Source organism: Pecten maximus, chromosome 3 (assembly GCF_902652985.1).
Source record: "Pecten maximus chromosome 3, xPecMax1.1, whole genome shotgun sequence".
NCBI lineage: Eukaryota > Metazoa > Mollusca > Bivalvia > Pectinida > Pectinidae > Pecten > Pecten maximus.
The window spans coordinates 45602096-45890453 of record NC_047017.1 but is presented as its reverse complement, the minus strand read 5'-3'; the positions used below and the strand labels follow the sequence as shown (position 1 = coordinate 45890453).

Genomic DNA, 288358 nt, shown 5'->3' with positions numbered 1-288358 from the left:
ACTATCAACTGAACAATTTATGGTACATTTAACGAAAGTGACCTACATTGACGATAGGTAGGTAAATGACTCTTAGTTTATCAGATTGGAAATGATATAGATTTATTCTCTCAGACACATTAAAATTAGTCCATAAAGATTAGCTAATATGGATTGTGCTTTTAATTACAAATAAAGTTGAGGAATGTGTGATGTTCTAGAGGCCCGAAGTTGTAACATAAAACAGGAGATCATGTCAAAAGTCAACAAAATTAAACAATTAAGGTGTCAAAATAATAAGGAAGACTTCATTTGTACATTATGTACTCACACACAAAATTATATATTATCATCAATATGGGACAGAATATACAAATTAGGCATTTGTGGCAATTGTTTTTCTTTTTTTTAATGTATTAATGATAATTTCAATTTACTGCTTTGTGCCAGTGGAAGTACGTCTTACAAAAAAGCCAACCAAATTGCAAACTTTATCTTAAAAACATCAGCATTGGTTTCTTTTTACTAACAATCATAATTTAGTTGTAACATTATGTGAATTAATTCAGCTTTATTTGTTTTAATTCATTAACAATGATGAATGTGTAATTTACAGTCAATTGGACCCATGCTCCTATATATCAGGGTATCTAGGACAGCTATTATCAAACTATTACATTTCCATTAGCTTGATGTCATTTTATTTAATTTGAGAGAAAAAGAATGCAGTATAAATGAAGTCGAGTGTATGATCTTTAATATGTTGGGTATAGAGCTGTTAAACAGATGCTTGGGCACGAATCCTACTGAATCTTAACATAGTGCATGACTTTTAAGAATATTAGCAAAGAGACAAGAAAAACTGCTGAAGTGTTCTACCAAACATTTCAACAATGGGTCCGATTGGAGATACAAGGGGATAGGAAATTCTAGACAATTACACTTGGAAATTTTAGAGTATTAAATCAAGAGTATAGAAATCCTTAGGATAAGCACTTCAGGGTCAGGTGACATGTTTGGAAAGGTGCTTTTGTGATTGTGGAAGCTGGAAGGGAATCTGCATGTGCTCACCATCAGAAGTATGATACTGTACCCCTGAGATGTACATAACACGGATGTGCTAGATAAATACTTGGTACAATACCATGAGGGTCAGAGGAACTGAAGATTTAATTCCTTTAACGAGAGATTTCAGAATGACATTTAATGGAAACAGCTAGGTGACACTGCCACTAAATCATTTCTCCACATCATGTACTGTATTCAGTAATACTGTATAGCCCACAGTCTATGTAGCAGGTAATTTTATATGTGATACTGTAATACATATCCATGTATACATATAGACTGTCTGATAGGAATCCATGCCAAGTTCCTGTGGGCAGATAATATAAAAGTATTGTATTTGCCATCAGTATTACACACATGTAATATTTATATATAAGAATCTCTTTCCTTTGACTGTGGTCACATTAATGTTTCCTCGATAGGATGGCCATACAGCCAGATTATATATCAATCCTACTGTTAATAGTTTACCTATACTATATCTATCCTATAATAATGTGAAATGTTAGTGTCTTCCTCACAGAACGGTACTCTAGGATATGGGTGGGCTTATTGTGGGATAAATATGATAATCATAGAGAAACATTACGACTAGAACCAGAGATATATTATAATCTCGTGATATAAGTATATATTTATTACCTAGAAGACTCCACGTAGTAATATTAAAGTCTGTCTGGATATTGCAATGTGCACTAAAATGCAGATAAATGGAAAATTAATGTTATATTGTGATAAATAAAAAAAAACTACAGGATGACAGGTATCATGTGGTAATACTTCTCAGACGTTTAAATCCCACGTATTGTTAAATTATAACTCGGTAATGTATCCCTGCTTTCTTCATTACATTATATTACGTAGCTTTCAGTATTAAATGTATGTTTTGGGTATAATAAAAATGTGAGATTATAAAGCACACATTTATCAGTATACAGTACTGTATACGTCAGTCTATACACACATGTAAACTGAACCTGTGTAATCTGTATACTGTCTTTTAGAATGGCTATAATTCTGTTCTTGTAGTGTTATTTAAGACAAGCCACACTGAATATTTAAACATCTTTTCTATTAAAGCATGAATTGTAAGGAGGAATGGGCTAATTTTGTACATAAGACACTGACATTTATTTGTACTCAGGAAGATGATCTCCACATGTAAGCTTTTCTTGTCATAGATGATATTAATGTGCCTGGTTTTAAACCTACACCTCCAGTTTTGTTCCTGTTTTATTAACGAACATCTTACACAATTGTACCTGGAACTTTAAGAGACGTTCCTTTGTGTACAGATTTAAATTTAGCCCCGAGTTTGACAACAGTAATTAATCAGAGACTTGACACTTAGTGCCCAATATATGCAGCGTGTGTTGACCAACATGGTATCTCAGGTGTGTACCAGTAACACACCTACACCCGTCCTTGACAAGTCGAGAACGCAAACAGATAAATACTGGATTTACTGTACTGTTGATGATATAATTCACGTTTGGATTAAAAAAAAACAGATATTGCATGTCTAAAATCTGGTTACAATGATATGTCGTGTTTGTCTCACAGGTTTTTAATCAGTGAAGTAAAAGATGACACAAATCTAATAGAATATTTCTATCTCAAGTTTTTAGTTGTGTTGAGGACCACCTGTCAATAATGACGGACATTTCACTAAAATATGATCTCTGTGTCAGAACATTGTTAAATATCTTAAAAACCTACTTAATCTGTAAATCTCACATCTGTTTACCAGTGATCATGCTCCAAGTGATGTGATTTATATGTCTGGAACAGCAACTGCTTGTACAAATCAAACTCAAACATGGTGGTATAAGAGAGAACCTGTCTAAAAAGAATGTTTATCTATGACTTATAAGACAGCACCTGTCTATTGAGAACATTTATCTGTTACTGTTGTCAGAGAACACCTGTCTATTGAGAACATTTACCTGTGACTGTTATAAGACAGCACCTGTCTATTGAGAACATTTACCAGTTACTGTTGTAAGAGAGAACCTGTCTATTGAGAACATGTATCTGTTACTGTTGTAAGAGAACACCTGTCTATTGAGAACATTTATCTGTTACTGTTGTGAGAGAACACCTGTCTATTGAGAACATTTACCTGTTACTGTTGTCAGAGAACACCTGTCTATTGAGAACATTTACCTGTTACTGTTGTCAGAGAACACCTGTCTATTGAGAACATTTATCTGTTACTGTTGTCAGAGAACACCTGTCTATTGAGAACATTTACCTGTTACTGTTGTCAGAGAACACCTGTCTATTGAGAACATTTATCTGTTACTGTTATAAGAGAACACCTGTCTATTGAGAACATTTACCTGTTACTGTTTATTGAGAACATTTAACTGACTGTTATAAGACAGCACCTGTCTATTGAGAACATTTACCTGTTACTGTTATAAGAGAGCACCTGTCTATTGAGAACATTTACCTGTGACTGTTATAAGACAGCACCTGTCTATTGAGAACATTTACCTGTTACTGTTGTCAGAGAACACCTGTCTATTGAGAACATTTATCTGTTACTGTTATAAGAGAGCACCTGTCTATTGAGAACATTTACCTGTGACTGTTATAAGACAGCACCTGTCTATTGAGAACATTTACCTGTTACTGTTATAAGACAACACCTGTCTATTGAGAACATTTACCTGTTACTGTTATAAGACAGCACCTGTCTATTGAGAACATTTACCTGTTACTGTTATAAGACAGCACCTGTCTATTGAGGACATGTATCTGTTACTGTTGTAAGAGAACACCTGTCTATTGAGACCATTAATTAGTCACAGTTAGGTTGCCTTGTGATTGTCTTTAATTGTGATGGTTTCCATTTTTTTCAGTCTCTTTAGTACATTTTAATAAAGGAGAAATAATACAATCAATGGCTCCTTTTGATTTATAAGTAGTATAGGTTTGTTGGTAGAGCTGATCATATAGGTAAAGCTTCTGTGTCCACCTGGGTATAATACATTACATAGCCTTATATTACGAAGATTTGAACTGATTCACCTTCCAGTTGGCTATAAAAATAGGTTGGATGATCAGCAATAGATCTTGATGCTTTAATGATAAACAAGGCCAGGTTTGTCAAGCCAACTTTAAAAGGAAAACATTTCATTAAACTGATTTGGTAGATTTAAATTTGGGTTCATCAGGGACGAATCGACACCGCCCAGAGACAAGACAATGAGTGTTGCCCTCATGGTAAAACAGTTCAATCCTTATTGTAATTTTCTTAAAGGAATTCAAGTATACCCAATATAGAATTAAATGCATGTTATACACACTCGATTGATTCTATATCAGACAACACAGATAAGACAATGATGATAAACTTGTGAAGGTTGTATGATAATTTTCAAGGTCGTTTGATCTTTCGGCTGACATGCCTGACAATTCAATACTAACATTTTGATACTGATCAGGTAATCAAATACTTCTTCAACTTTTTATTTAGATCTTAAAGTTGATTTCCTGAAATGTCTTGAGCATATCTTTAAAAAAAGTCATTGCAGAAATTACAAACATTAGGGGATAGCTAAAAACTTGTTTATCAGTAATATCTGTCCTCACTCACTTATTATTTCTATTAAAAGCAACAGCTCTCCGAAAACAGAATCAATTTATTCTGGTAGATAAGTAAACATGGTAATTCTCTTGGTAATATGATTAGCTCATGATCATAGACTTGATTAAACCAATCACATAAATTACAGTTAGCCTCTACAGCACATGTGATCATGACAGATCTGTACGCAGTGGATGAGTATATCAAGGTACACAGACATCTGTAATTGATCAATAAATTTCCTCTACATTGAGGTCATTTTGAGGTCAATGAGTGACCACTATATAGAAATTAGTATGTAACCTATATAGTAAGATCAATAGATGATGCTGTGTAGAGGTCAGTGACTAATATAACCTGTTTTATAAGGTCTGTGGATGACCTCTATATTTAGGTCAATGACTAATCTGTACCATTAGGTCAGTGGATGACCTCTATCTTTAGGTCAATGACTAACCTGTATCATAAGGTAATTGGATGACCTCTATATCTAGGTCAATGAATAACCTGTATCATAAGGTCAGTGGCTGACCTTTATAATTAAGTCAATGAATAACCTGTATTATCAGGTCAGTGGATGACCTCTATATTTAGGTCAATGAATAACCTGTATCATAAGGTCAGTGGCTGACCTTTATAATTAAGTCAATGAATAACCTGTATTATCAGGTCAGTGGATGACCTCTATATTTAGGTCAATGAATATAACCTATATTATTAGGGCAGTGGATGACCTCTATATTAAGGTAAATAACTAGCCTGTGTCATAAGGTCAGTAGATGACCTCTATATTTAGGGCAATTACTTACCTATAGCTGTATTATGAGGTCAGTGGATGACATCTGTACTTTATCAATGGTTCTTTTGTCTCCATCACGAGTTTGAGACGAGGATTGTCTTAAGTCATATGACACCATGGAAATAATGCATTGACATCACTTCAGCAATTCATAAACGTGACCACATTATCAATGACATACAATGAGGAAGCACAGTATTACATAGATAATTGAGCCAATAGGGTGAGGCAAAAAAAGAGATCCCTTGGGATGAGACAAAGGAATCTTAATCCCTAAGGCCAGCCTCATTTCTTGGCTCTGTGATGCCCCTTTCTCACCCTCCAGAGTATCGGTATAATAAGATATGGTACAAGGGTTTGGTGGTAGAACTGTATCTTACTGTGTATTTGTATATTATCCTATAAATCACATGTGTGTCAGCCTTTGTCTTATCTTCCATAATTCATGGCAGTTGTCAGATGCATGTAAACTTGTCAGATTAATTAAAAACAATTAATTATGCCCTGTGTTGTATACCTGTAGTTGAATTCAAAACCAGACCATGGCTTAGCACATTTTTCCTCTATCACAAATCTCTCAACTGTGGTAGATAACCTCAATTAAATCCTAAAATTATCAATATCTGTCAGTTTAAGGAAATGTCCACCCCTATCTAAACAATCATGTTGGGAATCTGAAAGAAATTTTCAGTTGAAGCAAATTCAGGAACTCTGTTTTTGTAACTATAAATGGTGTTATGTATTCCGAGACATGATCGGCACAACATGGATATGTGATTTTTTGTGTGAGGGGTGCACTTGATTGGAATATCAAATAAAGAACTTCCTGTGTCCAAAATCAACAAGGAGCAGATCCTCTAGTTAAAACCCACGTGTTTTTATCTCAGTGGTTGGAGTGAGTTATGACTTACATAATAGCTGTATAATTTAAAGTTTTCATGAAACTTTAAAAACCTGAGAAACTCCAGGACCTTTACATGAATAAATAACCAAAATGCATGTATTTAAGATTGCAGGGTTCATGCACGAGTTCATCTGTTCACCTGTGTTAAGAGTTCAACATTACATGGATTGTACCGAGTGTGGGCACGACCTACTGTACTATGATATACTCTTTTAGTAGTTATGGCAGCGCCATTTTTCTCCTGTCACCATCGACCATTGTGTATTGGGTTTCATCCGTCTGTTTATCTAATCTACTCCCCACTATAACTCATTCAACACTCCGCAATTTGACGCCTCCGATCTTGTTCTCTTACTCAACAGTTACAATAGTCACATGTCTTTGTCACAAATACCCTGGTCGACATTGTTCCTCCCTGTCTGACCGTCAATCCAGTGTAAACTCATTTACTAATTTGTCTGTTTAACAATGAAAAATTCTTTTAGACTGAAGTTTTGTCAGATTTGTACATTAGAAGGGTGTTCTACTTTGCACCTGATAACTCCTCTGTAAGCACATGCTAGAAAGTCATAACTGTTGTAATCTATTTTTACCAATATTGATCAGTTTGATTTTAGGTGACAATGAAGAGAATTAATTTTCCTAAATAAAAATATAAGAAATAAAATACTTATACATTCATACAATTAAATCACAGTAAATATGTTTTTCATGACCTTCACGCCAAGCCTAACTTTTGGTTTCTGACTTACATTTTAGATGTCCAAGGTCAAATCCATATAATAGTTTATTGTGCAGGCCTTGATGACATTCCATGAACTTAAACATGATTATGTAACCCCCTTCTGGTGTTAAATGTATATATCATCAGGCATATTACCCATATAGATAAATACATTTTAATTTTCTTACAAGTGACAATACGTAATCACTGCTATCAAAATTTTCTTTCTAATAATGTTAAAAGTAAATGATAAAAGATATGCAATCATGCAGAATTTAATGTATCTCTGCTACCTTAGTCTTGACTACAGAATTAACAGTCCGCTGACAGATCATATTTATCTTTGACACTTGTAAAATGCCTTTGGTTTTCCCTGCTGGATATTGTGTTCATTAAGGATACAGCTCAGTCTAGTTGTAACCTAAGCTTTCACAATTTGCCTCTGTTAAGGTTTAAAGTGCATGATAGAAAAGAGGTCATCAAAACAAATAAAACATCACCAAATAGGGAGAAGCGGATCTTAGGAGATACCAACACAAACTTACAGGGTAGAGGATCTTAGGAGATATCAACACAAACTGTACAGGGTAGAGGATCTTAGGAGATACCAACACATTCTGTACAGGGTAGAGGATCTTAGGAGATACCAACACAAACTATACAGGGTAGAGGATCTTAGGAGATACCAACGCAAACTACACAGGGTAGAGGATCTTAGGAGATACCAACACATTCTGTACAGGGTAGAGGATCTTAGGAGATACCAACACAAACTGTACAGGGTAGAGGATCTTAGGAGATACCAACACATTCTGTACAGGGTAGAGGATCTTAGGAGATACCAACACAAACTACACAGGGTAGAGGATCTTAGGAGATACCAACACATTCTGTACAGGGTAGAGGATCTTAGGAGATACCAACACAAACTGTACAGGGTAGAGGATCTTAGGAGATACCAACACAAACTGTACAGGGTAGAGGATCTTAGGAGATACCAACGCAAACTACACAGGGTAGAGGATCTTAGGAGATACCAACACAAACTGTACAGGGTATAAGATCTTAGGAGATACCAACACAAACTGTACAGGGTAGATGATCTTAGGAGCTAGATACCAACACATGCTGTACAAGGTAGAGGATCTTAGGAGATACCAACACAAACCTTACAGGGTAGAGGATCTTAGGCGATACCAACACAAACTGTACGGGGTAGAGGATCTTAGGAGATACCAACACAAACTGTACAGGGTAGAGGATCTTAGGAGATACCAACACAAACTACACAGGGTAGAGGATCTTAGGAGATACCAACACATTCTGTACAGGGTAGAGGATCTTAGGAGATACCAACACAAACTGTACAGGGTAGAGGATCTTAGGAGATACCAACACAAACTACACAGGGTAGAGGATCTTAGGAGATACCAACACATTCTGTACAGGGTGGAGGATCTTAGGAGATACCAACACAAACTGGACAGGGTAGAGGATCTTAGGAGATACCAACGCAAACTGTACAGGGTAGAGGATCTTAGGAGATACCAACACAAACTGTACAGGGTAGAGGATCTTAGGAGATATCAACACAAACTGTACAAGGTAGAGGATCTTAGGAGATATCAACACAAACTGTACAGGGTAGAGGATCTTAGGAGATACCAACACAAACTGTACAGGGTAGAGGATCTTAGGAGATACCAACACAAACTACACAGGGTAAAGGATCTTAGGAGATACCAACACATTCTGTACAGGGTAGAGGATCTTAGGAGATACCAACACATTCTGTACAGGGTGGAGGATCTTAGGAGATACCAACACAAACTGAACAGGGTAGAGGATCTTAGGAGATACCAACACAAACTGTACAGGGTAGAGGATCTTAGGAGATATCAACACAAACTGTACAGGGTAGAGGATCTTAGGAGCTAGATACCAACACATGCTGTACAGGGTAGAGGATCTTAGGAGATACCAACGAACTGTACAGGGTAGAGGATCTTAGGAGATACCAACACATTCTGTACAGGGTAGAGGATCTTAGGAGATACCAACACAAACTGTACAGGGTAGAGGATCTTAGGAGATACCAACACAAACTGTACAGGGTAGAGGATCCTAGGAGATACCAACACATTCTGTACAGGGTAGAGGATCTTAGGAGATACCAACACAAACTGTACAGGGTAGAGGATCTTAGGAGATACCAACAAACTGTACAGGGAAGAGGATCTTAGGATATACCAACACACACTGTACAGGGTAGAGGATCTTAGGAGATACCAACACAAACTGAACAGGGTAGAGGATCTTAGGAGATACCAACACAAACTGTACAGGGTAGAGGATCTTAGGAGATACCAACACAAACTGAACAGGGTAGAGGATCTTAGGAGATACCAACACAAACTGTACAGGGTAGAGGATCTTAGGAGATACCAACACAAACTGTACAGGGTAGAGGATCTTAGGAGATACCAACACAAACTTACAGGGTAGAGGATCTTAGGAGATACCAACACAAACTGTACAGGGTAGAGGATCTTAGGAGATACCAACACATTCTGTACAGGGTAGAGGATCTTAGGAGATACCAACACATTCTGTACAGGGTAGAGGATCTTAGGAGATATCAACACAAACTGTACAGGGTAGAGGATCTTAGGAGATACCAACACATTCTGTACAGGGTAGAGGATCTTAGGAGATACCAACACAAACTGTACAGGGTAGAGGATCTTAGGAGATACCAACACATTCTGTACAGGGTAGAGGATCTTAGGAGATACCAACACAAACTCAACAGGGTAGAGGATCTTAGGAGATACCAACACAAACTGTACAGGGTGGAGGATCTTAGGAGATACCAACACAAACTGGACAGGGTGGAGGATCTTAGGAGATACCAACACAAACTGGACAGGGTGGAGGATCTAAGGAGATACCAACACAAACTGTACAGGGTAGAGGATCTTAGGAGATACCAACACAAACTGTACAGGGTAGAGGATCTTAGGAAATACCAACACAAACTGTACAGGGTAGAGGATCTTAGGAGATACCAACACAAACTGTACAGGGTAGAGGATCTTAGGAGATACCAACACAAACTGTACAGGGTAGAGGATCTTAGGAGATACCAACACAAACTGTACAGGGTAGAGGATCTTAGGAGATACCAACACAAACTACAGGGTAGGAGGATCTAGGCGATACCAACACAAACTGTACAGGGTAGAGGATCTTAGGAGATACCAACACGAACTGTACAGGGTAGAGGATCTTAGGAGATACCAAAACGAACTGTACAGGAAAATCTTTTATAAATAAATAAGTAAATGAAAACAATAAATAAAAAGCAATTTTGAAAATTCACATTAATGGCTCATTAACCGAATTAAAGTGTAGATTGAGAACAAGTGACCTATATATGCTCATGATAGTGTTGACCATTATCTATATCATTTATATACATTAGTTTTCTTGTGACACAGACCATAAGACTGGACCAACAGGTGGTCACAATAGACAGGTGTGATATCACTAGTGTATTCATCGGGAGTCAAGTTTGGAGCAGTGTCAGAACATTCTACTTTGTCCTTTATACCATTATATATAGAGATTCATTATTGTGGGAATCCCTTTGAAATGTTCCATGTCGGTCAAAATTAAAAACCACAATAATCTTCAAATTGGTCTGTTAATGACCACAAATGACAATGTGAACCGTCCACAAAGACGAGGTTGATTGTTACAATTCTGTATCACAGGGTCAATAGTATGTAGACCTTCCCAGGAGAGGTCTGTAGGAGCTGGAGGTATTCACACACATAATATCAGTTTCTTACTAATTACGATATCTTATTGGTGATACTATCCTCATGTCTTCTTGTCATTGTTTGATTTTGATTTTAAATTCTCATTCATGTTTTCTATAAAAATGAAGCAGAAATAGACAAATGAACTTTTACTGAGAAATAGAAAAATGAACTTTTACTGAGAAATAGAAAAATGAACTTTTACTGAGAAATAGACGGATGGAGTTTTACTGGGGAATAGATAAATGGAGTTTTACTGGGGAATAGACAAATGGAGTTTTACTGGGGAATAGAAAAATGAAGTTTCTCAGTAAAAGACAAATGAGTTGTAATAGGTCACAGAGTACAAAACTACTACAATGAACTCATATACTGGTTGCCATGTTTTAGAAAAAAAATCAATGACATTGATATAAACACAAAAATATAACATAAAGAAGGAGCTGTTGACTTCCATTAATTGGTGAGTGATGACAGAATGTGCTCTGATTTGTGTTCAATTGTGTATGGTTGTGTAGAAAGGTCAGCAGAGAGTGAAAGCCAACCTAACCACAATTGTATATGTGATATTAATTATGAAGCTGTTAAGATGATAACTGACAATTTAATTGGATTTCTGTCTAATGAGAATTTTACTTATTGTGTCCTCTGTCATTTTAATATTTTTAAAAACTTTTCCTAATCAAACAAAGTAAACCAGGCATGGTATATCTTTGTTGTTGATATCCTGATAAGAATGTCACAGAATCTAGAATTTTATGCAGAAGTGATTTGCATGTTGATTACAGTCAATAAGTATATGATTGTCTAACGGTGTATATATAAGCTGTGGGAACGGTGACGAGGCTATTGTCGTCATCAGACATCAATATCAATATAATACCATTTACACATTGTCAGTTATACAGTATTTAGACTTTTTTTATTTATTTGAAATCTTAATCGAAATCTTGAAATTAAAGTAAAAAATTATGCAAGGAATTTTTCTTTTTGAGGTTTAAAGTTTAGTGATGTGTATATTTTATCTTACAATCTTAATCGGTGAGACCTCCATTTATAACATACATATTTAGTCTAATGTATAACTGATATCCCATATTTCACTTTGCAAGTCATTTCCATTTCTGTCCTGACAAATCATAATTGAAAACCGGAAACTTTACATAGATACTATCCAAGAACTCTCCTTCCCAACAGAGAATTGTAATGAGGACCATAGGAATGCTATAATCAGCTGTGATGATCGGAAAGCTGTGGCCTAGTCTCGGAGCATTAACAGCTTAACATACACATTTTACACAATATCACCAGATTGAATGTTTTGGTTTTCAGATTAAGGTTATTAAATGTGGAGTTTTCCAACAAAAATAAAAAATAAAAATTGAAATGTCAAGAAATTACATTCTCAGACAATTTTACTACACAAAATTTACAAATCAAGACAAATTTTCTAGGGGAAATAGATTTACTTTTTTAGCTAAGATAAAGCATTAAAAAAATTATACAAAATAAATCAACAGATTTCATGTATAATATTCTGTTTCAAAAAGTTGTAAACCCTGATGTTTTGTTTGACTTGTGATCCTTTACACTTACATAATGAGTTAGATAAACAATATATTCATCTAACTGAGCTGGACAGCTTTCCTAAGGTCACAATTCATTTACACAGCTACAACTAAATTCAATTTTTAAATCAATATTGACACGATTAAAAAATTCAATGGATACTGTCTATTGTTATTTAATGATCAGGTACAAGTCACTTATGATTTAGTTTAAACTCTAACAATTTTAAGAATATTAATAATTCAAGTCTGTCCTATATGTGTAGAAAAGCATGAACTGAATGAGTTCTGAACAAGATCTGCGGTCGGAGAGTATTCATTAGCTAGCATAAAGTCGACAAGATTTGTGGTCGGAGAGAATCTCTGATATTAAGACGACAAGACTTGTGGTTTTCACAAGTAATTCACCAAATGCTATCAAGATTTGTAAGGAGATGTAACAATAGCTGTTGAGATAGGTGACCCAAGAGAAACGAATTTTAGTCTGGATGTTTAAAAGAAAGAATGGATAGAAACAAAAGAGGGGAACTCTGACCGTCAGACTGTCTGTAGGTGGTTAGGGTAGGTGACCACAAGTAAAATCAGCCTTGTGTGAAACCAGTGTTACATACACACAGGTATGTTACATTTCTATAGAGAAATATGAATCTTGATCTAGATAGGATCAGAGTTATTATAAATACATGAGTTCTCTTTATTATTACACCACAAGTATTTTACATTCATTCTTTCTTTAAATGATAAGAACTCCCATATCTGTGTTTAAACAATGACAGTTTTGTTTTAAATTAACATTAAAGATAAATATTTTTAAAAACCTGAAAATACGTGTTATTAGGTACAAATGGGTGATGTTTGGTTACAGGTAGTCAAATTTAAGTCATGCCTTGTAATACAAATCAACATCAAAAATAAACTGTTTACTTAATATAACTCCAAATACATTCTTTGTACATATACATAATACATTTATAATGATTCATTACTGTGACGTCATATCATAGATTAGACAGGGATCATAAAATGAAGAAATTCTGGTTGAATACACTAGAATTATTTGATAGAAATTTGTTGTAGAAGTGTTTACTACCAGTTTGTAAGAGATTTCTTAAAAGTAAATAATGTTGAAATTACCTTAAGGAAGTATGTTACTTTCTTCTATCTATGTTGTACTTCATTTTCAAAAGATTTCCTTTCTAAGTATATTGATGACATATTTGTCAGCTGTGGAAGAAGTGATGACATACATACACAAACCCATATGTTATGCTCAGATAAATGGAAAGTATCAAGGGACTAAATTCTCACACAGTAAAAGGAAATGTAATTTACATCCTTAAACTAAAATCTCTCTATAAGAGAATTTATCTGAATTTCAGTTTCTCTTTAGGAAACTACAGGTGAAAATGTCTGTGTTTATACTGTAGTGACTCTCCAGATCAACACAATTAAAATTTCATATACATTGTAGTACTTCATGATGGGTAGGCTTTGCTATAGATTTATAGATGATTGGTACTCTGTTCATTTTATTTCCAACCTCTCTGTCTCATAAATGTATGTGATAGTTGAATGTTCCCCTTTACAGGTCAAAGGGAACTCTTTGGACCATTAGTGGCCATGTCAATGATAGTAGCTGCTAATACACACCTACAGTCCCTGTAATGGGCTGTGACCCCCAGACCTCATTTTAAAACTATATTTCAGAGCTTTTTCATCAACCAAGATGATTATGGACTACACATTAACAGACTTGTTATTTTCTTTAATTTACTTTACAAATTATATATAACTTAGATGTTAAAAGGTACCAGTGGTTAACTCCTTTAATGAACGCTTTCAGCTGGTTTTACCGACTTCAATTTGTTTTCAGATTAAAAATCGTATTTCAAAACTGGTCATACCAGTAACAACAGCAGCTCATGCAGGTCATTCAGTTTATGATTATTCAGAAGTTGATCTATTTTTCGTTTCATAATTAATAAAAACCAGGAAATAACCGTCATTTTTCTTCTTTTTTTTTTAAAGTAAATGAATTTAATCAATCAACCTCTTTTGAATTGTAAGGTTTGACACTGCTTGGAGTGTGACGATGGTGTCAGATGTCCCTACATGGGCGTATATTTCACGTTGCCATGCCATAATACGTAAATATCATATTTGTGTTAAGGTGTGCCGTTACCATTAAAACTTTCTGCCGAACTGCACCTTCTTATTTATATTCCGTGATGTATACTTTTTTTTAACATTTACACCTTTTACTTAATGTGAATGTACGTATATCCTTGATCTGTTGATGTGGAATTAACAGGCTGTAATATTGTCGTAAATAGACGTTGAAGTTTTAAATGGGCGACACATCGTCGTAAAATTACTTACTCTGTAAGTGGCCACAAAGTTCCGATTGCAGGTACAGCCTTTGAATCTGTAATCTATACTCTATACATAATAAAAAAATCCCTTCATTTATCTGGTACTAAACATCATGGACACCTTGATTACTAGTCGGAAGGAACAATTGGCAATGCTTCGACACCATAGAACTTTTCTACTTTAATACCGGGGAGAAATTCTCATTAAATAGATGCAAAACTTGTTTGACAGAAGTTTTGTTGAGGAAGTGTTACAACCTGTGTTGTAGAGGTTTCGGTGACTTATCGGTGTGTGTGTGTATTCTGTTTATTACAACTCAATAAATTGTGTTTATGTACATCAGTTCCGCTCTCATCTCTGTAACCGATATTATACTTTTTAGAAAGTGTTTAAATTTTGTATTTCATGTACTTGAATTGGTTTGCCTGTTTTTTAGTGATGTAGATGTTATATCTTTTGAAAATCAAAATTACTGAATTAAACAGGTTTGTAGTTTAGCAATTAATGAATGACATATTTTGAGTGAGTATCAATTACCTCAGTACCAGGAGAATAATCAGTGCAGTACTCAAGTACTTAAATCAAACTGTTGATACAATGATCCCACTACCAAGAGCACCACCAATGTAGTATCCCAGGACCAAGAGAACCGTTGGTACAATACCCAGTACCAAGAGAACTGTTGGTACAATACACAGGACCAAGAGAACCGTTGGTACAATACCCAGTACCTAGAGAACCGTTGATACAATACCCAGTACCAAGAGAACCATTGGTACAATACCCAGTACCAAGAGAACCATTGGTACAATACCCAGGACCAAGAGAACCGTTGGTACAATACTCAGTACCAAGAGAACCATTGGTACAATACCCAGTACCTAGAGAACCGTTGATACAATACCCAGTACCAAGAGAACCGTTGGTACAATACCCAGTACCAAGAGAACCGTTGGTACGATACCCAGTACCAAGAGAACCGTTGGTACGATACCCAGGACCAAGAGAACCATTGGTACAATACCCAGTACCAAGAGAACCGTTGATACAATACCCAGTACCTAGAGAACCATTGATACAATACTCAGTACCAAGAGAACCATTGATACAATACCCAGGACCAAGAGAACCGTTGGTACAATACTCAGTACCAAGAGAACCATTGGTACAATACCCAGTACCAAGAGAACCGTTGGTACAATACCCAGGACCAAGAGAACCGTTGATACAATACCCAGGACCAAGAGAACTGTTGGTACAATACCCAGGACCAAGAGAACTGTTGGTACAATACTCAGTACCAAGAGAACCATTGGTACAATACTCAGTACCAAGTGAACCGTTGGTACAATACCCAGTACCAAGAGAACCGTTGGTACAATACACAGGACCAAGAGAACCGTTGGTACAATACCCAGTACCAAGAAAACAATCAGTGCATACAGTTCAAGAATTTAGATTTATATTGTTCAATATTATATATATCAGGAAGTTATACACAATGTAGTCAAAATTAGAAGTAAAACCATTCCTTTATAAAACCATAATTAAACTCCTTTGTGCATGTTTCTATCATGTTGTTTAATTTTTTTCCAGAGGTGACAGTTTGCGATAGGAACATTATTTATTTCTGTATGTTGTTAATAAACAGACATGATCAAGGGTCACCGAGTTCTAGTGGTTTGATAGCACTATTGAAATGTAATGTTCAAACGGTGAATAATAGATGAAGACCTTGTAAATAGGACTTATAAAACTCGTAATGATTTGTGCTGTAACCATACCTGTTCCAAAGTAAAAGTGAAGGTCATTGTGACCCCTAATTCGGTTAAGGGGGAGGGCACCACTCTCAGTCACCATGTGAAACTTGACTGAATCAATACTCTGACATAACTTCCTCAGTATTGAAGAGGTAGGGAGGAGAAGGGGAAGCACTCTATCTGTACAGATTACCAGTTTAATGGCAGTAGGAGTTGAATAGGTGATGTAAAAGTATTCTCCAAGTGTGTGAGTTAGCTTTACAAGTCAATAACAGATCAGGTGTCATTGGTCAAGATTTGGTCTCAATAACAGCCTCGGGAGATCTGACATTACAAATGTGTTTGTATTTCTCTATGTTTAGGTGATAGAATCACACCTCGTTATCAACTTTAATGCTCCTCTCCACATTTTAATGGCAGGCCATCCTCCTTCTTCTCTCCCAATCTTAATTACGACTTCCCAGGGAGATGCCATTCAGACCCAAATCCATACATCTTCACAGAACAGATTCCAGCCATCTAAATAATGTAAGTTTCCGTGGTGAAATGGCCTTCCTAAATCTGTCTGGGGCTCTCCCTGAAAGCCAAGCCATTAGGCTAACTAAACACCATAGCTAGTGTATGGTGTATAATGGCTAATGAATTCTAAGACTTGTTGTTCAATTCAATAAATAAAATGAATTTGTCACAGCAGTCACTTCAGTACATGCTCTAAAGGGATTTCAATCCAATTTGATGTGGAAGCATGTGGATTCTTAAATTCTTATCCCAACAGCGGATCTATGGCTTTATTATAGGAATTTGAACTTTGATCTCTTCAGGAATTTGTTCATTTCTGTTTATAAAACATTAAGAATTTTTTAGAATCAAAGAAAAAGCATTGTTACCGGTATGTTTTGTTATTCTGATGAAATCTAGAGTAAAGAGAGTTTAAAATCCTTAAAAAGTAATATCTACTTTGAATTTCTTTTAAAATGATTGTTTTTCATTACAAGTAATGTTTCAAAATAGTTTAGCACATACATTATTGGAATATTGTTTTCCAGTTGATGATAACAGTTTAACAGGTAAAACCTGGGATGCTTTTTAAATTAGTGTCAGTTTTGATTCTTGTTTCTCATTTTACATTGCAACAATATGTCAGGAAAAAACAAACAAGGTTTATTTGACAAAAGTTCGTGACCTTTTTTCAATAATCGTGTCTGCAATCAAACCTTGTAATAACTTGTGTCAGTAAATTCCATGGTATTATTTAAGTTGTTGATGAAAATTGAGAATATCCATTGAGGTGTTAAATTCTATTAGCTGTATCTCTAAATGGTCCAGTAGAAATTTGAATCTTTTGTATAGAAGTGAATTTTGTCCAAATGAGTTCTGTTGATTAGCTAGGTTGGGTGCTTTTTCGCCAAACTGTGATGGCATGCGATCTTCTTACGGGTAAAAATCAGTTAGGTGGAATGAAACTTGACAAGAGAAATGAGCTCAACAAAGGCTTTTGTGGACACTATACAAACCTGAAGTTGGTGCCTTTGTATATCATTACAATATCTGTTAAATTCTGTTGAGCGTAAAAATTGTAAAATTCTATCTTTTCAGAATCTGTCTCGCTTATTAATTATGAAATTTACAAATGGCTGTCAAAACTAGATATTTTGACAGAATTATTCATCAGAATTTTTTTTACCCAGCTGAGCATGATGATTGTGATGAATATATCGTGTGAGAAAGTTTAGCAGACTTGTCCATGTTTTTTGTGTGTTTTATCCTGGATGTATAATTGAAATCACTATTTTCTATACATGGTTGAAGAGAAACAAAGAAATGTGTATTCTTCATTATGATTTCATGACCATGTGACTGCCTGAGATGAATTGTTTTTTATATTGTTGACAATCAATTGTTGACAGCTCTGTGGTGGAAAACATAATTGTCTTTTTCTTTTCAGCAAATGATTGTTTTGCTGTGAATGAAATATCTATAAAACGTATACATACCATGATGTCTCCTGTATCAAGTCTTAAGTGAGCATGCTACTACAAAATTCTAGTTCAAAATAAAGGGATGACATTGGAATAGTGATAGACATATGGGTTAGCTGATTACCGGGCATGGGCATATTGCTGATGCATACAGTATATATATACATACAGACAACAGCTTTAAGTTTCTTTTCAAGAAATCCATGATTATATATATAATTGGCTTTGGCTCACCCAAAAATTTTCAACATTTTCAAAGTATCATTACGGCCAGCTTGGATGTCATGACCTTTCTGTGACCTTACTTTGAATATAGTTGACTGTATCTAACCTAACTTGACCTTAAAGTTCATCTAGTTGACTGTACTAGTATTGCATAACAATCAGTACATCTAAAATTACAAACACTTTGGGTTAACTAGGAAACTTTTGTCAATTTTGAACCAATTGGACCCTACTTCAACCTCAAATGGACCCTACTTCAACTTCAATTGGCCCCTTCTTCAACCTCGTTTGGACCTTACTTCAACCTCGTTTGGGTCTTACTTCAACCTCAATTGGCCCCTTCTTCAACCTCGTTTGGACCTTACTTCAACCTCAATTGGACCCTACTTCAACCTCAATTGGACCCTAGTTCCACCTCAATTGGACCCTAGTTCCACCTCAATTGGACCCTACTTCAACCTCGATTGGACCCTAGTTCCACCTCAATTGGACCCTACTTCAACCTCGATTGGACCCTAGTTCCACCTCAATTGGACCCTACTTCAACCTCGATTGGACCTAATACTTTAACCTCTTTGATTAGCATAAGCTATGTTCAAATGAAGCATGGTCAACCATGTGTAAAATATGACCTTGGTTTTATAGAAATTATAGTGGTGGTAATTGGCTCGAGCTTATTGTACACATCTTTGACTTCCTTAATTATTGTTTTAATTTGATAGTTTAATAATTTGGACGTCCTGACCGGAATATAAAGGCTAATTTTATGTAATGTTGTCTGAGTGGAAGTCTGAATGTCAATATTATGACAAGACAATAATATTTAACTACTCTTCCTTTTTCTGAGGAGTTCCTCATGTTATATAGGTCAATGTTTGGACCAGTTAAACAATCGACAAGATAGAACACTTGGCAATGGGAAGATCGTGTTTGGCTTTCATATCAGAGACCTTGTCTAATTAGGGTAATCAGACTGGATTGATTGATACCTGTCACTGTCTGTAGTGTGCACTAAGAAACAAACATCTCCAATGTTCAGGTACAACAACACAATCACATCTACAAATAAGATTAGAAGGTAATGACCTGAGAGAGCCCAGGTAGACACAAAAGTTACAGGCTGGTCAACTTCACCCTGGACAGGGACACTGACCACAGATCTACCTACAGGGCTGGTCAACTTCACGCTGGACTGGGACACTGACCACAGTTCTACCTACAGGGCTGGTCAACTTCACCCTGGACAGGGACACTGACCACAGTTCTACCTACAGGGCTGGTCAACTTAACGCTGGACAGGGGCATTGGCCACAGTTCTACCTACAGGACTAGTCAACTTCACGCTGGACAGGGGCATTGGCCACAGTTCTACCTACAGGACTGGTCAACTTCACCCTGGACAGGGGCACTGGCCACAGTTCTACCTACAGGGCTGGTCAGCTTCACCCTGGACAGGGACACTGACCACAGTTCTACCTACAGGACTAGTCAACTTCACGCTGGACTGGAACACTGACCACAGTTCTACCTACAGGGCTGGTCAACTTCACCCTGGACAGGGACAGTGGCCACAGTTCTACCTACAGGGCTGGTCAACTTCACCCTGGACAGGAACACTGACCACAGTTCTACCTACAGGACTGGTCAACTTCACCCTGGACAGGGACACTGGCCATAGCCCTACCTACAGGGCTGGTCAACTTCACGCTGGACTGGGACACTGGCCACAGTTCTACCTACAGGGCTGGTCAACTTCACCCTGGACAGGGACACTGACCAAAGTTCTACCTACAGGCCTTGTCAACTTCACTCTGGACAGGGACACTGACCACAGTTCTACCTACAGGGCTGGTCAACTTCACCCTGGACAGGAACACTGACCACAGTTCCACCTACAGGACTGGTCAACTTCACCCTGGACAGGGACACTGACCACAGTTCTACCTACAGGACTGGTCAACTTCACGCTGGACAGGGACACTGACCACAGTTCTACCTACAGGGCTGGTCAACTTCACGCTGGACAGGGACACTGACCACAGTTCTACCTACAGGGGTAGGTATGATTGATTGGGCCTGAAATGATGGGGCCTGAAAGGCTGTGCTAACAGGGAAGAATTGTTCATGTACATGAAATCTTAACAAAATTTTACCAAATTTGACAGAAAATTACTTAGATGGTAATCTGCCCCTCAAGCACTTTTAAAGTCCCCAATAAGTTAAATGATAAACTTTTTAGTACATGTGTACTAAGGGAGCTACGTGAGTATATAGGTCCAGTAGTCTTCAGGATGTATTGAAATGAAAACACACCAAATTAAATATCCTGTAAGTGTTTAAAATTTAGTCAATAACTTCCTTGTGCATTTTATTGAGAAGTGAAGAGCATTAGAGAAAGTATCAATAGAGTATATCTGCAGTTAATCTGGGGTGTCCGGATGTTCAACTGTATAAATCATCTTTTCTACTTTATAAACTGTTTACAAACAGCCAGGCCTGAGAAAGTTTACCTGGATCTCGTTAAGGTAATAATGGTCAGTCAGATAGAGTAGCGTCCTACAGGGGTTTGTTGATGTAACAGGGGCCATAATTAGCCCCCTCGGACAGGGGACAATGATGGATAGCAATCATTGATACCTGTTGTTGATCGAAGACAGTGGACCCTGCCGTCGACCAGTACTACATTCTACATTCCGTTTCTTTGTCAGGCCGGGGTAGCCTTGTTTTGGGGCTGGCTCTTTTATAATTGTGGTTTGTATGGATCAATAATTCGGAGAGATGGGCGGAGGAAGGGAATGAGAACTTGACACCCCCCACTGTCATTCATGAAAGTACAAATTTTACAGCAGTTGCAACTTCAGGGCATCCTTTTGTTGTGGCGAGGACAATACCTGATAAACAGTATGATTATCACCGTAAGAATATACAATAAAATCTTCATGTTTATTCATGGTCGGAAGTGGGATAGTTACTGTCCTGTCAGATTCTTATCCCTGTTTCATTGACTGCCAACTGGTGTGAGCCGGAGATGAGATTAATTTTACAGGTAAATTGTCAGGCTGGGTATATTGTCATCCTACCCAAATAGTTTTATCCTGAAGTATGAAGGCCTGCACAGGATGTGTATACCTGTTAAACTTTGTTTACTAGCTTGTGTTATTAACAAACACAATATATCGACACTGTGTGTTAGTACAGGGATGTGAAATCTAAATATGTCTATTGTATAGCTATTAATTATGTCCCCATCAGAATTGTGGAGGCTTGTTAAATGTTTGTCCTCACCATGCATCCACCTGTCAATCAGTAACAGGTATATAATACATTTTATTCATTCATATATATTTATAAATAAGGGTCAAATCAACTTCGGGGGTTACCATCTACTACACCTCGGTAAGAAAAAGGCAGCAATGATATTTTCTTTATATTCCAATAGGTGGACTTTTCTCTGGTTAAACTGGCTCCATTTCCATTTGAATACTGTAATCTGGTATTCACTCACTCAGTTTGAGTTTGAATTCATCAAACATTGTACATGTATTTGAATTCACTTAGTAGACTACTGAATTTGAGTTCACCTCATCTTGCATTGAATTTGAAACATTGTGTTGGAATTCATCCAACTAATTGAAATGGAATTCATTCCACATTCAAAGTGAATTCATCCAGTAATTTGAATAACAATGCATTCAAGATTGAATTGAAATTCATTGAATAATGGATAAGCAGTTGATTTTAAATTCTTCTTGTTTCATTAAAAACGATATACCACCTAAATGACGTTAGGAAGGTTTTATAATCACCTCTACAACAGTAAAGGTTGGAGCAGATGTTTCTGTCCGTTTCTATCATCACTTGTCTGATATTTTTCACAGCATTTTAAATGATTAAGATATTAGTAACGTTAGTTGTGGTGTGATTGACGTTGAAATGTCAATGTTCTGTTTGGGGTTAAGTTATAATGGAAATGTCAAAGTAGTGCTAATAATTCAATTTTCTGTTACGATCATGTGTATAGAGACACGTCAAACGGTAACCATAGTTTTGAATATTACTATTTCACAATCGTGTTTTTATTAACCTTATTACAGAAATCACCTATTTATAGAGGACCTTTTTCCCCCTCGGCAAACTTTACTGACAGGTTTGTTTCAATTACATATATGTACACGTCAACATAAGTGATATGTATAAGTTTTATAACTTGTTATGGAATTGTTGTAAGATAAATAAAGTTTACATTTTTCTAATTTCGTAAAAGCTCAAATTTATTTGACAAACAAGCAAATTTTCCATGTGGGGAAAAAATCTTTAAGATTTTGAAAAAATAACTTGCCTAGGTTGACTAGGTTCATCTCCCCATGAACAGCCAGAGTCATTTTGATGTAAAGTCGCCATGTAGAAGCTGGTGGCTAACTCACTGAATAATTGGAAGGCCATTCAGAGTAATTGGGGTAAAGTGTCTTGCCCAAGGACACAACTATGACAACACATGACCGTCTGCAATCTCAGCGTCTTTGAGAAACTCAAACCCTGCAGGGTAGGGATCTAACTTATTACCAGGTACATATATTTATGTTCATTTTGACAAATCAGTGACTGCTGTGTGTATGCTGCTGTATAGATTATTTTCTGTTAATAGGAAGACTTGCTAGTCGGTTAACAATGTTTTAATAAAAGCTGATTCAAAACTTTACATTTTAAGTCAACAAGCTTTTAAATCATAAAACATATTTCGAAATTTTTTGTTTTCCATGCTTTCATTAAGATCTTTTTACGGGTCAGGATATTTTTTTCTCTTTATAAGCTTCATGATATATATACTCATGTATAAATAAGTAAGCAATGTAAGCTTAAGAAGCTGACATTAATTGTCAATAATTGGATTGATATTGTAAGAATGTTTCTGCCCTGTAATTTCAGACATAAGGAATATAAGGGAGATCTGTGGAAATTGTCCAATAGAGAACGTAAGTATCTATTTCTATTCGTTGGGCAGTTTTGAATATAGAGGAGGTATAAACACCATCATTTTGAGATCCAGTGGCCACATTCTCTAAAGATAATTGCTTAAAGAATACCAAAAGTGGCAGCTTGAAGAGAAACAATTGTAAACAGATAATTTAAAAGTAGCGATTGGAGTGTTTTAACTGGATGTTGATTACACCTCTCGGAGAAATGGTGCTTGACATTCGTATTCTTTTCATTATGATAACTTCTACACTGGCAAATCTCTGTAATTCCATCTTGGAGGGTCGTTACGTTTCTTTTGACGGACCCTCTCTGAATGGATGCCAGTTTTAACATTTTTTCTTTGACAGTTGCTGGGTCATTGAGTGACTTTTTACAGTTTCTTTTGATGGAGTTTGAATACTAAGTTTGACATAATGCTAGGCTTATCTACGAAAGCCTTTTCTCCACTAGGGGGAGCAACAATCACCTTCTACAATCCTGTTTTTCTGTCTTACAGATAGCAATCTTGTTCAGGCATCCTAAGATCGTGTGCCGAAGGTGCTTTATCCATGACGATTTGTATGTTAGTTACTGAGTTGTGTCCCTTTATCAGAAGCTATCAATCTATAGTATCTATGTGGCTATTGTAGCGACCAGAATTCGATCTGTCATAAAATCGACACAGTACATATTTCAAAATCGGTAAAGCAGTAATTACAGTATAGGGCATCTGAATGTTGTCTGGGGAGCTGCTATTGGTCGAAGCATATATGTTGTTAAACCTGCGAGTCTTTGGAACACGCTGGTGCCAGAGATTCCTTTAAATGATAGCAATCAGGGTATGAATCAAACTGGTCCGTAATCAGGTGACAGATAAAATTATCACGATTGACTACACAGATTTCTTGCACCGAAATAACTAATGCTACAACTGTTGGTAACATTTGTAAACAAATGCATGCCAATTGAGTACGCCTCCTTTTTTTTTTTTGAAGAAGTAGCATTTGAATTGGTACATTGATTTAATTAGGGTTTTGTTCTTGGGCTTTTGGTTCGGCTGGCTTACTATAATTGGTAGGTTGTAACATTTCGTACGACCATGATGTTATCACCATTAACGCTTAGATCATACAGTCTAGCGAGTTTCCTCCACGAGCAGTCACGGACAGTTTTCATATTGGCCCATCAAACGATTGTCAACAATTGCCTCATTGATACCAGGTGGAAGTGGGCGCAGACACACGCGTCACTAATGTAGACAGAAAGGCGACTTCCCTGAAAACAAAATACAGCAATTGACTTTTGTTTCAGTAGCAAATCAGTTAATAATATTGATGTAACCAATGAGGTGGAAGGATCGATCACTTGATAATCACCATCGGGTTACCTGGTACGGAGTCAGTACAGTTACATTGGCTCTGGATGTCTGTTCGTAAATGATGTAGCTCCAACCCTAGCGATTAATTCCACCATTACATGTTCGTCATATTTTTTGGGATTGCCAAACACTGTAAACAATTCAAGGACATATAATATGTCTGTCCCATAGATAAATATCATGAACAAAATTATTGCTCGACAACGTCCATTATATGTTATATGCTCTTGTCCAAGACTTGCTGAAGGGTGAAATTTGTATGCTCGTACTATATGCTTCAGTGAATTTTGGTAGGGGTAATTAAATTATGGTTGATTTGTATTCATTTAATTGTTTAAATTGCCGATGATTCACATTGAACGATATTGAATGTCTGAGTGATCTATCGTAAAATGTAACTCTAAACATGTTTACCATATATAGAAGGTCAGAAAAAATGACCTTCATATTGTAATTGGTGCTACTGAAAACATTGGCTGTCAACTGACGTTTATTGTAAATAAATGGTGCTACTGAAAACATTGGCTGTCAACTGATGTTTATTGTAAATAAATGGTGCTGCTGAAAACATTGGTTGTCAACTGAATATTGTAAATAAATTAGACAGTAGGTGATGTCGATATGTTGCTTTACAAATTTATTCTTATTTGTGTTATCATAATTTACATGTCTCTTCTACTTTATCTTTTATTTATACCAATATCGTACAAATATGTCTCCTACTTTATCTTTTATTTATACCAATATCGTACAAATATGTCTCCTTTATCGCTTAACTGCTTTCAAACATGCAAAAAAAAGCCACATCACTTGTTCAAGAATGTTTTCTGATATAGTATAAATGGATATATACAATCACACCTTCACAGGAAATGAATGGGGGGGGGGGGGGGGGGGGGGGGGGAATCAAATAGCAGGTATGATGTAATAATTTAATACTTTTCACTTTTCTGAGGATAGGTAATTGAAATGTCATTAATACATGTAGGAAGATAATTAGGGTATGTTTATGTGAATCAATATTGATCGAGTTATAAACCAAAGGTCAAAGGTCAGATTTGTTTTCTGAGCCATCAGTTCTAACTCCCTATGTGTGGGTCAATGAAATTTTTATGAAAGTATATTCAGGATGGCTTGTGGTGAATGTACATGTTTGGATCCATAATATGCCTAAAGTTAAAGTCATGTAGCAATCAAAGAACATTAGGTCCAAGATCGCATGCCTGCATGTTCTAGTGATAACTTCTGTCACTTGATCACAGGCTGCAGATTGTGAAACTTCATAGATTTATGTCAGGATTAATGCAAGGTGATGCTCTGTGCCTGTATTGCATCAGTAAATGCTGTGTCAATGATGCGTTCAAGTAAAGGTCAAGATCATAATTGTTCAGCCAATTAGTTCTTATTGAAGATAACAGTAGGGTCATTCAAATTTTGTGCATATTTTAAAAATGGCAAGGCAGTGTATGTGTTGAACACTGGACCTTTTTTGGTCTGGTTTGCTTAAGGTCAAGGTCACATTGAAGTCAAAGGTCAAAATTTCATTTTCCAGGAGATGTCTTCTAACTGAAGGTAGATCTATGAGATGTTGCCTCTATTTTTTTATTAAAAAAGATGGCAGGGTTGTGTTTGCTTTAAAGGTTGTTATAACAAAACATCAGAAAAAAACACACTGCAGTTCGAAAGGATTAATTTGTATATAAGAATGTATGTTTCTGATATTGGATTACAGATAATGTATTATCCTATGATTCCCATGTAATATATAACATCTTGATTCATAGAACATGTTACAAAGGTTGAAGTGGAATTATGTATGCACAGCACTAAGTCTGTATTTGCATATTCATACTTACCCATCAAAGCTCTAAACATGCGACAGCCATTAAATAAAACATAAGCTGTCATACTAGAAACCATTACACTTTAGCTAAGACCTTCACAGACATTTACATTCCACATATAGTCTACATGACATTTAAATTAATTAAATAATTAAATCTCATCTCCAGGTTATTTTTGTGAGTAGATGTCATCAAATCAAATGCTAATGCATCAAACCATAGCTTTAACTCCCACACACCTAATCCAGTTGACTAGCACCTTTATTACCAGATGTAAATCACTCTCCTTTTGTATGAGTTATGTCCCCTTGACTGAAACCACTTGTGATTAATGCTAATATTCTGCTACCTAAAAAAAGTTATAACCAACATAATGAGAAATGGGGGTGAGAGATACCGACCTAGATTGTTCCTGGAGAAATGTATTGTAGATGTTTTCTGTAAAGAGTACATTGGGGCAGATAATGGGACATGTTATAGTAATAAAATGTTGTAAAGTACATCGTAATTAAAACATTAATTATATATATACATACAGTACATACCATTTATTAAGAAATCAATTATAGATATAGTACATCTGGAACATCTATTTGTATGTACACCTTTCATTTAGAAATCAATTATAGCTATGCATGGTTGAGAAATAGACTAAATATCAATTTAATGTACATATATTTAATGTAAACTTTATGTCATTCTAAATTCTCTTTACAATTTTATCTAAGATGACATTGATTTATTGTTTCTATAGAAACAAAACAAGCATGTATTTATATACTTATGTCAGGCCAATAACTTAATTGATTCTGGTCCTATCATCAGATCTACAGGTTTGTTATACTGTGATCCTATTCATCAGATCTACAGGTTTGTTATACTGTGATCCTATTATCAGATCTACAGGTTTGTTATACTGTGATCCTATTATCAGATCTACAGGTTTGTTATACTGTGATCCTATTATCAGATCTACAGGTTTGTTATACTGTGATCCTATTATCAGATCTACAGGTTTGTTATACTGTCATCCTATCATCAGATCTACAGGTTTATTATACTGTGATCCTATTATCAGATCTACAGGTTTGTTATACTGTGATCCTATTATCAGATCTACAGGTTTGTTATACTGTGATCAGATATACAGGTGTGTTATACTGTGATCCTATTATCAGATCTACAGGTTTGTTATACTGTCATCCTGTCATCAGATCTACAGGTTTGTTATACTGTGATCCTATTATCAGATCTACAGGTTTATTATACTGTGATCCTATTATCAGATCTACAGGTTTGTTATACTGTCATCCTGTCATCAGATCTACAGGTTTATTATACTGTGATCAGATCTACAGGTTTGTTATACTGTGATCAGATCTACAGGTTTGTTATACTGTGATCAGATCTACAGGTTTGTTATACTGTGATCCTATTATCAGATATACAGGTTTATTATACTGTGATCCTATTATCAGATCTACAGGTTTGTTATACTGTGATCCTATTATCAGATCTACAGGTTTATTATACTGTGATCAGATCTACAGGTTTATTATACTGTGATCCTATTATCAGATCTACAGGTTTGTTATACTGTGATCCTATTATCAGATCTACAGGTTTGTTATACTGTGATCAGATCTACAGGTTTGTTATACTGTGATCCTATTATCAGATCTACAGGTTTGTTATACTGTGATCAGATCTACAGGTTTATTATACTGTCATCCTATTATCAGATCTACAGGTTTGTTATACTGTGATCCTATTATCAGATCTACAGGTTTATTATACTGTGATCCTATTATCAGATCTACAGGTTTGTTATACTGTCATCCTGTCATCAGATCTACAGGTTTGTTATCAGATCTACAGGTTTGTTATACTGTGATCTTATCATCAGATCTACAGGTTTGTTATACTGTGATCAGATCTACAGGTTTGTTATACTGTGACCCTATCATCAGATCTACAGGTTTGTTATACTGTGATCCTATTATCAGATCTACAGGTTTGTTATACTGTGATCCTATTATCAGATCTACAGGTTTGTTATACTGTGATCCTATTATCAGATCTACAGGTTTGCTATACTGTGATCCTATTATCAGATCTACAGGTTTGTTATACTGTGATCCTATTATCAGATCTACAGGTTTGTTATACTGTGATCCTATTATCAGATCTACAGGTTTGTTATACTGTCATCCTATTATCAGATCTACAGGTTTGCTATACTGTGATCCTATTATCAGATCTACAGGTTTGTTATACTGTGATCCTATTATCAGATCTACAGGTTTGTTATACTGTGATCAGATCTACAGGTTTATTATACTGTGATCCTATTATCAGATCTACAGGTTTATTATACTGTGATCCTATTATCAGATCTACAGGTTTATTATACTGTGATCCTATTATCAGATCTACAGGTTTATTATACTGTGATCCTATTATCAGATCTACAGGTTTATTATACTGTGATCCTATTATCAGATCTACAGGTTTGTTATACTGTGATCCTATTATCAGATCTACAGGTTTATTATACTGTGATCCTATTATCAGATCTACAGGTTTGTTATACTGTCATCCTGTCATCAGATCTACAGGTTTGTTATACTGTGATCAGATCTACAGGTTTGTTATACTGTGATCAGATCTACAGGTTTGTTATACTGTGATCAGATCTACAGGTTTGTTATACTGTGATCAGATCTACAGGTTTATTATACTGTGATCCTATTATCAGATCTACAGGTTTATTATACTGTGATCCTATTATCAGATCTACAGGTTTATTATACTGTGATTCTATTATCAGATCTACAGGTTTATTATACTGTGATCCTATTATCAGATCTACAGGTTTGTTATACTGTGATCCTATTATCAGATCTACAGGTTTATTATACTGTGATCCTATTATCAGATCTACAGGTTTGTTATACTGTCATCCTGTCATCAGATCTACAGGTTTGTTATACTGTGATCAGATCTACAGGTTTGTTATACTGTGATCCTATTATCAGATCTACAGGTTTGTTATACTGTGATCCTATTATCAGATCTACAGGTTTATTATACTGTGATCCTATTATCAGATCTACAGGTTTGTTATACTGTCATCCTGTCATCAGATCTACAGGTTTGTTATACTGTGATCAGATATACAGGTGTGTTATACTGTGATCCTATTATCAGATCTACAGGTTTATTATACTGTGATCCTATTATCAGATATACAGGTTTGTTATACTGTGATCCTATTATCAGATCTACAGGTTTGTTATACTGTGATCAGATCTACAGGTTTGTTATACTGTGGACGTACGGGATGGGTAGGGCAATACTCACCTGAGGGGGATACAGGCACTAGGCCACCGGTCCCCTCACGTCCTTCTCTATCATTAGAATAGTTAGGAGCAATTCCTGTATCAAAACCATACTTTTGATTAAATCTAAATAATTAGAAGCTCACTTGCAATTTTAAATGCAACACATGATTAATTAATGTTGACTATTATTGTATAAGTTTGAAAACTAAAAGTATTTGAAGTGAAGGTTGGCATATTTAGAAGATTAAATAGTGTTTATTTATCAAGCTTTCATTCTTTTTACCTTGGAAAATGTAAATGATGTGGCATTCTCTCATTGAAATAATAGATTATTTATTTACACAGAGTTGAAATAATAATATAAATATTTGAAAACACTTATACAAGTATTAATTGTAAACCTTTGATCTGCTGTCCCTAACAGTAAGAACAACCGAAGGTTTACAGTTTTATTGGTTGCCCTGATAAGTTTGATAATGATGGATGTGTGGGGGACAATAGGAGAACACAATCATTTGTATTGAGCCAGACAGATTTTATTTGACGTGGAACCCCCAGTACTTTATCTGTGAAGGTTTATATACTCCAGTCCGTCCTCAAGTAGTACAAATGTTTAACATTAAAATCGACAGCCTTTGATGTTGATCCTGCTAAAGTATATCACCATTTAGAAATAATTCATTTACCTAATGCAGGAGACTGTAAGTGTTTGCTTGTAATGTCCTCAATGCTGTTTCTATCCCCTTCATGAAAAATTGAAAATCTGCATTAATTGGGCGCTTGGCAGACTTCTCGGATGATTTGCCCTAGTCTTTCATGATAATGTTGAAGCGTTCACTTATATATTGACAGAGGAAACACTTGAATTTGTAAAAATAAAAATGCGTCGGAAAAGATAAAAGTGATGAAGTTTATTGATAAATGAGATTTGTAATAATGGAATATATCAATATTAACTCAAAGTATTGATAGATGTTGACTTTGTCAATTCTAAAACTCGTGCCTGTTGACATCTTACCATTAGATTTCCACACTATGTGTAAGTATATGTATTTATTACATATTTAGAATAATATACTTCAGAACCTGGTGACTTAATAGTCTCCATTCACATGGCAAGTGTAAACAACAGTACTTTTCATTGTTTCCTGGGTGCAAAGATTTTTTTTCTCCAGCAAAGAAGTGGTCAGCGGTTTATAGTCACACTTCATCGTTTCGTCAACTTTTGTTTCAAAGTTTTGCTGAGTTTGTTATTTATTCCTTGATATTGATAAAATCTTGATACATGAAAGTTATTTTGGAATCATCATTTATATTGATAAAATGTTGATACATGAATGTTATTTTGGAATCATCATTTATATTGATAAAATGTTGATACATGAAAGTTATTTTGGAATCATCATTTATATTGATAAAATGTTGATACATGAAAGTTATTTTGGAATCATCATTTATATTGATAAAATGTTGATACATGAAAGTTATTTTGGAATCATCATTTATATTGTACAGTCAGACTTCTGAAAATGAATTTTGTCTTTTTCCAATTTTTTTTTTAGTTTTGATCTTTTTTCCATCAAAATGAGAGTGAGGCCTGTTTCACAAACATTGGATATTATAGAATTATATAACAGACCTATACTCTCAAACCACTTATTATTGATAGCGTCTGATGTCTTGACATAAGCAAAGGTTTGTGGTGTTTTTGGGGGGTGGGGACAAGATCCTTGTAGATTGGGGTGGGTTGTCCTGACTTTAGGAAGAGTTTATATTATATAAGGTGACGAAATACTGTTTTTTACATGATTTCAATCTGAAACACAATTTCTGCAGTTGGATTGATCAATGTTTATTTTGTCATAACAGAAGTTATTCCATATATAACTTGTGAATCAAAGTTTATGATATCAGACATCAACAACCAAGGAATCGTCAGTGTTATCATTCTCTATCACCTAGACTCTTGTATTTATTAAATTAGATTGTAAAGTTGCTTTAGCGACATTGAGATTCATTTAGGTATAATTAGACCCTGTCAGATCAATGACTTATCGGTTAATTAAATCAACTTTTATTTGTGAATGTTTTGGTGCCTGTGTTTATCAAGACAAAGATTTTCATCAAGGATGTAAATCACGTAAATAAAAACTTAAAAAGCTTTACGTGCATGCCTGACACTTACTGTCTGGCAAAATGTCAATGTTAGTTTTAATGATTTATTATTGACATTAAGATTAAGAATTTTTCTTTCCTTCAAATTTGTAAAATAAATACATCAGTCTTTCTAGTAAGATTGTGTGAGGAGTTGTCTCGCTGAAAACACTTAAACGTTCCTATGTTTGATAAATCCACAGTGTTGTTATACCAATAAAAACTCGTGCAATGTTCATACTCCCATGGTTGGAGCTGATGGTATTAGGAACAGTGAGGAATATTACATGTTTCAGCAGATTTATCATCCAGTTGGATACTTCAGTTACTAACAAAATATGTTCCTTAAAAACACAAATCTATTTGAGAAGTGCTATATTAAAAAAAAATACCTCTATCAAAAAATGAATAGTTAAGGATTTTTATGGAAATATTGTATGTTTATTTCTATATACAAATTGTAGTCATTGAATGTGTCATAATTACAGGAGGGGACATTGAAGTGACCAAAATATATCTGCTGCCCAAATAAAGTCTTAATCCCATTGTTTTACTTTATCCCATTGTTTTACTTTTGTTTTTACTTCCTTGACACCTATCCTCATATAACCCTGGCTGTTTGTGTCTCCTTGACACCCATCCTCATATGACCCTGGCAGTTGGTGTATCCTTGACACCCATCCTCATATGACCCTAGCTGTTTGTGTCTCCTTGACACCCATCCTCATATGACCCTGGCTGTTGGTGTCTCCTTGATACCCATCCTCATATAACCCTGGCTGTTGGTGTCTCCTTGACACCCATCCTCATATAACCATGGCTGTTGGTGTCTCCTTGACACCCATCCTCATATAACCCAGGCTGTTGGTGTCTCCTTGACACCCGTCCTCATATGACCCTGGCTGTTGGTGTCTCCTTGACACCCATCCTCATATAACCATGGCTGTTGGTGTCTCCTTGACACCCATCCTCATATAACCCAGGCTGTTGGTGTCTCCTTGACACCCATCCTCATATAACCATGGCAATTGGTGTCTCCTTGACACCCATCCTCATATAACCATGGCTGTTGGTGTCTCCTTGACACCCATCCTCATATAACCCAGGCTGTTGGTGTCTCCTTGACACCCATCCTCATATGACAAAGGCCGTTGGTGTCTCCTTGACACCCATCCTCATATGACCCTGGCTGTTTGTGTCTCCTTGACACCCATCCTCATATGACCCTGGCTGTTTGTGTCTCCTTGACACCCATCCTCATATGACCCTGGCTGTTGGTGTCTCCTTGACACCCATCCTCATATGACCCTGGCTGTTGGTCTCTCCTTGACACCCATCCTCATATGACCCTGGCTGTTGGTGTCTCCTTGACACCCATCCTCATATAACCCTGGCTGTTGCGAGGACATTAAACATCCAAAAAGGAAATCCAGAAGAAAAACTGTCTGTTTCCTCCCAATGACCCATGTATTTGAAGAAAGGTTGATCCTTAATGCTTGTGAATGTCTTTACTAACTTGTTTTGTGAGTCATTACAAAGATACTAATCTAGAAGAGTTACAGGTATTTTGACAAAATTTGATATGGAGAATTCCAACCTGTGGTAAATGGACCTTGAGCTTGTTTAATTGTTGATGGAGCCCAGATGTGGGTAATTAAGGATAAATCTGTAAAAGTCTACCTCTTCAGAAGGAGAGAAGAAATTATGGTTTAAATTAGTTGAAATTGATCCAAATATGTGTCTGAGGAGGGAAACATTGTATAAAAGCAAATGGTATCCCCCATTACAACAGAGAGATGGTTATAAAGTGTATGGCCTTATTGGGGACAGTAACAGATTAGACATCCCATATTAATTTAGTGTACTAACAGGTCCCAATGCTAATTGTGTGGTCACATTTGGGGAGGAGGTAAAAGTATATCTTGTGTTTCATTGTTATAATCAGGATAATTTACCTGATGGTAGACATATTGATACAGATGTTTCCTACAGCTATGGTCTCTATTTAGGTAGATGTTAGGTACTTGTAAAGCTAAGGACAAGCCACTTGAACAAGGTGTAGCCACTGAAAGATTCTGGACTTGTGTGTGATCTTGTCTGCCACCACCAGGCCTTGTGTCATACCCTCTGTATTCCCAGGATTCTCAAATGACATTCGGTATTTATAATTTAATGAGTGCAACATGTTCGTGTAGTGAAAACAAGAATGATACACCTATTCGTTAACATATCCATCTGATCGGACCAATTGTCGCAAGGTGCTTGAAAGAGCTCCAGCGTGTCTGAGGCAGGCGGAAAGTCATGTGGCGGCTACAGCGTGTTGAAGTACTACTGTATAGTTAGGGCCCCTTACATATTAGCTAACTCGCAGTATTAATTGATGCGAATGAAATTCCAAACCTTTTGAATGGTAAATAATTGACTTGATATGAATTGTTATCTAATTATAAAATCAGTATACTCAATAACCGCTTGACACGGTTTTTCTCTGGATCATTAAGGCATCTTTGGTGTGTAAATATCAAGAATAATTTAATATTTGGTGAAATTGGTGTATATATAAAAGATAATTATGTAAAAGACACTTTAGCATCTGTGAATCACTATTTGGAAAAGGAAACTTTAAGTTAAATGTCACACCTTGACTAAATTTACATCATAATTTTTTTTATGTAATTCAGATGCTAATACATGTACATACAAATATGAGTCTATAGAAAAAATAAAAAGAATATTAAAAATGTTAAAAGATTCATCATTTGAAATAATATTTTGAGCGATACAATGTATTACAAGCGTTACAGCCTATGTATAATACATAATAATTGTTTTGTTCACTCTGCATTCTTGTCAACGTTTGGTTGAGTGTGAGGATGTGTGTAGAGATGAGATCATAGGTACAGAGTGTCTCTGTATAGCTGACAGGTTCTGTGTCCTCCAGATCATAGGTACAGAGTGTCTGTATAGCTGACAGGTTCTGTGTCCTCGAGATCATAGGTACAGAGTGTCTCTGTATAGCTGACAGGTTCTGTGTCCTCCAGATCATAGGTACAGAGTGTCTCTGTATAGCTGACAGGTTCTGTGTCCTCCAGATCATAGGTACAGAGTGTCTCTGTATAGCTGACAGGTTCTGTGTCCTCCAGATCATAGGTACAGAGTGTCTCTGTATAGCTGACAGGTTCTGTGTCCTCCAGATCCTAGGTACAGAGTGTCTCTGTATAGCTGACAGGTTCTGTGTCCTCCAGATCCTAGGTACAGAGTGTCTCTGTATAGCTGACAGGTTCTGTGTCCTCCAGATCATAGGTACAGAGTGTCTCTGTATAGCTGACAGGTTCTGTGTCCTCCAGATCCTAGGTACAGAGTGTCTCTGTATAGCCGACAGGTTCTGTGTCCTCCAGATCATAGGTACAGAGTGTTTCTGTATAGCTGACAGGTTCTGTGTCCTCCAGATCATAGGTACAGAGTGTCTCTGTATAGCTGACAGGTTCTGTGTCCTCCGATATGTGCCCTTTATATCATACATACATATTTTTACACATTTTGTGCCTCAAATGTCCTCTGTCTATTTCAGGTCTGTTTTTTATAGAGTGTATCAGACTCTATTTCAGGTCTGTTTTTTATAGAGTGTATCAGACTCTATTTCAGGTATGTTTTTTATAGCGTGTATCAATCTGGTCTGGTGTTATAATCACCATACTAACACACACAGAGGCCTGATTTTTATAATCAAACACAATTAAGGCTTTGCCAAGTGAGATACTTTAAAACTTATATGACAATGGTCAAGACATCAATTGGGGGGATTGGTTGTTTTCCTTCCAGGCTTACCTACCATTAGATATGGTAATTTGTAATTGTGAACGAGTACATCTGCACCACCATCCATGGCACATAGAATATACGGCAAATTGTGATATTGTTACGCTGCATAAAGAGATGGCAATATCATGATCTTACTGGCTTTTTCAGAAAGTGTGTGTGAGCTGTTTTCCCGTCAAGGTTGAGAAATTTCCAACTAAAAAATGGGAATGTAAAGCATGGGAGATATTGTGTAGATACTGTAATGTTTACCAGGCTCCAACTATACCCTGAATATCATCTTAATTAATGTCTGAAACACATTCAATATGTCATAACACAAACCAGCTATTATCTACTTGGTTAGAGGATGTGATTCACACAGAACACCTCGTTTGGTCATTGTGGTCGGAGCACTAATGATGTGTCCCTGTCACATGACACAATTGGATCATGAGAACTGTATAGGAGTATACATGTACACAGGAAGTACGATAATCGGCCATTGTTCTAGGGCCATCCTCAGCAACCACACAATACGGATTATTACAGGCGCTAGTGGTGATGGTGGTTGTTCTAGATATTCATAAACAGAAATTGGACATGTTTATTAAACACATGCTGATGTTACAATTATAAGTATGAAACAATGTACATGTATTAATGAACCCAGCTGAGAGAACAAGACATTATTTGGCTGTGTTAATTAGTATGACCAGAAGATTGTCCTTGTAATGGGAATTCTGTAAAATGTTTGTAATGAATAATTACATAGTCTACTACATGTAGGTTTTAATTGATGTTTTAATGATTTAGATTATGGTAATTTGTTGTAATATTTCATGCAGTATATCACTGGTTATATATTAAATGTGATGAAATACCTGAACTATCACACACTACATTATCACGCAGTACTGCTGATGTCGTTCTGTCACATGACCACACACTACATTATCACGCAGTACTGCTGATGTCGTTCTGTCACATGACCACACATTACAATCATGCAGTACTGCTGCCGTCATTCTGTCACATGACCACAACCTACAATCACGCAGTACTGCTGATGTCATTCTGTCACATGACCATGTACAACTTGTTGGTGGTATTTTCTTTAAACCGATGAAATCAGACCATTTAATCAGTTGAGAAGGGTATGTTGTAATTATTACTCTGCCAGAGATACCAGGACTTTATGATCTGGTCATGATCTGGTAACTGAAATTTAAATTTCCAATAAATGTAATTTTACTGTTTCCTGTCCATGGCTGATATGATGGCTATCACCTCCTCACCTTAATTCACTGATATACATAAGTTATATTACCCCTCTGATTAGGGCCATGATTGTTGTGATTGTGATGATGCAGAGCCGCGATAGCTTGCACTAAATAAAACTACATGTAATTTGATTGCACGCTCGGAGGATCAAAGGCTTGCGGTGATGATCTATTATAGCAGTTTAATATAGGTTTATATACATATAAGTTCATGGCTAGTTAAGTTCTATAAACAAGGATGGTGAGGGTGATTATTTTCATTGGTTGACAACATCTAAGTGATGACAGACAAAGGTGGAGTAGTTTCTATGATTGTCTGATTTCAGTCGACTTCGTAGCAGCACTCGGAAACAGATAACTATCTGGTAGCAATAATGGAAATGGGTATTTATAAACCGTTTTACGTTTGGATGATTTTTATAAAGTAGAGTAAAGATATCACTAATGTTCTCTGTATTTTATATATTGTTAGAAATTTGAAGTGGCCTTATTTTTGGAGCTGATGTAACTGTTCTGATACTACCTACCCTTTAGTAGGTAATTTTTGTCATTCATGTGAAGATCAATGGTGTCAATTTGTTTCTCGAGTGAATTAATATGTGCTTTATATAGTAAAACAGGACAAAAACATAACTCGATACATTTAACTGAATGATTTTGTGATAATCATAGAGGAAATCTGACGTTTCTGTCTTCAGAATTAGGCCGAGATATGGTTTTTAGGTAAATAAAATACTCTACATCAATATAGCAGCTGGTTTGTAATGTAATATTATAACACCTTTTCTCAGCTGGTTTGTAATGTAATATTATAACACCTTTTCTCAGCTGGTTTGTAATGTAATATTATAACACCTTTTCTCAGCAGCAATCAACTACAGAAGTAGATCAGTGTTATCTTCTTATATACTTCCAAGTCCTAATAGTACCAACTGGTTCCATTATTCTCCATTGTTACCAACAACCTTACCAGTCAATTAAGGCTCTCCTAAACAATTCTACCAAAGGTTTTCTATCTCAGTATGTATCCTACTGTTCAGTAACTAGATTGTCATCAAGTTCGTAATAAATCTTTAGTAATTTACTATGCAGTTATTGGAGTTGAAATATTGTACCTTGATCCAATACTTCTGTAAATACAAATGTATTCCTTAAAATTCTACACAAAATTCATAAATTGGAATACCCTGACCCAGAATATAGTATAAATCTGTCATTACACTGACAATACCAAGTCCCTATACATCATACTAAGGGGGACAGTTTTATTTATAATAGGTTCACTTGAACAATTGACTTCTGACTTTTATTGCCTGACCTCCCTGGACCATACAGACAAATGTCACTGATAATTTTTTTTCAAATTGTCACCTATATATGTGTTTAGTAGAGTTCATGGCATTTATACATTAGATGTTTCTGGATAATCACTAACATCTTGATACTGTCCAAATTGAGAAATTCAAATATCATTACCTACATTTAAATACATATTTGCCTGTCATAGTACAAAGTAATTATGGTCTATATTACCAGTGAATTACACATTAATACAAATTCAGATTCTATAAAGTGTCCTACTTAATCACTCTTATTTTAAGGTAAAGAATGTACATGAAGGTAAATTGATCATTACATGTCTAATTAAATTTTGGCCAAATATTTCCATCTAGCATGTGCACCTTAATGACTCAATTTGACAACAACATTCTGTCCCAGTTCATTGATAATGCGAAGGCTGTGTGATATTTTATCTACTGAATCTAGAGATTTGATTTGGTCTAATGTTAAATAATAATGATGTAATTTCAATGATGAAGTAACTATAGAAGTAATTTTCTATAAATGTGACAACATGTATGATTTGTGTGGATTTAAAGTACTCGGTGAAAGGAAATATCTATAAATCTTGAATTGAGGAAAGAGATGAGTTTAATGACAGTTCCTGCATATGGAAAAAAATACTTTCTGTTAATTTGTCAAATATTGTAATGAACACTGGTTGTACAGGGTCGAAGGTGAAGAACTATGGAGGCTTCAGAGCTATTGTGTTCCAGTAGTGATTGATTAGATTTAATGATCAGAAAATATTGGTCATTCGCTGAAATGTCAACTCAGCTATAGACAGATATAATTATCCTCCATTATAACGGTGGTAACACTAGGGGAGGATAGAGGGAGCCACTTATGTGATATGATAAAATGTCACATAGTTTACATCCATTTTGTCTGCCGTCACTTCCTCCCATACAGCTAACAGATAATATTGACTTAATGAGAGCCACATGGTTTTCTAAATGTCAACCCCAGATTTTATAACTCTCATGTATTCATAACTAAACTGTGTATCAATTTTTTTAAGTAGCGACTTCCCAATAATTATAACTCTTTATGGTTTACGCTAATTAGATAATTTTTATCATTACTTGGATATTAAAAAAACATGAACTTTGAAGTGTGGACTTACTATTAATTATCAGCTGATAGGTTTGGATTACCATACTCTAGTTATATTAATTTTGTACAAGTTTCTGAGGGACCCATGCTCTGTAATGGGGTTTTCTGTATTAATTTGACACCCGAGATTATTTTTATATAATTGTTGTTTGTGGAAGTATCAGATGTTAATACCTACTGTATAAAAGTTAAATATATTTGTGAAGCTGTGAAGAATGGTCATTAAATTTGAATTTAAAAAGGAAAAAATCATGTTGATTTGATCCTTTTTAGTATCTGATGAATGAAGATTTCCTTTATTTAGCTGCATAAATTGGTAGCGGTATTGCAAACCAATAACACCAAACCTCATCTCTATAACTCTTACAACATTAATAAAACATAGGGTAACTAATACTTATAGCAGTAATAAAACGTGGTATATATAGTTACTGATACGACATACAAACCTTGGTATATATAGTTACTGATACGACATACAAACCTTGGTATATATAGTTACTGATACGACATACAAACCTTGGTATATATAGTTACTGATACGACATACAAACCTTGGTATATATAGTTACTGATACGACATACACACCTATATATAGTTACTGATACGACATACAAACCTTGGTATATATAGTTACTGATACGACATACAAACCTTGGTATATATAGTTACTGATACGACATACACACCTATATATAGTTACTGATACGACATACACACCTATATATAGTTACTGATACGACATACAAACCTATATATAGTTACTGATACGACATACACACCTATATATAGTTACTGATACGACATACAAACTATATATAGTTACTGATACGACATACAAACCTTGGTATATATAGTTACTGATACGACATACAAACCTATATATAGTTACTGATACGACATACAAACCTTGGTATATATAGTTACTGATACGACATACAAACCTTGGTATATATAGTTACTGATACGACATACAAACCTTGGTATATATAGTTACTGATACGACATACACACCTTGGTATATATAGTTACTGATACGACATACACACCTATATATAGTTACTGATACGACATACAAACCTTGGTATATATAGTTACTGATACGACATACAACCTTGGTATATATATTTACTGATACGACATACAGACCTTGCGTCTATATAGTTACTGATACGACATACACACCTTGGTATATATAGTTACTGATACGACATACACACCTTGGTATATATAGTTACTGATACGACATACACACCTTGGTATATATAGTTACTGATACGACATACAAACCTTGGTATATATAGTTACTGATACGACATACACACCTTGGTATATATAGTTACTGATACGACATACAAACCTTGGTATATATAGTTACTGATACGACATACAAACCTTGGTATATATAGTTACTGATACGACATACAAACCTTGGTATATATAGTTACTGATACGACATACAAACCTATATATAGTTACTGATACGACATACAAACCTTGGTATATATAGTTACTGATACGACATACAAACCTTGGTATATATAGTTACTGATACGACATACACACCTATATATAGTAACTGATACGACATACAAACCTTGGTATATATAGTTACTGATACGACATACAAACCTTGGTATATATAGTTACTGATACGACATACACACCTATATATAGTTACTGATACGACATACAAACCTATATATAGTTACTGATACGACATACAAACCTTGGTATATATAGTTACTGATACGACATACACACCTATATATAGTTACTGATACGACATACACACCTATATATAGTTACTGATACGACATACAACCTTTATATAGTAACTGATACGACATACAAACCTTGGTATATATAGTTACTGATACGACATACACACCTATATATAGTTACTGATACGACATACACACCTATATATAGTTACTGATACGACATACAAACCTTGGTATATATAGTTACTGATACGACATACAAACCTTGGTATATATAGTTACTGATACGACATACAAACCTATATATAGTTACTGATACGACATACACACCTTGGTATATATAGTTACTGATACGACATACACACCTATATAGTTACCTGTACGAATAATATATAGTTACTGATACGACATACAAACCTTGGTATATATAGTTACTGATACGACATACAAACCTTGGTATATATAGTTACTGATACGACATACAAACCTATATATAGTAACTGGTACGACATACACACCTATATATAGTTACTGATACGACATACAAACCTTGGTATATATAGTTACTGATACGACATACACACCTATATATAGTTACTGATACGACATACAAACCTTGGTATATATAGTTACTGATACGACATACAAACCTTGGTATATATAGTTACTGATACGACATACAAACCTTGGTATATATAGTTACTGATACGACATACACACCTATATATAGTTACTGATACGACATACACACCTATATATAGTTACTGATACGACATACAAACCTTGGTATATATAGTTACTGATACGACATACAAACCTATATATAGTTACTGATACGACATACAAACCTTGGTATATATAGTTACTGATACGACATACACACCTATATATAGTTACTGATACGACATACAAACCTATATATAGTTACTGATACGACATACAAACCTTGGTATATATAGTTACTGATACGACATACACACCTATATATAGTTACTGATACGACATACAGACCTTGGTATATATAGTTACTGATACGACATACACACCTATATATAGTTACTGATACGACATACAAACCTTGGTATATATAGTTACTGATACGACATACAGACCTTGGTATATATAGTTACTGATACGACATACAAACCTTGGTATATATAGTTACTGATACGACATACAACCTTGGTATATATAGTTACTGATACGACATACAAACCTTGGTATATATAGTTACTGATACGACATACAAACCTTGGTATATATAGTTACTGATACGACATACAAACCTTGGTATATATAGTTACTGATACGACATACAAACCTTGGTATATATAGTTACTGATACGACATACACACCTATATATAGTTACTGATACGACATACAAACCTTGGTATATATAGTTACTGATACGACATACAAACCTTGGTATATATAGTTACTGATACGACATACAAACCTATATATAGTTACTGATACGACATACACACCTATATATAGTTACTGATACGACATACAAACCTTGGTATATATAGTTACTGATACGACATACACACCTTTATATAGTAACTGGTACGACATACAAACCTTGGTATATATAGTTACTGATACGACATACAAACCTATATATAGTTACTGATACGACATACACACCTTATATATAGTTTACTGATACGACATACAAACCTTGGTATATAGTTACTGATACGGACATACACACCTATATATAGTTACTGATAACGACATACAAACCTTGGTATATCATAGTTACTGATACGACATACAACCCTTGGTATATATAGTTACTGATACGACATACAAACTGGTATATATAGTACTGATACGACATACAAACCTTGGTATATATAGTTACTGATACGACATACACACCTATATATAGTTACTGATACCGACATACACACCTATTATATAGTTACTGATACGACATACAAACCTTGGTATATATAGTTACTGATACGACATACAAACCTTGGTATATATAGTTACTGATACGACATACACACCTTGGTATATATAGTTACTGATACGACATACAAACCTTGGTATATATAGTTACTGATACGACATACAAACCTATATATAGTTACTGATACGACATACACACCTTGGTATATATAGTTACTGATACGACATACAAACCTTGGTATATATAGTTACTGATACGACATACAAACCTTGGTATATATAGTACTGATACGACATACACACCTTGGTATATATAGTTACTGATACGACATACAAACCTTGGTATATATAGTTACTGATACGACATACAAACCTGTATATATAGTACTGATACGACATACACACCTAGGTATATAGTTACTGATACGACATACAAACCTTGGTATATATAGTACTGAATACGGACATACACACCTATATATAGTTACTGATACGACATACAAACCTTGGTATATATAGTTACTGATACGACATACACACCTATATATAGTTACTGATACGACATACACACCTATATATAGTTACTGATACGACATACAAACCTTGGTATATATAGTTACTGATATGACATACAAACCTTGGTATATATAGTTACTGATACGACATACAAACCTTGGTATATATAGTTACTGATACGACATACACACCTATATATAGTTACTGATACGACATACACACCTATATATAGTTACTGATACGACATACAAACCTTGGTATATATAGTTACTGATATGACATACACACCTATATATAGTTACTGATACGACATACAAACCTTGGTATACAAAGAAAATTTAAGGATCAAATAAATGTAACTCTGAATATTCAAGGGAAGATAACTGTAGACTGAATGATCAAAGGATGATTACGAAATAATCAGAGGAAGGAAACTCTTAATGATCAAGGAAAGATAACAAAATATTCAAGGAAAGATAACAAAATATTCAAGGAAAGGTAACTGTAGACTGAATGATCAAGGGGAGATTACTAAATAACCAAGGGAAAGTAACTCTGAATGAGCAAAGTAAGATACCTGAACAAGGGAAGATAACTCTGAATTGTCTACAGAAGATTATGTTGAGGTAGCCACCTTAGCATTACTCTATAGTCAACATCTTCCAAAACCTCAACTCTTTTACCAATCTATTTCTTTTCTTTTGTCAGCTGACTTTCACCCAGAAAAATGGCAGTTACCTCCAAAGTGTACTCAATGGCAGTTACCTCCCTTGTGTTTTCAATGGCAGTTACCTCCCTTGTATACTCAATGGCAGTTACCTCCCATGTGTACTCAATGACATTTACCTCCCATGTGTACTCAATGGCAGTTACCTCCAATGTGTACTCAATGGCAGTTACCTCCCTTGTGTACTCAATGGCAGTTACCTCCCATGTGTACTCAATGGCAGTTACTTCCCTTGTGTACTCAATGGCAGTTACCTCCCTTGTGTACTCAATGGCAGTTACCTCCCTTGTATACTCAATGGCAGTTAGGTCCCCTGTGTACTCAATGGCAGTCACCTCCCTTGTGGCCTCAGACCACAATAATACTTCCGGGTCGTTGTACACGAATGTAGTACATATTGAAATTTCAGGACTGTTGCTAAATATTTTTTCCTGACTTAGCTGCTACAGATATGGACATAATTTTAGCATAGATTTATAGTGCAATATGTAATCTAGTGGCAGAATTTTATTTTGACACCATTTCCATGTTTGTTTGTGAGGCAGGACACGGGGAGTTATAAGGCTTGAGTAGTAATATTTTGTGATTTTCCGGATTTTCCTACAATATAGTAGGGTGGTTACACTTAAATAAAAATAACTTTGTTAAATGCCGGTCATGAGGTACTTTCCAGCTCACTGTATGTTCAGCTTGAATAGTTCTACACGTGATGTGAAAGCCAGATTTTTTGCAAACTTCTGAAATATTTTAATTTCGATTTTTCTTTGGTAGAACAAAGAGGGAAATTAATTGTGGTCTGAGGCCTGCATAGAACGCACCTTTCCGATGTAAACATTCGCGCGTGGACCTTAAATTAGAAACATCGCGAACTTTTAACATTTCCTGTGCAGTTGTGTGTATTTTACCTATATGCAGATGACATTTCACGTACTTTCTGTGAGTTTTTAATTAATGACAGCTTCATTTTAGTAACTACACCCCCAATACACCTCGTTTCGATGATCGTTTCTATTGCGGATCCTTGTCTCTGATCACACTGGACATGTTTGTCGAGAAAACATGTTGGTATTTGTGTTTGCTACACATTTCTAGTATACGCTTTGAGGTGACTTTAAAGTTTCAGATGTGTACTAGCACTGTTTATGAAGATAAACGGTTTTGCGCTATATTTTGGTATAACTTTTAGGGTAAAAACCGTAATACTGTTAACCGCAGTTTTGCTCATTTCACTATTTACATGTACTGTACAAAGTCCGGGGCTATATTTTCCAATAGTACATAGTGTGCTGACATGTTAAATGACTGGCCACATAGCAAATGTAGATTATTTTGTAAAATTGTGATTAAAAAATCATGATTATTATTTGAATTAATCACAAAATCTTCTAAAATTTCACATTTTCTGTCAAAAATCTTTTCTACATGCAACAAAGCAGGTGCTGTTGTTATAAGCTGGGCATAAAGTGTAATGTATGTATCTTGTGATGTACTGTAGTGGTTTAAATTAATTTTAATTCAAAATTTGAAAGAAAACAACACAATATTGTTCCCCCCTCCCAAATATTTGAATTTCACTCAATGTGATATAGTGTATACATTCTAATTCACAATATTTCAACACATTTTTCTCAGAACAGGTTTTTCCTTTATTATTTCCTTCGTTCTATGTAAGCGAATGGTTTAAATATGTTTTTTGGCATTTTAAACACAGATCATTGAAAATTTGGTATTCATGCAAAAACAGATGATAGGATTTTGCCCTGTCCAAGGACATGGTCTCTCAGAAGGACACATAATGTAGATATACAATGAAATTTTACATCAGACTTGTGAAACTTTAATTGCTAATTAAACATTTTCTCTGTCACAAAGGGAATTTGTTCAATTGTGACCTTTGTTTTAAAGTATTTATGAGTTTAAATAGGTTCAAAGTTTGTCCGTCACGCCACTCCAGATTTGGGTCTGAAAATTAGTCAAGTATGAGGCATACCTATGCACATTAAACTCACTGTAATTTCCATACTTGTGCAAATATATTAATTGTCTTTGCATATTTGAGTACAGCTTTAGTATCACTTTATATAATTGAAGTAATGATTTTAGAAAAATGAATTTAACTTCACTTTTTAAGCATTTAAATGAAATTTTTCCTTAAAAAATTGTAAAATCCCATTTTAATTTTCAAAAAAATCATTGAAAACTTGAATTTATGCCAAAAATTTAAACGGTGAGATGTTGTGTAACTTCCCAGAATTACTTAACATGAAAATTCAGTCACGTTACTTGGTGCCAGTACAAGTTATGCTCTCTTTAATACTCTGAGGTAGACTTCCAGAACAGTGTACCCCCAGGGGACCCTTGACCACTTGACCACTAATTACCTGATTACTACTAAGTGACCCCCAAGTGTGTCTATGTAAATATTATCTTTAAAAACTGGTCTTTCAGAATGCAAAAAGTTAGACAGGCTGAGACATCTAATAAAAAAGTTATTCACTAATATATACAAAAATCTTTTTTAAATCTTGAATTTTCAAGTTTTTCTTAATTAACATGTTATAACATCTTTATTTTTTTCAAGAGCATAGTAAAAATATGACACAAGTTAGTCTGCTGAATGTGTGTTATTGTCATAAATTCATTGCAACTATTCCATCAACATTGTGTGCAAAACAGGAATGTTTGCATGGTGACCCTGCTCAGTTAGTGAAAATTGGCCCCTGGCCAGGGGTAGGGGTAGTAAAATGACCATAGAATTTTTATTTTTGAACAGAATAACTTCAAATTTGATTTTAAACTTAATCAATAACATACAATACTGTGTACGTAATGAAAATTTTATTTTTCAACATTTGACATATATACAGGCCTCAGACCACAATAATACTTCCGGGTCGTTGTACACGAATGTAGTACATATTGAAATTTCAGGACTGTTGCTAAATATTTTTTCCTGACTTAGCTGCTACAGATATGGACATAATTTTAGCATAGATTTATAGTGCAATATGTAATCTAGTGGCAGAATTTTATTTTGACACCATTTCCATGTTTGTTTGTGAGGCAGGACACGGGGAGTTATAAGGCTTGAGTAGTAATATTTTGTGATTTTCCGGATTTTCCTACAATATAGTAGGGTGGTTACACTTAAATAAAAATAACTTTGTTAAATGCCGGTCATGAGGTACTTTCCAGCTCACTGTATGTTCAGCTTGAATAGTTCTACACGTGATGTGAAAGCCAGATTTTTTGCAAACTTCTGAAATATTTTAATTTCGATTTTTCTTTGGTAGAACAAAGAGGGAAATTAATTGTGGTCTGAGGCCTTGTGTACTCAATGGCAGTTACCTCCCTTGTGTACTCAATGGCAGTTACCTCCCTTGTATACTCAATGGCAGTTAGGTCCCCTGTGTACTCAATGGCAGTTACCTCCCTTGTGTACTCAATGGCAGTTACCTCCCTTGTGTACTCAATGGCAGTTACCTCCCTTGTGTACTCAATGGCAGTTACCTCCCTTGTATACTCAATGGCAGTTACCTCCCTTTTGTACTCTTTCATGGAAAATAAGAATTACAGACTACAATACATACACATTACATATGTTGATAACTAATCTTTTCAATATTTTTGTTGAATGGAAAATGACAAAATAGATATTGGTGGTCCTTGGGGATTGATAAAGTCTAAATAGATGCTTTTAACTATTGATATTGACTGTTAATCTAATGTACATTGAATCATTGGAGTTTTCCTCTTTACCCAACAGGAAATCCTTTTCACACTGATTACACTGTTTGAACAATCAACAGTCAGTATGGCTCCCAGACTGGCAAAACATTATGTAATGATGTTTGTGGATAGAAATCTTTCAAAATCAAAATAATAAAAATCTGATCATAAATAAATATGATAGGTCCTTGAGTTGGAAGAGTTATAATACAGCACCATGTGAATAGACTATCAAGTTGTGAAAGGACTTAATTCAGAAAATAAAGGTTACCTGGATTACAGTGACAGGTAGTCTCCATGAGTGAGGTTTGTATATGAGCTTAGCCCTACCTTCTCTGAGCTGTTTACCTAAGCAGAGCACTAGCTGCAACATCAAAGGACAGATTCATTTCTCATGTAATCCATTTCCTGCCCCATTAGGGAGGGGGAGGGGATGTCAGTGAAGGTCATGGCTGTTTTCCTGTTGTACATGGCCTTTAACAGTGTAACTCTGCATGTAGGTACATCAGTCTTTTGAAATATTCATGGATGATATGTTAAGCATTATGTTTATAAAGTATCTTGTACAATACCTGTCTATAATGGACCCTGTAGATCTTGTACCATATCGCTCTATAACAGACCCTGTAGATCTTCTACAATACCTGTACCATACCTGTCTATAACAGACGATGTAGATCTTGTACAATACCTGTACCATACCTGTCTATAACAGACCATGTAGATCTTGTACCATACCTGTCTATAACAGACCCTGTAGATATTGTACAATACCTGTCTATAACAGAACCTGTAAATCTTGTACCATTACTTGTCTATAACAAGACCCTGTAGATCTTAACATGGTACCTAACAACACAGTACCTGACAACAAGGTACCTAACAACACAGTACCTAACAACACAGTACCTAACAACACAGTACCTAACAACACAGTACCTAACAACAAGGTACCTAACAACAAGGTACCTAACAACACAGTACCTAACAACACAGTACCTAACAACACAGTACCTAACAACACAGTACCTAACAACACAGTACCTAACAACAAGGTACCTAACAACACAGTACCTAACAACACAGTACCTAACAACACAGTACCTAACAACAAGGTACCTAACAACACAGTACCTAACAACAAGGTACCTAACAACACAGTACCTAACAACACAGTACCTAACAACAAGGTACCTAACAACAAGGTACCTAACAACAAGGTATCTAACAACAAGGTACCTAACAACAAGGTACCTAACAACACAGTACCTAACAACAAGGTACCTGACAACAAGGTACCTAACAACAAGGTACCTAACAACAAGGTACCTAACAACAAGGTATCTAACAACAAGGTACCTAACAACAAGGTACCTAACAACAAGGTACCTAACAACACAGTACCTAACAACAAGGTACCTAACAACACAGTACTTAACAACAAGGTACCTGACAACAAGGTACCTGACAACAAGGTACCTAACAACACAGTACCTGACAACAAGGTACCTAACAACACAGTACTTGACAACACAGTACCTGACAACAAGGTACCTAACAACAAGGTACCTAACAACAAGGTACCTAACAACAAGGTACCTAACAACACAGTACCTAACAACAAGGTATCTAACAACAAGGTACCTAACAACAAGGTACCTAACAACAAGGTACCTGACAACAAGGTACCTAACAACAAGGTACCTAACAACACAGTACCTAACAACACAGTACCTAACAACACAGTACCTAACAACACAGTACCTAACAACAAGGTACCTAACAACAAGGTACCTGACAACAATTAGGTACCTGACAACACAGTACCTAACAACACAGTACCTGAAATGCTGTTCTTATGTAAATTAACATTCACATGTATCCGTCATTTTTACTGTGTTAATTAACCAACGTCCTACTAACCTGAATTTGTAAATACCAGGTCACTGTCCACCTGAGCGGAGTTTAATCAGAAACAGTGTGGTTCCTCTGATATGCTGCCTCAGGTTTAATGTTTAGTGTATGACATTTGAAACTAAAAATTTTAACATTCTCTGAGTACATGAATAATGCATATGAATATAGAACAGTCTATTTTCATTTAAGGACAACATGCTTTAATGTGCATTTGATTACGGTAAATGTTCTAGAATACCTGGTAATATTTATTATGCAGTTAAGTTTGTGAATGGTAAATGTCCTAGAATGTCATTTATTATGCTGCTAAGTTTGTGAATGGTAAATATATTCCAAGGCATACCGACGTAATTTTGTTCAGTTTATGGTAATTGTTCTGAAACATTATTGGTATGACATTGTGTTCTCTGTACAGTAAATGTTCTGAAATTTGCATGTTGGTAAAATGTATACACATATTTGGAGTTTTGCTGACTGTTTATGGTAAATGTTCTAAAACTAATGTTGTACTATGTAAAAGGTGAGACAAAATTCCTTTAATTCCATCACTTGCAATTTAAAAATGTGTCTTTATGAGATGATGTTTGTTCCATAACCACACATTTATTCCTGGAGATTTTTTCCCCCTGAAATACAAAAATAAAGTGAAAATCTGTTTTAGTGCAAAATTGACCTGTCTTATGTAATTTAGATATAATTTAAAGATTTTAACTTTTATTTTAGGACAATTACAAGTGCACCACCAACCTGGGTCCAAGATCCTTCACACAGCTGTCCTTGTTTGTGTTCAACAGGCTCGGCGTGCTCCACTTTGAGGATATCATTTGAGAATATTTACATTCAGTATGCTTGAAAACATACGTGAAAATTGTATTTTCCCTTTCCTTCATTCTAAGGATGTCATCATCACCTAAAGATATCAACTGGTTTGTCTATGTCATGCCTTCCAGGACATATGTCTATCTACAGTCAATGATGTCTACTACATACCTCCCATTTAATGGTATCAACGTTTGAGAACATTTACCTACATTTGCCCTGTGGCTGGTTTATTTATTGCCTAAACATTTGAATATCTTTGTACATTATACATCTTAAATCATTTTATTTTTACTATCTGTTTTAAAAAAAAATGATCTGAATCTTTGTCTACTCTACTGAAGCTGTTTTAATTAAAGTCACATGACTTACCGGCTGCAGGTGTTATTTCATTAATTTTATTCTTCAGCATTTACCTATTTTTTTGGAAAGTGATGGTGGAGATGTTATATCCTTAAAAGAAATATAAAACATGCTGGTAGCTAGATTTCACTCATAACATCATCAACAATTTAGTGATGATAACATTGTTTGTGGACACCTACAGTGATATCTTGGATCTATGTTTGATCATTAAATGTTAGGAAATAGCCAGTGATGCCAGTATAAGATACCGGAGAATATTATTGAGTGTTTGGTTAAAATCTGAATTAATCAGTTGTTATCAGCTCTGTGCTGTATATAACAATGCTTTGTTGTGTAGATGTGTCCCACATATCTTGAATACCATCAACATTAAACTCCCTCTTCAATAAAAAAAAACATGATTATCAGTTTTGAAATTGAATATTTTAGCTAAACTGACTTGTCTTCTTTTTAAGAAGATGCAAACTTCCATATTTTAACCAAAAACCTTTGTATGTAGAAATGGTAAATGAATTGTCCTGCCTTTGACTAGCTCTTATTTTGATTGTTTTCTAATACTTTCTGTTTAAGCATTTTCCTCTTTCATAGTGATTGGAATACAAATGTATACAAATGTATTGTGATATATATTAGTCATACATATATGGACCTTTTGTTGTTTTATATTTTATAGAAACTTAGTAAAAGATTTTCTGAAGTCTGCTTGGTTTGCAATTGATAGATTATAGTTCACTCATTAAAGTCTTACACGTATGTCTTGAGTTTTTTTGTTGTTTTTTTTTGCAAAACTTAGAAAATGGCATCAGTAAATGACTAGGCAGACGGGTTTAACACTTTAGCACCTAGAGAACTTTTAATGGTTTATCTGTGACCTAGGGAGCTTCATGGTTTATCTGTGACCAAGGGAACTTTTGATGGTTTATCTGTGCCCTAGGGAACTTTTAATGGTTTATCTGTGACCTAGGGAACTTTTAATGGTTTATCTGTGACCTAGGAAACTTAATAGTGTATCTGTGACCTAAGGAACTTAATGGTTTATCTGTGACCTAGGGAACTTAATGGTTTATCTGTGACCTAGGGAACTTAATGGTTTATCTGTGACCTAGGGAACTTAATGGTTTATCTGTGACCTAGGGAACTTAATGGTTTATCTGTGACCTAGGAAACTTAATGGTTTATCTGTGACCTAGGAAACTAAATGGTTTATCTGTGACCTAGGTAACTTAATGGTTTATCTGTGACCTAGGGAATGAATGGTTTATCTGTGACCTAGGAAACTTAATGGTTTATCTGTGACCTAGGGAACTTAGTGGTTTATCTGTGATCTAGGGAACTTAATGGTTTATCTGTGACCCAGGGAACTTAATGGTTAATCTGTGACCTAGGGAATGAATGGTTAATCTGTGACCTAGGGAACTTTTAATATGGTTTATCTCTGACCTAGGGAGCTTCCTGGTTTATCTGTCACCTAGGGAACTTTTGATGGTTTATCATTGACCTAGGAAACTTAATGGTTTATCTGTGACCTTGGGAACTTTTGTTGGTTTATCTGTGACCTAGGGAGCTTAATGGTTTATCTGTGACCTTGGGAACTTTTGATTGTTTTTCTGTGACCTAGGAAACTTAAAAGTTTATCTGTGACCTAAGGAACTTTTTATGGTTTATCTGTGATCTAGGGAACTTTTAAATGATAATCTGTTAACTGCAGAGAATTTATCTGTTACCTAGGAACCTAAATGGTTTGTCTGTGACCTAGGGAACTAAATGGTTTATCTGTGACCTAGGGAACTTAATGGTTTATCTGTGACCTACGAAACTTAATGGTTTATCTGTGACCTAGGAAACTTAATGGTTTATCTGTGATCTAGTGAACTTAATGGTTTATCTGTGACCTAGGTAACCTAATGGTTTAACTGTGATCTAGGGAGCGTTTGATGGTTTAACTGTGATCTAGGGAACGTTTGATGGTTTATCTATGACCTAGGGAACTTAATGGTTTATCTGTGACCATGGGAACCTAATGGTTTATATGTGACCTAGGGAACTCTTAAATGTTTATCTGTTAACTGCAGGGAATTTATCTGTTACCTAGTAACTTAAATGGTTTATCTGTGACCTAGGGAGCTTAATGGTTTATCTGTGACCTAGGAAACTTAATGGTTTATCTGTGACCTAGGGAACTTTTGATGGTTTATCTGTGACATAGGGAACTTAATGGTTAATCTGTGATCTAGGGAACTTAATGGTTTATCTGTGACCTAGGCAACTTAATGGTTTATCTGTGACCTAGGAAACTTTTGATGGTTTATTTGTGACCTAGGGAATTAATGGTTAATATGTGACCTAGGGAACTTAATGGTTTATCTGTGATCTAGGGAACTTAATGGTTTATCTGTGACCTAGGGAACTTAATGGTTAATCTGTGACCTGGGGAACTAATAATTGTTTATCTGTGACTAAGGTTTACTTTTAATGGTTTATCTGTGAAATGTGGAATGCATCTATTTGATGGCAGTGTCATGTAGGTATAGATCAAAGTTGTAGCCTGTTCTGGTAAATACCCATTGAATACAACAATGTGGGGTAAATTTTGTATAGCATGTCAGCAATGACTATTTACACACTAACATGTATATTTACATGTTTAAAGCTCGTGTCTACTCTATACATTTACCTGCTAACCTGGTATAAACTAGATTCACATGCTAATGTTGTGTACTCTGTACACAAAGGCAAGTGTACTGTCACCTCTCTCCCTTCTTTATTTAAAGTGATTAAGCCATTCAGCAGACACATTAAAGACAGCACAGTAAAGAGTTCAAAAAAGGGGAATAATCATGGTACATTTTGTTAGTTCATTCAAGATCCTCCTTAAGTTGTATTGTTGGTGTAATGTTCTGTATTATGTAAAAAAAAATTCACATGTAGGTGTTTGGACTGATGTAAGGTAAATACTCTGAACACGTGGCATATTTACACCAACGTGATGAAATGAGGTATATATTTTATACCACTAACAAAAAAGTTGACACGTAATTTAAGACAAGATGAACATCTACCAGTATTGTATATGGTATGTGGTTCGTGATGTAGACTGCCTTTGAGAAGTAAATGTGACTAAAATGTGCACTTACTGTATGAATTAGGAGATAATCATCTAACGTTTGAGGTGGTCCTCCTAACGTTAACTGTCCTCCTGTCAGGAGGTGTTTTTTTCATTCCATTACTTAAAATGTATTGAATCACTTTTGATATGTAAATAGCTAACTGGCCTTTTTTGTCAGAACAATTCTGTGTCTGTTATACATAGTTAAGTGCAGTTTCCTTCCTCTCTCCAAATATAATACTCTTAAAAAATGATTTAACCACAATTTTCTGCTCTACTCAGATTTGATTCTCAGTGCAAATGTGGGTGAAATTTACATAAATTATATATAATTTTACGTCTGTACTGGTATATATACAGGGATATCTTTCCTATTGTTCTTTTAGGCTTACATGTAGTTTGTACCAAGAAATACCTTCAAATAGAATGAATTTCTAATTTCTCAGGTCCTAGTGTATGTAACGCCTACCTTGTAAGGATAAGCTGTCAGCAGCCACTATTAGCTGACTATAGGACACTCAATACATCACAAACCAAGGCTGTTTACACCTGTGATGACTGCAACAGGGTCAAGGTCATTTAACACCTAATTCAATTAAGGTCAAGGTTGTTTAATGCCTCTCTATAGAAACAAATGAACTTAATTTGAACATGAGTGGTTTAATGTTGATGAGATGAATACAAAATTATATTTTAAAACACACAAAAGAAAATGATATATGTCAAGATTATTTTGAGCATGCAGGTTAAGTCAAGGTCATATTCTAATGTCAACAGTACGTGTCATACAATCTTTATAATCAGTTAGAATATTGTATATGACCCACATGTAAAGTTAACAATAGAATTGATATTTAAAAGGGCCATTTAAACAAAATTATGTTCCCATTTGAGTTATGTAAAAAAAAAAATCCATATTCCTATCCTGCCACACAGAAAATCACAAATCAGTCATAGTATGGCTCATCTTAGATAATTGTAAAATGATGGATTATAATATGTGGATTAATTACGTATACATCTTTGTCGCTTTTTCACTAAATCATAATAGATTAGAAGATTTCTTATCAATTGCATAATACATAAATGAAAGAAAAAGATCAAACAATATACAAAGAAACTTGAAATATTAATGCTATTAAACAAGAGGTATGAGAAAACAAATATTGACATCCATTATAAAATCTCGCAATTTATTGTCTTTGTAGTTAAGTACATATAGTTGACAGACATACAAGCCAGCTAGGTAAAAAGTTAGAGACATGTACTGGAGTGGGGCGGGGATGTAGTCAGGTACTGGAGTGTGTGTGTGTGTGTGTGTGTGTGTGTGTGTGTGGGGGGGGGGGGGGGGGGGGGGGGGGGGGGGGGGGGGGTTGTAGTCAGGTACTGGAATGGGGGGGGTTGTAGTTGTAGTCAGGTACTGGAGTGGGGGGGGTTGTAGTCAGGTACTGGAGTGGGGGGGATGTAGTCAGGTACTGGAGTGGGGGAGGGTGTAGTCAGGTACTGGAGTGGGGGGGGGATGTAGTCAGGTACTGGAGTGGGGGAGGGATGTAGCTCAGGTACTGGAGTGGGGGGGGATGTAGTCAGGTAGCTTGGATTGGGGGGGGAGGGTGGGGCGAGGGTAGTCAGGTACTGGAGTGGGCGGGGATTGTAGTCAGGTACTGGGTGGGGTGGGATTGGGTTATGTAGTCAGGTTATGGAGTGGGGGGGAGGATTGTAGTCAGGGTACTGGAGTGGGGCGGGGGATGTAGTCCGGTCCTGGAGTTGGCGGGGGATTGTAGTCAGGTACTAGAGTGGTGGCTGGGGATGTAGTCAGGTACTGGGCAGTGGGGGGGATGTAGGGATGTGAGTCCACGGGTACTGGATGTGGGCGGTGATGTAGTCAGCGTACTGGAGTGGGGGGGGGATGTAGTCACGGCTACTGGAGTGGGGGGGATGTAGTCAGGTACGGGGGGGGGGGGGGGTGTAGTCAGGTACTGGAGTGGGGGGGATGTAGTCAGGTATGGAGTGGGGGGGGAGGTTGTAGTAGGTACTGGAGTGGGGGGGGGGGTGGGTGGTAAGTCAGGAAACTGGATTTGGGGGGGGTGTGGGTCAGGTACTGGAGTGGGGGGGTGGGGGATGTAGTATCTGGAGGGGGGGGAATGTAGTCAGGTACGGAGTGGGGGGGGAAGTGTATTTCAGGTATGGAGTGGGGGGGGGGGGGATGTAGTCAGGTACTGGGGGGGGGGGGGTGTTTTGTAGTCAGGTACTGGAGTTGGGGGGGGGGTGTAGTCAGGTACTGGAGTGGGGGGGATGTAGTCAGGTACTGGAGTGGGGGGGGGGATGTAGTCAGGTACTGGAGTGGGGGGGGGGATGTAGTCAGGTACTGGAGTGGGGGGGGGATGGTTATCAGGTATGGAGTTGGGGGGGGGATGTTAGTAGGGTATAAAGTGGGCGGGGGGATTGTAGTCAGGTACTGGAATGGGGGGGGGGATGTAGTCAGTTTACTTGGACGTGGGGGGGGATGTAGTCAGGTACTGGAGTGGGGGGGGGATGTAGTCAGGTACTGGAGTGGGGGGGGGGATGTTATCAGGTACTGGAGTGGGGGGGGGGATGTAGTCAGGTACCTGGAGTGGGGGGGGATGTATCAGGTACTGGAGGTGGGGGGGATGTAGTCAGGTACTGGAGTGGGGGGGGGATGTAGTCAGGTACTGGAGTGGGGGGGATGTTATCAGGTACTGGAGTGGGGGGTAATGTTATCAGGTACTGGAGTGGGGGGGGATGTAGTCAGGTACTGGAGTGGGGGGGGGTATGTTATCGTTACTGGAGTGGGGGGGGGATGTTATCAGGTACTGGAGTGGGGGGGATGTAGTCAGGTACTGGAGTGGGGGGGATGTAGTCAGGTACTGGAGTGGGGGGGGGATGTAGTCAGGTACTGGAGTGGGGGGGGATGTAGTCAGGTACTGGAGGGGGGGGGATGTAGTCAGGTACTGGAGTGGGGGGGGGGGTAGTCGGGTACTGGAGTGGGGGGGGGTTGTAGTAGGTAGGAGGGGGGGGGGGGGGGATGGTTAGTCAGGTAGGAGTGGGGGTGGGGATGTAGTCAGGTACTGGATGGGGGGGGGGTTGTAGTCAGGTGGAAGGGGGGGGGGGGGGGGGATGTAGTCAGGTATGGATGGGGGGGGGGGGGGGGTGTAGTCAGGTACGGGAGTGGGGGGATGTAGTCAGGTACTGGAGTGGGGGGAGGTAGTCAGGTACTGGAGTGGGGGGGGGGGGGGAGGGGGTGTAGTCAGGTACGGAATGGGGGGGTGTTGTAGGACTGGAGGGGGGGGGGGGGGGGAGGTAGTGGATGGGGGGGGGGGGGGGATGTAGTCAGGTACTGGAGTGGGGCGGGGGTGTAGTCAGGTACTGGATGGGGGGGGGGTGATTTCAGGTTACTGGAGTGGGGGGGGGATTGTAGTAGGTATGGAGGGGGGGGGGATGTAGTCGGTTTACGGGGAGTGGGGGGGGGAAATGTATTTCAGGTACTGGAGTGGGGGGGGATGTAGGTACTGGAGTGGGGCGGGATGTAGTCAGGTACTGGGGGTGGGGGTGGATGTAAGGTCAGGTACTGGAGTGGGGGGGAGGTGTAGTTCAGGTACTGGAGTGGGGTGGGAGGGGTTAGTAAGAGTTACTGGAGTGGGGGGAGGGTGGGAGTGTTAGTCAGGTACTGGAGTGGGGGGATGTAGTCGGTAGGGGGGGGGGAGGTTTTGGTAGTCAGGTTACTGGAAGGGGGGGGGGGGGGGGGGGGGGGGGTGTAGTCAGGTACTGGAGTTGGGCGGGGGTGTAGTCAGGTACTGGGGGGGGGGGGGGGATGTAGTCAGGTACTGGAGTGGGGGGGGATGTGGGGGGTAGGGGTACTGGAGGGGGGGGCGGGGATGTAGTCAGGTACTGGAGTGGGAGGGGGGGATGTAGTCAGGTACTGGAGTGGGGCGGGGGTGTAGTCAGGTACTGGAGTTGGGCGGGGGTGTAGTCAGGTACTAGAGTGGGGTGGGGATGTAGTCAGGTACTGGAGTGGGGGGTAGGGGATGTAGTCAGGTACTGGAGTGGGGGGGAATGTAGTCAGGTACTGGAGTGGGGGGGATGTTATCAGGTACTGGAGTGGGGGGGGGATGTAGTCAGGTACTGGAGTGGGCGGGGATGTAGTCAGGTACTGGAATGGGGGGGGGGGGATGTAGTCAGGTACTGGAGTGGGGGGGGGATGTAGTCAGGTACTGGAGTGGGGGGGGGGATGTAGTCAGGTACTGGAGTGGGGGGGGGGATGTTATCAGGTACTGGAGTGGGGGGGGATGTAGTCAGGTACTGGAGTGGGGGGGGATGTTATCAGGTACTGGAGTGGGGGGGGGTGTAGTCAGGTACTGGAGTGGGGGGGGGGATGTAGTCAGGTACTGGAGTGGGGGGGATGTTATCAGGTACTGGAGTGGGGGGGATGTTATCAGGTACTGGAGTGGGGGGGGATGTAGTCAGGTACTGGAGTGGGGGGGGATGTTAATCAGGTACTGGAGTGGGGGGGGATGTTATCAGGTACTGGAGTGGGGGGGAATGTAGTCAGGTACTGGAGTGGGGGGATGTAGTCAGGTACTGGAGTGGGGGGGGATGTAGTCAGGTACTGGAGTGGGGGGGGGGATGTAGTCAGGTACTGGAGTGGGGGGGGGATGTAGTCAGGTACTGGAGTGGGGGGGGGGATGTAGTCAGGTACTGGAGTGTGGGGGGTAGGGGATGTAGTCAGGTACTGGAGTGGGGGGGTAGGGGATGTAGTCAGGTACTGGAGTGGGGGGTAGGGGATGTAGTCAGGTACTGGAGTGGGGGGCGGGGTTGTAGTCAGGTACTGGAGTGGGGTGGGATGTAGTCAGGTACTGGAGTGGGGGGGGGGGGATGTAAAGTCAGGTACTGGGAGTGGGGTGGGATGTAGTCAGGTACGGAGTGGGGTGGGGATGTAGGTCAGGTAACTTGGAAGTGGGGGGGGGGGGGGTTGTAGTCAGGTACTGGAATGGGGGGGGGTAGTCAGGTACTGGAGTGGGGGGGTGTAGTCAGGTACTGGAGTGGGGGGGAGGGTGTAAGTCAGGTAACTGTAGTGGGGGGATGTAGTCAGGTACTGGGAGTGGTGAGGGTGTAAGTCAGGTACTGGAGTGGGGGGGGGGTGTAGTCAGGTACTGGAGTGGGGGGAGGGTGTAGTCAGGTACTGGAGTGGGGCGGGGTGTAGTCAGGTAGTGGATTGGGGGGGGTAGGGGATGTAGTCAGGTACTGGAGTGGGGCGGGGATGTAGTCAGGTACTGGAGTGGGGGGGAGGGTGTAGTCAGGTACTGGAGTGGGGGGGGGATGTAGTCAGGTACTGGAGTGGGGGGGGGATGTAGTCAGGTACTGGAGTGGGGGGGATGTAGTCAGGTACTGGAGTGGGGCGGGGATGTAGTCAGGTACTGGAGTGGGGCGGGGATGTAGTCAGGTACTGGAGTGGGCGGTGATGTAGTCAGGTACTGGAGTGGGGGGGATGTAGTCAGGTACTGGAGTGGGGGGGGAGGGTGGGTAGTCAGGTACTGGAGTGGGGGGAGGGTGTAGTCAGGTACTGGAGTGGGGTGGGATGTAGTCAGGTACTGGAGTGGGGGGGAGGATGTAGTCACGTACTGGAGTGGGGGGGGGGGGTTGTAGTCAGGTACTGGAGTTGGGGCGGGGTGTAGTCAGGTACTGGAGTGGGGGGGGATGTAGTCAGGTACTGGAGTGGGGGGGGATGTAGTCAGGTACTGGAGTGGGCGGGGATGTAGTCAGGTACTGGAGTGGGAGGGGGGATGTAGTCAGGTACTGGAGTGGGGCGGGGGTGTAGTCAGGTACTGGAGTGGGGCGGGGGGTGTAGTCAGGTACTAGAGTGGGGTGGGGATGTAGTCAGGTACTGGAGTGGGGGGGGGGATGTAGTCAGGTACTGGAGTGGGGGGGAATGTAGTCAGGTACTGGAGTGGGGGGGATGTTATCAGGTACTGGAGTGGGGGGGGGGTGTAGTCAGGTACTGGATGTGGGGGGGATTGTAGTCAGGTACTGGAATGGGGGGGGGGGATGTAGTCAGGTACTGGAGTGGGGGGGGGGGTGTAGTCAGGTACTGGAGTGGGGGGGGGGATGTTATCAGGTACTGGAGTGGGGGGGGATGTAGTCAGGTACTGGAGTGGGGGGGGATGTTATCAGGTACTGGAGTGGGGGGGGATGTAGTCAGGTACTGGAGTGGGGGGGGGGATGTAGTCAGGTACTGGAGTGGGGGGGATGTTATCAGGTACTGGAGTGGGGGGGATGTTATCAGGTACTGGAGTGGGGGGGGATGTAGTCAGGTACTGGAGTGGGGGGGGATGTATCAGGTACTGGAGTGGGGGGGGATGTTATCAGGTACTGGAGTGGGGGGGGATGTAGTCAGGTACTGGAGTGGGGGGATGTAGTCAGGTACTGGAGTGGGGGGGGATGTAGTCAGGTACTGGAGTGGGGGGGGGGATGTAGTCAGGTACTGGAGTGGGGGGGGGATGTAGTCAGGTACTGGAGTGGGGGGGGGATGTAGTCAGGTACTGGAGTGGGGGGTAGGGGATGTAGTCAGGTACTGGAGTGGGGGGTAGGGGATGTAGTCAGGTACTGGAGTGGGGGGTAGGGGATGTAGTCAGGTACTGGAGTGGGGCGGGGGTGTAGTCAGGTACTGGAGTGGGGGGGATGTAGTCAGGTACTGGAGTGGGGGGGGGGGGGGATGTAGTCAGGTACTGGAGTGGGGTGGGATGTAGTCAGGTACTGGAGTGGGGTGGGGATGTAGTCAGGTACTGGAGTGGGGGGGGGGGGGGGAGGGTTGTAGTCAGGTACTGGAATGGGGGGGGGTGTAGTCAGGTACTGGAGTGGGGCGGGGATGTAGTCAGGTACTGGAGTGGGGCGGGGATGTAGTCAGGTACTGGAGTGGGGTGGGGGTGTAGTCACGTACTGGAGTGGGGTGGGGGTGTAGTCACGTACTGGAGTGGGGCGGGGATGTAGTTAGGTACTGGAGTGGGGGGGAGGGTGTAGTCACGTACTGGAGTGGGGCGGGGATGTAGTCAGGTACTGGAGTGGGGGGGTGTAGTCAGGTACTGGAGTGGGGGGGGTGTTGTAGTCATGTACTGGAGTGGGGGGGGTAGGGTGTAGTCAGGTACTGGAGTGGGGCGGGGTGTAGTCAGGTACTGGAATGGGGGGGGATGTAGTCAGGTACTGGAGTGGGGGGGGGATGTAGTCAGGTACTGGAGTGGGGCGGGGTGTAGTCAGGTACTGGAGTGGGGGGGGGATGTAGTCACGTACTGGAGTGGGGCGGGGTGTAGTCACGTACTGGAGTGGGGCGGGGATGTAGTCAGGTACTGGAGTGGGGGGGATGTAGTCAGGTACTGGAGTGGGGGAGGGATGTAGTCAGGTACTGGAGTGGGGGAGGGATGTAGTCAGGTACTGGAATGGAGTGGGGGGGGGGGGGGATGTAGTCAGGTACTGGAGTGGGGGGGGGATGTAGTCAGGTACTGGAATGGGGGGGAGGGTGTAGTCATGTACTGGAGTGGGGTGGGGATGTAGTCAGGTACTGGAGTGGGCGGGGGGGATGTAGTCACGTACTGGTGTGGGGCGGGGTGTAGTCAAGTACTGGAGTGGGGCGGGGATGTAGTCAGGTACTGGAGTGGAGTGGGCGGGGATGTAGTCAGGTACTGAGTGGGGCAGGGTGTAAATTTGGTGCCTTGGGAGGGTTGGAGTGAATTGTTCCGTTATCGGAGTGAGGCGGGGGCGTGGTCAGGTACACATGAGAGGGGATGACAGACAAGTAAGAATACAAACTAACCATCAAATACATCAGCCATGATCTAGTGTATACAGGAATGAAATAACAAAGACAGGAACATAATTAATATTTTATTGATTCCTTGTTTAAAGTGACCACAAGTGGTCAGCATGCAGATGTCCAGTGAAAGGTTTACCTGCAGGGCAGCCACTAGTTGATCAGAGTGTATCATTAATTATGCATGGGAAAGGAGATATTAAAAAACACCACCTGTATTTTTACAAATGGAAAAATCTGATGGGTCACTATGGTCAGGAGTGATGGTGACATGTTGACCTCAAAAAAAAAGGGACTGATTGGTAAAAGAGAATGAAGGTAAAAAACAAAAGGACAGCTGATTGGTCAAAGGTGAGTGTGACCTACGACCCAGATCAGAACATCTGTGTTGTGTTTGGTCAGTGTATTGGAAACAGGAGCTGCTCCTGGGGACAGAAAATGGAATTAGGGCCAGGGGTCAAAAAAACCCTCGGTCCAAAAATAGGAAGATTGTTATCAGGGAGACATTTAATGGGCAGCCATTAAAATATAAATTAGGAACAGAGAGATAGAAATAAAGATAGGGTGATGTATCGGTGGGATTACAGTCCCAATCCAACTGGTCCTGATTATGATATGTGTGGGATATAATAAATGTCTTGTTAGGTAGTACACGGACATGTAAATAGTGAGGTGTGGCTTAGGTATTTATAGGTCAAATTAAGGTTACTTCTTTAAAACTGAACATTAGAATTATTCATTAGGTTCCTGTAGTTAAAAGGAGATTACACATTATTATTCATCATAGTATGTATGGTAAATATATATAGAATTTGGATGCCCAACAGGAATTACCAACTCTTGAAGCTAAGTTTCAAAGGCCAGGTTGTAATATCGGAGGATATGATCAATTAGTAAAAATAGGTACAGTCTGTATCATACTTTCTTGGAAATACATCCTTAATAAAAAAAAAACTCAAAAATTTGAACCACTGAAAACAAATCTTCAGAACACCCGTGAAATAGCCTCTCACCTGTCATCAGAACACCTATGAGATAGTCACTTACCTGTCATCAGAACACCCATGAAATAGCCTCTTACCTGTCATCAGAACACCCATGAGATAGCCTCTTACCTGTCATCAGAACACCCATGAGATAGCCTCTTACCTGTCATCAGAACACCCATGAGATAGATAGTCTCTTACCTGCCATCAAAACACCCGTGAAATAGGTGTCATCAGAACACCCATGATATAGTCTCTCACCTGTCATCAGAACACCCGTGAGATAGCCTCTTACCTGTCATCAGAACACCCATGAGATAGTCACTTACCTGTCATCAGAACAGTCATGAGATAGTCACTTACCTGTCATCAGAACAGTCATGAAATAGCCTCTTACCTGTCATCAGAACAGTCATGAGATAGCCTTTTACCTGTCATCAGAACACCCGTAAAATAGGCTCCCACCTTTCATCAGAACACCCGTGAAATAGATAGTCTCTTACCTGTCATCAGAACACCCATGAAATAGCCTCTTACCTGTCATCAGAACACCTGTGAAATAGGCTCTCACCTGTCATCACAATACCCGTAAGATAGTCTCTTACCTGTCATCAGAACAACTCATGAGATAGCATATTAAGTAAAAATTCCTTTGTTAAAGACTTAACCTTGATCAAAGATTTCTCTGGATTAAAGAATTCCTTTGATTAAAGAATTCAATTGGTTAAATAGTTCCTTTGCTAAAGGAATTCCCTTGATCGAAGAATTTCCTTATAAAGGAATTCCCTTGTTTAAAGATTTCTCTTGATTAAAGACTAAGAAATAATTCCTTACAAGCAGTCTTCCCTTGATTAAATAATTCTGTAGATTGAAGACTTCCTTTGTTAGAGGAATTCCCCTAATTAAAGAATCCCCTTGAAAAGGCATTTTCTTCAAGTTAAAGGAACATTGATGAAACCTGAGGGCCCGACCCTGATACTCGTACCACATCGTGTTGAGGGCCCGACCCCGATACTGGTACCACATCGTGTTGAGGGCCCGACCCCGATACCGGTACCACATCATGTTGAGGGCCCGACCCCGATACTGGTACCACATCGTGTTGAGGGCCCGACCCTGTTACTGGTACCACATCATGTTGAGGGCCCGACCCTGATACTGGTACCACATCATGTTGAGGGCCCGACCCTGTTACTGGTACCACATCATGTTGAGGGCCCGACCCTGATACTGGTACCACATCGTGTTGAGGGCCCGACCCTGTTACTGGTACCACATCATGTTGAGGGCCCGACCCCGATACCGGTACCACATCATGTTGAGGGCCCGACCCTGATGCCGGTACCACATCATGTTGAGGGCCCGACCCTGATACCGGTACCACATCGTGTTGAGGGCCCGACCCTGATACCAGTACCACATCGTGTTGAGGGCCCGACCCTGATACCAGTACCACATCGTGTTGAGGGCCCGACCCTGTTACCGGTACCACATCGTGTATGCAGTATCTTATCTACACAAAGCTTTGTACTTACATTGTCTGTTATGTCATTGTCTTTTTTAATTTCCTTTTTATTCATTCATCTGTCATTGTTTTCGTTGGATGTTATCCTTTAACAACAACCTCATCTTATTGATGACAGAAACAATTGAGGATACCGGGAACCGACAAGTTTGTACTTGTGATGTGTTCTCAGTTTGTACTTGTGATGTGTTCTCAGTTTGTACTTGTGATGTGTTCTCAGTTTGTACTTGTGATGTGTTCTCAGTTTGCACTTGTCATGTGTTCTGGGTTTGTACTTGTGATGTGTTCTCAGTTTGTACTTGTGATGTGTTCTCGGTTTGCACTTGTCATGTGTTCTGGGTTTGTACTTGTGATGTGTTCTCAGTTTGTACTTGTCATGTGTTCTCAGTTTGTACTTGTCATGTGTTCTCAGTTTGTACTTGTGATGTGTTCTCGGTTTGTACTTGTGATGTGTTCTCAGATTGTACTTGTCATGTGTTCTCAGTTTGTACTTGTCATGTGTTCTCAGTTTGTACTTGTGATGTGTTCTCAGTTTGTACTTGTGATGTGTTCTCAGTTTGTACTTGTGATGTATTCTCAGTTTGTACTTGTGATGTGTTCTCAGTCTGTACTTGTGATGTACTCAGTTTGTACTTGTGATGTGTTCTCAGTTTGTACTTGTGATGTGTTCTCAGTTTGTACTTGTCACGTGTACTTGGTTTGTACTTGTGATGTGTTCTCAGTTTGTACTTTTCATGTGTTCTCAGTTTGTACTTGTGATGTGTTCTCAGTTTGTACTTGTGATGTGTTCTCAGTTTATACTTGTGATGTGTTCTCAGTTTGTACTTGTGATGTGTTCTCAGTTTGTACTTGTGATGTGTTCTCAGTTTATACTTGTGATGTGTTCTCAGTTTGTACTTGTAATGTGTTCTCAGTTTGTACTTGTGATGTGTTCTCAGTTTGTACTTGTCATGTGTTCTCAGTTTGTACTTGTGATGTGTTCTTGGTTTGTACTTGTGATGTGTACTGGGTTTGTACTTGTGATGTGTTCTCAGTTTGTACTTGTGATGTGTTCTCGGTTTGTACTTGTGATGTGTTCTCAGTTTGTACTTGTGATGTGTTCTTGGTTTGTACTTGTCATGTGTTCTGGGTTTGTACTTGTCATGTGTTCTCAGTTTGTACTTGTGATGTGTTCTCGGTTTGTACTTGTGATGTGTACTGGGTTTGTACTTGTGATGTGTACTGGGTTTGTACTTGTGATGTGTTCTCAGTTTGTACTTGTGATGTGTTCTCGGTTTGTACTTGTGATGTGTTCTCAGTTTGTACTTGTGATGTGTTCTTGGTTTGTACTTGTCATGTGTTCTGGGTTTGTACTTGTCATGTGTTCTCAGTTTGTACTTGTGATGTGTTCTCAGTTTGTACTTGTGATGTGTTCTCAGTTTGTACTTGTCATGTGTTCTCAGATTGTACTTGTCATGTGTTCTCAGTTTGTACTTGTCATGTGTTCTCAGTTTGTACTTGTCATGTGTTCTCAGTTTGTACTTGTGATGTGTACTGGGTTTGTACTTGTGATGTGTTCTCAGTTTGTACTTGTGTAACAGGAGAGGAGAAAATGTAGCGGCCAGACCGGGGTTCGAACCCGGGACTTCCGAACACTAGCCGGATGCTCTACCAATTGAGCTACCTCGTCACCGATGATCGACCCTGTCCAGTCCCGCTACACTTGTGATGTGTACTGGGTTTGTACTTGTCATGTGTACTGGGTTTGTACTTGTCATGTGTACTGGGTTTGTACTTTTGATGTGTTCTGGGTTTGTACTTGTGATGTGTTCTCGGTTTGTACTTGTGATGTGTTCTCGGTTTGTACATGTGATGTGTTCTCAGTTTGTACTTGTGATGTGTTCTCAGTTTGTACTTGTGATGTGTTCTCAGTTTGTACTTGTCATGTGTTCTCAGTTTGTACTTGTGATGTGTTCTCAGTTTGCACTTGTGATGTGTACTTGGTTTGTACTTGTCATGTGTACTGGGTTTGTACTCAGTAAATGTACTCTGTGCTTGTTTGTTTTTGGAGTGTTTTATTTCATCTTTTTCCTAACATAGTTGACTTGACCAATGAGCATTTTACCCTGACCTTTGACACTTTGTTCGGTCATTGGATCGAGGTGGCGTCGACCATTTTACGTTACATAGAAAGCCCCGCCTGTCTGGGGTGTAGGTCATTCATTTCGCATCACACTCCATCAAGCATGGCAAAAAAATGAAAGTTGTAAATGTGGCGACCATGATTAAAACGTGCAATGTCACGCATGACCGATCACAATATTAAGGAAGTAAACTACCACTGTGCGAAAGTACTTATTCCGGGTCAGCGAGCACAGTGCATGTTGTGATTTTTCTGAATCTTATCACGCTAATTTATCTGTGATAATTGAACAAAGTTTTTGTAGTTTTATAAATTGTTTCCAGTTGAGTGATGTCATATAAGTAAAATTAAAGTGACTACCCAAATAACATACAATGATTCTGGAGTATGTGATTTGGGAGACGACCGAGATTTTCTTCGTGTTCATTCACCGCGACTGTGCAGGTGATTATACTGCAATTGTTTGTGGCAGAATTTTACTGCATTATACAGTACATTAAATTCTGAAACTGAAAAAAAAATGTAAAAAGACGCTCATTGCATCACGATTCCACCACACAAACAGGATTGAGTATTAGTTTTATTACTCATTTTATCTGCGGGATGGGAGGGATTATTGAACATATTTGGATGAGGAACATTAAGTGGCTCGGCAGTCTCTATACAAACACCAGATAAAGAGGATAGAATTTTAAAATGTTGCTGTAATAACCAAGCGATGCGATGACATTCCAGTTATCTAGAGATGAAAGGCGCAGCAGTTGGATGAGCATGGGTGCCCAATGTAATGATGATAATGCGTATGTGTGTAGGGCTATGTTGTCCTATAAATGTACATATATGATCATAGGATCAATTTAGTCTGATTTAACACCACCTGGAAAATATTCTAAAGGAATGCTTGTATTGCTCCTGATATTATTGCTTTTATCGAACAATTCCCTAATAAATCCCCATGCTATAACATAAAATAACCACTTCCATCCCAAACGAACCCCATCCACACTTAATCCTCAATTACACAAATCACCTTGCCTTGTTCCCCTCCCTTTTCTTGAAACCCCTACCCCCTCACTCCTCAGTCAAATAGCCCAGACAGTCCGTGTGTCATGTTAACACACCCATTTAGCATTGACTTGTCCCTCCCATCCATTTCTTCCCCTGGTAATCTTGCCCTATCCTCCCATCCATTTTTTCCCTTGGTATTCTTGCCTTGTTCTTCAATCCATTTCTTCCCCTGGTATTCCCGCTTTGTCTTTCCATCCATTTCTTCCCCTGGTATTCTCGCTTTGTCTTTCCATCCATTTCTTCCCTTGGTATTCTTGCTTTGTCTTCCCGTCCATTTTTTCCCTTGGTATTCTTACTTTGTCTTTCCATCCATTTCTTCCCCTAGTATTCTTGCCTTGTCCTCCCGTCCATTTTTTCCCTTGGTATTCTTGCCTTGTCCTTCCATCCATTTTTTCCCTTGGTATTCTTGCCTTGTCCTTCCATCCATTTCTTCCCCTGGTATTCTCGCTTTGTCTTCCCATCCATTTCTCCCCCTGGTATTCTTTCCCTATCCTCCCATCCATTTCTTCCCCTGGTATTCTTGCTTTGTCTTTCCATCCATTTCTTTCCTTGGTATTCATGCCTTGTCCTCCCGTCCATTTCTTCCCCTGGTAGTCTTGCCTTATCCTCCCATCCATTTCATCCCTTGGTATTCTTGCCTTGTCTTTCCATCCATTTCTTCCCCTGGTATTCTTTCCCTATCCTCCCATCCATTTCCTCCCCTGGTAATCTTTCCCTATCCTCCCATCCATACATGTATCCATACACCCCAGTCCCTCCTCTGTATCATAGGCCTTTCCTCTGACAGTTGTAACAGAAGAACGCTATATAATTATGCAGGGTTATATAAATCTCGGTGACAGTCAGAGAGGTATGACACAGGAGGTAGCATGTCATTGTGACTTTAATTGGTGTCAGTGATACTGCAACTTTGTCGATTGCAGTAAAATTCAATTAAAAAATAACCAATTCTTCGCATGATCTTCAAAGAAAATTGACAAGAAAGTTGAAACTGGATGGTTCTGATAGTGTCACCTTACTCGTAACTGCGTCTGACCTCCGAGGTAATCCTTGGGAATTAGCCTTTTTTTGTAGGACTATTTAATGCTAATGGGTTGATGTATTCATTGGATATATAATATCCCATTAAATGATGTATGTAAATTTAGTAAACTTATATTCTTAAATTTCTTCAAAATGACGATGCAGAATTTTGAAGTGCCTTTATAAACTAAGAATATATTTTCAAAATCTACATATACAATGATCAATGGGTAGATAATTAGTATGTATGCATTGTGTCTGTAAAAGTGGGGTACTCTCGATAACCCAGCATCTGTAGTGCGGTTATCCCAATAACCCTATGTAAATATGGGGTACTCTTAATAACCAAACATTTGTAAAGATTACGTTCTCCAAATAACCCATATCTGTAAATGTTGGGTACTGATAATAACCCTGTATCTGTAAAGGTAAGATTCTCCCAATAACCCTTGTCTGTAAATGTTGGGTACTGTTAATAACCCTGCATCTGTAAAGGTAATATTCTCCCAATAACCCATATCTGTAAATGTGTGGTACTGTTAATAACCCTGCATCTGTAAAGGTAAGATTCTCCCAATAACAGTGTGTTTTGGGAATACTTTCAATAGCCCTAAGTCTATAAAGATGGGGGAGTTATCTTAATAACCCTGTCTGTAAAGGTGGGTACTCTATAACCCTGTGTCTGTAAAGGTGGGTACTCTATAACCCTGTGTCTGTAAAGGTGGGTACTCTATAACCCTATGTCTGTAAAGGTGGGTACTCTATAACCCTGTCTGTAAAGGTGGGTACTCTATAACCCTGTGTCTGTAAAGGTAGGTACTCTATAACCCTGTGTCTGTAAAGGTGGGTACTCTATAACCCTGTGTCTGTAAAGGTCGATACTCTATAACCCTGTGTCTGTAAAGGTGGGTACTCTATAACCCTATGTCTGTAAAGGTGGATAGTCTATAACCCTGTGTCTGTAAAGGTGGGTACTCTATAACCCTGTGTCTGTAAAGGTCGATACTCTATAACCCTGTGTCTGTAAAGGTGGGTACTCTATAACCCTATGTCTGTAAAGGTGGATAGTCTATAACCCTATGTCTGTAAAGGTGGGTACTCTATAACCCTGTGTCTGTAAAGGTGGGTACTCTATAATCCTGTCTGTAAAGGTGGGTAATCTATAACTCTGTCTGTAAAGGTGGGTACTCTATAACCCTATGTCTGTAAAGGTGGGTACTCTATAACCCTGTATGTAAAGGTGGGTACTCTATAACCCTATGTCTGTAAAGGTGGGTACTCTATAACCCTATGTCTGTAAAGGTGGGTACTCTATAACCCTATGTCTGTAAAGGTGGGTACTCTATAACCCTATGTCTGTAAAGGTGGGTACTCTATAACCCTATGTCTGTAAAGGTAGGTACTCTATAACCCTATGTCTGTAAAGGTGGGTACTCTATAACCCTGTCTGTAAAGGTGGGTACTCTATTACCCTATGTCTGTAAAGGTGGGTACTCTATAACCCTGTGTCTGTAAAGGTGTGTACTCTATAACCCTATGTCTGTAAAGGTGGGTAATCTATAACTCTGTATCTGTAAAGGTGTGTACTCTATAACCCTGTGTCTGTAAAGGTGGATACTCTATAACCATGTGTTTGTAAAGGTGGGTACTCTATAACCCTGTGTCAGTAAAGGTGGGTACTCTATAACCCTATGTCTGTAAAGGTGGGTAATCTATAACTCTGTATCTGTAAAGGTGGGTACTCTATAACCCTATATCTGTAAAGGTGGGTACTCTATAACCCTATGTCTGTAAAGGTGGGTACTCTATAACCCTATGTCTGTAAAGGTGGGTAATCTATAACTCTGTATCTGTAAAGGTGGGTACTCTATAACCCTATGTCTGTAAAGGTGGGTACTCTATAACCCTATGTCTGTAAAGGTGGGGTACTCTATAACCCTGTCTGTAAAGGTGGGTACTCTATAACCCTATGTCTGTAAAGGTGGGTACTCTATAACTCTGTATCTGTAAAGGTGATGTACAAATATCTTTGATTTCATTACATAAATGACTTGTTTGTAGTTTTATTATAATATCCGCTTTTGTAGTACCTCAAGGTGGTGTCTGTAGGTTGATCAAAACATTACAATTGATAACAGGTGTACTCTAGCTAACTAACTCTCCATCCCTCATTGTACTTTATCATAGAATTCAGAAACTGTGTATGTCACGGAAAAAAAACTAATTGTATCCTTCCTATATTTGTAAGAGTATTTTTTTCCTGTTGTCACTGTCATTTAATTAGACTGATGTTATTTGTCCAAGCTTGGCTGTGCTAGCTAGATTATTTTTTATATGCTTGAAGCTCATTGGCGAAGTCTTGTGGACAAATGACAGTATCTGTAATTTGATACAAATTTCTTGTCTAGATACTCACTATGTTAATTATAAAAAAATATATAGACATTTGGTCCTTAAGATTTGACATTACCTACATTGATAATAAAATGTTTAGAAAACCAAGATTAATGTTGATGTTTTGTTGATTACAAGAATTATATAGGGTGGACCTTTCTAATTTATTATGTTAATGAAAGAGGTGCCTTAGTGCTAAGATGTTTTACAGTATAGAACAAATTCAAATATTATGTTTAACATAATATATACATGAAAGGTGCAAGTATGTGTTACATGTGTAACATACAACATGGTCATTAAAGTCAGAAATGGGCGGGCAGTGGTTATACAGAGACCTTCAATCGTAACAATACCAATCTCTGACAGACGTTACTGCAGTTTTACATCTTTTTCCATAACCTTGTTTTTTCCCCGTGTTGCTGTTGGTGTTCTACATCACAAACTTCCGTTTTCTACCAAACAAGAGGACAGCTTTTGTATTTCACTTGAACTTTTGTCTTTACCCTTGTCTGTAATGTTTGTCACATCAGCCCAGGGTTAGAAAATAGATAATGTTGAACATGGCTTTGTCACATCAGCCCAGGGTTAGAAAATAGATAATGTTGAACATAGTTTGAAAAGCTTTCTGCTATGAATACTCCACAAATCTGTCAGTCAGGCAGTTCCAGTACACCGAGACTGATGTCCCTGGCTGGTCCTACTGACAGGTGGGGACAGGGGACAGACAGGTTTTATTGTCCTAGGGGACAGGTCTTCTGTCAGCCAGGGAGGGGGTCATCAATATATACAGGGGAAGGGGACCATTACCTTATTTATCCAACAGGAACCTATACCTTGTAGTGATCCTGCTCATATCCTTCTGACAGCCTAGGGGTATTTTAATTTCACTCATTTTTGGTGGTTGAGTAGAATTTAGGTAATTAAAAGTCCTCCTTTATTGTCTTATTTTCATTGTTTTCATAATTAGATATTTTTACCATGCAGAAGTGACCTAAAAGTCAGCAAACATGGGGTCATGGCAGGGAAAAATGCTTTGTGTGAGACTTAACCCCCCCCCCCCCCCCCCAACACCCAACACCCCACCCAACACCCCCACCCCCACCCCACCCAATTCTCTCTCTCGTGAGTGTACGATAAAAGAAATAAGCCTAACCCTAACATTGAGCCAAAGTTAATATACTGAACTCTTACTTCTAGATAATGGCAGTGTATATGAAGAGTAAGGGGGCTGGGGGAGAGGGAGGAGCATCAGTGTATATGGAAGAGTAAGGGGGCTGGGGGAGAGGGAGGAGCATCAGTGTATATGAAGAGTAAGGGGGTTGGGGGAGAGGGAGGAGCATCAGTGTATATGGAAGAGTAAGGGGGCTGGGGGAGAGGGAGGAGCATCAGTGTATATGAAGAGTAAGGGGGCTGGGGGAGAGGGAGGAGCATCAGTGTATATGAAGAGTAAGGGGGCTGGGGGAGAGGGAGGAGCATCAGTGTATATGGAAGAGTAAGGGGGCTGGGGGAGAGGGAGGAGCATCAGTGTATATGGAAGAGTAAGGGGGCTGGGGGAGAGGGAGGAGCATCAGTGTATATGAAGAGTAAGGGGGCTGGGGGAGAGGGAGGAGCATCAGTGTATATGGAAGAGTAAGGGGGCTGGGGGAGAGGGAGGAGCATCAGTGTATATGAAGAGTAAGGGGGCTGGGGGAGAGGGAGGAGCATCAGTGTATATGGAAGAGTAAGGGGGCTGGGGGAGAGGGAGGAGCATCAGTGTAAGGATGACATTTGTGATTGTCCCAATTCCGCTCAGCATGCAATAACAACATAATACAATGTATCTGTAAATTTCAATTTGTTTATTCATTTGACCTTTTGGTCTCTCAGAATTTACATATATAAGGAAAACGCATCCACGATAAAACAGCACAGCACACAAAACCTACAGGAAACCAGTTTGTAAGTTTATTCAGATGTCTCCGATGGACTTCAAGTGACACTTTGAATTATTGTTGAAGTGTTGGAACATTTGATTAATGTTTTAGACTTTTTAATAAATATTTCTTACGTTTGTTGATTTGAGGTTTTTTTTATACAAAGAATAAATACAGAATACCAAGACAGGAGGTCTTACTGGTGTTGACGTCATTCTAACTATTTGATAAAAAATGTATCTGCTTGGTTGGAAAACTAAATATATTCCTTTTAATAAAAACCTGTGATCATTTTTAATTCATGCTAATTATTTGTGAGATGTCAAATAGTTAGATTTTTTAATTCAGTATAAGGTCATTTTAGTAAACCTGAAAGAATATTTCAGTAATTTATCTGATTGTTTCAGGTGTCTGGTAATGCCTAGCTATATCAAACATGTCAATTCACTATACAAATGATATTTAATCAAATGAAGCCACATTCTGGCCATCAAGATAAATCTTATTGTAAAGTAATGAATGACCTTGGCAATGTCATGTAAAGGTAGATAGAGGTGAAAAGTTGAACTAATTAAGGCAATGTATGAACAATAAATGTCATTTATAAACTGTGGAGCTTGAGACCAATGAAACTGCCAAAACATATAGCAAGGTTAGAAGGTGAGAATAGGATCATAAATTTAACTCACGACCAAAATTAAACCACAAAATAATACACTTCTCCTATGGCTGTCAGATAGTGCAGGTTAAAGGCAATAGTTGTGATGCTAATGAGGATGAATTATTTACGTTCCACCACAGTTCAGTAGGGTTTTTTTGCATTGAAAGTTGAACAACTCAAGTCACTGGAGTGTGATGTTGTTGCATGGTCCAGCAGGTTCTAGTGTTATGGTAAGGTCAGAAAGGTGATGTATAGGTGCGTGATTTTATGAGCAATTCATCATTTACATGGTTTAATTAGATGCAGGTCAAAAGTTGTTACAGTCTAGCCAGGGTCGGTGACAGAGTTATCGGCCCTTCCTTTATATCTTCTAATGAGATGCAGTTAAACTTATTTATATCTGCTAATGAGATGCAGGTTAACTTATTTATATCCTCAAATTAGATGCAGGTTAAGGCTTGCTACAATGTGACCAAGGTCAGCAATAATTCCATGCATTTTGTTTAATATTCAAGGGTTCAGTCATGACAATTTCATTGAAAGTTGTCTGCCCTTTGCTATATATTTTCACATTGTGTTTTGAAGACATGCAGTTCAATGATTGAAAGTCTAGCTGAAATCTGAGAGTTGTCTTCCCCTTATTAACTTGTAATTAGAGAAATATAAGAAAACGATAGTCTAGCCAAAGTGAATGAGATTTGTCTGTCTTTTATTTCCACCTAATAAGTATTCCAAGGACAGGGGAACTATAGTTTTGGGTGTGTCTGTCTATCCTTCCACCCTTCTGCTATCTTGTATGACTCTATCTCCTACACTTCTTGTCAATGGAATTCATACTTGGGGTGTGCATTCTTGGTGTATAATTTCATATGTGGTGGGAAAGTGTACTTTGCTGAATTGTCTTGTTTGAAATCATCCTAGAATTGACTGTTTGCCTTTATTAGGAATTTCACCTTGTTATATATAGGTCCAGGATTGGTTCTCAGCCTAGTTTATGTTTGAGAGTTATCTGCTCTTTGTATAGGGCCAAAAGGTTCACACTTTAACAGTAAGCAACTGCCCCATTTTAATTTCCTATAATATATAGCTTAGAATAATATTAACGTTTTTATGTAGTTGCTTATTATGTTCACACAATTTTGAAGTAGTCATATTTCAGAGCGATTAGATTCCTTTCAGAAGGAATGGTTAAGAGAATTTGTATATGTACAATCTAAAATTGGTACACAAAAGCAATATAACTATCCTGACTTTTAATATTGAATCCATTCATGAGGTTAAAAAAATGGAGCAAGAATGAAGTAGAAGAGTTCCTTAATTATTACATATATTATGATTAACTTATTTTCTTTACTTTGACAATTTGAACAGAATTTTAAGCAAATATATTTAAATCTATAATAGAAAAGACTGTCATTGTTGTTGAAGGAAGGGATTGTGTATTTTTGTCGACCCCAGCATTGGCTTACAATTTTAATTTAAATAATGAAGTTTTTGCCTTACCACTTGTGTTGACTTGTTATAACTGTGCAGGTTGACAATAGCTCCAGTAAACAGAGCTAGTGCTTGTCATTATAAATGTTAACTGCTTTTGTTTGCAGGTAAAAGTCAGGACATTATGGCATGTTTGAGTTTAAATGACGGCTTTTACTCTCCAGCTGGTTCTGTGTAATTGGTAAGGCAATTAAAACATTGCATCACAGTTTGGGAAAATTTATGTCCCGTAGTACGTTTCATTTCTTACAACAACACAACCCTGCCTCTTAAATCTTATTTTATGGAACGTATTTTGTATGACGGCTGTTGCATTGTTATAACATGTGAATATTTTACAGCGGTAATGATGTCATTTTCACCTGTTCATTGTTTAAGACCCCTTTCTCCATATTTCAATCATATATACAGGTATACAACCGTCATCAAATGATGGAAAGGGGAAAAAACGTCACCAAGAAACTGAGGATAGCTCACAATATCACCCTGAAGCAGAGGAGCCTGAAACCACACCATGTTGCCTGAAAACAGAAGAAACTCATTAAAGATATTGCCTTCAATCAGAGGAAACCTATTACGTTGTCTGAAAGCTGACGAAACCTACTACGTTGTCTGAAAGCTGACGAAACCTACTTCGTTGTCTGAAAGCTGACAAAACCTACTACGTTGTCTGAAAGCGGACGAAACCTACTACGTTGTCTGAAAGCTGACGAAACCTACTTCGTTGTCTGAAAGCTAACGAAACCTACTACGTTGTCTGAAAGCTGACGAAACCTACCTCGTTGTCTGAAAGCTGACGAAACCTACTTCGTTGTCTGAAAGCTGACGAAACCTACTTCGTTGTCTGAAAGCTGACAAAACCTACTACGTTGTCTGAAAGCTGACGAAACCTACTTCGTTGTCTGAAAGCTGACGAAACCTACTTCGTTGTCTGAAAGCTAACGAAACCTACTTCGTTGTCTGAAAGCTGACGAAACCTACTTCGTCGTCTGAAAGCTGACGAAACCTACTACGTTGTCTGAAAGCTGACAAAACTTACTTCGTTGTCTGAAAGCTAACGAAACCTACTACGTTGTTCTGAAAACTGACGAAACCTACTACATTGTCTGAAAACTGACGAAACCAATTATGTTGTCTGAAAACAGGAGATCAAACATGTTGTTTAAAAATAGAAGAAACCTACTAGGTTGCTGAAAACAGAGGAGACCTAATATGTCACTTTAAAAAGAAACAACAGAGAGTACTGACAGAATAAGAAAACCATAATTCTACGTCATCATCGATAAAACGAGGATAATAGACGATTTGTCACTATGATCATGTCAGGGTATCGGGCCTAACCGTCACTGCATCATTGAAACCTTATTTTTTAATAACGTGGATGTGATGCAGTGGTATAAGATGCGGGTATTTCTGGCTAGGCGTTTAGGTGCTGTATATTGTGCGTTCGAAGTCCAGTTAGGGTACGAGTCGTATAAATGGCTTCTGTGTAACGATGTTAATATATTATATATTTAGAGTCTAGTAAGTAATAGCAATGGAATGGTCGAATATAACTACTGGCTCCTAACAAACAAATGTTCGCTGGGTGCGTAATTACTAGAAATAGATAATTGGTCATATACTAGTAATAATTAACGACAGTACAGTACTAAAATTATGTAACTGTTTCATGTTCTATATGTTATCGTTAGAAATTTAATCAACATCTTCTCTGGAAAAAAAGATGAAACCATCCATGGGCGCCCAGATGTAATACAACAGATAGGATGTTGTCGTGACGTCAGTTAGGATGTGACGTCACAATGACAGCATTCCGTCTTATTAGAATCTCAAATTACCGTAGTCAGAGACGAATATTCTTTCATAAGCAAGTATGGGTCATTGCGATCCTCTAGTGGAATATTCTAATACACAGTTCGAGGAAAAGTTTTTACATTATCACCATGACAGTTGAAAATGTGCTTTTTCATTCCCCTTCCAGAGGAAGTCCCGTTGTTTCACCTTGATTGGTAATGGTAGCACCAGTTGACCTCAAGCCATCGCATTGAACAGATCATTAAAACAGGAGCCAACCTCAAGGTAAAAACCAATAATGTACAGGTCTGCATAATGATCCGAAAAATGCTTTCCACATAATTTGTTCAGCATTCATCTGTAAAATTATTGTCCTTAAACGTGATTTCCAGACCAAATTTCCAGTAGTACTATTTAAGTATGATGTGCATTGTGTAACGGAGACGGCTTTCTGTGGTGCAAATGCATGCACCGCTAAATCTATGTCGTTCTAGGTCCCTTAGGACCCAGGAACGCATAGGATCTACGATATATTCTCACAACATGGTCTGAATTAATGTCATAGGATCTTATCCCCACAAAAACATCGTCTGTTTTAATGTCATACGATCTTACATATACCCATAAGAAAACATGGTCTGTTTTAATGTCATAATATCTTACATATACCCACACAAAAACATGGTATGTTTTCATGTCATAGTATCTTATATATACCCACACCAAAACATGGTATGTTTTCATGTCATACGATCTTACATATATCCTCATAAAAACGTCGTCTGTTTTAATTTATCATTATCATGTTTAAATACAAAACATATGAAGCTTGTTTAAATTAAATATTAAGTGAGAAATGAGTTTTTCTCTAAGTATAGAGACATAGGCCAATCTACCCCGTACATAGTGTCAGGATTTATACAGATACGAGTATGAAATAAATACATTTGTAACATATGCAGTATGTCATAAACCTATCGGAGAACTAAATCATTCTGTACATGTATATGGCCGTTACATAGTTCTCTGGGACTGATGATAGGAATCTTAAACGGAATATCCAGAAGGGTGCTTAGGCAATGTTTGGCATCGACTTCAGAAAATAAGAAATTTTATAGAAATATAAGGAAATGTCCACTATAACTTGGTATTTTTTGTTATTTCGATACTTCGAAAACGTTACACTATAATGTTAAAATCAATGGATTCTTTTGTCAGGATGTATTTTGTATATTTTATGAACCTGGTATCAACTTCACAGAAATGTTCTGTTTGATAAGCGTCACATAAACGTGAAAAACATACATATTTGTGTATATTGCCAACTCTAGGGAGGCATATCCGACTCCAGCGACCTCTAGTGATTATTCCGTTCATCCTGTAAGCTTCCTTTTGATCCGAATTCTATCGTATGCGCAAAATGAAGGACGAACAGAGATATCATTACGTTATCTTGTCTGTAAGTTTGTTTTCAAAAGGCCGCTTGTGATAGCTCATGATAGTTTATCTGTCGAAGGATACAATCACCAGCCAATCAGAGTTTTCTCTGGTCGCCGGAAGTGATCGTGATAAGAACAATGACCACTAGGGGGTGCTGATGTTGATAAAGGGAACAGTAAAGTTGAAGAGATTTCACCTCAACTGATATCCTTTAAAAAATATCGCTTTGATATTTTGTTGAAGAAATTGTTATGATCAACTCATGAATGAGCCAGTTAAATGTCAGATTCAAGTAAAGTCTTACAATTCCAAAATAAGGTTACCTAATTTGTAGTTACTCTTAATAGCCAGTCGTACATCGACGTAGGGTAGTGTGAATGGGCAAATAATCAACCTTTATTGAAATGACGTTTTATATATCATTTGTAATGATGACCTTGTGGTCATGTACGTGCGACCTTGAGATGATCTGACCTATTGTTATTGATTTGGGAAGGTTTAATATAAGGTAGTTTGATAAATGATCTGTCAGAATTGTAAACTGTTATTGATTACTGCAATATCGATGTTGAATGGACTGTTTATGAAAACGCAAATTTTCTAGTTTGAAAACATATTGGATAACAATACATTTTATTATATATATTCAAATAAAACATAAGGTCACACACTTAAAAATGAGTGAATGTGTATACCCCCGCAATGATACAGCTGGTATACCATGCCTCAGTAACAAATACAATCTAGCGAAATACGAGGGATCTATTGTCAAAACGAATGGAAGCTTGGGTTAATTATATCAATTTGTCATAATTAATAGATAATTGATGTACTTGAAATATGTCATTTTTATGCTAAGAGGTCTCCTTTGAAATACAGTGGAAGTACAAGTGTTCTATAGAGAATTATAAAGGGCCATGCTACATCTGTCAAATAAAGCGGTTCTGGAACTAAAATACACATTTCCGGTACTAATGATTATCTGGGCTTCCAATCAAACAGTTGCACAAGATATGTTGTAATTGGCTAGTCATCAGATAGTCTAACATGGATCAGTATCCACTCCATATATTTGGATATGAACGCTGTAATACAGCCGTCCCTTCTGATAAATGGTTATGATGATTGATCTGTGAATAAGTTTATCTTTAGGTAACATTTGCCATAAATATACAAATGGAGATGACTGTAAATCAACATTATTCAAATGATAATAACAAGCTTCGAAATTAAAAACTACTTATACTACACAGGTAAAAGTAACGACAAAAGTTAACAATAGGAAAAACTGCAACAGAAGACAAAACTGGTAAAAAAAACAGACAAATGTCAAAACAAGCGAAGTTGTACACTTACAACAGAAAGTCAAAACAGTTGAAGCTATAATAGAAGGCAAAATTAGCCGAAATTGCAACAGAATGCAAAAGCAACCAGTTTCAGACGCAGGTCAAAGCAACCAAAGCTACAGACGAAGGTCAAAGCAACCAAAGCTACAGACGAAGGTCAAAACAACCAAAGCTACAGACGAAGGTCAAAACAACTAAAGCTACAACAGAAACTGTGTAAATGATATAACCAACCTCACAACCTAGTCCACCACAACACACAAACACTTTTTAAAAAAAAATCAAAATAAGTTCGGATATAGTGAAATATGAAAAGCTGGTTAGACATTTTTCGGACTATAGGGATTCTGATAGACATTATCGATATACTTTTTATTTATTTACATGTGCCACTTACAGCAGTTTAACCGTAATGCGTAGCGAAAGCAAACTTCAACGTAGCATGAAAATGTGTATTTATATTTGTATAAGAATAAAGTATTGTTCCAATTGATGACAAACCGTAGTTTTAAATAACATTACATTTATTGTAAATACGTCGTATATAAATGTGACTTGCACCCATCGGCATAGCCTTGAATTACACCGAGAACTCAGGCAGACCATTTTATTACTTCTTTAAATGATACATTAAAAACATCTATCCTCAAGTGTCAATGCAGGTAAAGATCAGTATTACGATTTCAGCTTGTATCACAATTCCGTGCGTTCAATTTCACTTTCTATGATAATTCCTTAGTAATAAGGCATTTGTATTTCCAAACATTGCGTACAGATAACTGTTTAACGTAATTTAAACCCATCTTGATGATTTTTTATTTGGAAAATTGCAGATAACTTGAGCCTCATTAACGATTCGATTGAATGTTTTATAATCGTCTGTTTATGTAATCTATTTCCCGTCAACGTCAGAAAATCTTGATTAGTTTGATTATTCTTTTAAAGACCACCCTTATGTCTTGTAGGAAGGAAAACGTTATCAGTAGACTCATCACAAACTCTTCTAAACCATTTTGACTTGTTCTTTATTACAGATCTGACATTTCCTATAATGGAACCTCATTTTGGATATCGGAGACGTTATGTGGTACGCTGCACTGATAACGGGCTATCAGTCAGGATCACGAGAGTGTTTGAAAATGCCAAGAGTTCGATACTAACAGTGGGGTCTTTCTTACGTTTTTATCGGCTCTTGATAAGACATTGTCACCTTACAAGCTTTTATCAGCTCCACAGATAGGATTACTGACTAAGTGACTGTTGAAATGGTAAAAATTTGTATTATTTCTAATTTGGCATTCGTAAAATTGATATCAATACACGTATAATTAAAAGTTAATTATTAGTTAGAAAACTCGGAAGTATTTTTTAAAATCCTTTCAAATCAGTTTTGTATTTTTATGGGAACATGATATATACAAGATAATTAGCTCACCATTTGAAATACAATTATATGATCAGTGACATTACATGGTTGTGATGACTAATCCATAATTAGTTTTTAGACTGCAGCTTGTTTCTTCTTGTGCAAATAGCTAACCATTATCTTTTCATGCATAAGAGAGGGTATATTTGACCTTGTAAGTTGACCTTGACCTCTCATTGCAAAAATTTAATTTTTAAGTCGACAACAACGTTAGTGGGAAACGAATGTATTTATCTGTCATGAAATTCTGTTCAGGGAAACGATTAGACCGGCCATCAGACCCTTAGTTGTTTTGTTTGTTAAGAATAACCTAACTAAATGATAATACTAGATTATCTCCCCCTAGTTTGGAACCTAGAATCAGACATATCCTAGAGACCAAAATCATAAAGCTTAATTTCATTTATAATTTTGATATTCAAGAGACAGAGGGCTAGTCTAGGAAACGATCTGTGGGCCTTGATTTTCGATTTAATAACCTTGACCGCATGCCTGGAGCGCTATACTAAATCAGGAATTATCAGTTTCTATTGTTGTATTTCAAGGTCTCCTAGTTTCTGTTGAAGCTGTCTTTTCCTGATGAGTTAAGTTCAGATTTCGGTTGTGTTGCCATATGCGATTTATTTTATCCCGTGTGTCAGTACTAGTACAGTTTGTCCCTGTGTGTCAGTACTAGTACAGTTTGTCCCTGTGTGTCATTACTAGTATATTTTGTCCCTGTGTGTCAGTACTAGTATAGTTTGTCCCTGTGTGTCGGTACTGGTATATTTTGTCCCTGTGTTTCGGATTAGTATATTTTGTCCCTGTGTGTCAGTACTAGTATATGTTATCCCTGTGTGTCAGTACTAGTATAGTTTGTCCCTGTGTGTCGGTACTAGTATATTTTGTCCCTGTGTGTCGGTACTAGTATATTTTGTCCTTGTGTTTCGGTACTAGTATATTTTGTCCTTGTGTGTCGGTACTAGTTTATTTTGTCCCGGTGTGTCGGTACTAGTATATTTTGTCCCTGTGTGTCGGTACTAGTATTCGTTGCGTATGCGTGTCGCTACTATGTTACATGTACATATTGTCTTCTATGTAATGACTTTTGTATTATCCTGAAGTGTCGACGCAGTGACATGTTTTCTCTTTGGGCTGTCATCAGGACAGCCCAATATACATTTTTTATAACAAATGTTGTCTGAATCATATGAACCCTTAAATCGCCCCCTTCAGTGGACTCATCAACACGAGAACCTGTAGACAACTGCATCACGACTTTATTTTCAAAACATTTCACGACGGCAAAACAATTCAAAATTATATATAGGGCTCCCTAACACACACTGAGTTTACCGTCATTTATTGTATTCTTTCAACACACGGGGGACATGAAGTTCACCTATGTTTACGTAGGTGATGGAGTTGTAGGGTCATATCTGTGTATGCTACCAAACAGTAAAGGATTGTGAGTAATCTCGTGATTGCATCACAGGATGCATTTTATAACCGTTAGGTAATTCAAACATTTGACCGTCGTGTTTAACAAGTTATTCCATCCCTGAAGGTCTGCTGTCTATGTTTAAATCCCAAACACCTATCAATTTTCCCACAAATAAATGTGAATTATAATCCCTATGTGGGAAGGAAATGTACACAATCTAATTGTACGGATTCAATTGTCAAGCATGTGTGATTGTTTAGAACGAAAGGAATGACAAATACTATGTAGTGGGCTTTACAAAGTTCTAATCGGGTACATGCCTAGCGACAGCTTCCTGTGGTATACTGGTGTACAGATTGTCCTAAGAGGGCTGTAGTATACTGGTGTACAGACTGTCCTAAGAGGGCTCTGGTATACTGGTGTACAGACTGTCCTAAGAGGGCTGTAGTATACTGGTGTACAGATTGTCCTAAGAGGGCTGTGGTATACTGGTGTACAGACTGTCCTAAGAGGGCTGTGGTATACTGGTGTACAGACTGTCCTAAGAGGGCTGTAGTATACTGGTGTACAGACTGTCCTAAGAGGGCTGTAGTATACTGGTGTACAGATTGGCCTAAGAGGGCTGTGGTATACTGGTGTACAGACTGTCCTAAGAGGGCTGTGGTATACTGGTGTACAGATTGTCCTAAGAGGGCTGTAGTATACTGGTGTACAGACTGTCCTAAGAGGGCTGTAGTATACTGGTGTACAGACTGTCCTAAGAGGGCTGTAGTATACTGGTGTACAGACTGTCCTAAGAGGGCTGTAGTATACTGGTGTACAGATTGTCCTAAGAGGGCTGTGGTATACTGGTATACAGACTGTCCTAAGAGGGCTGTGGTATACTGGTGTACAGACTATCCTAAGAGGGCTGTGGTATACTGGTGTACAGACTGTCCTAAGAGGGCTGTGGTATACTGGTGTACAGACTGTCCTAAGAGGGCTGTGGTGTACAGACTGTCCTAAGAGGGCTGTGGTATACTGGTGTACAGACTGTCCTAAGAGGGCTGTGACTGGTATACTGGTGTACTGGTGTACAGACTGTCCTAAGAGGGCTGTGGTATACTGGTGTACAGACTGTCCTAAGAGGGCTGTGGTATACTGGTGTACAGACTGTCCTAAGAGGGCTGTGGTATACTGGTGTACAGACTGTCCTAAGAGGGCTGTGGTATACTGGTGTACAGACTGTCCTAAGAGGGCTGTGGTATACTGGTGTACAGACTGTCCTAAGAGGGCTGTGGCATACTGGTGTACAGACTGTCCTAAGAGGGCTGTAGCATACTGGTGTACAGACTGTCCTAAGAGGGCTGTGGCATACTGGTGTACAGACTGTCCTAAGAGGGTTGTGGCATACTGGTGTACAGACTGTCCTAAGAGGGCTGTGGTATACTGGTGTACAGACTGTCCTAAGAGGGTTGTGGTATACTGGTGTACAGACTGTCCTAAGAGGGCTGTGGTATACTGGTGTACAGACTGTCCTAAGAGGGCTGTGGTATACTGGTGTACAGACTGTCCTAAGAGGGCTGTGGTATACTGGTTTACAGACTGTCCTAAGAGGGCTGTGGTATACTGGTGTACAGACTGTCCTAAGAGGGCTGTGGTATACTGGTGTACAGACTGTCCTAAGAGGGCTGTGGTATACTGGTGTACAGACTGTCCTAAGAGGGCTGTGGTATACTGGTGTACAGACTGTCCTAAGAGGGCTGTGGCATACTGGTGTACAGACTGTCCTAAGAGGGCTGTGGCATACTGGTGTACAGACTGTCCTAAGAGGGCTGTGGCATACTGGTGTACAGACTGTCCTAAGAGGGTTGTGGTATACTGGTGTACAGACTGTCCTAAGAGGGCTGTGACTGGTATACTGGTGTACTGGTGTACAGACTGTCCTAAGAGGGCTGTGGTATACTGGTGTACAGACTGTCCTAAGAGGGCTGTGGTATACTGGTGTACAGACTGTCCTAAGAGGACTGTGGTATACTGGTGTACAGACTGTCCTAAGAGGGCTGTGGTATACTGGTGTACAGACTGTCCTAAGAGGGCTGTGGTATACTGGTATACAGACTGTCCTAAGAGGGCTGTGGTATACTGGTGTACAGACTGTCCTAAGATGGTAATAGTCTCATTAACAATTACTGATATTTAAAAACGATTTTTATTAATTTTATTAACTAATAAGAATTAAGATCAAACTTGAAAAAAGGTAATTATGTAATTATTTTATAGTATAAGACACAAAAATACCCTTTTAGATTCTATTTGATCTTGTGTAAGCTAACGACACGTTTACGAAATAACTCTGGTTTATGTTTTGTTAGTTTTTGTTTGGTTGTACTTGACAATATTAAAACACAGATGACTAATATCACTTATCTGCTACCCCTATCTAATTTAACCTCTCTAGTCTTATCACGATTTGATCAGCTACCTAACTCACCTGTTTCTGTTGTGCGATACAGGTAAAGTCGACATGGACTTGACAGGAAGTCCCCCCTCCACTAGACGTCCAAGTGTTTGCACACTGCTCGAAGATTTGGCACAGGATGTTGGCTTCCATAGGATTTGATTGTTGCTCAATTCATATTGTATGTAAAATCTTAAACACAAAATAAAATCTGAAATTAAAGAAATAAAAAAAAAATGGCAGACGAGTCAAGGGATGGGGCCGAATAGGGGAAATGTAACAAATTCTTTAAAATCTTTAAGTAGAAATGGAAGTGCTTGGTCCAAATTTGGTTTGAAGCATCCTTGCGTAAGGGGGATCTGATTTTGTATAAACAATGAATTTGGCTCCCCATGAGTTGGAGGAAGGGACGATAGGGGGTATACAACATTTAAAGTACGTCTGTAGGAATGAAAGAATTTGGTTTGAGGTATCATTGGTGAAGGGGAAACAATTTTGTATTAACGGTGGGCCTGACTGCAATGCATGATACTGAGTGTTTAACTTTAAATAAAGAGGGTTTTGTCATAATCACTGCATTATCCAGATGAATGATACGGGCCCTCTGGATCTCTTGTTTTTTTTGTCTTGAATTGTTGCATAGCAAATAGAAAACAAATCCAAAAGAGGAACAGTTTGAAATAACCTATTTCCAGTAGATATTACAGAGAAGAGCAAATACTCTACATACCCGCCAAAAACAAATACTCTACATACCCGCCAAAAACAAATACTCTACATACCCGCCAAAAATAAAACTCCCATTCGGAACTAAATCATCCCAATGGAAATCCTTTTAACTTGTTTTACCATTCATCAACAAAACTGTATTGGATGTGATTTTATATTCCTTTATTAATCAGTAGTAAAGACTGTTTCCTTATAAACCCAAAACAGAGGTGTACGAATAACGAATGGGTTTAATGTTTGGCCAAGCCTTATAACATTGTCATCGAGCTCTTCATATTCCATAGCAAAACTTGGTTTTTACAAATTAAACTCCCTCATCAAAGTCGGGATTTAATGCTCTAGGTTGACAGCTGAAAGCTTTGGTTTCTTTAAAATGGCAATGTCTAGTATCAAAACGAAATCATTAAAAAGGGTATAAGGTTAATGTTGACTTTGAGTAAGATAGAGTTCATCAAATACTATCATTAAAAGGATGAAAAGTTTAAATAAGCGGCAATATCTGGACATGAGTTAGAATAGTGTCAAATGAAATCATTGAAGATATGCCAGTTGTAGATTACATATGCATTTTTGTCGATTATTTACAGACTTGAGTAGTGTATTGAGTTGGGACGAGGATGAAGACCTTTATATGTGACACAATCCAACCCATTGTCTCGTACTTACTATCTGTCTAGTTTACGGGACTTTAATTACAGATCCTTATCCTAATGGGTGTAACATGGATACAACTGCACATGCATATAGATAATGACACGAAGGACAACGAGTGCACATAGCCGAGATTACGTCTGACGGATGTCATCCTTGTCTAGATCATCTCTACATTTAAACCTGATGCATGTCAACAGAGTGATCAGGTGTGTGCTTGTTGTCTTTATTACCTCCATGTAGAAAACACAGAATTCAGTGTAAAGGCATGCGTTCTAATTTCTTTGTAGCAAGTCCTTAATTGTTTATTTCAGATTGTTTTTATCAGCGGCCTTCCTGTGTGGGCATAAATTACGATTCAGGGGAGAAAAACAGGTACTGTTAAAAATTTCATATTTAAATAAGAATTATCTTAATAACACATTTTTATTTTTTGTCTGCAAAGAGAAGTTAATTGTTATTTGTAAAGTGAAATTTGAACACTGTACTCGTGCGATGATTTATAAAGAGTTGTTTGTTAGGGAAAATTAAACAGTTAAATGGAAAGTAATTAGAATGAAGTTAAACACATTTTAATTGTTAAAGAATTCGTATTAGTAAAAATGTTATCGATTTTTCGATCAATTCTTAAGTAATTAGTCGCTATGTCTAACACTACGACGACATGCCTATTGGCAGGTAAAACAACATACCTTTGGCAGGTAACACCAACAAACATACCTTTGACAGGTAGGTAGATCGCTGCTGATAAGCCTTTGTTATATTGTGGTTAAAAAGTCCAGCAACGTCAAGAGGAATTCAAATTTAGTCTTATTGGTTTATAAGTAAACTAACTAATTTTCCTATCTTTTTGTGAGAAGATGTCATACAACACAATGTTGCCAAACCCGTTTTGTCCATTTGGCGCTGTTGATTTGGTTTAACACACGAATGGCGTATTTATCAGTTTTGCACCCTTGTAATGAACCAGTTCTCGGTAGTTTCATCAAATATATATTTCAGACAGATATTTCATAGTGCCAATTATTAAGATTCCTTTTAATTCCAGGATACATAAGACCTTTTAGAAAGTACTTAAGAATATATTTTCGAACATCATAACCAGATATGGAATTCCTAGTTTTTATTCACGAAAATCTATTCACATATATCTTACTAATTTTGCAAAATATTGCATAACGATAACGAGGCAAACTAAGGCACTATAATACAGTCTTTCTGCTCGACAGATTGCTAGTGGTTAATGTTTCACGTAACTTTCTGATTATATCGATATTTAGTTATTACTCAATATGATAATTGTGTAATTAAAATTGTATGATTAAGGAAACTTGTGGCTTGTGTTTCATAAACATCATAGGATTGTTCTATTCAATCAATGTAAATTAAATATGGAATGAAATATATTTATTGCTATGTTTTAACTGTCGCTTTAAATCGAAATTGACACTACATTGAATATCATAATGGCCTCATGCTTTGTAATGAATATGGAATTAATTAATCATTTCCAGGTAATAAAATATCTGAATAATCGATATATTAATAGATATGTTGTACATACTGGTACTGCCACGTCATTGCAATCATGTTTGTGATAATTAAAAGTGTAAAGTATAGCTTTGATATATTATCAAATATCTAATTTAATAATAATCTGGTAATTGTGAAAATTTTCAAAGTTGCTCTATCGGGATTTAGTTTTGCCAGCAGACATAAGGCGTGTTTGGAAGTCCTACCGATAACAGGGGGGTTGTGAGACGGAACAGAGTGGCTACTACACTGGTTTATCTCAAGGACTACACAGGGAGCCATTCCCGGGCCAATCAGAATCGGTTCGATAGCTCTTGTATTGACCGATATGTCAATGTTATATGGGAAGTGTGTAAGAACAGAAAGGCAGCGTAGTTTGTGACTTCATTGAATATGAGTCATCAGTGATAACCTGTTTTTGATCTTTAAAAATTGAAAATAGTTAAATACATAGTAATCAGTTAAGTTACAATTTTATTCTTTCATGGGGGTTGTAAATTTTCACTGCTTACTGTTCAAAAGCCATTGAGATACGATTGGCCTTCAGTGTTTGGTGAGAAATTACGACTTGTTTGTTACAATCAAAGCTTAAATGTCTTAACGTGTAAATAACGGGAGCGTATGGATGAGTTATTTGCAATACTCCATACTACAAAGTTTTCTGTAATATTATCCCATTTTTTATTACATTTATATTTTTTTGTAAGATTTCCGCATTCTATAATGTGCTTTACTAATAAAACTAAACAACGTGTCAACATCGGCAACACTATCGACGAACCAGGGAAATACCATTACAGAAGCGACAACTATACCAGTATGCGCGTTAATAAAAAGCCGTGAAATCATGTGCTGTTGTACGAACTCTGCTTTCAAGATTACTTTGACATTGCTGTTAATTAGTGTAATATATTATTGTGGTAGTCTTGATTTGTGTGTATTGTATAATTTTGCCAGTATGGACACTTTGATTCCTGTGTTTACCTGGATGAAATCTTGATTCCTGGTTGACAGTGTCTTAGTTTGATGGAAATGCAGGGACACTACAGACACTTGTACATTAGCTCCTTCCATCAGACTTAAGTTTGATATTATTCTACGTCAAGTTAACACAATAACGTCATTTAAGGATAGTCAGCTTACAATCACGCTGTATTTCTATGTCACATTCCATCTTCCCCATAATTTTTATTTTCTTTCTTGTTAATATCTTATTTCTAGAGAGTAACATTCCACCTTTCCCGTGTTAAAGTGTTTACATGCCATAACTGATTCTGTATTCAATAGCTTGCTTCAAATATCAAAAATTCTCTAAAGGATGTCAACCGTAGATGGAAAGCTTTCAAGGTCTCGAGATGTGCAGGTTAGTTGATGAAAACTATAAGGAAATGTGACCTACATCGTGACATCATTAGGAAATGTGACCTACATCATGACATCATTAAGAAATGTGACCTACATCGTGACATCATTAGGAAATGTGACCTACATCGTGACATCATTAGGAAATGTGACCTACATCGTGACATCATTAGGAAATGTGACCTACATCATGACATCATTAGGATACATTTTGATTATATTCCGATTCCTTCGACGTTCGTGAATGTACCTGGTTGTTCAGTTCCGAAATGCATATCATTGTGAATACAAATTCTATCTCCCACATAGGAGGTTGCACAATTCTCAATCATTGTGCTACCGGCCAGAAACTCCACGAAGGTCTCAAAAATATCATATAACGTTGATTAATTGTATAAAGTTCTGGCCAAAACCAACATCAGAACGGAGTGCTAAGCCCAACAAAAGCCTCAGCTAGCGTTAAATCAACACTTCCAAATCAGGAATGATCTACCGGTATCAAATACATGCCCTCAGTCTAACATTATCTGTATTTTTCAACGCTTTTGATATAAATTGTACACTATGCTGTGATACATACAAAAAAATAAGTATATTAAAGTATTTAAATCAATGCTATGTGCAACGGTACCCGAAGTTTCAGATTAAGGTAGATCAATCTTTAATCATTTTCAATGTGCACTTTTGCCTAATTCAGAACACAACCAACTCTTGATACGTTTCAGCTGGGCTATTGGAATAATATCGGGGTGTAATCAGCATGGCGTCGATGTCGGCATCAATGTCGGCGTCGGCGTCGGCGTCGGCAGGTTAATATTTTCTACAAGTATTGAAATGTTCTAGTATACAACGACATGTGTACGTGAATGCTGATATTTGGTATGACGGTATTTTGGAGTTGTGAGATTCATTTTTGAATTGAAATTTTAGCATGTTTTGCTTCGTTAGTCTACAGTGTGATCGGTGTGCATCTTTATTCTCTATCAATATCCATTAATATGTCATCAGTAAGCGAGCTATGATTTTCCTCAAACACAGATTAAAAGTACAGTATCCGACTTCTGCATTGTGTCGTAATAGAAAATATGATTTGGTTACATATTCCCTCATATGTTCAATGGCAACTAAATATTTCAGTTTTAGAAAAAATTTGTATCCATGACGACTGTGGATTTTGTCATGCACACATACCTATACACATAATAGAAGACCGAATATGTTACCAGGTTGGGTTCTCCCATCTAAGTAAACATATTTGTGGAGCAAAAATCAACACGTGGTCTTCTAGCGCACCTCACCTAACTAAATAATTACAATGTAAAACTTGGAGATGAAGTGAAGTGATTGTAGCGGAATCTGATACTTTCAACACTTTATGTATCTAACAAGATGAAAGGTAACACTTACTAACATTGGATAAACACACAGACATTTGTGTTGGTGTATCACTTGTCGCTATAGCGACCAAATCCGACCAATTGAATTCAGAATTATCTCTTAAGTTGATACTTTAATATTTTAAAGTTTGTATGGAATTTGCATATTTGATTTATGATATCATTTAATATTCTTATGAAATTTCCTGATATGAAGACTTGCTTAACCCGTCACTTCGTTGTCAAAATCGCAAACATATGAACGAAGCTTGCCAGTCACGGGGAAACAAAGGCTGGTGTGTATGGAGCGGAGGAATTATTTGTTTTACGATAATGTTAGCTAAACATACCCACAGCCAGTCTCTGTTTACTATATCAACAGTAGATTACATATTTTGACACATTTTTATCAAAAGGATAAATTATCTGACTATTAATTTGATTTGCCTGTGATTACTATCCCTGACAATGGACTCGCACATATATGTGACTCCGGAAACTAGGCTGGCATTAGTATATTGCTGGTCTTCCAGTCTGATTTAATGTCTTAGGAGTCGATCTACAATAAAATTTCAGTATAAACAAAGCTAAAGTTAGTTGAAATTGATTTGGAGGAGAACAATATACTCCATCACGGTACGGTAAGTTAATGCTGACTGAAATGTACATAATCTTCTATTGAAGCTACAACGTTCTCTACATAGACAGTGACCTAACTTACCGCTGGTCTCTATCGGTCCTAGTTACAGTGTACGTCAGTCTCCAACACGGACACTCTACTTAATGTACAACTCATATAATCGTGTATTCTGTGTAATATCTGATCGGAAATAGCTTAATGTAAGACGTAAGAGAATGTTAATTCGGCTGCTGACCTATTGTTTTCACTTCTATATATACAGCTTAATTATATAGATTAAATAGACATTTGTACTGACGTTCCAGCCATAGAATGAGTCTTTATATCAAAATTAAATAATCATCATCTGAGATAACAAGCTTATGCAGATATTTCAGAAGTAAATATAAGCTATTGTGATATAACCTTTTGTAATATAAGCTACTGTAGTATAAGCTATTGTAATATAAACCGTTTCAGTACTTTTATTGATTGATGTCAGAACACTATTTAATGGATATCTTAAATTCCATGTTGCACAGACACGTGTTTTGCATTCTGTATCACGTAGTCAGTCATGACGAAATCGCTCAATTTAGTTTATAAGGCACGTGAATTTAAATCTATTTATCGATGACATCACAGTCGTGTTACTGCACGTGTTTCAAACGATATTTATCGCATACGACACGCGCGTACTATATTGCATAACATGTTTTGTGCTGTAAAAGAACATTCTTCTAATATTGTTAAAACTGAAGAGGAAATTTCTGATGATTAAAATATCCATAGGTATCGGGTAACCAAGGGTTGCCAGTAAACTATCATCCACAAACATATTAGACATGCCGATTATTTTACAAAATACACGTTTAGAATTAACGACGAAATCGTGACTCAATACACTTTTTTCCCTCTTTAAGAATTTCATTATTGTTCGTAAGTGATAAAATCTAACTTTCAGTCTATGTATTTTACAATTCGTATAATTATTATATTTCGTTTCAGATGTATCTATCAAAGCGCATGATCCATAGACAAGTTAAATCCATATTATTATAACAGTACTCCTATAAATAGTTACAGATAGCATTTTAATCTACAGATGGGTTATCTATATATTGTGTAATTCTGTCAAAAGAAATATTTTAGACGGATAGTGTCTGGACTTTTTAAAACTGACAAATATTGCCAATTATAAAGTATTCAAACCAATACTTCATTGATAATTATATCAACTATAGCTGTATTTTATATTTGCACATTACGTTAATTTCATGCTTGTCAATTTGCTCAATTATACGATGTGCTGAACTTTTAGTGTTTACCTGTCTTTAAGAACACACAATGACCTTGTGAGCGACATAGAACTTGTCACAGGAAGTACATTATGTTCTTCACCCTAAGTAAATATCCTGTTTCCAATAAGACACCGTGTTTTCCAAAAGGTGTACCAGAAGGTAATCATTAGACTGTCTGGCCAAGGTAACCCTAGCTCCCGTTTGCTCAGACATCGGTCAATACTACTCGCTCATGAATGATCAGGTTCATTCAATATACTGTCAATACCTTCTCTGTGTTAGTTATCAGGTTTTTGTCGTGCATTGGTATAAATGAATGGCACGCTCACGCTAATTCCGCCTAATGTGGACCCAGCACACCGGTCTTTTCTCTTACCTCGGCTACCTTTCTGATGACTTTAATCAAATCTGTTTGTAAAGCTTTTCTAACTGAAAGATTTGGTTACCTGTGGGCTCGCAGGTAAATACGGTGCCATGTATGAACTATACACAAGTCCATTATTAGTATTTGATTTCTAGATTAACTAAATTGTCAGATTAATTAACAAGATTCGCCAAAACTTTGTGAGTGATTTAATTGTGTACACATAACTGATTACGACGTATTCACATCTTGACACTTAAAATGAAACAAATTTCCCTAATTATACAAACAGTTATTGTCGACTGCACCGGACGTTTGTATACAGGCTTGTGTCGTTTGGCGACTGTAGGTGGGGGTTATACTTTTGATGACGCAGTGTTGTTAGTTTAAGCATACTTGTATTGAACACTTTACAGATCACATTAAATAGGAATGCTTGATTTACTTGAGGACAAGGAATCATTTCAAAAATGCAAAATTGTTGGGGGGTTTTCATATTCGTGTTGATAAAGAATTCCTATACACACAGCTTTGTTACGAAAATTTAACTCATTTCTGTATTTGTTCAGATAAAGTAGAATATTTGTTTTATCCTATAGCTAATTAGAAGGTGACCAGTAAGAACCAGGTTTGAGCCTTGTCGACTTAACTGAAGAATATCACTCCAAGCTTTTTTATATTTATAAAGTTTTAAGCGTAATATACACAATTCCAAAATATTTCTTTCATTTTCTTGTTGCAGAAAACATTGTGTCAATTAAGTATTACGTAACATTTGTCACTGCTTCATAGCCCTGGTCAGTGTATTAGGATTTCTGTGGTCAGTGTTTGCTTTTCATTACCATATTTTCATTTGGACGTACTGTTGTGTTTATTTTGTGTATGAGCGACCTTGAAGTTTACATGTTATATACACATACAAAGACCTCTAATACAAACTTACACAATAAACTACAATGTCGATTACTTTCGGGTAAATCGTTTGTAAGACTTCGATAATACCGACATGTAGGTTTACATATATTCAAAAGTTAATGTTTTAGTATTTATTAATCAGTGTTTATTGAATTGACCAACAGAAACAAATCGCCTTGTTCATTGAAATCGATTTGAAATTGGTTATAAGGTCAAGATCGTATGAGATAACAAGTCAATGTCACAGGGTAAATGGGTAATTCACATTTGTGCCCTCGGAACCTACATTCTGTAACTAGTTTTGTGAACCCCTGTAATATCACTATGATTTGATATTCAACAGTGACGAATTTCTCTAACTCTGAGTTCAGTAAATTACATTCAAAATACGCGAAGTTCGTTTAGCACGTAACCCTGGATAACCTTTGACACAGAAAATGTCGGGCTATTGACCTCTTACGTTTTCGTGTTTAAATAATAATCGACAGTTACAAAAGAACGCTTTAAGAACCTTGAAAAACGAAATTGTGTCAAAATTGAATCAAGTCAATGCAATTGTTATCAAGATCGAAAATGGATGATGAGGTACATCATTGTGACAAAGGAAATACACCATGACACCTAGTTCATCTAACGAGATGTGACATCACTGTAATAATCTGTATGAAATATTACTTGTGTTACTTATAGATATTACTTATGAATATTACTTATATATATTACTTATGAATATTACTTATATATATTTCTTATGGATATTTCTTATGAGTATTGTTAATTTTTGTGAATTGAAGAACAAACGTTGAAACAATAAACATATTCATACAGAGAGAAATCACTCCTTAACCAAAACAGTAAAAGAGCTGTTACCAATATCCACTAGAATATTCGGACGGAAATGAGAATAATCTTTTAAGTGTATAAGGTCATGGTAGTAATGACTTTTGGATTACAAATGGAAATATAATCTAGATTTTATGTACTGCTATAAATGTAATAATGAGCATTAAACCTTTTTATTGTATCAACGTTGCCTGCCACCATCAAATCGTCTTGTAAACACCTTTATATGTAGATTTTTACCTACCTGTACTAAGAATGACTCCATTTGGAATAGACTCCATTTCGAACAGAAAGGCTATCGAGTGTGTGCAAACATTACGGGGGGTTCCTGTTGATCTAAGGCGATGAGATATTTAGCTATTTACTGCGAAGTGTCAGTTTTTGTTTACATTGTAGCCTTTAACTAGTTTTTTAGTAGGATTGTATTTTGTTCATATCCATTGTCCCCTGATATTTAATAGATCCATACGACCAATTTATGATGGTTTAAACCCCAACAGGATATAAGCAATGATAAAATTAGCTCGGCACGAATTAATTATAGAACCAATATAGTGATTAGGTGATAAAATGAAATATTTAACAACACACTAGTGTGTTAAGTCGGTGGATCGGCGTGACTGGCTCTATGAGTGGGTGGGGGTAGAGCTCTTTGATTATAGTTACTATAATGTTTACCTGAAATTAAGGGTAATGAATTATGCCTGATTGAATTTTCTTTTCATAAATGAGCCCCACCCGATCAGCTGTTCCAAACCCATCCCATTCAAGAAAATTCTTAATGATGATGAATAAGATTTCTGAGGATGAAACTTTTGCGTTTAATACAAGGCGAGTCCCTATCGAATTACCTGGAGGTGGCTAGGAATCTACGCTCGTCGTGCATCATATTGCAGGTACCCGGCTACAAATAATTTAGCAGCACCTCATTACCATATATTTGGGGAACGGCCAGTTGTTGGGTGTTTAATTCTTTGTAACCACAAAATCAATGGAAATCAAGGATGATCAATTGAATAGCTGATAGTTGGGTAAATAGTAGGTTTCCAATGGAAATTTATTCACATCACACCAACGAATTATTTCTGATGGCATTTGATCCCAAAATAGCGGACATTCCTTCAGTCACCAACTAATAAATACTCACGAAAGATTGTGAAGTTTCGATTTTTATTCCGAACTGTTCAATTGATAGCTTAACGTTTTTTCATTACCATAGGGATGTGATGTAATTCCTCGTTTAAAACAAATACAATTTTTCATACTTTGAATAAGATTTGCAGAGGTAATTTTCAAATTGTTTCTTTCATGCTTGATTTACTGTTTAAAATATGGAGAGCTGCTATAAATGTAAAAAGGATCAGTCGGTTAACGTTTGTCGGTGTCGGTGTTGGTCAACGTTTGTCGGTGTCGGTCAACGTTTGTCGGTGTCGGTTAACGTTTGTCGGTGTCGGTTAACGTTTGTCGGTGCCGGTCAACGTTTGTCGGTGTCGGTGTTGGTCAACGTTTGTCGGTGTCGGTCAACGTTTGTCGGTGTCAGTCAACGTTTGTTGGTGTCGGTTAACGTTTGTTGGTGTCGGTTAACGTTTGTCGGTATCGGTGTCGGTCAACATTTGTCGTTGTCAGTTAACGTTTGTCGGTGTCGGTCAACGTTTGTCGGTGTTCGGTTAACGTTTGTCGGTGTCGGTCAAAGTTTGTCAGTGTCGGTCAACGTTTGTCGGTGTCGGTTAACGTTTGTCGGTGTCGGTCAACGTTTGTCGGTGTCGGTCAACGTTTGTCGGTGTCGGTGTTGGTCAACGTTTGTCGGTGTCGGTCAACATTTGTCGGTGTCGGTTAACGTTTGACGGTGTCGGTCGACGTTTGTTGGTGTCGGTTAACGTTTGTCGGTGTCGGTGTCAGTCAACGTTTGTCGGTGTCTGTTAACGTTTGTCGGTGTCGGTCAACGTTTGTTGGTGTCGGTTAACGTGTGTCGGTGTCGATTAACGTTTTTCGATGTCGGTTAACGTGTGTCGGTGTCGGTTAACGTTTGTCGGTGTCGGTTAACGTGTGTCGGTGTCGGTTAACGTTTTTCGATGTCGGTGTCGGTTAACGTTTGTCGGTGTCGGTGTCGGTTAACGTGTGTCGGTGTCGGTTAACGTGTGTCGGTGTCGGTCAACGTTTGTCGGTGTCGGTGTCGGTTAACGTTTGTCGGTGTCGGTGTCGGTTAACGTTTGTCGGTGTCGGTTAACGTGTGTCGGTGTCGGTCAACGTTTGTCGGTGTCGGTGTCGGTTAACGTTTGTCGGTGTCGGTGTCGGTTAACGTTTGTCGGTGTCGGTCAACGTCTGTCGCAACACAAAACGAAACTCTCCATTAAATGACAGTAATTTGTAATACGACTATTGGGCTAAGACTGGACACTTAATTTGTGGCATAGGTGTGCCTATACAGGATGATTGAGGTAATGATCCATGCTATGAGCTTACCTTAGTGAAATACGTTTACACTGCATGGTGGTTTATACATGAGATGTCTTTTAAAAGATAAAGATTTCGAGTAGGTGTTATTGCAGCTATTCATTGATCAATATAATTTGAAAATTTTGCTAAATGACATTGTATCGTATCAACTGTATGTTAATTCTAAATGATTAAAGGCGAAAGAGAGGGTATGGAGAAAAAAATATCTGATGAAACGGATATGGTAATTTATGATTGATTAACAGATACGGATATATATATATGTGTGTCTGTTCTGTTGTCGAATACTACTGCTAGTAACATCTTTACTGTTAACTTAGAAATAGACAGATATGGATATATGTGTGTTCTCTTGTCGATTACTTTCCAATCAAGCCAAGTACAAACACAGTTCAATATTGATTTAGAAATAGACACAATAACTGCTGAAAATTAAATATAAATCTGATGTTTTCTGTTGTTCCGGCTGTCATCAGTGATTCCAGGGGCCAAATGTGTGGAGTTTCTAGGGGAGGTAGGGAAACTTGGAATGTACCAAACACGTTACATATACCATCGGGGTGCATTATCCTCAAAATGTGATTATGTTTGTAACATTTAATAGTGTATGTTTTAAACAAACAATTGTAACAGCGATATAACTTCATCAAAATTTATATGGACAGATCATCTTAAATATAGTCTGTCATTGGCTATTGTAGCAATGTCATGGGCTTGTAATTTATCAATACATAGCCTATGTGTATAATATGGTGTATTAACGGGATATGTCGTCATGCAAAAATATCTTTTGTTTAATAAATGCACGTGAAAATACAATTCACTATTACAATTTTATTGATATATTGATAAATGATATGGGCGATCTAGCTAATTATGTTAACACATATATGCCATACGATAGTTTTAGAATGGACCATTTACAACGATAAAATTATTCTACTTGGGCACGCACAAATATATATCCAAAAGATTATTGTTTTGACGTCTTCGATGTAAAATGAACCAATTTAAACATAGAACACATTGATAGATTACTGCGTGCGTAGGAAGGGACAGTTTCAGTTGAAATGTAAGGTCAGGTCTGGGTCGAATTGTCTATGCAATGAGAAGACACTTTTGAGATACATTTAAATAGTTCCGGTGTTCTTTGTCACTGATGGGATGTTGTAGGCGGGCCATTGTTTATAAACTTAGTACATTCTATAGTGTTTTAGGGCTACCATTCGTTAGTGGTTTATGTAGGCGGGCCATTGTTTATAAATTTAGAACATTCTATAGTGTTTTAGGGCTACCATTCGTTAGTGAACCACTGTCAGATACTCAGCTGGTCTTCGTCCTGGGATTTTCCATTTTGAATGCGTCACTGTTGGGAATACAGGTGCATAATTCTTTAGCCCCGTGTGTTGGTGGTCATTTTACTTGTGGGACAGTGACAATACAGGAGTGCAGAGCACACCTACATTGACAATAATCTGTCGATAACTGTCTACTCGATAAACTGTACACACGAATAACATCTTAAAGTTAAAAAATATTTCGTAATAGATATTGATTAGTCAAATAATGAATATAAAACTGAATTCTAGGACCTACTAGTGAATCTAAATACCAAACCTATTTCCGGGAAACCACCATGAGTCTCTTGTTACTTTAGACTCAAATGACACATAAATATCAATATACAGTATAAAATAATGAGTCAATTAATGAATAATCAAAAAGTTGTTGCGTCATTCTCGGACATATCAGTGATGCTAAATATAACACCTATTGCCATCCAGAAGGCAGAACGGGAAATTGGAAGGGCCTAAACAATAAATATATCTTGTTAATTTATTCTCATGTGGTATCAGGTTACAGTATAATGGCACGCTATAGCGAATTATCCTATGAATGCTTGTCTCTACCACACCGTTTACTGACGCTCTGATGATGACATCGGGACGAGTTCCAGTGCAGGAATGCTACATGTACCCTTCCAGACCACATTTTGTGTGATAATTGATTATTATTATGGGGTTTTTTTTCGCCTACATTTGTCGTTCCTTCGTGCCGACATATTTAATTCGAAGGGAATGTACAATGGTATACAAATGTACACATGAATGCACCTTACACCTGTTTCGTCTTTCTAAGAATCGTCAGTGATGTGTAAAATGTTATATTATTTCTTTTTTTTTAACTCAAAATAAACAGCTTTAACTTCCATAACGTGTCCATAGGTTATAACTGAAGATGATACTAGCAGTCATAGTAAAGTCAAAGTCGTTTGAATAAACTTACAAGAAAAAATCATTGTTACTCTACCAACAGGTGAAAAAAATCATTGTTACTCTACCAACAGGTGAAAAAAATCATTGTTACTCTACCAACAGTTGAATCTTCCCCTGCTTCAATATGTGTTACGCTACCCTCAGGTAAATCATCATCTCCTTGCTTTGGATACAGGTAAACCATCGCCTTGGCAATCCCAACAGGTCCTATCCCCACCTGTGGAACCAGATTACGACTGGATATGTTGACATCATATCCCATTAATCTGATAAGATTGTCTTTCATTAATGTGTTTTGGTTGACTGGACATAAAAACAACCATCTCAAGCATTCACCACTCCTATTTGAGATACATTTCCATTTTCCCCGAAGTTTCTGTCACATTAATTTAACTCCTAGATACATCCTACAAGTTACCTATGAAGGTATGACAACGATACAGGGTTAGTTGGACACCTGTTAAATGTCCCCTGTTATGTTGTTGTAAATGTTTATGTCCAGATATTTTACAGACATTTGTAATAAGATATGGCTGACAAAGAGCTTGGTACCGGGATTAGCATACCATTGTAGAATGGTAACTTCTAGCTCTACTTCCTCGTCATCCTGGTTAGGGCTAACACCACAATAGGTTTTCACCTTTCATGCATTGTATACAGGTGTAGGTATTTTGTTTCAGCCCGACCACCTACGGACAGAGGCGAGATGACAAGGACATATTGTAATATACCTGATGTATATCCTCACTAACGTTCCAACATTGTCACGCCATTACTGATGTCGATATTAAATCTCTAAGCATTACAGATTCTGATCAAACATCCATCCCTATTTCTGTAGCATATCTGTACACTTTCCTTCAGATTCTTTTTATTACCTGCCGAAACAAATCTTTCTATGATTACTGATGTGATACACTGTAATTAGTATATGTCCCAGGTCATAAAAGCAACCTCAAATGAACATGTATATACATATGTACATTTAGTTATCTTTTCTATCAAACCTTTGAGAAATATATTGATATATATATATATATGGGGCAAAGAAGTAATTCAAACAGTGTGGACAATGAGGCTTGTTAAATTTTCGAGGCAATCCACCCCTTTATCAAAACACAAAAAATACAAATACAATCACATAATATATATAAGAAGTACTGGAAATACAATAAAATACAATAAGAATAATGTTTTAGTAACTGGAGAAACAACAATGAACCCTTCGGCAAACGTATATATATATATGGGTGTGTGTGTGTGTGTGTGTGTGTGTGTGTTAATTTAACCATGCGATGCAAATAACATCACCAATACACATTTTAATTTTAATTTTGACATAAAATTAGAAGACCTTCAAATGTTGTGGATCAGGATATGTAAGCGTTAAAGTTATTGATGCGAAAATCACGACGTTAGCATGGGTCAGGAAACCTGAACACTGGACTGCCATTAACATTCCAATATATCAAATATGAAAATGATATTAGATTTACAAGCAATTAAGTGATCCAATTTTTTTTCATTCTACAATATCAAAACTTTATACATATGTATGAACTAAGATGACAGTAAAAGACTGCAATAAATGAAAGTAAATTATAAACTGATATATATCGAATAACTTGTTGAAGGACTTGCCCACACAAAGTTATTATGTAAAACACGTGTGATTTGAGTGATAAATGAGAGATTATGTGGAACATAGAATAGGAATATGAAACTGTGTTTTACACATTCACATATGTTTCGTCTTGTTAAAACTTGTCAGTGGTGGTAAGGGCCAAAAGGGTGTGGATACAAAAGGATAGTTAGGAAAAATCACAATGGACCAAACTAAAAACATAGAAGATCTGGGTGATTTACTCATTATCGAACTCATTAAAGATTTAAAGCTTTGGATACTGAGTAATCTCCACACGAAACACGTGTGTAACCGGTACACGAGTCAGAATATTGATTCTAGCCGTATGTCTGTTAATATAACGACGTTACGTTAGCCTGACGGGGATACAAAGAGTTTGAAGGGTATTTTCTCAAATGGCAGAGAACACTTGACAAGATTTGACTTTTGTCAAGAAAGTATTGTATGCGAGTAATAAGGGGCAGGCAATGGTGTAAGGGGATGGACGTGTGATTGATCTAAGGCTTAACATGAAGGGTGTCGTCGAGGTGTTAGAGATGGGTAAATCTGGGCACTGATATGTCGGTGTAATTATCTCCCTGCTCCTGTTGACGGAGAATTAATCAGATTTGGCCTGGATTAACAATATGATAAATAACACACGGTAGACGCAGTGGTCCCAGTAGCTAAGTGACTAGGTGGGCCCAACACCATTTCTACTCAGCAGAACTGACATCCGAAATGTCGGCTTAACCTACAGACAGGATTTTAAAATACGGACTATTCTATTGATTGATTGATAAATCGATTGATTTTACATTTGTCTTTTGTTGTTTTAACAGAAGCAGGATCGATGTTATGTCTGGTTTGGTATCTGAGATGTATTCTGTAGCACACTTGATCATTTGTTATATATATTTACATGGTTCCATTACAGGGCGTGCAATTTAGATTTTCGCCAAGAGTATGATGCATACATACAACTTTATTTAAGATATGTTTTAAATGCGGTTTTTTTTTTTGCTAATAATGCGCAAATGGCATCCAGAAATTAAATGTCTTTTTAGGTAGTTTTAGCATGGTATCAAGAATGTACGGCTAGTTTTTAGGAAACATTTTGAGATAGAAGTCCGATGTCCCTGGGTGACAAGAGAACCCTCTGACATCCAACTGAGACCCTGCTTTGACAACAGAACCCTCTGACATCCAACTGAGACATTACTGTGACAAGAGAACCCTCTGACATCCGACTGAGACCCTGCTATGACAACAGAACCCTCTGACATCCAACTGAGACCCTGCTTTGACAACAGAACCCTCTGACATCCAACTGAGACATTACTGTGACAAGAGAACCCTCTGACATCCGACTGAGACCCTGCTATGACAACAGAACCCTCTGACATCCAACTGAGACCCTGCTTTGACAACAGAACCCTCTGACATCCAACTGAGACCTTACTGTGACAACAGAACCCTCTGACATCCGACTGAGACCTTACTGTGACAACAGAACCCTCTGACATCCAACTGAGACCCTGCTGTGACAACAGGACCCTCTGACATCCGACTGAAACCCTAGTGTGACAACAGAACCCTTTGATGTCCCCTGTGTCTTGGTGTATTGACAGGGAGATATCGCCTATACAACATACCGTTATGGAACTAAAACCTCTTAATTGTCCCCATAACCATCTTGATTAAAATAAAATTGCAAATGTACCTTGTTGAACCCTTTACAACACTGATAATAAGTATTTAATTAAAGAACAGCTGCTGTCAGAACTTTACCTGAAGTTTATTTTCGGTGTAAATCTATAAACCAGAGATAAACCTGCAACATTAGTATGTAGCTTTATAGGTCTCTACAATGACCGACACCAACATTTATTACCTGTATTTTTCATAATTATAGGTAAGATGATGAATACACACACGCCTGACGTAGATGGTCTCTTTTTAAAACAAGATCAATCAAAACCGACGGTTTATTTTAGGACTGTAATTGTAACATAATATATTCCTGTATAATTTCAACTAACAACAAAAATAACGAATATCCTAAACGGCAGATATGTTTTATACGTTGTGACGTAAATGATCTGACGAACTCGGTATATAAACACCTGTCTTCCTGTAAGATCCGCGATATTTAAGATCACTTTCACTCTCAAATTCTCTTCTATTAGAAATGTCATGCCATTTTTTTCAGTACATTCATGGGAGCGGAATAATCGGATATCTTTCCGACATAAATGAAAATATCTAATTACAGCTGTAAAATGGTTTGACTTTTTTTAATAATTCACATTTTACAATGTTCAAACTCCATTGACAATATAAATCGTAAAAATAAATGCCCATTTACCCTTTCAGGAAAATTGACACTTTATTATTGATAATAGAAAAATAACTACTTGATTTCCTTTCAGTCTTTGTCCTCTACTGAACAAAAGTTAGACGATGTAAAATCTCGCTATATGTGATTCAGATGTGTCTTATTATTTTTTTCTTGGCTTTGTGTCACAATCTATAAATAGTAACACATGATCAGTGTGGTCCTGACCACAATTGTTGTGTGGCGATCACGCCGACTCTCGGTCCGCCCCTAGTTCAGTAGTTGGGGCCCTCGTGGGTCAAGTGGCCCCAGCGAACCAGGGCTCCCTTTGTATCTAATATATCGCCTGTGTGATTGAAGAGTCGGGGATCGACTTCTAATTTCTGATGACAAAATCTTAGGTTTCTATTATAAACTCCCCAACAGTGTACAGGAAATGGCTTATTGAATTGACATTTTGAGCGAGATGAGCGTTTGTCGCCCTATCCAGACAATCTTCAGTGAACCCCCGAGAGGCCTATCGATCGGTGCGCTCCTTTCAATTTTTGTGAATGAATTCAGAGGGACCATCGTAGCTTGGTCCTTCAAACAAACCGACCTGTAAATGGAGCTATGTAAATTAAAGTGTTGATCGTCAGGTAGAGAGAGTATTTAATGTGATGGTAATCAGGGATATGTAAATTTTAATGTAAATGAAATCTGTACGGATACATTAAAATCTCGATAAGATTGCCCAGTCGAAAATGTATGTATAATTTAAGGTTTATCTTCTTTCACATTAAAAAGGGAAATTCTGAAAATGTTTCTACTTGGGATATAAACTCACTTTTTATGTGTGAAGTTATGCGTTATTAAAGGGAGTTAAATCTGATTTGGATTGATATATCATGATTTACCCCCGCCACTTCTTACTGCCTTAATGTTAGTGAAAAATAAAATATGGAAAAGATATACTTAAAATATGAATTTAGGATACTAGGCACTTAAATGTTACTCTAGTACATTCCAAGTTTAGGGAATACCACGCGATATAACCCGGGGTAGTATGTCTAAATCTGGTATGGTTGGTGGCGTGAGGCGAAGTGTGCTAGGTTAAATGTGATGTTTGTGGCTGAAATAAATGTTGAATAAATTGTATTGATCATCATTGCATTTAACAGGGTCATGCAAAAAATATTTTATTTTCAGATCTGCATCCATCGTCCTAATTTGTATTACGTCTGTATTCTAATCTGTTGGTTTAAACATGAGGAATATATGAGTAGGGTTATATAGAGTAATAGAGTTAGGGTTATTTTTGTATATATTTATTATCATAAAAGTACATTCCTTTTTTCAGTTTTAATTTTGGAAATTGACCCTGAGAGTACCGAGTACTTTAAACATTCCACACTATCAATTAGGTTGTTTACGACAGTTACTTACAGATATACATTTTACAATCGTCATATATACAGAGTTATGATGATTGGTTAGAGCTACCTATTGTGAAGGGCTGACGAGATGAAATGATTTAATGTCATAAAAAAGTATCACCGAAATCTTGTATTCCTCTGAAGACTAATCACACTTAAAACTACAAATGTCCTTGAACTACTTTCAACTATGAACATCGGTCTAAATAGCAATATATTCGATAGCTTCATGTTGAAAAGTGGTTCAAACTAGTGAAACAATCATAAATAAGTACAATTACTATATACAAACATATTATCTTGGCCACTGTCGTTGTTACCATGAGTATATGTGTTGTAACGAGCTGGTATATATATAGAAGCATTATACTAAATGACATTGAGGTACACTTAATGAGATAAAGGTCAAATGTGTTGAATCCTTCAAACGTTTTCTAATGATCTTTGGGTTCAAGAGCTTCTTCTTATCGCTTACCTTGCCCTGTATCCATTACGGGTTAAACAATCGTATACAGACTGTCCGAACAATAAAACGCAAAAAGTTGTAAATATTTAGCCTGTAAGATGAAGGAATCGGGAATCAAAATAAGATGTAATCTTTCAAAATCACTTAGATATGTAAAGGCAATAACCATATCATTATATTATTATAGAGTGAGTACATCATTATATTACTATAGAGTGAGTACATCATTATATTACTATATATATATATAGAGTGAGTACATCATTATATTACTATAGAGTGAGTACATCATTATATTACTATATATATAGAGCGAGTACATCATTATATTACTATATATATAGAGCGAGTACATCATTATATTACTATCGAGTGAGTACATCATTATATTACTATATATATAGAGTGAGTACATCATTATATTTTTATATATATAGAGTGAGTACATCATTATATTACTATATATATAGAGTGAGTACATCAATATATTACTATATATATAGAGTGAGTACATCATTATATTACTATAGAGTGAGTACATCATTATATTACTATATATAGAGAGTGAGTACATCATTATATTACTATAGAGTGAGTACATCATTATATTACTATATATATAGAGTGAGTACATCATTATATTACTATAGAGTGAGTACATCATTATATTACTATATATATAGAGTGAGTACATCATTATATTTTTATATATATAGAGTGAGTACATCATTATATTACTATATATATAGAGTGAGTACATCAATATATTACTATATATATAGAGTGAGTACATCATTATATTACTATAGAGTGAGTACATCATTATATTACTATATATATAGAGTGAGTACATCATTATATTTATATATATATATAGAGTGAGTACATCATTATATTACTATATATATAGAGTGAGTACATCAATATATTACTATATATATAGAGTGAGTACATCATTATATTACTATAGAGTGAGTACATCATTATATTACTATAGAGTGAGTACATCATTATATCACTATATATATAGAGCGAGTACATCATTATATTACTATATATATAGAGCGAGTACATCATTATATTACTATCGAGTGAGTACATCATTATATTACTATATATATAGAGTGAGTACATCATTATATTACTATAGAGTGAGTACATCATTATATCACTATAGAGTGAGTACATCATTATATTACTATATATATAGAGCGAGTACATCATTATATTACTATAGAGTGAGTACATCATTATATTAATATATATATAGAGTGAGTACATCATTATATTACTATAGAGTGAGTACATCATTATATTACTATATATAGAGAGTGAGTACATCATTATATTACTATAGAGTGAGTACATCATTATATTACTATAGAGTGAGTACATCATTATATTACTATAGAGTGAGTACATCATTATATTACTATCGAATGAGTACATCATTATATTACTATAGAGTGAGTACATCATTATATTACTATATATATAGAGCGAGTACATCATTATATTACTATAGAGTGAGTACATCATTATATTACTATAGAGTGAGTACATCATTATATTACTATCGAATGAGTACATCATTATATTACTACAGTGAGTACAGGTCTCTTGTGCCTTTTGTTTTGTTTCTTAGCCTTATATAAAGTATCTTCAGTGCATATAGTTCGCTGAACGATACCTGATTGTTTTTACCTGTCCAGAGATGCTTATCCCAACCTACTGTGTCACTCAACGGTTCATACAGACACAGGCCTAACCATCCAGGTATATACTGGAGGTGATACAGCGTGTTGTTCTAGTTAACCTGGCCTAACCATCCAGGTATATACACTGTGTTGTTCTCGTTAACCTGGCCTAACCATCCAGGTATATACTGGAGGTGATACAGTGTGTTGTTCTCGTTAACCTGGCCTAACCATCCAGGTATGTTCTAGTTAACCTGGCCTAACCATCCAGGTATATGCACTGTGTTGTTCTAGTTAACCTGGCCTAACCATCCAGGTATGTACACTGTGTTGTTCTAGTTAACCTGGCAAACCATCCAGGTATGTTCTAGTTAACCTGGCCTAACCATCCAGGTATATACTGGAGGTGATACAGTGTGTTGTTCTCGTTAACCTGGCCTAACCATCCAGGTATATACACTGTGTTGTTCTCGTTAACCTGGCCTAACCATCCAGGTATATAGTTAACCTGACCTAACCATCCAGGTATATACACTGTGTTGTTCTCGTTAACCTGGCCTAACCATCCAGGTATATAGTTAACCTGGCCTAACCATCCAGATATATACTGGAGGTGATACAGTGTGTTGTTCTCGTTAACCTGGCCTAACCATCCAGGTATGTTCTCGTTAACCTGGCCTAACCATCCAGGTATATACACTGTGTTGTTCTCGTTAACCTGGCCTAACCATCCAGGTATATACTGGAGGTGTCAGCTACTATTAAACTTATCAAGACGAATATGTATGGAATTTGGAGTTAGTTAAGAATCATCTTTATTCCTGAATAAATTAACTTTATTAGAACTGGTCGGGTTAATTAGAGTTTCGAAGATCTAATGTTGAGGTCATTAGCATCAAATATTTTAAAATGAACCTAAAATGTTTGAATTTATTACCAATATTAAAACGTAATAAAATATATAAACAGACAAGCATGTTGATTATACATGTATATCATTGACGTAGAATACATTTCATATCCATTAGTTCAAAATAACGTCAACATATCATACAGATTTTATGCATCTTTAATGACTCGGACCGTAATGGTAGACATTTTCAATTCTGTAATTTTTATTGATCGAGATGTCCTATACTCGTAAGCCGAATTTAACCAGGTGTCATTGTATGTGAGGACATCTATCCTCTGTAGACATCTCGAGTATGTTGGAGTGGTGTCAGGATAACGGTATACAACCATACTGTTATTTGTATTGTTGTGCTTGCCCACCTGGTCATCCAGGTATTGATAAACATAGCATCTGCATATCTAATACTATAATTCGGCCATAATGGCGGTACGTGTCAGAGTGTCGACTCTGTGCATCTCATAAGGTGTCAGATCTGCCAGTGCCGGAATTCTTCAATGCCACAATCCACAAACAACGCTGCAACCCTCTCTTTTTTATTGGTTTGTTTGCCAATAGTATTTTCCGTGCGTGGTTCAAAGGAAAGTCATTACACCTTCACTCCCCCCTCCTCGGTGACGGTAGAAAAACCAGTCAGTGTCACCGCGAGGCAGTAATGACACGTGATCACTGGAGCGTGGAGTAATCGGAGGCGTCATTACTTCCATGTGAATGACGTTCCGGCGTAGCTCAAGGCATGTGTTGGCATCCCTATGTACCATTACAGCTGATCCACGGGAAAACCCAAAAAAAACATTTACAAGGATAAAACTATGTACCTGCATACCGACCTCTCTATCTATCTTCTCAAATCGATCACCTGCTCCAGGTAGTTACACGTACTCGATTCAGCTCTAATGGATTTAGGTTTGCCCCCGGGTCAGACTTGAGTGAGCGTGACTTGACTCCGCTTCTGACCACAGAAACACATCATATTTAGTGAGTAAACAGACAAAACATTAGCACGTGTGTTACCAGGGACACACTAAGTCAATCTGTATATACTGCTTCTGTCATCCCTTTAATTGATAGCTCTATTTACTCAACATTTCCTATTGTCTTTACGTAATGTTATTAATTGCACTGTTCTTTAAATAGAACATGAAACATTATTAACAATATCAACAGAAGAACAATTGATGTTTTACATCTTAAAGACGAATGTTCTTGTGTTACTCATTTCTTAAAACTGAAGGTGAAGTTTTTAACGTGAATTAATGTAAAGATAAATGGTTGATGTGTTTCATTAATCATACAATGCACGGTTGATGTCATATTACAGCGACACTCTCAACACTTTCCTATACTTTTCGTTGACACACCCATCACGTACCCCCCAGAAAAGAAAGCTTTTGTGAGTTTATGTATTTTGTAAAATTGAATTCTAAATATTTGTATAATGAATGTTACTATCTATATCTTGTTTCATAGATGATATTTACAGGTATATTTTTGTATAGGAAATATTAATAATTACATCTCCATTACTATATGCCAGTGAGTATGAAAAAAAATAAAGATAATTAAAATATGATAGGACTGCTGTATTTTTATGACACCGATTTCGTTGGGCTCTGTGCGTGACGTCCATGGCCTTCCTTCACAACCTGATTTTATGTAAACGACCTATTTTACAAATGACACATAGCCACAAGTGGATAGCACAACCAAAGATATAATGTCTATCTCAATACAGCATCGTACAGAGATTTCATCTAACAACCAAAAGATAGGTGTAAATTCAACAGGTATGTTAATCTACAATTTAGGATGAACTGTATTATACAACATTTTATAACACTATAATTTATGTAACTCCGTGAATTGCTCCGATGTGTTAAATAGCCAACTTATTCAAAAGTGTCTAGTACCAGTATATCATTACCAAGTATACATGTACCTGTGTGTTGTTCTAGATTCACTGCATCACTCAAAAAGTTCATTATGTCCTATTTTACTGCAGCGCATTGACGATGGACATTATCCACACGGTGATAGTGTTAATCTCGAATGGAACTTTTCAGTTGTTGTAAACCGAAAGTAGTGATAAAGGGGACAGCCGAGACTCTGATGAAACTAGAAATTACCAGTTCGAAAATGAAAGTGGAAAATGGGCAGGGAAGTGTGAAAGTGAAAGTGGTAGATAGAATGAAACTGAGAACTGAATTATGATAGCTTACGTAAATTAGTTCTTTGTTTTATTACAGTCTGACTATCTGAAGCTAATTTGACTGTTGCTTTACAAATAAGTTCTAACTGCGCTCTCTGATCCACATACCCCTGGTTTGTTGGAGGTTTAAATGCCATCTAATTATTCTTTCTTTAATCCTTATACACAATCGTGAAGTTGTTACCATTTTCAGAATGTTCATATAGCGGAAACAACATTTGTTAGATATTATACTGATCTACGTCAGGTTTAAGTTCGAATCTGTTTAAATGTTACGTCACGACGTTGTGACGTCACAAGCCGCAACTAATTAAATACTATAGATAAGAGATAATGAAGAATGGGGATATTGTGTATCAAACTTCATAATACAAATAACAGAAGTTTTATCTCGCCAACATCGCTGCCAGAATTGAAAGCATTTTCTTATCCCTGCTTCTTCTTGCACAATTCTGTGACTTGTTTGCCAAGACGTGTACAACACTTTAATATGGTAGTTGTACTGGTGAAGGTTCTGGGCTGTGTTAACTGGGGTCTCCCCAAATCACCACAATTGGAGTAATCCTGACTTAGCCACTCTCATTCTGGAGCGCTTTTTCAGTTCCCCGGGATTCGATCTTGAGTCGTTCCGATAATCTTATTTACATAGTCTCGCGCTCTTGGGTGATAAATGAAAAGGTGATGTTAGGTTGAGTAAGAGAGCTTCCTATGTGTCCATGATTTATCAGGGCTGGTTTCCGGTATTTGTTTGGTGAATAAACCATCTTCACACACACAAAATTACATTACAGAATATCGTCACTCTTTCCCTGACAAACACTACCGTTCGTGTACAAGTACCTCTCTTGCATAATGAAGAAGCCCTGATTACAGGTAGTTTGTATTCTCACCTGAATAACACCTGAATGAGAGGTCTTATACAATGTCCCTATTCAAATCCACGGTATTGTAAAGGCCGAGTCTCGCACCTGAGAGCTTTCAGTTCACAATTACAATTTAAATTTATGATAGTTTCTTGGCAAATGAAATTTGATTATTTAAGTTTATCTTAGCCCGTGGAAGGCATGGGGATAAAACTCGCACAAAGGAAGATAGTCCAATGTTGATTGAAGAGAAACAGGGCTTGAGGGTATCAAATACCCAATGTGTAATGAAATTGGTTTATTTATTCCAGATAGATACTTCTATCCCGGAGCTTGCGTACATAAGTATCAGAAGAAATCACGTGGACACGAACCGTCATCGGGTCTCCTGTTTTACATGCACATTGCTTTGGGCAGCTGTTAGTTTGTCTAAGTTGATAGTTTTATGAAGAAATAAAATGACTCTGGAATAACTGATTTTGTTGATTATAAAAACAACAAATGCATAATTAGATATCAAAACCATACACATCAAACATAACGAAATGATCATTAAGAAATATATAGCAATGACTATTTGGACATTATTGAAGTAGTAAGCGCTTGTTTTTTTCTCATAGTTTGAAGTTCTATCAACATCCAATGACGGCCTCCCGTGGGCACGAGATGCAATTATGTAGTGTATGTGTGTGTGATTTTGGAGGCTGCGGTATATTTTTGTCTCCATATAATAAAGCGAAAATGATGTCCATTGTATAGTGCTACATCACCATACTGCCAGAAGGACACATTACATTGACAAACGGGCAGACCAGTCAAAATGGTATTTAAAGAAACATGGTCAATGTAGGGAAAACGCAAATTATGTGTGTCCTGAAATTAATATACTCCCTGTACGAAGACCAACACGCCTATATATATCATATCGATTAAAATATCCCTATAAGTACATGTGCACTGATAACAATTGTGGCGTAAACAAGTTAAATATGCGGACTAAAGGGGCAAGGATAATCTAAAAGCCAAATAAAGATATCTAATTGTATAGATCTAAATACCGCTTTTGTTAGTATGTTAAACATTTTTTATGTTAAAAAATCCAATACAAACCGAGTATCATCAACTCTGGTTAAACTATCGGGTGCAAATGCACCAAATATTGATTAAATACAATAACTATAGAGCACGTGTTGGCGGTTAATGGCTTATTACCGTGTTGTCTGTGTATACCAGTAAATATGTGTTACACGTTATAACATCTGTGTTGTCTGTGTACCAGTAAATATGTGTTACACGTTATAACATCTGTGTTGTCTGTGTACCAGTAATGTGTGTTACACGTTATAACATCTGTGTTGTCTGTGTACCAGTAAATATGTGTTACACGTTATAACATCTGTGTTGTCTGTGTATACCAGTAATGTGTGTTACACGTTATAACATCTGTGTTGTCTGTGTATACCAGTAATATGTGTTACACGTTATAACATCTGTGTTGTCTGTGTACCAGTAAATATGTGTTACACGTTATAACATCTGTGTTGTCTGTGTACCAGTAAATATGTGTTACACGTTATAACATCTGTGTTGTCTGTGTACCAGTAAATATGTGTTACACGTTATAACATCTGTGTTGTCTGTGTACCAGTAAATATGTGTTACACGTTATAACATCTGTGTTGTCTGTGTACCAGTAAATATGTGTTACACGTTATAACATGTGTTGTCTGTGTACCAGTAAATATGTGTTACACGTTATAACATCTGTGTTGTCTGTGTACCAGTAAATATGTGTTACACGTTATAACATCTGTGTTGTCTGTGTATACCAGTAATATGTGTTACACGTTATAACATCTGTGTTGTCTGTGTACCAGTAAATATGTGTTACACGTTATAACATCTGTGTTGTCTGTGTACCAGTAAATATGTGTTACACGTTATAACATCTGTGTTGTCTGTGTACCAGTAAATATGTGTTACACGTTATAACATCTGTGTTGTCTGTGTACCAGTAAATATGTGTTACACGTTATAACATCTGTGTTGTCTGTGTACCAGTAAATATGTGTTACACGTTATAACATTTGTATTGTCTGTATATACCAGTAAATGTGTGTTACACGTTATAACATCTGTGTTGTCTGTGTGTACCAGTAAATACGTGTTACACGTTATCACATCTGTGTTGTCTGTGTACCAGTAAATATGTGTTACACGTTATAACATGTGTTGTCTGTGTACCAGTAAATATGTGTTACACGTTATAACATCTGTGTTGTCTGTGTACCAGTAAATATGTGTTACACGTTATAACATGTGTTGTCTGTGTACCAGTAAATATGTGTTACACGTTATAACATGTGTTGTCTGTGTACCAGTAAATATGTGTTACACGTTATAACATCTGTGTTGTCTGTGTACCAGTAAATATGTGTTACACGTTATAACATCTGTGTTGTCTGTGTACCAGTAAATATGTGTTACACGTTATAACATTTGTGTTGTCTGTATATACCAGTAAATATGTGTTACACGTTATAACATCTGTGTTGTCTGTGTACCAGTAAATATGTGTTACACGTTATAACATCTGTGTTGTCTGTGTACCAGTAAATATGTGTTACACGTTATAACATCTGTGTTGTCTGTGTACCAGTAAATATGTGTTACACGTTATAACATCTGTGTTGTCTGTGTACCAGTAAATATGTGTTACACGTTATAACATCTGTGTTGTCTGTATATACCAGTAAATATGTGTTACACGTTATAACATCTGTGTTGTCTGTGTACCAGTAAATATGTGTTACACGTTATAACATCTGTGTTGTCTGTGTACCAGTAAATATGTGTTACACGTTATAACATCGTGTTGTCTGTGTACCAGTAAATATGTGTTACACGTTATAACATCTGTGTTGTCTGTGTACCAGTAATATGTGTTACACGTTATAACATGTGTTGTCTGTGTACCAGTAAATATGTGTTACACGTTATAACATCTGTGTTGTCTGTGTACCAGTAAATATGTGTTACACGTTATAACATGTGTTGTCTGTGTACCAGTAAATATGTGTTACACGTTATAACATCTGTGTTGTCTGTGTACCAGTAAATATGTGTTACACGTTATAACATCTGTGTTGTCTGTGTACCAGTAAAATATGTGTTACACGTTATAACATGTGTTGTCTGTGTACCAGTAAATATGTGTTACACGTTATCACATCTGTGTTGTCTGTGTATACCAGTAATGTGTGTTACACGTTATAACATCTGTGTTAGTAAAATCAGGTTCGGTCTCAATGGTCTTGTACCATCTAACAGTACGAACTCTGGAGGTAAGATACGTCCAGACTTTAAAGAAAAACAATACAGGGGAAATGATAGTCCAATGTTTACATAGAATATAGCAGGTCTTCACGGCCATCAGATGGTCCACTTTATTTTTTGTGGGTTCACTCCATTTCGTAATTTAGATATGACTTGTACTAATGTGCGCCTGTTATTACCATTTCCTAGTACAACCTAACTGTACTTGGTTCGTATGTTTTATTTATACCATTTTTTTTATTTCCTCCGACTCCTCTTCTGGTTTGATTCCCCCGACTTCCCTTCAGACTTGATGTCCCCAGACTTCCCTTCAGACTTGATATCCCCGATTTCCCTTCAGACTTGATATCCGAATTCCTCAAACTGATTCCCCCGCCTTCCTCAGATTGATTCCCCCCGACTCCCTTCATACTTGATTCCAGACTTTCCCTTCAGACTTGATTTCCCAGACTTCCCTTCAGACTTGATATACCCGATTCCTTTTCAGGACTTGATATCCCCGACTTACCTCTTCAGACTTGATGTCCCCCCGACTTCCCTTCGACTTGATACTCCCCGACTTCCCCTTCCGACTTGATCATCCCCCGACTTCCCTTCAGACTTGATATCCCCGACTTCCCTTCAGACTTGATATCCCCCGACTTCCCTTCAGACTTGATATCCCCGACTTCCCTTCAGACTTGATATCCCCGACTTCCTTTCAGACTTGATTTCCCCGACTTCCCTTCAGACATGATTTCCCCGACTTCCCTTCAGACTTGATATCCCCGACTTCCCTTCAGACTTGATATCCCGACTTCCCTTCAGACTTGATTTCCCCCGACGTCCCTTCAGACTTGATATCCCCCGCCTCCCTTCAGACTTGATTATCCCCGACTTCCCTTCAGACTTGATTCTCCCCGACTTCCTTCAGACTTGATATCCCCCGACTTCCCTTCAGACTTGATATCCCCCGACTTCCCTTCAGACTTGATGTCCCCGACTTCCCTTCAGACTTGATATCCCCGACTTCCCTTCAGACTTGATATCCCCGACTTCCCTTCAGACTTGATATCCCCGACTTCCCTTTCAGACTTGATTTCCCCGACTTCCACTTCAGAACATGATTTCCCCCGACTTCCCTTCAGACTTGATATCCCCGACTTCCCTTCAGACTTGATATCCCCGACTTCCCTTCAGACTTGATATCCCCGACTTCCCTTCAGACTTGATATCCCCGACTTCCCTTCAGACTTGATTTCCCCGACTTCCCTTCAGACTTGATATCCCCGACTTCCCTTCAGACTTGATATCCCCCGACTTCCCTTCAGACTTGATATCCCCGACTTCCCTTCAGACTTGATATCCCCCGACTTCCCTTCAGACTTGATATCCCCCGACTTCCCTTCAGACTTGATATCCCCGACTTCCCTTCAGACTTGATATCCCCGACTTCCCTTCAGACTTGATATCCCCCGACTTCCCTTCAGACTTGATATCCCCCCGACTTCCCTTCAGACTTGATATCCCCGACTTCCCTTCAGACTTGATTCCCCGACTTCCCTTCAGACTTGATTCCCCCGACTTCCCTTCAGACTTGATTCCCCCGACTTCCCTTCAGACTTGATTCCCCGACTTCCCTTCAGACTTGATATCCCCCGACTTCCCTTCAGACTTGATATCCCCGACTTCCCTTCAGACTTGATATCCCCGACTTCCCTTCAGACTTGATATCCCCGACTTCCCTTCAGACTTGATATCCCCGACTTCCCTTCAGACTTGATATCCCCGACTTCCCTTCAGACTTGATATCCCCCGACTTCCCTTCAGACTTGATATCCCCGACTTCCCTTCAGACTTGATTTCCCCGACTTCCCTTCAGACTTGATTCCCCCGACTTCCCTTCAGACTTGATATCCCCCGACTTCCCTTCAGACTTGATTCCCCGACTCCTCCGACTTCCCTTCAGACTTGATTCCCCGACTTCCCTTCAGACTTGATATCCCCGACTTCCCTTCAGACTTGATATCCCCGACTTCCCTTCAGACTTGATATCCCCCGACTTCCCTTCAGACTTGATATCCCCGACTTCCCTTCAGACTTGATATCCCCGACTTCCCTTCAGACTTGATATCCCCCGACTTCCCTTCAGACTTGATATCCCCGACTTCCCTTCAGACTTGATATCCCCCGACTTCCCTTCAGACTTGATATCCCCCGACTTCCCTTCAGACTTGATTCCCCGACTTCCCTTCAGACTTGATATCCCCGACTTCCCTTCAGACTTGATATCCCCCGACTTCCCTTCAGACTTGATTCCCCCCGACTTCCCTTCAGACTTGATTCCCCCGACTTCCCTTCAGACTTGATTTCCCCGACTTCCCTTCAGACTTGATTTCCCCGACTTCCCTTCAGACTTGATATCCCCGACTTCCCTTCAGACTTGATATCCCCGACTTCCCTTCAGACTTGATATCCCCGACTTCCCTTCAGACTTGATATCCCCGACTTCCCTTCAGACTTGATATCCCCCGACTTCCCTTCAGACTTGATATCCCCGACTTCCCTTCAGACTTGATTTCCCCGACTTCCCTTCAGACATGATTTCCCCGACTTCCCTTCAGACTTGATATCCCCGACTTCCCTTCAGACTTGATATCCCCGACTTCCTTCAGACTTGATATCCCCCGACTTCCCTTCAGACTTGATTTCCCCGACTTCCCTTCAGACTTGATATCCCCGACTTCCTTTCAGACTTGATTTCCCCGACTTCCCTTCAGACTTGATTCCCCGACTTCCCTTCAGACTTGATTTCCCCGACTTCCTTCAGACTTGATATCCCCGACTTCCCTTCAGACTTGATATCCCCGACTTCCCTTCAGACTTGATTCCCCCGACTTCCCTTCAGACTTGATATCCCCGACTTCCCTTCAGACTTGATTCCCCGACTTCCCTTCAGACTTGATATCCCCCCGACTTCCCTTCAGACTTGATATCCCCGACTTCCCTTCAGACTTGATTCCCCCCGACTTCCCTTCAGACTTGATATCCCCCGACTTCCCTTCAGACTTGATATCCCCGACTTCCCTTCAGACTTGATTCCCCCGACTTCCCTTCAGACTTGATATCCCCCGACTTCCTTCAGACTTGATATCCCCGACTTCCCTTCAGACTTGATATCCCCGACTTCCCTTCAGACTTGATATCCCCCGACTTCCCTTCAGACTTGATATCCCCGACTTCCCTTCAGACTTGATATCCCCCGACTTCCCTTCAGACTTGATTTCCCCGACTTCCCTTCAGACTTGATATCCCCGACTTCCCTTCAGACTTGATATCCCCGACTTCCCTTCAGACTTGATTCCCCCGACTTCCCTTCAGACTTGATATCCCCGACTTCCCTTCAGACTTGATATCCCCCGACTTCCCTTCAGACTTGATATCCCCGACTTCCCTTCAGACTTGATATCCCCGACTTCCCTTCAGACTTGATATCCCCGACTTCCCTTCAGACTTGATATCCCCGACTTCCCTTCAGACTTGATATCCCCCGACTTCCCTTCAGACTTGATATCCCCCGACTTCCCTTCAGACTTGATATCCCCGACTTCCCTTCAGACTTGATATCCCCCGACTTCCCTTCAGACTTGATATCCCCCGACTTCCCTTCAGACTTGATATCCCCGACTTCCCTTCAGACTTGATATCCCCCGACTTCCCTTCAGACTAGATATCCCCGACTTCCCTTCAGACTTGATATCCCCGACTTCCCTTCAGACTTGATATCCCCGACTTCCCTTCAGACTTGATATCCCCGACTTCCCTTCAGACTTGATATCCCCGACTTCCCTCCAGCCCCCCCGACTTCCCTCCAGACTTGATATCCCCGACTTCCCTTCAGACTTGATATCCCCGACTTCCCTTCAGACTTGATATCCCCGACTTCCCTTCAGACTTGATATCCCCCGACTTCCCTTCACACTTGATGTCCCCGACTTCCCTCCAGACTTGATATCCCCGACTTCCCTCCAGACTTGATATCCCCGACTTCCCTTCAGACTTGATATCCCCGACTTCCCTTCAGACTTGATATCCCCCGACTTCCCTTCAGACTTGATATCCCCCGACTTCCCTTCAGACTTGATATCCCCGACTTCCCTTCAGACTTGATATCCCCGACTTCCCTTCAGACTTGATATCCCCGACTTCCCTTCAGACTTGATATCCCCCGACTTCCCTTCAGACTTGATATCCCCCGACTTCCCTTCAGACTTGATATCCCCGACTTCCCTTCAGACTTGATATCCCCGACTTCCCTTCAGACTTGATATCCCCGACTTCCCTTCAGACTTGATATCCCCGACTTCCCTTCAGACTTGATATCCCCGACTTCCCTTCAGACTTGATATCCCCCGACTTCCCTTCAGACTTGATATCCCCGACTTCCCTTCAGACTTGATTCCCCCGACTTCCCTTCAGACTTGATATCCCCGACTTCCCTTCAGACTTGATATCCCCGACTTCCCTTCAGACTTGATATCCCCCGACTTCCCTTCAGACTTGATATCCCCGACTTCCCTTCAGACTTGATATCCCCGACTTCCCTTCAGACTTGATATCCCCCGACTTCCCTTCAGACTTGATATCCCCCGACTTCCCTTCAGACTTGATATCCCCGACTTCCCTTCAGACTTGATATCCCCGACTTCCCTTCAGACTTGATATCCCCGACTTCCCTTCAGACTTGATATCCCCGACTTCCCTTCAGACTTGATATCCCCCGACTTCCCTTCACACTTGATGTCCCCGACTTCCCTCCAGACTTGATATCCCCGACTTCCCTCCAGACTTGATATCCCCGACTTCCCTTCAGACTTGATATCCCCGACTTCCCTTCAGACTTGATTCCCCCCGACTTCCCTTCAGACTTGATATCCCCCGACTTCCCTTCAGACTTGATATCCCCCGACTTCCCTTCAGACTTGATATCCCCCGACTTCCCTTCAGACTAGATATCCCCGACTTCCCTTCAGACTTGATATCCCCCGACTTCCCTTCAGACTTGATATCCCCGACTTCCCTTCAGACTTGATATCCCCGACTTCCCTTCAGACTTGATATCCCCCGACTTCCCTTCAGACTTGATATCCCCGACTTCCCTTCAGACTTGATATCCCCGACTTCCCTTCAGACTTGATATCCCCGACTTCCCTTCAGACTTGATATCCCCCGACTTCCCTTCAGACTTGATGTCCCCGACTTCCCTCCAGACTTGATATCCCCGACTTCCCTTCAGACTTGATATCCCCGACTTCCCTTCAGACTTGATATCCCCCGACTTCCCTTCAGACTTGATGTCCCCGACTTCCCTCCAGACTTGATATCCCCGACTTCCCTTCAGACTTGATATCCCCGACTTCCCTTCAGACTTGATATCCCCGACTTCCCTTCAGACTTGATTCCCCCGACTTCCCTTCAGACTAGATATCCCCGACTTCCCTTCAGACTTGATATCCCCGACTTCCCTTCAGACTTGATATCCCCGACTTCCCTTCAGACTTGATATCCCCGACTTCCCTTCAGACATGATATCCCCGACTTCCCTTCAGACTTGATTCCCCCGACTTCCCTTCAGACTTGAATATTTCTATTATTCCCATTTTGATTTTCCTGGCTTCTTTTGATTTCCACATTATCGACCCTTATCATCACTGATTGGTCCTAGAAGAACCACATAAGTTAACGATCAGTTTGGTTGAGTTTTGGTTTGTCTGTAGAGTCACTGACGAGTCCTATAATAATCAAACAGCTGTAAAATACAGTTTTATATTAAATTACTGTATCCTTTACTGCATAGAAAGGTACTACTCAGTTGTTTGTCTGAAATTTCTTCACCGATATCCTCGGGATACCAAAAAGGGTTCTAAACTTATAAACATACATGTATTAAGGCGTAAGATAGGTCAGAGTTCACATAGATTACCTTACACTGTAATTTCGTATGACTTGATTACAACATTGGTGTATGTAAATCACTTTAATGGGCTATATACATCATTATAAATACAAATGTTACAAACAAACTGTCATTACTATATTGTAACTGTTTACTTTATAACTATGAGTGCCAAAGGATCAAGTTAGGTTTGCCAAGACTTGTCAATTTAGGTTTTATACGATTTAATATCAGTTAAGTACAAAACGTTCGTGTATACATTTGACCATTTTTTTATTTAACAGAGCAGCGTAGTTCAAAAAGTTCAAATATGTTAAACTGTGATTGGATGTTGTATCAGTATTGCTGCCTACATCTTGGCCAGCTGTCATTCCAAAGAAAATTTAAAACATCGATATTTTCTCACAGGGAAATGGATAATATTCACTGATATCGCGGCTCGTTGTTGTGCTGTTCTGGACAAGCATAATGAGACCAAACAACCAAAGTATCCTAACCTTGACCAAGAGTAATGTCAACTAGTAACCATAGTTACCCAGTCGGTAATGCGAGGACAGGAAACTCCATATGAAGCTCCCCAATAGCGCTGTGTAATATGTTACATCTGTATATATACCTTTATTATACGATATGTTACCACTGACTTGTCATTTCAGAAATCGTTTATTCCGGAGTTATGTAATGCTGTCTGTAAAATATAATGGAAAAGTAGGTCAGCTTAAACCGATTTGTCGTTTAAGAGAAAGTTGTATCGATTTAGTAAACTGTCAATAATATACTGGGGATGTGTTGGAGTGACGTGTTCGTGTAGAAGATTGTCACGCAATACCGAGTTTAGCTCAGTGTTTACGTAATGTACACCTGTCGCTAACAACAACAGCAGCAGCAGCTCGTCAAACTGCTGTAGGTATAGCTGATCAATCAATGTTTCCTCTGTAGTCAGTGCATACGAGTCGTCATACTCATACACCCATCTATATACCGCCACATCAAATTTACTCGTGTAATCCTTCCAATGTCTGTAGAAAACTTTTGTCCAAACTACTCATTTTTACTTACATTTGTAGTTTTCTTTTTAGTTTTGTTAAGAATGGAGTGAAAAAACGGAGATCGACCTGTGAAGTGTGAAGATTTCCTACAGAGTAAGTATCGTCTTCATCACCGATACCCGTCGAAATGACCACATCTAAGTAAAGTATTCATCACCGATACCCGTCGAAATGACCACATCTAAGTAAAGTATTCATCACCGATACCCGTCGAAATGACCACATCCAAGTAATGTCTTCATCACCGATACCCGTCGAAATGACCACATCCAAGTATCGTCTTCATCGCCGATACCCGTCGAAATGACCACATCTAAGTAAAGTATTCATCGCCGATACCCGTCGAAATGACCACATCCAAGTAATGTATTCATCGCCGATACCCGTCGAAATGACCACATCTAAGTAATGTATTCATCGCCGATACCCGTCGAAATGACCACATCTAAGTAAAGTATTCATCGCCGATACCCGTCGAAATGACCACATCCAAGTAATGTATTCATCGCCGATACCCGTCGAAATGACCACATCTAAGTAATGTATTCATCGCCGATACCCGTCGAAATGACCACATCTAAGTAATGTCTTCATCGCCGATACCCGTCGAAATGACCACATCCAAGTAATGTCTTCATCACCGATCCCGTCGAAATGACCACATCCAAGTAATGTCTTCATCACCGATACCCGTCGAAATGACCACATCCAAGTAATGTCTTCATCGCCGATACCCGTCGAAATGACCACATCCAAGTAATGTCTTCATCACCGATACCCGTCGAAATGACCACATCTAAGTAATGTCTTCATCACCGATACCCGTCGAAATGACCACATCTAAGTAATGTCTTCAAAATGGGAGTGGATAGTGACAACGACACCACAGCCATAGTAACGATTTGTCCGCCGTTTATTGTTTTTCAGATATTTTAAAACATTTTCGTTTTGTTTGATTTATTGCATTTTGATAAAGTATTGGGCTCAGTAAAATTAAAGTAATTAACCATACACTAATTGAATAATAACAGACACGCATTAGTAATTGACGGCATTCAAACAGTCATGTAATGTAGCTCAATGTTTTATTTAAGGAAGATGTGACTGAAACCCTGTTATTGATAACGTTGTCCACACTAAGGAATGCCTTACACATACACATGCTTTGTCATAGGCTATTAAAACTCGTGATGATGCTATTTAAGGTTTTAATGATTTACTTAAAAAATGTCCAAAAAAAAACCCTGATATCATACAACCCATACAGGACACTTTAAATCCCTTCGCTTAATAAAGCAAGATTAGACTAATTTAAAAGGATATCGCACATAGCATTAAAATCGCTCCTAATTTCAATATTGGAACGTCATTACTCCAAATCACCCTGGCTGGACTATTGTTATTTCAGGGGCGTAAAAGCTTCTAATCGTCTTATCTAAAATGTCTGTTTATTTTCAAACTGCAGGAACAAATTAATGCCATCTCATTTGTACGTATTAACCGATTTGTCTTGAATTTCTACGCCTGGAATTAACGACGCTTATCTCTTGTTTACAATCACAGAATAAAACCCCGGTTGACTTATCCGTCTTGAACTGCTTATGGCTTGTTTTGGTCTATCCATCCGTCACAACAGTGATGATCCCTCCGTCACAACAATTTTGACCCCTCCGTCACAACAGTGTTGATCTCTTTGTCATAACGATGTTGATCCCTCTGTCACAGCAGTGTCGATCCCGCTAATAAACAAAAGGGTTGGTCCCTCCGTCACAAAAGTGTTGATCCCTTCATCACAACAATATTGATATCTTTGTCAAAACAATGTTGATCTCACGTCACAACAGTGTTGATCCCTCCATCACAACAGTGTTGATCCCTCCATCACAACAGTGTTGATCCCTCCATCACAACAGTGTTGATCCCTCCATCACAACAATGTTGATATCTCCATCGCAACGATGTTGAGCCCTTCGGTGCCTGGGCCAAAGGAACTCAGGCTAGGAGAGAGATAAAAGAGTAAATCAGAGGGACAAAGAGACAGAGATACAGAGACGATGACAGAGAGAGAGAGAGACGATGGCAGAGAGAGAGAGACGAATACAGATAGTTTATTAGGTTCTTACCATACATACAACGTACCTGGATTACAAAGGAATAACGAAAGTCACCCTTAAAAAGTATGAAAGACAATAGTTAATGAGAATGAGGATAGAGTCGGGCGACTTCCTCCCTAGTCGTTACGACATAGAGCGATGAGGGAGCTGGCTAACAGTGAAAGTTGGTTGATTACACCGTCAGGGTGGTACTAGATATAGGATAATGAAATTGTACATATCAATTACATCATTTCCGTCTTAAAATCGTCGGCTAAAATGTTAACTAAACACCATCCATTATTTCACATCTTCCTTGTAAGGCCAAATACACATGCGGGATTACGTAGATATATGCAAGTTTTGTGGCAATTTGCCGAGATTCAGACACGTTTTATGCTAATTATCCCTCAAACTTCCTTATGTATTGTTCGAGTCATTAAATGTGTAATGTGAAGATGTTTTTATTTGTACACAGCAAATATTTAGTTTTCAGCATTTCTGTAAACAACACGTGTTGTGGTGGTATAACATACTTAAACATATCGGTAAGGCCATAGGTTTAAGGTCCCCTGTCCCTACCTCAATATAAACCCCCGACCCTCAACTTTTTATTGACTTCTAGGGGAAAATCTCTGAAATATCTGAGTCTTTTACCAGCAGATTTGTCCACTGAGACCTTCAGCCACGAGCAATGACTGGAACCTGTAGTATACAGTGAAACAAGAAACCAACTCGAAGTCGGACGAACAGACAATGGAAACACTGACCGAGCAACCTGTATTCAAGCTACATCATACAAATAATTGATTTTTAAATACGTGTATGCATGGTGTATATAATACGTGTATAGTATGTTAAACATTGTAATGATAATGAAACTATAACACTTTACAGGTATGACCGGAATTGTATAATCGTAATCATATCACCATGATACTGAGAGGGCGCAATAACAACATCAGTGATGGAAGGATCTGCTGGGTAGACCAGGTACAAACGTCAATATACAGACTGATGCTGGGTATACAGGTACAAACGTCAATATACAGACTGATGCTGGGTATACAGGTAAAAACGTCAATATACAGACTGATGCTGGGTATACAGGTACAAACGTCAATATACAGACTGATGCTGGGTATACAGGTACAAACGTCAATATACAGACTGATGCTGGGTAGACCAGGTACAAACGTCAATATACAGACTGATGCTGGGTATACAGGTACGTCAATATACAGACTGATGCTGGGTATACAGGTACAAACGTCAATATACAGACTGATGCTGGGTATACAGGTACAAACGTCAATATACAGACTGATGGTGTGTATACAGGTACAAACGTCAATATACAGACTGATGCTGTGTATACAGGTACAAACGTCAATATACAGACTGATGCTGGGTATACAGGTACAAACGTCAATATACAGACTGATGCTGGGTATACAGATACAAACGTCAATATACAGACTGATGCTGGGTATACAGGTACAAACGTCAATATACAGACTGGTGCTGGATATACAGGTACAAACGTCAATACACAGACTGGTGCTGGATATACAGGTACAAACGTCAATATACAGACTGATGCTGGGTATACAGGTACAAACGTCACTATACAGACTGATGCTGGGTATACAGGTACAAACGTCAATACACAGGTACAAACGTCAATATACAGACTGATGCTGGGTATACAGGTACGTCAATATACAGACTGATGCTGGGTATACAGGTACAAACGTCAATATACAGACTGATGCTGGGTATACAGGTACAAACGTCAATATACAGACTGATGCTGGATATACAGGTACAAACGTCAATATACAGACTGATGCTGTGTATACAGGTACAAACGTCAATATACAGGTACAAACGTCAATATACAGACTGATGCTGGGTATACAGGTACAAACGTCAACATACAGACTGATGCTGGGTAGACCAGGTACAAACGTAAATATACAGACAGGTGCTGGGTATACAGGTACAAACGTCAATATACAGACTGATGCTGGGTATACAGGTACAAACGTCAATATACAGACTGATGCTGGGTAGACCAGGTACAAACGTCAATATACAGACTGATGCTGGGTAGACCAGGTACAAACGTCAATATACAGACTGATGCTGGGTATACAGGTACATCGATATACAGACTGATGCTGGGTATACAGGTACAAACGTCAATATACAGACTGATGCTGGGTATACAGGTACAAACGTCAATATACAGACTGATGCTGGGTATACAGGTAAAAACGTCAATATACAGACTGATGCTGGGTATACAGGTACAAACGTCAATATACAGACTGATGCTGGGTAGACCAGGTACATCGATATACAGACTGATGCTGGGTATACAGGTACAAACGTCAATATACAGACTGATGCTGGGTATACAGGTACAAACGTCAATATACAGACTGATGCTGGGTATACAGGTACAAACGTCAATATACAGACTGATGCTGGGTATACAGGTACAAACGTCAATATACAGACTGATGCTGGGTATACAGGTACAAACGTCAATATACAGACTGATGCTGTGTATACAGGTACAAACGTCAATATACAGACTGATGCTGGGTAGACCAGGTACAAACGTCAATATACAGACTGATGCTGGGTATACAGGTACAAACGTCAATATACAGACTGATGCTGGGTATACAGGTACAAACGTCAATATACAGACTGATGCTGGGTATACAGGTACAAACGTCAATATACAGACTGATGCTGGGTATACAGGTACAAACGTCAATATACAGACTGATGCTGGGTATACAGGTACAAACGTCAATATACAGACTGATGCTGGGTATACAGGTACAAACGTCAATATACAGACTGATGCTGGGTATACAGGTACAAACGTCAATATACAGACTGATGCTGGGTATACAGGTACAAACGTCAATATACAGACTGATGCTGGGTATACAGGTACAAACGTCAATATACAGACTGATGCTGGGTATACAGGTACGTCAATATACAGACTGATGCTGGGTATACAGGTACAAACGTCAATATACAGACTGATGCTGGGTATACAGGTAAAAACGTCAATATACAGACTGATGCTGGGTATACAGGTACAAACGTCAATATACAGACTGATGCTGGGTATACAGGTACAAACGTCACTATACAGACTGATGCTGGGTATACAGGTAAAAACGTCAATATACAGACTGATGCTGGGTATACAGGTACAAACGTCAATATACAGGTACAAACGTCAATATACAGACTGATGCTGGGTATACAGGTACAAACGTCAATATACAGACTGATGCTGGGTATACCAGGTACAAACGTCACTATACAGACTGATGCTGGGTATACAGGTAAAAACGTCAATATACAGACTGATGCTGGGTTATACAGGTACAACGTCAATACACCAACGTCAATATACAGACTGATGCTGGGTATACAGGTACAAACGTCAATATACAGACTGATGCTGGGTAGACCAGGTACAAACGTCACTATACAGACTGATGCTGGGTATACAGGTAAAAACGTCAATATACAGACTGATGCTGGGTATACAGGTACAAACGTCAATACACAGGTACAAACGTCAATATACAGACTGATGCTGGGTATACAGGTACAAACGTCAATATACAGACTGATGCTGGGTATACAGGTACAAACGTCAATATGCAGACTGATGCTGGGTATACAGGTACTAACGTCAATATACAGACTGATGCTGGGTATACAGGTACAAACGTCAATATACAGACTGATGCTGGGTATACAGGTACAAACGTCAATATACAGACTGATGCTGGGTAGACAGGTACAAACGTCAATATACAGACTGATGCTGGGTATACAGGTACAAACGTCAATATACAGACTGATGCTGGGTATACAGGTACAAACGTCACTATACAGACTGATGCTGGGTATACAGGTACAAACGTCAATATACAGACTGATGCTGGGTATACAGGTACAAACGTCAATATACAGACTGATGCTGGGTATACAGGTACAAACGTCAATATACAGACTGATGCTGGGTATACAGGTACAAACGTCAATATACAGACTGATGCTGGGTAGACAGGTACAAACGTCAATATACAGACTGATGCTGGGTATACAGGTACAACCGTCAATATACAGACTGATGCTGTGTATACAGGTACAAACGTCAATATACAGACTGATGCTGGGTAGACAGGTACAAACGTCAATATACAGACTGATGCTGGGTATACAGGTACAAACGTCAATATACAGACTGATGCTGGGTAGACCAGGTACAAACGTCAATATACAGACTGATGCTGTGTATACAGGTACAAACGTCAATATACAGACTGATGCTGTGTATACAGGTACAAACGTCAATATACAGACTGATGCTGGGTATACAGGTACAAACGTCAATATACAGACTGATGCTGGGTATACAGGTACAAACGTCAATATACAGACTGATGCTGGGTATACAGGTACAAACGTCAATATACAGACTGATGCTGTGTATACAGGTACGTCAATATACAGACTGATGCTGGGTATACAGGTACAAACGTCAATATACAGACTGATGCTGGGTAGACCAGGTACAAACGTCACTATACAGACTGATGCTGGGTATACAGGTACAAACGTCAATATACAGACTGATGCTGGGTATACAGGTACAAACGTCAATATACAGACTGATGCTGGGTATACAGGTACAAACGTCAATATACAGACTGATGCTGGGTATACAGGTACAAACGTCAATATACAGACTGATGCTGGGTATACAGGTACAAACGTCAATATACAGACTGATGCTGGGTATACAGGTACAAACGTCAATATACAGACTGATGCTGGGTATACAGGTACAAACGTCAATATACAGACTGATGCTGGGTATACAGGTACAAACGTCAATATACAGACTGATGCTGGGTATACAGGTACAAACGTCAATATACAGACTGATGCTGGGTATACAGGTACAAACGTCAATATACAGACTGATGCTGGGTATACAGGTACAAACGTCAATATACAGACTGATGCTGGGTATACAGGTACAAACGTCAATATACAGACTGATGCTGGGTATACAGGTACAAACGTCAATATACAGACTGATGCTGGGTATACAGGTACAAACGTCAATATACAGACTGATGCTGGGTATACAGGTACAAACGTCAATATACAGACTGATGCTGGGTAGACAGGTACAAACGTCAATATACAGACTGATGCTGGGTATACAGGTACAACCGTCAATATACAGACTGATGCTGTGTATACAGGTACAAACGTCAATATACAGACTGATGCTGGGTATACAGGTACAAACGTCAATATACAGACTGATGCTGGGTATACAGGTACAAACGTCAATATACAGACTGATGCTGGGTAGACCAGGTACAAACGTCAATATACAGACTGATGCTGTGTATACAGGTACAAACGTCAATATACAGACTGATGCTGTGTATACAGGTACAAACGTCAATATACAGACTGATGCTGGGTATACAGGTACAAACGTCAATATACAGACTGATGCTGGGTATACAGGTACAAACGTCAATATACAGACTGATGCTGGGTATACAGGTACAAACGTCAATATACAGACTGATGCTGTGTATACAGGTACGTCAATATACAGACTGATGCTGGGTATACAGGTACAAACGTCAATATACAGACTGATGCTGGGTAGACCAGGTACAAACGTCAATATACAGACTGATGCTGTGTATACAGGTACAAACGTCAATATACAGACTGATGCTGGGTATACAGGTACAAACGTCAATATACAGACTGATGCTGGGTATACAGGTACAAACGTCAATATACAGACTGATGCTGGGTATACAGGTACAAACGTCAATATACAGACTGATGCTGGGTATACAGGTACACACGTCAATATACAGACTGATGCTGGGTATACAGGTACAAACGTCAATATACAGACTGATGCTGGGTATACAGGTACACACGTCAATATACAGACTGATGATGGGTATACAGGTACACACGTCAATATACAGACTGATGCTGGGTATACAGGTACAAACGTCAATATACAGACTGATGCTGGGTATACAGGTACAAACGTCAATATACAGACTGATGCTGGGTATACAGGTACAAACGTCAATATACAGACTGATGCTGGGTATACAGGTACAAACGTCAATATACAGACTGATGCTGGGTATACAGGTACAAACGTCAATATACAGACTGATGCTGGGTATACAGGTACAAACGTCAATATACAGACTGATGCTGGGTATACAGGTACAAACGTCAATATACAGACTGATGCTGGGTATACAGGTACAAACGTCAATATACAGACTGATGCTGGGTATACAGGTACAAACGTCAATATACAGACTGATGCTGGGTATACAGGTACAAACGTCAATATACAGACTGATGCTGTGTATACAGGTACAAACGTCAATATACAGACTGATGCTGGGTATACAGGTACAAACGTCAATATACAGACTGATGCTGTGTATACAGGTACAAACGTCAATATACAGACTGATGCTGGGTATACAGGTACGTCAATATACAGACTGATGCTGTGTATACAGGTACGTCAATATACAGACTGATGCTGGGTATACAGGTACAAACGTCAATATACAGACTGATGCTGTGTATACAGGTACAAACGTCAATATACAGACTGATGCTGGGTATACAGTTACAAACGTCAATATACAGACTGATGCTGGGTATACAGGTACAAACGTCAATATAGAGACTGATGCTGGATATACAGGTACAACCGTCAATATACAGACTGATGCTGGGTATACAGGTAAAAACGTCAATATACAGACTGATGCTGGGTATACAGGTACAAACGTCAATATACAGACTGATGCTGTGTATACAGGTACAAACGTCAATATACAGACTGATGCTGGGTATACAGGTAAAAACGTCAATATACAGACTGATGCTGGGTATACAGGTACAAACGTCAATATACAGACTGATGATGGGTATACAGGTACAAACGTCAATATACAGACTGATGCTGGGTATACAGGTACAAACGTCAATATACAGACTGATGCTGGGTATACAGGTAAAAACGTCACTATACAGACTGATGCTGGGTATACAGGTACAAACGTCAATATGCAGACTGATGCTGGGTATACAGGTACAAACGTCAATATAGAGACTGATGCTGGATATACAGGTACAAACGTCAATATACAGACTGATGCTGGGTATACAGGTACAAACGTCAATATACAGACTGATGCTGGGTATACAGGTAAAAACGTCAATATACAGACTGATGCTGGGTATACAGGTACAAACGTCAATATACAGACTGATGCTGGATATACAGATACAAACGTCAATATACAGACTGATGCTGGGTATACAGGTACAAACGTCAATATACAGACTGATGCTGGGTATACAGGTACAAACGTCAATATACAGACTGATGCTGGGTATACAGGTAAAAACGTCAATATACAGACTGGTGCTGGGTATACAGGTACAAACGTCAATATACAGACTGGTGCTGGGTATACAGGTACAAACGTCAATATACAGACTGATGCTGGGTATACAGGTAAAAACGTCAATATACAGACTGATGCTGGGTATACAGATACAAACGTCAATATACAGACTGATGCTGGGTATACAGGTACAAACGTCAATATACAGACTGATGCTGGGTATACAGGTACAAACGTCAATATACAGACTGATGCTGGGTATACAGGTACAAACGTCAATATACAGACTGATGCTGGGTATACAGGTAAAAACGTCAATATACAGACTGATGCTGGGTAGACCAGGTACAAACGTCAATATACAGACTGATGCTGGGTAGACAGGTACAAACGTCAATATACAGACTGATGCTGGGTATACAGGTACAAACGTCAATATACAGGTACAAACGTCAATATACAGACTGATTCTGGGTATACAGGTACAAACGTCAATATACAGACTGATGCTGGGTATACAGGTAAAAACGTCAATATACAGACTGATGCTGGGTATACAGATACAAACGTCAATATACAGACTGATGCTGGGTATACAGGTACAAACGTTAATATACAGACTGATGCTGGGTATACAGGTACAAACGTCAATATACAGACTGATGCTGGGTATACAGGTACAAACGTCAATATACAGACTGATGCTGGGTATACAGGTACAAACGTCAATATACAGACTGATGCTGGGTATACAGGTACAAACGTCAATATACAGACTGATGCTGGGTATACAGGTACAAACGTCAATATACAGACTGATGCTGGGTATACAGGTACAAACGTCAATATACAGACTGATGCTGGGTATACAGGTACAAACGTCAATATACAGACTGATGCTGGGTATACAGGTACAAACGTCAATATACAGACTGATGCTGGGTATACAGGTACAAACGTCAATATACAGACTGATGCTGGGTATACAGGTACAAACGTCAATATACAGACTGATGCTGGGTATACAGGTACAAACGTCAATATACAGACTGATGCTGGGTATACAGGTACAAACGTCAATATACAGACTGATGCTGGGTATACAGGTACAAACGTCAATATACAGACTGATGCTGGGTATACAGGTACAAACGTCAATATACAGACTGATGCTGGGTATACAGGTACAAACGTCAATATACAGACTGATGCTGTGTATACAGGTAAAAACGTCAATATACAGACTGATGCTGGGTATACAGGTACAAACGTCAATATACAGACTGATGCTGTGTATACAGGTACACACGTCAATATACAGACTGATGCTGTGTATACAGGTACACACGTCAATATACAGACTGATGCTGTGTATACAGGTACACACGTCAATATACAGACTGATGCTGGGTATACAGGTACAAACGTCAATATACAGACTGATGCTGTGTATATAGGTACAAACGTCAATATACAGACTGATGCTGTGTATACAGGTACAAACGTCAATATACAGACTGATGCTGGGTATACAGGTACAAACGTCAATATACAGACTGATGCTGGGTATACAGGTACAAACGTCAATATACAGACTGATGCTGGGTATACAGTTACAAACGTCAATATACAGACTGATGCTGGGTATACAGGTACAAACGTCAATATACAGACTGATGCTGGGTATACAGGTACAAACGTCAATATACAGACTGATGCTGGGTATACAGGTACACACGTCAATATACAGACTGATGCTGGGTATACAGGTACAAACGTCAATATACAGACTGATGCTGGGTATACAGGTACTAACGTCAATATACAGACTGATGCTGGGTATACAGGTACAAACGTCAATATACAGACTGATGCTGGGTATACAGGTACAAACGTCAATATACAGACTGATGCTGGGTATACAGATACAAACGTCAATATACAGACTGATGCTGTGTATACAGGTACAAACGTCAATATACAGGTACAAACGTTAATATACAGACTGATGCTGTGTATACAGGTACAAACGTCAATATACAGGTACAAACGTCAATATACAGACTGATGCTGTGTATACAGGTACGTCAATATACAGACTGATGCTGGGTATACAGGTACAAACGTCAATATACAGACTGATGCTGTGTATACAGGTACAAACGTCAATATACAGACTGATGCTGGGTATACAGTTACAAACGTCAATATACAGACTGATGCTGGGTATACAGGTACAAACGTCAATATACAGACTGATGCTGGATATACAGGTACAAACGTCAATATACAGACTGATGCTGGGTATACAGGTAAAAACGTCAATATACAGACTGATGCTGGGTATACAGGTACAAACGTCAATATACAGACTGATGCTGGGTATACAGGTACAAACGTCAATATACAGACTGATGCTGGGTATACAGGTACAAACGTCAATATACAGACTGATGCTGGGTATACAGGTACAAACGTCAATATACAGACTGATGCTGGGTATACAGGTACAAACGTCAATATACAGACTGATGCTGGGTATACAGGTACAAACGTCAATATACAGACTGATGCTGGGTATACAGGTACAAACGTCAATATACAGACTGATGCTGGGTATACAGGTACAAACGTCAATATACAGACTGATGCTGGGTATACAGGTACAAACGTCAATATACAGACTGATGCTGGATATACAGGTACAAACGTCAATATACAGACTGATGCTGGGTATACAGGTACAAACGTCAATATACAGACTGATGCTGGGTATACAGGTAAAAACGTCAATATACAGACTGATGCTGGGTATACAGGTACAAACGTCAATATACAGACTGATGCTGGATATACAGATACAAACGTCAATATACAGACTGATGCTGGGTATACAGGTACAAACGTCAATATACAGACTGATGCTGGGTATACAGGTACAAACGTCAATATACAGACTGATGCTGGATATACAGGTACAAACGTCAATATACAGACTGATGTTAGGTATACAGGTACAAACGTCAATATACAGACTGATGCTGGGTATACAGGTACAAACGTCAATATACAGACTGATGCTGGGTATACAGGTAAAAACGTCAATATACAGACTGATGCTGGGTATACAGGTACAAACGTCAATATACAGACTGATGCTGGGTATACAGGTAAAAACGTCAATATACAGACTGGTGCTGGGTATACAGGTACAAACGTCAATATACAGACTGGTGCTGGGTATACAGGTACAAACGTCAATATACAGACTGATGCTGGGTATACAGGTAAAAACGTCAATATACAGACTGATGCTGGGTATACAGATACAAACGTCAATATACAGACTGATGCTGGCTATACAGGTACAAACGTCAATATACAGACTGATGCTGGGTATACAGGTACAAACGTCAATATACAGACTGATGCTGGGTATACAGGTACAAACGTCAATATACAGACTGATGCTGGGTATACAGGTAAAAACGTCAATATACAGACTGATGCTGGGTAGACCAGGTACAAACGTCAATATACAGACTGATGCTGGGTAGACAGGTACAAACGTCAATATACAGACTGATGCTGGGTATACAGGTACAAACGTCAATATACAGGTACAAACGTCAATATACAGACTGATGCTGGGTATACAGGTACAAACGTCAATATACAGACTGATGCTGGGTATACAGGTACAAACGTCAATATACAGACTGATGCTGGGTATACAGATACAAACGTCAATATACAGACTGATGCTGGGTATACAGGTACAAACGTCAATATACAGACTGATGCTGGGTATACAGGTACAAACGTCAATATACAGACTGATGCTGGGTATACAGGTACAAACGTCAATATACAGACTGATGCTGGGTATACAGGTACAAACGTCAATATACAGGTACAAACGTCAATATACAGACTGGTGCTGGGTATACAGGTACAAACGTCAATATACAGACTGATGCTGGGTATACAGGTACAAACGTCAATATACAGACTGATGCTGGGTATACAGGTACAAACGTCAATATACAGACTGATGCTGGGTATACAGGTACAAACGTCAATATACAGACTGATGCTGGGTATACAGGTACAAACGTCAATATACAGACTGATGCTGGGTATACAGGTACAAACGTCAATATACAGACTGATGCTGGGTATACAGGTACAAACGTCAATATACAGACTGATGCTGGGTATACAGGTACAAACGTCAATATACAGACTGATGCTGGGTATACAGGTACAAACGTCAATATACAGACTGATGCTGGGTATACAGGTACAAACGTCAATATACAGACTGATGCTGTGTATACAGGTACGTCAATATACAGACTGATGCTGGGTATACAGGTACAAACGTCAATATACAGACTGATGCTGTGTATACAGGTACACACGTCAATATACAGACTGATGCTGTGTATACAGGTACACACGTCAATATACAGACTGATGCTGTGTATACAGGTACACACGTCAATATACAGACTGATGCTGGGTATACAGGTACAAACGTCAATATACAGACTGATGCTGTGTATATAGTTACAAACGTCAATATACAGACTGATGCTGTGTATACAGGTACAAACGTCAATATACAGACTGATGCTGGGTATACAGGTACAAACGTCAATATACAGACTGATGCTGGGTATACAGGTACAAACGTCAATATACAGACTGATGATGGGTATACAGGTACAAACGTCAATATACAGACTGATGCTGGGTATACAGGTACAAACGTCAATATACAGACTGATGCTGGGTATACAGGTACGTCAATATACAGACTGATGCTGGGTATACAGGTACAAACGTCAATATACAGACTGATGCTGGGTATACAGGTACAAACGTCAATATACAGACTGATGCTGGGTATACAGGTACAAACGTCAATATACAGACTGATGCTGGGTATACAGGTACAAACGTCAATATACAGACTGATGCTGGGTATACAGGTACAAACGTCAATATACAGACTGATGCTGGGTATACAGGTACAAACGTCAATATACAGACTGATGCTGGGTATACAGGTACAAACGTCAATATACAGACTGATGCTGGGTATACAGGTACAAACGTCAATATACAGACTGATGCTGGGTATACAGGTACAAACGTCAATATACAGACTGATGCTGGGTATACAGGTACAAACGTCAATATACAGACTGATGCTGGATATACAGGTACAAACGTCAATATACAGACTGATGCTGTGTATACAGGTACAAACGTCAATATACAGGTACAAACGTCAATATACAGACTGATGCTGGGTATACAGGTACAAACGTCAATATACAGACTGATGCTGGGTATACAGATACAAACGTCAATATACAGACCAGCTGTCTCAAACTTAACTATAATAACTGATCTATTTTAATAATGCTGTTGGTAGCCATCTTAGCTTTTTGGGAATTAAGTATCTATTTTGCATTATCATTGACTTAAAGTGGCGTATTGTTTTTGAGTACTAACAAAACAAAACTCGAGTTATGGAAAGAAATTCCAAAGTACCAAAGAAAAGAACTAAATGGAAACTGTTTAACAATGTAGGCTAAGCACGTTAAAAAAACAGTAAAATGTTCGTTATGAAATTATCCAGGAACAATAAATCATTTCCTATTCACATGGTAGGACTTGGACTCTATCTAGGAGTCTAGCGCTCTGGACTTTAACTAGGAGTCTAGGGCTCTGGACCCTTACTAGGAGTCTAGGGCTCTTGGCCCTAACTAGGAGTCTAGGACTCTGGACCTTAACTAGGAGTCTAGGACTCTGGACCCTAACTAGGAGTCTAGGACTCTGGACCTTAACTAGGAGTCTAGGGCTCTGGACCTTAACTAGGAGTCTAGGACTCTGGACCTTAACTAGGAGTCTAGGACTCTGGACCTCCACTAGGAGTCTAGGGCTCTGGACCCTAATAGGAGTCTAGGACTCTGGTCCCTTACTAGGAGTCTAGGGCTCTGGACCCTATGTAGGAGTCTAGGGCTCTGGACCTCCACTAGGGGTCTAGGACTCTGGACCCTAACTAGGAGTCTAGGACTCTGGACCCTAACTAGGAGTCTACGACTCTGGACCCTAATAGGAGTCTAGGGCTCTGGACCTTACCTGGGGGTCTAGGACTCTAGGCCCTAACTAGGAGTCTAGTGCTCTGGACATTAACTATGAGTCTAGGGCTCTGGACATTAACTATGAGTCTAGTGCTCTTGACCCTAACTAGAAGTCTAGGGCTCTGGACCCTAACTAGGAGTCTAGGACTCTAGACCCTAACTAGTAGTCTAGGGCTCTGGACCTTACCTGGGGGTCTAGGACTCTGGACCCTAACTAGTAGTCTAGGGCTCTGGATCCTAACTAGGGGTCTAGGACTCTGGACCCTAACTAGGGATCTAGGGCTCTGGACCCTAACTAGGGGTTTAGGACTCTGGACCTTAACTAGGAGTCTAGGGCTCTGGGCCCTAACTCGTAGTCTAGGGCTCTAGACCTTTACTAGGAGCCTGGGGCTCTGGGCCCTAACTAGTAGTCTAGGGCTTTGGACCTTAACTAGGAGCCTAGGGCTCTGGACCCTAACTAGGAGTCTAGGGCTCTGGACCTTAACAAGGGGTCTAGGCCTCTGGTCCCTTACTAGGAGTCTAGAGCTCTGGACCTTAACTAGGAGTCTAGGGCTCTGGACCCTAACTAGGAGTGTAGTGCTCTGGACCCTAACTAGGAGTCTAGGGCTCTGGACCCTAAAAGGAGTCTAGGACTCTGGACCCTAACTAGGAGTATAGGGTTCTGGACCCTAATAGGAGTCTAGGGCTCTGGACCCTAATAGGAGTATAGGGCTCTGGACCCTAATAGGAGTCTAGGGCTCTGGTCCTAACTCATGGTAGGACTTGGACCCTATCGGAGGCTCTGGACCCTAACCCATAATAGGACTTTGACCATATCTAGGGGTCTAGTCTTTGGACCCTAACCTATGGTAGGACTTGGACCCTATCATGGATTCTAGGGCTCTGGACCCTAATCCATTGTAGGATTTTGACCCTAACTAGCAGTCTAGGGTTCTGCTGCCCAAGGAGTCTTTGACTCTGGGCCCCAATTTTTTCAGGATTCCTGCTTTCTTTAACCAGGGAGACATGTGGTGTTTTTAACAAGATAAAGTAGTGCACGCATGTCAAATGTATTATAGGTATAGTACAAGGGATCTTACCAAACCCGCTTCAGAATAAACCTGTTTTTAATACCAAACAAGTATAACTATGATGATATGACTACTATGATCATTATCACCGGATACATACAACATTATACAAAAAATATCTACCCTAATTAACATTTATTCCTAATTGATAATTAATATATAATCGTCATAGCCGGTGAAGTTTAAAGATATTTTAACTGAAATGTTTTAATCGGCCGCGGGGCCGCGGTGGCCGAGTGGTTAAGGTTGTACCGACACTTTAACACTAGCCCTCCACCACTGGGTTGCGAGTTCGAAACCTACAAAGACAAACCAACAAACCAAAATTAATCGGCCGATGTTCTTTTTAATACTTTGCTTGAAATCCTAAGGATTTCATATAAAATGCGTAAAATCATATCACATTTAAAAATAAATCACGATAATCATTTTTTTCAATATTAAATTTTTTTTTTTTTTTTTTGTTATCTGCGTTCAAAATGTATTGCAACACGACGATGAGCGGAATGTGACATTAATTCGGGGTCAATGTTGTGTTTGAATTATACGTTTGTCCCTGTTTGTAACTTTAGGATATATATAGAATCACATTTGACATCTTGCCGTGGAATTTACTGGAGACTGGCCCGGGTAGCAATCGAAAACACAACCAAATACACGCAACACCAGATTGATATTCAAATTTATTCAAAAATACCCATTACTAGACTCAGTGGGCTCGGTAGTGCTATTGTTGGGGAGAGGCAGAGGATTTTAACAGGTATACAATCTTTACATTAAAATACAATGGTGAAAAGAAATGATATATTACCTTATATCATATGGGGAAATATGTAAATGTTTTGCAATAACTTTTTAACAAAGCATGTTTCTTTAAAAAGATGTATAATTGAAACTGCTGCTGTTTTTATTGAAATTTCCATCAATTATTTTACTGGTTCATCTTACGTTTTTCCGCCATTTACCTGTCTTGGGGCCCCCGAACACAGGAAATGACTTAATCTCTCGGATTTATTTAGGTTTTGTTCATCGATTATTGAAAGATTTAAAAAAAAAATATTTAAAAGCATGATTTTGTGTCGCTAGAGGTTAAACATTCACTGATGTTTAAGGTATTCCATTACAGCGGATACAATTAGGCAACAATCGGAAGAATAAATCACCTGGCTAAATCTGCTCGATATCCGGTTACATAACATAAATATGAATGCTCGCTTTGATAAAAAAAATCTTAACTTCCTGTTCTCTCCGTATGCTCATTTGAATACACATAGATTACTTTTCATTGCGAGTGTTTCCCTCCATGTAACTCCAGACCAAGTGGCGTGTGTTTTTCAGGCCAAGACTTTGTTATTACTATATATTCCCATGCAGTTTTAAGTTGCTATTTAATGTACTAATCTAGAAATGAAGTTACTTTGGGAGAAAGGGGTTAGAGGCGTATCGACTAAACGTGGTGGTTTTGACGCTTGACGAATATAACTAAACGGGGATATTTTGACGTTTGACCTGTCCGCTAAACGTTATTGTTGTGTCCCTGATGTATCGTACTAAACGTTATTGTTGTGTCCCTGATGTATCTCACTAATCGTTATTGTTGTGTCCCTGATGTATCTCACTAATCGTTATTGTTCTGTCCCTGATGTATCTTACTAAACATCATTGTTCTGTCTCTGATGTATCTCACTAAACATCATTGTTCTGTCTCTGATGTATCTTACTAAACGTCATTGTTCTGTCTCTGATATATCTCACTAAACGTCATTGTTCTGTCCCTGATGTATCTTACTAAACGTTATTGTTCTGTCCCTGATGTATCTTACTAAACGTTATTGTTCTGTCCCTGATGTATCCCACTAAACGTCATTGTTCTGTCCCTGATGTATCTTACTAAACGTCATTGTTCTGTCTCTGATGTATCTTACTAAACGTTATTGTTCTGTCCCTGATGTATCTTACTAAACGTTATTTTTCTGACTCTGATGTATCTCACTAAATGTTATTGTTCTGTCCCTGATTTATCTTACTAAACGTTATTGTTTTGTCCCTGATTTATCTTACTAAACGTCATTGTTCTGTCCCTGATGTATCTTACTAAACGTCATTGTTCTGTCTCTGATGTATCTTACTAAACGTTATTGTTCTGTCCCTGATGTATCTTACTAAACGTTATTGTTCTGTCCCTGATGTATCTTACTAAACGTCATTGTTCTGACCCTGATGTATCTTACTAAACGTTATTGTTCTGTCCCTGATGTATCTTACTAAACGTCATTGTTCTGTCTCTGATGTATCTCACTAAACGTCATTGTTCTGTCCCTGATGTATCTTACTAAACGTCATTGTTCTGTCCCTGATGTATCTTACTAAACGTTATTGTTCTGTCCCTGATGTATCTTACTAAACATCATTGTTCTGTCTCTGATGTATCTTACTAAACGTTATTGTTCTGTCCCTGATGTATCTTACTAAACATCATTGTTCTGTCCCTGATGTATCTTACTTAACGTCATTATTCTGTCCCTGATGTATCTCACTAAACGTCATTGTTCTGTCCCTGATGTATCTCACTAAACGTCATTGTTCTGTCTCTGATGTATCTCACTAAACGTTATTGTTCTGACTCTGATGTACCTTACTAAACGTTGTTGTCCTGACGCTTGACATATCAATAAACGCGTTTGTTCTGATGCTTGACATTCCTCAATTTGGTTTTGGCGCAAGACACATCTACTTACAGTGGTTGTTCTGACGCTTGACGTATCTACAAATCATGGTTATTCTGGCGCTTGACGTATCTACAAATCATGGTTGTTCTGACGCTTGACGTATCTACAATCATGGTTGCTCGGATGCTTGACGTATCTACAAATCATGGTTGCTCTGGCGCTTGACTTACCTCAAAACGTGGCAGTTTCGAACTTGATGTTTCATGGACAAGACAAATTGTGTCTTTTCCACATAATACCTAAATGTTCTCGTTTTATATGCTTGATGTCGCTTTCTTCTTCAAAATGTTTCCAGCTTAACACGGTTTTTCGGACGATTGCTGCTGTATTTACTCTTACTAGCAAACCTACATCAAAACAAGATAATTGTTGATCATTCAATTACGTCACTACTGGCTTTCTTCAGGAAAACATTTAACCATGGTTGTTCTGACTTGCAACCTTTATACAAACTAACATAGTAATACTCAAACGACAAATACAATAAAACACCTCATAGTTATATATATATGTGTGTGTGTGGGTGTGTGTGTGTGAATTTGACCGCTGCACTTGCGGCGATTTATTGTTTTATTCAAATGTGCTTTTAAGGCATTAGACACGATTTGAAACGTGAAACCTGGGTCGTGAGACTGATTTTTACCTGTAGCATTAAACTTAATGTTGTTTTTGAAAACTTTTAAATCTTTTAAACAAGCAAACGAACTTTGATATTTGTGCATGACCAGTAATGAATCTATAATTACTCATTTCCGATTCATTTGCATGCTTTGTTGATGGACAGTATCTCCGGCGGGTAGGGCTATTTTGGACAAGAAGCGTGTCCACAGGAAGTACGGAACACGTGCTTCAGGGGCATAGCCCCTTTACAAGGTCACTGGAACAAGACCCGAGTGGAAATAAGGGCTTCAAAGTAAATCTGTGTCAACATTTTACGGAGACTGTGCCAAAATATAATCTGTGCATGGACAGGGACTATACACATGAAAGTTCAGTCAACTTGACAACAGTTTATTCCTTTACAAAAACCTTATCTTAGACCTTCTTGTCAGATTTTAGTAGATATGTATACGATTCCTTATGTTGAACTTTACAATGATTTGTCTGTTTTCTTTTATGTAAAATGTAAAATATAAATATTTTTGAATATATCCACTTGTCTTAGAAACCATTAAACTAACAACGCGTTTAAGTGGAGCAATCCAAGTACTTGGAGAGGCTCCAAAATTTTCTCCCTTTCTCGTGGATATTATGTGTCACAAATCATACTGAAGTCCCTTAAGAAAGACATGTGACGAGCCCTGTAAAAATACGGGTGTAATTGTTTAGGTCAGTGTCTATGCGCTTAGTGTAATACCGATTTCCTGTCATTTGTACACAATTTCCATAAAGTTCAATTGTGCAGGTAAGAGGCTTGTGACTCAACATTCAAATTTTAAATAATCGATATATTTTCAATATTATCAAGATCCTATAGATACTCAAAAGACAGGGCGTTTTGGATTTAAAGGGACATATTCTCTGCTTTTTAGTAGATATTTTTAAACGATTAAGATTTTATGAATCAACTTTCCGCAACTGCTAAGAATGAGCTCATGCCTAAACTGAATAATGTCTATTTTTGAACATCTGACGAATATCTTGATATCGCCCCATTAATAGTTTAGTCACTATGATATATTAACTAAATCGTTAGGCCACCTCCAGGATCATCACTCCATACTTGAGAGCTAATTTTTTTCCGCTCGCTCGATTTAATATTAAATTTATAACATTGTATAGCATGTGATGTTTTATATAAGTGAGTTCTAACGAGTGTTCCATTGCAGATCAAACGATTAAAAACTTCTTATGCAGAAAGCAGTCACATACGGGGCCAATTGATGGTTGGGGCATTCATGATTAGGAAAGTAGGGCCATACGAAGAATCGACAATAAGTATCTGGAAGTTTTAAAGAGACATTGTCGGCTGTTTCTTTATCTTATAGTTTTTAGCTTCCCCGTGTCTGCATTGCAACCTATATTGAATCATGTTTATAACTTCCAAGTTTGTTTTGTTTGTTTTAGGTGTTAAACATCCTCGCAATATCAAGGGTCATATGAGGACGGGTGTCGAGGTGACAACTAGAGTAAGGGTCATATGAGGACGGGTGTCGAGGTGACAACTTGAGTAAGGGTCATATGAGGACGGGTGTCGAGGTGACAACTAGAGTAAGGGTCATATGAGGACGGGTGTCGAGGTGACAACTAGAGTAAGAGTCATATGAGGACGGGTGTCGAGGTGACAACTAGAGTAAGGGTCATATGAGGACGGGTGTCGAGGTGACAACTAGAGTAAGGGTCATATGAGGACGGGTGACGAGGTGACAACTAGAGTAAGGGTCATATGAGGACGGGTGTCGAGGTGACAACTAGAGTAAGGGTCATATGAGGACGGGTGACGAGTTGACAACTAGAGTAAGAGTCATATGAGGACGGGTGTCGAGGTGACAACTTGAGTAAGGGTCATATGAGGACGGGTGTCGAGGTGACAACTAGAGTAAGGGTCATATGAGGACGGGTGTCGAGGTGACAACTAGAGTAAGGGTCATATGAGGACGGGTGTCGAGGTGAAAACTAGAGTAAGGGTCATATGAGGACGGGTGTCGAGGTGACAACTTGAGTAAGGGTCATATGAGGACGGGTGTCGAGGGGACAACTAGAGTAAGGGTCATATGAGGACGGGTGTCGAGGGGACAACTAGAGTAAGGGTCATATGAGGACGGGTGTCGAGGTGACAACTAGAGTAAGGGTCATATGAGGACGGGTGTCGAGGTGACAACTAGAGTAAGGGTCATATGAGGACGGGTGTCAAGGTGACAACTAGAGTAAGAAAACAAATTACAGAATAACAGTAGTGAGGAAAGAAAGGAAAGATTTAATATCCAACGTGTTACAATGGGGACAGAAGATCTATTTTGGTCTCTGTAATGTTCCCTAAAAAGAAGAAATGGAAGAAAATCGCCGATCATTCAGGGTGGCACAATACAACAATACAATAAAATAAGATACAATACAATGTAATAAAATGTAATACAATGCTGTATGTATCTACCAATCTGGAGTCAATACATACATTTAGTATTAAATAATCATTTATGAAGGGTCGACCTTGCTTACATGAAGTATTCTTCGAAACAAATGAGAGAGAAGCATTGACGAATTCCCGGCTAAATTGTATAATATCTATAAAATTTTCCAATTTGAACACAAAAATATCAATTTGGCTAGATACGTTTTTGTTCAATACTCGTGAGCGGTAGTCTGTCTTGTGTTCTATACTGCATATGTGCCTTTAAAGGAAAGTAGAGTGCAGAGTGTCGGATTTCTGTGACCACCAATACAAGCTTTGAGATATATCTATTGACTGTAGAGCTCAATAAATCCGTGTCCGTCACAGTAAGGTGTGGGACTGACGTATAATATTCCGTTTTACTGTCCCGAATCTCCACAGGTAGTAATAATCACTAAGGCATCATGGGACTCCAGACACGTGGACATGCATACGTTAATTACTTCTGCACATAGCAACAGAATATCTGAAACTCCAAATACAATTTTTAAACATATACAGTCAGGCGAAAAGGTTAGTGAAAGATAGTCTAAAGTTACAAGAGAAGATTTGCATTTTATCTAAGTTCTGTGCATATATTAGTGATATCATATACGGGAATAAGGTGAAACCAACATCCTGTTCCACAAACGTAAACAATGATGTTGTCAGACCTGGGGGTAGTATTCACCACTGTTATAGTACTACAGTAATCACGAGTAACATGGCTAATTGTCAATAGCTTCAATAACGTCAATTGTCACTGCTCACTTTTACCGAGGCTCTGCTTACTGTTCACTTTAGGTTACTCGTGACCTCTCACGGAAAAAGTTCCTTGCCAAGTTTGGTTAACAGAATTCTTTTCTGTCTCAAATGTCTTTTTGGTATTAAAAAAAAAGATTTGCGTTAGTTCGTTCTCCGTTACTGTGGATTTTCAGCTTCACTGTAAGGCAATAGCGAAGCCTTGTTTTTCCTATGTTCAGTAACATAAATTCTCCCGTGGAAATTTGCAGAGTATTAAATTCAAAGCCACAGACTTTTGGTTTTTGTATTAAGAAAACAACGATATATGTTTAAATGAATTGTGCGCGGAGAAAATTGTGTGCGATATATACCTAAACAAATGTTTGGGTGTGTGCGCGTATTTCAAGATGAACCTTGTGTTCTGAAATATGATGTGAACATTTAACTATACCGCATCCCGCGTCAAGGTAGGTGTTCCCTGGCATGATCTTATCTAATTGAATGCCATGACATTGGATACTGACCAATTACAGCTTTCTCAGCACCACAACACACATCTTTTCAAAATGGCGTCGTCATTGAGCGGCAGGCTCATATACTACCTCGGGAATCTGCACAGGTGACTTAAGTATGTTAATTAGCATAGGCCTCTCAAGTCATTCTTATAGTCGATAATCATCCATTGATTCATTGGGGAGGGAAGCCATGGGAAAATCGTTCCGATATTTGGAAATTTAAAATTGTAAATAGTTTGCCTACTGCGGTAAACACCTGTAATGTATCCGGAGGTGGAGATGAGGGGGTATTTATATCGGAATTCTTCAGTGCCATTTGTTTCCAGAGGGGACAATGTACTTTGATGTAAGTTATTATTGGGGATTGGCAGTGCCTAATTTACAGTCACGTGACGATGATGGAGGCAAGAACGATGTCCTGTCGTAGAACCTGGCGTAACGAAACAACAACACCATATGCACGTCATCAACACTTGGCGCGTGAGAAACTTCTTCGGGCGGGTGTTTCATTTACTGAAAATCATAATGTTAGTATTTAAGATTTACACATATATTCAAACTTTATCAAATTAACTTATAGTACCGAGACGTGTCTTCCTTGGCCATTTCACATATCAATCAATCAATCAGTCATTCTTTTATCCAAACAAATGACCGATAGAATTATGTAACAAACGAAATTCAAACAATTTAACAAACGTACTCTAATATAAATAGTCAGTGGTGCAATACTCAATGTTTTAATTTTTAACAATTATACTAAATCGACCGAATCACATTCATCTCTTCGAGACGTCATTATGTAATCTACGAAGAAAACAAAACGAATGTATATGACATTTAAAAAAGGGGTAAAAGAAGAAGAAAAAAGAAAAGAAAAGACCACTATGAGCGGACACTCCACGTGAGGAGATACAGGTGGTACGTCTGGGGTAATTAGCCCAGGTATGAAGTATCTACTTTCCTTCTCAATGTGGGGAGTCGTGATTCTTAATGTTAGGTTTTACTTCTCACTTTCGTCTTAATTATATAATAACCACACGTGTTACCGTATGTAAACATGTGTAAGTGAAGGAATCCATTGTGAGTAAGGAAATAAAACAGCTACAATGATATAAATAAGGATCTGGGGATGAAGGTGAGATCACATGAGGACGACTCGGGCCACACCTGTGTTGATAGTCGAGGGATACACAATACCAACGTGGATTTAGCGGTATATATCTATATTTGTCAGTTTATCCACCAAATGTTTCCCTGTGTCATTGTGATACTTCAAAATATGCCACATACTCGGTACCCGTACTCTATACACCGTACTCTGTACCCCGTACTGGGTATTCCAGATTACCCAATAACTGTACCCCGTACTGGGTATCCCAGAGTACCCAATAACTGTACCCCGTACTGGGTATCCCAGAGTACCCAATAACTGTATCCCGTACTGGGTAGCCCAGATTACCCAATAACTGTATCCCGTACTGGGTATCCCAGAGTACCCAATAACTGTACCCCGTACTGGGTATCCCAGAGTACCCAATAACTGTACCCCGTACTGGGTATCCCAGAGTACCCAATAACTGTACCCCGTACTGGGTATCCCAGAGTACCCAATAACTGTACCCCGTACTGGGTATCCCAGAGTACCCAATAACTGTATCCCGTACTGGGTATCCCAGAGTACCCAATAACTGTACCCCGTACTGGGTATCCCAGAGTACCCAATAACTGTACCCCGTACTGGGTATCCCAGAGTACCCAATAAATGTACTCCGTACTGGGTATCCCAGAGTACCCAATAAATGCACCCCGTACTGGGTAGCCCAGAGTACCCAATAACTGTACCCCGTACCGGGTATCCCAGAGTACCCAATAACTGTACCCCGTACTGGGTATCCCAGAGTACCCAATAACTGTACCCCGTACTGGGTATCCCAGAGTACCCAATAACTGTATCCCGTACTGGGTATCCCAGAGTACCCAATAACTGTACCCCGTACTGGGTATCCCAGAGTACCCAATAACTGTATCCCGTCCTGTGTATCCCAGAGTACCCAATAACTGTACCCCGTACTGGGTATCACAGAGTACCCAATAACTGTATCCCATACTGTGTATCCCAGAGTACCCAATAACTGTATCCCGTACTGGGTATCCCAGAGTACCCAATAACTGTACCCCGTACTGGGTATCCCAGAGTACCCAATAACTGTATCCCGTACTGGGTATCCCAGATTACCCAATAACTGTATCCCGTACTGGGTATCCCAGAGTACCCAATAACTGTACCCCGTACTGGGTATCCCAGAGTACCCAATAACTGTACCCCGTACTGGGTATCCCAGAGTACCCAATAACTGTACCCCGTACTGGGTATCCCAGAGTACCCAATAAATGTACTCCGTACTGGGTATCCCAGAGTACCCAATAACTGTACCCCGTACTGGGTATCCCAGAGTACCCAATAACTGTACCCCGTACTGGGTATCCCAGAGTACCCAATAACTGTATCCCGTACTGGGTATCCCAGAGTACCCAATAACTGTATCCCGTACTGGGTAGCCCAGAGTACCCAATAACTGTACCCCGTACTGGGTATCTCAGAGTACCCAATAACTGTATCCCGTACTGGGTATCCCAGATTACCCAATAACTGTATCCCGTACTGGGTATCCCAGAGTACCCAATAACTGTATCCCGTACTGGGTATCCCAGATTACCCAATAACTGTACCCCGTACTGGGTATCCCAGAGTACCCAATAACTGTACCCCGTTAACTATACTCTGTACGCCCTGTAGTTACGTATACTCCGTGTCCGAATCCACCTTTGTTGATCAACATACAAAAAAGCCTTTCGCCAAATTTAATAGGAAACCACAATAAACATTCCAAGACTAATAACAATCACTCGGGTGGCGCAAAAACAACAACAACAACAACAACAACAACAACAACAATGCCCCTCCCTCGATTGTCACTCCGAACCCCGTTCATACTGGCTTCCCCTTTCCTGAACCACTCCCCATTTCCCTTCCCTTGCTCTTCCCGACCTTGCTCTCTTACTCTCCTTCCAGGTCAATGAGTTTCCACAAGTCTTTGGATACGCTAGGTATTCCCCTCCCCAATGAGCACTTCACCTCTAACTCAATATCTCCAAACCGCGCTCTTTCTCGTAAATAACTGGACATCGCCTTTTCCCACACTTTCCTACCCCCCTATCCGTCATTAACGCCCTATAATGTCGTACCGGGGCCCACATTACGTGCTGGTAATGGTCCTACAGATGCCTTATTACAGGGAGTTGGCTAACTCTGCCATAAGGGGGCGCTGCTCCTTAACGACCTGTCTTGTCATGCTCAGGTGGTCAATCTTTGGTCAATTGTCTTCTATTGGTCATCTCCCCTGGTGTTTATAGGAGTTTAATGACAAGCAATGTATGTTTGCAATGTTTCTGCATTTTAGTCAAGTAGTTATGGTGTAATACAGGACTAGTGTGGCTGTATTAACATAAAAGGGGGGGTATTCTGAGATGTAAAATGTCTTTGAAGTAGTTCGCAGGTAGATGATAATATTTACCCTACGTTAACAACACATTGCGGGGTGTTTCAGTCTATAATTTAAAGTCAAAGACTTTGACGTGAATGGGTTTAATGGTTTATATACAAATTGAAACTGTGTTGATGTTTAATTGAAAATCAAGCATGTCTAGTTAATTAAAGACTTAACATTTTATATCCAATTACCGTACGAGATAATGTAAACATGGCCACAGTTGGACGCAGGATCATGCTGTTCTCGCAGACAATCATGCAACTATACGTAACATGTATCGTATTAAACAGGTCAACTAATTGTCAAAATACAAAACACTTAATACCGTGTGTTTGAAAAAGACGAAAGATGTTTTTAAATATGTGTATATCTTGTAAGAAAATCTCGTTTTGCCTTTTGATATTATGTTCGTGGCTGTTGGGACGACATCTCCAAAAGTGTCGAATGAGTCGTGGCCGACTTGACTCTCTCAGATGCAATAGGTAGTTTTTCGATATGGTTTATGTGACGAAGTCATTCGGAGACATCTTCTTTGTACTGGGTAACTTTTGAAGGCCTTTGTTTGGAACAGAAAATTATTGAAATATTAAATAAAAAAATAAATATATAGGATTTACAATGCTATTGCCTATTGGCATTTCTGAGTTTTTGTTTTCTAAGCCCAAGACGCATATACAGATACCTTGATATAAACCACGGGTGTATAACAAAGGGGCTGATGAAACAATCGGTTTATTTATGTTTTTTTAAACTAGTCATCAAATTGTACAGACCCAAGTTTCAGCATTATTCCGTAAGTTCGGAAATTTCTTTGTTTAAAATTTCCCATATGAATGTATAGCAGAATAATTCCAATAATGCTTTCCTATGGGAAATTTAAAGTTCAGGATTTTTTTTTTTTAAAGTTGAGTAACGTTGATTAAATTGAGGTCAGTTCGCCATATTGCTTTACACTGACATGTCATTGTGCTGCCATATCGTTATACCAGCCCTGGCGTACAATGGAAGTCTGGTGTTGTAAATAAGGCCAATCCTTCCAGATACTAGTGACACTAGTCTGATGGGTTCAGTATGGACGGTAGAACCACCCGTATCAATATAATATAAGTCCAGAATAATGACTGCACCTTACAGCTGTCTTACCTTTAGCATTCTTGTTTTTGTTGTTGTTGTTGTTTGTGTTTTAACGGCCTTTCAACATCCAAGGTCACATGACGGTTCCAGCACGAGGATGTCATGTCTGTTGATTTTAATAATCAACATTAATTATTAGTTATACTTTCGACTTGGTAAGTAACTGTCTATCAGAGTGTGGAAAATGTTAGGCCTGACTGAAGTGTAATATGTTTCTGTCACGATTTGACCTTACGCACAAATATAAATATTGATATGATTAAACAAAGCTTTGTATAACATAGGTCTCTGTCGTTCCAATGACCCCTTGTCTGCGACAAGTAAGCTAATATTTGTGTTAGAAAATGTTCACCCCATTGAAGGGTATTACCTCCACGACTGTGCCATCGGATGTTCACGCAAACTGACCAGTTAAATGACCTTGATTCTATATAAAAAAAAATCTTTTAAAAGAGGTTCTCCTCAGCGTTTTGGCTTTTCAATGTTTCCGAGGTGGACTTCACGCAATGTGGACAACTTGTCATGTTAACTCTAAGACTTCACGTGATGTGGACAACTTGTCATGTTAACTCTTAGGAAGACTTCACGTGATGTGGACAACTTGTCATGTTAACTCTTAGGAAGACTTCACGTGATGTGGACAACTTGTCATCTTAACTCTTAAGAAGAATTCACGTGATGTGGACAACTTGTCATGTTAACTCTTAAGATGACTTCACGTGATGTGGACAACTTGTCATGTTAACTCTTAAGATGACTTCACGTGATGTGGACAACTTGTCATCTTAACTCTTAAGAAGAATTCACGTGATGTGGACAACTTGTCATGTTAACTCTTAAGATGACTTCACGTGATGTGGACAACTTGTCATGTTAACTCTTAAGATGACTTCACGTGATGTGGACAACTTGTCATGTTAACTCTTAAGAAGACTTCACGTGATGTGAACAACTTGCCATCTTAACTCTTAAGAAGACTTCACGTGATGTGGACAACTTGCCATCTTAACTCTTAAGAAGACTTCACGTGATGTGGACAACTTATCATCTTAACTCTTAAGAAGACTTCACGTGATGTGGACAACTTGTCATCTTAACTCTTAAGAAGACTTCACGTGATGTGGACAACTTGTCATCTTAACTCTTAAGAAGACTTCACGTGATGTGGACAACTTGTCATGTTAACTCTTAAGAAGACTTCACGTGATGTGGACAACTTGTCATCTTAACTCTTAAGAAGACTTCACGTGATGTGGACAACTTGTCATGTAAACTCTTAAGAAGACTTCACGTGATGTGGACAACTTGTCATCTTAACTCTTAAGAAGACTTCACGTGATGTGGACAACTTGTCATCTTAACTCTTAAGAAGACTTCACGTGATGTGGACAACTTGTCATCTTAACTCTTAAGAAGACTTCACGTGATGTGGACAACTTGTCATCTTAACTCTTAAGAAGACTTCACGTGATGTGGACAACTTGTCATGTTACTCTTAATGTTAACGCTTAAGAAGAGTTTGTTTTTGTATAGTTCCAAAAGAGGTACAGTGTAGTCAAATCTTAACTATGCATTAATTAACTCGATTGGCGTTTTATTCACGGGAGTGTTTGTTAAATTCAATCTCCTCCTTTTATTCTATGTCAGTTCAATTTGAGCGGTCACGCCGTGGTCTCTTATTTTATTTGTGATTCCATGTCACTGTTTTTGACAAAATGTACTTGAATGTGTAACATACTCTGGCCTTGTCTACTAAAGGCAACTGTCTGTCTTTTGTTTATCATCCTTTGTCCAGATGGTGTTGGTCAGAGCTCTTGTTGACCTTGTGGGGTTGGTTGTGTAATAACATATGTTTGCCGACGTGTTTATTTACAAAAGTAGCCATCATTGATACAACGTACAATGCCGTATCAATACATCTATGACCTCAAGGTTTAAACTAACTTCAAGCTCGTGAAGTTACGTAATGATAAAAAACAACAGTTTTATCAAATGTGTGGTTGTGTATAAAGGTTAGTTACACAAAAGATTTTTATTAGTTTCGTCATGTCCGCTTAATTATAGGTGAGTAGCCGACCTTAGTGGCCGTTGGCATCGCCAGGTGGCGTGTCTCATCATATGATTAATCCGACATATCACTTGCTTTGAGGAGTATCATAAGTAATCACCGGGTACTAAAATCACTATTTTAATTGTAACACATGTAAGCAATAATTTCTCGTTTAGATATCCCTGATTGTATTGTGTGGTAGAGTCCGTTTGATCCCTCTGTGTGGACCTTTATCACCCGATATCATCTCCACTGGCCAACGGTGGCGATGCTAGCCGCGGGGTTCCACACCATCGATGCTGCAGAGGACAATAAGGCCAACAGACCTTTGAGGAATCCGTTACTAACGACCGCTTATCTAGGTGTTAAAAAGAATCTCTTTTTCGTGAGATAATCGTTGTACTCTTAGGGTGCCTCGCGGCCACACTGAATTAACTTTGTAATTACCTCTATATGTCAGTCCTTACGTATACCTATCTCATAGCGGTATGTACATAACACAGTACAAGGAGCTATATTTGGTTTTGTTTATGTTTTACATTTGATATAAACCAAGATTTATTCCTGAATTTATTAAAGGAAGTATCAATCAGCTCGGTTCTCAGATACAAATTAAACATTGGTAAATTGATACTAGTAAATGTTATATAAATAGTTCTCCTTCACACACCCGATGTATTTCCATATCAATGATTTAGAGAACGCCGGGGGACTTCCTACAGTTTACCCCAAGTACCCCTAAACAATCCCGACCATAAATTCTGTGCCGACCACAAACTCTTATTATCCCCTTAGTTTACAAGTTTTCTTTCAAACTTCATTGAATTCACTCACAAACTATCTTTATTAAAATAAGACAAAAACTCGATCGTGGCGTTTGGCCAATTAAGTTTTAATCGACATGATATTCAATATATTTGCACGTTCTGTTCAAACACACCTGTATAAGAGTGCAATTCCATTGTTGGTAGACCCGAAAACTATTGTTCTCGTACCTATTGAATGGCCGTCCTGTGGTTTAATATCAAAGCAAATTTGCTCAATAAAACACATTACTTTCTTCCGCTAATCACAATGCTAACAAAACGCCAATGCAATCCTCAATCAATGAGATAATATGACTACCTCTTAATATACTAGTTCTGCTAGTGACCAAAATGGGAAGCGTCAATGGAAAATATCCAAAACAAATGGTTTCTTCATAAAAAAAATATATAGCGTACATATCATCACACAATAGAGAATCTAAGCGATCGAATTTCAATACAGGACGAGGTCTTCCAATATTTGCTCTGTTGAAGTTTTGTAAAAGACAAACACACACCATGATGTGTGGTATATCTCGTCGTAAACAGCGACTCAACTGATTGATAGACAGGCCACTATTGTCTCTAACAAACCCAACTCCGGCTAATAGCATTGACGTAGATTAGCTTGCCATTCATAATGCGGTGTATCAAAAGTTCAACATCCCGTATTTACTTTTAAGGTTTAAGAGACTTCGCGTGTATAGCCAGTGAATCCCCCACGCCTTTTTCTCCACACTGTTATGAAGCCTAGCATGAGGTACGTACACCCTTAAAGGGTAGATCAATATTATCTATGTTTACCTATCTATATATCTCAAGTGAAAAACACTTACAGTTCCTACCTCACACTATTGTCAACATTTTACCAAGTTTCAAGATCAAAAGAATTGGACATACGTAACTGTCGAACGATCGTTTTTAACCGAAATCTAAAAGCGGGGTCGCAAAACTCGACGTGGGGTTGGAAAGGGCAATGTATTTATATACAGTAAGAATTCCTTTTACGTGGGTCTAGGAAAACAAGGAGATCCCGAGAAGGCTGCGATTGTTGCAAGTTAAAGTCTCGATCTAGGTTACAACCTCTACTCGCGACTCTAGGTTAGAACACTAAGTTTGGGATGACTGTTAGCAGGTGTTGCCCACACAGGCTTGGGACCGGCCATGTCGGAAGCTCTTCTTACAGAAGATGGTTGCACGGAGACATTACAGAATGAATGATTAGATACCAGATAGGAGATACCGAACAGAAAGCCCCAGTAAATTTAGTATTTCATCAAAACAATTCTATAAAGCTCATTAATGAACTAAAACCAAATATAACAAATACTTATTCTACAAGGATGTGTATTGGTCAACTCACCAAAACCTTACTATAGATAATAGAACCTATATAAAACATTGTAGTATCCATCAAAATCGAAAACAGGTGACATACCAACGCCCTAATACCTATTTATAGCGAAATAAGAATAAACTTGTGACGAGAAACAGGGCCCACATTCCTGTAACAAAAATACATACAAATCCATTTTAATTATATGTCTTTCAACAGTCGGATATCTAATTATCAGTGGATCTCAGTAAAGTAGTGTAAAGTCCTTTTGGTATCGGTGATGCCTCGACAATCCTTCTGTTTTCATACTCAACAAGCCCCGATACCTAGTCTAGATTAGTCTACTCACAGTTTAACAAGGGAGCCCCAACACCACCTCTTATAAAGGACCGAATTAAATTCTAAATTAAATTTTACTATAAATGCTAATTTTGTTCTAACCATTTTCACGAAAAAGCCCCGGAGCGCCCATAGAGATAGTTTGTAGTATTGTGTTACAGAACATTGTTACCACAATACCTGTCCTGTTTCACATCGGCCGTCACGTCAAACCTAGGTCCGCAGCCTGAAGCGGCCTACGATGTTTTGTTGCTGCAGGACTCACGTCCTCTAAAGTTACAAGTTCACATGGGCCTACATGTTATTTTAGTCCCCTTACGCCATTCAAAAGATGTTAAATAGAATTAATGAATACTGTATCGTCACCTTTCGTGGTATTTTGGTATTTTAACATTTTAAATTGAAAATTGATACCTTTATCTTGAATGGCAGTATTGTTGATAATCTGGAGAGTAAGTAATACTGATTATATAAAAATAAACTAAAAGCTGTTTGTTTACTACAAGGATTAGATATGGACCCCCTACATCTAGACTTCGGTATTAATTAGAAATCGAACTAAAAACGTTTCCAACCTAATTTTTAGCATGATACATTGCCTACTCGCCCACCACTGATTACCGGTACTATAAATGAGGAGGGGGTCCTGGTTGAGAGGATCACTGAACACCAGGTTATGCTGTTAGTTTCCAGGTTGTTTGTGTTTTGATTATTTTTTTCTTGTCTGATGTATAAGACAATATTGATACAATTTGTTTATGACGGAATACCTTGTATATATTTTACACGTCATGTAAACATTAACACTAACAGACCCACGCGATCTTCACAGGGCGTTGTCGTGTAGTTACACATGCGTTGACCCACTGCGCGTGTGACATTCGGGTTAATCACCGGTGTCCAGCCATTGTTTTTATCTAGTATCATTGACCGATGGTGCGAGCATCTGTTGCTGTTTTCTGTGTATTGCGGGACACCAGGCATGAGTCACAACCCACAGTTATAACTATTGACGGCGTTAAAGTTAGCATTTTTAATTTACTTTTTTATGCAACTTGTTACATCATGCTGGTAATGGTGGCTCGAACGTCATACTGCAATTTGTATGATACAGCTGCTGCAGATATCTCGTTTGAAAGATTAAAAAAAATACCTGTATTTCTACGCTTTAGCTTAGATAAGTGCTGCACAGACTGGAGGGACGCAGTGGTCTTACGAGGTGACATCTTGTCAAAACACAAATTTAAGCAGCTCCTTGAGCTTGAGGACTTCTCAGTGATATGTCAAAAGTATATTAAAACATATAAGAAATAAATGAGAAACACTTGTTAATATGCTACGAATGTTCTTGTTTGGAAATTAGCATTCCATGAATGTCATATTTATCATGAAAAAGAAAAAAATACGTGCATTAAGCATTAAGCAAACCTGACAAAATTTAACACGAATACGTTGTGTGACTTTGCGTTAAAGAATTATCTTGAAATTGAGCGAAATACATTATGTTGAATTATAGTATACCGCTCTGACTCTTCGCTCTGTAGTAACTCCCTTGCTCACTCGGAAGTAAAACGATTCTTTGTAGTTTTTCATTAATATTGACGATGGGTGATTTTGTACGACAGCGCGAGAGTCTATATATAACAGGAGACAGTTTACCTAGATGGCTATTAGAGATCATTTACCGCCGCCAGCGGGGTATATTGAATTTACACGTCATTTCATATGTCCTAGTTTGCATCATTTGTCCACCATTTAAATGTTGTCCGCCATAATGGACGAGGCCATTGGCTTGTGTATTCAACGAGAGAACAACAATCAGCCGTAGCCAAATTGAAATTTTATTTCTAAATGAAAATGAGTAAATAAGTTTATTGGTATACTAATCACACATAAGGATGGTATTAGCGGTCCCTCCCAGACAAGTGCCCCCTGACACGCATCCGTCGCATTAGCCCCCCGGTCCAATATACCGCCACTTTCTCATTAATTTTTCATTATCGTTATATTACCGTTCAACTCTAGGGGTAAATTGTATCGGTCCCAGCTCACCACGTGTTACTATAGGACAAAGTACATCGTGGGGTTCGATTTGACACCTGTTTGGATGATGCGATGTTTGTTTTTAACATGTATACAGTTACCATATATAGAGGATTGGTTATATTAACACTTCCTCAAGTTAACGCGGTTATAATAAATCTCGGGTCCTAGCCCTGTCAGTCGGGTCATTCTGCGGCGAGGAACAATTGCGAGAGTTTGAACTTTCCACTGTTCTCCTGTGTTTAATTGGAATTCAATCCTTGGGGATAATTTATCGTTCTACCAAGCAAATGTTTTTTAACTGCATGTGCTATTTTTTGAGAGCAGTATTTTGATATTTTACTACTGTTTCAAAATTAGGTTAAATTGTTGCATCTACAGGTATGAAGTAGTCGGAAACCCCAGATCTTTAATCACTGGTGTGTTACAAAGCCTAAGGTATTGAGGTTTTTAACAGTGGTAGGTTAAATTGAGCACTACTGGCATTTTTCATGAATAGTAATAATCTAAATCAGAAGAGAGTGCAAAAATATGAAATCAAAATAGAATGAAGGAAGAAGACAATTACACGTGTTATACAATAAAGTATAGTCGAGAAATGGCGTCTTACATCTTAAAATACTCATTTGTATCATCGAATACGATCAAGTTAAAATGACAACAATCATTATTATATCGTATTAGTAAAGTACACACGCCGGCTAGACCAGGTTTACTGCCGATGACCACGTGACTCGCTGTGATACTTCAGTATCATAATTCATTTCAAATGGGAGTGAATTATAAAACGAATAATACAATATTTTTATACCCGTACTGACAGTAAACAATTCAGCTCTTTATAGATGTAGAAAATCTCCTGTGCCGACGATGGGTTTTATAACGCCACCATGACGTAACTTCGGCTTGAACCCATTGTGATACCAGTGTGATAAAATAACCCTTGTAAATTTCGAACTGTTTGTATAACCTTTCAAAATACACTTTTACTGTTCATACTGGCACGTAAAGGTCACAGTGTATTCGTTGTGACATATGACTCACCTGACGCAGTTTATATCTCAATGAACGCATTCTAATGGATTTTTTAGGATGAAGATTACCGTCTACGACTCCGGGCTATGTCCGAGTAAATGACGAAAACTATTAGGGTTTTATTCGGAAACCTTACACCTGAAACAAAACACCGGTTTTAATTTAGTAGGAGCTGTGACATGAATGGGGACTTATGACAGAGGCAACAATGACAAATGTCTGGGCTGATGAGGAGAATGTGTCCCTCTGTATCAGGACATCGCTACACTTAAACCTAACAATGACGGACAGATACAAACTGCTATGTTGAAGGGTTGAATCTTTCAGTTTTTCTCAGTAGAATTGAATAGTGAAATGTAAACAGATTGAAAATATTATCAGCAGAGCAAATTGTGGTCAGTTTCAAATGATTTCCGAGATATGTACGCTCTTCTGTCTATTGTACACACATTGTATTACATGTGCTTTGTTGTTTAAGTTGTATATTCAAAATTTATTTCTTTTAAATGAAAGATCTTTTTATTACATTCATATTTCAACTTGACACATGCCACCTTGTTTCGTTTCATGTTTTTTTTTATTATTGCAAAATGCTATTTCTCTTTTAGCCTCATATTGAACAGTTGTCAAACTCCCGGATGTGTGCTTAGCAGCAACGAGACTTTTTACGCTGAAATTGCTTGGGTTGTCTTGATTTTTTACACAAAAATGATCTGGAAACACGCTATCACGAACGAAACCCTCCCAGATGTCGGTATGGAACGTGCTGATGTCAATAAATGCCCACGCATCTTCTGTGTCCATAACAAGGACATCATTTAATTAATGCAATGGTATCGTTGATAATTATAATTATTAGACAACAAGTTATCCGTGTATTGCTGTGATAGGTTTATTTGATACACCTATCAAATCTTAACGTTCGCATACAAACATGGGTTCAGAAAATCTGAAAAGGAAACAAGAAGAAAAATAACGTAAATGTGGAATTTACGAAAAACGAAAAATGTTTGATGGTAATTACTAATACAACAAATTGATAAAAAAGACACCACTCTTTCATGTCTTATCGTAGAATCTAGAAGATTGTTTTCCTGTTCCGAAGTTGACTTATCCGTATTGTGTTTGAACGAAGGAGAATCTGATACGCTCCTTTTCACAGTTGTTGTTTGCATCCCGTACTTTTCTGTTGTGCATGCCTTCTAAGGGTCACGATCTTTGTAGCTGATATTAACTTGCAATATTAAAACCCGCTCAGCCGTGAAGGGCAAGGTCGTCCCCTATTTTGTTCAGAGGAGAGACATCAGGAGATTTTTATCTTTTAGTAAATATACGGTAATTTGAGCGAAATTCACATTTTAAACCCTGGCATACAGAAAACCTAACATGCGCTCTGTGCTATCATCCTCATCTCGAAAACGTATTGTTATGGACTAATTCCTTTCTTCTCACTGCATGGTGCATATCACAGTAGCTGCATTTGTTGTTATATTTCTCTAGGTAAACAACCTTTGTTCGTGCTAAACACGAAAAACATGCATATCAGTACACTAGTTCGTCTGATTGTCTCAAAATTAGTTTTTATTGGTACATGTTCGTCATTGCCGTAGATAATGTTCAGTTATAACTAGCTGTTAAGTTGACAATGATGTTTGCCCGGATCTCTGATGTAAATTTCCACCAACACGTGTATATATCAGTGACGTGACAGACATCCAAATGATATTTCGCTTCTATCCATTTCACAATGAAGCTCTGGTATCCAAACGATTTTTATCTCGGATGCTTATAAACTATAAGCTAAACAATCGCTACTGAGGTTGTGTTCGCATAATTATAGACAAACTGGGTAAGATAATATGTATGACTGTGTTGAATTAAAAAGTAGTCGGTAGCAGATTTGATCCCGAAAATCTAGGGTTGCGACGGTAATGAGAGTTAAATCGTCCTCTGGTCTACTTCAGGGAATGACACCCCATTATTATGGCTGTTACGCATGTCTACCGAGGGCTCAAACTGACACGAGCCCTTCGTGATACTGGCGAAAATATAATATTGATAAATATCGGCGGAGAACAAGACAATGGCAGGTTTGTTCCTTAAGGTTTGGAGATATTGAAAGGTGAACTTGGTAAATATATTATGAATGTATCTATTACTGCGAGTGTAATGGTAGTGTTATATACATTACAGGTGTTTACATAAACATTTATAAACGTGCTGTCACAAACTCTACCAGTATCTCACCGTTTGGACCATGTCCCTGCATAATTTTTTTTCAACGTGGAACGAATTGCTATGATCAATTTCTGTCAGAAAGTCGTTAGAAAATAGGAAATGATTTACCCCCACGTGTTAACTTAGACTTGAAAATCAATATGAAACGTTAATAAGTTAGGATATCTAATACGATCCGGGTGATAGTCCGAAAGTAATATTTCATTTCGCCATGTTGACCATGTGGCACCCGTCAAGATATTCTGAGGTAGTCTGTAAACTAGGTTTGGTTTGTGTTTGTTTAATGTCCTATCAACAGCAATGGTCATCTAATGACCTCCCTTGTGTGTGAGAGGCTGTGTTAGTGTGTGTCTGCTTGTGCTAGCGCGAGGCTGATATACTTTATAGTGTTGCCTCACTGAAGTATACATACTACCGAAGACACCCAGCAGGACATGTTTTAGAGGTTATCCTATTTTAGAGATTTCCGAGCTGAAACAGTATTGACAACTGTTACAATAAAACTGTATTGACAACCGTAACAATAAAACTGTGTTGACAACCGTTACGATAACACTGTATTGACAACTGTTACGATAAAACTGTATTGACAACCGTTACGATAAAAATGTATTGACAACCATTACGATAAAACTGTATTGACAACCGTTACGATAACACTGTATTGACAACCGTTACAATAAAACTGTATTGACAACCGTTACGATAAAACTGTATTGACAACCGTTACAATAAAACTGTATTGACAACCGTTACGATAAAACTGTATTGACAACCGTTACGATAAAACTGTATTGACAACCGTTACGATAAAACTGTATTGACAACCGTTACGATAAAACTGTATTGACAACCGTTACGATAAAACTGTATTGACAACCATTACAATAACACTGTATTGACAACCGTTACGATAAAACTGTATTGACAACCGTTACAATAAAACTGTATTGACAACCGTTACAATAAAACTGTATTGACAACCGTTACGATAAAACTGTATTGACAACCGTTACGATAAAACTGTATTGACAACCGTTACGATAAAACTGTATTGACAACCGTTACGATAAAACTGTATTGACAACCGGTAAAAATAAAACTGTATTGACAACCGTTACGATAAAACTGTATTGACAACCGTTACAATAAAACTGTATTGACAACCGTTACAATAAAACTGTATTGACAACCGTTACAATAAAACTGTATTGACAACCGTTACGATAAAACTGTATTGACAACCATTACGATAAAACTGTATTGACAACCGTTACAATAAAACTGTATTGACAACCGTTACGATAAAACTGTATTGACGACCGTTACAATAAAACTGTATTGACAACCGTTACGATAAAACTGTATTGACGACCGTTACAATAAAACTGTATTGACAACCGTTACGATAAAACTGTATTGACGACCGTTACAATAAAACTGTATTGACAAATCGCATGTGTATGCACTTTTCGTTAATCTTATCATCAAACTATCCAATATTGAACCAATTCTTGCTGTCTTTCGTTTTATTCTGGTGTCTCATTCTGCCTGTTTTCGCTGTCCTGGTATGTAGGCGATGTCGTATACATGTATGTAAATATTAGTGTATTTGTCACTTAACTTTGACCAACAAGAGTTCCCCAGCACTCCTCTCTTAAGTCGACATCAATACACATATTTGCGGTTAAAATTTGATGGTGATCTTATGTTACTGTATACTAAGTAGCGACGTTTTTCTACGTAATAGTTACGTTTGAACTGTCAGGTACAATACACGAGAATATAAGGTAATAGCTATATGTGGGTCGTCGTCGCCCTGAACATAGCCCGATAAATGATCTTTTCATCAAGGTGTGTGTTTGAAAATGATTCTTGATTTCTAAGTGTATGTAATTATTGGTTTTGAGTGAAACAGGTAGCCCTATAGTACACGGCTCATGTAGATATATAGAAAGTTTCGCTCTGTAACCACTAACAAAATATCTTGACTTTAAACATATTTTATTGTCTAAACAAGAACAATAGGATTAGGCACAAGTTATTACAACTTATGAAGCCTTCTCCATTCAACATGTTAATATTTACAAGTAATGACATAGGTATAATATATAGTAAATCATGTAACAATTAGGAGGAAAAATGGATAATTTAACATACAATATACATTTACATAATAAAGAGATACAAGTATATATATTCAAAATCTTCTGCTGGACTTTATGAAAGACTGCACATATCCAAATACATAACTATTTACTTCCAAAGCCAAGTTTTCATTACCATATAATAACAAATTTAAATTTACATGTATATTTAAATCATTAAAATATTGGAACATTTCAGCACGAGCAGTAGCATATATTGGACATTCAAAAAAGAAATGATGCACATTTTCACAAATGTTACCACAGTTTACACAAATAGAGTCCTCTGCCAAATTTACACGAAAAAGATCATCCTTAAGAGAACTACACTTATATCTTAATTTTGTATGTATTATATTAAACTTTCTTTCACCATAATTATAGTAGCAAGGCAGACTAGTAGAAATAGGTTGAGAGAGAGCTAGTTTGAAAGAAGAAAGAGAAATGGATTTAACATTGTCGTCTAAATTGTTCCAGTTTCTTAAGGTAGAGGGAAAGAAGGAGTTTATTGTAGAAGAGAGTCTGTAATTTGGAATTCTGAAATTGTCCTTATTTCTTAAAGGGTAAGGGTTATTATTTCCCACTGAAGGAGGTAATAAGTTAGATAGATAACTTGGAGTCATATTATTTTTTATTTTATAAAGTAATTGAAGATTTCTTTTAGCTCTTCTGTCTGAAAGTGGTTCCAAAGATGTTTCAAAATATAAACAAAAATATCTGATTAGCCACTGGCTAACGCTATCCGTATTCTACGTTTGAACGCTTTTCAGAAATAGTAATACTTCTAAAACATTCGAAGGAGTTCTTAAAGCAAGTCAAGTTTATCCCTTAGGGTCCGGTTATAAAGTTGCATCAACAATTCTTTGTTTAAACAATGGATTTTAATATCATGTTTAATTGAAGTAATGAGGGTATAAAGAATGGGGATTGTATTTGTAGTTCTGAAACTTGTTTGCAAATACTGATATGCATGAGCATTTAGGCGAGTGGAAGATTCTATTTATCAGATCACTCATGGTTAGGATCAAATAAGCGAACACTCACGGAATGTCTTGTGATATTGAAATAGTATGGCATCACAGAACATGTCGGTTAATGGCATCACAGAACATGTCGGTTATTGGCATCACAGAACATGTCGGTTATTGGCATCACAGAACATGTCGGTTATTGGCATCACAGAACATGTCGGTTGAATCATACGTCAGCAGGAAGAAATCGTTTCCCAAACCTTTCGATAGATTTTTGCAAATTGTACCATTTACTTTAGTCCATGTTAAACTGAAAAGCTGCTTGACAGTTTAAACATGTATTTAGCCGTGTAAAACTTTAAAGCTGCTTGACAGTTTAAACATGCATTTAGTCCATGTTAAACTGAAAAACTGCTTGACAGTTTAAACATGCATTTAGCCGTGTAAAACTTTAAAGCTGCTTGACAGTTTAAACATGTACTTAACCGTGTAAAACTGTAAAGCTGCTTGACAGTTTAAACATGTATTTAGCCGTGTAAAACTGTAAAGTTGTTTGACAGTTTAAACATGTATTTAGCCGTGTTAAACTTTAAAGCTGCTTGATTAAACATGCATTTAGCAGTGTAAAACTTTAAAGCTGCTTGACAGTTTAAACATGTATTTAGCCGTGTTAAACTCTTTAAAGCTGTTTGACAGTTTAAACATGTATTTCGCCTTGTTAAATATTGTCTTCGTCTTTTTCATTACGTATGTATAGTCTGTCATTCTTCTATCTTCCCACTGGAAATGGATTCTTTTATCTGAAGGAAAATGGTCCCTTTTCATAATTCAATGTAAACTCACATTTCTTCGCAAACGTCCATAAGATATACCCAGCCTTAACTGCGTATAGCATTGTAGTGATTATAATATAGTATATGTGTTACACAATATACAAGGTAAATTATGGGTTTTAATCTTCCTATAGGTCCATATGTTATTCTTAGTAATGAAATACATTTGTATAAATGACTGTGAAGATTTTGATAAATTTTGATAGTTTAAAAAAAATTGTATGTACAATCGGGCGCCAGATTGATAGACTTTGTATACACAGAAGGGTTTTGGTGTATGATAAGTTATACATGCATGCTTTGTAATCTAAGTATATTGATTTTGTAAACTGCAGTATCGACATATCACATGTGTATATGAATAGAGTTAAAAGTAGGAAAGATAGGAAATCTATTTAATGTGTAAAACGGAAGGTCACCGAAGGGTCAGACTTAACAAGATGAATAGATTACAAAAAAACATTAAAATCCTCTCCAGTTAAATAGACTGGTGGTAAAAATATGATATAGGTGTTTTACTTAACATTCTGGTTTCACGGAAACTCGGGGACGGTTATTTTTATGGCTTAGAGGCAGCAATACTCTTGACGCTGTTTACTCTGTCCCGTACAGGTGTCACTCTAACACTCACGGTCATGAAACTGTCTTGTATTTTGTAACATATCAGATATAGTGCATCATTGCATCATGACTAGACCTAATATCTGTAAAAAATAGTTTATTTTCAATTTCTTGTAGCCATCAAATACGTCATTACGTAGGTATGTAAGACACTAATCACCTCATCCGTTTTGGTACATCTAAATCAGTTTAACCAAAAGGATTATGTGAACATTTTATTAGTTTTCAAGCTCGTTCCTCCACTGTATTCAAAATCGACGATAATTTTATATAGACAACACAGCAATGTTTTACTTAAATTACCTCGTCGTGTTGAAAATACGTTTTCAACACAGAAAATTAAATGGCGGAATGGTTACTTAACTTTATATACTTGTACTTCATCCCTATGGCTACTTTCCTCACTAATGGCCATATCTGATAATACGGTAAACCCATGTTTCGGGTTTATTTTCGTTGATTTCGTAAGTACTCTTCATGCTGTCAAATACCCACGTATTTATACACTTTAAGTTGCAACTTGACATGAATTTTTAATATTAGCTTATTAGGTGGGTACGGTTAATCTATGAATTGATATTTTTGTTGAAAAAAAAACACACATTTTTACAGGAATTCTAAAATAAGGAGTTTTGCTTATGACTCTGGACATGGTCATGTTCTTACGCTATGACTAACTGTTACAAAATGACTCGTGTCAAAATGGCAGCGCGTAGCTGATGATGGGGCGATCATTTACAACTAAATTTATTTGCTGTGAAAGGCCTTCTAGTTGATAATTACTGGAGTAGGTCGTCGATGAGATGTGCTGTATCGTACGAACTTTGATACATTAGAATACGGTTGGTTAAAATGTAGACAACGCATATCAGAAGATTGTGGAATTGGTTATACCTGGTTATAGCAAAATAATATTGATCCTGTATGGGTATGTAATTATGTAAAACAATGTGAAAGACCAGTTTATACAAAAAAGGAAATCTGATTTTGAAAATTCTTCAAAGCTACATGTTACCGAATGATTAAAGAAGAACCGTGTTTAGAAAAAATACATTGATGTTTTATATATGATTTAGAAACTGTAATGATACATTACCTATTGAATCTGGCAGTTGGGAAAATGTAGATAGAGCTGAAAGGATATGTAAATTATGTAGAAGTAATAAAACTGGTTGTGATTAATTTGATAATATTTTAGAATGTCTAGAATTTAATATACAAAGAAGAAATTTACTTGGTAAATACTACTGTGAAAGACAATCTAATTAAAATCAAAATGGTCATTCTCACTACGTTACATGAACATCTAACAACATCCCATAAGGGGTCACGTTCTGATGACCTTTGAGATGTGTGTATTTCACTTTCAGGGCGAATTGTCAATTTGTCGATGTCATCGAAGCAAAACATTTCGTCACAGCATGTATATAGCTATATGCTTTGTGGGACGAAATGATTTGCAACAAATTGCCAGATTATGCTAGCTATGCAATCTAGTAATGCTTATTCGGACGTATAAAATTCACTTCCAAGATTCTAGAAGAAGTCATTTGATTGGTTAATCCAAAAGGTCACCCTGACGTGACCCCTTATGTGATGTTTTTAGATGCTCATGGAACGTAGTGAGAATGAGCATCTAGATTTTAATTAGATTGCGTGAAAGAGTTAATATTTTGAAATATTCTTCTGTTATGAACTGTTCAAGTATTAAAAAAAGCTCAGAAATTTGTATGTAAACTTATCAAATGTATTAAAGACAAAGTGTGAATTAAAAACTACAATATGTGCTATTCTGAACACACAAATATATGTATATTATATACGTTGAATCTTGATATTCTGTCCTGGAACAGGTCGTCGATGTGATGTACGGTACGACCTATGACATATGACATAGCTAGGATGTGGTTTGATATTCCGTGCTGCAGTAGGTCGTCGATGTGCTATACGGTACGACCTATGACCTATGACATAGTTAGTATGTGGTTTGATATCCCGTACTGGAGCAGTCGTCGATGTGCTATACGGTACGACCTATGACCTATGACATAGCTAGTATATATGGTTTGATATCCTGTATTGCAGCAGGTCGTCGATGTGATGTACGGTACGACCTATGACCTATGACATCGTTAGTATGTGGTTTAATATCCCGTATTGCAGCAGGTCGTCGATGTGATGTACGGTACGACCTATGACCTATGACATCGCTAGTATATGTGGTTTGATATCCCATACCTGCAGCAGGTCGTCGATGTGCTGTACGGTACGACCTATGACATAGCTAGGATGTGGTTTGATATTCCGTCCATTGTTTCCATTGTCATATATTTTTCTCCGTCCTAAACTTCCATTTTTCCGGAAGTCGACACTCGAGATATAATGACAGTGACTACAGATATTTGTTTGTTGTATGTTTTTGTCGTATTGTGGTTTTATGTACCAGTGTTAGTAGCGTCAAACCTCTATATCAGTAAATGGAATTTTTTCATTAATAACCGCTGATTGTTTGTATTGTTAGATATTTTTCTTCGTCCGAAATTTTAACTTTTCCGGATGTCGGCAATCGAAATAAAATAGCAATATACAAGTGTTGGGACGGCAGCCAATGGTGTTTGTCACTAACATTTTTCTTTGGCTTTTTATGCAATTATCCTTTTCATATTAAGTAAACAGTTAGTATCGGGTATAGTAGGCATGTAGGTTGTTAGCATGTAAATTGTTAACATGTAGGTTGTGTTCATCACTTTAAATGCTTGTCTTATGTATGTTACAGTTTAAAGTCAGAGATGTGGAAATCCCTAGCAATGTCTCATATAAATAAATATCCGAAACCAACAACCATTTGTTTGTATCGGCATGACATCATTAAGACATTATGTAGTATGTATCAGCATGACATCATTAATACATTACTTAGTATGTATCTGTGTGACATCATTAAGACATTTTGTAGTATTATCTTCGTGACATCATTAAGACATTTAAGCATTCCAACTGGACAGAGGCAAATTCAACATGAAGCGCTAGCGCGCTTCATGGAATTTGCCTCCGTCCAGTTGGCATTCATATTGACTATGAATGCCAACTGAAAGCCGTTCAATTCTTATATTTACCATCTGCGATTTTTTATTTGTCATGCGATTTTTGTTTTGAAATTTTCAAATTCAAATTTCCCGCGCTTACCAGTAGCAGAGATCACTTCCTGTTGGCAGTTCATAGGCTGGTGAACTCGCAACTGAATTGGTAGGGTTATATAGTGGCAGTGCCATACAATGGTAAATATTATGTAGTATGTATCAGCATGACATCATTAAGACATTATGTAGTATGTACCAGCATGACATCATTAAGACATTATGGAGTTTGTATCTGTGTGACATCATTAAGACATTATGTAGTATGTACCAGCATGACATCATTAAGACATTATGTAGTATGTATCAGCATGACATCATTAAGACATTATGGAGTTTGTATCTGTGTGACATCATTAAGACATTATGTAGTATGTATCAGCATGACATCATTAAGACATTATGGGGTTTGTATCTGTGTGACACCATTAAGACATTATGGAGTTTGTATCTGTGTGACATCATTAAGACATTATGGAGTTTGTATCTGTGTGACATCATTAAGACATTATGGAGTTTGTATCTGTGTGACATCATTAAGACATTATGTAGTATGTACCAGCATGACATCATTAAGACATTATGGAGTTTGTATCTGTGTGACACCATTAAGACATTATGGAGTTTGTATCTGTGTGACATCATTAAGACATTACTTGGTATATATCGGTGTGGTTTATAATGTTGTAAGTGTTGTTTCTGTATTATTGACAATAAATGGGGTTTAACGTCCCCGTAACAGTCAGGGTCATATGAGGACGGATGTCAATGAGACACCAACAGTCAGGGTCATATGAGGACGGATGTCAATGAGAAACCAACAGTCAGGGTCATATGAAAACGGAAGTCAATGAGACACCTAGAGTAGGAAAAGCACAGTAACCGAAAGTAATGGGGAAAGGAAGGAACGATTTAAGATATCAAGTTTTGCACAAAAAGATTGGTGTTTTCAATGCCCCTTAGAAGAGAATTCGATTCTGCAGGGGGCTACCTTTAGTCGTCTGCTACGATCGGTATACATTGGATACAGCAAACCATAGGCTCTCTAATGACATTATTGAGTCGATATACTTAAACCTGTATCAGTGTGACGTTATTGACTCGACATAATTAAGTCCGTATCAGTGTGACATTATTGACTCGACATAATGAAGTCTGTATCATTGTGACGTTATTGACTCGACATAATGAAGTCCGTATCAGTGTGACATTATTGACTCGACATAATTAAGTCCGTATCATTGTGACATTATTGACTCGACATACTGAAGCCCGTATCAGTGTGACGTTATTGAGTCGACATAATGAAGTCCGTATCAGTGTGACGTTATTGACTCGACAGAATGAAGTCCGTATCAGTGTGACGTTATTGACTTGACATAATTAAGTCCGTATCAGTGTGACATTATTGACTCGACATAATAAAGTCCGTATCAGTGTGACATTATTGACTCGACATACTGAAGCCCGTATCATTGTGACGTTATTGACTTGACATAATTAAGTCCTGTATCAGTGTGACGTTATTGACTCGACATAATAAAGTCCGTATCAGTGTGACATTATTGACTCGACATACTGAAGCCCGTATCAGTGTGACGTTATTGACTCGACATAATAAAGTCCGTATCAGTGTGACGTTATTGACTCGACATAATGAAGCCTCTGCCCGCTCTAGTGTTATACCCATTGGATATCTCTCCCCTTTAACATCGTAATGTCACGCGACAGTGCGCCCATCCAATAAGCTATTTTTCTTACATAGGTAAAGATGAATTGCAGTGTATATTCACACGTGGCTGGGTAACTGTGATGATGATCCCAACATTCAGTGATCTCGTGCTAGGGGTCCCTTCGCTCTCCTTCCACCCATTGTGTCCACCCTCACTCCATTTCCCAGTTGAGAGGTTTTTAGTATGGTAGAAAAAACCGCGATTTACCCTAAGTTCGTCTAACTTAATATAAGTATGCTAGGCATTGATATTTATATGTATAGATGGCATTTTTAAATGTTTACCCAATATGAAGTCGACTTGATAGATCGCCTCTACGTATTTATTATACGTGCTCAATTGAAATTCAATTGAATAGCCTGAAAAAAATAATTCATATGTGTCTATGGAGGAACATCCCACCACGTCAATATTATCTTTATTCTATAAATCGGTCTGATTAATCGGAAAATGTTCGAGGATTACGGCGTTGACTCAATGATCGATTTGCCAATGGTCTAAAGACTACTAAACACCTTTATATCCTTGTCAGTGTTATGTGCTGTAGTCGTGTAGCGAAAGGTCTCTTTAACATTGCGGTGGGTGTCAGTGCAAATTGCTGTTTTAATGTATAAAGGGAGTCTAGGAACATAGTCGCTATCTAAAAGGTGAATATATGAGACACGGCACAATATCCATTCATCTTTAAAACATTGGATTCGCTTAAAAAGGTCATTATTTATTTAATAAAAATATATTTGTTACGGAAACAAGGACACGTCCCTGACTGAAATATCAGTCAACATGTTGTGACTGTAACACGGAATGGTTAGTCTAGTAGCTTCCGTTGAAAAATAGTTTACATGTATATAGTTTAGACAAAATTCGTCCCAAATGTTACACGTATTTACCCCCGTGGTCACGCGTGCTCGGGATAGTCACAGTAATCACGATAACTGTCCACAGCACACATGACCAGGATGTACCGTCGTTACCGTCATTGATTGATTTTATTTAAACTGACTGCGTCGCCACTATATACCATGGTTAGTGTCAGTGATTTTTGTTTTCAAAATAAAGATACGTCTCTTTGATTCCCAGACATGTTTACAGCATTCATTTCCAGAATATGGTGGTTTCCCTTTGTACGCCGTGCGACATGAGGATGGAACATGCTATAATCTTGGTTGATTACATGTGTTGATTTTCCTGTGACATAGGGAATTCTATTATGGTATCATCAAACCGGAAGGGATCTTCCCTGAACGTGTTTAAGTACGCATGTGTAACAGGAAGTCTGTTGTTTTACTACAATTCTACCAGAAACCCATTTTTATTTCAGAATCCTCATTCTGTACTCTCATGACACCGCTATTGTCATTGGCTATTGTTTTCGGCCAACTATCACTCGATGACCTTGTATAGCGGGTCGTCTAGGTACAAAGTTGATATAACTGACAGACAATATTGTAAAACAAAAGTAAATCTCCGCGTGAATTTGTTCCTGATGACGTACTGACATTGCCGATGAAATATTAACATAGCATCAATGGACTGATCACTAACTCTCTCATTTATAAAACCTTTGTATTGATAGTCTCACAATACGTACTGTCAGAACCTTTAAAGTCACGGTACGTATGAAACTCCATCTCTAGTGATACGGATTAAATTTCTCCGATTCCTATTTTCTAATTTATTGATACTGTTTCCGGTTAGTTTATCACGTGTTAATTCGATACTGGTATTACATTTAAAATTCAGTAGCATGGTACCTGGACAAGAACTGGTGCTGTACGTGACTGTTGTAGTTTTTCACGGTTGTATAAGATGTAGATTGGTGAATCTTACCCTGCACAAATCGATCAGCGATAGTATTTAAATATTAGCTATAACGATACCTATATTTAACACTGAAGGGCCTGTTCTCTCGTATCCACGGTCGATAAATATACTTTATGGTTTGACAGGGGTAAAACATATAACCAGTGGCAAATTGATTCAAATTACACATATCATGTTTTCTTTGTCGGTGTTTTGGATGATGACTATGGTCACGTGGTCGTATCAGTGTTTTATTGTCGGTGTTCCACTGTGATGCCGTCCACGTTGTAACGTAAAACTTGGTAATCTCGTCTCTCTATCGCCAGGCCTCACTTGAAATCGACTATTACAAACGGATATATTATGTATATCTTCTGTTTGTATGTTCTGTGAGACTTTTTTACAGCAGCTATCAATTGGTATTAGCTTTTTAATGACTTGTCGTTTGGGCATCTCTGGGACAAAAGTTAGATCACACTTCCTTGGCAAGAAATCGCTATGTGTTTTTTTTAAGCACGGTGTATCTGTATATTTAAATGTTAAAGTGTCTCAGCGTGTATTTAGTGACAAGCTTCAGGAACTGTCGACCCTCAACATGCTATAGGCCAATAAGTTGTCATTAGACGATACCATATTAATGGGAAGTGCCACGTCGCAGTTAGATCTGGTACGCTATTTTTACACCTGAACTTGGCCCCTTTGATAGACATGTACAAGAATTCAACAAACAGTCGCTTTTACTCCAAAGTTCGGCGCGAAAGGTTAAAATCACCTAAAAAAATTCCTATAAATAAACAATATTATGTTCAGTGACATTTTACAGTGACTAACATTATCTAAAACATAACTTTTCGTGTCAAATTGGAATAAAATAATTTGAACATTGTTGTTAGAGGTGATTAAATCGTTTGGCCGTGAACCTGATTTGTTTTATACCCATGTAACCTTTAACAAACCGCTATTAGCCGTGTGACATTTAGTTTTGTACGTCCGGTGAATATCTAGCTTACCCTGTCCTGTGCTTTAAATTCTTAAACACGTTTAAAAATTTGCTGAATAGAACTTCGAGGCAAAGATGAATGGTACACAGCCCCAGATGTTTTATCGTGGTTATCGTAAAGGAATGTCTATTTTTTTTAAATTCGTTCGATCTGGCAGCCCTTTACAGCACGATGTTCTATTTTTAAACATAACATTGATACACATCAATCTGGATATGGAATTATGAATAGACACATACCAAAAATGGTTAGGTTATATCTAGTGTTCTAATGGTCTGTATACTCCAAGACAATAGCCGGTCGCCCCGTCTTATTTTGGGTAAATTCCAAGGCCGATATAGAATATGCACGCCGTGACATCTTCACCGTGACTCCTCTACTATCACCGATATGCCATCTATTGTTCCGAATGTTTGTGATAATTCAACGTTCTGGCTATGCAACACGTTGAGATAATAAAATGAACATTGGCGTAGGTGTATGTTACCTACGAGTTGGCAGCACACCATGCTGGAGTGATCAAAAGATATACCCAGTTATGAAGGCATGTCTCCCATAGATATTTTTCTAAATATGATGCACCTTATAAGTCGATTTTACGGAATGATAAACACGATCTTGAACTCGTTTGCTGGAAAAATGACATCAGTCGTATAATATCTTTAACATGAGCACGCAGAGCGACATCGGTTCCGTCACACCATCACTTTATTATAGACACGAGGTTACGTCACACCATCACTTTGTTATAGACGAGAGGTTACGTCACACCATCACTTTGTTATAGACGGGAGGTTCCGTCACACCATCACTTTGTTATAGACGGGAGGTTACGTCACACCATCACTTTGTTATAGACGAGAGGTTACGTCAAACCATCACTTTGTTATAGACACGAGGTCCGTCACACCATCACTTTGTTATAGACGGGAGGTTCCGTCACACCATCACTTTGTTATAGACGGGAGGTTCCGTCACACCATCACTTTGTTATAGACGGGAGGTTACGTCACACCATCACTTTGTTATAGACGGGAGATTACGTCACACCATCACTTTGTTATAGACGGGAGATTACGTCACACCATCACTTTGTTATAGACTCGAGGTTACGTCACACCATCACTTTGTTATAGACGGGAGGTTACGTCACACCATCACTTTGTTATAGACGGGAGGTTCCGTCACACCATCACTTTGTTATAGACGGGAGATTACGTCACACCATCACTTTGTTATAGACGGGAGGTTCCGTCACACCATCACTTTGTTATAGACGGGAGATTACGTCACACCATCACTTTGTTATAGACGGGAGATTACGTCACACCATCACTTTGTTATAGACGGGAGATTACGTCACACCATCACTTTGTTATAGACGAGAGGTTACGTCACACCATCATTTTGTTATAGACGGGAGATTACGTCACACCATCACTTTGTTATAGACGGGAGATTACGTCACATCATCACTTTGTTATAGACGGGAGATTACGTCACACCATCACTTTGTTATAGACGAGAGGTTACGTCACACCATCACTTTGTTATAGACGGGAGATTACGTCACACCATCACTTTGTTATAGACGGGAGATTACGTCACACCATCACTTTGTTATAGACGGGAGGTTACGTCACACCATCACTTTGTTATAGACGGGAGGTTACGTCACACCATCACTTTGTTATAGACGGGAGGATTACGTCACACCATCACTTTGTTATAGACGAGAGGTTACGTCACACCATCACTTTGTTATAGACGGGAGGTTCCGTCACACCATCACTTTGTTATAGACGGGAGATTACGTCACACCATCACTTTGTTATAGACGGGAGGTTACGTCACACCATCACTTTGTTATAGACGGGAGATTACGTCACACCATCACTTTGTTATAGACGGGAGGTTACGTCACACCATCACTTTGTTATAGACGGGAGATTACGTCACACCATCACTTTGTTATAGACGGGAGGTTACGTCACACCATCACTTTGTTATAGACGGGAGATTACGTCACACCATCACTTTGTTATAGACGGGAGGTTCCGTCACACCATCACTTTGTTATAGACGGGAGGTTACGTCACACCATCACTTTGTTATAGACGGAGAGGTTACGTCACACCATCACTTGTTATAGACGGGAGGTTACGTCACACCATCACTTTGTTATAGACGGGAGGTTACGTCACACCATCACTTTGTTATAGACGGGAGGTTACGTCACACCATCACTTTGTTATAGACGGGAGGTTACGTCACACCATCACTTTGTTATAGACGGAGATTACGTCACACCATCACTTTGTTATAGACGAGGAGATTACGTCACACCATCACTTTGTTATAGACGGAGAGTTACGTCACACCATCACTTTGTTATAGACGAGAGATTACGTCACACCATCACTTTGTTATAGACGGGAGATTACGTCATACCATCACTTTGTTATAGACAGGAGAGTTACGTCACACCATCACTTTGTTATAGACACGGAGATTACGTCCACACCATCACTTTGTTATAGACGGAGATTACGTCACACCATCACTTTGTTATAGACACGAGATTACGTCACACCATCACTTTGTTATAGACGGAGATTACGTCACACCATCACTTTGTTATAGACGAGAGATTACGTCACACCATCACTTTGTTATAGACGGGAGATTACGTCACACCATCACTTTGTTATAGACGAGAGATTACGTCACACCATCACTTTGTTATAGACACGGAGATTACGTCACACCATCACTTTGTTATAGACACGAGATTACGTCACACCATCACTTTGTTATAGACGGAGATTACGTCACACCATCACTTTGTTATAGACACGAGGATTACGTCACACCATCACTTTGTTATAGACGGGAGATTACGTCACACCATCACTTTGTTATAGACGGGAGATTACGTCACACCATCACTTTGTTATAGACGGGAGGTTACGTCACACCATCACTTTGTTATAGACGGGAGATTACGTCACACCATCACTTTGTTATAGACGGGAGATTACGTCACACCATCACTTTGTTATAGACAGGAGGTTACGTCACACCATCACTTTGTTATAGACGGGAGATTACGTCACACCATCACTTTGTTATAGACGGGAGCTTACGTCACACCATCACTTTGTTATAGACGCGAGGTTACGTCACACCATCACTTTGTTATAGACGGGAGATTACGTCACACCATCACTTTGTTATAGACGGGAGGTTACGTCACACCATCACTTTGTTATAGACGGGAGATTACGTCACACCATCACTTTGTTATAGACGAGAGATTACGTCACACCATCACTTTGTTATAGACACGAGATTACGTCACACCATCACTTTGTTATAGACGGGAGATTACGTCACACCATCACTTTGTTATAGACGGGAGATTACGTCACACCATCACTTTGGTATAGACGGGAGATTACGTCACACCATCACTTTGTTATAGACGGGAGATTACGTCACACCATCACTTTGTTATAGACGGGAGATTACGTCACACCGTCACTTTGTTATAGACGGGAGATTACGTCACACCATCACTTTGTTATAGACGGGAGGTTCCGTCACACCATCACTTTGTTATAGACGGGAGATTACGTCACACCATCACTTTGTTATAGACACGAGGTTAAGTCACACCATCACTTTGTTATAGACGGGAGATTACGTCACACCATCACTTTGTTATAGACGGGAGATTACGTCACACCATCACTTTGTTATAGACGGGAGGTTCCGTCACACCATCACTTTGTTATAGACGGGAGGTTCCGTCACACCATCACTTTGTTATAGACGCGAGGTTACGTCACACCATCACTTTGTTATAGACGGGAGATTACGTCACACCATCACTTTGTTATAGACCGGAGATTACGTCACACCATCACTTTGTTATAGACGGGAGATTACGTCACACCATCACTTTGTTATAGACACGAGATTACGTCACACCATCACTTTGTTATAGACGGGAGATTACGTCACACCATCACTTTGTTATAGACGGGAGATTACGTCACACCATCACTTTGTTATAGACGGGAGGTTCCGTCACACCATCACTTTGTTATAGACGGGAGATTACGTCACACCATCACTTTGTTATAGACACGAGGTTACGTCACACCATCACTTTGTTATAGACGGGAGATTACGTCACACCATCACTTTGTTATAGACGGGAGATTACGTCACACCGTCACTTTGTTATAGACGGGAGATTACGTCACACCATCACTTTGTTATAGACGGGAGATTACGTCACACCATCACTTTGTTATAGACACGAGATTACGTCACACCATCACTTTGTTATAGACGGGAGATTACGTCACACCATCACATTGTTATATACGGGAGGTTCCGTCACACCATCACTTTGTTATAGACACGAGATTACGTCACACCATCACTTTGTTATAGACGGGAGATTACGTCACACCATCACATTGTTATATACGGGAGGTTCCGTCACACCATCACTTTGTTATAGACACGAGATTACGTCACACCATCACTTTGTTATAGACACGAGATTACGTCACACCATCACTTTGTTATAGACACGAGGTTACGTCACACCATCACTTTGTTATAGACGGGAGGTTACGTCACACCATCACTTTGTTATAGACGCGAGGTTACGTCACAACATCACTTTGTTATAGACGAGAGATTACGTCACACCATCACTTTGTTATAGACGGGAGATTACGTCACACCATCACATTGTTATATACGGGAGGTTCCGTCACACCATCACTTTGTTATAGACACGAGATTACGTCACACCATCACTTTGTTATAGACACGAGATTACGTCACACCATCACTTTGTTATAGACACGAGGTTACGTCACACCATCACTTTGTTATAGACGGGAGGTTACGTCACACCATCACTTTGTTATAGACGCGAGGTTACGTCACAACATCACTTTGTTATAGACGAGAGATTACGTCACACCATCACTTTGTTATAGACGAGAGATTACGTCACACCATCACTTTGTTATAGACGAGAGATTACGTCACACCATCACTTTGTTATAGACGGGAGGTTACGTCACACCATCACTTTGTTATAGACACGAGATTACGTCACACCATCACTTTGTTATAGACACGAGGTTACGTCACACCATCACTTTGTTATAGACGGGAGATTACGTCACACCATCACATTGTTATATACGGGAGGTTCCGTCACACCATCACTTTGTTATAGACGGGAGATTACGTCACGCCATCACTTTGTTATAGACGGGAGGTTCCGTCACACCATCACTTTGTTATAGACGGGAGATTACGTCACACCATCACTTTGTTATAGACGGGAGGTTCCGTCACACCATCACTTTGTTATAGACGGGAGATTACGTCACACCATCACTTTGTTATAGACGGGAGGTTCCGTCACACCATCACTTTGTTATAGACGGGAGATTACGTCACACCATCACATTGTTATATACGGGAGGTTCCGTCACACCATCACTTTGTTATAGACGGGAGGTTCCGTCACACCATCACTTTGTTATAGACGGGAGGTTACGTCACACCATCACTTTGTTATAGACGGGAGATTACGTCACACCATCACTTTGTTATAGACGGGAGATTACGTCACACCATCACTTTGTTATAGACGGGAGATTACGTCACACCATCACTTTGTTATAGACGGGAGATTACGTCACACCATCACTTTGTTATAGACGGGAGATTACGTCACACCATCACTTTGTTATAGACGGGAGGTTACGTCACACCATCACTTTGTTATAGGCGCGAGGTTACGTCACACCATCACTTTGTTATAGACGGGAGATTACGTCACACCATCACTTTGTTATAGACGGGAGCTTACGATAACAAACATCTCACTTTTTATGTTTACAGAGTATATCGTTTGTATGTGGTGTACACGTTTTTGTACTCGGTAACACATATTTTGTTCTCAGAAGTTTCAGTACTAAATTCGTAACGGAACTGTTAACAAGGAGCGAACTTTCAACGACAATTTTGGGTTGTTTTGTCGGATAAAATGCTTTGAAACAACATTGTAGAATGTCAATTGATGAAAAAACATTGCTGCCTGCTGAACTGGTGTATAATTTGATGAAACATCCAGAGATAAAAACAAGGATAAGAAGTGCGATAAGTCAGGATACAAACAACATGGGGGACATTGAGCCCTAATGATAGAAATTAAACGGACATTTCGTAACGGGACAACTGTGGTAAAAACGCCATAGCGCTATTAAGTATTTTATCAAACAGGGGGAGGTCTGACTTTACAATAGGGAATACAAGTCGTGATCAAGTCACGGTCATTGTCAGCAGGGGTCAGAGTAACTCGTAACGAGGAAAAGCCGAAAAGTATTGCTTGCCTGCTTTGTCCGAAATCACGACACAAACGGAGCGTATTAACTGATTGGATCTCCATTGGTCATTAAGGTGGACAATAGTTAGGGATTAAGTTCTCGATACAGGAGAAAACAGAATAGATTCTGAGACACGATATCTCCATGAAGGCGACAAGGTATCTTTAGACTGACCATCATGTGTCCGGAATCAACAAGTGGACACAATGACAAACTGGCCGAGCCGTGGTGGGAATACATCGCCGCACGTCGTTATACACACGTGGTTGGTCACATTCATCCGAACTGCATTTTTAATGACGTATTTCTTGTGCGTGAAATATTCTTATTTTTCATATTTTATACCATGAATCACTTTGAATACGTATTGTATAAATTATTAACATGTATCTGTACAACGCATGGTTGGCCGGATCGTGCTCACAGCTCGGTCTGAGGATGTGAATAGTAAATAAGAATAAAATATACACGATAGGTGTCTAAACATTCCCTGGTAAATGGAGACAAGCTGACATGAATTAAACATTACATGTTTTAATTGTCATCTTAGCAAACAGTTGTAGACAATGGTTATGAAAATCTCGATACAATGTGCCTCGTTTATACACAAGACATTTTCTAAATTACTTCCCTTTTATAATGACTGTCGATTATTTCCGGTTTAACATTTGATACATATTACATTTATCTTACGCCAGGTCAATCATTTCTATAACACTTCTCAGTAATACATAGTCAGGAAACCTTGTCGTATCGCCTGACATTATACAATGTCCTCCATATAACATCCCTCCTTTTACTTGCTTCTTCGCTCACCACAAACACTTCTTTGAGACAACTTTTGACGATTAAGCAACACACATTAAAGTGTCTTTTCTTTTTCTAGCTAAGACATACCTCATTTCTTTTTCTAGCTAAGACATATCTCATTTCTTTTTCTAGCTAAGACATACCTCATTTCTTTTTCTAGCTAAGACATACCTCATTTCTTTTTCTAGCTAAGACATACCTCATTTCTTTTTCTAGCTAAGACATACCTCATTTCTTTACTGTGCATTTACTTTTTCCCGATAGTACAGCTAGACCCTGTGTGTATCTTACCTTCTCCAAGTACTCTAATTTCAAAAACTTTATAATTATGTACTTAAACAATAAAGTTGATTCTGTAGGACATAATTCTACTTTCTATGCTAAAATATGTGGTTGGTGACATGTGAAACTGTGTTTGGTGACATGTGATGTTGTGTTAGGCCGTTCCTTCATAACCTTCCATTTGTAGGTGTATATATACGTTAGGAAGTAATATCAACTGTTTTCGCCTTTACATATTTCCATTTGTTTTAACGTCAGTAATGGGTCTGTTTATCCAATACTGTGCCGGTGATACATGTACTTGGAATGTACAACACCATTGTTCTGTTACGCCGTGTAAAATGACGGCCTCTACGAACGGCAATAAACGTGACAAACCCCAAAGTAGCGCAATACTTCTAAAGAACAGACATGTTCGCAACGATTGTCAAATTGAATAAAAAAAATGATCTCGAAATTTAAAAACAAGTTTGAATTACTTTAATGACGACAATTTCAACATTGAACTTTTCGTTTATATGCCTCACGTTTCATATAGCATATCGTACCGCTATGTTTGTTTGACTTATGAAATTGAGCTTTTACAATGGATTCTCTTCGTGATTATTGACACTACGTTGACGAGTACGTGCCGGTTTTACTCACGACCTGTGTAGACTTTACTTATGATTGGAGTTCAGTGGTGTGTTATTTGAGTAGAAAATTAAGCATACAGCTGACTGACCTTGAAAGATCTACTATTGGTCTACATATTCTGACCTCGGGTATTGTGATATCGGAATACAAAAGTACCATTGTTCTTTTGTCGTTATAGTATAAGATACAAAGTATACATTTGTATATAGTGAAGTGGTTCAAGAAGAAGAAGAAGAATGCTTTCTGTTCCAACCCTATGCTTGAGAAGTCAGTCGGGCCTGTATCAAGTTAGCACGTCGGTGTAGAATATACGTTTGAGCTTTGGAGTGACCGGGACGTGAACTTTTCGGACCATCAGATTGTGTGTATCGCGGTAGATCTACCCGGCATTGTGTTTCGGTGTGGAAGATAAGGTTACAATAGATACTCATTGATAGACCTTGTTGTCTGTCTGGTGTGTGTCTGTTTTGGTGCTAAAACCGTCTGTCCAATAATGTGACTATATATAAGTGGCATGGTGGTCCATCCGATATTGCGAGTACAATGTGCATTAGTGTGTGCCTGTATTCGTGCGATGACAGTCCGTCCGTTATAACGAGTATCTGTCTGGTGTGTGTCTGTATTCCTGCTATGACAGTCCGTCCGGTATAAAGAGTATCTGTCTGGTGTGTGTCTGTATTCCTGCTATGACAGTCCGTCCGATATAACGGGTATCTGTCTGGTGTGTGTCTGTATTCCTGCTATGACAGTCCGTCCGGTATAACGGGTATCTGTCTGGTGTGTGTCTGTATTCCTGCTATGACAGTCCGTCCGATATAACGAGTATCTGTCTGGTGTGTGTCTGTATTCCTGCTATGACAGTCCGTCCGGTATAACGAGTATCTGTCTGGTGTGTGTCTGTATTCGAGCTATGACAGTCCGTCCAGTATAACGGGTATCTGTCTGGTGTGTGTCTGTATTCGTGCTATGACAGTCCGTCCGATATAACGGGTATCTGTTTGGTGTGTGTCTTTATTCGTACTATGACAGTCCGTCCGGTATAACGGGTATCTGTCTGGTGTGTGTCTGTATTCGTGCCAGGACAGTCCGTCCGGTATAACGGGTACCTGTCTGGTGTGTGTCTGTATTCGTGCTATGACAGTCCGTCCGATATAACGAGTATCTGTCTGGTGTGTGTCTGTATTCGAGCTATGACAGTCAGTCCGGTATAACGGGTATCTGTCTGGTGTGTGTCTGTATTCGTGCCAGGACAGTCCGTCCAGTATAACGGGTATCTGTCTGGTGTGTGTCTGTATTCGTGCTATGACAGTCCGTCCGATATAACGAGTATCTGTCTGGTGTGTGTCTGTATTCGTGGCAGGACAGTCCGTCCGGTATAACGGGTATCTGTCTGGTGTGTGTCTGTATTCGTGCTATGACAGTCCGTCCGATATAATGGGTATCTGTCTGGTGTGTGTCTGTATTCGTACTATGACAGTCCGTCCAGTATAACGAGTATCTGTCTGGTGTGTGTCTGTATTCGTGCTATGACAGTCCGTCCGGTATAATGGGTATCTGTCTGGTGAGTGTCTGTATTCGTGCCAGGACAGTCCGTCCGATATAACGAGTATCTGTCTGGTGTGCGTCTGTATTCGTGCCAGGACAGTCCGTCCGGTATAACGAGTATCTGTCTGGTGTGTGTCTGTATTCGTGCCAGGACAGTCCGTCCGTTATAACGGGTATCTGTCTGGTGTGTGTCTGTATTCGTGCCAGGACAGTTAGTCCGGTATAACGGGTATCTGTCTCGTGTATGTCTGTATTTGTACTATGACAGTCCGTCCGTTATAACGGGTATCTGTCTGGTGTGTGTCTGTATTCGTGCCAGGACAGTCCGTCCGGTATAACGGGTATCTGTCTGGTGTGTGTCTGTATTCGTACTATGACAGTCCGTCCAGTATAACGAGTATCTGTCTGGTGTGCGTCTGTATTCGTGCTATGACAGTCCGTCCGATATAACGGGTATCTGTCTGGTGTGTGTCTGTATTCGTGCTATGACAGTCCGTCCGATATAACGGGTATCTGTCTGGTGTGTGTCTGTATTCGTACTATGACAGTCCGTCCGATATAACGAGTATCTGTCTGGTGTGTGTCTGTATTCGTGCCAGGACAGTCAGTCCGGTATAACGAGTATATGTCTGGTGTGTGTCTGTATTCGTGCCAGGACAGTCCGTCCGGTATAACGGGTATCTGTCTGGTGTGTGTCTGTATTCGTGCTATGAAAGTCCGTCCGGTATAAAGAGTATCTGTCTGGTGTGTGTCTGTATTCGTGCCAGGACAGTCAGTCCGGTATAACGGGTATCTGTCTGGTGTGTGTCTGTATTCGTGCTATGAAAGTCCGTCCGGTATAACGAGTATCTGTCTGGTGTGTGTCTGTATTCGTGCTATGACAGTCCGTCCGGTATAACGAGTATCTGTCTGTATTCGTGCTATGACAGTCCGTCCGGTATAACGAGTATCTGTCTGGTGTGTGTCTGTATTCGTGCTATGACAGTCCGTCCAGTATAACGGGTATCTGTCTGGTGTGTGTCTGTATTCGTACTATGACAGTCCGTCCGGTATAACGAGTATCTGTCTGGTGTGCGTCTGTATTCGTGCTATGACAGTCCGTCCGTTATAACGGGTATCTGTCTGGTGTGTGTCTGTATGCGTGCCAGGACAGTCCGTCCGTTATAACGGGTATCTGTCCGGTGTGTGTCTGTATTCGAACTATGACAATCCGTCCGGTATAACGAATATCTGTCTGGTGTGTGTCTTTATTCGTACTATGACAGTCCGTCCGGTATAACGAGTATCTGTCTGGTGTGTGTCTGTATTCGTGCCAGGACAGTCCGTCCGGTGTAACGAATATCTGTCTGGTGTGTGTCTGTATTCGAGCTATGACAGTCCGTCCGTTATAACGGGTATCTGTCTGGTGTGTGTCTGTATTCGTGCCAGGACAGTCCGTCCGTTATAACGGGTATCTGTCTGGTGTGTGTCTGTATTCGTGCCAGGACAGTCCGTCCGGTATAACGAGTATATGTCTGGTGTGTGTCTGTATTCGTGCTATGACAGTCCGTCCGGTATAACGAGTATCTGTCTGTATTCGTGCTATGACAGTCCGTCCGGTATAACGAGTATCTGTCTGGTGTGTGTCTGTATTCGTGCTATGACAGTCCGTCCGGTATAACGAGTATCTGTCAGGTGTGTGTCTGTATTCGTACTATGACAGTCCGTCCGGTATAACGAGTATCTGTCTGGTGTGTGTCTGTATTCGTGCTATGACAGTCCGTCCGGTATAACGGGTATCTGTCTGGTGTGTGTCTGTATTCCTGCTATGACAGTCCGTCCGTTATAACGGGTATCTGTCTGGTGTGTGTCTGTATGCGTGCCAGGACAGTCCGTCCGGTGTAACGAATATCTGTCTGGTGTGTGTCTGTATTCGTGCCAGGACAGTCCGTCCGTTATAACGGGTATCTGTCTGGTGTGTGTCTGTATTCGTGCCAGGACAGTCCGTCCGGTATAACGGGTATCTGTCTAATGTCTTAGTGCTATGCCAGTATGTGACACGGTTATCGCCGCTATATTTAACGATGTAGTGTATGTGACAACTTTGTATTCCATAAGTTGCTTGTTATGTGGTTGATGATAGTCACCACCGTGAAGTGACCTTGACCTTCGATAAACTGTCATCTTAGCGCGCGTCAAAGGTACATTTTTGTGGACTTTTCGGACACCACGTTGACAAATACTCACACTGATTAAAACACACAAGTTTATAGACAGTTTCGTCAGTAAATAAATGGACACTACATTTCAACTGTTCCTTGACGTCTTTTCACAACTGGCCGTCAGTAAACATGTCACTGGACTACTGTTGAGTGAACCTGTTCTGGCACTATGTACGTTTTAAGACAACAAATAATGAACCGGCCGGTGTTGACCACAAGTTCAAATAGGCCATACCAAACAAGCCCTCGAGAGTGTGTGTACCGGCCCAGTAACATACCTGATCATTAATTAAGTCTGTGCGGGAAAGTGCAACAAGTTCTGGGGTCAATAGGACACCACGATTTAATACTTAGTCCGCTTAATATTCTGTTTCAACTTTTTACATGAACAATAACCGCAAAATATAGTTCAATGGAGGTAATATGAATCGGCGGAGTGAATGTCTAATGACAAAGTTTTTGATACAAATGACACTCTGGATCGACTTTACTGGTCCAGGTAAACAAATATGCAGCCTACTGTCGGGGATATCCCTGAAACTGTTTACACATACTCTATATTCTGTTCAGTTCCAATAACTCATATGCTGGTATATATACATGTATACATATATATATATAGTATAGATATTGTTATGAATACATAGGAGCAGTGCGATTGATTTGAAGATGTATCATTTATCATATCATCTCAATTAAGATTGACCTCTCATACCTGTATCGATCACCTACAGGTGACTACACGTATCTTACCTGTTATATACAGAGATATGGCCATCATTGCGACAATTCGGCGACAACACACTTTATACTACATAGGTCCGCCAATACACATCCAATGTCGCAAATCAATATCTCTGTCTATGTGAGGAAATTTTAATGGCCACGTTTATCACAAAATTAAGTATTTTGAATTCCAAATGAAAGAAAGGTACGATTAATGATATTCAGGCATGTATTACCTACAGAAACTGATTGCCTGTCAAATTATACATATCTTGATATTGGTTCAGGTAAAACACAATTGAACAGTACTCCAATAGAAATGTGTGTTGCTCGGAAGGCCTCTCGACCGTAGTTAAAGTGATTTTGTGAATTCTCTTATCAAATTAGTATTGATGTTCGTAATACAGGTAAACAAGAGAGGGTCGCCAGAGTAAGTGAAAATCAAGCTGCATAGGACCAAGGATTACCTAGATATATTGATGTATATTATAGTATTAGTGTATATGTATTTTCACAATGTAGTCATTATAAAACGCTGAACTGTTACTTTCGGAAACATTGTACTAGTTTGCTTCTTTGTGTAACATTGTACTAGTTTGTTACTCTGTGTAACATTGAACCTGTTACTTTGTGTAACATTGCACTAGTTTGTTACTTTGTGTAACGTTGTACCTGTTACGTTATGTTACATTGTACCTGTTACTTTGTCTTACATTGTACTTGTTACTTTGTGTTACATTGTACCTGTTTGTTACTTTGTGTAACATTGTACCTGTTTGTTACTTTGTGTAACATTGTACTGGTGCTTGCTGAATGTTACTTGATACTCTTGTTTTGGAGTGGTACACTCGTTCGAATGTGGAGTTTTACCCGGTGATATTTTCACACATTTACAGAGAACGTTCATTATAAACTTCATTATGTTATAAAAAAAAAACAAGTCATCGTGTATCTGTACACACAGTAACATTAACACGGTGACCTTTCTACAGTGTTATCGGACGCTGCCCCGGGGACAAGAAGATTGCCGCGCCTGAGTGGGTTCTAGATAGAGAAGACACATACGAATACCTCGGGCTAATCAGTGTAAATGTTAAATATATTCCAGAATTTTGATATCGAACACAGGTGCTAAGTGTCATAGCTAATGCAATTCCAATCAGATCCTGATTTAACTGTGATGTCATGATTAATCTTAAAATAAAACACAGTTAGACTGACACCATTGCACACATGTCCCACAGAACGCCTCATTTCGCCCCCTCGCGCGACTAACCACAATATGTGATGAAGAGGGGTGAATGGGATTATGACGACTTACGGGGTAATTACCCTTAATAACGTCCTAAACGTGTCAGAGATACAGATCAATAAGAGAAACATATGTCGCATTAAGGTGTCCCGCGCCTTCCGAATCTGCCTATAGTACTGACAACGGCTCAGACATATGGCGTAAACGTTAACGTTGTACACGAGTCCGACTGGGTATCGCGTGGAGCGTTGACACAAAAAGCCAAGAAGGTAATAATGCATTTAGTGTGAAGCTATAACCGGACAGTGTGAACAGATATAACCGGCTATTCGGTCAGACTTAATAACGAAACGAATTGGATTTTCAACAGATCACGATGTTTTCATTCCAAAATCAGTATCTTGTCAGTCTGGAGTTTTCTCCTCAGCGTACTTGAATCACGTCCATTGTCAATGTGATATCACATCTGAGATCCCGTCCATTGCCAGTATGACGTCACGTCTGAGATCCCGTCCATTGCCAGTATGACGTCACATCTGAGATCCCGTCCATTGCCAGTGTGACGTCACATCTGAGATCCCGTCCATTGTCAGTATGACGTCACATCTGAGATCCCGTCCATTGCCGGTATGATGTCACATCTGAGATCCCGTCCATTTCCAGTATTCATTGTTAGTATGAATGATGCCCGCGCTTTGATTGCACTCTCACATCTCCGGGATCCCACTCTATTGACAGTGTAATCTCCAGTATCTGTGGGCCCCGCCCCATTTAGAACTCGTATCTACATCTAGATATATAGAGTGACAATACTGAATGTTATACGGAAATATTTTCATAAACTACGCCGCATCATATCGCTCTTTTAACGTGTTAAATAGCTTATGACCTTATTTGGCAACTTAATGATGTTTTGAAGAAAAAATAAAATAATACAATGAAGCTATTGTTATTCTTGTCGTACCCGAGATAGTTTAGACTAAGACGTGTACAATGAAAACCCACATATTTCCACATCGCTACCTAAAGACCTAATCCCTACCCTGTGTATCGGTATCTCCACGAAGCCCATTTAACGTCTAAATTAATGTAAAAACCTACCAAGAAGTTTGTAAAACTTCCACTTAGAGGATTAAGTCTGAATTTAGACCGTGGTCTGATTACGTATTTCTCAGGTATAAACATACACGACTGCCTGTATTATGTCGGTAATTGATGTAACCTCGCCGAAATAACACAAATACATAAAGGTATTTAGGAGGATTTGCCACCCTGGGTATAAAACAGCCTGCCTTAATACCTGCTTAAAACACATACACAAACATTATACACAAACAGACAACATACACTGTCCGGCCTCAACGGTCCAAGTATGGTCAGTTTTCTTCTAACTGGTCCTAAACTGCTATTAAACGTCATATTGACGAACACTTTAGAAATGGGCGGACATCGTTTCTGATGAAGAAAAATCTGTTAACTAAGTGTTTCTATTAAAGTATTGAATTGCATATTTCGATAAATCAGATATATCGATGTCCTTTATTGGGGTCTGAATACATGTTACCTCAACATCGGCGGATCTGAAGTGATGGACATTATAACACTGTCACGACTAGACAGTCTGATACCAATAGTCCCGGCATTATTCTCGGAAATAAAACAGATTATTTAAAGTGATAAAGTCCAAGTTTAGGGGCTTCCCTGACGGCAAGGTGATCTGTTATAACGCGACCCTTGTCTATTCGTCCGCACGCTGGAGATGAACATTGACGTTATTTACCATAACACTCTGTTAGTGGTCATAGACAAGGTGACACATTACCATATTTTGACGGGACAGTTTTAATATCATAACACATATAGTCCGGAACAGCTTCGTTCCGTATCAATCTTTTATGTATATTTGAATTTGAGCCGAAATATAAGCCCACATTGACTCAATGATTGGTAATATATCTTTGAATCTGAAGCTGATTTTGTTTTTTCCCCTAATGGGGTTTGTATGGTGAAGATTGGAAGACTAACCATGCTTTGTTGACTGGGGGGTTTCGGGGTTCCGTGTACTTTCTGTTAAACTATCGCTCGACTAATGATCACCAGACTGTTACAGACACATATATGGCGTTATAAATATGTAACACCAGTCCATACGCCGATCAAAAATCGGGCAGGCTTAACCTCCTCCTCTAACTCGTCATCGTCATTAGGGAACTGTGCAGTCACGGCACACTAATGACCGGTCAATGCTTTTTTTCCGGCCAATAGCAAGGCGCGTTTTGATGAACAGTCGTATTTCTGCCAACGGAAGAATTATTGCTTGATTAAATTATACTGTATGAATTTGATCGAAATGAATATGTGTTGTATATATAATTTACTGGGCTAGACACTATCTCGTTATAGTTGTACCATTCGGCATACCAGCTTTGTTCGTAATCCATCTATTAGTTTATCAATTGTGTATTTGAATTGTGAAAGTATAGATATTTTTTCAAAATCGAAACAGGTGTGTATTTAATTCGGATACACTTTAAGCCAGACGACAAGATATATGTATCTGATTAATAACACGTAAATAATGACGTATGTATTTAAATATATACTGCATTTAACGTATCAATATATGATTCATTTACAGCTGAAATTTCCCATCACAGCATCTCGGTGAATTTCATGAATGATCGGAAAGTTGTCCGTCAGCATCTCGGTCAATTCCGTGAATGGTCGGAAAGTTGTCCCGTCACAGCAACTCGGCGAATTTCATGAATGGTCGGAAAGTTGTCCCATCACAGCATCACGGCGAATTTCATGAATGGTCGGAAAGTTGTCACGTCACAGCAACTCGGCGAATTTCATGAATGGTCGGAAAGTTGTCCCGTCACAGCAACTCGGTGAATTGCATGAATGGTCGGAAAGTTGTCCCGTCACAGCAACTCGGTGAATTCCATGAATGGTCGGAAAGTTGTCCCGTCACAGAATCTCGGTCAGTTCCGCGAATGGTCGGAAAGTTGTCCCGTCACAGCATCTCGGTCAGTTCCATGAATGGTCGTAAAACGTGCGGACAGCAATACCTCTAAGCAATAATTCTATCCTAAATCTGAATGCTGACCTCCCAGATAGTGAAATCAACAAACCACGGGAAATAATCCGCTTTTTAAATCTAAGTTTTTCAAATGTAGACTAAACTGACATTTAAAAAACCGTTACAAATACCAGTATATATTAGAGCTGTTCGTAGTAATAACTGTCCCACGGTAGGTAAACCTGGAGGTAAACCCCTTGTTTTGTACAACCAGCCTAAAGCTGACACTCTATAGGATGGTAACATGCTCTTAATCCCGTAATTACGAACATCAATCTACGTCACAGAATGGTTAGCTTAACGAGAGGAACTTAACAATGCTAAAGTTCCTGTGTTGAATCCTGTAATGATATGAAGCAATTCGCATAATACACATGACGATAAGCAATGATTCTGGGTCAATGAATAAGAAAACATTAATCTATTTTCATGGGTATTTTAAAATATTCAAGTAAGAAAATGGGGAACGAGACTGACATGGCTTTGTATTATCACTGTTGAGACTGATAATGGGAAAGAATACCTTTCTCATCGTAATAGGGCTTCGTACCATCGCAATGCAGTACCATTGACAAAAGTATTGATCTCTTAGCATGTGGGCACGTACAAATCCTACCCCCTCAGGATTTCCGTAACATGTCTTTTAAAAAGAGAATAAAAGTGACCACCAACTGGTCACTGAGTCCCCGAAATGATAATAGACTGACCACAGGCTCAAATTGTTATAATCTCCGTCGCCTGATCAGTGATGGCATGTTGGTAGAGTGTTATCAGATTTCTGCTCGGACCCCTTCGGCCGTATTTTGTCCACATTGACCGGACAAAGAACTGGTCATTTCCCATCGTTCGAATGTCATTCTAATACACACCAATAGGCAATGTCATACTGAGAAATCTCCTTAAAATCTGTTGGCAACCCCCACGCTTTAAAATCACGGATGATTCAAGTCAAGATTTTCCATGTCCAGTTTGACCAATTAAGATATGTAAATTTTAGGTATACAATAGGTATACACAAATCTGTATACGACTGATCTTAAATTGTCGCTACCAAAAAGCCTTGCGATGTGTGAAACCGCAAGTTGATCACACATATGGGCTAAATTCCTCGCAAAAATCTATTGTCGTTAGCCACAGTAATCATACATTTACCCGTTTATGCTGGTCATTGTCCACTTCAGGAGAACCATGACCGAATAAACGGGGAATATCCCAGTATTGTCTTCACGACATGGTTCGCCATGCCAATGCGACTAGAATCCTACAACATCACACCATTACTTGATAAACACAAATTGACTGGCATTGGCGTTGAAGAAATCTGTTTAAGGGACTAAATGGTTAGATTTCATTAATTTTCTTCGTGCATTTGATTTCCGTATACCTCATAGACCACTGTAAGTGGTATCGCACCTACCATTATCTGTTCGACTGTATATAGCACACTTACGAAGTTGAGGTATTTGAGTAAAATTGACCTCACAATATATGCATGTTGGTTATCATTAATAGGGACATTATCACATCACATTTCAATATAAGAAGCAGACCTGTAATTCGTTTAAAATAAATTGTATTTGTTTCATTATCCTCTTAGATATTTGCTATTTTATAGTAAAGTCTACATGATAAAACAGTAAATGTAGCGGAGTTGTTAGTTCTGTTTTTCTAAGTGATATTCACTAGTACTTATAAAGATGGTCTATTTAGCTAAACCTAGACATTTCCCTAAGTGTCCACGATCAAATCCTAGACTGTCTGTGATATACCATCCATTCGTATTTAGCAGTCTGAAGAACATGTTAGCATTAAGACAAGGTGCAAATCTCGCCATCCGTTGACGTCAGCACGGCCAGTGACTTGGTTATTTCCGCCGAATAGGAGATGCCAACACTATCTTGTTAGCAATATATTAATCTTCAATATACATTCGACTTAAATATATTTTGTTTGTACCGGAGTTCGGCGTCCTCCCAGTGGATAAGTAAGTGCGTTGATGTTGTATTGTGTAGGGAAGCTTTGTTTTCATCTTGGATCTGGTGTCTGTAGCAGACGCATAATGGAGACCAATACTTCTCCACTGACTTGGTTAACCCGAGCAGAAGCAGGGAAAAATTATGTCTGCATGTCGTAAGAGGCGACTATATTGTGTGTGTATGACACCCGTCCTCATACGACCCTGGGGTGTCTCAATGACACCCGTCCTCATACGACCCTGGAGTGTCACAATGACACCCGTCCTCATACGACCCTGGAGTGTCTCAATGACATCCGTCCTCATACGACCCTGGGTGTCTCAATGACACCCGTCCTCATACGACCCTGGGTGTCTCAATGACATCCGTCCTCATACGACCCTGGCTGTTGTTAGGACGTTGAACCCCTAAAACAAATCAGAATCAACAAATCTGTGTTAAAAGTTTCAATTTTGGACTGATTTGGAGGGCGAACTGTAATATAGAAACAGGATTGCTCTTCATGAATTACTTCCAGCGATAAACGGCAACACTGCGTCCTGTACCACAATATCCTTGAGATGTAACTCCCAGTTACTGTGTCCGGTACCACAATATCCTGGAGATGTTACTCCCAGTTACTGTGTCCGGTACCCACAATATCCTGGAAATGTAACTCCCAGTTACTGTGTTCGGTACCACAATATCCTGGAGATGTAACTCCCAGTTACTGTGTCCGGTACCACAATATCCTGGAGATGTAACTCCCAGTTACTGTGTCCGGTACCACAATATCCTGGAGATGTAACTCCCAGTTACTGTGTCCGGTACCACAATATCCTGGAGATGTAACTCCCAGTTACTGTGTCCGGTACCCACAATATCCTGGAGATGTAACTCCCAGTTACTGTGTCCGGTACCACAATATCCTGGAGATGTAACTCCCAGTTACTGTGTCCGGTACCACAATATCCTGGAGATGTAACTCCCAGTTACTGTGTCCGGTACCCACAATATCCTGGAGATGTAACTCCCGGTTACTGTGTCCGGTACCTACAATATCCTGGAGATGTAACTCCCAGTTACTGTGTCCGGTACCCACAATATCCTGGAGATGTAACTCCCAGTTACTGTGTCCGGTACCCACAATATCCTGGAGATGTAACTCCCAGTTACTGTGTCCGGTACCCACAATATCCTGGAGATGTAACTCCCAGTTACTGTGTCCGGTACCCACAATATCCTGGAGATGTTACTCCCAGTTACTGTGTCCGGTACCCACAATATCCTGGAGATGTTACTCCCAGTAACTGTGTCCGGTACCACAATATCCTGGAGATGTTACTCCCAGTTACTGCGTCCGCAGATGTCCGTCTCTATATCCCGGATATTTCCTCCCGGAGACGTTTGTAAGTGTTTGTATGGCTGTAAAAAACGCAAGTCAGTGTCCCGGAGATGTTTGCCACGCCTTTTGATCAGTCTAAGCAAAACCCTTGTGGTGTAAAATCAATAAATCAAAATTTCTGAATGAAACCATATTACACACACATGTACCTTTCCGTGAACATCTTTACCCTCTCGCATACAACTACACCCTCCCGCATTCAACTTTACCCTCTCGTGTACAACTATACCCTCCGTATACAACTATACCCTCCCGTTTATAAATATACCCTCTCGTGGACATCTGTACCTCTCCGTGTACATTCGTACCTTTTTCCGTGTACATCTGTACCTTTCCGCGTACAACTATACCCTCCCGTGTACAACTATACCCTCCCGTATACAACCACACCCTCCCGTGTACAACTATACCATCCCGTATACAACCATATACCCTCCCGTGTACAACTATACCATCCCGTATACAACCATATACCCTCCCGTGTACAACTATACCCTCCCGTATACAACCATATACCCTCCCGTGTACAACTATACCATCCCGTATACATCCATATACCCTCCCGTATACAACTATACCCTCCCGTATACAACCATATACCCTCCCGTGTACAACTATACCCTCCCGTATACAACTATACCCTCCCGTATACAACCATATACCCTCCCGTATTCAACCATATACCCTCCCGTATACAACTATACCCTCCCGTGTACAACTATACCCTCCCGTATACAACTATACCCTCCCGTATACAACTATACCCTCCCTTATACAAATATACCCTCCCGTATACAACCATATACCCTCCCGTATACATCCATATACCCTCCCGTATACAACTATACCCTCCCGTGTACAACTACACCCTCCCGTATACAACTATTCCCTCCCGTATACAACCATATACCCTCGCGTATACAACTGTACCTTTCCGTGGACATCTGTACCTTTCCGTGTACACCTGTACCTTTCTGTCATAAACAAGACTTCGTATGTAAGTTAACTAAACTTTTCCTTTGTTGTTTTGTCACGGTAAAATGCCCGTAGAGGTCTGTATGGCCAGTACTCCAGTGGTCATTATTTACATATATGGCAGGCCAATCGGTCCAGGTTTTATCTAATTGTAACCTATCTCACCAGTGCATTTATATAAAAAGGCAATCAAATTTTTATCTTGACATTCTGTGAAATCACGTGCTCCTCACATCAAACCGAGCGGGATCCTATTACCTGTGGTATCCCCCCTCTTTCCCCGACGTTCGTTTAACAGTGAGGTTACATATGAATGTTTTAGGTTAATAGAATAGTATATATCATATAATCTTGCAGTGTGACCATGCAGTGAAAACTGCATTACGTGTTGCACCAGTGGTATTGCTGCTTTATAAAAGATGTGGTATATATTTGCTCATTCATAACGTGACAAGACTTTTAGATGAGTAGAATTTTTCAAAGAAAAACATGTTTGTTTTGTTTGATTTTTGACCGAAACGTTGGTATCCCCGAGTCAGCCGGAAATGAAATAGGTCTGAGGCAAATATAAGCGATATATTAGCGAACACATGGGACTTCAGCCTTAAGGTAAACTACACGTCTAATTATACTTTAATTAATAGGTCATGGTATCTCACACTTCTTCTGAAATAGGCCTTCTGATGTAACGTCATAGTGCAACGGGGCAATTTCCTGTAGTTAATTTTGGCCGATTTGTCTATCTGCCCGGAGCTGTGAATGACAAAGCTGATTATATTTGAAATATTTGATATTTTACACGTCGAGAAGAGCCAATAAGCTCATGGCAGCCATTTTTAGTCGACCCGGTAACCGGTCCCCGCGGCAGGAAGGTCAATCAGTGTCATTTCGGACATTCAAGCGCTATGGCAACTCAGATGGTGATAATTCAAACACCTAGGTGATGCTAATGGTCTCCCGTCCAGGCCCGGCGATCGTGAAATAAATAGTTGTGTGACAATTTTCACATCTTCGTATACTGGTGGTGTTTAGCAGGTCGGGTGTTCAATGGACAGTCTGCTGCCCTACATGCCATCAAATAGAAATTGGTTATATGTGAATGGTTTTCGTCGGACAATAGCCCGAGCAGTCCGGGTAAATTGATATGTAGTCGAAAATCGTCGATAAAATTATGGCATTCCGGTGGTAAAACGGTGTACCCCCAGGAGAGGAAACTTGTTCGTAATACCGTTTGGCACATTTGAAGGCTGTTATTTAACTAGTTCGAATGTGCTTCTAAACCTAGTTATGGTGTTCTTAAAACCACTAGAAATCGATATATTTAACAGTTCCCATGTCTATCAGCGGTTTTAAACATTTCAATTAAGCTCAAGTTTAGTGTATTAGAGAAAATAAAATCAGGGAATAGGTCCACATGTCGTTTATCACGAAGAGGTCCAAATGTCGTTAATCGCGGAAGAGGTCACATGTCATTGATCTCGGAAGAGGTCACATGTCGTGTATCTCGGAAGAGGTCCACATGTCGTGTATCTCGGAAGAGGTCACATGTCATTTATCTCGGAAGAGGTCACATGTCATTTATCTCGGAAGAGGTCACATGTCATTTATCTCGGAAGAGGTCCACATGTCATTTATCTCGGAAGAGGTCACATGTCGTTTATCTCGGAAGAGGTCCACATGTCATTTATCTCGGAAGAGGTCACATGTCATTTATCTCGGAAACCCGATTTGTTTTTATGGACAGGCAAGTAGGATTTCCCCTTTAATTTTGTATTTTGATTCGCGTTTATTTAAGGGGTTTTTTAAAACCTGATTAATGTATGGTATAAGAAGAGTAAAGCGGGTATGCGGGAGAGTTTTGGACAAATATCTGACTCTTCGCAAAGGAAGGTAACCAAAATACTGCGAAAAGTGGCTGTGCTTCAATTACATTAAGAACAAGACAATATTTCTCACGTGAGATTTTCATAATGACACAGATAGTTCTTGTCCCCCCTGTCCTTGTGGTTTCCGGAATCAGGGTATTCTATATACAACAATATAAAGGTTTCATCTCAGCATGTTCCTCGAGAAATCAAACTGGACGTTGGCTACATGTAATTTACTAATGGACTTCGTTAACTTACATTAGGATTGATATATGATGTCAGTTTACTATGATATACAACATAGATTATAGACTGTACTGTTTAACACACATAATTTCCTCGTCTCAACAAGGACTAACAGGACGTACGTATGACTCCCCCTGATTTCCGACTAGTTAAATATTAGATTTCCGCGATTTGTACAGTACTATGGCTCTTGTGTTTGATACTTAGGGACAGGAAAACCAGTGGTTTATAAAGCCTAGGTGATGTCCTTTGTGACGAAAGTAACAGCATATATATCTATAAAAAAAACATATGGAGGTACATGTAAGTATTCAATCAACACTGATTTGTTATCATCGTCTGTTAAATGGTATCCAATGACGGTATGTGCAACGACGTTCAGTTATGATGTCACAGTGCATGTACATGCTTCTTTACTCATTTTGTGGCATTCATACGAAGAAAATGACCTTGACCTCGGTCCATATGACTGGAGATAGGATGCCCTGCTTGATACCCGAGTATGGTGACTCGACCCCAGTGCAAGACATACGTACACGCTGACCTTGACCAGTTGTTAAGACATAAATACACGCTGACCTTGACCACTGTTATTAAGACATACGTACACGCTGGCCTTGACCAGTTGTTAAGACATACGTACACGCTGGCCTTGACCAGTTGTTAAGACATACGTACACGCTGGCCTTGACCAGTTGTTAAGACATACGTACATGCTGACCTTGACCAGTTGTTAAGACATACGTACACGCTGGCCTTGACCACTGTTATTAAGACATACGTACATGCTGACCTTGACCAGTTGTTAAGACATACGTACACGCTGACCTTGACCAGTTGTTAAGACATACGTACACGCTGGCCTTGACCACTGTTATTAAGACATACGTACACGCTGACTTTGACCAGTTGTTAAGACATACGTACACGCTGACCTTGACCAGTTGTTAAGACATACGTACACGCTGGCCTTGACCTCTGTTTTTAAGACATACGTACACGCTGACCTTGACCTCGGTGTAATGGAATCGGAGATTCATCATCTAACAGACATTATCCGAATTTATGTGACAAAAACCGATTAAGATCTGGATATATATTTTGTTTTCAGTCATTAAATATTTGAGATAATACCAAATGGGTACAGCGATTATTATAGCACGATGTCAGGTTCACGAACCGTAATACTGTTTACAGATATGTTACCTTTTATCAGAATTGTGTTGTCTTTCCTTTTATTTTGGCGTCTCCTTGACTATTGTCCTTGACTCCTGAAGCTATGTTATATATATATATACCTCACATACTCAGACAAAAGCACTTGTTGCTTCATGCTATATAAGATACGGTAACACGTGTAATGATAACATGAGTAGAGAGATTTGTCTATCTGTATAATTACCGCTGGTATTACAGGTAAAGGATGTAAAACACCTATACTGTATCATCACCATTACAATACTGTGTCACATAGGGGCTGTATCATCACCATTACAATACTGTGTCACATAGGGGCTGTATCATCACCATTACAATACTGTGTCACATAGGGACTGTATCATCACCATTACAATAGTGTGTCACATAGGGGTTGTATCATCACCATTACAATACTGTGTCACATAGGGGCTGTATCATCACCATTACAATAGTGTGTCACATAGGGGCTGTATCATCACCATTACAATAGTGTGTCACATAGGGGCTGTATCATCACCATTACAATACTGTGTCACATAGGGGCTGTATCATCACCATTACAATAGTGTCTCACATAGGGGCTGTATCATCACCATTACAATACTGTGTCACATAGGGGCTGTATCATCACCATTACAATACTGTGTCACATAGGGGCTGTATCATCACCATTACAATACTGTGTCACATAGGGGCTGTATCATCACCATTACAATACTGTGTCACATAGGGGCTGTATCATCACCATTGCAATACTGTGTCACATAGGGGCTGTATCATCACCATTACAATAGTGTGTCACATAGGGGCTGTATCATCACCATTGCAATACTGTGTCACATAGGGGCTGTATCATCACCATTACAATAGTGTGTCACATAGGGGCTGTATCATCACCATTACAATAGTGTGTCACATAGGGGCTGTATCATCACCATTACAATACTGTGTCACATAGGGGCAGTATCATCAACATTACAATAGTGTGTCACATAGGGGCTGTATCATCACCATTACAATAGTGTGTCACATAGGGGCTGTATCATCACCATTACAATACTGTGTCACATAGGGGCTGTATCATCACCATTGCAATACTGTGTCACATAGGGGCTGTATCATCACCATTACAATACTGTGTCACATAGGGGCTGTATCATCACCATTACAATACTGTGTCACATAGGGGCTGTATCATCACCATTGCAATACTGTGTCACATAGGGGCTGCACTATTACAATGGTATTACTCCCGGGGATTATACCTACTTTACAACTTGAAACCATATTACTGGTCAAATTATGATATTCTATTTACCGGGTAAATCATCTCGTCCATGGACATTTACCCTGTGACATATTGATAAATAACTGTTACTGGACAACGCTATATCATCGTATTTGTCCAAATTGATGTTATGACATAGCAGGAAAGATCGCGGACATGATACTCTCCGCGGTCAATTGATCCACAATAAGCCGCCATCTTGTTTGCAACATCCCCAACAGAAGAGGTCATGCATATTCTTAATTCTTACGAAACTCCTTGTCCTTTGTCACAGAGCTGGTAGCAGTTTCCACCATATTATGACTAAGAGATCACTAAGACTAATTTTGTAAGGGAGAATGTCATTAACTAAATTAACTAACAAAAAATCATATTAGTATTAATCATTCAAATCTCAGATACACGTGGGTTTGTTGTTGAGACAAAACAGAAAGTCTGACACACGATATTTTAAGACGATAAATCTTGCCTATGGCACACACATTGTATACATACCTTATTAGGAGGCGGGCCATAAGGGATTAGTCTGTATGCACAATATACGGGAAAACTTGATTGTTTATACTAGAGGTTAGACACGCGGGATTTTATAATTTTTATTGTCATAAATTATATTTTTAAACCTTTCCATACATCAAAGCAGAGATATCACTTAGCTAGACGATTTGGTGCTTCGAGGTCTGGACAAGACACGAGTCAAAATCTCATTTGTATGTTACTATAGTTACCAAGTATAACCCAAAGTGCTTTATGTGATGTTTTTTTTTTTTAATTTTGGCTGGCTTCCATAAGTCGCAAAGACCTTAAGACATGTACTTTGTCATATGAAGACGATCGTTGATTGATTTCATATACGACCGTTAATGTGTAGAAACCAATATCATCAATTGATTAATTAGTTTTAGTTTAATTGATTAATTAGTTTTAGTTTAATTGATTAATTAGTTTTGTCATTGAGACTGACTCACCTTCAGACCAAGTTTGATCTTGAACAGTTTGCTTCTGTGTGAGGACCTATCAAACTAGTGTTGGTGATGTTTAGAAGCTCCAGTTGATGTCAGGAACCTCATGAAACAAACATTTTAAGTATGAAGACGTACTGTATGTGTTTATTCAATAAAGGTGAGCTAAATCAGTCAACGTTTTACATAAATCAAAACATCACCTGTCAGAAAAATGAATAGTTACATATACAAGTATGACGAATTCACACATGCGCAGTAACCCCCGTGCATGTTAATGAGTTATATCTCCGATTGTGTTTTTCCGGTGACATCAGAAAAATATTTACATGTCAGTGACGTCATTTTCCGTATATTATATTAGTATGTCATTCATATCTTGTTTACTTCCTAAAATTGTTTATCATTTCCAATGACGCGATAAAAGCACGTGCATTTTAAGGCCCTCCGATATGCACGTGATACAACACAACCCCGTGCACATACATTACAACAATAACCATTTCACGTTTGTTGAGTGAACCATATTCCAGGTTTGTTTACCTTTGTTATCTATATTAACATGTCTGCGTGACATGAAGACAAAATTCTACTTTGACCGACACATTCTAGTGTAGAGTTTGACCCTTCCAACAATAAAATCATCCATAACGCTGAATGTTTAACCAACCAAGGATTTAGCTCCGTAGAGGTAATGTATATAAACAAAGTGAACATGCTTATAAAAAATCAAAACAGGTGCGCGATTTTATGTGATGGCATTTTACCCGTGACCACGATGGCTGTCACCTTTCGTGATAGCGGTGTGATGGTGCGGTTATGACGGTAATCATGTTTCAATACGATATGTCCCATTTCTTTCCGGGAATCGTTACCTTTTTATTGGGTGCGTTCAGGTGTACCCTCCGATTTGGTGTGAAATTATATACTGAAGACTGTCTTGTGAACGACAGATTAGTTTTTATTGGCTGAAAATAACAATAATTAACCAATTAAAATGCAGGATATCTTAGTACATTGTCCGCGATTTTATGACCCGTGATACGATATGGACACAAATAAAACTGCCTAGCTACCATAGAGGAGAAATTGATGGGCTGAATTAAATGTTAAGTGCATTTTGTTGAATAAGAAATAGGAACATTTCACGAAGCGGAATTTGGACGCGTTGGATGTTAGATATGAGTGATATGATCTTATTTCTTAGTAATTATTCCGAGTTTGTAGGTACAGCCGATTCTCGGGTTGGTAGGTAGGGATGATACTCGGATTGGTAGGTAGGGATGATACACGGATTGGTAGGTAGGGATGATACACGGATTGGTAGGTAGGGATGATACACGGATTGGTAGGTAGGGATGATCCTCGGATTGGTAGGTAGGGATGATACTCGGATTGGTAGGTAGGGATGATACACGGGTTGGTAGATAGGGATGATACACGGGTTGGTAGGTGGGGATGATACACGGGTTGGTAGGTAGGGATGATACACGGATTGGTAGGAAGAGATGATACACGGATTGGTAGGTAGGGATGATACACGGATTTGTAGGTAGGGATGATACACGGGTTGGTAGGTAGGAATGATACACGGATTGGTAGGTAGGGATGATACTCGGATTGGTAGGTAGGGATGATACACGGATTGGTAGGTAGAGATGATACACGGATTGGTAGGTAGGGATGATACACGGATTGGTAGGTAGGGATGATACACGGATTGGTAGGTAGGGATGATACTCGGATTGGTAGGTAGGGATGATACTCGGATTGGTAGGTAGGGATGATACTCGGATTGGTAGGTAGGGATAATACACGGATTGGTAGATAGGGATGATACACGGGTTGGTAGGTAGGGATGATACTCGGATTGGTAGGTAGGGATGATACACGGATTGGTAGGTAGGGATGATACACGGATTGGTAGGTAGGGATGATACACGGGTTGGTAGGTAGGGATGATACTCGGATTGGCAGGTAGAGATGATACACGGATTGGTAGGTAGGGATGATACACGGATTGGTAGGTAGGTATGATACACGGGTTGGTAGGTAGAGATGATACACGGATTGGTAGGTAGGGATGATACACGGATTGGTAGGTAGGGATGATACTCGGATTGGTAGGTAGGGATGATACTCGGATTGGTAGGTAGGGATGATACACGGATTGGTAGATAGGGATGATACACGGGTTGGTAGGTAGGGATGATACACGGATTGGTAGGTAGGGATGATACTCGGATTGGTAGGTAGGGATGATACACGGATTGGTAGGTAGGGATGATACTCGGATTGGTAGGTAGGGATGATACACGGATTGGTAGGTAGGGATGATACACAGATTGGTAGGTAGGGATGATACACGGATTGGTAGGTAGGGATGATACACGGATTGGTAGGTAGGGATGATACTCGGATTGGTGGGTAGGGATGATACACGGATTGGTAGGTAGGGATGATACACGGATTGGTAGGTAGGGATGATACTCGGATTGGTAGATAGGGATGATACTCGGATTGGTAGGTAGGGATGATACACAGATTGGTAGGTAGAGATGATACACGGGTTGGTAGGTAGGGATGATACACGGATTGGTAGGTAGGGATGATACACGGGTTGGTAGGTAGGGATGATACACGGATTGGTAGGAAGAGATGATACACGGGTTGGTAGGTAGGGATGATACACGGATTGGTAGGTAGGGATGATACACGGATTGGTAGGTAGGGATGATACACGGATTGGTAGGTAGGGATGATACACGGGTTGGTAGGTAGAGATGATACACGGGTTGGTATGTAGAGATGATACACGGATTGGTAGGTAGGGATGATACACGGATTGGTAGGAAGAGATGATACACGGGTTGGTAGGTAGGGATGATACACGGATTGGTAGGTAGGGATGATACACGGATTGGTAGGTAGGGATGATACACGGATTGGTAGGTAGGGATGATACACGGGTTGGTAGGTAGAGATGATACACGGGTTGGTATGTAGAGATGATACACGGATTGGTAGGTACAGACGATTCTCGGATTGGTAGGTAGGGATGATACTCGGATTGGTAAGTAGAGAATATTTTCGGAAATATGTATAGGAAGAGATGACGCTAGGATTGGTAGAAAGAGACGGTTCTTGCATTGATAGGTAAAGACGAGAGTGCAATATATGTATACATTATCCGGTCAGATCACCAAAACTACATTATCTAAATCTTGTGTCTGACACGGAGTTGTCGCATATCCCGAGTAGCTTTCACAGCTCACAACATCCGCCTGTTTCATAAACCCGTTATTTACACGGATTAGGCGGAGATACCCGAGGGAGAGATAATCGGAGATGTGTTTGGAGATCTACTCCAGCAGGTGCCCGAAACAGGCATGTTATTGTAGTTAACAGTCGGGGTAAATGTGTAAAGTCATCCAGAGGGGGAGACCAAGATATGTGACGTCACGAGACGAGGGTATCGTCTGATATGGTTACCTTAACGGAAAGTCACAAATCTTTTGTCAACACTGTCCCATCCCATTCATAGCGTTGTGTAGGTAAATTTGATAGATGTACATTGTATATCTTATACAGACAGTTGATAATAGCTCCCATCCTATCTCCGCGGGTACCCGGATGTCGTCAAATACTGTCGGTACCAATGTAACATACCTAATGAACCTTTGAATAGACACGCAACAGCCAGACGTGTGTGCCTAGAACAATATCAACATGCTATTAATATTGGTATATCAGGTGACGAACAATCATTGGATTACGCGCGTCAGAATAAAACATAAACATATTCAGAGTGACGGATACCTGGGATATCCTTTCCTATAATATGTATCCAGGATTGTCTTACCTATAATATGTATCCAGGATTGTCTTACCTATAATATGTATCCAGGATTGTCTTTCCTATAATATGTATCCAGGACGGGTCTCTAGAACACTAAAATAAAATTGACCTTGATTATGTTGGTCCCTGTAGGATATGTGTGACCCTTGATTTCAAACCAGGGGGAAATAATATCTTTACAAACACATACAACTGTAAGTTCGTCTGTCAAGTTCAGTAATAACTACTACGACTAGGCCTTTTAATATTGTTTAAACTGTTAGGTACAATAATACTATATAAATATAAAAGACCAGTAGAAGCTGCCATCGGTGTCGGATACGAAGATTTACAGACGTACAGACAACCATATAAAAATCACACAATGACTGAAAACTGGAAAAAAAACTACACGGTCTGAAAGTCAACTGACAATGACAGTTATATCGTTTACGGTAATTTATCATTTCAAAATAATGTAACGATTACCATACGTCATACAACATAAAAGGTATCCTGTGACCGGGTGGGGTGTCCTGTTGGCTATCTTTGGCAGTATACTTCAGTGTGGTAGCACTATCGCGACACACACGAACATACACGAGCCTCCCAAAATACGCACACATACACTACACGCATGTATCTCGCACACAGCGGAGACCATCCTTACAGGATTACATGTTAAACAGTACCAAACCGAGCCCGACAATGGCAATGCTAACCTGTAACCTGGTAATTCGTTTTCCCAAGAATATTTAGATGAAAATCAGTCTAATTTCACAACTGGACAATGACCCACAATCAGGTCCACAGAGACAACTGTTACAGTGTTAGAACATGGCATTCGGTAAAAAGATATTAGTACCGTTTCAGTTCATTGTAAATGGAAGTTTGCTATGTCAAAAATTCTGGGGTTTTTTGGGGGGGTTTTTTCGTTGAAAAATCTACATTTTTCGTTTATTTCACCATCCTCCTATACAATATTGTAGATTGTATTCTCATTTTGACCTCGTCCACCCCCACAGGATATCCTCATGGAATTACTTTTGAAATAGGCTATTCTATGGTACTTTGATTTAATAATGATATATCAACCTAAACACCCTCCCAACACCCCACCCAACGCCTAAACACTACACCTAGTCTGTAACAAATTATCAAGTCCTGTGGTAACGCCGAGGACGTTACATCGCCAAAATGCTGTTAATGTCGAGGTAATGTAATCACGTGATCTGTACGTGACTTTGTCTCCCCAGGGACTACATCAGGTGCGCATTACAACTCAGTATCAGGTGTGTGAATTAAATGTCTGATTTTCTGCTTGTTGACCGCAGATTGATCGCATGGTAAGTTCCAGAGATGTGGTTTTTATCGTATTTGATGTTTAATTCGACACAATTCTAAACACGGAAATTCACTGACGTCATCTAACCAGTAAATCAATTAAATGGTGTATCCATCACTCTCATTCTGTGGTTTTGTCTCCTCTGAACATGGCTTGGAAGAAAAAATCCAAATGTCGTCTTAAAGTTATAAATTCTGTATAAACAAAAGCTATATTTCCCAGTTTCTGTACATGTGAAGATGGTGTCCGTTTCTTCGACTTTTGTTTTCACCTTCCGACGAAAATGGCTTAACCCATGTAGGGAAGCATTTTAATCGAGAAATGTCCGTGTGTTTCCGTTATGTTTTAGGGTTATCCGGAACAGTTCGTGTGTTTCCGCTATGTTTTAGAGTTATCCGGAACAGTTCGTGTGTTTCCGCTATGTACCTAGAGTTATCGGGAGCTAATTTTACGAAAGTTCGCGATTGCTATTTTTCACCGGACAACAATGGTAATCACGTTCCCATAAAAAGTAAGTTTATTTAATACTCATCATGAATCAAAATGATTAACCCAGAAGATGAAATAGAACTGATTCTGATTTTAGAATTAACGTTATAAAATGACCAATAAACTGGTTTACCAGTTCCGATACACCTCGTCCAGTTTAAACGTTTCCAAGTTGTAGGTTAACACATATTGTAGAGAAATTGTTATAAGTATGTCAGTTGATGTCTGGGAATCTTTAAATACAACTAAAAAATTATTTTGATCAGAATTCGTCCCCGGATTTCCCCCCATAGTTTAAATATAGCGGGGATGTCCTTACTCTAGATACAGCTGTTATCTACGAACTGTTTAGTTGTACAAGTGGTGGATTTTAAATAACGTCAATATTTGTTTTATGATGTGTAATATCTAAAGATGACGAGTTGAGACTTTTAAGTGCATCTCAATTAAGTTACACTGTCAAAAAACCACTCGCGCTGTCTTCTAAACTCATAAGTTCTTTTTTGAGTGGCAGTGTTATGTGATTCCGACACGTAACACATATGTACGTATTTGTGTTCCAAATGGAATTGTAACACTTAGCTTACACAAACATGGTAAACACCCGAGAGCCCTGTTTGTCTCTCCTTAACATGACATTTCCATAAATCTAGAAGAGATCTTTCCGGTTTCGGCGAAGCCACTTTAAAGAATAAGGACCGGGGAATGATATCAGCCATATTTCTAGCTATGTTATTAAAATGCTTGTTGAAATTGTATACGGTCTTGTTAAGTTAAGCCAAGTTGTCAAAAACTTTGATGCAGTGGTTAGCTCCACCCTAACTCCAGATGACCGGAAACACTGCCCATTGTGTGACACGTATTCCAATCATTAACACCCAAATGATGACGTCAAATTCTTCGTCTTTGGTGCCATAAGTCAAAAGAAAAAACACTTCTCCATCGCTATAACTGATTGATAATTATCATCTGCATGTATGTAACTTTTCAAAATACCTCAGAGGTTCAGATACCAAGTATACTCATTAAATATATTTGTTTAATGATTTGATTTATTAATGAGACAAAAAATGAAGTACAGAAAAGACATTATGAATATTAATTGAGATGAAGTCCGACACCGATCTACTAATTACCGGTTAATATCAAGTTTTTTGTTGTGTATCCAGAAATGTTGTACAAGTCTACAGGCGCGAGGCCTAGCAGGCCTGTATATATATATCAATCTAGCCGACGTGACTGTCAACTGGAGACGTGAGCGGGATGAAAAAATATACACAGTTTACTGCTATACTTACATATTTCAAATTATTCCGAATTTCCCTATATCAACTTGACCGTGAAATTTCCCCTTGTTTTATCACCGGACGGTCCGACAGATGAGCTCGCTGGACTCGTAAATGATTAATCTACCAATCTGCCGTCTCCGTTAATTTTTCCGCTGTTCCGATATAATTATGTGTATCTCCATACTGAGCTCTTTCCTCGGGGCATAGAAACTGAAAGAGATTTATGAACAACACAACAATATGTTTATTGGCTACAAGCCGTCCACATTATACCGTATATCACATACCGCTTTTCTGTATTTCTCATATAAATTAATTATTCTTATTCTGCACTCATGACGCCGATATTACTGGTTTAGAAGTACGGTTGAAATGAAGTCCTTTTTTTATATATACATATATATATTCCGATACCTCTAAATGGATATTAAAGGCGCTAGACGTTTTCTCTGAGCTCTTTTTTCACGAAACATGCACCGTTTTACCTCCTATAGTATCAACAATATAAGGAATTGACTAGTGCCATTATCTTTTGTGGTTCGTAATTTTGAAATATTAATTTTGTTGCCTTGTACCCAATATTTAATATTTGACGTCAACATGCAGATCAGGAAAAACGGGGTACTGATAACCAGTTCCGAGGGTCAAATATCCTGGACTATTGCACAGACACCGATGATATACTTGTTTTTTATTAAATAATCACTTCAAACACTTAGAATCACTGAAATCTTGACTTTCCTGTAGGCGTAGAAGTCGCCATGACTGTCATCTGAGCGACTTAGACGCTTGAAAGGGTGGGATTAATTCACAAACGTCACGCGGTGTTCAATAGTTCGCAAGTGACCGTGCAATACTTCAAAATATAGCTTAATCGTATACAAAGGAAAATCAACTCATTATAAAATAAATGTAGATATATGTAACCCATGTAACCCAACACAGTCTCCATTTTCTACGGATATTGTATTTCTGAGTTAGAACAGATATTAGTTTGTTAATTGACGGGACGACCTGTTAATTTTATTGTCGTGAATCGTCACTGCTATTGTTTTCTGGCCACCAGGTCGCTACTGTCTAGTCACTGTGAAGTGTTCTCTTTGTTTTCATTTCTTGTCATGGTGTCGCATTGAAGTTATAATGAGTCTCTGGAACAAACGGTATTGCCTCAATTTGAACTCATTAAAACACACTGATATAGCATGGTACCAGTAATTTAAATTTACGATCTTGTTCAGTAATGACACCTCGGGGATGATACAATGAGAAATGTTCGCGTGGTAAAAAACAAAAATGATGAATAGGCTGTGTTTACAGTAGGCGACTTACAAGACAATAATTATACATGATGTATGAGCCAACCGTGTGGAATCTATTGGATACAGGCTAACATTCTGATACATTATAGATCTCAGGATTTTATAAAAACAAATATAGAAATCTTTAAGATATGGTGTGTGTGTTAGTCATGATCGGCGATCAAACATTCGGAATTGCAGAGAAAATTTTAAACCGGTGATATGAAAGAGGTCGGTGAACTTCTTACCGGAGACAAGTTATATAAGATACGTACAACACCAACAGCCATATTACACCCAGACATCAGTAGATGATAATACTTCACCTGGTTTCTATAACATATATTATTTTCATGTTATATTTTGTATTCCTATTTCTGCCCTGGACTATAAAGGACATGGTATATACTGTTCGCATTGTGCTGAACTTTTTTTCCCTTTCAAAAGTGTCAAATAAAATATGGGTGATAAGTGGTGTAGACCATTACATTCTGATATCTCGGGCCTTCTATTTGACGGAATTCGGTATGGATACTATTCATCACTGTCAATAGACACGTGTTATGCTTCCAAAATTTCAACTGGTTTCGATATATTCGTCAAATTCTCAGACATGCTCGTACGAGTTCGTTTATATTGTTGTATTGTCCGACATGTTTTTTTGAGATAAGGATTTTTCTGTTTCGTTGGCTCTGTGATTGACCAGACGACCAAGGTCTTTCTGTCTGGTCTGCTATAACCAAGACATTGCCATTTTAGATGGCAAGAAGCGACAAACATCGCCCACCCCCATAGTAAGTACCTTGCCTCCATAAGTCATCGAGTTTGTCCGAAACCATTATCCTTAGAACGTCGAGTATCTTTAGTGCTGGTGAAGTCATGAAGATAGCCTTTGTACAGAGAGAAAATAGCAGTGGGTATACGACCGATGTTACGAATAGCAGAGTTGCTTACTCGGAAATAATTCGATATTTTTTTCTTGTGACAATGGACATACGAGACAGACAATGAAGTTAGCGGAGCGGAAACATTTGTTTCTGCATGCCTTGATCAGTGCTGTAAGTGCCTTCAGGTGAGCGAGTGTACGTCCTTACAAGGATTCGGTAAATAACGTCATTATCTCATGCATGTTCTTGACTTGCTTAAGGTTTCTGTCTCGCTGGAACACTGAATGTCCAGACTTTAATATGTGTGTAAATGTATAGGGGTCTCGTCGAGGTGGCTTTTTTACGACGTTCAAGATCTGAGGAAATGCCTGAACGCACTGTGAGTAAACGTAATGAGGTAAATAGGATTTAAACAAAAGGACGCACTGAGACACACAGACCGAAATAAGATCAAACATATACCTATACGTGAGGGCCCGGAAGGGGACAGCACGCGGTGGCCCTTAATTAGCCCGCGACTCATAGATAGTGTAAAAGACCAAGTAGTTTACAAATATCGTATTATTTTGTCAGTTCTATTGCAGGCTCGATGACAGTTGCTGATATCGATGTTTGGGGCAACGGAACAGAAGAGAATTACGGCAACGGTGTTAACAAAAAGGGCAACGGTGCTAACAAAAATTAAAGAAAGGCGTTTACAAGGAATCTACTGTTCACGTGATTGTCGTTAAATAGGATACATCAAGCTCTTCAGAGATACATTCCTTACTAAACAAACTTAATCTTCCATTGTACCAATAACGTTACACATAATTGCCTTCATAACCGGTTATATCTGTTAAAGGTTGATAAAACCCTGATGATCCTCGCGCACATGAACTGCAACGTACAACAATGAGGAAATGAAACAAATAGCTGCGCTCGTTGACTGGTAACGGTGATACAATAGTCGGGGTCAATAGGTTTTACACCCATTACATATCCTCACCAATCAAGTATGTGCAAAGTTCAATTAAACAATGCAATTAATATACCGATGATTAGGCAAATTAATTTGTTCGATATCTGCACCTGTTGACTTTGTCCAGAGTCGTAGTTGCTTGCCAAGTAATTGGATAGGATAGATAAGGGGACCCTAATAGGGGGGACCTTATTAGGGCATGTCGCTGTGTGTAGACTTTGTTTACCTCACTCGTTCATATATCTTCGAAAGCTCTTATTTGTTTACATCGTTCATCGTCGACGAATGAATCTGTTTTAATCTCTCACATCCATGATAGCGAGTCTCCTACCAAACAGGGCCTGTATATAAATACTAAAATTTGATTTAAAAATGGGCGACTGCCCAGTTTAAAGCTGACAAGGTTAAAACGAACGGAGAATTATTTCCATAAAATATGTTAAAATGTGTATACGGTTGATGACGTATCCCGCGAGATATAAATATGAGCACCTGTGTTTAGTTGAAGGATGTTTAAATACTGGCATGGCGTAATATTATGAGGTATGAAAGAACACGCGAGATAATGACAAAAAATTGAGGTAATTTTGACACAAACTACGATAATATGTTGCCACTGGTGCATTCAGGTATGTCGGTTTGTGATAATACGACAGGTGTCCTTTATGTGTAGGATGTGACAGTATATCTCAGCAGGTCTTCATAGATATCCCCTAAGTTATATTTCATGGAAGCCTATGAATATGTATAATTGAATAAATATTGATATTTTCTCTTTGAAAAGCGAAAAATGACTAGAATGCACATCGTCGCGAACACCTGTCCGTATTTTTTTTCGGAACACATTATGAAACATCATTTAAACTCGACACAAATTGTTATCACTGACCGGTTCATCGATCTGATGGTCAAATGGTAATTGGTATTGGTAAACCAATGAGATAGGTTCAGAAATCGGTAGAATGATAATCCAATAGCAGGGTCGGCTTTCCGACAATGTCATGGTGTTCAGACTTATATATAAATGTTTAAAAAACTTTTGTTTTGGGGGCATTGCCTTATTGTGAGAAAAAGCAGTATAGGTTCCAGTTTCGTCATCTCAGCCAGTCATATATGTCCAAAATCAATGTTGTGACGCCTCTTGGCCTGATGGTCTAGACTGCTGCCTGTGTAATTCCTGTAATGGTGTTGTGTGACGAAACTGAAAATATAAGGTCAACATCGCGTCGACAACCAGCGAAATTGTAAACCGGAAATTTTGCTGACGTCAGTAATAAATTGGTCCTTTCTCGGTTTTCGGAACTTAGAGACATAAACGATAGTTGTCGTCTGCATTCTAACATGGACAATTATTTAGCTATTTAGTATTGCCACAGTGTATGTATATTATATGTGTGTACTTAGGGAGAGTGAAATACCGCAAACATAGCTCTTTAGGCCATTATAGGATTTATAGAGGTCTAAAGTATCTCAGGGGTCGAGAGTATCTCCGGGGTTTTTAGCCCATGAATCACGGACACCCCTCATCGTCTAACGGAAATCTCAAATCAGAGTAGCGAGGCGAACAATGTTGAACGGGAAACGAGCGCTGGAAAATCTCTGGACGATTTCCAAGTCCACCTCCGAGTGGACGATGTTGATAAGCGGGCCAGTCGTGTACTTAATTAGCCCTCGTTAATTCAGAAACTATCAACGTACACACGAGGAAAGAATTCACAGTGTGTGATTTAGAAAATAATTTGAACTCGGGCATTGCACCATATCTGACGATAGTCAGTAAAATATGCAATTAAAGAGTCTTAAAATTTTTATGCTTTCTTTCTTATCGAAGGTAAGTGTTCTGGGCGAGATAAAACTCTTCCTATTCATAACATAATTGACCAGCTCTGGTCAGTTGATGTCCGTGGCTGTCTACACTTCACCTGGCGTTTCCAGGGAATGACCGTCGTCGGTATTTACTCTGCCAACACCAATCAGAATAACAGATAATGTGTATCATGGTTAAGAAAACTAGTAACCTTGTTATATAACGATAGACACTGGTGACATGCATTGCTTTATCTCATGTATAACGTAACAACACATTGTTTACATTTGTGGGGAAGATTTATTTTATATAACAGTCTCAATCCATGTTTTTATAGATATTCTTTCTCACTGTACAGTTGACCAACAAGTGTTTTTCTATAATACATTGTCGTTGATGATGAGGCCGGAATACTCTGAACACAAACGAGGAGGTACACAGACCTATACTCCCACGAACCTGGTGTTATATCCTATTATATGTCATAATGTCCCTCCCGATCCCTGTATCCCATCCATACGGGTCATTATGACATAACCACGCCCCACTGATAGGTAATCTGTATATTACATATCGACGTAAGATCATAAAATATGGTCATTTCCTGTGTAGCAGATTTGAAACAAAGCCCTACTTGACAAACGACCAACCTAATGACCACTTACGCCGCGGCTTCAGTGTCTAATGACCACCCAACAACTGGACCTTGGTCGTGATGAATTGGTTGAGATACCTATCGACATTTCACCAGACCTCGCGGTTTTGTACCGACATTGGCTGCTGTTAAATTCACATTATCCCCTTGGGAACGGAGGCGTTTACTAATTATTAATTATGTTACATGTTTATGGGGTGTAACCGTTGCAGGTCGTCAAAAGAATTGGTCTTTGCCAATGTAAAATATTTTGTCTTTCTAAGATAATATCTACACCCCGCACCAGAAACATATATAACATAATAACTATTACATGTTTCTGCCCGCACCATGGATATATTTTATAGAAGTCTTAGTGAAAATAAGAGTTGAAACTGCACAAAGGACATGACATTTTGTCACAATTCATTTCGAGGTGATATGCATACTTCATTCGTGTTTATCACGTGACGGATCTAGTATAACACGTGACTAATTAACCGGAAGTGACTGATGCACTGTACTTCACAAATATTACATGTAATCATGTTTGTTTCTGGGCGAGCACATAGACCCTGAATCACACTGACAAAATAAGTTCAGTATAAAAAAGCTACATAAGCCACTGGTCAGGGAGGAAAACTAACTCAGAAATATGTCAAACAACATTTTACTATTTCTAAGCAAGAAATTAAAAGATAAAAAAAAAGCCAAATGTAGTTCTGTAGGGCAATGACTGTTATTATGTACAATGACAATGATAGGATTTTATTAAACAAGTGTAGAGAATTACATACCTACAGGACCTATGCTATAATATACGACTGTCGGGGTGTTAATGACCACAGTAATAGTCACCACATCCGACCCCTGGTGATAACAACACCCACTATTATGTGGTCTGGGAGATTTGTATATCGGTGACATATCATATCTGTTATTTTTTTAAACACCAATACATGTCATACAAGTATCCAACACAACTCCAGAAAGCATACCTCAAGGTTAGATAACATTAGAAACAATTTACAAAGCAATGAGTATGACGTAACATTCGTTACCTTTTGGAACACTAAACTATTTGTCTAATTTATCATTAGGCACAAAATTTGATTAATCGTATCATCCACGTGTGCTATTTTTACTTTATTTTATTTTATTGGTGCCATTGGGAATATCGTTAAGGAAGTGACGTAACATTGTATGACGTAGGCGATAAACTTGTCGATATTTAGCGGGATATCACAGTTTAGCCAAAGCTGTATTTCCTCTTTTTTGCCTACGTTTGAAATCTTAGTCCTATAATAACTGTTTGTGCCAGGATTATCCCAAGGGAATGTCCTAATTCATGTATTTCTCACTCGGTCGAGATGACGCCTACTGCGAGCGGAAAGAATCGAACCGGCTGTCCATTTCTTTATTTCACTAACTACGGTTCACATCTTACGGAGTAAAGGGAGGTGTTCAATCATCACGTCTCGAGTGGACATTACAGCCTACCCGTAAGTGGCAGCCCCCTAGCGCGGCATTCTTACGGCAATGTTAGGAACGTTCAAGAGGTTCTTCATTAAACCCGACAGGGACCTTACTTAATGTAACCTGACCTTACGAAAGGTACATGCTTTTAAAGCGGAGACGAAACCTGTATTTATGAATTCTTCAAAGTTGTCGTGCTTAAAAAGAATTCAAATACGTCAACACGTGCAAAAGAATCGGTGACATACATTGATGTCATTTTAAATACTACATATTAAAATTGATAGTCTTCGATGACAAACTAAATGAATGAGTTTGGATCCTGCTTCCGTGCATGGAACCATCCGTACACGAAATCGCCGTGTATTAGACGATACAGTATCCTGAATAGGTCTTCGAGGGTCATCGGAGGCCTATCACTATAAATCAACTGTACAATTTACTTCCTAATCAAACACCTGTGCTAAGTATAAAAGGAAGTCCGTAACCACTATCTATTGACGACCATTGATCCCATCGTTCCGGATCACCGCTTTCTATTCTATGTTTAGTTTATACCCTATACGCACGTCAATTAGATTCACCATTTCTTTTCAATGAGATGAACTCCATACATTTTCAATGAATTAAGTTACAATATCAAATTTTACTTACGATATAAAAAATGAGATTTTTGCATTAAGTGTCGTATAACAACAAAAGGCCTATATGTTGGTGCCGTAAGGTGGCTAATGTGTGTGTATGGGAGTGCGGTCGAACGATCGGGTGTTGAAAGAAACCGTTGCGGTTTTGCCTTCTGTGTTATATAATAACATCAGATGTAAATTTGATATCAACGAAAAATCACGGCATTTTACGCACGATTAACGATTAAAAATGTTAGCATCAATACATTTATTGTCGCACACTTTGCGGAGGTCGATTTTTATTTTCATGATCCCTTAAATTGTTTGCACGTGCGAGATTTTTTTCTCTGGCATAATTGATGAAATAGATTTCTAAATAAATAGAATACCACTCGTAAGATAATACGTTCTTCAGAACAACATTTCCTTTGTTAAACATGGTGACATCTATACGTGTCTGATTGTGCACAAGATGTTTAATGATAGCAAATAAAACCTGTAAATAGAATATTTCTTACGCGCTGCCGGAAACAACAGGTCAGAGATCTGCAGGCAAAGGAATGCGGCGCATTTTTCTCTTTGTGTGATAAATGCGTGGTCCGAACTGCAGATGTTGACATCCTGTAGCCATGGTGACATTTAAATTGTCAAATAATGGAACATGTCCCGTAATTTTATATTTGTAATGCTAGGATTCATTTTCCGTTAGTGGTCTTTATTTAAATTCTACTCAATACAAAGATATTTAACTGTACATAATATTGAGAGTGATTTCTAAGGTGCCTTTGACAACAAAATTACAAACATTCCTGAAAGTCTTGTCCTGAAATTTTATGGGATTGATGGCCCGACATCTAGTGATCCCTGGAGAGTAGTATACATCCTTGCACGTCCGTGATATCCAATGGTAGCATCCTTAAAACAATATGTAGTGAACCGCACGGCTACATGGACAATAAATAATGAAAATATACGTAATGTCTGTCTACGTTAAGGAAACTGCAGCAGGAAATCACCATGAGTTATGATTTAATTATCTAAGGAAACGCTGGATGAAAATAAAACTACTTGATGTGATTAATAATTTTTAATGATTTTTAAATAGTTTTTATTTTTATTTCGTCTAATAAATCATAGGTCAACTGTTGAAAAAAAACTACTTGATGTGATTAATAACTTTTAATGATTTTTAAATAGTTTTTATTTTTATTTCGTCTAATAAATCATAGATTAACTGTTGTTGAAATTGATTTTTTCGCATACGTAACTGAATGTTCACCGCACTTTTTTGTTCACCTTTTTCATCGCAGTCGCAGACACTTTACAAAGTTTGATGTCTTCATTCAACCGAAGGTTTTCGTAATAATACTTGTTATAATATGGACAGAAGAACCTCCGTAATCAACGGGTTTGGTTTGTATTGTTTAACGTCATACAGACAATGGAACTCTTGGGTTGCTACTGAGAGTTGTTTGGTCCGTTAACGTGTAAGTCAGAAAGTCCTAATCGGTCAGAAGTTATTGTAAGTCTCTAAATCTGTGACACAATCGTGTACTTCACATTAATATAAAGTTTTAATCTGCTAAGTGTATTACACCAGTACAGTGGTACGCATACATAATTAATCACTTCACATACGTTTGTATCATTCTAGTACTACATTACTAATGGCGTACCTACACGTTCCATAGCTGCGTCATAAGTCTTTTATTTATAGAAAAAACAATAGCTCAGTCTAGCAGAAAAACAGCTTATAATATAATGGATTACAAAACCTCGTATCGAAATTAACACTTCTCTGTAATTTAAAATTAAGCATGTATTCATTTTCAAAAGAACCGTTCAAGACCGTCTAAAAATAAAACCTAATGCTTATTAATATAAAAACAAACATTGTATTCACTGGCTGGATCTCTGACAATAATTCGTATTACTGTGTGACGTAAGAGTTTGCACCCCGGGATCTCGGAACTCTAGTCGACTATCAACATTACCTATATGGTAACAATGATTCTGTATATGGCGGGATCATTTCCATTTCTCTTGTTAAACACTGTTTCCGCGTGCTACGACAAAGTTAATTTTAAAATTGAATGCCTGTACACCGCTGATAAATTACCAATAACCCACCAAGTGGAAGTTGTCGCTTTTTTCGTTGAGTTTTTTGTGTCTTAATGAGCCATTTAGAGTACAGAGAAAGTTCACGTGTCGCCACTAAGTGGATTTACACCAGAACCATATTAGGACATATTGAACCTGTCATCGTAGTACTCATGTCGCTCTGTGTTAAATCGTCATCATGGAGACCGAATAGACTCCAAAACAAACTGGAATGCAACACCGTGCTACGTAACACACTGTGGCAAAATGTTTTAATAGCCAACACTACCCAAATCGTAGTCATTTGACCGATTGTCAGCAAATCACACGTCAAACGTCAAAATGATGAGTATGAAATTACTTCTTTACAAAACCACGTGGGCTTTTATTAGCATTTAAACTGTGTATTTTATTAGCAATTAGATTGAAAAGTAGACATTTAGCTGAGGTGTGGCTATCGCCTTAATACCAATGCATTTCTCAAGTACATCATAGAAAATATACATTACGTACTATTATAATAACTTAGGCACTTTACGCTCACAACAGGTACATAATTCACACCTTCAGATCGGTAACAACACTAAGACGATATATTGTATATCCAATCAGATGTATAACAGCGTGGGAAGACAACTTTTGGCTGTGCCCTGTCCGGGTCTCCAGCTCACGATCCACGACACCAAATAGTTTAGTCAAGATATATCTAAGGACGCTGACCACTGCTCTACGACACCAAATAGTCTAGTCAAGGTATATCTATAAGGAATCTGACCACTGCTCTACGACACCAAATAATCTAGTCAAGGTATATCTAAGGACGCTGACCACTGCTCTACGACACCAAATAGTCTAGTCAAGGTATATCTAAGGACGCTGACCATTGCACCAAGTTCGTCAACACGCTATCATGTAATTTCTAATCGGTTCGTCTACATAAACCTTTTCCTTACCAAAATATCTTGTTTTTCTTCGACCGCGAAAAGCAGTAAAAATGTAATTGTAGAATCATTTACGTCACCAAACAAACGTTGTTTTCCTTCTAAGTTTATCATCATTAATGTTTACTCGTCACAGGACAAATCTTCCCATAAATGAAACTAATCTAAAAATAGCAAAAATATATCTCGGTGCTTAGTAACGCTGTGTCACCGCCTACAACTACGTACCACAGTCAACAGTGTGTCGCCTCTTTACACCAAACTCAACTAACATCCTAACCCTCAGAGAATATTGTCCAACGCTTGAACATTGTACTACTCAAGTGGTTTCTCGAGCAGAAATCCGGGACTTCACCACGACACGTCAGAATTAGATATACAAAATATGCACGCACATTTACTGCACATTACAATAAAGGTGCATTGCTGCACTGTACTACATTATGTGCACTATTTTTTATATCACTGTGGGGCGGGTCTTTGTATCCTTACTGATGTATTTAAAAAGTTCGAAATCGGCACTTGACGGTCAGCGCTAATTACACTACTATCGACAATCGCATGACGAAATGTACACATAACTCCACGTCATACACATGTTTAATACGTCACCTGTTCTACGTAGCTTAGTAAGCACTCTCCTGAAATATCGTCAATTCCAATATTGACATAGCAGTGGCGATAGTAAATAAGCCCTGTCAGACGTATACTGGTATTGACGATTGTAAATATAACTTGACAGACGTAAACTGCCATAAGCTTAACGCGTAGATGTCTCAGAATAGGGATCTGGACGAATTCCCAGGATGGCTATGGTAATCCTATATACGCTGTCGTCTTATTAGTGAAATAGATCAGTTTATATCCGCTGTCGTGTTGATTTCGTTAACTATTTGTACAGTGTGGTTCGGGTAGGTACGGCCGCTATGGGGGATATTTACAACCCTCTCGGCGACGTCATAAATTACATTTATTTTCGAAAACAGGGTTAGTATAATCTTACGGTTTTGGCGTCTGCTCAAAATTCCCTTTTCAAAATTTTCTTGATATTTGGATTGTACACTTGTCTTCAGACTATTTGATAGTGCTGTAGTGACCGAGACTTACAGTAGAAGCAAACTGAGAAGAATTCCCTAGTCTTCTGTAACAGTCTACTCCACAACTCCAAATTTCTCTTCACAGGTCTCTGCCTTTAGGCTAATCCTCACTCCCCCGTGTTCTTGTTTTCGTGAGGAAATTGCTGGTTTCTGTAAAGTTCAATATGCCCCATTTGCCGCATCTGTGTAACTTACTGTAACCTAAAGCACACCATCATGATTTGTAACAATTTTTTTATATTGCTTTTATTTTGGGATTTATTATATACAGGTATGTCAAATACCCTCCTAGATTATTACATCAAATCGTGCGTTATCAGTGTCATAGCGAATGGTCAAATGGACATATATGGACTTTTCCGGCTAATTCGGAGATCTTTCGAAATTAAGGTCGATGTCCTTTTAGAGGTATTTGTTGGCCAGTTTCACTCAATCAAGGACAACTCCCTGTAGGTGTTTTTCTCGTTTTTTGTTTGTGTTTGTGCGTGTGGTTTTCTTTTTTTAACGTTTATTTCATTTCGATTTCCATTTATATATATAAGTGTTCCGATTCATCGTATATAAGTAAAATAGTGACGGTAACCTCGTAATATACTTCCTTATAAAGGTCTGCATTGTTATCTTTCCGCTCACTCCACTCCTTACTCATATCAACAGCCTTATTACATACATAACGTACATATTATCATTGCCATACAAAATGTCGTTATTGCTATCATAAATGTTTGTTTAGCCAGGGATAACAAGTATAATTTGAATTTTTATAAGATGATCACTTCCTCGTAAATTAGAATATATGCACTAGCTTACCCCAGCTCCATGATAAATATTAAATACCATTAAACCGTAAGGAAGCGATGTAAACAGACTTACTACGTGTCATAATTGTGTGTTTCATAAAGACGCACATGATTATCAACCTTAAACGAACAATGGCGTCATGTCACCTTTTCTCGTCACAGTTCACTTACAAATTCCATTTAAGTCAAAAAGTCTTTTAAATATACAAATACGACGGCTATTTGCCCTTTCAAAGTATATATAATTGTATATCGAGTAGTTATTACAACCTATTAGCCTCTACATCGGAGTGCACGCGGTACGATATCGTCACGTGATCAGTGGTTTAAAACTACACCAACAAAATATTGACAATATGTCGGATCTTTTAAAAACAGCTCAAAGGTAAAATGTTGTACAGAGAAAGCTCGTGGTGGAAAAACAAATATTTTGACACCGGCTTCGTAAACACGTTTGGGCTATTGCATATCAGGGTCTATTGAACACAGCAAGGCTGACTGATCCTGCATGATAAATCCGGAAGTGTGCTTCTAATCTGAAAAACAGTCACGGGCGGCACCTGACACAATGGTTGCAGGTTTATTTTCAAAGATGATTACGACAGATTGGTTAGAGTGTCCATTGGAAATGTGTAACACGATAAAAGGACATTTAAACTTTCTGTTAGTGAACCAAAATAACTGACACTCTGTTTTCTTTGTTTTCTTTGACAAAAGTTAAAGAAAATACTCGGGGACGTCCTGTCGCCGTTTTGTTGGTTGATGCAGGAAGTATGGAAATTCTACTCTCGGGGAGGCATCCCAAGTTTTGTAGAAAAGATGACCTGATTACATGTACTCGAACACAGATCTTAACAGTGCTTGATGTTACCTACCCTGAACTGAGTGTACTGATAAAGATCTAGAGTACTCCAGTACCTCTGCATATTCAATAAAAGTTAAATTTCTCTCAGCTAATAAAAAGAATACAACCCTTATGCAATTAGCCTTTGCAACAAATATAACAAATTCGAGATCGTATCAGAACACTCCATTGAAATTTGATATACAAGAATTTCCTAATTAAAAACGAGAGACATTAATAAAAGACATTTGCAGATTTCTTTTACTTGTTTGGGTTTGACATCGTTTTTGGACGTTACAACTCCATGTCGAGAAAGCTGCCGTTGTTTGCTCGTCTCTGATCTGGTATAGCCCCATGTCGTAAGAGATACATAATCACCATTTATTAGTCCTTATGACCTTTACTGTGAATATCAATACTAATTCATCAGGGACGGTTATATAAATAGCTATCAGGTTTAACAACTGTGTACTTTCTGATTGTACCATGCTCAATCAAGGACAACCTCTTATGTTAGTAAAGCTTAGTAAGGTTAAGTTTTATTACGTGGTTTGATAAATATTTATCGTGGAGTTTGGAGTTAGGGGACATGTTTTCTCATTAGTTCGCTATCGAACTCTATCAAGCATAGCATTATTTTTTCCGGTTCAGCGTTTGCGTTGTTTTCTCCATTATACCAACATTTTAACTGTCCATAAAACATAATGCTGTACCAAGTCTGAACGCCTTTTAAGACAATTTTTACGTAACAGTACATGTGTAAAGCCGCCATCACCCTCCACACACAGAAGTAGGATCGTCCTGGCACTGCTGGTGCCTGGACATGATGGGATGTTAGAAACTTTATCAATCGTTTCATAGCAGTTAAATGAATAATGACAGAGATTTTTTTTTTTTTTTTTTTGGCATTGGGTCAATTAAAACTTTTTAATACACATATCCCCATATAATCAACAGGACATGGGAATTATGTGATATCATTGGAATACGTCTTAAAACACATCACCACGTTAGGTGTTCCGGCAGATTCGATACGTTATCGAGAGGGTCATCGTCCAACTTCCTTGTGAATTCTCGAGCACGTTAAGCACGTGAACATTTTCCTGGTGCTCACCGGAAGTGATGATCAACTCTCCGCACGGTGGAAATGACTCTTTCCCACGTCGCCATGAGAGCTCGGAACTCTCACAGGACATACAACTATCATGCTTCAACATAGTCAAGTAAAATATATCGTTTTATGATATACTTGAAATGACCATTATTGACCGTACCTTATACCATAAACACAAACGCTGACGTCACAAACACCCTGCAAATACATGAGTACGTACAGTCATTCTGACCACATATTGACCACACACGATTGATCCCAATACACAGCTCAATTTTCTCCCTAGGCCCCGTAATAAAGCCAATTATGATTAATTCGGAAACTTATTGACGTGGCTACGCTGGGTGTTTGATTTAGACTCAAGTACAAGGTTATTTCACAAGGCATAAACAATAGTAACCCAATCCTATTAGTCGTCGGATCCTGTAATCGGTACATTGTTAACCAGCCTTTATGACATAAATACATGAAGTCAAGTAGGTGAACACCCGTGACACCATTATGGTTAGTACGTACGTAATACCTGGTCTCGTCTGGACCCTGCCGTTCTAAGTATCATCAGCTTGAACATTCGTAAGACATATTTTTAAAGAAGTATTTGGAATCGATGATCGACAATAACTGATACAAGAATATCTACTTGGTTGTTCAAGTCTGTTTATTTTATCAGTTTATTTATTCTAGTTGACGTTTTTCAGCTGATGAAATATCAACTTTAACTAATTCGGTTGACAATACATGAAGACATGGGCGAAGTCTATTGGTCATTTTCTCAGGCATCGTCTGGGAACTGTACCTTTACCTACAAGACCGAGCAATAAATAACTACAAATCATATTTTAGATTTCAACTTACAGATCGATACGCTCCATTCTTTGAGAAACTAATGTGAAGCTGTTGTAGATTGGGTTCATTGTATTGGTAAGTATGGAGTTTGTTATAAACAAACACGGGTAAGTACTTATAGAAGGTGTTAAATATACAAAGGACTATACCATGGTATAAGTACTGTATTACTCAACATTGCCCACACAATGTACTACGGGCTGTGATACTATAGATATGTTATCCTCGGAGTGTTTGGTTTTCATACTACATACTATCTATATTGTCCTTAGTCCTATGGTGGAGGTCATACGACAGTATTATATATAGTCCTGGGGTTCCCATACTGCATACTATATATTGTCCTTAGTCCTATGGTGGAGGTCATACGACAGTATTATATATAGTCCTGGGGCTCCCATACTACATACTATATATTGTCCTTAGTCCTATGGTGGAGGTCATACGACAGTATTATATATAGTCCTGGGGCTCCCATACTACATACTATATATTGTCCTTAGTCCTATGGCGGAGGTCATACGACAGTATTATATATAGTCCTGGGGCTCCCATACTACAAACTATATATTGTCCTTAGTCCTATCGTGGAGGTCTTACTACAGTTTTATATATAGTCCTGGGGCTCCCATACTGCATACTATATATTGTCCTTAGTCCTTTGGTGGCAGGTCATACTACAGTATTATATATAGTCTAGGGCTTCCACACTACATTACTATATTGTTTTGGTGTGGGTGTTTGTCGTAATACGGTACTATATAATATACTGTCCTGGAGTCCTAAGTGGGCGGGCTTTCATACTTCATTACTATATATTGTTTTGGTGTGTGTGTTTGTGGTTATACGGTACTATATAATATACTGTCCTGGAGTCCTAAGTGGGCGGGCTTTCATACTACATTACTATATATTGTCTTGTTGTGGGTGTTTGTGGTTATACGGTACTATATATACTACACACTATACTAGTTTTGGTGTGGGTGTTTGTGGTTATACGGTACTATATATACTACACACTATACTAGTTTTGGTGTGGGTGTTTGTGGTTATACGGTACCATATATACTACACACTATACTAGTTTTGGTGTGGGTGTTTGTGGTTATACGGTACTATATATACTACACACTATACTAGTTTTGGTGTGGGTGTTTGTGGTTATACGGTACTATATATACTACACACTATACTAGTTTTGGTGTGGGTGTTTGTGGTTATACGGTACCATATATACTACACACTATAATAGTTTTGGTGTGGGTGTTTGTCTGTTGCAATACGGTATCTACTGTATGGTATCATGTTGGTGTTTTTGGTCGAAATACGGTAATTAACAACAATATGACAATGTGACATTGCGATGATATCTGTCATGATGGCACATCTTCACTTCGTATTTTGTCCGTATGGGACTGACTGGTTTAGTCATAGATATCCTTGAATGTATCCATAACAGTTTTAGAGTACACTGTGATTTTTCCGCGTAAATACGTAGAATATTGGTGTCGCACCAGTCAACACGTACATGTCTTCCTTCTAGAGGTGGTGTCAAGCCACGTGTTCCTGGATTAATATTATTTCCTGGGAGTTACTTTCTTGTCCGCTATGACGATATCCAAATGTACCCCGGTACATGTTAGTGTTATATCCAAATGTACCCCGGTACATGTTAGTGTTATATCCAAATGTACCCCGGTACATGTTAGTGTTATATCCAAATGTACCCCGGTACATGTTAGTGTTATATCCAAATGTACCCCGGTACATGTTAGTGTTATATCCAAATGTACCCCGGTACGTGTTAGTGTTATATCCAAATGTACCCCGGTACGTGTTAGTGTTATATCCAAATGTACCCCGGTACATGTTAGTGTTATATCCAAATGTACCCCGGTACATGTTAGTGTTATATCCAAATGTACCCCGGTACATGTTAGTGTTATATCCAAATGTACCCCGATACATGTTAGTGTTATCCAAATGTACCCCGGTACATGTTAGTGTTATATCCAAATGTACCCCGGTACATGTTAGTGTTATATCCAAATGTACCCCGGTACATGTTAGTGTTATCCAAATGTACCCCGGTACATGTTAGTGTTATATCCAAATGTACCCCGGTACGTGTTAGTGTTATATCCAAATGTACCCCGGTACATGTTAGTGTTATATCCAAATGTACCCCGGTACATGTTAGTGTTATATCCAAATGTACCCCGGTACATGTTAGTGTTATATCCAAATGTACCCCGGTACATGTTAGTGTTATATCCAAATGTACCCCGGTACATGTTAGTATTATATCCAAATGTACCCCGGTACATGTTAGTGTTATCCAAATGTACCCCGGTACATGTTAGTGTTATATCCAAATGTACCCCGGTACATGTTAGTGTTATATCCAAATGTACCCCGGTACATGTTAGTGTTATATCCAAATGTACCCCGGTACATGTTAGTATCCCTTTTCATTTAGTCCTCTCTTGTCCCTTGTAAGGTCTGAGTAGCCATTGTTATACCTGTTAAGTGCCATTGTTCCTGAGATAAGAACAAAGCCTTGCTAATGCCCCTTGTTTAGAACCCATTGTCTCTTCCCTTTGTTTAGTGTTCCTGGCTATTTAGGGATTGCGTTGTTAAAAATTTGTGACGTATACAACTCGGGCCCCTATCTCACATACCTTTACTCCCACGCCCCTTATCTATATCCACAAAAGGGACTCCCGTCTATACACTCAACTGGGTTCGAATCAGCAGGCAGGACGGATTACGTGCACTTCCTTAATATCCTGTTATCGTGTAGATATGGGAAGTTCACGATATGAACCATCAGATATGGCATGTCCATTGCTTGATGAACCATTGTGTTAAGCTCAGGGATAACAAATACATAGCTTCCGTTTATACAGACAGATCATGCCTTTGACTACAGGGACACATGGACTGTTTCATTCGTCAATACGTATGAATAAAGATAGAATATACTGCAGTCAAGAGACTTATATAATTGTTTAATTCTCTATCCAGATAATTTTAAATAGTGTTTTGTGAATAAAAATTACTAAATTGAATCGAGAGTTTAAAATTCTGGTGTTTGTTGTTTTTAATACCTAAAAACGATATATGATGTACCATCTTCCTAGTTGACGAGTTCCTAGTCACGTAGTCATAGATAAAAACATATCTATATTCAAGTTGTCAACATCCGCGTTGTCCCCTCCCCATATTATCAATTTTTGCAAGGTCAGTTCTAAGTGACCGTGACACGACCAATATCGGGTGTCCGGGGTAAACAGCTGATCGGGTAAACAATTAGGAGACGTCCCTTTTACCTATGTCGGTATAAGTTGTGCATATTTGCGTGACAACAGGTTGCCTAGACACCCGATATCTCTGTAGGATAATACAGTCGAAACAGTACATGTGGAGTCCCAGACGACTCGCACAAAAGGATTAAAAATTATCTACATAAGTATTGATGTGTGGAGAATCTTTGTCAAAATAACCATCTCAAATTCGTCTGAATACCCCCTTTTTTAGTCGTATCCATATCTTCAGCCAATTTCAAGTTTAATAAGGCTGCGGATACCGGAGCTCCTGAATACCCTATCGTCACAACAACTAGAGGACAATGTACAATGAAAATCATTGTCTAACTAGTATGGTCCACATTGCCATCATTTGATATGGTAAGTTGTCAAAGGGATGGAGACAGTGGATCTCCTGGTCTGTATATAATGGATTTTGTTTCGTGGACAGGGATATCTCAACCACAGTGTAAGAGTTTAACAGCTTGTCAGCACAAGGATTGCCGAGCCGTCCTTCCTGGATTCTCTGGTGACTCTTGGCACTAAAACTGTGGAAAGCCAGAAAAAAAGTCAAACTTAGAACAAATACTGAAAATGCTGAAGTATAAAAGGGCGTTTGCACTTAACCCCGTAATTCAATCATTCTCTTCCCATTCATCATGTCAATTCCTGTCTGGCATTTCATTTGTAATTTTCAGCTTTTATTTTCTCGTCAAATATTGTTAACGTTTTGTATACTTTTTGAACATTGCTATTGATATGGTATTACTAATACAAAGGCTGGAAACTCTTTGAACATCGAACCCCAATACAATCACGATATCCATAGCTTGACCCAAGAATATGTTTACTTTAACCCATTACTTCCGCATCAACACTATCAGATATTTGCACTTATTTGCACTTAACCACATTCTGAATTCGATTATCACACGTTAGGTTACCATGGCGATACTCGCCTCCCTAAATCAGTAGTCCGATACGAGGCGGCGATATCAAATAAAATTTAATCAGCTTATCTGCCTCCATCTCCTCCTGTTCTTTGGATGTTACTGACCGCTTGTTGACCATGCTTGACCATAAGTGGACAAAGTTATTGTGGCTAGACTAATGAGAATACAGGTGAAGTGCTTTGGTAACAAACAACTCTGTTTCCATTTTATACAGATTGATAAAGGTGATAAATGCTGACCCAGTCTCCAACAGGTGCTGTCCAGTTTGGAAAGAATGTGATAGATATGCAGTTGTCCGAAACCTGAAAGACCGGTAAACTGAATACTGGTCCGCAACCTGAAAGGCCGGGAAACTGAATACCGGTCCGCAACCTGAAAGGCCGGGAAACTGAATACCGGTCCGCAACCTGAAAGGCCGGGAAACTGAATACTGGTCCGCAACCTGAAAGGCCGGGAAACTGAATACTGGTCCGCAACCTCCATGGGGAATCAGACAGTTACAATCAAGCTCTATCGTTAACAGCTAACACGAAGAAACACGAGACACGGGTCATCTGATGATCATTTGATGACTAAATGTCAAGTTACCAAATTGGAACATTATTGCCAATCACCTGATATTGGTCGTATCAAGAGGTGATCGATGCCAAATTCGGTTGTAACCCTAAATATAATAAGACTATTATCAAATAGTTGTGTATTGTTCGGGTATTATAACAACTTTTTATCAAAAACAAACAAACAAACAAACAAACAAACCAAAAAAACAATAATAAAAAAAAACATTATTTAAAGGGAAGACGTCCGGGATTTTAACCGAGACTTCCATGGTGTTGTTTTGGGGGTTTTCACCTGTTTATATATCTTTACCTTATCTTTACGTGTCCTACCTGTTGGTCTACCCCAATACTACCTGTTTACGTATGTAGAAGATGGCGTGTCCCCATCACGTATTTATCACCTTCAGATCTATTGCTGAAGAGTTCTGTATCTCCCACGTCACTCCCGATCTTTACGCCCCAACAACTCCTATGTTACGCTATCTTCAACGGTGTAAACGACATTTTCACAAATAAAACGATTATCTTGAATTTCGATCTTGTTTAAAGGGACAGAAATTGTTTTAGATTGAAAACACAGGAAATGGGTATTGAAATGATATGAATGTGTTTATACCTAGAATGAATGTTTACATGCTAACTTATCTTTGTGTATTCAGTTCGCTGTTTGTTACAGAACATCATAAAGAAAAACCGTCCTCGTTAGGACAGCGATATACCCCAGAACGTTACTTACACGGAATAATGTACCTATAAGGGGAGTGTAGATTGGTGATGATGTAAATAAATGTGGACGTCAGTTTCACAGTGCGCTATAAAAGCTGTTATAAACATATATGATTGGTGCTATTCTCATATACCTGGTTTGATTTAACGTTCTTTAACACAGACAGCTGAGAATTAGTAACAGTTTGATTTGGACCTATCCTAATGTGTATATCACATTTTCAGACGTTTCTAGGGGTAGACTTCTGTCATTAAACGTCTGAAAAAAACTAACAAATTATCAGGTCTATGTGGTATTGACGTCCGTGCCATTCTTAAATACTCGTCACGTGGTATGATTTTGTTAAGTTCTTTATGTCAATATCTAAGAAAGCCTTTACCTGAACGGAAGTACAGTGTAGATATTGAACCATGTTCAATTCCATGGCGTGACATTCTTATCGGACTAGTCGAGTTCTTCATTACTTGTATACTATTATACTTAAATTAAACGCTCAACTATATAAGATATAACCATATGCATGACAGCCATCTCTTTTTTAACAAAATGGCTATACTATTTATTTGGTACGTACCCATACACTACAGAGATCTTGCATGAGTTTCGCTTTAGAAATATATAGACAAAATGAGCAAGAGGCTTCACAAATATATCATAGAAAATAGAAACTCGTGCAAGATTCCGTTAATCACATTTCTGACATATTTTGCAAATAATGATGAAACCTTTCATGCAGGTAGGCAGTAAGAAGTGTACCTGCTGACCACATAGGCTGATCGTAAGTCTCATCTTCCTAGCAATCAGGGGATGTCGTCCTTAAAAGGCATTAGCTGTTACTGATGGGACCGAGACCCTAATACCAGCTAGTCAGCATGGGGTGATCTACGCATCCCATGTCTCTTTTTCTGGGTGACGTCAAACTCTTATGGCGCCAAAAAAGTCACAACGTCACAATTGAAACAATGGGAACCTACTATAATAAATATAATTTGTGTTTTTAAGACACATTTTACATAATTGACGTTTGCATGTAAACTATATGTCGTTGTGATATCAAAATTCATGTATATTTCACTGGCACGATTTGTACGAAATGTTTAAACTATTTTTAGACTGAGCATATTAATGTAGAGGCACCATATTTCCGTCATTGCCATGGCCAAATTATTGACGTCATCATTGAAATATGATGTCATAATCGTCACTGGCCCTTCATGAATTCAAGGATTTCGTGTTTTTAACAGTGTCCTATACTAAACAGCTGTGGTCATAAGAGCTGCCTCCGACCAAATTTGCTTTTATGTTAATTCATATTATACAACTAATCTTTGAAGTTCAATTTAGACATCAATATTTTGTACGCGTGCTTGTCAAAGTGAAGAGAAAGTCTCAGGATGGAAGTAATCGCTTCAAACATGGAAGTGACAAAATCACCAAACATACAGGTGAGCTCTGGACACTCGGACAATAGCACTTTACTCTAAACCAGGGGGACATTGTCCACTCATCCTTTAGAGTCGTTATAGCTAATTGACTAAGTTGATAAAACAAAGCCCCTCTGTCGACATGCCCGTGGCCTTGCCGGCCACCATCTAATGGACGTGAACTTCAGATAAGGAAGATAAAGCACAAATAGATTCGTCCGATTTGTCCAACCTTTGTACGATATCAACAAACCTGAGGATTAAATGTAGCTTTGCTTAGGACCGCTTGTATGCTGTTTTAACGAAAATTGAACAAAAGTTGAAAGGAATGAGTATGTGAGTTGGGTGTTTGAGACCGATATTTCAATACTGATGTATGATATAGAAGTGTCGGGGAAGAGCTACCCTGAGACAGACACAGTGACCCGCGCTCTCTTTACGTCAGAGATTCAAGGGACTTCACCTGAAGACTGATCATGAAATCATTTATGCATTACATGTACGCTTTTATTTGCGAAATACACAATAACGACATTCTGCGTTGCAGTAGAGGCGTAAGACAAGACGTTCTCTTTTAATTAAAACTGGTTATAAAATTAAGTAGGGTACGTTTGTCCTATTCGGGAAACAGTAGAGCGTTTGCGTGACTCTGATTCTATTGAAACCTTAAACGACCGTCTAAATAAGACAAAGGTCGGTGAAATGATTCTGTTGTGCGTCCGACCCCCATCAGTAGTATACATGTGTCCGGATTTTGAGATATCAACTTTATCTCGTTCGGTTGGTGTCAGGACGCAGTAACCCATTGTTGGGTAAGGTGACTGATACCGGGGTGGTCGAAACGTGAATATTAACCGACGGATAAGGACACGCCATGTTACATGTCAGAAACAGTAAAGATTGTTTTCTATAACTTGTAAACAAATGTAAGGTATCATTTACTTACTTCTGTTACAATAAACTTTGCGGGGCCCATATCGGGGTTATCTAATGATTATGTAACATTATCCTCCTCCTCCTCCTCCTCCTCCTCCTCATCATCATCATCATCATCATCATCATCATCATCATCATCATCATCTTACAGTTACGTCATCTTAAATATTAATTCACTTAACTGTTAACTGTTTTATCTTTAGTTAAGGCATCAATCTGTAACCCTCTTCAAAACATCCGTAACTAATCAACACACACTCATCAAGTAGGAAGGGAGGAGTGATTTTTCTGAGCTTGACATACCCATTTTGAGTTGTGGGTACCTGTTCTGAGCTTGACATACCCATTTTGAGTTGTGGGTACCTGTTCTGAGCGGAGGGTACCAGTCTGAGTTAGAGACACCTGTTCTGAACTTAAGACACTCATTTTGAACTGTGGGCACCTGTTCTGAACTGAGGATACCTGTCTGAGTTAGAGACACTTGTTCTGAACTTATGACACTCATTTTGAACTGTGGGCACCTGTTCTGAGCTGAGGATACCTGTCCGAGTTACAGACACCTGTTCTGAACGTGATATACCTATTTTGAGCTGACGGCACCTGTTCTGAGCTGAGGATACCTGTCTGAGTTACAGACACCTGTTCTGAACGTGATGTACCTATTTTGAGCTGACGGCACCTGTTCTGAGCTGAGGATACCTGTCTGAGTTACAGACACCTGTTCTGAACGTGATGTACCTATTTTGAGCTGTCGGTACCTGTTCTGAGCTGAGGATACCCGTCCAAGGTAGAGACACCTGTTCTGAACTTAAGATACCTGTTCTGAACTTAAGACACCTGTTCTGAGTTGAACAGGAAATCCCGATGTGCCCCCTCCTGTGGCCTCGTAGCAGGACAGGTATGCATTGACATGAACGGTGTGGTTTGGAGAGAAGCACTATGACAATTGAAACTAATTGTATTGAATAACATTTAAAGATCGTTGATATGAAGATAATAAATGTGTTCATGCCTAATCACGCGTATTGTAAACAAGCGTTGTGTAAACAGATCACGATCTGAGTGGTAGTTTCGATTTCCTTCTATACGACATACGCGTACACGATCCTTTAATGACGCACTCGGGCCAAGTATAGTTTCCTATTTACATGTTAAGATTGATGTATACTATATAAACAGATAACATCAGTTACAGTCGGGTGATGCTACATTGTTAGTGTCGGAACCCATTATTTAATTTTTAATATTTTCCCAGTTCTGATTCGGTAGTTATCTAAAAATAGAACCTCTACTTTATCCCGATACATGTGCACTCATTGCGTCATTATATATTCCACGTGATATGTCACTTGTACCGGATGATACACTGAGTCAAACTTTATTTATTTCCGTAATTGAATTATGAATTCCCGCCACTTCCATTTTGTTATGTGCGTGATTATACCACGCACATTTCACGTGCATTTACGTCACACGGTCATCGGAATGGGTTGACAAGTCTATAGATCAGCGGAAAGCCTGTGTTACAAATGGTTTCCGATCGATTGCGAGAAGTGGGGCCACCCTTACGGATGTCAGGGGGGTATTTGTCTCACCGACAATCTGGAATTAAGTGGGATTGAGTCGAATACACGTGGGCAGTGTAGAGTGATATATTTCTTTGTGGTTACGGAACGGCGTGCTGGCTGCTACCTTTCAGACGAGATTGAAGGGATTACAGGGTGAAACTCGGCGCGGACAGAAGTACGTACTCCAAAATTCGAAAACAAATGAAACTCGACAGCAGACTTTTAAAACTTAATAAAAACGTAGATCGATAGGTGGCGATCTCTGGTTTGAGATATAAACGCGGGCGTTTGAAGACGGTCTATAATCTAGGTATAGACACTCGGATACCCTAGCCTGGTTACCGGTACTACACACTGTCCCGGGTAGCGCCCAAATTATGGTACATAACATCTAGTGTGTCACCTGTATACCCTCCCTAGTAACATCGCCGATTTCACTTTTGTGTCTGTTTAGAGAAAAATGTTTATCTTTCCACCATTCTTTGGTCCTTTGAACAAAGTTGACACTGACTTGTAGTGTATGTTGTTTTTGACATATTTACGGAGATAAATTGTGCACACTTGATGATCTACATTTCATTAATGACGGACGGAGGGACATGTTCTGTCAGTTAGCCTTGCATGAATTAATCCGCACTTGCACTGTGTCCGAAGTCAAATGAGTTAACAGTATGTCTACCGACAGATATAAATGGTAGGACATTCCATTCCACATAATTTGCTCACATAACCCCTGAAAACAAAAATGAAATATTAGTATTTAAGAGAAAAGGTATGACTAAATGAATCACGTGACCTATGCCCTAGTGCAAAAGGAAATGCTTACCGAGAAATTAAAACAATTCGTGATGATGTATTGTTTAATGTGTGACACACCTTGTCTAGATCACAAGCCCCAGAAAAATTCTCAAAAACCATGTCATTTATATAGCTACGGTTCCTCATTGAAATATTTTAATGTTTATTAATTTATTCTTATAAAAACTTGACTCAAAGGATAGCTGAAGAAAGCCTTCAGTCTGTGATATTTTAGTGAATTTAATATCGTCCCATTAGTGCAACAAGGTGCTATCTCGATACTTTTGCAAAAATGAATTTTTGTATGAATGCGGTTCAGATATATGCCTCTTTCTTCTGTTAAAAATATGTAAGCAAAATACCATTAATAAAATAAAAAAGATAATTGTTGATAAATGAAATGTACAACTTCAGAAAGTAGAATATAAATAGGTGCTATCTCAGCTTGTGTGATATTTAAGTGAGGAACGTTTTTCATAGTTATAAGGGTTCGTGAAGCTGACGCCATTGTATTTATATATGAACACATAATTAAAATCCGTATATATTTTAAGTTAAACATTCTCACTGGTGATATTAAACATGTAGTTTAAGACGTTCGTATGAAAATATCAACAACTTTACTATCCTGCTATTTACATCCCTGAAAATAGTAATACGGATATTTAAGACGGTGTTTTCTATGTAAAATAGTAATACGGATATTTAAGACGGTGTTTTCTATGTAAAATAGTAATACGGATATTTAAGACGGTGTTTTCTATGGTAAAATAGTAATACGGATATTTAAGACGGTGTTTTCTATGTAAAATAGTAATACGGATATTTAAGACGGTGTTTTCTATGTAAAATAGTAATACGGATATTTAAGACGGTGTTTTCTATGGTAAAATAGTAATACAGATGTTTAAGACAGTGTTTTCTATGTAAAATAGTAATACGGATATTTAAGACAGTGTTTTCTATGGTAAAATAGTAATACGGATATTTAAGACGGTGTTTTCTATGTAAAATAGTAATACGGATATTTAAGACAGTGTTTTCTATGGTAAAATAGTAATACGGATATTTAAGACAGTGTTTTCTATGGTAAAATAGTAATACGAACATTTAAGACGGTGTTTTCTATGGTAAAATAGTAATACGGATGTTTAAGACAGTGTTTTCTATGGTAAAATAGTAATACGGATGTTTAAGACGGTGTTTTCGATGGTAAAATAGTAATACGGATGTTTAAGACAGTGTTTTCTATGGTAAAATAGTAATACGGATGTTTAAGACGGTGTTTTCTATGGTAAAATAGTAATACGGATGTTTAAGACAGTGTTTTCTATGGTAAAATAGTAATACGGATGTTTAAGACGGTGTTTTCTATGGTAAAATAGTAATACGGATGTTTAAGACGGTGTTTTCTATGGTAAAATAGTAATACGGATGTTTAAGACAGTGTTTTCTATGGTAAAATAGTAATACGGATGTTTAAGACAGTGTTTTCTATGGTAAAATAGTAATACGGATGTTTAAGACATTGTTTTCTATGGTAAAATAGTAATACGGATGTTTAAGACAGTGTTTTCTATGGTAAAATAGTAATACGGATATTTAAGACGGTGTTTTCTATGTAAAATAGTAATACGGATATTTAAGACAGTGTTTTCTATGGTAAAATAGTAATACGGATGTTTAAGACAGTGTTTTCTATGGTAAAATAGTAATACGAATATTTAAGACGGTGTTTTCTATGGTAAAATAGTAATACGGATGTTTAAGACAGTGTTTTCTATGGTAAAATAGTAATACGGATGTTTAAGACGGTGTTTTCTATGGTAAAATAGTAATACGGATGTTTAAGACAGTGTTTTCTATGGTAAAATAGTAATACGAATATTTAAGACGGTGTTTTCTATGGTAAAATAGTAATACGGATGTTTAAGACAGTGTTTTCTATGGTGAAATAGTAATACGGATGTTTAAGACGGTGTTTTCTACGGTAAAATAGTAATACGGATGTTTAAGACAGTGTTTTCTATGGTAAAATAGTAATACGAATATTTAAGACAGTGTTTTCTATGGTAAAATAGTAATACGGATGTTTAAGACGGTGTTTTCTATGGTAAAATAGTAATACGAATATTTAAGACGGTGTTTTCTACGGTAAAATAGTAATACGGATGTTTAAGACAGTGTTTTCTATGGTAAAATAGTAATACGGATGTTTAAGACGGTGTTTTCTACGGTAAAATAGTAATACGGATATTTAAGACAGTGTTTTCTATGGTAAAATAGTAATACGAATATTTAAGACGGTGTTTTCTATGGTAAAATAGTAATACGGATGTTTAAGACAGTGTTTTCTATGGTAAAATAGTAATACGGATGTTTAAGACAGTGTTTTCTACGGTAAAATAGTAATACGGATATTTAAGACGGTGTTTTCTATGGTAAAATAGTAATACGGATGTTTAAGACAGTGTTTTCTATGGTAAAATAGTAATACGAATATTTAAGACGGTGTTTTCTATGGTAAAATAGTAATACGGATGTTTAAGACAGTGTTTTCTATGGTAAAATAGTAATACGGATGTTTAAGACAGTGTTTTCTATGGTAAAATAGTAATACGAATATTTAAGACGGTGTTTTCTATGGTAAAATAGTAATACGAATATTTAAGACGGTGTTTTCTATGGTAAAATAGAAATACGGATGTTTAAGACAGTGTTTTCTATGGTAAAATAGTAATACGGATGTTTAAGACAGTGTTTTCTATGTAAAATAGTAATACGGATGTTTAAGACGGTGTTTTCTATGGTAAAATAGTAATACGGATGTTTAAGACAGTGTTTTCTATGGTAAAATAGTAATACGGATGTTTAAGACGGTGTTTTCTATGGTAAAATAGTAATACGAATATTTAAGACAGTGTTTTCTATGGTACAATAGTAATACGGATGTTTAAGACAGTGTTTTCTATGGTAAAATAGTAATACGGATGTTTAAGACAGTGTTTTCTATGGTAAAATAGTAATACGGATGTTTAAGACAGTGTTTTCTATGGTAAAATAGTAATACGGATGTTTAAGACAGTGTTTTCTATGGTAAAATAGTAATACGAATATTTAAGACAGTGTTTTCTATGGTAAAATAGTAATACGAATGTTTAAGACGGTGTTTTCTATGGTAAAATAGTAATACGGATATTTAAGACGGTGTTTTCTATGGTAAATTACCATATATATTATATCAGGCACCATAGCGTTGCCTTCCCCAGCCAACTGTAGTAAGCTTTGACACTACTGTACATACCTATTTTATTTATACATCACGTGACGTTATGGGTATCGAAAACATTCAATGATAAAGTCACGTGACAACATTTTCGTACTTGAACACTCTCAAAATGTTTAAAGTCACGTTTCTATTGGCGCCAATGCTATTTTTATATGGCCGAGGATGGTCGAGAGGTACCGACCACTAATATTAACCCCGCATCATACTCAATCGGGAACCGTCGACACTTTCCGTAAACGAGAAAATACTTTTTCTCGTTTACGGAAAGTGCCGACGGTTCCCGATTGGCATCATACTATAACTGAACAATGTATGAATTGTTATACATGTTTGTACTGAAACAAATTGAAATATAAACCCCAGTTTCTGTACCGATAGGATGGTCGGGTGGCACAGTGGTAGCACACTTGCCTTTTACCTAGGCGGCCGGGGTTCGATTCCCCGTTCGATGTGAAAAGGTATGGGGTCACCTGCCCGACCACGTGGGTTTTTCCCAGGTCCTCCGGTTTCCTCCCTCACACACGTCATTCCGGGCCACCAAGCGTGATTAATATAAGTTTATATAACTTGTTTCGCAATTGTTATGAAATTTTAACTTGATGAACCCCCCTTCCTATACCCGTGACTTAATGGCACAGTTTCTGTACAAATTAACTTGGGTCTTAACTTGATGAACCTTCCCATTAACAGCTAAACATATTTCTGTAGACAAAAGATATGTTTGTAAATATTTTCAACGATGTTATCATTAAAGAACTCACATTGCCGTTCAGTTCAAAAGAGTGTGTACCATTGTAGATTTTAAATCAATATATCTCAAAATTCAAACATGTGAATGCTCAGTATCTTCCCGGTCACAATGTAGTTTTATTATTATTGAAATAGACTAAATGTGTCATTATGAAAGGATTGTCTCCTTGATAAAAGGCGTTTGACTGTATACCTATATCTGTGTCTGTTTGTGCATGCTGAGTGATTTAACATAACGTAAGTATACATTTATGATGTTGGGAAGTTTAACTAGGACACCGATTCCAGAAAAACAGCATTTTTGGAATATTTCAAATGTTCTGTCCTTTATTAGAAAACAAAGAAAGGATTTGAAATACAATATGATCATTCTATTTCTGACATGTTCCTCACGTGTTCCGCCACGTTGATGCACTTTAGTTGTGCTATATAAGCGACATATCAACGAAAGAACCAGGAACGTGTCGTCTATTTATAAATGTTCGTAGGAGGCAACTAGAGAAGGAATCTGCAAAATCGACGATTTGTTTTAGTGTCCTCTTGTTAGAGACATGAAAGCGACAGAAAAAAACCCGCTGTCTTCATTTCAGCATCCTGGACCTGTTTCTGAACTCCCTAGTGCTGTATAGCTGTCTAATGTCTCACGTGACAATGTCTTGATTTGACCTAATAAAAAGCTTTATAATCGGTACTCTAATTGACATGTCACTGTGACCGCACTATATAGAGTCATTGAGTAGCTCCGATATCCCTATGGCACTATATAGAGTCATTGAGTAGCTCCGATATCCCTATGGCACTATATAGAGTCATTGAGTAGCTCCGATATCCCTATGGCACTATATAGAGTCATTGGGTAGCTCCGATATCCCTATGGCACTATAAAGAGTCATTGGGTAGCTCCGATATCCCAATGGCACTATATAGAGTCATTGAGTAGCTCCGATATCCCTATGGCACTATATAGAGTCATTGGGTAGCTCCGATATCCCTATGGCACTATATAGAGTCATTGAGTAGCTCCGATATCCCTATGGCACTATATAGAGTCATTGGGTAGCTCCGATATCCCTATTCCTTAAATACTTAAAAGTTACGAGGGAGTATAATGTCAAGCCATCAATCATTTAAACACAATGTGATGTAGAATGGTTATATGGTATTATTATTTACATCATCTGAAGTGTTATCACCCACAAAATTGATAATTATATGGTCAGAAAATATCTGTTTTACAATAACAAGTCGACTGATGGCTCACTACAAGTAAAACATGTTGTTCTAAAATAAATGTATAGTAATTTAGTTAGGTATCTAGTCCTGTTGAGATCGCGACATCTGAACAGGTCCGGGAAGCTCGGAGCAAACCATACATGAGTCAGAAAAGGAAAGTTCAATCCGAAGCGGACGAAGACCGGGAAAGTTAGGAACATAACTTACAAAGGCTTGTTACATGTGTTAAAATATCTGTATCATTTCAGTTACTATTTTATGGTAGCTGAAGTTCAACCTGGTGTGGACTGGTGTACAAACAGTCGTCAACTGGACTCCAACACACCGTGCGTGAGCGTTAAGGAGCAGTCATTAGGATCGAGTTCTTAGTACAAAACAATAAAACTGGACGAAGGTCGTTTTTCTTTTATTCCAAATGTTAAGTTTGGTGTCAAAACATCAGATATGTACAGTATATGTCGTCTGTCTGTTTTATTTCTTAAGATACGACATTAATTCATCTGTCCATATTTTGACAACAAAGCGACCATCACCTAACAACAAAGCATACACCAAAGGGAACCAAAAGGGTTAGCATATAGCGTTCGTGTCCAATTTTCTAAAATTAAGTAAATATGATAAATGACAAGACTTTAAAAGCCCTATTTTAGTCAGTGTTATATACTCAAACGTGCGACAAAGCATTTGTCATCTCCGTGATATTTATTTGTCGCTAGGTTTCAAACGCCTTGAGGAGCCAGATTATCGCAACGATAAAAACATGAAACGAGGCATCTGTTATGGCAGAGACGTATATACTTGATATATAAGTCTGTGGTTATGGTTAGCTTATCCTTCTATCATATAAATTATTATACATATTCAAATAATAATGTAAATGCACCAGTGTCTTGTGTTTTAACGGACATATGTGTTACGCCCGTAGCTGTTTTGATCATTGTGGTCAGATGTCCTTGGACTGGAGACATTCGCCTCCGGCATGACCAGTGTTGTGAAGCGCCGTGTTTAGATGTGCGATGATGATGTTACGATGATAAAATCATTGACGGTTAGGGGAGGACGGAGGCGGGGAGATGTGCATATGGATGGACTCTTGACATGTGTCCCCCGGGGGGCACGTGGTATTTATATATATATATATATATACATCTGTCAAGGCAATACACGTAAAACAGATACACATACAGATAGGTATACAGGTAGTACGCACAGGTATGCATACAGGTACGACATAAAGGTATACATACAGGTACGACATTTAGGTACAGGTACAACATAAAGGTATGCATACAGGTACGACATTTAGGTACAGGTACGACATAAAGTTATACATACAGGTACGACTTACAGGTATACATACAGGTACGACATAAAGGTATACATACAGGTACGATATAAAGGTATACATACAGGTACGACATAAAGGTATACATACAGGTACGACATAAAGGTATACATACAGATACAACATAAAGGTATACATACAGGTACAACATAAAGGTATACATACAGGTACGATATAAAGGTACAGGTACAACATAAAGGTATACATACAGGTACGACATAAAGGTATACATACAGGTACGACATAAAGGTATGCATACAGGTACGATATAAAGGTACAGGTACGTTATAAAGGTATACATACAGGTATACATACAGGTACGTCATAAAGGTATATATACAGGTATAACGTACAGCTAAATATTCAATGTACCAAGTAGGCTATACATACAGAAACGACATACAGCTATACATACATTTACCACGTAAATATATACATATAGATACTGTGTACAGCTATACATACAGGTACGACCTACACGTATGCAAACATTAACATGTATGACATACAGGCGTACATACGAGTACGTTGTACAGGTACATAAACAGGTAGCACGTACAGGCGAACATACAGGTACGACATACAGGTATACGAACATGAACATGTATGGTATGAAGTACAGCTATACATACAGGTATATCAACAGGTAGTACGTACATGTGTACATACAGGTACTGAACATGTATGAAGTACAGCTATACATACAGGTACAACGTAAAGGTACATGTATATATACATGTTCTACACACTGCTGTCATACAGGGTGTCTTACAGGTTCGACGTACAGCTGCTATACATACAGGTTTACATACAGTTATGCATACAAGTATACATACAGTATACATACAGGTAACATAGGTATACATACAGGTGTACATACAGGTATACATACATGTATACATACAGTATACATACAGGTAACATAGGTATACATACAGGTATACATACAGGTATACATACAGGTATACATACAGGTATACATACAGGTATACATACAGGTACCGCGGGTATACACACAGGTAACACAGCCATACATACAGCTACCGCAGGTATGCATACAGGTTACATTCACAGGTATAAAAATGTCATACGTACAAATTCATGTACAACGTCAGAATTTTAAGATAATGGTGTGCATATTTAAGGGGCATCTAAACTGCAAATCCAGTCAAAACAGTAATATTTTACAAGCCTATAAATTCCTACTATGGTGCAGTTTGACATGATGACCTTTTCGTATGTATCATGGAAAACCACTGAACTTGCTGCTGACATGTAATTTGTTAAGCTGTTTGTAAATTTCAACAAAGCATGCGATAAATGCATATTTCAGGGGGACATAATTAACTCATTTGTACCGCATGTATGTATTGCACAAACTTGCCGTGTGTGTCGATTTGCTAACAAGAGTCTAAAGAACAAAATGGAAGCATTGTTTTGACCAGATTTGACTTGATAATATGCATATACTGTACACTGTTTTTATTTTGACCTTGAAATGCAAATGGCGGTTTTGAATGATATCACACAAATATGACATGTAAGGAGGTATTTCAAACATCAAAAATGCTCTTATTAGACACTACAAAGAACTCTAGACATGGCAATAAGACTGCTTTTAGAAAAATAAAGTATTCAACCATTGAGTTTGGGGTAAAATATGCATATTTCTGAAAAAGGCCCCAAACTCGCCAGTTTAACAATTTGACTTAAAAAGGTCCTTCTCGTATGTACTATGATCATTTGTCTTAAAAGTATGATATAGGACATTTTTAGTGATTGACACGCCTCCCTTTATGCCATATTTGTGTACTGCCATTCACAGTCGCCATTTGCATTTCAAGGTCAAAACAAAACAAGTGTTTATACGTACATAAAGTCAAATCTTGTATTGAAACAAATGCATGATCCTACCCTGTACTGTAGACACTTGTGAGCATAACAGTTTGGTTTATTTTTCAGGTTTAGTAATTTGTTTGACTTAGAACTATCCCATGCTACATCTTACCACAAAGTAACTCTACAGAAAAAAATGTTAACATCTACGGGAAAGTTTTGGTGATTTTAAGGTACTCCATGTCCAAACAAACATTTTGGTATATTACATGACTATAATAAACTCCATGTCCAAACAAACATTTTGGTATATTACATGACTATTTTTGTGCAAATGTTTAGGTATTCATTTTTTATTTTTAATGAAATCAACATTATTTTCCTTTATAGATGACCCATATATTATGTGTTTGAAGTCGATTTAACTTCCAGTAATATGAATCTGTCGTTTTAACATTAAAATGACTGGTGTTATGTTGTATTGTTAATTGGGGTTGGTATACAAGGTCGTGTTGTAGTGTACATAGACAACATGTTTGGTTAGAAATAAAAGTTGTTTTGTAACCCTTACACACTTGTGGTATTGTATAACTATGAACATCTGCCAACTGTCGTTGAGATAGACGCCCAGGACACTGCTATAATTGTATACGAGTCATATTAATTCCTAACAAATTCCCAATCTCATGAAAAGTACTTTGCACGTGTCTGCTAATGTCCACGGTCGAGAATATTGCATGGGCAGTTAAGGTTTACTCGGCCTACAGATGTAATTAATTACTTGTAGGGGTAATAAACGTGTTTATACCTACCTCGGCCGTAACTGACCACGGCAGCGACAGACTGAATATAAGGTATTCTAACATCAAAGTACGGTGTATATACGTACAATAAAACCACCAACTTTATGATACCGAGAGGTGCAAACAGCAGTGTCGGTCACATAAAACACGGACTCGTGTCCAGCCTTGGACAACATTATAAGTGTGTCAACACTAGCTGGACATATATACTTGAGATGTGTACTGGACACCGAGATGTGTACTGGACACTGTTGATGGTCCGAGCGATGATAACGACAATAGCCATAAACCATATTGGTGTGTTCTCCATTGGAAGACATGGTGTCGCTTGTGCTACTAAATCGTCTCCATACTATCGCATTAGTATACAATAAATATCAAAATCTGATGTACGTTCCATATCATGTGTTTTCATTCATGATGTATATGTGACAAACATTATCGTCATTCTTGGTGACACGGCGGTTTCATCACGAAACATCCCTATACTTAATTCCTATGGGTAAAATGTTCCAAGGGCAAGCAGTACAGATTGATAGGAAACGTTTCTTAGCTTCAATAATGGTATGAGAGTGAAATCAACATATTGTATCATTCTGAATTATCGTTTGAGGCGACTAATGTGACGGTTTTGGATAAGCTTATGTTTGGAGGTTTGAACATTATTACTACTCAGCCATTGATCTATCCTCTTCTCCTGATATACTCCATATTCATATGAGCTAAACTTTGGTCGAGACTTTGACGTGATCTGAAAACAAATATATATTTTTACTGATAAAAAGGACTATTTCACGTAGATCCAGCGAGAGCAGCTTGTGGAGGTATAAAACCATATGTAGATATCCTCTATCGAAACAATACTGGCATCCTTCCTGTTTTTACCATTTTTTATTGCTATACATTTGTGTGTAGTCATATTCTCTGAACTTTATTGTTTACGACAATAAACAAATATCAGGAAGATTCTCGGTACAAATCCCAATGAAAAGCAGACAAATCTTACACACAATGGATGCCTTCTTCGTGAATGTGTGGGTTTTTTTCCGTGATAAGTAATTAATTACCACATATTAGATCTGTACGTAACTTTACCAAGATACACTGTATATAGTTTCTTACAGGTCTGTACGGAACTTTACCGAGATACACTGTATATAGTTTATTACAGGTCTGTACGTAACTTTACCAAGATACACTGTATATAGTTTCTTACAGGTCTGTACGGAACTTTACCGAGATACACTGTATATAGTTTATTACAGGTCTGTACGGAACTTTACCGAGATACACTGTATATAGTTTATTACAGGTCTGTACGGAACTTTACCAAGATACACTGTATATAGTTTATTACAGGTCTGTACGGAACTTTACCGAGATTCACTGTATATAGTTTATTAGTTTATGAAATTTAATGGTCCAGAACACATTAACATATAACAAATGTCAGTGTCTGGAATAACATTGATATTATATTCTCAGGTGGGTATCAATCTCGTCACTTTGGTGGGCAATTTTATTTGAAATTGTCAGCATAATCATTTAATGAGACGTGATTAAGAAAATAATAATAAAAGGCTTATTGTGTTTGGGTTATTAAGATTATTAAATTACGATATGTATTATGTAAATCTTACAGTAATACTCCTGAAATGTGATAACTACGTTTTAGTAATGACAGACATGAAGTTTCGGAAATTAATCTGTTGTTCAGACAAATATATATATCATTTGGAATATTTTTATGATTCTTTAAAACAATCGGATGTTTGGCACTAATCTAGTCTTGATTAAATGACCTTGTCGGTTAGCCTTTGTTTCAGTGTTCAGCATTGAACACATCAGATTAGGCGGTATTCAGTTTCCTTTATTTCAATTACATATTTGTATTCCTACCTCCCTAGAAATATATTTATTAAGTTGTTTCAGTTCTATCAACCTTATAACTTATACCTTTCTATTGGGTACTGGGTTATTTCCGCCTAATCAAATCACACTCTCATTACAGAACACCATTGAAATGGCGTGTTTGATTAATGAATGTATTGACAGTAGTTGTGCATATTAAGTGATGTTTCCGAAACAACTCTCTTTATATTCGTACTCCAGTCAGCTATGTTGTGTTAAATTCGAATTCATTTAATTTCTCTTTTCACAAGATAATGCACAGAGAAAACCTATTTACAATATAATACATACAGTTACACGAATTCAAGTGGATTCTTTTACTTCCTCGCATAATGTGTGGCGTTAAAAAACGAGCACAGCATAATTTATGTCTAATACTTATGAACTAACCGTCATAAATAGACATGATACATGTAATGGCGTGACGTCATGTGACACGTTTGTTAATTACTCGAGTGTCTTCCCTGAGGCCTTTCAACTCGAATGCTTACTTACCCTCACATATTATGGATACAGTATTCTCAAGCTGGTATTTTATCCGTGACTAGATTTTGAATCACTGTACAGCGAATTTCACTTATACTATACGCCATGGGCAAGGAAAAGGGAATACAAAAAACATGAAAATCAAATTCACTTAAATGTTTCGTTTGCACGAACTGCGCAGTGATGCGTCTCGTTGAATTTGATTGATAAATGACGTTAATCAATCACCCAATGAAACATCTGTTGAGCCGATATGGGATACAATTCAGCCAATCAAAGTTAAGCAGGCAAAATAAAAGCCAGAGAGTTCATGTGTGGAAAATTAATCACAGCACGTGGGACTGTATATAGCATACGACTAACGATGTGAGATGTTATACTACCAAGAAAGGAAATACGACGGTATATTTTATCGCTTCCTGTGGGGGTCATATGGTCTTGGCCTTCATAATGGATTGTATTTACGTCATCACAAACCGAGGATTGTGTTATTGCTGGGGAAAAAGTCTATAATAAAATTTCAGAGATAATACATCTAAAACGAAACCGAAAATAGTAAACAATTAAAGAACATCAACAGTTATACAGGTTTCCAGAGAGCGCCTCGAGTAAGTTTGTCGTGTACTTATTTGTATGTAATGGTCAGGGCCTCGAAACGATTTCAATGTCCTATTATTGACAATGACAGCAGCTCCGTCGTAAATCTGGATTTTTTTTCTATTATAAAACAATCAGCATGTACATTGGCTACATGATCTTATTACTCCATGTATACAGCGTAACGTTACCTACATTTAATGACATGCAATGATGTCACAACATACACTGATCAACCTTCACACTGGATCGTCAAGCAATTGATTACCGATAATAACCATGATTGGCAATCGATCAATGTCATTATCAACTACCGTCAGACCGGCTTTACGTTACAGGGGGACAAGGTCTTCATGTAGAAATGGTTTTATAGGAGAAGATAGGACGTACTTATAGCGTGTGTGACTAGGTGTGTGTCGAGAGTAACGACAGAAAATTGTAATGGTTTGGCTTCATTCATTCCTTCCTTTATCCGAATTTCTTGACATACAAAAAAAACATATAAGATGCACGACGACAACACCAACGTAGTAGGAAAAAATAAACAAATAACGATATAGAAACAAGAAAGAAACAAAAAATAACAAAGCCTATTGAAAATGATGTTATTGGAGAAGTAGTCGTCAGTCTGTGGCAGGATAACCCCTCTACTAAAGACTCCGACTAAAACTGATGACAAAATACCAACAAGGGATATAACGATAAACCAAACATATCACCGACCGTTCTCTCCTTGGAAAAAATAACCTCCAGTACCAACACCAAAAGGCTACAATCACCACACTTATCACCAAAAGGCTACAACCACCACACTTATCACCAAAATCTACAATCACCACACTTATCACCAAAAGGCTACAATCACCACACTTATCACCAAAAGGCTACAATCACCACACTTATCACCAAAAGGCTACAAGGACCACAATTATCGCCAAAATCTAAATACACCACACTCATCACCAAAATCTACAATCACCACACTCATCACCAAAATCTAAATACACCACACTCATCACCAAAAGGCTACAAGGATCACACTCATCACCAAAATCTAAATACACCACACTCATCACCAAAAGGCTACAAACACCACACTTATCACCAAAAGGCTACAATCACCACACTTATCACCAAAAGGCTACAATCACCACACTTATCACCAAAAGGCTACAATCACCACACTTATCACCAAAAGGCTACAACCACCACACTTATCACCAAAAGGCTACAATCACCACACTTATCACCAAAAGGCTACAACCACCACACTCATCACCAAAATCTACAACCACCACACTCATCACCAAAATCTACAATCACCACACTCATCACCAAAATCTACAACCACCACACTCATCACCAAAATCTACAATCACCACACTCATCACCAAAATCTAAATACACCACACTCATCACCAAAAGGCTACAAGGACCACACTCATCACCAAAATCTAAATACACCACACTCATCACCAAAAGGCTACAAACACCACACTTATCACCAAAAGGCTACAACCACCACACTTATCACCAAAATCTACAATCACCACACTTATCACCAAAAGGCTACAAGGACCACACTCATCACCAAAATCGACAATCACCACACTCATCACCAAAATCTACAACCACCACACTCATCACCAAAATCTACAATCACCACACTCATCACCAAAAGGCTACAATCACCACACTTATCACCAAAAGGCTACAATCACCACACTTATCACCAAAAGGCTACAATCACCACACTTATCACCAAAATCTACAATCACCACACTTATCACCAAAAGGCTACAATCACCACACTTATCACCAAAAGGCTACAAGGACCACAATTATCGCCAAAATCTAAATACACCACACTCATCACCAAAATCTACAATCACCACACTCATCACCAAAATCTAAATACACCACACTCATCACCAAAAGGCTACAAGGATCACACTCATCACCAAAATCTAAATACACCACACTCATCACCAAAAGGCTACAAACCACACTTATCACCAAGCTCAATCACCACACTTATCACCAAAAGGCTACAATCACCACACTTATCACCAAAAGGCTACAATCACCACACTTATCACCAAAAGGCTACAACCACCACACTTATCACCAAAAGGCTACAATCACCACACTTATCACCAAAAGGCTACAATCACCACACTTATCACCAAAAGGCTACAACCACCACACTCATCACCAAAATCTACAATCACCACACTCATCACCAAAATCTACAATCACCACACTCATCACCAAAATCTACAATCACCACACTCATCACCAAAATCTACAATCACCACACTCATCACCAAAATCTAAATACACCACACTCATCACCAAAAGGCTACAAGGACCACACTCATCACCAAAATCTAAATACACCACACTCATCACCAAAAGGCTACAAACACCACACTTATCACCAAAAGGCTACAATCACCACACTTATCACCAAAAGGCTACAATCACCACACTTATCACCAAAAGGCTACAATCACCACACTTATCACCAAAAGGCTACAACCACCACACTTATCACCAAAATCTACAATCACCACACTCATCACCAAAATCTATAACCACCACACTCATCACCAAAATCTACAATCACCACACTCATCACCAAAATCTACAATCACCACACTCATCACCAAAATCTACAATCACCACACTCATCACCAAAATCTACAATCACCACACTCATCACCAAAATCTACAATCACCACACTCAACACTAAAATCTACAATCACCACACTCATCACCAAAATCTACAATCACAACACCCATCACCAAAATCTACAACCACCACACTCATCACCAAAATCTAAATACACCACACTCATCACCAAAATCTACAATCACCACACTCATCACCAAAATCTACAATCACCACACTCATCACCAAAATCTACAATCACCACACTCATCACCAAAATCTACAATCACCACACTCATCACCAAAATCTACAATCACCACACTCATCACCAAAATCTACAATCACCACACTCATCACCAAAATCTACAATCACCACACTCATCACCAAAATCTACAATCACCACACTCATCACCAAAATCTACAACCACCACACTCATCACCAAAATCTACAACCACCACACTCATCACCAAAAGGCTACAAGGACCACAATTATCGCCAAAATCTACAACCACCACACTCATCACCAAATCTAGAAATCACCACACTCATCACAAAATCTAGAAATCACAACCCAAAATAAGCCACAACATAACAGAAAGAACCATTGCCATCAAGCTGCAGTTAGAATGAATCATTGGTAAAAGACAAACGATTAACGTGTTTTTCCCCTATTACAGTCAGGTGGCATTCATAGCACCATCCAATGACACAAGGATTGGAACTTTGACTACAAATGTCCTTTTCTACTGTCTTGAAGATGTCTGTTACACTCATAAGCATACACCATATAGTGATATTATCATAACGTCTGCCTTTGCTATGTTTGCATTCAAACTGCCTATGAATGCCAAAGGAATGCAAGTCATTGCCTGAATAACTTACCATCGCTATCAAATACCTTTAAAGCTATACTCGCAAATTTGAAGCAATACTTAGGACAATCGTCACGGCTAGACCCAAAGAAAAACCTTGTGTTCACCATTTAAAATATAACAACAACTTTCGGTACAAGCACCACCATTAACTAGGAATTCACGTCACCTTAGAACAAGTCACTGTCACAAATAAAAAAAAAAGCCAAGCTGAAGTGCCGCCAACAATAACGGGAAAACTGGTTGACGATTTGACGTGGTATGTACGTGTATAAACAACCGTCCTCCAAATCTCAGAACGTGTCACATTGGTCAGGTCCATTTCTTTATTACGGCCAATCCGTCCATCGGTCATGTTTTATATCCCCTGTGTCTAAAAAACGATTAAGGTCCGATAAAGGCCAGAGTATACGATGGTAAATAATCCAGACGTGTGAGGGAGTCCTGACCAGGCTGTAAAATGTGGTCAGTCCAGAGACGTAGATTTATTGTAAATGTTTATTTCATACCGGAAAAAATAGTCCATAGCGTGGGGGCTGGCCTTGTTATTCTGGCCAGTGAAGAGGACAGACTGTTTTTTTACTATTATTATTGTTTCGACGAATTCCTTATTACAAGACACATTTGAGAAAATTAGAAATGAGCATCTGAATGAGCTTGATATACTTCTCTAGATTATTTCGGGGAACCAAAATCACGACTTAGGTTTATATATTAAAAAATCTCCCATTATAGAATATAAGGCCATTCATATTGTTAATACACCAAGACACTTTGGAATTTAAAAAAAAAATAAAAAAAAATTATAACGCTTTTAAATTAAAATATGTATAATATACTGTCAAAACAGATGTGGATCATCGTGTTGTATTCTTTAACTGAATTGTCAATTGATGTTATGGAATAAGAGTATATATGACCGCGCTATGACGTGATCCTTGTCATATTAATTGATGTTTACGAAAAGTTAATGATAAACTCGGCAATGAGATGCATACAGCGACTGAAGTATCAATTAAGTAATAAATTATTTATATATTAATTAGTTGTACTGTAATATAATTGGTATCCATCGGAACTATGTTTAAATTGGTGTAGGTACGATTTTGTACGGTATAATTACTGAGCCATTATTCCTGTGGGTATTTATGTGTATCGTTTATTAAGGTAAGCTGTAAATTATCAAAGATATTTCAGTGTAATGACGATTTTTATCAGAATATTTTATACATATTATGATGACGTAAGGTCAAAGGAGATCACCTTGCATAATATTCGTGACAATAGTAAATTACTTATACTGTTTCTAATGAATTTTAATTACGTTTTCTTAATCGAATCAATTAGCCACACATAACTCCGCCCGAATAATTCTAATTTTATACAGGTATTTAATCACGTGACTGGACGCACCTGATGTGTATTTCATGCAATGTTACCTGGAAAGGTGTTGTTTATCACTAACATAGGATTGCGGTTGATGAGGTAAAGATGTCAGCCAGTACCTCGCCCTGTCTGTTACCATCCATACCAATTAGGTTTACTGTCGTACATGATCAACACAACAGCGTCAACGGCGCACTTCATCACTAGAAACAAAATGTTTCATTTAAAACAAAATCAACAGAAAAATAATATACGTATCTATGTATGACGTGAATTGATATGGAGACAAATGTCATAGATTTCATTCATGATTTTTACTAAAAAAAGAAACAAAAAAATGTCTCGGAAATCAATCAAAAAAGTTTTAAAATGTAAAATAAAAGACAATAGAGAATCTCCTTGTTGAATGTCTTTATACATCAGCTATACACCTAAACTGTATTATGTAATATGAACATAAATTATCTTTATTTCGTTCACACATGCCACAGAACCACACATAAATCAGACATTTGTAACATGAGTCTCCACATAAATCAAATAAGACATTTCATATAGGGAGTAAAACAGAATAAAAATATATCCATTTGTCAAGTAGTTCATAAATATCTTCATTATAAAATTTATTGTAAGAAAAAAAACTTATGTCCTGTTTCCCAACTGTCTCAACCGTCTCAAGTACCCTTATTACCACACTTATGTAGACGTTGTGGTCGAACGATTTGAGATAACTGAACGAGGCTACCTTATTTTACCAATTGTTTATCTACCTATACATAAATTGTCTTTGTTGTACAGCTTTCATCACTTAGTGATCACAAAGTGTCGGCATATTCCTGGAGTCAAATCTAGCTCTTACACAGATTGTATATGTACCAAATATCCAAGATGTCCTCGATCTCCTGGGAACGGGTGCTATAAATAGATATCTAATTACATTGTGAGCGTTACTGATTACGTCGTGTACGCTGGTTTACAATGATCGAGATGTGTAAACTAGAATCAGTGAACTACGGGGAGGTCTGTGGTGTTGAGGAGGGTCATGACTGCTGGGAGATTTACTGTCAGCTTCTAATGTCGATAGCAAATTAAATCAGAATAAGGATTACTCAAGTGGTTTGACCTTCGATCTTGTAAAAGATCGATACTGGATATTGGAAAATCCTTGATTTATCGATATATTTATTGATTTACATACTGCTTGTGATTGGTGTTGTGTGCGGATACACAAATATATCGCAGTCTTATATACTGTTATAAATCTATCCTTGCCATAAACATTAGCCGATACACTAGTTCGTATATAAACCTACTTATTCTTCTGAAAGACAATGTGTCATATCACCGACTTAGGAATAATGGAAGTCCGTGGTCATAGTCGATAATATCACACAGACCCCCTCACTTACCAGCACACAGTGTAGACGGTTCACTGACAAAATCGTTATACCCCAACAACATTTTGGATTATCTGTGATATCACCTTAAATGAACTGTTTGAAGAAAAGATTTTAGCTTTGTTTTGGATACGACTCTGTGGATTTGAAACAAACAGTTCATATTTGTTGAATTATACAAGTACCTTATAATACATAATTGTATAGACCGTTTGACTGGGAATAGGTACCAAATCCCTGTGAAGATATTTAAGCATTGAACGACTTTCAGTTGGCATTCATATTGACTATGAATGCCAACTGAAAGTCGTTCAATACTTATATTTACCATCTGCGATTTTTTATTTGTCGTGCGATTTTTTTTGAAATTTTCAAATTCAAATTTTAGTTGGCAGTTCATAAGCTGGTGAACTCGCAACTGAATTGGTAGGGTTATATAGTGGCAGTGCCATACAATGGTAAATATATATAAATAACATACTTACAACGTAAGTATCGACAACGTTACCTGACACGATATATATTCCGAACACGCCAAAGGCTTATATGAAGTAGGAATCCACACTTCATTTCACCGACGGTGACCACACGTAATGGGCCGCATTAAAGTGATATCCCACTGAAATGACACGATGTACAAGCATGGCACTACATCCGGTCATGTGATTCTGTAAAAGGATACAATCTGCGGCTTTAATTATAAAACGAGGTGAATTGACCGACTATGTCTTTGGTCCAATGACAAGTACCAAAAAAACGCACCTTCCTGAAATGACCATAACCTTTGATAGAACATTAAACAATACAAAGCAAACATCAGTAAACAAACTTTGTATAAGTATGGTTGATGTCTTTAATCCGACTCAATATACTTTTTCAGTGACAGATCCTAAACAAATTACGGAGGCCAGGAAATATTTCAAATCTAATTACTAGTATGTGTTGTACACGAGATGTATAAGTACCATTTTGGAGATTGTGAAATGTACACAAGATGTATAAGTACCATTTTGGCGAGCGTAAAATGCACAAGTATATAGTTCCTTTAGATACATCCTATCATTCTGTACGGCATTCACTAAGTTATTCAACAGGTGAATTCATGAATTAATTCATGACGGATTCTTACATAAACATATTCCTTTCACCTTCGTTAATATACAAAAGGGAAGCACAATTACGCTTTGGCTCTCAGACGATGTAATATATACACGTTCATGTTATCAACACACGTTTTACAAAGCTAGGATGTTTTGTGAATGGTGGTCTTCACAGTTTCGCAAAGGAAGATTTTCTATAGTAGCCTTATCGGGAAAGAGTCGATCCTATATGGGAATGTGATGGCTCATGATAACATATATTTTACTGATTCAAAGGATAACCATACAATATACAGCAGGCACGGTCCAAATTTTACACGAAAAAAAATAGAATAAAATTTATCAGCTTTATCTGAAGAGGCTATTAAGAGTTGTGAAATCTGAAGTCGTTTTAAAACTCCTCATTAATTATTGGTGACTAGGTTCCTGTACAAGGCCTATTTTAATAGCTCCTATTATAGACATACGCGTTATCGCTCTCAGCCGCGCACGTCATTAAGCCTTCATAACAAGACTACAGATAAAAATTACTCATTATAAAATATATATATATGTATGAAAAACACAAAGTTTTCTATTACAACATATTATGGCTCACGATCTCTGACAGGGTCGTTAGCTAATCACGCGTCTTTCTCTGTTATTTCTGTTTTAGAATTTACACCTAATATATTCTGGAGTCCACCTCATACACAGCGGCGTGTGACGATATGATGCTCTGTTATAATAGTATTGTCACGCTGAGTGGCACTTCAGTATCCGTCTTGTCTTTAAATTAAGAAGTAAGAATTTAACCACGACTGAGTTACGAATGGTCGTACTTTGTGTGTAACGCGTATGTATTGAAGTGAAAACAAATAAAAATGTGATTTCTGTCGAGATGCCAGAATGATACCAGAAATCTGGAGGCTTTTTTGGGGGGAGCTTTGAGATGTTTGTCGACAAAACACATGACATGTTTATACCGCCAACACGTTGATTGAACCATTCTCGCGGAGTATTCGAATTTCTCGTACAAATGGAAATGCAACTCACCAATCTATGGTTTATGTGATTAAAACCAACACGCCATGTCTGAAATGTTTATAAGTTAAGTTTTTCGGCTCCTAAGTATGTACTTACCTGCTGAACGTTTTATTACAACACATATGATTGGTCCTCTCTGGATTTCTAAGAAACACTATTTAGAGAAGTAGGTACGCTGATACGCCAGTGCTGTTGTTGACAAATTTCAAATCAGACACAAAATAATAAATAGATCAGGCAAGTGTGTTAATTCTCAACGTCGATAATAGATTAGAAGTATGTTGCTCTTATTATTCCAAACCCTTGTGATTACTGATGTCTGTGTGTTTCACAGGGGCGTGATAAATGGGTACAACTGGCACCAGGGGCATATAGAGATATATACAAAATGTACATGTATTCCTAGATTAGTAAGCAGGCGTTTAGGGATTTAGTGACATGTATAGATTTCATTTAGGTATAACCAAGCCCCTGTGATTCAGACCACGACCTGAAAGTGATTATTTTTATAGGACTGAAATCGGTGACGTGTGAAGATATAGCTATTATCACGTACATATTCTACTCCAGTTCCGGCTTTTAATCTGCTTAATAGTAAGAAATAGTTAACGATTTCAAATTATGTTTTACTTACGTTAATAACGCTGTCCACGTTAAACTTGTATATATTTAAAAATAGACCAACTATGGTGTAATACTTCATGTTGTTATATAACAAAAAATGTAACCACGACAGTTGGCATACATACAGAACAGCGTAACAACCATGTCATCTGGCCCATTCCTTAACTTAATAAGATTACACAGGAAAGCTTTATTGGTTGTAAGGGAGATTTAAAGAGAAATCTTATCCTAGAAACTTTTCACAAATTATGGAAAAAGTAAGGGATTTCTCTAAGTTAAGGAACGTAGTTAAAACCTGGACCATGTATGTTGCTACTATGGACATGAAATCAGTTGAATGTGTTACGTTAGCCAATAGGTTTAGTCAAAACGGATTTCTAAGGTTAAAACGTAATGGAGAGGATGTGATATTTGAGTATCACTATAGCACTCTATATGCTTCGTCACTGTGTCTAAAAGTCAAACGTCTGATCAGAATGTTTCCTTTTTCATCCACAGTAAAATGTCATCCAGAATGAAAATAAAAATATTGTGGACATCTAGATTTCTTTATCTACTGCGCTGTATAAAATAATGTATATGTTGTACCATATGTGCCTATACAGTTTGTGGAATACTGCAAATCCATTGACATCATCAGCCGGGTCCATCAGTCTCCAGACGTTTCAACCTTTGTCCCGGAACGTCCCCGTGGTGGTGGGTCGACAGTCGCGGTCAACTCAGGATTTATGCTATGTGCTTATACATATCCAAGACATATTGAATAATACTTGTTATAATACTACATGGGCACTCCAGTTATTTTGTACAATTGATAGAGAATAATTTAAAACCATAATTAAGCAAAGACTACAAGATCGATTTAATATGATATTGAAAGTTTATCGCGAGGACAATTCTACTCTTTGTTTACATCTCAGTGTATTTTTGAACCATGCACGTGGAAATTTGATTAAAACGAAATAATCGTTCATGTAAATTAGAAATTCTAATTTAAAACTTCCTACAGAAACAGAAAACTGGATAATGATAACGTCCCTCGAGAGGAAAGGTTATGTCCTCTGTGATAACGTCCCTCGAGAGGAAAGGTTATGTCTCCTGTGATAACGTCCCTCGACAGGAAAGGTCATGTCCTCTATGATAACGTCCCTCGAGAGGAAAGGTTATGTTCTCTGTGATAACGTCCCTCGAGAGGAAAGGTCATGTCCTCTGTGATAACGTCCCTCGAGAGGAAAGGTCATGTCCTCTGTGATAACGTCCCTCGAGAGGAAAGGTTATGTCCTCTGTGATAACGTCCCTCGAGAGGAAAGGTCATGTCCTCTATGATAACGTCCCTCGAGAGGAAAGGTCATGTCCTCTGTGATAACGTCCCTCGAGAGGAAAGGTTATGTCCTCTGTGATAACGTCCCTCGAGAGGATGTCCTCTGTGATAACGTCCCTCGAGAGGAAAGGTTATGTCCTCTGTGATAATGTCCCTCTAGAGGAAAGGTCATGTCCTCTGTGATAACGTCCCTCGAGAGGAAAGGTTATGTCTCCTGTGATAATGTCCCTCTAGAGGAAAGGTCATGTCCTCTGTGATAACGTCCCTCGAGAGGATGTCCTCCGTGATAACGTCCCTCGAGAGGAAAGGTTATGTCTCCTGTGATAACGTCCCTCGAGAGCATGTCCTCTGTGATAACGTCCCTTGACAGGAAAGGTCATGTCCTCTGTGATAACGTCCCTCGAGAGAAAAAGGTCATGTCCTCTGTGATAACGTCCCTCGACAGGAAAGGTCATGTCCTCTGTGATAACGTCCCTCGAGAGGAAAGGTTATGTCCTCTGTGATAACGTCCCTCGAGAGGAGGTCCTCTGTGATAACGTCCCTCGAGAGGAAAGGTTATGTCCTCTGTGATAATGTCCTTCGAGAGGAAAGGTTATGTCTCCTGTGATAACGTCCCTCGAGAGGAAAGGTCATGTCCTCTGTGATAACGTCCCTCGAGAGGAAAGGTTATGTCCTCTGTGATAACGTCCCTCGAGAGGAAATGTCATGTCCTCTGTGATAATGTCCCTCGAGAGGAAAGGTTATGTCCTCTGTGATAACGTCCCTCGAGAGGAAAGGTCATGTCCTCTGTGATAACGTCCCTCGAGAGGAAAGGTCATGTCCTCTGTGATAACGTCCCTCGAGAGGAAAGGTCATGTCCTCTGTGATAACGTCCCTCGAGAGTAAAGGTCATGTCTCCTGTGATAACGTCCCTCGAGAGGAAAGGTCATGTCCTCTGTGATAACGTCCCTCGAGAGGAAAGGTTATGTCCTCTGTGATAACGTCCCTCGAGAGGAAAGGTCATGGCCTCTGTGATAACGTCCCTCGAGAGGAAAGGTTATGTCCTCTGTGATAATGTCCCTCGAGAGGAAAGGTTATGTCCTCTGTGATAACGTCCCTCGAGAGGAAAGGTCATGTCCTCTGTGGTAACGTCCCTCGAGAGGAAAGGTCATGTCCTCTGTGATAACGTCCCTCGAGAGGAAAGGTCATGGCCTCTGTGATAACGTCCCTCGAGAGGAAAGGTTATGTCCTCTGTGATAACGTCCCTCGAGAGGAAAGGTCATGTCCTCTGTGGTAACGTCCCTCGAGAGGAAAGGTCATGTCCTCTGTGATAACGTCCCTCGAGAGGATGTCCTCTGTGATAACGTCCCTCGAGAGCATGTCCTCCGTGATAACGTCCCTCGAGAGCATGTCCTCTGTGCACAAGCTGTGTTGGTGATGAATGTCATTCCATTGTATTAATATCACTGTATCTACATTACGACATACTTTATACCAAGCTATTGCATTGTTCATCCCAATTATATCAAAAACTGAAATGATTATTCACTTATTGTATTATTGCTGTGTTAAATAAAGTAGGGGGTTTTATAAAGAGATTGGTTTAGCTACTCAGTATATAAAGAAATGAACCTTTATCAGAACTGTTCAGGTAGTGTGCTGTATTGTGTATTATTTACTCTGTCCATCCAATTTTTGTTTCTCTTTGACCTCTTGTTACACATTTATATGTGTGGCGTTAGCGAAATATTTTTTTTTACAAATCTTTAAATTTCTTTAGAAATAAACTTCAAATACTACATTCGACATGATATAGCAAGTGCCTGTTTTTAAGATAGAAATATTCTTTTGTTACGTCGGCTCCAGGTAAGATTGTGGCCAGGTTATTGACTGACCAGCGTGGGAGGTTATGTGTTCATTGACCACTATATCTCAGTCATACTGTCAGTGTCCGACTGGACACTGGTCCGTCCTCACAAGTCAGGTATACCGAGTGCCCGCCATCAGGGACATCTCGTCCTCCATGTTTTGATAACATAAATAAGAAAACCAATATTAATATTACAGGATTCGTGTTTTCTGTGTAACTCAGTACCTGTCAGTCGCCACGTGTTTGTGTTTAAGTATCCTGCATAGATTATGTACAAGTTGTCAGAACAGGAGAAAAGGCTTAGGTTCTCCTATAACGATTTCCTCATCCTGTATATAATTATACGTAAAGTATATATACATATTAATCACCCTCTATATGCTAATCTAATGATGCATATTTGTCACTTACTCATTAAGATTAAACAGTTTCCATGAATAATAAAAAAACTGAATAGATCATATCACTTCCTGGTGTTCTACTGGGACAGTTTGATCACATTCCTCGAAGCCTAAGTTACGTACAAGTATTATCGACCCCGATATTATAATCACTACTGTTCGTCACTCTACTAACTTTACCCAAAATCTAAACAATACAAATTACAGATATCTCATACCACTAACAGCTGTTCAATGTCGGAAAATCATCAGCTATTCTGTTTTAGTTACATTGTTTTTAATTCTATAAAAAGTGGTTTTGATGCTGAAGATATGATCCTCTTTACATTGACTTCCTGGACAAACACACTTTCCATGATAACAGCAAATCGAAGTCATTACTTCCTGTTTGGATTAGCGAGTCTGGCTTCCTCGATGAACTGCTCCGTGGTAGGAATCGACTGCCGGATATCGGAGACTGTATGATAAGATGATCTTTCAGTGTACGAAAGTATGGAATTCCACAAAGTTGGTCCGATATCGGTTATTCCGGATGAAGATATTACAAGGGAAGACAATCTTCAGAAGGCGTATCGATCAGAATTACAATATACAGGTGATCTATTAAATAGGTTTATGTATCTACGCAGCTTACATCTCGAAATCTTCGCCGTCGCTGCTGAAAAACCTGAAATCATGCTTTCCCGGATGTACATTAAGCACAGCTGTAGTACCTTTAATTGGTTCTACGAAACTTTGAAAATTGAAACTTTGCCTTCGGAATGTATATATGAATGTATTCAAAATTTCTATATCGTAATGTAAATTATTGTTGATGTGTTTGTTTACGGGATGTCTAATTACTATCTGACTAGCTAACGACATTCAAAATGTGTATAACACACATACGTTTGACTCCTACATCAATAGTATCGGACCCTGAACATTTTAAGATATAAGTTACATTGATTTCGGGAAGAGGTAATTAAAAGCTAGTTTACAACGGACAAATAAAAAAACCACACACGTCTTGTAGAGTCGGCGGCTCTCAGTCCGTCGAGTGCCGTTCACACTTACTGAAATGGTGATACTCTCAGAAAGAACTCTATTAGTACATTTCAATTGCTTTGCCAATATCAAATCGCCCACACGGCAACATACACACATATATAATGGCCCACATCAGACATGGTCTATATCAAACAGTCAGTACTAGTTGGTGTAGTACATTTCCGATATCAGAAGATCTTCTTTTCATGCGTAGTGTGATAGGATTATTTAATCAAATAATAATACTATTTTAAGGTTATTCCCGAAGGACATGCGTCTCAAACTAATAGCTCATGGCATTGGAAATACAAGGTGTTGAAATATCGATCTTTATATATAGATGAACTCATTATAATCACGCGTGTCATCTCTCTGCCAAAGAAGTATTACCGAAGTCCGTCGTCTGTATAGACCCTTCCGCTCTCTGGCAAAGAACAATGAAACTGTTCAAAGACACCATCGATCTAATTGATTACAGTACATGTATCACTATATGAGGTTTATTTAACACCGACATACCCCACTCTGTTAACGTGACGTCACGCCATTGTGTAACATGACGTCACGCTATTGTTTCTACTCTAAAATTACATAGGCGGTTGTATCTGTATGTTGTATCTTGTAGACCAGCGGTTGCATGAATAAAACAACCCTATATAATAACTTAGACTGTCAATAGTCGCTGTTTGATTGATGGGTTTGCACCAAGCATATAGCTTTTTGTATGAAAAGAAAACAACCGCAAAATATAGGATAATGGTGATTTTACGATACTAGAAATGTAGGTTAGATGTGTGCAGATTCGTATTTTAGGAATCACTATGATATTTTTGGAACCAATTTTCATAACAGCTAGAATTTGGTGGCTGTCAGAAGCCATTACAGATTTCCCTTCCTCCAGAATAAAACTACAACTAAGATGTCGCCATCCAGTCTATACCAGTCTATACACTCTTATGGCCAGCTTTTTGTCACCAACAACCCCCAATAAACATCCTCCCATAACTTTTGTTGTCGGAAACCCTTCGAATATTCCTTCCGTAATATGTTTCGGGAACCAATCATGATGTGACGTCATAATTTTTACCCCCGAATGTTTACCGAGTGACGTATATTGTTGTATCAGATACGCTAGTTGATTTCATATTTATCATCGTCTCTGATTTCGCTCACAAAAGTTACTCAATTCTGATAACCTTCAATATCATATCAAAAGCATCGTCGACTTTGATTTGAAACAAAATCAAAGTAATGAGTTAGTCCTTTTCAGACCAATTGTTAAGATGATCGTCTTGTGTAGACACACCTTATTAGAGGTCACAGCCAGGGTCAAACCACTGGTACAATGGTTTGACCAGCCCAGAACTTCTTACCCGTAGTAAAAATCGCTTTTGATTTTCAATTAAAACATTTCTTGTAAGTGTATAGGAAAATGAAAACATTTTCATTAATTATTGAACTGGAGATAAGCCCTTATAAATCTCTACATGTCGGGAGAGGTGTTGCGTGTGGGTCGATGACCGGAAGTAGGTGACCAGCCGCGACAAAATGGCAGACAACCCATTAACAGGGTGAAGACAAACACGAGCAAAATAGCCGCAAGGCTAGGTACACATTTATTGTCAATTAAAGGTAAAATTTTAATTAGGTCTTAAATCACGTCAAATCTTTGGAAACCTGTCAACTGATTTTATCAATACCTTCTATACGAATTAGGTCACTCGCCAGGTAGAGCCGGCCGATCAGTGTGTTACATGTCCGACTAATAAGCATGGGAAAGTCGCGCTCCCCATGTGTACATAAACTCTTTATTTTATTTTTTCTGGCAGTACGCAAAGTAATAGATAAAACGTTATAAAAATAGCAGGTCGATCCGTGTTTGGGGCTTTGACAGTAAACGTTAAGGTTGACAGATGCAGTTTGAAGCTAAAGTTAATTTATGTATAAGCATAATTTTGGCCGATAGATATATCAATGTCGGGTGAAAATTTAGCAAAGAAATACATCTTATATAAGGTAGAAGAGATTTTATATTTAACTAGGACACGGTAATTAAAGAGAGGATTACACACTATAAGCGAATATTATATCTGGGTATTTAGGATTCAAACTGAATACGTCCCAGTTAAACATGGTATAGAAGCCATCTCGGAATGGCAGTATTCTCCAATAGATAGTTTGAATAAATAAAATGCAGAAAATAATCTTATGATAAATACATACTTTAGCAATATCAGAACACGAATCATTGTTAAGACGTGCTAAGGGAAAGTGATGCGGCACGCAGCCAACTTCCGACATCGCGTTGAAGAGGGCACTTATCAACCCCCCCCCCCCCCCCCCCCCCCCCCCCCGTTCCTTCTTGACATGATATGTCTCATAACTACCCTGATCAATTCTGTACAATTCAAGGTCACGTGTTTCATTACACTTTTTAGAGTATGACAAAGAGAATGATTAATCTAGATTTTGAAAACCCAGTGGTAGGTTCGGGCAGCATATGAAGATCTGCAAATGGTCAACTCAAAACTTCTGTCAAGGGCCTCGTCAGTCGGGTACAAGAAGTCTCCATTTCTACTCATGCGAAGAATTCAACTTATCCGAAGCCCACAAGAAAATTCTTTGTTTTTGTTTGATTTTTCTTAAATTTATTCTTCGCAAGAACTTTACTTAATTTGTTTTTGTAATCATGTACATAACAAAGTTCGACGACTAACTTAATATTTGTTATATTTCTTCTTCTCTGTCTACCAACTTATTGAGGGCTTTTTTTTCATAAAGGTTTGAACCCCAGAATCAGCATGATGACTCGTCACTGCCGTACATGTGTACAACAAACAATTTAGTTGTCAAATTAATTGTAAACGACACCTTACAGATCAAAACCTTGTACGTGTTGGGACCTATAATCTATGATGGACAACCATGTGTAATCACACTCATTCGATGCTATTACGTCAAGAGGTGTATTATAAATGCTTAATGAGTATCGGCACCTCTAACAGTTCAAACCAGACACCGGTCAAATCATCTTTTATTACGGCCAGCTTGACCATTGACGAAGGTAAAAAAGAGATTCACCGTTACATGTAAGACCTCTTAATCTTTTCACATGTCGCAGTACAAATTAACAAATAACATTGAAAAAGGGGCCCTGTGTCTCATTAATGTAAAAGCGGAGCGGTCAATGATTGAAGTTAGCCACTGGGCAATCATATTTGATCCTATCTCCCGTTGTCAAGCATTCCCTCTCTTCTCTAATTTACCTCACTTTTCACACCACGGGCTATAGTGGTCGGCACCAATTTGAATTTGACCATCCGTGGAGTAGAGTTTTGTCGGAAGCCTCAGATCTAGGCTGCGATCAATGATTATATAGTTACCGAACAGGAACCAGCTAATTAAAATATAATTACCCGTATTTTAAGCTTAGCAAAATTTGCGACGTGTTTAATTCGTGTTAACCTTTCGGGCATACCTGTTATCTAGATTGTGTTGTCTACCCTTTAGGAACTCTTTGACGTTACGCAATCGGTCTTGGCGGTTCGTTGATTTCAAATGGATACTAACGGGTTGATCGTATGGTCCAGTAAGGATGAAAGCACTCGAACTTAACTTTCCAACTGTGTTGAACCATTGACCGGAAATACAGTGACCTGTCCGAAATTAATGTATTTAAGCTCAATATATCTTGGAAATTTTATTGAAAGCAGTTAACAAATTCATGTATTTTGATATGGTTATATGTGCAAGAGCGAAATTTAAAATTTTGCATTCGAAAATCTGCACATTATGTTCTATTCGGGGTTAGTGACAATTTCAACATCAACATATGATATATAGTGTCGTGTAACGTATGTTTATCGTCATGTGATTATGTATATTGTCATGTGACTGGTGTTCATCGTCATGTAATTATGTATATTGTCATGTGACTTGTGTTTATCGTCATGTGATTATGTATAATGTCATGTGACTTATGTTTATCGTCATGTAATTATGTATATTGTCATGTGACTTATGTTTATCGTCATGTAATTATGTATATTGTCATGTGACTTGTGTTTATCGTCATGTGATTATGTATAGTGTCATGTGACTTACGTTTATCGTCATGTAATTATGTATATTGTCATGTGACTTGTGTTTATCGTCATGTGATTATGTATAGTGTCATGTGACATATTTATCGTCTATGGACAGATACTGGGGGGTACTATGGGGCAGATACTGGGGGTTACTATGGTACAGATACTGGGGGCTACTATGGGTCAGATACTGGGGGTTACTATGGGACAGATACTTGGGGTTACTATGGGACAGATACTGGGGGTTACTATGGGACAGATACTGGGGGTTACTATGGGACAGATACTTGGGGTTACTATAGGATAGATACTGGGGGGGGGGGGGGGTTGTTACTATGGGACAGATACTGGGGGGGGGGGGGGGTTACTATGGGACAGATACTGGGGGTTACTATGGGACAGATACTTGGGGGTACAATGGGACAGATACTGGGGGTTACTATGGGACAGATACTGGGGGTTACTATGGGACAGATACTGGGGGTTACTATGGGACAGATACTGGGGGTTACTATGGGATAGATACTGGGGGTTACTATGGGACATATACTGGGGGTTACTATGGGACATATACTGGGGGTTACTATGGGACATATACTGGGGGTTACTATGGGACAGATACTGGGGGTTACTATGGGACAGATACTGGGGGTTACTATGGGATAGATACTTGTGGGTACTATTTGACAGATACTGGGGGGTACTATGGGACAGATACTGGGGGTTACTATGGGACAGATACTGGGGGTTACTATGGGACAAATACTGGGGGTTGCTATGGGACAGATACTGGGGGTTACTATGGTACAGATACTGGGGGGTACTATGGGACAGATACTGGGGGTTACTATGGGACAGATACTGGGGGTTACTATGGGACAGATACTGGGGGTACTATGGGACAGATACTGGGGGGTACTATGGGACAGATACTGGGGGTTACTATGGGACAGATACTGGGGTTACTATGGGACAGATACTGGGGGTTACTATGGGATAATACTTGGGGTTACTATGGGATAATACTTGGGGGAGGGGGGAGGAGTTACTATGGGACAGATACTGGGGGTTACTATGGGACCGATACTGGGGGTTACTATGGGACAGATAATGGGGGTTACTATGGGACAGATACTGGGGGGTACTTAAGCAATAAACTGCCTAGATGCGGCAGACCTACTGGTATAACTGCCACATGTGTCACAGACAAACTGAATGGTGCGCGCTAGCGCACCATGATTGTTTGTCTGTGACACATGTGGCAGTTATACCAGTAGGTCTGCCGCATCTAGGCAGTTTATCGCTTATATTTACGTTCTATTAATGAATCGCAAAAATAAAAAAATATGAAAAAAATCTTCCAAAATTCAAATTTCCCGCTTTCTACCTCAGGGCAACTTCAGTTATACTCTCATAGATGAAGCTGCTTTTGGTAGGGATTTACTAGTAATATATAAGGGCATTGCCTCACCAAATGTAAATATTATAGGATAATACTTGGGGTTACTATGTGATAATACTTGGGGTTACTATGGGATAATACTTGGGGGAGGGGGGAGGAGTTACTATGGGACCGATACTGGGGGTTACTATGGGACAGATAATGGGGGTTACTATGGGACAGATACTTGGGGGTTACTATGGGACAGATAATGGGGTTTACTATGGGACAGATAATGGGGGTTACTATGGGACAGATACTGGGGGTTACTATGGGACCGATACTGGGGGTTACTATGGGACAGATAATGGGGGTTACTTTGGGACAGATACTGGGGGTTACTATGGTACAGATACTTGGGGTTACTATGGGACAGATAATGGGAGTTACTATGGACAGATACTTGGGGTTACTATGGGACAGATACTGGGGGTTACTATGGGATAGATACTGGGGGTTACTATGGGACAGATACTGGGGGTTACTATTGGACAGATACTGGGGGTTACTATGGGACAGATACTTGGGTTTACTATGGGACAGATACTGGGGGTTACTATGGGACAGATACTGGGAGTTACTATGGACAGATACTTGGGGTTACTATGGGACAGATACTGGGGGTTACTATGGGACAGATACTGGGGTTTACTATGGGACAGATACTGGGGGTTACTATGGGACAGATACTGGGGGTTACTATGGAACAGATAGTTGGGGTTACTATGGGACAGATACTGGGGGTTACTATGGGACAGATACTGGGGGTTACTATGGTACAGATACTTGGGGGTTACTATGGGACAGATACTGGGAGTTACTATGGGACAGATACTGGGGGTTACTATGGGACAGTTACTGGGGGTTACTATGGGACAGATACTGGGGGGGTACTATGGGACAGTCTACTTGGCCGCTGCACTACCACTATCAACATTCAACTATGTAGTTCACTTTGAAAGAAATTCAATTCTCAAATGCTTTCTTACATATGTTTATTACTATAATTACAAATTTTAATTTTAATTCTTCCTGTTTACAGGTTTAATGTGACGTCCTTGCTTCTCTTGAAGATCGATGCGTATGAATTATCAATGACGATATATCCACGCCCTAAATCATATAAATAACCGTACGGGTGCCAATCGTTCAATTTTAGTATAACGTATGTCTTATTTCACTCAGTCTATAGGTTAGGACATGACGTCACAAAATAACAAACAATAGCGAGCAAGTTTATGATGGTAGTGTTTTTGTGTTTAACATGGTGTCTCGATTTTCGATTACAGACGATTTAGTATGTTTCTGATCTGTATATGTTAAATCTCGTTGTGAGATTTACATACCCTACACGAACACGGCGACTACCAGTCCCCCATTGCAGATAATAACACATTGAGACGGATAGTCCAAACACTTTAGCTCGTATGTCACCCCTACGTCACTGCTTCAACACATGAAACAGAACACAGGTGTTTTTTTTATAGGTAAAAGTACAATAGCGAACTACTCCATCAAACTCTAATTACTAAGGTAGGCCTACGTAAGTTCCACCAGTTCTACAAGGTGTGCGGTTTTGTGGGTTTTATATACGTAGATAGTGTGAATATTTGAATACAACATTGAAAACAAAAGCATCACTTTGTTTATTTGAAGGTCAAGGTCAGATAGAGTTCAAGGTCGGTATAGGAATAATTTCCTTGAGCTTTAAGCGTATTTTCGCATCCTATTTAAAGTTACCTGTATAATAACTATGTTCGATTATTGAGCAAGCTTTAAGAAACTAAACATAAATAGTTATGTAAAAGTTCTCTTGGTATCTGTAACCATCCCTGATCATAGAGTCCTAGATGACGAAACAGCCACAGGATATAGTTCAGTCCATTATAGATTAAAACACAGGCGTCTGCATCTGGTAAGTATAGAAAAACAAGAAATATCTTTTTGAAAAGATAACCGGCAAAATAGACAGTGTTCCACAATTTGAAATTGTCTTTTATTTTCGACAGAACTGAACAACCACCAGGCTCAGGGATAATTCTTCATAAGAACGATTGCTGTAAAAATCGGTTTCATGTAACACTACATTTTTATCGACATACAAAATCTCATTACAAGTTAAATTACTTAAATAAGTTTAATATTTTATTGAAAAATTACTAGTTATTATACAGATAAATGGTACATAATTTACACGGAGAGGTGTCAGTCGTACCGAATGTTATTATAACCCATAAAACGTCTGAAAATGTGCAATACACCTAGACTTTAACAAATTCGCAGGTCCCTGTGTCCAGCCGGAAGAAATGCTCGTACAAATTTTATATCACTGTATATTACTTGAATTCATTTGTGTGAGGAACGACTCTTTATTATCTTGTAGTTATATTGAATATCATGCCTCAGTCGTATTACTTTCTGTGGGAAAAATTAGGAATGCGGATTGATCTCAAAAAAAAAAGATATAATACTTAACGGGTATGTAAGTCTTTAATCTGTGATTACGATAATCATTTATTACGCAGTTTTAGAAATTGTGTGGAATTCACGCACGAAGATGACTGACTTTAAAGTTGAAATATGTTTATTAGATTTTCCCGAAACAGTTTTTCCGTGTACATAACGTATAGTATTATTTACAAGCTCTATTTGTGAAAAATCGAAAAATGGCTGAAGATCATGTATTATCACTTTATCGCGATATCACACACTTCATTTTGTCATTTCTGTATGCAAAACGATAATTTACAACTTTTCCGAATATGTACATTATTGACCAGATGTAGACGCATGTGAAAAAGTGTTCTTCGCTTGTGTGTCTTTTAAACAAAACTTTGAGGAGAATTGAGAAATCGTTGATATTATAATTACTAGTCATGTATAAAACTGAAGATAAAATAGACATATGAATTACTTTAATTTGATCCGAGATATTGGAGCTGTTTTTTTTATCTGTGATGTCGATCAACCTAAAACAATTATTTCTCAATATCTGTGGCAAAATAAAATGAGTCGGCGTTTAAAGTATTGTTCATTATATATTGGAGTCCAAAAGGATTCAGTAACTCTGGGGAAGTATTTTATTGTGAAGAAAATGAAAATGTCCGCCTGACATTTGAGAGAAAGCTTTCATTACAATGTACTGCCAGTTTATCCCGTGTTTTATTACAATAGATATTTCGTTTATTGCCAATCTTCTTCCACCAGGATATAAATATCATATTTATCTTTAAGTCAATGAATTACCAACCCGAGAAATATCCTCATCGTAAATTCAACGCCCATTCATTAGTTTGGGTAAAATTCAATGGAGAGGGAAAGTCAATTTTTTTTTCATTATCTGTACATATAACATTTTTTCTTTATCTGTACATATAACCCTTTTTTATTGATATCATCAGAAACCTAAACCGGTGCCTGCACTGCCAATGCTCAGTAAGTCAGCCTAAGACAGCTCTACAGCACTTTGCGTTTGTTTGTGCGGAGTGGTCTCCCTTCGCCCACTGGTGCTTTCGTCGTTGAGCACCTGCTCGTGACGTCACACAGATTAATATGTTTTCGCGTGATTGTAGTGCCGAGTGTAAACAAGGCCCTACGTCATATGTTTATCATATTTAGGCAGTTTTCGATGAACCGACGCAGCGAAGTTCAAACGACATTTATTTAATCTAAATATTGAACTTTATTGGTGAATGTTGTACAAATATGTAAATAAACAGAACACTTATGAAGAAGTATATACTGTACCGAGTAACACGAGGATAGTTTCGTTCAGTAAGGATATTTCCCAAGTACTATACATGTGTATCATATTGCATTTATGGTTAACCGTTATGATCATCAGTAAAAATATCGGGGGGGGGGGGGGGGGGGGGGGGGGGGGGTCTGTTTCAAAGTACACTTACCCTCATACGAACGTCAATATATAGCAACATTCTTATATCTGTAATTAATTCTAACACCGAGCATTAAACTGGTAGTTTATAACAAGATATACATGTCCATGTACTGATGTGGTCGGTCTTGACTATAAAGGAACACTTTTCGTGCGGTTTTAAAACTGTGAAACTGGGAAATCTATTTGAACGATTCATCATAACTCTAGAGACATCAATGGCCAACACAAGCTGTTTGGGACGAGATAGAAATCTTACATAAAATTGTATGGTTTCTGTTATTGTGTGGTTACTAGTTCATCTTGTCGCCAATGTTTGTAATGTTGGTCTTACTGTATCAAACTCCCAATGTTAGTCTTACTGTATCAAACTCCCAATGTTGGTCGGACTGTATCAAACTCCCAATGTTGGTCGTACTGTATCAAACTCCCAATGTTGGTCGGACTGTATCAAACTCCCAATGTTCGTCTTACTGTATCAAACTCCCAATGTTGGTCGGACTGTAACAAACTCCCAATGTTGGTCGTACTGTATCAAACTCCTAATGTTCGTCTTACTGTAACAAACTCCCAATGTTGGTCTTACTGTATCAAACTCCCAATGTTGGTCTTACTGTATCAAACTCCCAATGTTGGTCGTACTGTATCAAACTCCCAATGTGGGTCGTACTGTATCAAACTCCCAATGTTGGTCTTACTGTATCAAACTCCCAATGTTGGTCGGACTGTATCAAACTCCCAATGTTGGTCGGACTGTATCAAACTCCCAATGTTGGTCGGACTGTATCAAACTCAATCATTTTAATATAGACTTATTGGCTGTAGCTCGACACTAGAGTGTACCATCATTGAAATACTTTTCGAAACTTTACCGATCAGAATGAGGATAGTGTTTGTGGGTGAGTGTAGCGCCGACACAGACCATGTGTAGTTTCGACGTGTATATGGTCTTAGTGACGTAATATTTCTATATGCTATTCGTGAACAAATGCAAACAACTCAACAAATATATGATGCAATTCCTAATCAATTTACAGTGAAAAGCCTCAAGGTTCAAACTACTCGTTTTTAATTTTAATCATATTTAGTACGATTATAGATTTTCTATCCCGTGATATTTTTTTCGTATCTGGGAAATACTTTCAGTAATGTGTGTAATATTTTCACACGGTGTCCCACAACTGTCAGCTACAGTGTTGGGTGTGTACGTCATACTTGGTACAGCGGTAGTAGGAAACTGGCGATCTCTTGTCAACAATGTATGAAATATATACAACTATGTTGTAAAAATGTCGAGAGCATGGGAATGTTTTTTTCATATATTCCCAAGTTGTTGTTCGTTTAATTTATCAACATACTTGTAAGAATTTTATCAAAATTACTGTTTTCATAGGAATGTTACTTTAAGCATTTTATAATTACAATACGTAATTTGTATGATGTATACATAGATTCTGTATTCACCATTAACATATTCAATCCTGTTGCTTTTAATTTTAAATTTTAAATATTTCCATTTTACGAGTCTGAGTATTGTCGTTACTCATGCATAACCACTACCGAGAAATCCGACCTGACAAAGAGAAACGACCCGACCACGTGTATCAATCAAATGCTCCCTGTCATCCAGTCACTGGCTAGGTCCGTGCACAGGTAAAACCAGCGAGGCCTTCGTGACGACCGCATTAGTCTTAGCTGAAATGGATTTCTTCATCAGACTAATTTTGTCAATTACTCAAACTTGGAGGAAATACCCATAGACGTCTTCAATCCCTGTGGTTTCGTCGTCTTTATCAATTAATGTGCATCTCGCATAGTCTAAACGTGTGGAGCATTTGAAATGTTATCTAGGGCGACCTTCACCTTGAAGGTCGGTTAGATAGTGTATGAACCAAGCTATTCAAATATTTCTAACCAAACATACCTAATTCAAATATAGATTTTCAGAACTGTATTTTCAACGGTCTTTTTAAATGGAAATTGGAAAAATTCACCTCTAATTTAATACTTATTAAGAGGAGATTTTTTTAAAAATTAAATGCAACTTGAATCTTGTCAGTGCACATTTCAAATTCAAATGCTTCCTTTTCTGTCATTTCCTGTGAAGGCAAACTTGTCAATTTTTGGAAATCCTCCAGTTTATAACAGTCTACAGGTAGAATCTTCCAACAATTTTACCTGCACAATTGTCAATTACTCATCAAACACCTGCACACCAATTCTCAAATTGAAGTATCTTGTCTTTAAAACTACACAATTACACATTTAAATCTTCACTTAACTAGAGAAAAGTACATCCCATTGTACACCTGCTTAGTGCAGGTAAAAAATTAGGAAATGTGAAGGTCATTAGTGAAATCGGTGGAGATTTAAAGTTCAAGATACTTCAAGCAATGAGAAACCTGTAATATGGGTTGTAGTCTACCCTTCAGTAACAAGTATGAAAACAAGTTTTTTTATAAAGCATTGAAAATTTAATTTGCATTCAAACAATTTTGGGCAATTGCCATAAATACAAAATGATGAATATTATACATTATGGATTCCATGAAAGTTGAAATGTGAATTACATAGTTAACCATGTCTTTGGTGATGTTCATAATTTAACGAAATATAAACAAAATATAACATTTTCCTCACACAGCCACCTCTTAGCTTGTAAAAGGGGTTCCTCTCAACATACACAACTTTGTGACAATCAAATGCATAGATTTAGTTGTAATAAATAACTTGATACAAAAATTAAATAAATTGGTATTATTATCAATGAAATTGCGATGTCAAAAGAAATGGATTTTTTATAGATGGAAAATATGCCTGTATATCAATAGTATTTGTAGCACAAAATGTCCGACCTGCTTAGTCTCTTGTCAATAAAATAATTTAATAAGGCACTTGATAATACAGTATTTTATAACTCGCGCTCTAGTCTCTACACTCAAAATTTTGAATAAAATAATAATGGAATTATACATTGCAAATACTTTTTGCTCTGTAATTTGGGTCCCAAGTAAAGAAAGTCACTTTGTAACTTTCTCAATGCAAATAAAATCAATGCCTCAATTATATCATTGCCTTGAAAAGACAAAAATATTATATTGGCCCTTCTGCTCTCAATTTTACAAAATAAATACTTTCGCAAAGGAATGGTACTTTTATATTAATAAATTTACACCACGTACATAAATAAATTTGTATAAAATTACAAAAAGTAATACTTTCGAACTCTCTCAAAAACACCCAGTCATCATAACATACACTCTTGTAACATTTCTATTTTTTCAGCACCCTGAACTTGAAACCTAAACATTTTCTTGTTACAAATCAACAAGACACTGCAACAAACGACTTAGTAGTTTCAACACGTACACATTTTTAACAAGGCTATGTCCTCCTTGGAATTTGAAAATTATAAGCACATTAAAATGATGAGATTTCAAGTTAATTCAGCTAAGAAAATAAAACTCCATATATTCAAATTTTGACACTTGAATGGTATCCAACACAATAAGGCAAAAACACAGTTTAGTCATCTTGCGATAACCTGTTGAAGATTGGAAGCCGGAGAGACTTGCTAATGTCCAAGGCAGTACCACAAGTGTTCGTAAATCCACTGGAGGCATTGCTACTGAGGCTACTGGCACTGCCCACACTGTCCCCCGAGATACTGTCCGGGGGGGACGGGGGAGCCACGAAAGAGTCTATGTCCGTGAACACACACTGATTATTGTTCTGGTGATTCTGACTAATGTTCAAAATTGCGTTGAATTGTTGCTGAAGCATGTTAATGTCCGTGTTCCCCTGTGTTTGAACATTGAGAGGGGTCATGAGAGAGGGATAGTTGAACTCTGGTGACGACGAATAGTTGAATACAGGACTACTGGAGGTACTGCTCGAGGCACTCGAATGGTGGGTAGGCACATGTTGAAGTCCATGTAAAAGTTCCTCGGTAAACAATGTAGGACTAAGGCTCGGACTTTCGCTAGCACTGGACGGAGTCGAAATTGAATCCGTAGATCCCATACTACCATTAAAACTAGAATTGAAATTGATAGTAGAAGGTCGTTTGAGCTGAGGTGAAGGCACAGAGGGTGGAGGGGAATGACGACTCACCATGGCTTGTGATGCTGTGCTATTCTGTTGTTGCTGTTGCGCTTCCATAGCCAATGCCAGTTTCCTCTCCTCCTCGTTGTGAATGAAATGACACCGTGGTCCATAAGGACAAAATCCAATAGTGTGATAAGTACGACATAATTCCGTTTTGTACTTTGGGTGACGAGATAACGTACGAAGCTCCAGACCACCATGTGCGAACTGACACTTGTCACCGTATTTACAATGTCCACTTTCCTCGAATGGTCGACATAATTCAGTCTTGTAACGACTGGAATTAATGTTAGGGGGCTGTTCCTGTGGTTGCTGTTGCTGCACTCTGTTTCTGTTGAGGTTGTTTAGGTTTCTATCACCGACGGGTTCACTCATACTCCTGTCCAATTTCCTGTGCTCCCTGACCTGGGTAGTGTCCCTGTTCAGATTTGAGATCAATGTGGTTGGGTGTCCTGTGACAGGGATGCTCTGAGGTTTACTCAGGGGGATGAAAGCTCCGGTCGACAAGTTCCTGTTCTGTGTCAAGTTTGTAGAGGCACCAATTGTAGCTCTCCGCTCCATTACACAGTGTGTTTTCAACTGGTCATTTTTCCTGTTCTGTAAATAAAATGAAAACATAGGAATAAGTAAATTGTCAAGACAAGTGTACGAAAGCACATGGCCTAGATCGAGCAAAACATCCGAGTGTGTACAGCAACCAGGGCGCGGAGCACGACATACAAATATTAAATCTTTCGAGAAATAACTCAACTTACCTGATAGAGAACTTCCCTAACATCATAAAATGCAGAGACAAGAGCCGTAGACATGGCTGGAATAGTGTCACTAATACTGTTTGTATCGCAGACGTACATAAACAACGTGTGTATATCCCGATAGCTAACTCGATTCTGTTATCCACACTTCGCCCTTAGAGAATTTATAACCCAGTGGGCGGGACCGAAAGCCACGAGGTGAGCCAAAAGTGGGCGGGGTTTAATGTCAATCAGCTGGTGTTGATCAACCGTTTCACTACGCGGTTCGTGATTGGCTGATTGTATAGAAATCCCTTTCCACCAACGGAATGTTTGATAGTATGACGGGAACGAAAGCAGAAATTTGGGATACGTATTTTCTTCACAGATTTTCGTTTATTTGTGGAATTTAATGGCGATTTGAACTAAATAGTGTTTTCAGATGTTTATTTCAATGTTCAGGATTATTTTGGTGCAATTTTTGTTGTAGCTTTTCGTCACTTTGGAGCTTAAACTCGTTGTAAACGAACGGATGGCGAAGGGACCTTGAACATTTCAACACTCGATGACATCATTTTGCTATCGTCGTGGGGGTGGCTATGTTTCGGAGATGTATACAATGAGAGCTGTTTACTGTAGCGAAACATCACAAGCTTCCAATCCTTTGCTTCCGTTGTATTGTGAAACGTTTTGAGAGACGCTAAGGTTGTCTGGAGGGAGGGAGAACTGTGTATTGATTTTTTTCCCCTTATTTTAACAACCACGATGTAATTTTTGATCACATGATAAGTTTCCCGCGGTTTTGGTGTTATTTGGCGCCAAAGCGTCAGTTGCCATGTGGTTAGCATTTACATTAAATAATAAATACAGTATGACGTTATCCTTGAATTTTACCGTTCCTAATAGATTTTAGAACGATATTGACAAATGAACACAGCTTATAGAATGATACCATATCACAAGTTTCTAAGCGGTCAGGAGAATCTGCTGTCACAGTCATAATTTTGTTATCAACTTACGACGGTCAAAGTCTCTGCCTCGGTGGCGTGATTGAGTCTATATTGACTTAAACGACAAAATAAGATGATATGAATTAGGTGTACTAACAACACAGCTAAATCAGTCATCGTATGTTGTTATCTAATATTTCCATGCTAAAATTAAAAAAAAAAATACTTTTCAGTTGAATTGTTTTCCTTAATTACTTTTAAAATGTCAGTTGATCTTGTAATGCTCTAGTAATTAAAATTGGACTGAATCACAGGATGTAGATAATTACCTCGCCTGTAAAGGTGCGAACATTATCTGGAATGTAAATGATTAAAATCGTGGTATAACATCACTCATTAACACTAGATGTGTTTAATTACTGGTAATAAGTCCCTGAAGTCATTCGTAATAATTATCGGACAATTAACTCCTTGTAATTACTAATGACAATAATTATATGTGATAATATTCGAAGGGTTGCACCATGAAGTGTAAATTTCGCATCATTTGTTTACAATAAAATGTCAATTTCGCAATGCGGTCACGTTTTGTTGGAACAATGACGCTATTTCGGAAATCATCATTTTGTGTATGACAGGTGATACAACGAATTTCGGTCACGTGGATGACTAACAGGTAAAGAGTATGCGTGGGCTGTCAAATGAAGCACATAGCTGTTTTACAATCTTATTCTTAGAAAATATGCAGGATGAATGGCAACTTCATCGAAAACAATAACATTGAACTAAGACAGAATTAAATCGTTTAAGATGATTAATATTTGTTGTGTTTATAAATACCAATACACCGGCGAGAACATGTTATTGGCGGTCACACGGTACAGTGGGTTCTGGTTTTCCAGATTAAAATTGACGAGTAGTATTAATTACGACTGGAAAACGTACATATGTCGTTAATTATACAAAACATGTAACATTTTTAATCAAATGAATTGAAATCGGTCGATTCTCGAGCATACCTATTAAGCTTTTGTTGTCATCAATTTGACTAATATACCTACCTTGTTACCTGTCGTGGACGGTACAGGTATACCATCTCACCTGAGTGTGGTTGTATATATAACAATCAATGTTGTTATTACACCAATACCTCACTCAGGTCAGCGAGACACGTTTATGTTTTGATACAGTTTTTAAATAACTCTGATTTTATAATCGTGAATGAGACAATGCATTGTGATTATAAATTAACATCTACATTCTAATTAATAACTGCTCAACAGGAGTTTTCAGATGAAGACTTGATTGAGATATTCGTCTCATTTTTGGCAATAATAGTAAAGAACGGTGACAGCTATGTAGTTTTCTTTGCAATTTAAAATATCATCAGGATTTACGAGACATTGTTAAATTGATTGACATGTATATGAAACGAACATGATGTTAGTTAAGTAATTAGTTGCTTCTATTGGGGTAGGGTAAAAGTGTCATATTCGTCAATCTCGAGAAATACACTTTATAGGTTATGACAGTATTTCTACTGTCGCGTTTGATTTACGGTATATGACAGGTTTGAAACGGACACCCCATCAGGTCGTATAATAGAAATACAGGTGACCGATGTAATACCTGGGTACCTGTACATGGACGCTGGCACACCTGTGGTGACAAGTAAAAAAAAACCGTCAGACCTGTGAGACAATTTTTGATAGTAACTGGTATTAGATAGGTAATTGGTTTGTATACAGTAGGTGGTATCCCCTACTTTGTCACAAATAATTAACAACAAAACATGACAGGTAAGGTGTATATTCACCTGTCATACCCCATGGTATCATCTGCCCCACCCCCTGACCGGTCATACGTGGAGATTATCCCCACTACCCCCGGGGTTTAAGCTGCATTACGATGAATCTTCTTAAGTTAAACCATATTTAATCAAACTAGGTAGAGATAAACTGTCGAATCCATTAGACAGGACTTAAGCTGGGATTTCTAATGACTACTTGTAGATATCGTTAATTACAACATATACATACTAAAACTACACTTTAACGTTAGTGTATATAACTGTAGTGACAACCGCTTGTAACCTAAAAAATAAAGCTCAAATCATTCAACTGTAACAACTCCATATCGGGTCAGATACTATTATTAGCAATGACGTCAGGATCATCTTTCAAAACGATAGACAACTTTTTACGCCCGTGTATTGGGAAATATACATGCAGTGTCGATATCATTGACATATCAATTCTAACCTTCCTAGAGGATGTGTCAGCCCGCTAATTGATACTGAATGTACGGATAAAACTATCATATACTGATTGAAAAAACTACCTCCGGGTGCTCTTACTAACTCACCCCGTATATGTGTCAGAATCTAGATAGATGAGATACATGACATCGTCGCCTCGTTCCGTCCATCATCGCCTTGGTCATCGCACCTGTCAATCTTCCAATTTATTATTATTTTCCCCGTAATTCACCCGGAGCTAGATAATGATGTTTTAAGTGTGTCGCTCATGTGCTCGTATAAGTATGTGTAGAATTTGGTGTCAGGGATGACATCGGTGATTAATTCATAAAAAAACTATGAATGAAATATTGACACAGATCGTCACTACAAACCGATACCAGGAAGGCCTTTAGATAAATTTCACAAGGACGCACTTTCTGTCTATGTTTTGTTTAACTTGTGAAATATGATAGTTAGTCTTCAGTTAGTGACTCACGTCTTGTGTAATATATACTTTCAAAACACAACACATATATATATATGCCCAACAATAGCACTGATACACGGTATAGGTGGAGTAACATGCATTTGACATACGAGTACCATTAGATATTGTTATCGTGTCAGTACGTCGTACCTATTATATATATACTCGGATCTACAGTTTCACTGGCGGAATGTGAAGGATAAAAACAGACAAATTCACAGTATCAGTTGCAAGGTAAAATTAGAAACGTCTTTTTTGCCTGAAATGATCGTCTGAAGGTCATGAGAAAGGTCATGCGTGATGGCGATAAGAACAGTAGAAAATAAGCCAGCTGTCGTGGTTTAGCCCCGCGGTGTTTTGTTAAATAGATTTTCTGACTCGAGAGTTTAAATTTAAAACAGGATTAGCTGGGAATACCAGAAGAATGAGAGGGAGAGTGATGTCCTCTCTCTCCAGTCACAGCAACACCGTGTCAACGTTACAAGGGACGCTATCAAACGATTGTGAGCATATTTGAATTTAAGAGACGCGTTTTGATCAATTTTTTTCTTCGGAGGTTATCTGTGTATTGAAAACTTATATTTTATTTCATAAATATTTCTATTAGATTTGCATGAATTCAATTTTATGACAAATGCAATCACATCCTTGAAAGATAGTAGAAAGTATCGCCTTCCTATTTGAAGAGGAGCGAGCACCTGTTGATGAAGTGTGAATCATCAGTAGATGAATCATGTGTATATATGTATCATACCTGAAGCTGCTGTACAGATTATGAGTATTTAAAAAAAATTACAATCGGCTGTATGCATTGCGTCAACAAAGGCGAGGTGACAGTCATGGACGAAGGGACGTAACTCTTATAGATTTACCTGCCGAAGTTGATATTTCCAGCTGTGACATGCCATAAAATCACACGACAAAGTAAACCACATCTCAGAATTAAATCATCATATTGGTCCCTTTTAACTTTCAATTTGGCAGAAATGTGTAAATCTCCATGCTATATATATCCATGACGATATAACTCCGTCATCAGAGCCTTTCTAGTGTAGCCCGTGAATATTACGTAATGGATATTTTTAATGCGATGCACGCTGCAAGACAAGATAGGCCAGTGTGATACAATGGAGGTATCTCGCGGAGATGCAGTAGTTACAAAGTCTACATTTCAAACCCGTTTTAATAATGAAATGAGTTTGCAAAAGTAGCAAGTATTGGTTGTTTCTTAAACAAAAACATGTTTATTAGATAACTGTTTTTTTTTTAATTTAACCAGATTAAAACTTTTCCCGTGAATTAAGGACTAGTAAGGACCCGAACTATTTCATTCGGGAAACCAGTCTTAATTTAGTGATAGATAAGTGTTACAGTCCTGACATGGTCGTCAAACAGTCTTATACAATACGAGAATGGTAAGATATACCGAATATTTTTGTATAACCAGCTTCATGATATTGTAAAACAAGCACTAACTATTAGTAAACAAATGCACGAAAATGGTATATATACATGGTATACACATAAGATCAAATTAAAAGAAATATTACTGTTCCATACAATTTTGAAAATGAATCTTGTTACTATAAAAATGAACTCAGAATTAAAAGTTTAATTAAATATATTTGATTCACGAGAAATTAGAAAAATACTTTTGTAATAAAATGCATTGCACTGATGAAAATTTAATACAGTAACATTAAGAAAATCTTTACAGAAGAATTTTTTTATCATTGCTAACTTTTGAACACAGGTAACTTCTCCCAAAAATCAGATTTAATAACCATATATAATGACCCCTTGAAAACTTCGATTATGTAAAAGTTGTAACACACTTAAAGATGAGGTTCACTTTATTTTTCCACTGCATTTACAACTTTCCCCCTAGAAAACAGTTTTTTGAAAAATATATAATAAATAAAAGTCTTCCGGATAAACAAAATTTATATATGCTATTGTCATCTAACAAACCACAGCTTTTACCCGATATTAGACTTAATTAAACCGTCTTTTTATCTGAAGAAAGTAGACTTACTTAAGTATATGTTTAATCTTTAAAATGTATGTACATGTATATTTGTTTGTCCATTCGGTTACGTTCGATCCATGGTGTGTTCTATTTGCGTGTATAATGCAATAAAAATGTTCTGTCGGTATTTATGGCTGATTTTTGTATTTCATAATCATTCGGGTCAATTCGTTAATTTCATTGTTGAATCTTATTGTTTATATTCGTAAATTGCCAGAAAGACCTAAATGTAACAATGAAGCCTTGATTCCTCATCAAAGGAACACACAAATAATATTTGTTTCAAGTGTGCTAATTACTGTATCAACAATACGCGAATCTACACGTGTAATATTAACAAGCCATGTAATAAACAAAAGCTTTGTGTCCGTGTGACGACCACACACTGTTGGTAAATTAACCAAACATGGCGGTTTGTATCACGCCGTGAAATACTGCACAAAAGTTACAAGCACACCGCAACAATATGTGTAATACATAGGTGTTCATTGGGAGACCCAAGACGCCAATTAGGGGCCCGCTGGATCTATCAGCCCCGCCAAAGGTGAGAGGCCAAACTATCAAAATCATACAAAAACTCGCCCCGGGGGGGTCGGGGTTTGAGTCCGTTAACCTGCGTGAGTTTCACATGTAGTTCGGATAGGTTTTGAGACTAGAAGGTATTCATTGGTAATTAGGGCGTTAATTGGCTCAAAAGGGTTTACTATTGACCTTAGGGATCTACCAACAGAACGCTAATCGATAAGGCGGTTTGGGTCAGTGTTGGACTCTGGAGTCGAGTATTCCTACCTATTGGTGTCGTTATGTTAACACTTTGGCAAGAGAAGGTGACAAAGGCCATCTTTGATCCTTACGTAACCGCCTCGCACCGGGTACTGCTTCAGATTGATTATTTATGTTATCTAACACCTAGTGTATGTGTCGGTGCCGTTACATTACAAATAACACACCAAATATCATTTTGTCGGTATAAATACTAACGTGTGATGGGAATTTCTTTGTTTATTTGACAAACTCAATGAATCGGCTCTTCTGTTGTTTCCAACACCCCTGTTAGTTTCTGATATACAATACATACGTAACAACTTGCATCCGTTACAGCTTGAGTAAACGTCGAAGTAAACTCAAGATAACAACCGTTTGATATGAATGAAGATGAGTAGCGCGATGGTGTCGAAAAAAAACAACTAGAAATGTCTTTTTTTCGGACAGAATTTTATAAACAAATAATTACAGTTGAGACCAAATGAAATAAGTTCGATGAATTTACCAATGAAAAAAGCTATGAAGGAACTCTGCTCTTTTATCAGAATCGTCAATAAACTATATGTCGTCCATGATAAATATAAATGTTCAGGAAAAGAATGTCAACATTAATGTAGTTTGTCCGCAGAATCGTTGATAAGACCTGTCAAAAAAAGTAACTAGCTACGAATTTAAACATAAACAATTAAATTAAAACTCGTTTCAAAAACGAGTTTAACATGACACCTTATACGTTGGTATTGCTATCACATATTCTCTCGATCGTGTTCAGTCTATAAGATAATAAGCTTAAAAGACACAATGATGACGTCACAGCTTATCAAAATGAATGAAAGAATACTTTTATTACGGTCAATTCTACAAGTTTTACCCATGCTTGGTAGATGTATGTATTAGTGTGTGTATTTGAGGAGTGGACATTCAGAATGTTAAGTGCCGATAAAAAACAAAATATTCCCATTACATCGTTGCTGATAAAATTAATAACAGATTTCAAAGCTGTTTTACTCTTAATATATAGCCTGAAGCATACAAGAATTACATTCCTTTTTCACGAGAGCCGTTAAAAATGATTTTCAAACATATAGATCCAAAATTGTGAACTGTGATTTCGGGATTGGTTGAACTACGTGATCTAATATCTTTATATTGTACGATTTCAACGATTTGGTCAGAAGTAGTTTAAGGGTGGACTCAGAACCGACGATTTTTACATCAGCTGTTCCTTTAATTATCTCAGAGTCTGTTTATTCTTAATTTCCAACGAAAATAAATATATTTTCAAAACGTACTATAAGGTCAACATTGTCATTTATGTTTTTGAAGATATTTCTTTATTGACTTAGTCTTGCTTGATTTTGTTTTATGTTTTATTGTTGTGGCGGGTGATTACAAATATTGATGGTATAAGTACGACAAAACAAAGATGTTTTGCCTAATACTTCTGTTTTAAATAACACGGATTATAGTCCTAAATCCGAAGTAGTCAGATCCCAGGCGGATGAACGTAAGTAAATGTTTTAAATGCTAATCGTGGTTGATAATGTAACAAAGCATGTTTATACGGAACAAAAAACATTGTTTATATAAAATACAAGATACGTCTACCTAAGCTTGTACTGATGGTAATTTGCGAGTCCCAGAGCCATTGTATTCTGACAGCTTAACCGGCTAATTCCGGCTGTATTGTTATACCGGTTACTGTAACATCCCGTGAAATAATTGGTGTGAGGAAAGACTTTTTACATGTCTGATATAACATGGGATGGAAACATGGTGTCAAAATTCCATTTAAGGTTAAAGGACACTTTTAACATACAGGGAAAACAATAGATACACTATCCTATTACTGGAGACTAACGACTGAATATAATAACTGTTACATATGTAGTCGGTGGGTTTCCTTTGAAGATTTATATATCGTTATTTCAATGATTAGCCCGTTACGATACCTATCCTATACAGGTGTTGGATTTATATTGATTAGATTGTAGGTCAGGTGTAAGTCGGGTCCCTTCATAATGCAGTAGAGTTATAAACAGTTACATAAAATGTTAATATCCAATTAACACGAAGTGAAAGTGCCGACAATCAGATGACGACACCTCTATATCTATATATCAATATAAATGATTTCCCTATAATATATAGATATTGATAACAAAAGACCAAAGCGATGACCACAAATGTTCCATTGTTGGACGTTCACGCCTGTTCTTCATGTCACAATATATTGAATTCTCTGTTCACAGCTTTTTCACAATTCTCATTTTTCATGTTTTGCCATACATTATATAAAATTATCACCGATTTATTGGAAACAAATATTTATCACGAAAGTCACGCCGCTGTGATATTTTGAGTCTTTGTTGTGTTGGTCGGCGACACCTGACTACGTCATTGTCAGCATCCCCTCTATTGCTGTAGTCACGGCTCCGACCTCGGATATACCCATCATCTGATTAGTGTATATCTATTCTATCACAATAGCTTACAATTTCGTCGTTGGTAGAAAATTGGACATAGCTAGATTTATTGACAATATTTAATATTCATAAAGGTTAAATTATTTGACATGAAGGGTTTCCTGTTTCAAATCTTTCGACAAAGGTTTGTAGTATTGCGTGGTGACTCTCCCTAGGTGGCGTTGTATATGTGATGTCAGTATGAAAGTATAGATGTTCGCTAGCTGTCATCAATGACGTGACGATATCCATTCGGATTCTCTGTTCAGACCCCTATCTCAGGGGTATCCCGTATTGACGGATATGCCTGACCAGTAACTAATGACGTGGGGTTACCCAGAACTGACCACATGAACTGGCCATCTGATTAGGTCTTAGGTGGTAGCTTACATTGATGGATGCACCCATCACGTCATCAGATGGTCATTTTCACTTGCTCTGACAAGACACCCCGTGGTATAGCTAAGTTGGAGTGTCTGCAGGGGTCACTCACGTGGTAGGGGTAACAGGTCGCGTTTGACGGATGGTCAATGGTAATTGATCCGTAATGGTCAGATGATTGATTACGACGTTTATCAGTTGGACAATAGATGTCGCTGGCATCGGCTTTTACATGCACAGTTATGACAGTCCATGACACTTATTGAAAAAAATGGCTAATTCCATATAGATTACATACTGGTCAGTTGGAGACCTACCTAATGGTTTTTATACATTTCTATAGTCTGCTCAGCGGCACGCCTCTGTCCAAATAGTCTTCGACGCAAGTACAGGCTCTATTGTCCGTCAGACTATGTGTCTAAATGCCGTTATTTAACAAGCTGATCTGAAGACTAACACTCGTGGTAACAATGTACTTCCCTGTGGAGATCCAGGAATACGTGGTCACTGTTTTAAGTCAGCTATTCAGATCAGTGGAGAAATGTCACGTTACCAACAGGTAGAAATGTCGATAATACCAGCATGATGTTTTTGCTTCGATCACGACGTAACTCACAGGTGTATTATCGCGGACACCACAGAAACCTCCCCTGGCGAGATGTCGAGTGTGTAACTGCAAAACTATTTTATACAAATCTGTATCTTTATTTAATGAGCTTTTGATAAAATAAGAAGTCACAGCATGTGTTTCCAAGTCCTAGTGGTCAGGTGTAGCACATGTCGGGGGCAAGTTATCTCCTATCCGGAACTTTAAACAATAAATTTATTTTCTCAGCCAAGGATGTACTATAAATGGAACCGTGTACGTGGTCGCGTCCAGACAAGATCTGTTGGTTCTTCTAGCTTTCAGCTTTTTGTTTTCATTGTGTATCTGCTTATTACTGGTAGTTGTGAAATAATATATTACGTATGATTCCCGAATGAACATCTTTCAACAAAGGGCCTTCCATTAGTCTTTTAAACATCATTACATACACTCCTTTTAATCCAATCAACTTCAAGCAGATTATCGGATTAATGAAATAATAGCGCCTTATCTTACATGGACAGTTATTCTGTTGATATTTGTTCAGGGTGTTTGAGAAATACAACATTAAAACCACCCAAAATGACAAACCTACCTGATGTGAAATTATGCCACTCAGAGCTTCTTTAAAATAATGCTGAAATTTATTCCATAAAACATTTATAACGAGTGTTTTATAAACAAAACAAAATCGGTGCCGCAGAATATGATATACATTACAGAACGGAAGCAACACTATCCACGAGAAGCTTTACGAGCAACTATGGCCGGTCAAGACAAACAAACACTGGTGCGATCCTGACATTTCGATGAGATTTATAGCTTAGTTTTAGGATTATAATCCTTTTACCAGATTTCGAAAATATTCTTCCGATGGTAAGCAAGAACGATAGATAAATGCCTTTTTGTTCAGAGAGAAGTCATTAAAATTCCATACTTGAAATTTGATAGTGATATTTATTTGCATGGTTCCAATCGAGAGAAAAAAATGGGATTTTGGTTGATAATGAGACTGTAGACTAGTAATGACATACTGTCATGGCGACGTGTAAAATCACACTGAAACTATGTTCAGTCATGCGTAATACCACCTGGAATTTACCATGCATTGCATATAATAAAGATTATGTGTCTAGCCGTTAGCCCAACAGAGACCTAGGACATGTCAACACTCTTAGTGGCAAACCTTCGTAACTTATTTATACGGCTTTGAAATATCAATACTTTCATTTACCTGTAAGCAAATGTCTACTCTACACTGATATCACCTGACTGGTCATCTTTCTACCCCACTGACCCATGCCAACTGACCTGCCAACACGTGGTAATTAAGTGTCTCTTGAGACTAATGAGGTCCGTGGAGTTTTGTACAGTTATCGCAGCAGGCATTTGCTCATGGATTCGAACCCCGATCGAGAGATCTTATCAAGGTGTCAAGTGATCTGTGTCTATAGATAACTGACCAATGGTGTACGAGACTGCCCCCTGATGGACAGATGACATGGTGTTGTACATGATTCCGTGTTATCGGCCGATCTGGTTGTTACGTGTTATATTTTCTTTACTTTATTGCCAATGTCTATTGATGTCAGTGTTTACATTAAAGATCCCCGGTCCGAGGGTGATACGTGTCTATTATCGACCTCTGATTACAGTCGTGGCACTGTACAGCCGGCCAGTGACACTATCGGTCAGGCCTGGCATGTCTACTGACCACTAATTACTATTGTGTTTCCATTAATAGTCTTTATTAAACATTCCGATGTAACTGTGTGTCCGAAATTTAATGAAGCGTTTACAACTGAAGCCTAGAATATGCTTTGAAAACACCAACACTATTCAATAAAATCGATATCATGTTGGCGATTTGTTACTATAAATTTGATCATCATATCACACTTGCGAACTTGTAACTTGTCGAGGCATTTTTGTACGTAATTTCCTAACAGTATTTAGATCGCATTATGACTATTCAAATTATGATTGACTCCAGATTATCATTGAGATCAAAGGATTATTCCTTCGTTTAGGTCATCAAAATTTAACTTACTGGAAAATATGTATTTTTTCAAGGAGTAAAAGTTATAATCTTTACTTTAATACGGTAGTTTTACTATCAAGATAAACCAAAGTTCTTCTAGTGGTAAATCCTGAAAATACTTAATTCGACCCGAAGTATCTGTACGGTATTTGTATACGATACGCCTTTTCCTGTATATTTCGGCGTTAATTTCGTTACATGTAGGCACAAAAACTGATATAATTATCGTTCGGACATAGATTTCATAAATAGAAATTGCGCATATTTCTGATTTCCTAACGGAGAAATACCCCTTTTAGTAACAATTCACATTTATCTCTTCTCCGACGTCCGTGAATTGTTGGCGTATCTTAGTCTTCTCTGACGTTCTGGAATTGTTGGTAACTTGGTGTAGTTCTCAAACGTCATATCAGGGTCTTCTACGATGTCAACGTCATATTGAGGTCTTCTCCGACGTCCGTGAATTGTTGGCGTATCTTAGTCTTCTCTGACGTCCTGGAATTGTTGGTGTAGTGCTCAAACGTCATATTAGGGTCTTCTACGATGTCAACGTCATATTGAGGTCTTCTCCGACGTCCGTGAATTGTCTCAAACACCATGGTGTTCTGCCTCCGACGTCCATTTTACAGTCCATAATTACCTTACAGTAAAATAGCAATATATTAATCTGAAACATCATGATACCGACCTCTATCCCGAGCTCCCCTTTTATTCAGGGATTTCATCAACAGTTGTTAGAAACGTAAGTATATCTTTTGTGCACATTCACTTTATTTGAAAATATTAGAATATTATTGATAGTTTGTCAGATATCGTTTAGGCAATGGCACGTGTATGATGTTGGAAATTAAGCACATTCATATTTTCAATCCTTCTAGATTCAACGGAAGATTTTTTTTTAAGATCTTATATCTAGTTTTTTTTTTCCGAGTCAAAAGTAAACATGTTGTTTCGAAACATATACATATATATCTCCTTTATAAGAGACTTATATATGTTTGAGGAACCTAATCTGTGTTTGTGTATTCTTTATCTCTCCTACCTGCATGCTTACACACCGAAACGCGTTTTACAGATAAGCACGGAAAATTTCAACGATGACAACACCACCGATATTTATATATAGAGTCTGAATCTGGCGGGCGTACTTAGGAAACCAGGGATGACTCGGGTCCCTTACTTACAATTGTATGTCTAATCTGTGAATGAGATAAGATGTACTTCGGGTCGAGATTACGGGTTGATAAACGGCCCGAACTTGCACAGGTATCATCTCATTAGCGCGTTATCTAACATCTTGAAACACAGGTAGTGTAGTGATTTTTGACACGAGAAGGTTACAGTTCCGTCCCACGTACAAGATCATTCTGATTACTGCTGATAGTTATTCAAACCTGGTTGATATATAGTAACATGTTTCCCGACGATGATGCGGATCATTTGCATAAAATATGACAGTTTTTTTCTACCAGTTTCGATTAATAAACCTTGTTTAATCGAAACAGTCTCAATATCGTGAACTAAAACGGTTACTGACAGCTGATCGGTGTTGTATGTAACCAAGTTCCATGCTTGAAACTAATTTATAACTGTGGAAAATCCAAGGATTTTCAGTTGTTTAAATTACGGAGTCGTCATTCTAGGAGCGAGCGACCAAGTAATTTGACATGAACTAAGGGTCATTGTCCTGTGAGGTGACGACGTATGTAGGTTGTAGTACTAATGCAGTTGTCGTTTCCTTGGTCAGACTATATATCGGTCATCTATGATTAGCGGTTGTTCACCCCAAACAAACAATGGATTTAGAAACCTTTTGTGTATTCGTTCTAACATCAGCATCCATTCCACTCTAAACAGAAATGAAATTATATAATTCACAAACCGATGTGGCGTTAAAATATATCAGAGTTGTCTCCCCTGGCTATCAATGCCGATATATATATCATGTATACGTGACATCGTTGAGAAAAGGTACAGACACAATTGGACAATAGGAAAAAGAAATAATAATAAGAAAACAAAACACACAGACGCACTAAATAGAAATATTTACTGATACGTTATATGTTTAGTCATACCAAAAATTGATATCTTGGCATCAAAACCATCCGCAGCAAGACCATTGTAGATTGAATGAGGTTGAGACATTGGTCCTGTTGTCCTTCTAGGAGGTTGAGACATTGGTCCTGTTGTCCTTCTAGGAGGTCGAGATATTGGTCCTGTTGTCTTTCTAGGAGGTTGGGACATGGGTCCTGTTGTCCTTCTAGGAGGTTGGGACATTGGTCCTGTTGTCCTTCTAGGAGGTTAAGACATTGGTCCTGTTGTCCTTCTAGGAGGTTGAGACATTGGTCCTGTTGTCCTTCTAGGAGATTAGGACATTGGTCCTGTTGTCCTTCTAGGTGGTTGAGACATTGGTCCTGTTGATCTTCTAGGAGGTTGAGACATTGGTCCTGTTGTCCTTCTAGGAGGTTGAAACATTGGTCCTGTTGTCGTTCTAGAAGGACATTGGTCCTGTTGATCTTCTAGGAGGTTGAGACATTGGTCCTGTTGTCCTTCTAGGAGGTTGAGACATTGGTCCTGTTGTCATTCTAGGAGGTTGAGACATTGGTCCTGTTGTCCTTCTAGGAGGTCATTGGTCCTGTTGTCCTTCTAGGAGGTTCAGACATTGGTCCTGTTGTCGTTCTAGGAGGTTGGGACATTGGTCCTGTTGTCTTTCTAGGAGGTTGAGACATTGGTCCTGTTGTCCTTCTAGGAGGTTGGGACATTGGTCCTGTTGTCCTTCTAGGATGTCATTGGTCCTGTTGTCATTCTAGGAGGTTGAGACATTAGTCCTGTTGTCCTTCTAGGAGGTTGGGACATTGGTCCTGTTGTCCTTCTAGGTGGTTGAGACATTGGTCCTGTTGTCCTTCTAGGAGGTTGAGACATTGGTCCTGTTGTCCTAGGAGGTTGAGACATTGGTCCTGTTGTCCTTCTAGGAGGTTGGGACATTGGTCCTGTTGTCCTTCTAGGAGGTTGAGCCATTGGTCCTGTTGTCCTTGTAGGGGGTTGGGACATTGGTCCTGTTGTCCTAGGAGGTCGAGACATTGGTCCTGTTGTCCTTCTAGGAGGTCGAGACATTGGTCCTGTTGTCCTTGTAGGAGGTTGGGACATTGGTCCTGTTGTCCTTCTAGGTGGTTGAGACATTGGTCCTGTTGTCCTTCTAGGAGGTTGAGACATTGGTCCTGTTGTCCTAGGAGGTTGAGACATTGGTCCTGTTGTCCTTCTAGGAGGTTGGGACATTGGTCCTGTTGTCCTTCTAGAAGGTTGAGCCATTGGTCCTGTTGTCCTTGTAGGGGGTTGGGACATTGGTCCTGTTGTCCTAGGAGGTCGAGACATTGGTCCTGTTGTCCTTCTAGGAGGTCGAGACATTGGTCCTGTTGTCCTTGTAGGAGGTTGGGACATTGGTCCTGTTGTCCTTCTAGGTGGTTGAGACATTGGTCCTGTTGTCATTCTAGGAGGTCGAGACATTGGTCCTGTTGTCCTTCTAGGAGGTCGAGACATTGGCCCTGTTGTCCTTCTAGGAGGTTGAGACATTAGTCCTGTTGTCCTTGTAGGGGGTTGGGACATTGGCCCTGTTGTCCTTCTAGGTGGTCGAGACATTGGTCCTGTTGTCCTTCTAGGTGGTTGAGACATTGGTCCTGTTGTCATTCTAGGAGGTCGAGACATTGGTCCTGTTGTCCTTCTAGGAGGTCGAGACATTGGTCCTGTTGTCCTTCTAGGAGGTTGAGACATTGGTCCTGTTGTCCTAGGAGGTTGAGACATTGGTCCTGTTGTCCTTCTAGGAGGTTGGGACATTGGTCCTGTTGTCCTTCTAGGAGGTTGAGCCATTGGTCCTGTTGTCCTTCTAGGAGGTCGAGACATTGGTCCTGTTGTCCTTCTAGGAGGTTGGGACATTGGTCCTGTTGTCCTTCTAGGAGGTCGAGACATTGGTCCTGTTGTC

General features: G+C 38.5%; 2 protein-coding genes across 2 annotated transcripts; both read right to left on the bottom strand.

Annotated features, from left to right (window-relative positions):
• Positions 1 to 270046: 270046 nt before the first annotated feature.
• On the bottom strand, positions 270047 to 272639 carry LOC117324331 (mRNA decay activator protein ZFP36L2-A-like). The gene is made up of 2 exons (XM_033880124.1): positions 272458 to 272639; positions 270047 to 272299 (listed from the first exon to the last, which is right to left on the bottom strand). The coding sequence occupies exons 1-2, from the start codon at positions 272554 to 272556 to the stop codon at positions 271121 to 271123; spliced, it is 1278 nt and encodes a 425-aa protein (XP_033736015.1). The 5' UTR covers positions 272557 to 272639; the 3' UTR covers positions 270047 to 271120.
• A 14521-nt stretch (positions 272640 to 287160) lies between these two features.
• On the bottom strand, positions 287161 to 288066 carry LOC117322780 (proline-rich extensin-like protein EPR1). The gene has a single exon (XM_033877720.1). The coding sequence runs from the start codon at positions 288064 to 288066 to the stop codon at positions 287161 to 287163; it is 906 nt and encodes a 301-aa protein (XP_033733611.1).
• Positions 288067 to 288358: the final 292 nt, after the last annotated feature.

Coding starts and splice junctions, on each gene's coding strand:
- LOC117324331 (XM_033880124.1), bottom strand. CDS start 272,556: ATGTACGTCTGCGATACAAACAGTATTAGTGACACTATTCCAGCCATG. Junction 272,300..272,457: donor TTAGGGAAGTTCTCTATCAG/GTAAGTTGAGTT, acceptor TTTTATTTACAG/AACAGGAAAAATGACCAGTT.
- LOC117322780 (XM_033877720.1), bottom strand. CDS start 288,066: ATGACAACAGGACCAATGTCTCAACCACCTAGAAGGACAACAGGACCA.